Source organism: Homo sapiens, chromosome X (genome assembly GCF_000001405.40).
Source record: "Homo sapiens chromosome X, GRCh38.p14 Primary Assembly".
NCBI lineage: Eukaryota > Metazoa > Chordata > Mammalia > Primates > Hominidae > Homo > Homo sapiens.
Genome location: NC_000023.11, coordinates 115,470,348 through 115,738,949, shown reverse-complemented (window position 1 = coordinate 115,738,949; position 268,602 = coordinate 115,470,348). Strand labels below are relative to the sequence as shown.

The following is a 268,602-nucleotide window of genomic DNA, read 5'->3' as shown; positions in this document are numbered from 1 at the left end:
GATCGCAGGGCAAGGGCCTGCGCACCCCCAAAGACAAGCGGGGTCCCCGGAAGGCCCCCAGGCAGAAATGAGCACCACGGGGAACGGCCCGCCTCCAAGACAACCTCGGGGACATGGACACAACAAGACAGGGTGGCAAGTCTCAACAAGGCGGGTGCGCGGCGTCTGAAGGTGGCCGGGCCGGGCCGGGCCGGCCGGGCCTGCCTTGCGTCCACCTCGTCAAGAACCGTCTGGGTACGGCCGCGATGCCCGCGGCCCACCTTCCTCCCTAGGACGCAAGGAGGAAGCCCCGGCCCGGCCAGCAGCGCGGCACCCGCCCAATGGCCACGGAACTCAGCACTGGCAGTCGCGCCTCGCTCACACCGCAGGCGTGCAGTGTGGCCGACGGAGCTCCCGGGCCGAGGACCCAGCTAGGCCGTCACCCCGGTTGCTCCACGGGAAGGGGCAGGGAAAACATTGGAATTTGGGGAATTCTACGGTTCCCGGCAAGCCCAGCTGACCAAGAGTTCAAAGGCAATGGGTTCCAATTGACGGTTGGGGTTTTGCCTTCAACCTTCAGGTGAACCAAAATTTCCGAATTAGCGGGACCGGCACCGGGGCCTTTTTAACTTGGAAGAACCGCCAAGGGCTGGGGGAAGGAGCCCACGCCAGCTTACTTACCGCAGGAAAGGGAAGCAAGTGGCAACCCCAAAAACACTTTTCTTCCTCACACCCTGCCTACGTCAAACTCTCCACCGCTCTGCCCAGAAGGCTGCACGTACAACACACACAGAGGCGGGCATTTCCCTGACGACTCGTGTGTGCCGTGGGGGAGCGGTAGATGCCCAGCCCCAAGTGTTCCGATCTTCCTGCCCAAACATATTCTGTGACGGAAAGCCTATGTTGACCTCGTCCGGCACTCAAGGCGTGGGCAGCGGCTAACGTCTGCTGCGGGAACACAGTCGCGTTGAATGCTATTCTCAAGACAGACAAAACAGTGGGAAGACACTACGCCAAGCTGCTAACTCCCTGGCCATTGCCGGACTCTTTCACCCCCATGGGACTTTCCGCTGGCATTTTAAACAACATAGTTTCTTTTCTCTGTCTCTTTCTCTTTCTCTCTCTCTTTCTCTTTCTCTCTCTCTCTCTCTCTCTCTCTCTCTCTCTGTCAATCTCATAATTTCTCTCTCTCGTGCCACGTTCCCACCCAACGCTCTCTCGCCCACTTCTAGCCAGGGCTGCCCAAAGCGCCCGAGATGCTGATCCGCCATGTGCGGGGCGCTGTTGGCGTTTTTTCCTCAGCAAAGGGCGGAGGGAGTGGACGTGGGGGAAGGGCAGGTGGGCATTTCTGGAGCAATACTGCCATCAAGAGGAACTGGCTTGGCAATCCCGGCACCCTTGTGTGTCGCCTGGGGAGAGTGGCTTGGGACTGTCTGGGGGACCAGGCAGGACTAGGGCAGGTGCTCGGACGGATCCGAGGTCTCTGGAGGTCCGAGAGAAGCAGTCGCCGCGGGTCGGGCGGTGAAGCCCCAGAGAGAGGCGCCAGGACTAGCTGGACAGCCAGGACGCGGGCGTTCCCGGACAGGAAGCCATGGCTCGGGAGCCTGGTGGCGGCCATGATCTGGGCGGGACCAGCGGAGCCTCCGCCAGGGAGCCTGGGCTCGGGGCCTTGGGCAGTTTGCCTGGTGCCCCTTCCCGTGGGAGCAACCGGGGTGACGGCCTAGCTGGGTCCTCGGCCCGGGAGGCTCCGTCGGCCACACTGCACGCCTGCGGTGTGAGGAGGGCCGACTGCCAGTGCTGAGTTCCGTGGCCATTGGCGCGGGTGCCCGCCGCTGCTGGCCGGCGCCGGGGCGTTCCTCCTTGCGTCCTAGGGAGGAAGGTGGGCCGCGGGGCATCCCGCGGGGCCCGTACCCAGACGGTTCTTGACGAGGTGGACGCAAGGCCAGGCCCGGCCCGGCCCGGCCCGGCCCGGCCACCTTCAGACGCCGCGCACCCGCCTTGTTGAGACTTGCCACCCTGTCTTGTTGTGTCCATGTCCCCGAGGTTGTCTTGGAGGCGGGCCGTTCCCCGTGGTGCTCATTTCTGCCTGGGGGCCTTCCGGGGACCCCGCTTGTCTTTGGGGGTGCGCAGGCCCTTGCCCTGCGATCAGAGGCGCACCGACCGATGAGTTCGGTGGCAAAGCTTGAGAAATGGAGACTCTCTGGGCATCGGCTAAGGGGGCCCGGGGCCTTCCCAGGCCTGCTGGAGTCCGGGAAGCCGGGGGCACCCAGAAGAGAAGGACCCGTCGGACTCTGCCTGGGGACAGCCTGCTGCGTGCCAGAAAGGTCTGCGTGCTCAGGCAGCATCCCCGTGCCTCTACTCCATGTGTCTCATCCTGCCAATTAGCTCAGATCACAGTGGTGGGCCACCATGCCCGGTTAGATGTTGCATTCTTATTAGAAACGGGGTTTGACCATGTTGACACAGATCGATCTACCTCGCTGACCTGGTTGACCCTGCGTGCCTAGGACTCCAAATGTGCGCAATGACAGGTTCACACAAGATGCAGGACTTATTGTTTAGTTTAGTAAAAGAAGGATCAGGGAATTAGACGAAACTTGTGCTGAAGCATCTGGACCTGAGCACTCCTCCAGCCATGGCTCTCCAAAGTGCTGGATATACAAAGATAGAGCGCCATGCCCGGGTCTTTGGGAATTTAAGGCAAATACACTTTAGCCCTAGGTCGTACTTCTGCCTTACCTGAATAAACTTCTTTTGGTGCCCGCTTTTGAGATCTCCGGATTTTAGAAGCGGCCCCTTATCGATATCCGAGATATCATTTTTCTAAATTTTCCACCAATATTCGCTCCTGCCCTATTATCCCGGACAGCTCTTCACACCCACAAAGAAAAGCGTGTCCCGGAAGGCCCCCAGCCGATGTTGAGCCCCAGGGGAAAGACCCGTCTCAGAGACAATTTCGGACATTTGAACACAACGACACAGTTTCGCAAGTTTAAAAGAGGCGTGTTCGCGGTTTTTAAAGTTTCCCGGCCGGGGCGGGCCGGCGCGGCTTGCTTTGGTTTAAACTTGGTCAAGAACCTTCTGGTATAGCGGGTACCCCAATGCCCCGCGGCCAACTTTCTTCCTTGGACCCACAAGGAGGAACGACCCGGGTGCCGGCAAGAAGCCGCCGGGAAGCCCGCGCCATTGGCACACGGAATCTCGGCAATTGCCAATTCGGCCTACTTACAAACCGCAAGGCTTGCCATTTTGGCCCAACGGAACCTTCCCGGCCCAAGAACCCAGCTTGGCCCTTAACCCCCGTTTGCTTCCACGGGAAGGGGCAACCAAGCAAAATGCCCAAGGCCCCCGAGCCCAGGGGTCCCTGCCGAAGGCCTCCGCTGGTCCCGCCCAGATCATGGGCGCCACCAGGCTCCCGAGCCGTGGCTTCCTGTCCGGGAACGGCCCGGCGTCCTGGCTGTCCAGCTAGTCCTGGCGCCTCTCTCTGGGGCTTCCACCGCCCGACCCCGCGGCGGAGCCTGCTTCTCTCGGACCTCCAGAGACCTCGGATGCGTCCGAGCACCTGCCCTAGTCCTGCCTGGTCCCCCAGGACAGTCCCAAGCCACTCCTCCCCAGGCGAGCACAGCGAAGGGTGCGCGGGATTGCCAAGCCAGTTCCTCTTGATGGCAGTATTGCTCCAGAAATGCCCACCTGCCCTTCCCCCACGTCCACTCCCTCCGCCCTTTGCTGAGGAAAAAACGCCAACAGCGCCCCGCACATGGCGGATCAGCATCTCGGCCGCTTTGGGCCAGCCCTGGCCCACTGCGGGACCCTGTCCTTGGCAGATGGGACTCGGCGGGACCCTTCTTACTAGCCTGCCTTCCTGACAAACCAGAAAGCGGTCCCCTTGGACCGCCCTGGGGATGGACCCGACCTAACCGCATCCCTAACGATGCGTTAGGATGGGAGGATGGTGGAACCCGCAGGGACGAGAAGGAGACTGGGCACACACTAGGATCCCAGCCCCGGCCCTGCCCCCCGGGACACATTGGCACTTGTTTTTTCTTTTTTGTCTCGGCAAGGCCAGCTCGACCAACAGGTCAAACGCGACTGGTCTCCCACTGATCGCTGGGGGTTTGGCCTCAAACTTCAGGTGAACCCACAATTCCGGAATAGCGGGACCGGCACCCGGGCCCTTCTCACGTGGCAGCACCGGCAAGGGGCTGGGGGAAGAGCCCACGCCAGCCTACGTCACGCAGGAAGGGAGCCAGTGGCCACCCCAAACACACCTCTCCTCCTCACACCTGGCCTACGTCCAACTCTCCACGGCTCTGCCCAGAAGGCTGCACGTACAACACACACAGAGGCGGGCATTTCCCTGACGACTCGTGTGTGCCGTGGGGGAGCGGTAGATGGCCCAGCCCCAAGTGTTCCGATCTTCCTGCCCAAACATATTCTGTGACGGAAAGCCTATGTTGACCTCGTCCGGCACTCAAGGCGTGGGCAGCGGCCTAACGTCTGCTGCGGGAACACAGTCGCGTTGAATGCTATTCTCAAGACAGACAAAACAGTGGGAAGACACTACGCCAAGCTGCTAACTCCCTGGCCATTGCCGGACTCTTTCACCCCCATGGACTTTCCACTGGCATTTTAAACAACATAGTTTCTTTTCTCTGTCTCTTTCTCTTTCTCTCTCTCTTTCTCTTTCTCTCTCTCTCTCTCTCTCTCTGTCAATCTCATAATTTCTCTCTCTCGTGCCACGTTCCCACCCAACGCTCTCTCGCCCACTTCTACTGGGGCCCACTTCCTCTCCTGCTCTCTCTGTCTCAACGTGATTGACTTTCTTGTGCTGCCCAGGACTTCTTGCCCACGTGCGCCTTCAAAACGGTAAGAGCTGCAACTGAACGTGTGAGACATGGTGCAGATAGGCTGAGAGGCGGCGGGAGAGATGCCCATGAACTCAAGTACCCGGACACGCCCTCCACTTCTACCACCACGAGTAACACCGCCCCCACGGGACCGCTCTCGAGGTCCCCCAAGCCAAGGTGAGGCAAGTCCCAGTTGAATGTCATCCCGTTCCTCTTGGGCACGGCGGACCGCTCTCGCCCTTAAAGGTGCGTTGACGTGGAAGGTGAATGTCTCTTTGCGTGACAGTGCCTCAGCGCACGGGCGACGAGGGGCACACCTATCCCCCTGGCTCGCTCTCTAGCTGGATTCAGGTGGAACGGAGGACCATGAACCCTCTGGACCTTTTCTGCCTTGGTCCTAATGCTTGTAAGGTTTCCGGCCTAAGAGGCCCATCGACTCCTTCTGCCTTCTTTCAGTTGATTACAAAATAAATAAATAAATAAATAAATAAATAAATAAATAAAAAAGCAGGACATTAAACCTGCCACCTCCAGAGGGTCCTCTAGCTTCCTTCTCCACTCCTGAATTGAGCGAAGCGGTGCCGACCTCCACCCTTTGGGCACGAGCCCCTGCGCACTTGGGAGACTCCTGAACACCCTCGGAGAAGCCAGAAAGCCCCGGGAGATGGCTCCGTCTGCTGCTGTACCAGACCGGGTCCTGCAAAGGATGCATCCTCCGAGCCTCCTCCCTGCACGTCCAGTGGGGCCTGCCCCGATTCTACCTGAGGGACCCACTGGAGGAGAGGCACGGGGATGCTGCCTGAGCAGCGGACCCTTCTGGCGCGGAGCAGGCTGTCCCCAGGCAGAGTCCGACGGGTCCTTCCTTCTGGGTGCCCCCGGCTTCCCGGACTCCAGCAGGCCTGGGAAGGCCCCGGGCCCCCTTAGCCGATGCCCAGAGAGTCTCCATTTCTCAAGCTTTGCCACCGAACTCATCGGTCGGTGCGCCTCTGATCGCAGGGCAAGGGCCTGCGCACCCCCAAAGACAAGCGGGGTCCCCGGAAGGCCCCCAGGCAGAAATGAGCACCACGGGGAACGGCCCGCCTCCAAGACAACCTCGGGGACATGGACACAACAAGACAGGGTGGCAAGTCTCAACAAGGCGGGTGCGCGGCGTCTGAAGGTGGCCGGGCCGGGCCGGGCCGGGCCGGGCCTGGCCTTGCGTCCACCTCGTCAAGAACCGTCTGGGTACGGGCCCCGCGGGATGCCCCGCGGCCCACCTTCCTCCCTAGGACGCAAGGAGGAACGCCCCGGCGCCGGCCAGCAGCGGCGGGCACCCGCGCCAATGGCCACGGAACTCAGCACTGGCAGTCGGCCCTCCTCACACCGCAGGCGTGCAGTGTGGCCGACGGAGCCTCCCGGGCCGAGGACCCAGCTAGGCCGTCACCCCGGTTGCTCCCACGGGAAGGGGCACCAGGCAAACTGCCCAAGGCCCCGAGCCCAGGCTCCCTGGCGGAGGCCTCCGCTGGTCCCGCCCAGATCATGGCCGCCACCAGGCTCCCGAGCCGTGGCTTCCTGTCCGGGAACGGCCCGGCGTCCTGGCTGTCCAGCTAGTCCTGGCGCCTCTCTCTGGGGCTTCCACCGCCCGACCCCGCGGCGGAGCCTGCTTCTCTCGGACCTCCAGAGACCTCGGATCCGTCCGAGCACCTGCCCTAGTCCTGCCTGGTCCCCCAGGACAGTCCCAAGCCACTCCTCCCCAGGCGAGCACAGCGAAGGGTGCGCGGGATTGCCAAGCCAGTTCCTCTTGATGGCAGTATTGCTCCAGAAATGCCCACCTGCCCTTCCCCCACGTCCACTCCCTCCGCCCTTTGCTGAGGAAAAAACGCCAACAGCGCCCCGCACATGGCGGATCAGCATCTCGGCCGCTTTGGGCCAGCCCTGGCCCACCTGCGGGACCCTGTCCTTGGCAGATGGGACTCGGCGGGACCCTTCTTACTAGCCTGCCTTCCTGACAAACCAGAAAGCGGTCCCCTTGGACCGCCCTGGGGATGGACCCGACCTAACCGCATCCCTAACGATGCGTTAGGATGGGAGGATGGTGGAACCCGCAGGGACGAGAAGGAGACTGGGCACACACTAGGATCCCAGCCCCGGCCCTGCCCCCCGGGACACATTGGCACTTGGGCATTCTCACGGGTCACGGCAAGGCCAGCTTGACCAAGAGGTCAAAGGCGACTGGCGTCCCACTGACCGCTGGGGGTTTGGCCTCAAACTTCAGGTGAACCCACAATTCCGGAATAGCGGGACCGGCACCCGGGCCCTTCTCACGTGGCAGCACCGGCAAGGGGCTGGGGGAAGAGCCCACGCCAGCCTACGTCACGCAGGAAGGGAGCCAGTGGCCACCCCAAACACACCTCTCCTCCTCACACCTGGCCTACGTCCAACTCTCCACGGCTCTGCCCAGAAGGCTGCACGTACAACACACACAGAGGCGGGCATTTCCCTGACGACTCGTGTGTGCCGTGGGGGAGCGGTAGATGCCCAGCCCCAAGTGTTCCGATCTTCCTGCCCAAACATATTCTGTGACGGAAAGCCTATGTTGACCTCGTCCGGCACTCAAGGCGTGGGCAGCGGCCTAACGTCTGCTGCGGGAACACAGTCGCGTTGAATGCTATTCTCAAGACAGACAAAACAGTGGGAAGACACTACGCCAAGCTGCTAACTCCCTGGCCATTGCCGGACTCTTTCACCCCCATGGACTTTCCACTGGCATTTTAAACAACATAGTTTCTTTTCTCTGTCTCTTTCTCTTTCTCTCTCTCTTTCTCTTTCTCTCTCTCTCTCTCTCTCTCTGTCAATCTCATAATTTCTCTCTCTCGTGCCACGTTCCCACCCAACGCTCTCTCGCCCACTTCTACTGGGGCCCACTTCCTCTCCTGCTCTCTCTGTCTCAACGTGATTGACTTTCTTGTGCTGCCCAGGACTTCTTGCCCACGTGCGCCTTCAAAACGGTAAGAGCTGCAACTGAACGTGTGAGACATGGTGCAGATAGGCTGAGAGGCGGCGGGAGAGATGCCCATGAACTCAAGTACCCGGACACGCCCTCCACTTCTACCACCACGAGTAACACCGCCCCCACGGGACCGCTCTTGAGGTCCCCCAAGCCAAGGTGAAGGCAAGTCCCAGTTGAATCCAGCCCGGCCGGCCGCCCGGCCCGGCCACCTTCAGACGCCGCGCACCCGCCTTGTTGAGACTTGCCACCCTGTCTTGTTGTGTCCATGTCCCCGAGGTTGTCTTGGAGGCGGGCCGTTCCCCGTGGTGCTCATTTCTGCCTGGGGGCCTTCCGGGGACCCCGCTTGTCTTTGGGGGTGCGCAGGCCCTTGCCCTGCGATCAGAGGCGCACCGACCGATGAGTTCGGTGGCAAAGCTTGAGAAATGGAGACTCTCTGGGCATCGGCTAAGGGGGCCCGGGGCCTTCCCAGGCCTGCTGGAGTCCGGGAAGCCGGGGGCACCCAGAAGGAAGGACCCGTCGGACTCTGCCTGGGGACAGCCTGCTCCGCGCCAGAAGGGTCCGCTGCTCAGGCAGCATCCCCGTGCCTCTCCTCCAGTGGGTCCCTCAGGTAGAATACGGGCAGGCCCCACTGGACGTGCAGGGAGGAGGCTCGGAGGATGCATCCTTTGCAGGACCCGGTCTGGTACAGCAGCAGACGGAGCCATCTCCCGGGGCTTTCTGGCTTCTCCGAGGGTGTTCAGGAGTCTCCCAAGTGCGCAGGGGCTCGTGCCCAAAGGGTGGAGGTCGGCACCGCTTCGCTCAATTCAGGAGTGGAGAAGGAAGCTAGAGGACCCTCTGGAGGTGGCAGGTTTAATGTCCTGCTTTTTTATTTATTTATTTATTTATTTATTTATTTATTTTGTAATCAACTGAAAGAAGGCAGAAGGAGTCGATGGGCCTCTTAGGCCGGAAACCTTACAAGCATAGGACCAAGGCAGAAAAGGTCCAGAGGGTTCATGGTCCTCCGTTCCACCTGAATCCAGCTAGAGAGCGAGCCAGGGGGATAGGTGTGCCCCTCGTCGCCCGTGCGCTGAGGCACTGTCACGCAAAGAGACATTCACCTTCCACGTCAACGCACCTTTAAGGGCGAGAGCGGTCCGCCGTGCCCAAGAGGAACGGGATGACATTCAACTGGGACTTGCCTCACCTTGGCTTGGGGGACCTCGAGAGCGGTCCCGTGGGGGCGGTGTTACTCGTGGTGGTAGAAGTGGAGGGCGTGTCCGGGTACTTGAGTTCATGGGCATCTCTCCCGCCGCCTCTCAGCCTATCTGCACCATGTCTCACACGTTCAGTTGCAGCTCTTACCGTTTTGAAGGCGCACGTGGGCAAGAAGTCCTGGGCAGCACAAGAAAGTCAATCACGTTGAGACAGAGAGAGCAGGAGAGGAAGTGGGCCCCAGTAGAAGTGGGCGAGAGAGCGTTGGGTGGGAACGTGGCACGAGAGAGAGAAATTATGAGATTGACAGAGAGAGAGAGAGAGAGAGAGAAAGAGAAAGAGAGAGAGAAAGAGAAAGAGACAGAGAAAAGAAACTATGTTGTTTAAAATGCCAGCGGAAAGTCCATGGGGGTGAAAGAGTCCGGCAATGGCCAGGGAGTTAGCAGCTTGGCGTAGTGTCTTCCCACTGTTTTGTCTGTCTTGAGAATAGCATTCAACGCGACTGTGTTCCCGCAGCAGACGTTAGGCCGCTGCCCACGCCTTGAGTGCCGGACGAGGTCAACATAGGCTTTCCGTCACAGAATATGTTTGGGCAGGAAGATCGGAACACTTGGGGCTGGGCCATCTACCGCTCCCCCACGGCACACACGAGTCGTCAGGGAAATGCCCGCCTCTGTGTGTGTTGTACGTGCAGCCTTCTGGGCAGAGCCGTGGAGAGTTGGACGTAGGCCAGGTGTGAGGAGGAGAGGTGTGTTTGGGGTGGCCACTGGCTCCCTTCCTGCGTGACGTAGGCTGGCGTGGGCTCTTCCCCCAGCCCCTTGCCGGTGCTGCCACGTGAGAAGGGCCCGGGTGCCGGTCCCGCTATTCCGGAATTGTGGGTTCACCTGAAGTTTGAGGCCAAACCCCCAGCGGTCAGTGGGACGCCAGTCGCCTTTGACCTCTTGGTCAAGCTGGCCTTGCCGTGACCCGTGAGAATGCCCAAGTGCCAATGTGTCCCGGGGGGCAGGGCCGGGGCTGGGATCCTAGTGTGTGCCCAGTCTCCTTCTCGTCCCTGCGGGTTCCACCATCCTCCCATCCTAACGCATCGTTAGGGATGCGGTTAGGTCGGGTCCATCCCCAGGGCGGTCCAAGGGGACCGCTTTCTGGTTTGTCAGGAAGGCAGGCTAGTAAGAAGGGTCCCGCCGAGTCCCATCTGCCAAGGACAGGGTCCCGCAGGTGGGCCAGGGCTGGCCCAAAGCGGCCGAGATGCTGATCCGCCATGTGCGGGGCGCTGTTGGCGTTTTTTCCTCAGCAAAGGGCGGAGGGAGTGGACGTGGGGGAAGGGCAGGTGGGCATTTCTGGAGCAATACTGCCATCAAGAGGAACTGGCTTGGCAATCCCGCGCACCCTTCGCTGTGCTCGCCTGGGGAGGAGTGGCTTGGGACTGTCCTGGGGGACCAGGCAGGACTAGGGCAGGTGCTCGGACGGATCCGAGGTCTCTGGAGGTCCGAGAGAAGCAGGCTCCGCCGCGGGGTCGGGCGGTGGAAGCCCCAGAGAGAGGCGCCAGGACTAGCTGGACAGCCAGGACGCCGGGCCGTTCCCGGACAGGAAGCCATGGCTCGGGAGCCTGGTGGCGGCCATGATCTGGGCGGGACCAGCGGAGGCCTCCGCCAGGGAGCCTGGGCTCGGGGCCTTGGGCAGTTTGCCTGGTGCCCCTTCCCGTGGGAGCAACCGGGGTGACGGCCTAGCTGGGTCCTCGGCCCGGGAGGCTCCGTCGGCCACACTGCACGCCTGCGGTGTGAGGAGGGCCGACTGCCAGTGCTGAGTTCCGTGGCCATTGGGCCGGTGCCCGCCGCTGCTGGCCGCGCGCCGGGGCGTTCCTCCTTGCGTCCTAGGGAGGAAGGTGGGCCGCGGGGCATCCCGCGGGGCCCGTACCCAGACGGTTCTTGACGAGGTGGACGCAAGGCCAGGCCCGGCCCGGCCCGGCCACCCTCAGACGCCGCGCACCCGCCTTGTTGAGACTTGCCACCCTGTCTTGTTGTGTCCATGTCCCCGAGGTTGTCTTGGAGGCGGGCCGTTCCCCGTGGTGCTCATTTCTGCCTGGGGGCCTTCCGGGGACCCCGCTTGTCTTTGGGGGTGCGCAGGCCCTTGCCCTGCGATCAGAGGCGCACCGACCGATGAGTTCGGTGGCAAAGCTTGAGAAATGGAGACTCTCTGGGCATCGGCTAAGGGGGCCCGGGGCCTTCCCAGGCCTGCTGGAGTCCGGGAAGCCGGGGGCACCCAGAAGGAAGGACCCGTCGGACTCTGCCTGGGGACAGCCTGCTCCGCGCCAGAAGGGTCCGCTGCTCAGGCAGCATCCCCGTGCCTCTCCTCCAGTGGGTCCCTCAGGTAGAATCGGGGCAGGCCCCACTGGACGTGCAGGGAGGAGGCTCGGAGGATGCATCCTTTGCAGGACCCGGTCTGGTACAGCAGCAGACGGAGCCATCTCCCGGGGCTTTCTGGCTTCTCCGAGGGTGTTCAGGAGTCTCCCAAGTGCGCAGGGGCTCGTGCCCAAAGGGTGGAGGTCGGCACCGCTTCGCTCAATTCAGGAGTGGAGAAGGAAGCTAGAGGACCCTCTGGAGGTGGCAGGTTTAATGTCCTGCTTTTTTATTTATTTATTTATTTATTTATTTATTTATTTATTTATTTTGTAATCAACTGAAAGAAGGCAGAAGGAGTCGATGGGCCTCTTAGGCCGGAAACCTTACAAGCATAGGACCAAGGCAGAAAAGGTCCAGAGGGTTCATGGTCCTCCGTTCCACCTGAATCCAGCTAGAGAGCGAGCCAGGGGGATAGGTGTGCCCCTCGTCGCCCGTGCGCTGAGGCACTGTCACGCAAAGAGACATTCACCTTCCACGTCAACGCACCTTTAAGGGCGAGAGCGGTCCGCCGTGCCCAAGAGGAACGGGATGACATTCAACTGGGACTTGCCTCACCTTGGCTTGGGGGACCTCGAGAGCGGTCCCGTGGGGGCGGTGTTACTCGTGGTGGTAGAAGTGGAGGGCGTGTCCGGGTACTTGAGTTCATGGGCATCTCTCCCGCCGCCTCTCAGCCTATCTGCACCATGTCTCACACGTTCAGTTGCAGCTCTTACCGTTTTGAAGGCGCACGTGGGCAAGAAGTCCTGGGCAGCACAAGAAAGTCAATCACGTTGAGACAGAGAGAGCAGGAGAGGAAGTGGGCCCCAGTAGAAGTGGGCGAGAGAGCGTTGGGTGGGAACGTGGCACGAGAGAGAGAAATTATGAGATTGAGAGAGAGAGAGAGAGAGAGAGAGAGAGAGAGAAAGAGAAAGAGAGAGAGAAAGAGAAAGAGACAGAGAAAAGAAACTATGTTGTTTAAAATGCCAGCGGAAAGTCCATGGGGGTGAAAGAGTCCGGCAATGGCCAGGGAGTTAGCAGCTTGGCGTAGTGTCTTCCCACTGTTTTGTCTGTCTTGAGAATAGCATTCAACGCGACTGTGTTCCCGCAGCAGACGTTAGGCCGCTGCCCACGCCTTGAGTGCCGGACGAGGTCAACATAGGCTTTCCGTCACAGAATATGTTTGGGCAGGAAGATCGGAACACTTGGGGCTGGGCCATCTACCGCTCCCCCACGGCACACACGAGTCGTCAGGGAAATGCCCGCCTCTGTGTGTGTTGTACGTGCAGCCTTCTGGCAGAGCCGTGGAGAGTTGGACGTAGGCCAGGTGTGAGGAGGAGAGGTGTGTTTGGGGTGCCACTGGCTCCCTTCCTGCGTGACGTAGGCTGGCGTGGGCTCTTCACACCAGCCCCTTGCCGGTGCTGCCAACGTGAGAAGGGCCCGGGTGCCGGTCCCGCTATTCCGGAATTGTGGGTTCACCTGAAGTTTGAGGCCAAACCCCCAGCGGTCAGTGGGACGCCAGTCGCCTTTGACCTCTTGGTCAAGCTGCCTTGCCGTGACCCGTGAGAATGCCCAAGTGCCAATGTGTCCCGGGGCAGGGCCGGGGCTGGGATCCTAGTGTGTGCCCAGACTCCTTATACGCCGCGGTAAAAAAATACACTAAAAATACATAAAGACAGGGGAATAATATAGAGTAAAAATAAAAAAATACAAGAAATGAAATAAAAAATACACACACAGAGGCGGCATTTCCCTGACGACTCGTGTGTGCCGTGGGGAGCGGTAGATGCCCCAGCCCCAAGTGTTCCGATCTTCCTGCCCAAACATATTCTGTGACGGAAAGCCTATGTTGACCTCGTCCGGCACTCAAGGCGTGGGCAGCGGCCTAACGTCTGCTGCGGGAACACAGTCGCGTTGAATGCTATTCTCAAGACAGACAAAACAGTGGGAAGACACTACGCCAGGCTGCTAACACACACACAGAGGCGGCATTTCCCTGACGACTCGTGTGTGCCGTGGGGAGCGGTAGATGCCCCAGCCCCAAGTGTTCCGATCTTCCTGCCCAAACATATTCTGTGACGGAAAGCCTATGTTGACCTCGTCCGGCACTCAAGGCGTGGGCAGCGGCCTAACGTCTGCTGCGGGAACACAGTCGCGTTGAATGCTATTCTCAAGACAGACAAAACAGTGGGAAGACACTACGCCAGGCTGCTAACTCCCTGTCCCTTGCCGGACTCTTTGACCTCCATGGACTTTCCATTGTTGTTTTCTACAGCACCGTTTCTTCTTTCTCTGTCTCTCTTTCTCTCTCTCTCTCTCTCTCTCTTTCTGTCAGTCTCTCTCTCTCGACATTGAGGTCCAACGCCCTCTCACCCACTTCTTCCGGGCTCGCTTCCTTTTCTGCTCTCCATGTCTCAACATGATTGGGTTTCTTGGACTGTCTGGTTCTTCTTGCCCACATGTGCCTTTAAAGGGGACATGGATTAATAAGAACACATAACATTCATCATGTCTAAAAAATCAACGTTGGGAAAGCTGTTACGGGAATTGGGTTTTTACATGTCACCACAGAACTTATGTGAGTTATTTCATTTTGGAAATAAGGCCGGGGCCAGTGAAGCACTGCAATTCCACAACTTTGGGACGTCACGGTAGGTGGATTCTTTGAGCTCGGCAGTTCTAGGCCAGCGTGAGCAATATGGCGGAACCCCATCTCTGCAAAAAATAGTAATATTAATAAAAGACCCATCCAAACAATAACCAAAAACTATCCCGGTGTGGTAGTGCGCACTTGTAATAACAGCTACTTTGGAGGATGTGTTTGGAGGATTGCTGGAGGCCAGAAAGTTGAGGCTGTAGTGAGTCTTGAAGGTGCCACAGCATTCCAGCCTGGGTGACAGAGGAAGACTCCCTATCAAGAAAGGAGGAAAGAATCAGAGAAGGGAAGAGAAAAGAAAGCCAAACTTTTGCCTCAGTATCAGTAACAAGAAACATATGCACATACAAATACACACACACACTGAGCACTGCCCTCTAGAAATAACCAATGTAATTGTGTTTTCTTTCCTTTTTGACTCTTTGTCTACATAATTTGTCCAACTTGTATCGATATTTTGTATTATTATGACTATCTTCTATCATCTTTGATACCTTAAATTATTTCTTTATAATCTTCTTTTTATTTCATTAATAATCACGGCCATTTCAAATCCTATTTTACAGAACTGTAGAAAGATGAAAATGTGAAAGCCCTGAAATTTTTGTTGTTTGAGACGGAATCTCACTCTGTCACCAGGGCTGGAGTGCATTGGCAGGTTATCAGCTCGCTGCAACCTCCCCCTCCCGGGTTCAAGCGATTTTTCTGCCTCAGTTTCCCGAGTATCTGGGATTAGAGGCACCCGCCACTACACCCAGCTATTTTTTTGTATTTTTAGTAGAGACGGGGTTTCACCATGTTGGCCAGGCTAGTCTCGAACTCCTGACCCTGTGATTCGCCCGCCTTGGCCTCCCAAAGTCCAGGGATTAAATGTGTGAGCCACCTCGCCCAGGCAAGTCCCTGAAAATTTTGAGGGCTTGTCTTTCCACGTTGTTAAGTGCATATATGGAAATGAAGTATATTGCCGTTTTTCTTTCTTTTTTTAAAAGAAGGGCTCTGGCTCTGATGCCCAAGATGGAGTGCAATGGAGCAATCCCAGTTCACTGCAGTGGCAAAGTCCTGGGCACAAGCAATCCTCCCGCCCCAGCCTCCAGAGTAGCTGGAACTACAGGCCCGCGGCATCATGCGTGGCTAATTTTTGTTTAGAGACGGCGTTTCACCATGTTGGCCAGGCTGGACTCGAACTCCTGGTCTCAAGTGATTCTCCCGCCTTAGTCTTCCAAGGTGCTGGGATTACAGGCGTGAGCCACTGCGCCCGGCCTGAAGCTGTATTTCTTTTTGTTCAATTATTCGTTAGAGGAAATGTTTCTTCTACAGTGTTACATTACGGGGAGCCCTGCCTGTGGGCAGGGCAGCCACGTGGTTTAACAACCACTCAATCTAAACCGAACGAGAGCGCACACCTCCTCAGCCATGTAGGTGGGGAGAACACCAGTGGGGCGAAGGAATCTGCAGGCGCACCCTTCTCCCTCTGCCCGCCCTGCCACAGGAGACGCTTCCAGGCTCCCGACGGGGAAGGCCAGAAAGGCTCTACTAGAAGGACCTCCCTACACTTGCCAGAACTAAAACTTAGGCAGCGGCAAAAACTCGGCGTCCAAAACGCGCCCGAAAGCCCTCCGATGCCTGCAGGACGCTGGAGCCAGCTCGGCTGCAGCCGCCATTGCACAAGGTCGCGCGCCCAGCACTGGCTGCCCAGAAGCCGGAGGGCAGGGAAGGTCCTCTGCACCAGAAAGGCTGCCCATGGCACAAACCCTGATCTCGTGTCCTGTGTCAAGGAAAGGAAAGGCAAATAAAGGAAAGAAAAGGCGAAGGAGACCTACCTGATTGAGGCCACGCGCCAACGGGAAAGGCCCAGTCCGCTCTACGTCCCGCAGTCGCACCTCAGATATGGGGTAGGATGCCCCCTCCCCATTCCTGGGAGGTGAGGGCTGAAAGAATCCGGGGAGGGGAAGGGAGAGGAATCCGGTCTTCCTAGAGCCTGCTCCGCCCAGGGTAGGAGTGGGGTGTCCTCAGCCTGCTCCTGGTGCAAGAAGGGGCGGAGAGAGGCAGCTTTGGGAAAGTTGGGTGGGAAACCTCTTGTCTTAGCTAATTGCTGAGGAGTACCTATTTGTCCCATTTGTTTCCTTTGAGTAAGGTCTTCGCTGGCAAGAGGGCAAAGGAGACTGATGTATCGAGAAAATGAAAAGTTTACTGTTTAACATTCACAAAACGGTTTAGAGGAAAAAGAAGCTTAAGCAAGTACACTTTCAGGCGATGTTATAAGTTTGTATCATCTGTATGCCTGACGTTATTGAAAGCTTCAATTGTTCCCTCCCCAGGTGAGAGGCGTCTTCCCAAGACCAGACACTGCCGGTGCCCTATCACCTCCCACTTTTTTTCTGGAACTGCTAGGGGCCCAGCGCTGCTTCTGCAGCCTTCCAGGGGATGCTGCTGGTGGCGCGTATGCCGCCTAGGTGGGTGGGGATGTGCTGAGGCCGAAGGAGTGACAGCGACTCGCAGGTTTCCCCTGCCTGACCAGTCCTCTGATTGATATTTTCTTTTGAAAAAAGGGACTTGCGGCCGGGCGCGGTGGCTCACGCCTGTAATCCAACACTTTGGGAGGCCGAGGCGGGTGGATCACCTGAAGTCGGGAGTTCGAGACCAGCCTGACCAACATGGAGAAACCCTGTCTCTATTGAAAATACAAAATTAGCCGGGCTTGGTGGCGAATGCCTGTAATCCCAGCTACTCAGGAGGCCTAGGCAGGAGAATCGCTTGAACCTGGGAGGCGGAGGTTGTGGTGAGTCGAGATCGCGCCATTGCACTCCAGCTTGGGCAACAAGAACAAAACTCCGTCTCAAAAAAAAAAAAAAAAAAAAAGGGACTTGCTGCTCTTGCAGAATGGAGACACCTGTAGCGTATTAAGGAAAATGAAGATAATCTGTTGATGACAGTACTCTGAGGAGTGTTAACTTGGGGCATGCATCCTCCCAGCACCTTGTTCCCTAAGGGGAGGGGAGATGCAAATAAAGGTCCTTTAAAAATAATAGCCTGGTGAGTTCCCAAGGCTCATGGGAATCATGCAAGCTATTCGGGTTGCTTAAAAACTTGACTGTGAAGATGTTGTGGAATTTTTTTTTTTCTCTTCACAATGTAGTCCTTGATTGGTTTTTGGGAGAATTTTTTTTTTCACAAATGGAAACGTGTTTTCAGTGGGAACCAAAGTCATTCCTGCCCACGTACACTCTCCAGTGAACTCACCTTAAAAGAGACACTTAAAAAGAAATCTAAGGCCTCTGAGGGCACTACAACTGGTCTTTGACCAGCTCCAACTTCTCAGAATTTCCTGGCTCCATTTCACTCCTCACCAACTGACGTTCACACTCTCAGTCCGCCACCCCCACCCCAAGACCACCTGCTGCCAGATACTCCCAGACCTTTTCTCTTACTCATTCCCTTGCGGTTTGGGCAGAGGTGGGTGGGAATTACCAGGAGGTGGGGGGAGGAGGAGCATAAATGGGCACAGGTGATGCTTTATTCTTGTCAGGCAGCTGCCTTCACCTGCTAAGGGGAGAGTTGGGGGAGGGTTTAAGGCTCTGCACAACTCCACGTTGTAGAAAATGGAAACTGAAAAGAGCTTTCCCCTCACCCCAGGTGGAATTACCCAAAAAGTAACTGAGCTATGAATCTCAGCTGCCCCTCTCTGGATACTTCCCTGTCTTTCTCCTCCTTTATTTAAGGGAGGAATGTCCATCGCCTGACACAGAGAACTAAGTCATAGCCTTTTTTCTGTCTACATTCCCTGAACGGACAGATTCAATAAGCACTCATTGTGCCAGGAAACCAAGGTCTACAGAGGCTAAATGGTTTTGCCAAGGTGAATTAAGGTGGCAGGATGGAACCAAACATGCCAGGCTCTCATGCTGCAAATCCTTTGCTTTCTCCATGCAAACGGCCAAGCAGCTCAGTACAGGATGCCTGCCTGGGCAACAAGAGCGAAACTCCATCTAAAAAAAAAAAAAAAAAAAAAAAAAAAAACCTGCTGCTCAATATCATTCATTTAGGCAAATAGGCAAATACAAAGGAAACTCACAAGGAGATACACCTCACACTTATTAGGATGGCTAGAAAAAAAACCAAATTGAAAATAACAAGTGTGTGAGGCCAGGCGCGGTGGCTCACGCCTGTAATCCCAGCACTTTGGGAGGCCGAGATGGGCGGATCACGAGGTCAGGAGATCAAGACCATCCTGGCTAACACAGTGAAACCCCGTCTCTACTAAAAATACAAAAAATTAGCCGGGCGTGGTGGCGGGCGCCTGTAGTCCCAGCTACTCAGGAGGCTGAGGCAGGAGAATGGCGTGAACCCAGGAGGCGGAGCTTGCAGTGAGCCGAGATCACGCCACTGCACTCCAGCCTGGGCGACACAGCAAGACTTGGTCTCAAAAAAACAAAATCAAAACAAACAAACAAAAAAGTATGTGAAGATGTAGAGAAATTGAAACTGTCATACACTGCTAGTGGGAAAGTAAAATGATGTAGATAGATATTTAATATTATCGAAAGCAATTTGGCACTTCCACAGAAAGTTAACCATAGTGCCATTTGATCCAGCAATCCCACTCCTGGGTATCTATCCAGAGGAAAAGAAGTCATTATACAGAAAAGACACTTGCACACGCATGTTTGTAGCAGCACCATTCGCAATTGCAAAAATATTGAACCAGCCCAAATGCCCATCAATGAGTGACGAATATATGTGTATGTATGTGTGTGTGTATATATATATATATATATACACACACACATATATATACATACCATGGACTACTACTTAGTCATAAAAGGAATTAAATAATGGCATTCACAGCAACCTGGGTGGAATTGGAGACCATTATTCTAAGTGAAGTAACTCAGGAATGGAAAACCAAACATTGTTTATTCTCACTAACAAGCGGGAGCTAAGCTGTGAGGACACAAAGGCATAAGAATGATACAATGGGTCAGGCGGGATGGCTCACACCTGTAATTGTAATCCCAGCACTTTCGGAGGCCGAGGCAGATGGATTACTTAAGGTCAGGAGTTCAAGACCAGCCTGGCCAACATAGTGAAACCCGCCCCCCCCCCCGACTAAAAATATAAAAATTAGCTGGGTGTGATGGCACGCACCTGTAATCCCAGCTACTCAGGAGGGTGAGGCAGGAGAATCGCTTGAGACCAGGAGGCAGAGGTTGCAGTGAGCCAAGATCGCTCCACTGCACTCCAGCCTGGGTGACAGAAAGAGACTCCATCTAAAAAATAGATACACAGTGGACTTTGGGGATGTGGGTTGGGGGAGGGTGGGAAGGAGGCAAGGGATAAAAGACTACACATTGGGTACGGTGTACACTGCTCCGGTAATGGGTGCACCAAAATCTCAGAAATCACCACTAAAGAACTTATCCATGTAATCAAACACCACTTGTTTCCCCAAAACCTATTGAAATAATAAAAAAAGTTAAACAGAATGGGAGGCTCCGGCGGCTCGTGCTCGCGCACGCAGGGTGGAGGCAGGGAGCGCACGACGTGCGCGCACCCTCTGCCCTGGTCCATCGCTGCCGCCTCCTTCTTCTGCAGCTCCTGGTGCTGCTTGTGTGCTCGTTTGGTGCGGACCTGGTACCTCTTTTGTGAAACGGCAGCTGAGGAGATTCCGGCGCTTGCCATGGCCGACGAAAAACCCAAGGAAGGAGTCAAGACTGAGAACAACGATCATATTAATTTGAAGGTGGCGGGGCAGGATGGTTCTGTGGTGCAGTTTAAGATTAAGAGGCATACACCACTTAGTAAACTAATGAAAGCCTATTGTGAACGACAGGGATTGTCAGTGAGGCAGATCAGATTCCGATTCGACGGGCAACCAATCAATGAAACAGACACACCTGCACAGTTGGAAATGGAGGATGAAGATACAATTGATGTGTTCCAACAGCAGACGGGAGGTGTCTACTGAAAAGGGAACCTGCTTCTTTACTCCAGAACTCTGTTCTTTAAAGACCAAGATTACATTCTCAATTAGAAAACTGCAATTTGGTTCCACCACATCCTGACTACTACCGTATAGTTTTCTCTATTCTTTCATTTCCCCCTTCCCTATTCCTTTATTGTACATAAAGTAACTGGTATATGTACACAAGCATATTGCATTTTTTTTAACTAAACAGCCAATGATATGTTTTGATTGACATCAAGTGGAGATGGGATGGGGAAAAATACTGATTCTGTGAAAATACCCCCTTTCTCCATTAGTGGCATGCTCATTCAGCTCTTATCTTTATATTCCAGTAAGTTATTTTGCTCTCACTGTTTTAACAAAAACAACAACAACAACAACATAAAAATCCTTGCATACCTTTTTCAATTGGAGAATTTTAATGATTTTCATTTATCATTGTAAAACCAAGGACAATTTTATAACTTTTTCGTACATAGCTGCTACATGTAGGGCAATCTGTCTTTAAGTAGGGATAAATTACTCTAAAACAAAAAAGAATCCTAGATACTTTTCCCTTCAAGTCAAGCGTCTTGTTTAAATAAACTGCTTGTTTAAAATGAAAAAAAAAAAGTTAAATATAGGTTTACCATGTGATCCAGCAATTCCACTCCTAAGTATATACCCGAGAGCTAAAAACAGATATTCAAACAAAAGTTATGCATGAATGTTTGTGGCAGCATTATTCATAAAACCCAAAAGGAGAAACAACCCAAATGCCCATGAACTGGTGAATGTTTAAACAAATGTGCTATATGCATACCATGGATTATTTTAGCCATAACATGGAATGAAGCACAGATACATAATACAATGCGGATTTAACCCTAAAAATATTATAATAAAGAACCAGACACAAAAGAATGCAGATTGCATGATCTCATTTATATGAAATGGCCAGAATAGGCAAATCTAAACAGACACAAAGTAGATTAGTGGATGCCAGGGGCTGGGGAAGGGGGAATAAGGAATGACTACTAATAGAGATGGAGCTTTTGGCTGGGTGCCATGGCTCATGCCTGTAATCCCAGCACTTTGGGAGGCCAAGGCAAGAGGATCACCTGAGGTCAGGAGTTCGAGACCAGCCTGACCAACAGGAAGAAAACCCATCTCTACTAAAAATACAAAATTAGCTGGGCATGGTGGTGCACACCTGTAATCCTAGCTACTTTGGAGGCTGAGGCAGGAAAATTGCTTGAACCTGGGAGGCGGAGGTTGCGGTGATCCAAGATTGCACCATTGTACTCTAGCCTAGGAAACAAGAGCAAAACTCTGGAAAGAAGGGGAGGGGAGGGGAGCTTTCATTTTAGAAAAATGTTCTAAAATTGGTTGTGCTAATGGATGCACAATTTTCTGAATGTGCTGAAAAGCAGTGACTTGTACATTTTTATATGGTGAATTTATATGATACGTGAACTGCTTATCAACAATAAAAAATAAACCAGCAGATAGATTCAATAAAATTTAGGTACAAGATTGGTGGGAAATTTTAAAATATGGGTGAATCAAGGTGAGAATACTGCAACTCACTGATCTTTTACATCAAATATATGCAAAACATATGTGAGTGTGGCCAGGTATGATGGCTCACACCTGTAATCCCAGCACTTTGGGAGGCTGAGGCAGGCGGATCACCTGAGGTCAGGAGTTCAAGACTAACCTGACCAACATGGCGAAACCCCATCTCTACTAAAAATACAAAAATTAGCCGGGTGTGGTGGTGCATGCCTGTAGTTCCAGCTACTCTACTCAGAAGGCTGAGGCAGGAGAATTGCTTGAACTCAAGAGGCAGAAGGTGGCAGTGAGCAATTGCGCCACCATACTCCAGCTTGGACAACAGAGCGAAACTCCGTCTCAAAAAATAATAATAATATGTGAGTGCTGATATCATGCAATCAAAGTACAAAGTATCAACTATGAATGTTCCTGCCAAAAAAAATTGTACCCAAATCTAACCAAATCCATAGATCTAACTACAAGATATTCTGCTTAAAAAGGAATATGTTTTGCACTGAAATGGATACAGTGAAATGTAGAAGGTGAATAATTCTACAGGACAAATAATAAACTAGTCTCTCACCAAAGGAATAGCAAAGAAAAAAACAGGGAGAGTTGTTACAGATTACAGATTAGAAGATGAAGAGGAAATATTTGAATCAATGTTATCTGTAATACTTCTTCTTTCTTTCTTTTTTTTTTTTTGAGACAGAGTCTCACTCTGTCACCCAGGCTGGAGTGCAGTGGCACCGTGTCGGCTCACTGCAACCTCCATCTTCTAGGTTCAAGCAATTCTCCTGCCTCAGCCTCTGAGTAGCTAGGATTACAGGCGTCTGCCACCATGCCCAGCTAATTGTTTTATATTTTTGGTAGAGATGGGGTTTCACCATGTTGGCCAGGCTGGTCTCAAACTCCTGACCTCAGGTGATCCTCTCGCCTCGGCCTCCCAACGTGCTGGGATTACAGGCATGAGCCACAGTGACCGGCCCTGTAATAGTTATTTTAAGTTCCACGATACATGTGCAGAAATTGCAGGTTTGTTACATAGGTAAACGTGTGCCATGGTAGTTTGCTGCACCTATCAACCCATCACCTAGATATTAAGCCCCACATACATTAGCTATTTATCCTGATGCTTCTTTAGATCCTAATAAGAACAAGTAAAATTTAAGAGGCATATTTAGGTCAAACAGGGAAATTGGACATGGATGTTTTCATGTGCCATTAAAGAATAATTATAATTTGTTAGAATCAATGATGGCATCTTGATTACTTTTCCCTAATGTCCTTATTGTTTACATTGCATATTATTGTAGACTGCATGGATTATATAGCTTGTTATAATTCATATGTGAATTCATATGATAGTTGGAATATATTTTTACATATTTAAGCTCAAAAAATTAGCAAATAGAACGTAAATGGTGTTTTTTTTGTTTGTTTATTTTTTAGGGTTTGTTTTTGTTTTTGCTTTTGTTTTCAGACAGGGTCTTGCTCTGATGCCCAGGCCGGAGTACAGTGGTGCAATCTCTGCTCAAGAAAATGGTGATTATTAGGCCGGGTGCAGTGTCTCACGCCTGTAATCCTAGCACTTTGGGAGGCCGAAGCAGGTGGATCATCTGAGGTCAGGAGTTCAAGACCATCCTGGCCAATATGGTGAAACCCCGTCTCTACTAAAAATACAAAAATTACCTGGGCGTGGGGGCGGGCACCTATAATCCCAGCTACTTGGGAGGCTGAGGCAGGAAAATTGTTTGAACCCAGGGGGCGGAGGTTGCAGTGAGCCAAGATCCCACCACTGCACTCCAGCCTGGGCGACAGAGCGAGACTCTGTCTCAAAAAAAAAGAAAAAGAAAAAAAGAAAATGGTGATTATTATTGAAGCTGGTTGGTGGGTACATGAAATTTTTGATACATTCTTCTATCAGCTTTCAAATTGTCCATAATAAAGAGTAAACAAGAACAACCAAATTTGAGTTTGAGTATATTATTGAGAACTATGAGTGAAAATATCACAAATAAAAGAATTGGGCTGGGTGTGGTGGCAGAGGCCTGTAATCCCAGCACTTTGGGAGGCCGAGGTGGGCCGATTGCTTGAGCTCAGAAGTTGGAGACCAGCCTGGACAACATGGCGAAACCTCATCTCTACAAAAAAAATACAAAAATTAGGTGGGTATGGTGTTCCCTGCTACTCAGCAGGCTGAGGTGGGAGGATCATTTGAGCCCGGGAGGTCAAGGCTGCAGTGAGCCAAGATTGCACCACTGCACTCCAGCCTGGGCAACGAAATGAGACCCTGTCTTAAAAAAATAAAAATACCTCCGGGCACGGTGGCTCACGTCTGTAATCCCAGCACTTTAGGAGACCAAGGTGGGTGGATCACGAGATCAGGAGTTCAAGACCAGCCTGTCCAACATGGTAAAACCCCGTCCCTACTAAAAATACAAAAATTAGCTGAGTGTGGTGGTGGGCACCTGTAATCCCAGCTACTCGGGAGGCTGAGTAATTGCTTGAACCTGGGAGGCGGAGGTTGCAGTGAGGTGAGACCATGCCACTGCACTCCAGCCTGGGTGACAGAGTGAGACTCTGTCTCAAAAAAACAATAATAATAATACAAATAAAGAGTTGATTATGGTCACATTCACAGAGCTATAATTTCTTGGGTTTCAAGAGAGGATTGAAGAAAGGTGATTTTTGTTTAAAGTACTGTAAAAATATTCAGCAGCTTTATTGAGGTACAAGGTATCAATTTTTAATGGGCCTTTGAATCAGAATGTAATAAGTGGAAGGAAGTTCTGAAAGAAGTGCACTATACTGTTGACAAGGTCACCTCTGGGAATGGCATAAAGATTAGGACTGGTGAACAAAGGTGACCTTCATTAATTTCTTCAGCAAACATTTGTTGAACACCTAGTGTATGTTCATCATGTCCTTAATGTAGAAAGTAAAGCCAGTAAATAGACCAAAAAAAATCCCGATTCATGTGGAGGTCACATTCTAGTAGAGGAGACTGATAAAATAGGATCAATAAGATATGTATGTATCATTATAGTCATATGTGCTACACAGCAAACTAAGCAGGGAAGGGGAACACTGTGGGGTGAGTGTGGGATTTGCACTTCTGGGTAGATTGTGCTGCTAAGGGCTTGCTGAGAAGGAGACACCAGGGGAAAGATCTGAGGGAGGAGATGTAGGAGCTCTGTGGCTATCTGGGGATGGGGGTTGCAATGAGAGAGAGTATCCTAAGCTTCCCATGGATTTTTCCCTGTCAATGTATTCATCACTGACAAATAGTAATGTTCCCCAATTTTGATGCAAGAGGTGCTGCGTTGTTGTTTGGTAGTGTGAATTGGTCAGGATTAAGGCCACAGTTACCTTCATGGTTCACACAATTAGGACATGGTTTCAGACCTTTGATGCTTTGAACAAATTGAGGCTATAGCCACGCATAATAACTGTGTATGCTTCTATAAAATGGATGTTTTGGGAATATGTATAAACAGATCCTTGCAATAACCTCTCACTTAAGTGGTTCAGTCCAGTTTTGTAAGGTGTTTATAGCTACTTGAGTAACAATGCTGTATGAATTCCAAACTGTTGCTTCACACCCAATGTCAGGATACTCAACCATGATTGGAATCAATAAACTACAGGTGAGAACAGATTTCCGTGTGTTTGGATGTGGACCTAAGAGATTATTTATTTCATTAACTTCAGAAAAGGAACAATGGCTTAAGTAAGCAGAAAAGCCTGTTCAGTATCTTTGACCACAAGTCTGAATCCCAGACATTACCATATGAGGTTACTAATTGGTCATAGTTGATTACATCACAATAGGTGTGTCTCTATAAAGGCCAGACCAGCTTCAGCCTTAGGCTAATTTCTCCCCAGGGTGTGTAGTGGCTTGAAGGTCTTTTTAAATTGTTGTTGTTATGTTTTTATTTTATTTTACTTTATTTTTAAATAGAGATGAGGTCTTGCTATGTTGTCCAGGCTGGTCTCAAACTCCTGGGCTCAAGCAGCTCGCCTGTCTTGGCCTCCCAAAGTGCAGGGATTGCAGATGTGAGCCACCATGCTTGGCCCTTGCTATATTTTAAATAGTTAAAAATACTGTTTTTGTTTTTTTGTTTTTCCTTGCTGAATACTTGGGAAAATTGGTTTGTGTCTGTGGCAAAGGAATTCAACAATACTTTCATTTTCAGGTCAGACTATTTTAAGAAAATAGAAGACTATCATTTACAGCTGGTATGGCCCTGTGGTGGTGTGGACCCAGACTTCAAACACAGATGAAGATCGAAAACTGATATCCCGCATCTGATATGTATGTAACACAATTCTCAATTGTCCTTTGATTGTGTTTTACTCCCTTCTGTACAATAGACTCATTTTTAAAGGTACATCTCTCACTGAACTTCCTCTCTTAATATCTGGTTAGGCACTGTGTCCATGTATACTCTATGGTTAGAGTTGTTAATTATGATGATCATGAGAGTTCTCCCTGTGGGGTTGAAAATAACCTATTTGATAAGTTCTAACACTGCTGAACTCAGATTAAACTGAAAGCCCCAGAAAAGGTCATTATTTAACTAGATTTAAATGCCTTGATATTTGGAAGTATAACTTTCTGAAATGTTTTCATCCAGTTTGTACTGGTACCATGGAGGTTTGGTAGAAACCGTATGTTCATTAGGCTTTGGCTTGCATCATAGCCATGTTCTCAATGGTCAACATTGAGCAATGAAAGGCAGGGTTATTTTAGTAACCTGGGACCTTGCAAGGCTATCAAAATAGCCTGATATTTCTATAAACTGTAGAGCTGGGAAACAATTTGAGGTGATCCTGTCTGTCCCCTTGGATTACTGAAAAAAGGACCCTCCTGGCATTCTACACTGGGATCTCTGAAGGCTGTGTGAACCTTCCCATGTGAGGTGCACTCTGCTGTGTGGCCTTCTGGTTAAGCAGTTTTATTTACACCTTACTGAAATTGCTGTTGGAAATGATCCAGCATAAACTTATTTGTGGTGCATTTCAAGAAAGAAAACTACATCTGTAGCATGCCAATTATATATTATTCTTTTCTCCATAGCACAGAGTAGGCTCACAGTAACAATCAAAGGTAAATAGTTTATTATTTATGATGTATTCTTCTTTGTGGTTTTAATAATACATGCTTACTGTGGGCAATTTAGAAAGTTATATGCATTTCATGAGAAAGTCATTAGAGTACTTTCAAACCTTTCTATTGGCTTCCAATCTTGAATGGATCAGCACACACACTCTCTTGGTAACTTGGGCAAATCCTGAAGCCAAGGTTCAGCAGACATTGGCTTGTTGTGCTGTGTACCAGGTCCTTATGATTATGTTTTATTTATCAAAAGTATTGGGGGCAGGGAGAGATAAGGGGACCAGGTGAGAGAGGGTGATCAGCATCATAAACCTATTATGACTTCATCAACTTGTCACCCTGGTTTTGAACCAATCATTTTACTTCTCTAGGTTTCAATTTCCTCAACTAAAATGATGGTCCAATAAATGAGTGGTTCTTAATATTTTCTTTTTCTCTCTTTTTTTTTTTTTTTGAGACATAGTCTCACTGTGTTGTCCAGGCTGAAGTGCAGTGGCACAATCTCGGCTCACTGCAACCTCCACCTCCTGGGTTCAAGCGATTCTCTTCCTCAGCCTCCTGAGTAGCTGGGATTACAGGTGCCTGCCACCACACCCGGCTAATTTTTGTATTTTTAGTAGAGACAGGGTTTTACCATGTTGGCCAGGCTGGTCTTGAACTCCTGACCTCAGGCTATTCGTCTGTCTTGGCCTTCCAAAGTGCTAGGATTACAGGCGTGAGTCACCGCTCCTGGCCAATATTTTATTTTCAAGGACCTTTTTGAGAAGCTGGTGAATGGTATGGGAATTTTTATAAAAAGCAGATGTGCACGTACACACAAATTCAGGAACCTCAAGGACACCTATGGACCTCTCCAAAGAGCTCAGTGTTTTCCAATTTCATACATATATGTGATTCTTGTGTCTTCCAACATTCGGATCATATCAGGCCCCTGCCTAAAACTCTCCAGGGCTTTCCCTTAAAATTAGAATTAAAATAAGAACCAGCCACAACTCGTTGTCAACAAGATGTGGTTACTCTGCCCTCATCATTTACTGCTCTTCTACTTAGTTGTTTGCCCCAGCCACGCAGATTTTCTTTTTTTTTGTAAGCTGTAGTAGTGCAGGTATAATTGACAGACAAGAATCTGCCCTTATTTAAAGTGTACTATTTGATAAATATTGCCATAGGTGACAGCTGTGAAAGAATCAGTGCAATGAATATAGCAGACATATCCATCACATTCCAATGTTCTGGATCCCTATGTATGCACAGTGATGAAACCTACATTATTGCTCCAAAGAGATTATTTATGTCATACTATGTCATGTTTATGTTTAACCAGGACTAAATTATTATTAAGGCAATTATAGATATATTGAAAGAAAAAGCATCCACCTGGACGATTTGAATGTTCCTGAGTTCCTTTCATTATATGCGTATACTTTCTACCTCGATCCAATGTTATGTAAGCAAAATCTTTCACTAGGAATCCTGAGTTAATGAGTGTTATTGTGTATCCTCTTCTCATTGCTTTTAGTTTCAGGGTCATTTGAGTCTTAACCATTTTAAACATGGAATCTTTAAACCATTTTAAACATGGAGTCACCCATAATAAATTATAAAAGAAATTTTAAAGAATTCTATAATCATAAAAGTTTAACATACGTTAAATCATTTTAAAATAGTGATAATGTGGTCAAATACATTCACGGATGCTTGGTCTTGACAATCTCTATTCAGTAAGTTATCTAAGAAAGAATATATGGTAGCTTATGTTTTATATGTGGTATAGGTCAATTTCTCTTTATTGGCAATTACATAAAAATAATAGCCTGCATAGTAGAGTTATCGGCTGGCAGCCACCTTTGCCTAAAGGAGGTGACATAATTTCTCATTGCTTTTGTTTAATCTTAATAATTCTTGCGTGGACTCAGCAAAAGTTGAAGAAAGTGAACAAAAACAGCAGAGGAAAGTTCATAAAAGGTAAAGCATCCTATATATTAGATATTATTGTTTTACTTAATAATCTACTCTTACCACATATTTTACTCTTTCTCTTTTGTAAGAGTTTTTAATATTGTTTCAGTTATACAGTACTTTATATTTCTGGACCCAAAACATAACCACAGGATATTTTTTGTAGCATTATAGTGAAGCACTGTAAACAAGTGAAATATCTATCAGTTGAGAAGTAGTTCAAGAAATATGTTGGACCAGGCATGGTGGATCACGCCTGTAATCCCAGCACTTTGGGAGGCTGAGGGGGGTGGATCGCTTGAGCCCAGGAATTACAGACCAGCCTGAACAACATGGCGAAACCCTGTCTCTAAATAAAATAATATAAATGTGTGTGTGTGTATATATATTTTTTTATGATATAATCATACATACTGTAAAATACAATGAAGTTATTTATAAGTAACTCTATAAAAATAAATTTATAAATAATAGAATGACGTGTGTAATTTGATACTTTTTTTTTTTTTTGAGACGGAGTTTTGATCTTGTTGCCCAGGCTGCAGTGCAATGGCACAATCTCTGCTCACTGCAACCTCCGCCTCCTGGGTTCAAGCGATTCTCCTGCCTCAGCCTCCTGAGTAGCTGGGATTACAGTCATGCACCACCACACCTGGCTAATTTTGTATTTTTTTAGTAGAGATGGGGTTTCTCCATGTTGGTCAGGCTGGTCTTGAACTCCCAACCTCAGGTGATCTGTCCGCCTTGGCCTCCCAAAGTGCTGGGATTACAGGCATGAGCCACCGTGCCCCGCTCTAATCTGATACATTTTTATGTATGTATACATCTGTGATACTGTCACCATGTCAAGATACTGAAAATATCCAACACCTCAGAAACTACTCCTTCCCCTTTGTAATCCTCCCCTCATACCATTCCCTGCCCTGCCATCCCCTGGCAGTCATTGATTTGCTGTATATCACTATAAAAAATTTAATAGGTTTTTGGAGTTTCAAATAAATGGAATGATATAGAGTGTGATTTTTTTTTGTCTGGCTTGTTTCACTTGGAATAGTTATTCTGTTATTCATCCATGAGTGCATCAATGATTCATTTCTTTTGTTGCTGAGTGGTGTTCCATTATATAGATATGCCACAGTTTGTCTGTTTTCCTGTTGATGGACATTTGAGGTATTTCCAGTTTTTGATCATTACAAATAAAGCTGTTAGGTACCTTTGTGTGTGGGAACACATGTTGTGTGAACATATGCTTTTATTTCTGTTGAGGTATAATTCACCTATTGTCAAATTCACTTTGAAGGTGTACAGAGTTGTATGAATTTTGACAAATACATATAGTCATTTATCTACCATCACAATCAAGATATGGAATCTTTCTATTGTAGCAGGATGAGTTGCAGAAAAACTCCTCAGACACCGGATTAAAGAAGGAAGAGGTTTTTTATTTGTCCGGGAGCGTCGGCAGACTCGCGTCTTAAGAGCCGAGCTCCCCGAAAAAGAAATTCCTAGCCCTTTTAAGGCCTTACAACTCTAAGGAGTCTACGTGAAAGAGTCATAATAGATCAAGTAAGTGTGAGGAATGTGACTGGGGGCTACATATATCAGCTAACAGAACAAAAAGTTTTACAGTGCTTTCTCATACAATGTCTGGAATTTACAGATAACACCAGTAGTTTTGGTCAGGGGTTAATATTATTATTATTATTATTTTAAACACCAGGGCCAGGTGGTGGCGCCAAGGTCATCTAGCTATTTATCTTACTTCTGTTTCTTTCCAACTTTTTGCTTTCTCCCTTTTCTCCTGTCTTATAAACTAGGGAAAAGGGGAGGTTGGGGAGAAACTGGGAAAGACAACACGAGAAGTGGTGGTCTCATGCCATACTATGACCCCAGAAAGTTGCATTGGGTTTCTTTGTATTTCAATGCCTTCAACCTACTTCCAGCCCCTGGCAACCATTGATCTAATTTCTATGCATATAGTGTTGGTTTTTTATAGTATCATATACTTGGGATCGTAGAATAATGATCCATTTGTTTCTGACTTCTTTCACTCAGCACCATGCTTCTGAGACTCATCCATATTGTTGTATGTATCAGTGGTTCATTTTTGTTGTTGATGAGTATTATATTGTATGGATATGTGACAGTTTGCTAATTCATTCATCAGTTCCTGGACATTTGGGTTGTTTCCAGGACTTTGTGTATGTATGGCATAAAACATGTAAAAACCATGTTTATTTTTAAGATCTGAATTTCAGCACAAAACAGTTAAAATGTCCATGATAAATGAAGAAAAATTTTTGGTCCACCCATGTTTTTCTTTTTCTTTTTTTTGTGACAGGGTCTCATTCTATCTTCCAGGCTGGAGTTCAGTGGCATGATCTTGACTCACTGCAGCCTCAAGCCCCACCCAGGCTCAAGGGATCCTCCTACCTTAGCCTCCCTAATAACTGGGACCACAGGTGCACACCACCCCACCTGGCTAATTTTTTTTCTTTTCTTTTCTCTTCTTCTTCTTTTTCTTATTTGTAGAAACAGGTTTTCACCACGTTACCAAGGCTGATTTTTTTTTTCTAGGAATGAAAACATGATGGTTTGCCTTTAGTTGGGGATCTATTTCCTCATTACTGCCACTTCTACCACCGGCACCAGCCCCACCCCCACATGAGTACTTAATTATCATGAAAATAGTCAATAAGTGAGGGTGTGAAAACTCAAGGAGCAAAAAATGCTCTATATATTTCATATGTAATATTGCTTAGAGATTTCCTGAAAATACCTTATTAAGTGTATATTTATGGTGGTGATCATTGCAGACAAATTAAGAATTCAGAGCCCAATCCTAACTTCAAGCCAAGAAGTAAAAAAAGGAAGAAAAAATCAAGACGCTCAGAACAGAACTCCAGCAATATTGAACCCAGGTAATGAAACTAGATATGTGTTGTGTGTCATGTCACATTGAGATCTATGGTAGGAAAGTTTCTTGTTAGACGGAAGTAAAATATGACTAGTAGCAGACTTTTTGGCAAATTCTCATTTTATTTTAAATAACTCTATAGGGAAAAAAACAGCTCTATGGATTTTATTTTCTAAGACAATCAACCATTTTCATGTGTGGAAAAGACCCAGGCATTACTTGACTGTCCTGAATGTTTTGTGACAACATATTAAACAAGCAAAATTGTTTGTTTGTTTGTTTGTTTGTTTGTTTGTTCTTAGACAGAGCTTCACTGTGTTGCCCAGGCTAGAGGGTAGTGGCGTGATCAAGGCTCACTGCAGACTCAACCTCCTAGGCTCAAGTATATTCTCCTCAGCTTCCAGTATATTCTCCTGCAAGAACATACCACCCCACACCTGGCTAATTTTAAAATGTTTTGTAGAGACAGGGTCCCACTATGTTGTTCAGGCTGGTCTCAAACTCCTGGCCTTAAGTGATCCTCCTGCCTCAGCCTCCCAAAGTGCTGGGATTATAGGCATGAGCCACCACATCTAGCCACAAAACTTGTTTAGAGAAAAAATTGTTATGATGATGTGAATAATTGGGTCCACAATATTTCCTTTTAGAAAGAAAATTGGCCAGGCGCGGTGGCTCACGCCTGTAATCCTAGCACTTTGGAAGGTCGAGGTGGGCAGATCACCTGAAGTCGGGAGTTCGAGACCAGCCTGACCAACATGGAGAAACCCCGTCTCTACTCAAAATACAAAAAATTAGCCGGGCATGGTGGCACATGCCTGTAATCCCAGCTACTTGGGAGGCTGAGGCAGGAGAATTGCTTGAACCCAGGAGGCGGATGTTGCGGTGAGCTGAGATCGCGCCATTGCACTCCAGCCTGGGCAACAAGAGGGAAACTCCATCTCAAAAAAAAAAGAAAAGAAAAGAAAAAGAAAAAAGGAAAGAAAATTGGAGCTAGGCGCGGTGGCTCATGCCTGTAATCCCAGCACTTTGGGAGGCCGAGATGGGGCTGATTACCTGAGGTCGGGAGTTTGAGAGCAGCCTGGCCAACATGGTGAAACCCCGTCTCTACAAAAATACAAAAAAAATTAGCCAGGCATGATGGCGGGTGCCTGTAATCCCAGCTACTCGGGAGGCTCAGGTGGGAGAATCGCTTGAACCTGGGAGGCGGAAGTTGCAGTGAGCCGAGATTGAGCTGTTGCGCTCCAGCCTGGGCGACAGAGCGAAACTCCATCTTAGGAAAAGAAAGAAAGAAAGAAAGAAAGAAAGAAAGAAAGAAAGAAAGAAAGAAAGAAAGAAAGAAAGAAAGAAAGAAAGAAAGAAAGAAAGAAAGAAAGAAAGAAAGAAAGAAAGAAAGAAAGAAAGAAAGAAAGAAAGAAAGAAAGAAAGAAAGAAAGAAAGAAAGAAAGAAAGAAAGAAAGAAAGAAAGAAAGAAAGAAAGAAAGAAAGAAAGAAAGAAAGAAAGAAAGAAAGAAAGGGAGAGAAAGAAAGAAGGAAAGAAAGAAAGAGAGAGAGAGAGAAAGAGAGAGAGAGAGAGAGAGAGAGAGAAGGAAGGAAGGAAGGAAGGAAGGAAGGAAGGAAGGAAGGGAGGGAGAGGGAGAGAGAGGAAGGAAGGAAGGAAAAGAAAGAAAAGAAAGAAAAAGAAAGAAAGAAAGAAAGAAAGAAAGAAAGAAAGAAAGAAAGAAAGAAAGAGAGAGAGAAAGAAAGAAAGAAGGAAGGAAAGAAAGAAAGAAAGAAAGAAAAATTGGGCCATATGTGAGACCTCATCCCAAAAAGAAAAGAAAATCCTTACATTTTAATAATCCCAAAGCCCTCTGTACACCTGTGTAAATCTCAAATATATATTTTATTTTTTATTTTTTTTTTGAGACGGAGTCTCCCTCTGTCGCCCAGGCTGGAGTGCAGTGGCGCGATCTCAGCTCACTGCAACCTCCGCCTCCCGGGTTCACGCCATTCTCCTGCCTCAGCCTCTCCGAGTAGCTGGGACTACAGGCGCCCGCCACCACAGCCGGCTAATTTTTGTATTTTTCATAGAGACACGGTTTCGCCTCGTTGGCCAGGCTGCTCTCAAACTCCTGAGCTCAAGTGAACCACACACCTTGGCCTCCCAAAGTGCTGGGATTATAGGCGTGAGCCACCATGCCCAGCCTTAGCTTTGGGTTTTTCCCAGATGCCCTTTATGAGGATGAGGAAGTTATCTCTATTCCTAGTTTATTGAATATTTTTATATGAAGGGGTGTTAGATTTTGTCAGTTTTTTCTCTGCAACTATTGGGATAATCATGTGATTTTTGTGTTTTTTCTTGATATAGGGTATTTTATAATTTCATTTTTGGATGTTAAAATAACATTGTATTCCTGGGATAAATCACACTTGGTTATATTGTATAGTTATTTTTACATGTTACTGTAGTCACCTTTCTAGTATTTTGTTGATAGTTTGTGCATCCACATACATAGGGAATATTGGTTTGTAGTTTTCTTTTTATTTTTTCTTTTCTTCTTTTTTTTTTTTTTTTTTTTTGACAATGTCTTGCTCTGTTGCCCAGGCTGAAGTGCAGTGACGTGATCACAGCTCGCTCCAGCCTCAACCTCCTGGGCTCAAGTGATCCTTCTGTATCAGCCTCCCAAGTAGGCAGGACTACAGGTGCGTGCCACCACGCTTGGCTAGTTTTTGTTTATTTTTTGTAGAGACGAAGTCTGGCTTTGTTGCCCAGGCTGGGGCTGTCTTTTAAAAACAGCACTGAAATGTGTTTGTTCCTGTATCACATTGGCAAAGGTTAAAAAGGTTTTTTTGGCCGGGTGTGGTGGCTCACACCTGTAATCCCAGCACTTTGGGAGGCCGAGGTGGGCAGATTACCTGAGGTCAGGAATTCAAGACCAGACTGTCCAACATGGTGAAACCCCATCTCTACTAAAAATACAAAAATTCGCCAGGTGTGGTGTTGGGCACCTGTAATCCCAGCTACTTGGGAGGCTGAGGCAGGAGAATTGCTTATACCTGGGAGGCAGAGGTTGCAGTGAGCCAAGATTGTGCCACTGCACTCCAGCCTGGGCGACAAGAGTGAGATTCCATCTCAAAAATAAATAAATAAATAAATAAATAAATAAATAAATAAATAAATAAAAATAAAAATAAAAATAAAAAAATAACAACCCCAAAAATGTTTTTTTTTCCAATGTTCAGTTTTCTTTAATGACCCCTTCTCCCTGAAGGGCAGGTTCAGGCAGCTAGGTGATGGCAACAGATGTTCACTTGAAGATCTTGCCCTGATTGAAGGGTTTGCCCACATGCTGGAAGGCCCCCTCCCAGGAAAAGTACTCTCGAACCAGCATCTGGGTCTCCTCGCTGCCAGGATCCAGTTTCTGCCATGTGTATGACTCATAGCCCACCTGCCAATCTGGACTCAGTGGAAAGGCAAGCTCCTGGCCTCGGAAGACCCAGACTCCAGAAATGGAGCTGATATTGTTGGTTCCAAAGAGGATGACACTGGCGAAGGCATTCTTCCTCAGCTTGTCCAGTCACTGGAACATTCCAGTGATGAGATTGCAGCTCATGAAGGTCTGAGTGAATTCTTCAGGGAAGCGACACTCTGAGTACCACAGGGACCAGCAGTCCTTATCAAAGTGCTCCCAGAAATATGGCAGTGCCACAGAGAGTGTGTCTCATTGGAGTACTTGAGCTTCAATTCATCCAACACAAAGGTACTCTTGGGCAGGTGAGCAAAGGGGTCCTTGGCCTTGGGCTCAGCGGCCAGCGCCTGCTCACATTCATCCATCTCCTCCTCAGGAGTAGGGGCAGCCGCCTTTTTCTCCTCCTGCTCAGCCTGGGGCTTCTGCTTCTCTTCCCGTGAACGCTTCTCTTTCCGTGGTGTGTCCTTTTTAGGCTGGCTTTCCACAAACTTTTTAGCATCAGACTGGGCCATCTTCTCACATAGTTTTGCTTTCCCCAAGACAGTGCAGAACTGAGGCTGGTTAATGCAGGTGAGGAACCAGCGGTTGGTATTGGGAAAGGCCTGGCAGAAAGAAGGTTCTAGGACCTGCTTATAGAGCCACAATAGGGTACAGACAACTGTGATGTCAGTCAATGTCACTCGTTCGCCCTCCAGAAAAGTCCTTGTCTTCAAGTGAGCATCCAACAGCCCCAGAATTTGCCTCACTTCCTCCTTTGTATTCTCAGTGGCCTGTTTGTTGTGACGCATGATGCCCAAGGTGGGGAACACCCAGGTACTGGCTGGGGACACTATATTGCTATCAGCAAAGCTCACCCACTGCATCACTTGGGCTGCTGCCTCTGGAGTACTTCCCTGCAGCTCCTCATTGCTCACATAGTAGGCAATGGCATTGCTCTCAAACACACAGAATCTATCGTCACCTTCAAATGCTGGAACCTTGCCAGCAGGAAATCTGCGGAGAAATTTAGGGGTGCGGTTGGTTTGGCCAAAGTGGAAATGGGGTGGTGCGGAGAGCACACGGACATGAGCCCCTCTGTGCTGAGCAGCAATGAGGGCCTTGAAGTTCCTTCAGTTTTCAGGATATGTGTACAGGGTCCCAGCCGCCATGGTGATTCCGCAAAGAAAGGCTTTTTTGTTTGTTTGTTTTTTAAGATAGGGTCTCACTCTGTCACCGAGGCTGGAGTGCAGTGGTGTGATCTCAGCTCACTACAACCTCCGCCTTTCAGGTTCAAGCAATTCTCCTGTCTCAGCCTCCCGAGTAGCTGGGATTACAGGTGTGCACTACAACGCCCAGCTTTTTTTTTTTTTTTTTTTTTTTGGTGTTTTTAGTAGAGACAGGGTTTCACCATGTTGCCCAGGCTGGTCTTGAACTCCTGAGCTCAAGCAATCTGCCCACCTCAGCCTTCCGAAGTGCTGGGATTACAGGTGTGAGTCACCATGTTGGGCCTGTAGTTCCCTTATTTGTGATGCTTTACCTGGTTTTGATATGAGGGTTATACTGGCCTGATAGAATGGCTCACAAAACTCAGGAAAACACTTTACTTACATTTACTCATTTATTAGAAAGCGTTTTACAAAGGATACTGATGAACAGCCAGATGGAAAAGATGCACAGGGCAAAGTATGTGAAAAGGGGTGTGGAACTTCTGTGCCTTCTCCTGGCACCCTCCAGGAACCTAGATGTGTTAGGCTATCTGGAAACGGTCCCAAACCTTGTCCTTTTAGGCTTTTATAGAAGCTTCATTTCATAGGCATGATTGATGAAATCAACAGCCATTGGTTATGAAGTCAACCTTTAACCCCTGTTACCTCCCTGAAGTTTGGGAAGTGGGGCTGAAAGTCCCAACCCTCTAATCATGCTTGGTCTTTCCAGTGACCAGCTCCCACTCTGCAGCTACATAGGGGCTGCCACCAGTCATCTCATTAGCATACAAAAGACATTCTTATCACTCTGGAGATTTGAAGGGTTTTAGGTGCCGTTTTAGGAAACCAGGACTTGAAGACTAAGTTTTTTTAATTACTTTTTTTATTTTTTATTTAATTATATATTTTTTAGATGGAGTCTTGCTCTGCTGCCCAGGCTGGAGTGCAGCGGCACGATCTTGGCTCACTGCAACCTCCGCCTCCTGTGTTCAAGTGATTCTCCTGGCTCAGCCTCCTGAGTAGCTGGGACTACAGGTGCATGCCACCATGCCCGGCTAATTTTGTGTATTTTTAGTAGAGACGGGGTTTCACCGTGTTAGCCAGGATGGTCTTGATCTCCTGACCTCGTGATCCGTCCGTCTCGGCCTCCCAAAGTGCTGTGATTACAGGCGTGAGCCACCGTGCCCAGCGAAGACTAAATATTTATATTTCACAATATAATACCCTTTTGCTATTGCCCCCTACTGCCACCCTCAACAGCCCTAGACAACCATTAATTTCCTTGTGTCTCTACAGATTTGCCTATTCTGGATTTTTTTTTTTTTTTTTTTGAGAGGGAGTCTTGCTCTGTGACCCAAGCTGGAGTGCCATTGCACGATCTCGGCTCACTGCAAGCTCTGCCTCCCAGGTTCAAGGGATTCTCCAGCCTCAGCCTCCCAAGTAGCTGGCCACCATGCCTGGCTAATTTTTGTATTTTTAGTAGAGACAAGGCTTCACCATGTTGCCCAGTCTGGTCTCGAACTCCAGGGCTCAAAGTGATCCACCCACCTTGGCCTCCCAAAGTGCTGGGATTACAGGCATGAGCCATTGCGCCCAGCCAGGATTTTTTTTTTTTTACAGACAGGGTCTCACTCTGTCACCCAGGCTGCAGTGCAGTGACATCATCTCAGCTCACTGCAACCTCCACCACCGCTGCTGCTCTAGCAATCCTCACCTAGACTTCTGGAGTATCTGAAAATACAGATGCATGCCCTGGCTAATTTTCTTTATTTTTTGTACAGACAGAGTCTCCCTATGTTGCCAAGGCTGGACTCGAACACCTGGGCTCAAGTGATCCTCCCGCCTCAGCTTACCAAAGTGCTGAGATTATAGGCGTGAGCCACCATGCCCGGCTTGGACATTTTTTTCGTAGATGGAATAATACAATATCTACCACAATTTCTTTATCCCTTCACCTTTTGCTAGACACTAGGGATGCACTCAGTGCTTACCTATAAAGCTGCTATGATTATGTATATTTTTTGTACAGACATATGTTTTCATTTCTCCTTAGGTACCTACCTAGGAATGAAATTGGTAGGTTATGGAATTTTTATGTTTAACTGTGTGAAGATCTGCCAGACTTATGTGCAAGGTGGCTGTAACATTTTACATTCAGGAGAAGGGAGAAGAGGAGAGAGAAAAAGTCCACATTCTTACCAGCAGTGTATGAGAGTTCCCATTTCTCTAATGCTCACCAAAAATTTTTATTTTTTTATTTTTTATTTTTTTGAGATAGAGTCTCACTCTTGTTGCCCACGCTGGAGTGCAGTGGCACCATCTCGGCTCACTGCAAGCTCCGCCTCCCAGATTCAAGCAATTCTCCTGCCTCAGCCTCCCAAGTAGCTGGGACTACAGGTGCCCACCACCATGCCCAGCTAATTTTTGTATTTTTAGTAGAGACAGGGTTTCACAATGTTGGCCAGGCTGGTCTTGAACTTCTGACCTCAAGTGATCCACCTGCCTCAGCCTTCCAAAGTGCTAGGATTACAGGCGTGAGCCACTGCTCCCGGCCTGATTTTAATTATAATCATCCCAGTAGATTTGAAGTGGTATCTCTTTGTGATTTTGATTTACATTTCCCTGATGGCTAATGATGGTGAGTATATTTCCAAGTGCTTATTGGCCATTTTTATATCTTCTTTGGAGAATGTCCATTCAAAGATCTTACACATTTTTAAATCTAGTTGTTTATTGAGTTGCAATTGTTCATCATATGTTCTCGGTACAAGTCTCTTATTAGATATAGGATTTACAAAAATTTTCTCCCATTGTGTGAATTTTGTTTTCACTTTCTTGATGGTGTCCTTTGAAGCATAGAAGTTTTAAATTTTGATGTTATTTGGTATATATATATATATATTCAGTATATATATAGTATATATATATATATTCAGTATATATATAGTATATATATATATTCAGTATATATATAGTATATATATATATTCAGTATATATATAGTATATATATATTCAGTATATATATAGTATATATATATTCAGTATATATAGTATATATATATTCAGTATATATATAGTATATATATATTCAGTATATATATACTATATATATATTCAGTATATATATAGTATATATATATATTCAGTATATATATAGTATATATATTCAGTATATATACACTATATATATTCAGTATATATATACTATATATATATTCAGTATATATATACTATATATATATTCAGTATATATAGTATATATATATTCAGTATATATATAGTATATATATATTCAGTATATATATAGTATATATATATTCAGTATATATAGTATATATATATTCAGTATATATATAGTATATATATATTCAGTATATATATAGTATATATATATTCAGTATATATATAGTATATATATATTCAGTATATATATAGTATATATATATTCAGTATATATATAGTATATATATATTCAGTATATATATAGTATATATATATATTCAGTATATATATAGTATATATATATATTCAGTATATATATAGTATATATATATATTCAGTATATATATAGTATATATATATTCAGTATATATATAGTATATATATATTCAGTATATATATAGTATATATATTCAGTATATATATAGTATATATATTCAGTATATATATAGTATATATATATTCAGTATATATAGTATATATATTCAGTATATATAGTATATAAATTCAGTATATATATAGTATATATAAATTCAGCATATATATAGTATATATATATTCAGCATATATATAGTATATATATATTCAGCATATATATAGTATATATATATTCAGCATATATATAGTATATATATATTCAGCATATATATAGTATATATATATTCAGCATATATATAGTATATATATATTCAGTATATATATAGTATATATATATTCAGTATATATATAGTATATATATATTCAGTATATATATAGTATATATATTCAGTATATATATAGTATATATATATTCAGTATATATACTATATATATTCAGTGTATATATAGTATATATATATTCAGTATATATACTATATATATTCAGTATATATATAGTATATATATATATTCAGTATATATATAGTACATATATATTCAGTATATATGGTACATATATATTCAGTATATATATATAGTACATATATATAGTACATATATAGTACACACACATATATAGTACACATATATAGTACATATATATAGTACACACACACACATATATATATAGTACACACACACACACACACACACATATATATATATATATATATATATATATATATATTTTAGATTTTCCATTTTCTTTATTTTTTCCTTCCTGGAGGCAGCTACGATCACCTGAACGGGTACTTTTCTCAAGTGTATTGTTCATGTGATTGCTACCTAGTATGAATTTGTAAGTCACATGTTGCATTGCTATGCATATTTTTAAACATTATAAAATCAGTATTATGCTATGTACATTGTTCTCCAACTTTTCTTGATTAATTATGTTTTTGAGAATTATGTATGTTGAGCATACTCTACTGTATAACAATGCCACAATGTACTTGTCTATTCTCCTGTTGGCTGATGTGTTTCAGTATATATATTTTATCTTTTATTGATTGTGCTTTTGGTATTTGTGATATTGTTTTTATGTTTGATTTCCTAGGAGTCACCCCTGAGTCAGAGCAGCTTATTGTTCAGTGTTTGGTCAGAGTTTTGTGTTTAAACCCCTCATGCCAATGAAGCTTCTGTTCTGTGTTGACTCTGTGCATGGCTTGGAAAATGCTTTTATGTCTTGCCTATGTCTTGCTCTAAGGCTCACTCTTTTTTTTTTTTTTTTTTGAGACAGAGTTTCACTTTTGTTGCTCAGGCTGGAGTATAATGGCATGATCTCGGCTCACTGCAACCTCCACCTCCCGGGTCCTGGTTCAAGCAGTTCTCCTGCCTCAGCCTCCCGAGTAGCTGGGATTACAGGCATGTGCCACCATGCCCAGCTAATTTTTGTATTTTTAGTAGAAACGGGGTTTCACCATGTTGGCCAGGCTGGTCTCGAACTCCTGACCTTGTGATCCACCCACCTCGGCCTCCCAAAGTGCTGGGATTACAGGCGTGAGCCACCACACCCGGCTAAGGTTCACTCTTGATTGGCTACAGCCATCCCTGTTGTACACAGAGTTCCCCAAACCTCTGGACTGTGATCCAGAGGGTTCTTTCTGGCTGTCTCTTTTCTTGGTTTTCTCTAAGTATTCTCCAAGACCTCTACTGGTCACAGATTTCACCACTCTCTATTCTAAATAAAGTTAGTTAGTTATACAGGCTCATGCCTGTAACCCTAGCACTTCGGGGACTGAGGCAGGAAGATCGCTTGAGCAGTAAGCTGTGAGCCGTGATCATGCCACTGCACTCCAGCCTGGATGACAGAGGGAGACCCTGTCTCTAAATAAATAAACAAACAAACAAACAAACAAATAAAGTTAGTCCCTTCAGGCCAAACAGCAGAGCTCTTAGAAATTACAGCCCATCTTCCCCCTAGAAAATCCACTGTGTCACTCTTGTTGACTAGGGACACAGAGCCACTCTTTACAAAATGACATCCTGTTCTATTCTTAGAACAGGACACTGGAAGGCTATAGTAACCCCTACTCTTCATGGTTTGCCCATTCTGCCACAGAACTAGGATGGTTGTTGATAGTGTCCCATTATTCTGGGTTGTCACCACCTCTCATGCTCCCTCTTCTCTTTCTCCTGGCCTCCAGGCTAGGAGTAAGCCCAGAAGTATTTGTAGTAGGGTTTTGGGATGACAATCTATTGTATGTGTTGTGTCCCTGATGGGCTATCTCTGTTGCCTGAAGAGGCAGGGAGGCACGGGCTTCAGAAAGCTAGAGAAGAAACTTCTCATCCTTTGCCACTTGCCCAGGGAGAACCTATTTTTCTCTTTAAGGGAGCTAACTGCTGGCAAGTGCACAAAGGATGATTGAGACTAACAACAGGCTGGGCACGGTGGCGCATGCCTGTAACCCCAGCACTTTGGGAGGCCGAGGTGGGTGGATCACCTGAGGTCAGGAGTTCGAGACCAGCCTGGCCAACATGGTGAAACCTCATCATCTCTACTAAAAATACAAAAAATAGCTGGCGTGGTGGTGCACACCTGTAATCCTAGCTACTCGGGAGGCTGAGGCAGGAGAATCACTCGAACCTGGGAGCGGAGTGTGCAGTGAGCCAAGATCATGCCATTGCACTCCAGCCTGGGCAATAAGAGCAAAACTCTGTCTCAAAAAAAAAAAAGAAGAAGAAGAAGAAGAAGAAAAAAAAAAATCGAGACCTAACAACAAAACAGAAGAGTCATTCACAACCCTATTGAGAGGTAAAAAAGAATTTAAATAAGTACATGTTCAAATGATAATGTTGCCTGTTGTATCATTCATATGCCTTAATTGCTCCCTCCCCAGGTGAGAGGCAGGTTCCCAAGACCAGACACTGCCTGCGCCCTATCACCTCTCACTCTTTGTCATGGAACTGCTAGAGGGCCAGCACCTTAAGGGCTGCTGCTTGGTGGCGCCGATGCTGCCTAGGTGGGCGGCAATGTGTCGGGGCCAAAGGAGTGACAGCAGCTGGCAGGCTTCCCCTACCTGACTAGTGCCCTGATTTGTATGTTCTTTGTTTTGAGAAAACAAACACACTCCTCTTGCAAAATAATATTCACCTAAGGAGACATGTACAGGGTAAAGAAGAAAATGAAAATAGCCAGTGATGAGAGATGAGGAGTATTAAATGGGGCTGTGTATCCTCCCAGCACCTTGTTCCCTAAGGACAGAGAGATACAAATATAGTTTTAAAACAATAGTCTAGTGAGCTCTATAGGTCCGTGGGTAACTTGCTGGCCATTTAGTTAGTAAACAATAACAATGAAAAGATTTTTGTGGACCTACCTTTTTGATTTCTATTGACAGATGTAATCCCTTCTTATTTTTTCAGGAAAAACGTCTTCACAAATACAAAAGTGTTTCAAGGAAAAATTGAAGTCACTCCTGCCCACATCCACTGCCCAGTGTAACCGCCCTTAAAGATTGCTGTGTATTTGTGTACTAATTTTTCTGTGTTTATAAAATCATTCATATATTTATTAATAACATGTTTAGAAGAAATCTCTGCATTAACCTCAGGGCACACAGCTGTCTTTGATCGCCCCCAACTCCTCAGAATGTCCTGCCTCCATTTCACTCTCCCACAGCTGACTTTCTCCCATGCTTAGGCCCCCCAAGAGCACCTGCTGAAAAACTACTTCCAACCTTAAGCTCAGGCCCTGACTCACAGCCCTTTATTCTAACAGAGCCCCTAGGTGTTTGGGCAGAGGTAGGTGGGTATTACGAGGGAAGCGGGAGGAGGACAGTGAGGCCCCTTAAGTTCTTTGTCCTGGCCAGGCGGCTGCCCTCCTGCATTACAGGTCTCCACAGGATAGGTCCCAATTCCCAACTACTTTCAATTGGTGGGGTGTGGATTGGCAGGATGGGTTAATGCTCTGCCACAACTTTCTCACTTTATAATGGGAGCTGTATGGTAAATTCACCTGATAGTAATAACTTAAGCATATCCTGAGAATGATCCTGTATGGCAGACGCACCTGAATCCTGAATGTGTGTTTGAAGTTCTGAGCTAAGAAATCTGGGGGTGGCCAACACAGAGATTCATTTCTTATTTATGAAGAAGCTGTGAACCCCCAGCCGTCCCGTCCCATGGAATGTGGGCTATACAGGGGTTCAAGGCCCTGTATTTTGGGTTAAATGAAGACTGCCAGGTGGAGGTTGTTAGGGGGAGGCTGTGAAGTGAAAATACTATATAAGGCCGGGCGCGGTGGCTCACACCTGTAATCCCAGCACTTTGGGAGGCCGAGGTGGGCGGATCATGGGGTCAAGAGATCGAGACCATCCTGGCCAACATGGTGAAACCCCGTCTCTACTAAAAATACAAAAAAGTTAGCTGGGCATGTTAGCACGTGCGTGTAGTCCCAGCTACTCGGGAGGCTGAGGCAGGAGAATCGCTTGAACCCAGGAGGTGGAGGTTGCAGTGAGCCGAGACCGCGCCACTGCACTCCAGCCTGGCGACTGATCGAGACTCCATCTCAAAATAAAACCCTCTATAAATTGTGTGACTTTATTTTGCAAGTGGTTGTGGTTCTGTTGTCCAGCCCACTGTCGTTGGGTCTTGTTCCCCAATTGTAAGCCCTCAATAAAACCTCATGTCTCATTCACTGGCTCTGGGTCTCTTCTTCAGCCTACTGAACCCAGTATTCATCCCCATTGGAGTGTACAGGGGTTCAGCACAACATGAGCATATGACAAAGACCTGGGCTATGAATTTTAACTACCCCTGTCTGGATTCCTCCTTGTTTTTTCTCCTTCACTTTAGGGAGGAATGGCCATTTCCCCACCTAAAGAACCAAGTCATCACCTTTTTTTTGTCCTATTTGCTGGGTGGGCAGATTCAGTAACTACTTGTGCCAGGAAACCAAAGTCCATAGAGGCCGCGTGGCTTTGCCAAGGGGAACAACCAGCGTGGTGCAGGATAGTTTCACACAGGTGAGGCTCTCATGCTGCAAATCCTTTGCTCTCTCTGTGTTATATAAATGGATTTTTAAATTTCACCTTAGGGGGTTGTCTTAATCCGTTTTCTGCTGCTAAAACAGGAGTGACCAACCCGGAGTTTCGTTCTTTGTCTATGAGGAACATCTGAGCCACCATCCTGTCCCGTGGAACACGAGCCATATAGGGGTTTGAAGCCCTGAGTTTTGGTCTAGATGAAGGCTACCAGGTGGAGGACGTTAAGGGGAGAGTGTTACGTGAAAATGCTATAGAAACTTCTGAAACAAAGAGAAAAATGTGTGACCCCAATTCACTCTGCTAAAAGGAAAAAATTAAGCTGAAATCTGAGTGTTGCAAGCAGCTGCCTTTTCTTTTGTTCCTAAGCAGATAGCTACAGATAAAAGGTTAAATATCTCCACAGGTAGCTAATCAGTGTTCACCTTTTCTTATGTAAAGTGCCGATTTACTGAGCCTGAGACGAATACATGATTGACTATTCCCTTACCAGCTCCTTTTCTCTTGCAACATGTGCCTTCAGTAATGTGACCATGCCCGCCCCCTTTCCCCTCCATCCTGCTTCCCCCACGCATCTCCCCCCACTTTTTTTAAGATAGAGTCTCGCCCTGTCACCCACGCTGGAGTGCAGTCCCAGGTTAAAGCAATTCTCCTGCCTTAGCCTCCTGAGTAGCTGGGACTACAGGTGTGTGCCACCACGCCCAGCTAAGTTTTATATTTTTAGTAGAGATGGGGTTTCACCATGTTGGCCAGGCTGGTCTTGAACTCCTGACCTCAAATGATCCACCCGCCTCAGCCTCCCAAAGTGCTGGGATTACAGGTGTGACCACCATGCCAGGCCTGCTTTTCCCCCTTTAAATAATGAAGACATTAAAATTCTCTTCGGAGAAAGGCACAGACCACAGATTGTTTCTGTGATTCCATTGTTCTTTCTCCCAGGACATTGTCCTTAGCCTTGGCAAAATAAACTTCTGAATTGATTGAGACCTGTCTCAGATACTTCGTTTTACAAACTGCATGGTCTTTGCAAGCAGTTGCAATTCTCCTGTCCAGCTCACTGCCATTGGACTCTCTCCCTTTTATGTAAGCCCCTAATAAAATCCCAAGTCTCATTTGCTGGCTCTGGGTCACTTCTTTGGCCTCTTGAACCTGGTGGCTTCCCTACTGAGGTTTATAGGGGTTTGGCACCGCATCCATTCTTGAAAGCAGAGCCTAATTACCTCTTAAAGGTCTCACCTCTTTTTTTTTTTTTTAAGATGGAGTCTCACTCTCACCCAGGCTGGAGTGCAGTGGCGCAATCTGGGCTCACTGAAACCTCTGCCTTCTGGGCTCAAGCGATTCTCCTGCCTCAGCCACCCAAGTAGCTGGGATTACAGGCATATACTACCACGCCTGGCTAATTTTTGTATTTTTAGTAGAGACAGGGTTTCACCATGTTGGCCAGGCTGGTCTCGAACTCCTGACCTCAAATGATCCACCTGCCTTGGCCTCCCAAAGTACTGGGATTACAGGCATGAGTCACCACACCCAGCAGGTCTCACCTCTTAATACCATCACAATGGCAATTAAATTTCAACATGGGCCAAGTGCAGTGGCTCACGCCTGTAATTCCAGCACTTTGGGAGGCCAAGGCAGGTGGATCACTAAAGGCCAGGAGTTTGAGTCCAGCCTGGGCAACATGGCAAAAACCCATCTGTACTAAAAATACAAAACTTAGCTGGGCGTGGTGGTGCATGCCTGTAATCTCAGCTACTAGGGAGGCTGAGGCAGGAGAGTCATTTGAACCCAAGAGGTGGAGGTTGCAGTGAGCCACGATCAGGCCACTCCACTCAGCCTGGGTGACAGAGCAAGACTCTGTCTCAAAAAAAAAAAAAGAAAAAAAGAAAAAAATTGGCCGGCCACGGTGGCTCACGCCTGTAATCCCAGCACTTTGGGAGGCCGAGGCAGGTGAATCACCTGAGGTCAGGAGTTCGAGACCAGCCTGGCCAACATTGTGAAACCCGCATCTCTACTAAAAATACAAAATATTAGCTGGGTGTGGTGATGGGCACCTGTAATCCCAGCTACTCGGAAGGTTGAGGCAGGAGAATCGCTTGAACTTGGGAGGCGGAGGTTAAAGTAAGCCAAGGACTTGCCATTGCACTCCAACCTAAGCAACAAGAACAAGACTCTGCCTCAAAAAAAAAAAAATTCAACATGAGCTTTGGAAGGGACACTGAAGCCATAGGACATAGAAGCCAACTTCCTGCAAACCTCAGTATTTAATGCTTCTAGATTCCCTGCCCTAGCTCAACCTCCAACTCCCCTTCTCTGTGCCTGTCCAGTTTCTTTTTTTCTTTTCTTTTCTCTTCGTTTCTTTCTTTTTTTTTTTTTTTTTTTGAGATGGAGTCTTGCTCTGTCACCCAGTCTGGAGTGCAGTGGCGTGATCTCGGCTCACTGCAACCTCTGCCTCCCAGGTTCAAGCAATTCTCATGCCTCAGCCTCCCGAGTAGCTGGGATTACAGGTGCCACCACCACACCTGGCTAATTTTTGTATTTTTAGTAGGGACAAGGTTTCACCACGTTGGCCAGGCTGGTCTCGAACTCCTGACCTCAAGTGATCCACCCACCTCAGCCTCCCAAAGTGCTAGGATTACAGGTGTGAGCCACCACACCCGGCCACCTGTCCAGTTTCAAGGTCAGTAAAGGCAAGCTCAGTATACTCCAATTCTTTTCTCAGCTAGAGGCCAGGACCATCCTGACCTGGTTTATAATTTGCTCCTGTTCTCTCCAATTTAGCTCCTGTTCAGAGCCCTGAGGATTAGTTTCCCTCATGGCCCCAGCTCCTGGCCTGCTGACACATTTTGATCTTCCTAGCCCTAAGCTCAGTCATCAAGCTCACCTCTCTGGGCCCTGCATCCCCTGGAACTCCACAATTATCTCTGGCCCTCTGGAACACAAACCCTAACCACTCCAAATTCAGCTGCACCTTTGCAGGGTGTAGTGGAAACCCAGGCTGGCAAGGACTGTTCCTAAAATCCACATTCTCACCTGTTGTGCTCCCAGAATCCTGCTGCCTAAATATATCCCCTCCTGGTTTCAGAACAGAGACTCACAAACATATATAGATAGGGTCAAAGTGACCTCAGCTTCAAGGTCAAATCAGTCCTTCCCAAATGAAGACTTTGTTTTCCCACAAAAGACAGACTGTTTCCCAAAAGTTTAAAGGATTCCTTGCATCTTGAAATAGCTGAGGCTTTGTTCGTATTTCATGGAAGCCCAAGGAGTGCGGTGTACCTGCTGCGCTCCTTGAACACTGGGTTCAATTTTAAATAAGCTAGTAGCACTTTGCAATTTGGCCACTAGATGGCAGGACCTCTTCACCATGAGTATAACATGACGCTGACTCAGAAAACCCCCAAGTAGTTAACACCAGCCAGCCAAACAAAGCAAAAACAACAGCCAGCCAGACAAAGCAAAAGGAATGTACCAAGTTTGGTGAAAGATCCTCTTCATGTATGAATCTTTTCAAATTTGTTCTTATTTTGATAATGATGTTAGCAAATACAATTATGATTATCTAACTTGTTTCCATAGTGATATCTGTCCTTATTATACCTTCTCTCCACACTTAAGTCTTCTAAGGAAAACCACTCTAATCAGGAAAGAAATCTGAGACTTTTTATGGAAATACAGGGAAAATACAGAGACTCCATTTTTACAGGAAAATGTTTTTCAAAGGAAGTCTCTAGGAATCCTCAGCAAGCTTCCCGAACACAGGTCATTTCAAACAGAAGAAGTAATCCAAACTTCATTTAGGGCAATTACTCACAGTTAAACCTTTACAATAATTAATTTCATGCTAAGTACTTTGAACTCCTTCCAGGAGTGAAGTGGGTATACTGCAAAATTATTTTCCTCTTTTGAGAAGACAAAGTCAGAAAAGACAAAGTAGAGAGGAGGAGACTAGTTTTGGGCATGTAAGTAGGGGTGAAAATTCCAGTGTATTTTCTCATTGCTCTCCACGCGAACAATCTGGAGATGAAGTCAGTTGTTTCCAGAGTCAAATACCAGGAACATCTCGGCAGTGAAACAAGCGGGATTTGTTGTTCACTGAAGGAACCATGGAGCACCTCCAGAAAAGGGTGTTAGAAAGGATTTATTTTAAGATTTGAGTTTGTATTAGGTGGTTTTAGAGAGGATATAAGGAATTAGTGCTATGCTCTGAATTGGATGCTATGAGGGAGTGAGGGTAATTCTATTATTGGGAATCCTAGTAAGTTTATCTAGGATGAGGCAAGAATACAGAGTGAGGCTAACGCTGTAATTTGTTTAAAAAAACAAAAGCAGCTGGGCATGGTGGCTCACTCTTGTAATCCCAGCACTTTGGGAGGCCAAGGCTGGAGGATTGCTTGAGGCCAGGAGTTCGAGACCAGCCTGAGCAACATAGCAAGATCCTGTCTCTACAAAAACTAAAAATAAAGCTGGGCGTGGTGGCTCACACCTGTAATCCCAACACTTTGGGAGGCCGAGGCAGGCAGATCACCTGAGGTCAGGAGTTCGACACCAGTCTGGCCAACATGGTGAAACCCCGTCTCTATTAAAAATACAAAAACTAGCTGGGCATGGTGGCACACACCTGTAATCCCAGCTACTCGGGAGGCTGAGGCAGGAGACTCGCTTGAACCTGGGAGGCGGAGGTTGCAGTGAGCTGAGATCAAACCATTGCACTCCAGCCTGGGCAACAGAGCAAGACTCCATCTCAAAAAAATACATAAATAAAAATAAAAATAAAATAGTCAGATGTGCTGGCGCACACCTTCAGTCCCAGCTACTCCAGAGGCTGAGGCAGAAGGATTTCTTGAGCCTGGGAAATTGAGAATTGAGGCTGCAGTGAGCTATTATCATGCCATTGTACTCCAGCCTGGGGAGCAGAGTGAGACTGTCTCTGAAAGAAAAAAAAAAGCAGTAGTCACTCATATTGGCCAGTCTAGGGGAATATTGGTCATTCCTGTAGCTGAGACAATGTTTATGTTTAATTTAGTTTTTGTTAAAACATTACAGTTTGGTCTTGTTTTTGCCTTGATTGATCATTGTCACAGAGTGGCCTTGTCTGATGTTGCTGTTCTGTGAGATTTCTCGTGTTCAACAGCAGATCACCATGGCCCAGGTGTGAATGCAGGGACAGCAACACTAAGGCTGATGCCTTGCTCTGTTTTCCTTTTGGCCAAGGGCAGATGCAGTTAGCCTGCAGAAACTTCATCCTTGATATCCAGATTTTCACCATAGCCAAGACTTTGCTTTAGAAACTATTTGCAGAGAATGTAATCTAAATTTGGAGTATTGATAGTTTCTCCTGCTCCTTTTGTTGCGGGGTAAATTGTTGAATCCTCTGATTTGTTAATGGTCACAGAATATCATTTAAAACCGATAGGGGATTAGGGGTGACAGCTCAGGCCTGTAGTCCTAGCACTTTGGGAGGCCAAGGCAGGAGGATTGCTTGAGTACAGGAGTTTGAGACCACCCTGGGCAGCACAGTGAGACCCCTCCTGTCTCTAAAAAATAAAAAAAATTACCCAGGCATGGTGGTATGCACCGATAGTCCCAGCTTTTCAGGAAGCTGAGGTGGAAGGATCGCTTGATCCTGGGTGGCTGAGGCTGCAATGAGCTATGATCGCACTATTGTATTCTGGCCTGGGCAACAGAGTGAGACCCAGTCTCAAAAATAAAAATAGGGCCGGGCGCAGTGGCTCACACCTGTAATCCCAGTACTTTGGGAGGCCCAGGCGGGTGGATCACTTGAGGTCAGGAGTTCGAGACCAGTCTGGTTAACATGGTGAAACCCTGTCTCTACTAAAAATACAAAAATTAGTAGGGTGTGGTGGTGCATGCCTGTAATCCCAGCTACTCTGGAGGCTGAGGCATGAGAATCACTTGAACCTGAGAGATGGAGGTTGCAGTGAGCCGAGATCGGGCCGCTGCACTCCAGCCTGGGGACAGAGCAACACTCCGTCTCAAAAAAAGCCAAACCAAAACAAACAAAAAAACTGATGGAGTTCAAGACATAACACCTCTCCCCCAAATAAGAGTGTAGACTACCAGATTATGCCACCCCATATTATGCCTGTTGGGCATAATAATTATTTTGAGAAACAAGAGACAAAGGAGAAACTCTGAAAGCAAGAGTAGAAGTTACCCCCGCCCCCGACACCTTTTTTAGCCGAAAACCTTAGAATACAGAAGTTACCCTTTGGTAGGAGAAATTTACATACATATAAAAAATACATACATATAAAAAATCTCCATTTGTAAGGGTTTCTCCCACTGTGCACCAGAATAAGAATGGTGACTCTAAATTACTGGAGACTCTTATCAATGGAGAAGGCAGGGAGTTAAATCTGCATTTTTGTTTTTTGCTTACTCATGAGTCTATTTGTTTTGTAGTATATAGATGCAGCCAGTAGTGTTTAGTATAGCATAAATTCCCCCTTGGCTGCTTAGGAGGTAATCAACGACTATGTGATTTCCCATAACAATCTGGGCTAATGAGTTTAAACTAGTTTGTCTTTCAGAGTGAAGCGTTTGTTATGACTTTTGTTAGGGTATGAGGCAAGTTTTGGACCATGTTTGCCAGTGGTATTCTTTAATGAGGGAATTGCAACTTACATAGTATCCACGAAAAGGGAGTCAGTTATGTCTTTTGGGAGTTTGTTTGTTTAATTGTAAATAAGCTTTTGTGTTCTGTGTCTTGGAGGTTTCTGGGTAGAATTTTTCCAGGGAAACATGATCCACTAGGGGGATGATACTTTTAAAGATCTGAAAGTGTCTCACAATTATACTAAATACACAAGATAAATTAGGATGTAGCAGACCACTGTAAGCCCAATATCCGTATAAAGTGTAGTACCCTAATTAGGAGCTAGACTGTTGTATAAATATTATGTATGACAATAGGAGTAAGCCAGTTTCGTGTCCTTTGAGGCAGACAGATTTTTGAGTTGGGTTAAACAGCTCAGCAAAGCAGAATGACATGTTTCTGGAGAATAAACTGACTATGGTGGTCAGGAGGGCCTAACTAATATTGTCTACTTCTGATTGGCTAGGTCTCGCTGATAGTATTATAATAACCTTAGCAGAGGCATTCTAATAATCTGAGGTCAGAGTCCATTTTATACAAGGCTGCAGGATTAACGATATGAGGGAAGGTTAAATGACAGAAGGGCCTATAAAATGGAATCTGCCTTTCTTTTTTTTTTTTTTTTTTTTTGAGACAGAGTTTTGCTCTTGTTGCCCAGGCTGGAGTGCAATGGCACAATCTCGGCTCACCACAACGTCCGCTTCCCGGGTTCAAGCGATTCTCCTGCCTCAGCCTCCCGAGCAGTTGGGATTATAAGCATGTGGCACCACGCCTGGCTAATTTTGTGTATTTTTAGTAGAGACAGCATTTCACCGTGTTAGCCAGGCTGGTCTCGATCTCCTGACCTCATGATCCACCCGCCTCGGCCTACCAAAGTGTTGGGATTACAGCCATGAGCCACCATGCCCAGCAGTGCCTTCTTAAGTGTTTAAAGGAATTGCTAGTAGATTATTAGCAGCAGGATCTGGTGGAAGATGTTAGATCCAGCAATCGGTTTAATTCAAAGCAGTATCTAGGGCCTGTGAAAAACATGAGGTGATAGAAGACAACCATAGGGATTCAAAATAATAGGATGAAGATAAGTGTGGGTTATATTAGTGTTCTAGAGGGTGTCCTAGTGTAGTAATAGGTAATCATAGTAGAAGAACAAAGGACAGAAAAGAACGTTGAAGAATTAGAAAATTAATCCTGTTCCGCTGTCTTAGGTGGAACTTCTGAAGTCAGCAGCTAGTTTTGTCTGGCGCAAAAGCTGTCCACTTCTGTAGTCAGTGTCAGGATTCCTAAGAATCCTCAGTTTAAGGTCTTCAGATAAAATGGATGTCCATTAGTGTAGGAAGAGGTGATGTATATCTTTTAAGTTAAATATTTTGTATACTCTTAAAAATCTAAGTATCGATGGCCGGGTGTGGTGGCTCATGCCTGTAATCCCAGCTACTGGGGAGGCTGAGGCAGGAGAATCGCTTGAACCCAGGAGGCAGAGGTTGCGGTGAGTGGAGATCGCGCCATGGCACTCCAGCCTGGGCAACAAGAGTGAAACTCTGTCAAAAAGAAAAAACAAAACACACACACACACACACACAAAACACTAAGTATCAACACCTTGGAGTTTTACTGATACATCAACTTGTTAACAGTACTGAAAAGACTTTTTTTTTTTTTTTTTTGACGGAGTTTCGCCCTTTCACCCAGGCTGGAGTGCAGTGGCACAATCTCGGCTCACTGCAACCTCCGTCCCCCAGGTTCAAGTGATTCTCCTGCCTCAGCCACCCAAGTCGCTGGGATTACAGGCACGCCTAGCTAATTTTTATATTTTTAGTAGAGACACGGTTTCACCACATTGGCCAGGCTGGTCTCGAACTTCTGACCTCAGGTGATCCACCTGCCTTGGCCTCTGAAAGTGCTAGGATTACAGGCGTGAGCCACCGTGCCCAGCACAAGAAGACATTTTTTTTTTAACCAAGGTTCAGGGAAGTTGTATTTCTGTTGCCTATTTCAGAAGACCAGATCTCCAGGTTGCGGATCATGCAGAGGATGTTTAGGTACATACTTTGAAAATGCACTTTGTCGGTCATAATGCTGGAGGTATTATATGAGTCTCTTGGAATATTCAGCCATATTAGACTGTAAATCAGTAGTATCTGGGATTGGAAGTGAAATTCCCAAATGCATGAAGCAGGCTTTTATTAACTTAGAAGTTGATAACCTGTGGATCTTTGAGAGCTTTGATCTCATTGTCATCAGGGCTAATGACAGTTCTCTGGGCCTGGGAAGTCCAAGGATTTTTGAAAGCTTTGATAATTATAATTTGAGAATTCTATTAATTGTCTTTATTTTTTTTATGAATTTGAGCATGGCAAGGATAGAGGAGTTTTTGAGTAAAATGTAATATGTTAAGGGAGTAAAATGTAATATGTTAAGGGATTTAAAAATAATGATACCAACAAGATGTGTGTCCCTGTTACTAGGGAGATACCTCGAGATTTCCCACATCAGGAGCATAAAAGCAAGCAATTAAAAAAATCACTATATTCAGTTCTATAGCAAGATGAGGACTCAACCAACCATAAGAATAGACCATGATAACCAGAACACACTCACAACCCATTTGGAGAGGTTTAAAATGGGCCTCAAGGCTGTACTTCCTGCCCATTTCCTACCCTAATAGTCTTGCAAGATTGCACAACTGCAGGTAGGACACTTCCTTGAAAATATCTTGGACAATATCTCTCAAAATTGCCCCACCATTGTTGGTTCAGTATTGTGGCCAATCTATCTCTGCTACTGAGAGAGAAATTATGAAGCATTTTGGCTGAAATGTTTTTATTATGATTACCTTCTTGGATAATGGCAAAACATCTCCAAGTTTTCAAATTCACCATTTCAGACATGAGGGTTCTTGGAGAGGTCAGAAAATCTCTGTTTCTAAACCGTTGTGATGTTATGAACTATCTTAAAATCACAAGTTTACTATAAATATAAAAATCTTCTTTTACATTTTGTCAGTTGATAAGTCTGGGCCAAGGCAATCAATTTAGCCATCTGTTTTGCAAATTATTAGTTGTTGTTTTTCAGAGACAAGGTCTAGCTTTGTCACCCAGACTGGAGTGAAGTGGCAAAATCATGGCTCACTGCAGCCTCAAACTCCTAGGCTCATGTGATCCTCTCGCCTTAGCCTCCCAAGTAGCTGGGACCACAGATGCTTGCCACCACATCTGGCTTGTAATTCTTTTATGAGATGATCCCTCAGGTATGGTCACTGGAGGAGATGTCAGAGAGGCTCAGAAATAAAACAGTTTATTTACTCACAGGTTGTACAGACAGGAGGCCAGGTACATCATGCAGGGCCACATGGGAAAGACATCAGGGTGGTCTGAAGGCAGAAGACACGAGCAAGGGGAGGATTTAGGCCATGACCTTTACTGGGACTTCCATACAATAGGCAATGCAGGGCAGGGTGAACAGTTTATGACTGGCTAGTTTGAATAACTGCCTTGGGCTTTGGGCTACATAAGGATGGTTTCTAGTTGCTTGGTACCTGGCCCTAGTGTCAGAAGTGTCCTGGCCGGGCGCGGTGGCTCACGCCTGTAATCCCAGCACTTTGGGAGGCCGAGGCGGGTGGATCATGAGGTCAGGAGATCGAGACCATCCTGGCTAACAAGGTGAAACCCCGTCTCTACTAAAAATACAAAAAAAAAAAATTAGCCGGGCGCGGTGGCGGGCGCCTGTAGTCCCAGCTACTCGGGAGGCTGAGGCAGGAGAATGGCGTGAACCCGGGAAGCGGAGCTTGCAGTGAGCCGAGATTGCGCCACTGCAGTCCGCAGTCCCGCCTGGGCGACAGAGCGAGACTCCGTCTCAAAAAAAAAAAAAAAAAAAAAAAAAAAGAAGTGTCCTAACCCGAGTGACTGCATCTTGAATAAAGGCCAAATAAAGCCAAAACTGCTGGGTTACATTCCCAGGGGGTTGGGAACTCTTGGTCACAAGATGTTTATGGTTGAGGGGACAAGTTAAGGAGGCTAATTACATAAGATCCACAACTTAAGGAAATGTCCTGATGTCCCAATATCTTAAGAACAAAATGCACTCTTAGTTTAAGAATACATTTCACTTTTTAAAAATTTTTATTTATTCATCTATGTTTTTGACGGCGTCTTGCTATGTTGCCCAAGCTGAAGTGAAATGGCGTGATCTCGGCTCACTGCAACTTATGCCTCCCAGGTTCAAGCAGTTCTCCTGCCTCAGCTTTCCAATTAGCTGGGATTGCTGGCACCTACCACCATGCCCAGCTAATTTTTGCATTTTTAGTAGAGACGGAGTTTTACCATGTCAGCCAGGCTGGTCTCGAACTCCTGACCTCAAGTGATCCACCTGCCTCGGCCTCCCAAAGTGCTGGGATTACTGGAGTGAGCTACCACGCCAGGCCAATGTCACGTTAAAGATAATAGTATACCCATAAATTCTTGCTGAAATCAATAGTTATAAAAGAGAATAACAATGCTACTATCCTGTCACAAGCTGATCACAAGCCTTTGTAATAAAGCACGTAAGACCGTTATTCTTAGCTCTATTATCCTATCTAAGCAAGCATTGTATTTGAGGTGATTTTGTTCCTCCTTGCTTTCTGAGGACACCCTACTCTGCAATAAAGTAGTCTCTAATCAGAGTATAGTGAACTATCTTAACTTCACTATACTCTGCGACTTGCCCTGAATTTTTTCTTGCATGAGATCCAAGAACCCGCTCTTTGGGATCTGGAACAAGACCCTTTTTCCGGTAACAGTAGATGATTAGGAAGAGGAACGTGGGCCGGGCACGGTGGCTCACTCCTGTAATCCCAGCACTTTGGGAGGCGGAGGCGGGCAGATCACCTGAGGTCGGGAGTTCGAGACCAGCCTGACTAACATCGAGAAACTCCGTCTCTACTAAAAATACAAAATTAGCCAGGCGTGGTGGCGCATGCCTGTAATCCCAGCTACTCGGGAGGCTGAGGCAGGAGAATTGCTTGAACCTGGGAGGTAGAGGTTGCGATGAGCCGAGATCACGCCATTGCACTCCAGACTGGGCAACAAGAGCAAAAACTCTATCTCAAAAAAAAAAAAAAAAAAAGAAGAGGAATGTGGCCTCCTGGGGTATCTGGGCCAAACAGAGGAGGTACGGCTCTGGATTGGTTAGTTTGCATATTAAAGATGCTCCTGGCTGGGCCTTTGTTATTTTTAAATCTTGGCTAGCCCCAGGAGGGGCAGTCTCCCCCTAGTCAGAAAGGTTTTTAAAAATATCAAAACATCATAATACGCAGAAAATGTAAAATGTTTATAATACAAAATGTGAACTGATTTAGTTTCTATGAGAAGCTTATATTTTAAGGACAAACTTAAGTCTGTGATGGGTTATCTTGTTTAGCAATTTTTAGTTTTACTTTTTATGTTTGAACCATTAATGAATACAATTAAATCAGGGTTATTTAAGAAAGTCTCTGGATCAAGCTTCTCCAACCCGTGGCCTGTGGGCTGCATGAGGCCTGGAATGGCTTTGAATGTGGCCCAACACAAATTCGTAAGCTTTCTTAAAACATTATGAGATTTTGTTTTTTTTTTGCTTTTTTTTTTAAGCTCATCAGCTATCATTAGTGTTAGTGTATTTTATGTGTGGCCCATGACAATTCTTCTTCCAATGTGGCCCAGGGAATCCAAAAGATTGGACACCCCTGATCTAGAAGATCTGTCCAGGGCTCAGATACTCAGATAATCTCCTAAAAGAGGTAAGCCACCATGGAGTTTTACTTTTTCTGGTAAAGGAAGGAATATTTAATTATCATATTTTCTTTTCTTTTCTTTCTTTTTTTTTTTCTTGAGATGGGGTCTGGCTCTGTTGCCCAGGCTGGAGTGCAGTGGCGCGATCTCAGCTCACTTCAACCTCTGCCTTCCAGGCTCAAGTGATTCTCATGTCTCAGCCTCCCAAGTAGCTGGGACTACAGGTGCATGCCACCTTGCCCGGCTAATTTTTTTGCATTTTTGGTAGAGATGGGGTTTTGCCATGTTGCCCAGGCTGATCTCAAACTCCTGAGTCAAGTGATCCGCCCACCTCAGCCTCCCAAAGTGCTGGGATTACAGGCCTGAGCCACTGCGCCTGGCCATATTTTCTTTATGTATGATTAACTTAAGTTAAACTCTTTAGATTTGTAAAGTTTATTATTATCATTATTACCACCACCATTATTACTAAGTTTAGCAGAGAAAAGCTCTCATAACAGCTTTTACTTAATAGTTGGATAAATTTACTCTTATTATCTTTTATAGGATTGAGGAACAAATCTTTGTGTTACTTAGAGCTGCTATAACAAAGTATCATAGAGTGGTGGCTTATAAACAACAGAAATTTATTTCTCACAGTGCTAGAGGCTGAAAGTCCGAGATCAGGGTACCAGCTTGGTTGGAAGACAGGGTCTTTCTTTGTTGCTCAGGCTGGAGTGCAGTGTCAAGATCATGGCTCACTGCAGCCTCCACCTCCCAGGCCCAACCAAGCCTCCCACCTCAGACTCTCAAGTAGCTGGGACTACAAGTGTGTGCCGCCACGTCCGGCTAAATTTTTTTTTTTTTTTTTTTTGTAGAGACAGGGTCTCCCTATGTTGCCAGGACTGGTATCCAACTCCTGGGCTCAAGGGATCCTCCTGCCTCGACTTCCCAAAGTGCTGGGAGTACATGCATGAGCCACTGCAACGAGCAGGTATGGTTGGTTATTGTTAGGGCTCTCTTCCAGGTTGCATATTGCTGACTTCTTTTTGTTTTTTGAGACGGAGTTTCACTCTGTCGCCCAGGCTGGAGTGCAGTGGCACAATCTCGGCTCACTGCAAGCTCCGCCTTCCGGGTTCACGCCATTCTCCTGCCTCAGCCTCCCCAGTAGCTGGGACTACAGGCACCCGCCACTGCGCCCAGCTAATTTTTTTGTATTTTTAGTAGAGACGGGGTTTCACCATGGTCTCGATCTCCTGACCTTGTGATCCGCCCGCCTCGGCCTCCCAAAGTGCTGGGATTGCAGGCATGAGCCACCGCGCCCGGCCCGCCTGCATATCGCTGACTTCTTGTGTCACATGGCAGAAAGAGGGAGAGAGAGCTCTCTGGGAGTCCCTTTGATAAGCGTACTAATCCCATTCGTGAGGTCTCCACCGTCATGGCTTAACTGCCTCCCAGTGGCTCCACCTCCTAATACCATCATGTTGGCGGTTCAGAGTTCGACATATGAATTTTGGGGAGACATAAACATTCAGCCTATTATTATTACCTGATGAACATTTTAGGAACCCAAAATATGGTTTAGGTATAAAAGACATCTGGCCGGGCGCGGTGGCTCACGCTTGTAATCCCAGCACTTTGGGAGGCCGAGGCGGGTGGATCACGAGGTCAGGAGATCGAGACCACGGTGAAACCCCGTCTCTACTAAAAAAAATAAAAAAAAAATTAGCCGGGCGTGGTGGCGGGCGCCTGTAGTCCCAGCTACTCGGAGAGGCTGAGGCAGGAGAATGGCGTGAACCCGGGAGGCGGAGCTTGCAGTGAGCCGAGACTGCGCCACTGCACTCCAGCCTGGGTGACAGAGCGAGACTCCGTCTCAAAAAAAAAAAAAAAAAAAAAAAAAAGACATCTTAATAGTTTTATAATTTTGAATTTAGATCGTGAATTCAGGAAAGGCAAAATCAAGAATAACTGTTAAAGGAGAAAAGGTGTAAGTCATAAATATCTAAAAACAAGAAATATTTACAGTCAATGATATAAAACCATGCTAGATTATACTAAGGCTAAAGCTGTAATTCGCCCCCCACCTCGTAATAAAAGCAAAAAGCAGTAGCAATCACTCACATTAGCCAGGAGAGGGGGATATTTGTTAATTTCTGTGGCTTGAACGTGTTTTGTCTGTGTTCAGACATGATTATGCAGTGGTCCTCCTTTTTGTCTCACTTCATTACCATCACAGAGGGACCTTGCCGGATGTTGGTACTCTTTGAAATTGTTTATGCTCACGGGAGAACAACAAAGTCTAGCTGTGAGTGCCACGCCAACTCCTACATGTCCGGGATTATTTTTTTCTTTCCCATCACTGTGATAGAAAAAATTGGTGATGCTGTTTTATTGGTGATATGTTACATGCATTTTAAGTATAAGCTGTCAAGACTTACAAGGAGCCCCTTTTGTGAAATCTAATGAACATATCATGGTTCGTTTGTATTTTTTGGGAGGCGGGGTGGGGTGAATATGTGCTGCCAAAGTGAGCACAAACATATCATGCTGTTGAAATAGGATTTTAAGCCAGAGAGCAAACCCGGGTGAAATCCGGACAAGAACAAATCTGCAGAATTTTGTTTTAACCTCTCTGGGCCCTATTAACTTCCAGTCAAACTTGTAATAAAACTAAAGCTAAAGCATCACTTTCACATCGAGGACCTTGCTCACCATCACCTACCCATCCCACGCTCATTCCACCACTGTCAAAGTGTACCCTTTCTGACTTTGTGCTCCTACCTGCTATAAACTTCCATCAAAACACTTTATTTCATGGTGTTTGTGTCCCTCTAGAGTCCTACACTACTCTAGAACTCAAAGAAAAGAACATATCTCATTCATCTTATTCAGGCCTTAGACAAAAAGCCTGGGACAGGAAAGTACTCAATATTATTTAATTAATTAACTGTTAATAAAACATGTTTTAACAGAAGACATGACAGAAAATATGACTTTGAAAACTTCATCCACATGAAGTACCTTCTTTTGTTTTTTTTTAGACAGGGTCTTGCTCTGTCACTCAGGCTGGACTGCAGTGGCATGATCACAGGTCAGTGAAGCCTTGAACTCCTAGGCTCAAGTGATCCTCTCTCCTCAGCCTCCCAAGTAGCTGGGACTACAGTTGTGCACCACCATGTCTGACTAATTAAAAGAATTTTTTTTTAGAGATCGGGTCTCATTGTGTTGCCCAGGTTGGTCTTGAATTCCTGCACTCAAGTAATCCTCCCACCTCAGCCTGCCAAAGCCCTGGGATCACATGTGTGAGCCACCATGCCCAGTCTACATGAAGAATGTTGAATAAAAAGTGACAAGAGAGGAAGAAGACTGAAGTTTAAAGTTCTTCACTTAGGGACATTTTGCAAAACGAACGAAATCTGATAAATTCCTCATGAGTCACTGCAAGCCTCTATACCTGGTGTTTAATGGTTTATTATAAAAATTTTGTACAAATGCTATTTGTTTCCCAGTAAGGGGTTGTCATTTCCACCTCATTGGTCCTTTTTGTGTACCTTTCCATGCAGTGTTCCCAGGAAGATATATATAGGTATATAAAGAGCAGAGGACCTATTTCCATTAAATAAGCAATGATTGCTTTTATCTTATTATGAACATGATGCATATATATGCAAATATATATGTATTTGTTCTTTTTTTTTTTTTTTTTTTTTGAGACAGAGTCTTGCTCTGTCGCCCAGGCTGGAGTGCAGCGGCGCAATCTCAGCTCACTGCAAGCTCCGCCTCCCTGGTTCGCGCCATTCTCCTGCCTCAGCCTCCCGAGTAGCTGGGACCACAGGTGCCTGCTACCACACCCTGCTAATTTTTTTGTATTTTTAGTAGAGACGGGCTTTCACCGTGTTAGCCAGGATGGTCTCGATCTCCTGACCTCGTGATCTGCCCGTCTCGGCCTCCCAAAGTGCTGGGATTACAGGCATGAGCCACCGCGCCTGGCCTGTTCTTGTTTTTGAGACAGAGTCTAACTTTGTTTCCCAGGCTGGAGTGCAGTGGCACAATCACGGCTCACTGCAGCTTCAAACTCCTAGGATCAAGCAATCCTCCTGCTTCAGTCTCTTGAGTAGCTGGGACCATAGGTGTGTAGCACCACACTCAGCTAATTTTTACATTTTTTGTAGAGATGAGGTCTTGCTTTGTTGCCCAGGCTGGTCTTGAACTCTTGGGCTCAAGCGATCCCCCCACATCAGCCTCCTAAATTGCTGGGATTACATGTATGAACCACTGTGCCTGGCCCATATATTAATAATATAATAAAATATATTATGAAAAATGATCTCTAAACCTATCACCTGGAGGTAACCACTAGCAATATGTTGGTTTATCTTCTTCTTGGCCTTTTTGTACTATGTGTGTGTATCCACAGACATACACACACATTTAAACCAAAACCTCCTTCCTTATTCAGTTGGCCACGGCAATAATGACACTCTTCTATACAGAACTCTCATCCTTCACATCGAATGCCAGGGAAGTATTTCCTCAGCAGTTTCTTCTCTGATTCCATCCACTGCAGCCATAATGAAGAGGAATATAGAGACCAAATCCACCTCAGGAGCACAGGAATACTGAAAGCAATGGAGAGAAGATGGAAATTCTGGCCAGCTGCTTACTAGGACAACATCAAATCAAGGCCACCACTACACATAAAATACAAGAAAACTAGTAGTGAGAAGCCATTTTCTTTCCCTTTAAAAACTAAAACAACAAAATCATTACAACATGCAATTATGAACCTTTTTCAGGGTCTTCTCCTTTATTTTTTTATTTTTTATTTTTTTCAGACAGAATCTTGCTCTGTCACCCAGGCTGGAGTGCAGTGGCATGATCTAGGCTCACTGCAACCTCCGCCTCCCAGGTTCAAGCGATTATCCCTCCTCAGCCTCCTGAGTAGCTGGGACCACCGGCTTGCACCACCACACCTGGCTAACTTTCATATTTTTATTAGAGACAAGGTTTCATCATGTTGGCCAGGCTGGTCTTGAACTCCTGACCTCAAGTGATCCACCGCCTCAGCCTCCCAAAGTGCTGGAATTACAGGTGTAAGCCACCGTACCCAAGCTGCTTCTTTATTTTTGTTTGGAAACTATTTAGTTTATGTAAGAATTCCTAGAGGTTATAAGGCTTTCTGGACTAAATGCCCAAGAGACTCCTGAGGTATACACCAGACACTATTTGATTCCCTGTTACTGTGGCATGTAGTTCCAGGCACTACTAACAGCCACTCATGCCATGGTGGTTCTGGGAAGTCCAAATATACATTGAAGGCCAGAGAGTTGGGTATTGTCCATCCAGGGTATTGTAAGCCTTCAAACCACTTCTGTCACATAGCTGAAAATATGCCTTTAGGGTCTTCTCTTCTGCACCTCCTAGGCACTTTTCTCAAACCTATCCAAAGATTAGAATTTGGCTTTTCTTTTCTTTCTTTTTTTTCTTTTTCTTTCTTTCTTTTTTTTTTTTTTTTTTTTTGAGACAGACTCTTGCTCTATCACCCAGGCTGGAGTGCAGTGGCACGAACTCAGCTCACTGCAACCTCTGCCCCCTGGGTTCATGCGATTCAGAAGGCCTGAGCCTCCTGAGTAGCTGGGATTATAGTCGTGCCACCATGCCCGGCTAATTTTTTTTGTATTTTTAGTGGAGACGGAGTTTCGCCATGTTGGTCAGGCTGGTCTCGAACTCCTGACCTCAGGTGATCCACCTGCCTCAGCCTCCCAAAGTGCTGGGATTACAGGCGTGAGCCACCATGCCTGACCTGAATTTGGCTTTTCTATATGAGACCATGTCTTAGCTCAGGCTGCTATAATAACGTACCGTAGACTGGGTAGCTTAAATAACAGAATTTTATTTCTCACAGTTCCGGAGGCTGGAAAAATTCAAGAACAAAGTGCTAGCCAGGCTGGGCATGGTGTCTCATGCCTGTAATCCCAAAACTTTGGGAGGTGAGGCAGGAAGATCACTTGAGGCCAGGAATTTGAGACTAGCCAGGACAACATCGAGAGACCCCATATCTACAACAACAAAAAGTACTAACCAATTTGGGTCCTAGTGAGAGCCCCCTCTTGGTTTGCAGAAGGTCATCTTCTTGCTGAATTCTCACATAGTTGATGTAGAAAGAGCAGAGAGGGAGAAAGAGAGACACAGAGAGAGAGAGAGAGACCTCATGTCTTATCCTTTTAAGGGCATTAATCCCAGGATGGGGGCTCCACCCTCATGTTCTCATCTAAACCGAATTACCTGCCAAGGTCCTACCTCCTAATACCATCATATGGCAGGGAGGTGTTTCGGCTTTTAACTTATAAATTTTGAGGGGATACAAATATTTAGTCCGTAACAGACCTCTAAGTAAAATTTCACTTGAAAAATTGGTTCCATGGCTTGGCGTGGTGGCTCGCGCCTGTAATCCCAGCACTTTGGGAGGCCGAGGCGGGTAGATCACAAGTTCAGTAGATCAAGACCATCCTGGTCAACATGGTGAAACCCCATCTCTACTAATATACAAAAAAAAAAAAATTAGCCAGGTGTGGTGGCATGCACCTGTAGTCCCAGCTACTCAGGAGGCTGAGGCAGGGAGCCTCCTCCCGCTTGAACCCGGGAGTCGGAGGTTGTGGTGAGCCAAGATCACGCCACTGCACTCCAGCCTGGTGACAGAGTGAGACTACATCTCAAAAAAAAAAATTCGTTCTATGGTTATAATTTAGCCAACAGAATCCACAGTTCCAGGCAATCATAATATATCATTTTTACCCAATCAATTTACGAATGGCTTATATCATTTTGCTCTAGTACTGTTTCATTTTACATTGTTATTGGTTTCTTGCACTTTGGATGTGGTAATTCACTGAATTTCCCCTTTTCCAGGACATTATTGTTTCTGTTCATCATTAGATGCCATCTTGCATTTCATAGTCTCTATCACCTGATGTAAAAATTACCATTGTCGGCTCCTAGTCCAATAACCTCTTTTACTAAGACCAGGCTCACCTTTCTAACCTTTCCTAAGGTATATTGGGGCATTTTAACTAGAATCAATAGTTTCCAGTACCTGTGTCTCATACCTGGGAGGCAATGGATATGGTCACAGCCATCTCCCCTCTCTGTGCCAAAGAAATTTATGGGACTGATGGCTGGATCCACAGTCTAAATAATCAAAATGAAGAGTGTTTCCAACCTTTTGTTCACTGGATCCATCAGTAAGAGTGCAGTCTCCTCTGCTCTTGAAACCCATGAGAGGCCAGGTGCAGTGGCTCAGGACTATAATTTTCTGTCTCATTGATCTGTCTAATATTGACAGTGGGGTGTTAAAGTCTCCCACTATTATTGTGTTGCAGTCTAAGTCTCTTTGTAGGTCTCTAAGAACTTGCTTTATGAATCTGGGTGCTCCTGTATTGGGTGCATACATATTTAGGATAGTTAGCTCTTCTTGTTGAATTGATCCCTTTACCATTATGTAATGCCCTTCTTTGTCTTTTTTGATCTTTGTTGGTTTAAAGTCTGTTTTATCAGAGACTAGGATTGCAACCTTTGCTTTTTTTGCTTTCCATTTCCTTGGTAAATATTCCTCCATCCCTTTATTTTGAGCCTATGTGTGTCTTTGCATGTGAGATGGGTCTCCTGAATACAGCACACCGATGGGTCTTGACTCTTTATCCAATTTGTCAGTCTGTGTCTTTTAATTGGAGCATTTAGCTCATTTACATTTAAGGTTAATATTGTTATGTGTGAATTTCATCCTGTCATTATGATGCTAGCTGGTTATTTTGACTGTTAGTTGATGCAGTTTCTTCATAGTGTCAATGGTCTTTACAATTTGGTATGTTTTTGCAGTGGCTGGTACTGGTTGTTCCTTTTCATGTTTAGTGCTTCCTTCAGAAGCTCTTGTAAGGCAGGCCTGGTGGTGACAAAATCTCTCAGCGTTTGCTTGTCTGTAAAGGATTTTATTTCTCCTTCACTTATGAAGCTTAGTTTGGCTGGATATGAAATTCTAGGTTGAAAATTGTTTTCTTTAAGAATGTTGAATATTAGCCTGGCACGGTGGCTCACGCCTGTAATCCCAGCACTTTGGGAGGCTGAGGCAGGTGTATCATCTGAGGTTGGGAGTTTGAGACCAGCCTGGCCAACATGGAGAAACCCTGTCTCCAGTAAAAATACAAAATTGGCTGGGCGTGGTGGCACATGCCTGTAATCCCAGCTACTCGGGAGGCTGAGGCTGGAGAATCACTTGAACCCAGGAGGTGGAGGTTGTGGTGAGCCAAAATTGCGCCATTTCTTTCCAGCCTGGGCATCAAGAGCGAAACTCTGTCTCACACACACAAAAAAAAGAATGTTGAATATTGGCCCCCACTCTCTTCTGGCTTGTAGGTTTTCTGCCAAGAGATCTGCTGTTAGTCTGATGGGCTTCCCTTTGTGGGTAACCCGACCTTTCTCTCTGGCTGCCGTTAACATTTTTTCCTTCATTTCAACCTTGGTGAATCTGACAATTATGTGTCTTGGGGTTGCTCTTCTCAAGGAGTATCTTTGTGGTGTTCTCTGTATTTCCTGAATTTGAATTTTGGCCTGTGTTGGTAGGTTGGGGAAGTTCTCCTGGATAATATCCTAAAGAGTGTTTTCGAACTTGCTTCCATTCTCCCAGTCACTTTCAGGTACACCAGTCAAACGTAGGTTTGATCTTTTCCATGGTCCCATACTTCTTGGAGGCTTTGTTCTTTCCTTTTCATTCTTTTTTCTCTAATCTTGTCTTCATGCTTTATTTCATTAAGTTGATCTTCAATCTCTGATATCCTTTCTTCTACTTGATGATTCAGCTATCGATACTTCTGTATGCTTCACAAAGTTCTCGTGCTGTGTTTTTCAGTTCCGTCAGGTAACTTATGTTCTTCTCTAAACTAATTATTCTAGTTATCAATTCATCTAACCTTTTTTCAAGGTTCTTAGTTTCCTTGCATTGGGTTAGGACGTGCTCCTTTAGCTTGGAGGAGTTTGTTATTACCCACCTCCTGAAGCCTACCTCTGTCAATTCATCAAACTCATTCTCCGTCCAGTTTTGCCCCCTTGCTGGCATAGAGTTGTGATCCTTTGGAGGAGTAGAGGCATTCTGGGTTTTGGCATTTTCAGCCTTTTTGCACTGGTTTTTTCTCATCTTCATGGATTTATCTACCTTTGGCCTTTGATGTTGGTGACCTTCGGATGGGGTTTTTGTGTGGATGTCCTTTTTGTTGATGTTGATGGTATTCCTTTCTGTTTGTTAGTTTTCCTTCTAACAGTCAGGCCCCTCTGCTGCAGGTCTCCTGGAGTTTGCTGGAGGTCCACTCCAGACCCTGTTTTGCTGGGTATCACCAGCAGAGGTTGCAGAACGTGCTCCTCCATGCAGACAATTGCTGCCTGTTCCTTCCTCTGGAAGTTTCACCCCAGAGGGGCACCTGCCAGATGCCAGCCGGAGCTCTCCTGTATGAGATGTCTGTCAACCCCTGCTGGGAGGTGTCTCCTAGTCAGGAGGCATGGGCGTCAAGGAGCCACTTGAGGAGGCTGTCTGTCCATTAGCAGAGCTCGAGCACCATGCTGGGAGATCTGCTGCTCTCTTTTTTTCTACTTTTATAATGTCAAAAGCAAAGACTTTTTTCCACTCTTACTGAACTGAGTTATCTTCCAAAGTTGTAACATCTATACAACCTCAAATCATTATTTAAAAAGTGTTAAATATCATGCATGAATGAGTATTTTCAAGTCTGGAAAGACTGTTAGAAATTTAATTGAAGGCTTCCATAGCAGGCTGAACTTGAGCATGAGGGACCACCTGGTATCCTAAATTTTCTCCTCTGCCTCACAATTGTGTTGAATACATTGTGACTCAGTAAAGTTAGCAACATCAAAGAACTCATCATCAGAGAAGTTTAGTCTCTAGATTTTTTCTTTTCTTTTCTTTTCTTTTTTTTTTTTTTTTTTTTTTTTTTTTTTTTTTTTTGAGAGAGAGTCTCACTCTGTCACCCAGGCTGGAGTGCAGTGGTGTGATTTTTTTTTTTTTTTTTTTTGAGACGGAGTTTCTCTCTTGTTGCCCAGGCTGGAGTGCAATGGCGCGATCTCGGCTCGCCGCAACCTCCGCCTCCCAGGTGCAAGCAATCCTCCTGCCTCAGCCTCCCGAGTAGCTGGGATTACAGGCATGCACCACCACACCCAGCTAATTTTGTATTTTTAGTGGAGACAGGGTTTATCCATGTTGAGGCTGGTCTCAAACTCCTGACCTCAGGTGATCCACCCACCTCGGCCTCCCAAAGTGCTGGGATTACAGGGGTGAGCCAACACGCCCAGCCTAGTGGTGTGCTCTTGGCTCACTGGAACCTCTGCCTCCCAGGTTCAAGCGATTCTCCTGCCTCAGCCTCCTGAGTAGCTGGGATTACAGGTGCACACCACCACGCCTGGCTAATTTTTGTATTTTTACTAGAGACGGGGTTTCACCATGTTGATCAGGCTGATCTCGAACTCCTGACCTCATGATCCACCCACCTCGGCCTCCCAAAATGCTAGTATTACAGGCATGAGCCACCACCCCTGGCCGTAGTCTCTAGATTTTTATTTGAAAACTAAAACATTTTACCAAAAAAGAGAATTTTAGACCAATATCCTTGATGAACATTGATGCAAAAATCCTCAATAAAATACTGGCAAACCGAATCCAGCAGCACATCAAAAAGCTTATCCACCATGATCAAGTGGGCTTCATCCCTGGGATGCAAGGCTGGTTCAATATACTCAAGTCAATAAATGTAATCCAGCATATAAACAGAACCAAAGACAAAAACCACATGATTATCTCAATGGATGCAGAAAAGGCCTTTGACAAAATTCAACAACCCTTCATGCTAAAAACTCTCAATAAATTAGGTATTGATGGGACGTATCTCAAAATATTAAGAGCTATCTATGACAAACCCACAGCCAATATCATACTGAATGGGCAAAAACTGGAAGCATTCCTTTTGAAAACTGGCACAAGACAGGGATGCCCTCTGTCACCACTCTTATTCAACATAGTGTTGGAAGTTCTGGCCAGGGCAATTAGGCAGGAGAAGGAAATAAAGGGTATTCAATTAGGAAAAGAGGAAGTCAAATTGTCCCTGTTTGCAGATGACATGATTGTATATCTAGAAAACCCCATTGTCTCAGCCCAAAATCTCCTTAAGCTGATAAGCAACTTCAGCAAAGTCTCAGGATACAAAATCAATGTACAAAAATCACAAGCATTGTTATACACCAATAACAAACAGAGAGCCAAATCATGAGTGAACTCCCATTCACAACTGCTTCAAAGAGAATAAAATACCTAGGAATCCAACTTACAAGGGACATGAAGGACCTCTTCAAGGAGAACTACAAACCACTGCTCAAGGAAATAAAAGAGGATACAATCAAATGGAAGAACATTCCATGCTCATGGGTAAGAAGAATCAATATCATGAAAGTGGCCATACTGCCCAAGGTAATTGATAGATTCAATGCCATCCCCATCAAGCTACCAATGACTTTCTTCACAGAATTGGAAAAAACTACTTTAAAGTTCATATGGAACCAAAAAAGAGCCCTCATCACCAAGTCATTCCTAAGCCAAAAGAACAAAGCTGGAGGCATCACGCTACCTGACTTCAAACTACACTACAAGGCTACAGTAACCAAAACAGCATGGTACTGGTACCAAAACAGAGATATAGATCAATGGAACAGAATAGAGCCTTCAGAAATAACGCCGCATATCTACAACTATCTGATCTTTGACAAACCTGAGAAAAGCAAGCAATGGGGAAAGGATTCCCTATTTAATAAATGGTGCTGAGAAAACTGGCTAGCCATATGTAGAAAGCTGAAACTGGATCCCTTCCTTACACTTTATACAAAAATTAATTCAAGATGGATAAAAGACTTAAAGGTTAGACCTAAAACCATAAAAACCCTAGAAGAAAACCTAGGCATTACCATTCAGGACATAGGCATGGGCAAGGACTTCATGTCTAAAACACCAAAAGCAATGGCAACAAAAGCCAAAATTGACAAATGGGATCTAATTAAACTAAAGAGCTTCTGCACAGCAAAAGAAACTACCATCAGAGTGAAGAGGCAACCTACAAAATGGGAGAAAATTTTTGCAACCTACTCATCTGACAAAGGGCTAATATCCAGAATCTACAATGAACTCAAACAAATTTACAAGAAAAAAACAAACAACCCCATCAAAAAGTGGGCAAAGGACATGAACAGACACTTCTCAAAAGAAGACATTTATGCAGCCAAAAAACACATGAAAAAATGCTCACCATCACTGGCCATCAGAGAAATGCAAATCAAAACCACAATGAGTTACCATCTCACACCAGTTAGAATGGCAATCATTAAAAAGTCAGGAAACAACAGGTGCTGGAGAGGATGTGGAGAAATAGGAACACTTTTACACTGTTGGTGGGACTGTAAACTAGTTCAACCCTTGTGGAAGTCAGTGTGGCGATTCCTCAGGGATCTAGAGCTAGAAATACCATTTGACCCAGCCATCCCATTACTGGGTATATACCCAAAGGATTATAAATCATGCTGCTATAAAGACACATGCACACGTATGTTTATTGCGGCACTATTCACAATAGCAAAGACTTGGAACCAACCCAAATGTCCAACAATGATAGACTGGATTAAGAAAATGTGGCACATATACACCATGGAATACTATGCAGCCATAAAAAATGATGAGTTCATGTCCTTTGTAGGGACATGGATGAAATTGGAAATCATCATTCTCAGTAAACTATCGCAAGAACAAAAAACCAAACACCGCATATTCTCACTCATAGGTGGGAATTGAACAATGAGAACACATGGACATAGGAAGGGGAACATCACACTCTGGGGACTGTTGTGGGGTGGGGGGCGGAGGGATAGCTTTAGGAGATATACCTAATGCTAAATGATGAGTTAATGGGTGCAGCACACCAGCATGGCACATGTATACATATGTAACTAACCTGCACATTGTGCACATGTACCCTAAAACTTAAAGTATAATAATAATAAAATAAAATAAAATAAAAAAGAAAACTAAAACATTTTATAAGCAGTGCCATGGTTTGAATGTGTTCCCCAAAGTTCACGTGTTAGAAACTTAATCTCCAATGCAACAGTGCTGAGAGGTGGGACATTTAAGAGGGCAGAGCCCTCATGAATGGATCAATGCCATTATCATAGGATTGGGTTCCTCATGAAACAATGAGTTTGGCATCCTTCCCTTTTGCTCTCTCATGCTCTCTTCCTTTTCAGCCTTCCTCCATGAAATGAAGCAACACAAAGCCCTCACAAGATGTCAGCACCTTGATCTTGGACTTCCCATCCTCCAGAACTATGAGAAATAAATCTCTGTTTTTTTGTTTTGTTTTGTTTTTTGTTTTTCATAAATTGCCCCATTTCAGCAGCAGCAAATGGACAAAGACAAGCAGATAAAACTTTCTATTAAGGTAAAATTATAGGCTGGGTGTGGTAGCTCAGGCCTGTAATCCCATCACTTTGGGAGGCCAAGGTGGGTGGATCACTTGAGGTCAGGAGTTTGAGACCAGCCTGGCCAACATGGTGAACTCCTGTCATACTAAAAATACAAAAAAAATAAAAAAATAAAAAATAAAATAAAATTTAGCCGGGCATGGTGGTGAACGCCTGTAATCCTAGCTACTCTGGAGGCCGAGGCAGGAAAACTGCTTGAACCTAGGAGGCACAGGTTGCAGGGAGCCGAGATCCGCCACTGTACTCCAGCCTGGGTGACAGAGCGAGACTTCATCTCCAAAAAAAAAAAAAAAAAAAAGAAAGGAAAGTAAAATTATAAGTGGCTTCTCATAGAATGATTAGATACTTTGCTTAGATGACTGTGGGCCCTTTTTGTGTAAATGTAGTCTGTCTGCCAGGTGATGCCCAACACCACGCCTAACCCTATTTCATCCTCAGCACCCGACTTATTTGACATATCACCTGGTAATAAAAATATGATCTTTTTTTTAAAAAAAAATTGCCCGGCGCAGTGGCTCACACTTGTAATCCCAGCACTTTGGGAGGCCTAGGTGGGCAGATCACAAGGTCTGGAGTTCGAGACCAGCGTGGCCAACACAGTGAAACCCTGTCTCTACTAAAAATACAAAAAAAATTAGCTGGAGGTGGTGGCAGGCACCTGTAATCCCAGCTACTCGGGAGGCTGAGGCAGGAGAATCACTTGAACCTGGGAGGCGGAGGTTGCAGTGAGCCGAGATTGTGCCACTGCACTCCAGCCTGGACAACAGAGCTATGTTCCATCTTGGAAAAAAAAAAGTCTATATGGTCTGTGGAAGTGGGAATCCATAATAAGACAGGGAAACAGCAAGTGATCAAGTTAGATCATAAGGCAGACGTCAGATCACAAAAGCACATGCTTGGGCGGTTCCAGTAAGAAGCTATGTCATGGTTGAAAGGCAAGACACTCCTAGAACCTTAATAATTTTCCACGTGAACATTGTAAAAGAAGTCTATACGCCTACAGAATAGCATAAATTCATACCATGGACTTATTTATACCTAGGCCTATTAATTTATACCTAGGACTGCCAGGCGTGGTGGCTCACGCCTGTAATCCCAGCACTTTGGGAGGCCGAGATGGGCGGATCACGAGGTCAGGAGATCGAGACCATCTGGCTAACACTGTGAAACCCCGTCTCTACTAAAAATACAAAAAATTAGCCAGGCACGGTGGCGGGTGCCTGCAGTCCAAGCTACTCAGGAGGCTGAGGCAGGAGAATGGCGTGAACCCAGGAGGCGGAGCTTGCAGTGAGCTGAGACTGTGCCACTGCACTCCAGCCTGGGCGATGGAGCAAGACTCCGTCTCAAAAAAAAAAAAAAAAAAAATTTAGGGACCATTACCTTTACCTTTATCTTGATAGACTTTTACACATATTTGCTACTTATGATGTTATAAAAGTAATAAACATTCTTTTAAAATCTTCCCCATATTACAGAAATATGTGAGTTTGAAATGAAAGGTCCCTGTTATCTCCCCACCAGCTATAATCACTAACAAAAGGTTTTTGTATATTCTTCAATATACATATTTATTTTTTTCTTTCTTTTTTTTTTTTCGATACAGGGTTTTGCTCTGTCACCCAGGCATCAAGATAATACTTTACTGCAGCCTCGACCTCTTGGGTTCCATCAATCCTTTCACCCCAGCCTCCCATGTAGCTGAGACTACTAATATGGGTGCCACCATGCCTGGCTAATTTTTTATATTTTATTGTGACAAGGTCTTACTGTGTTGCCCAGGCTGGTCTCAAACTCCTAGGCTCAAGCAATCCTCCTGCCTTGGCCTCCCAAAGTTCTGGGATTACAGGCATGAGCCCCCACGCCTAGCTTGTTTATCTTTTTTTTTTTTTTTAACGAATGCATCTTTTGTCATTTTATAGCTCCCCACTGCAGCTGCCCCTCCACCCTTCCCTTTGATGACCACGTTGGCAGGCTTCAGGGGGACCAGGGAACAAAGCTGGGGAGAACAAGTCACAATTACAAATTATCACAACAATTAGCACCTGTACCTGGGGGATCTGCAAATTGAGGAAGCCCCAGCTCCTCATTGTACAGGGGTCTATTTGGCAGTGACCTTGCTCTGGAGATGATGATATTCCTTCAGCCTGAGGGAATTGATGTTGATGAAACTGGTGGCATCGATTGGCTCATAATCAACCTGCACGTTCATGCTCACCAGCTCCTCGTTGTAGATAAACAGAGGGACTCCTGGCCTAGGATGTACACCAGGCCCTTGAAGACGGACACCTGCACTTTCCCTTCCACTCACTCCTGGGACTTGGCAATGCAGTGGTGGACAAATTTACACTCAAGGCTGTGCCAGAAACCGGTATACACCAGCTCAGCAAATTTCAAGCCCAGGCCTTATTTGATTTTGCATACTTCCCGGTCCATGGTGAAGGCCCTGATGTCTAAATGAGCATGGTAAACGATGGTGTCTGCTGGGGTCTCATAGATACCTGGGGACTTCATTCCAGTGAAGTGGTTCTCCTTGATGTCAATACGGCCCAAGCTGTACTTGCCCACGTCTTCGTTCAGGTACAGGAAGAGCTCCAAGGAGGTCTGGTGGGTGGTGCCATCCTTGACGTTGGTCACTTTCATGGGGACTCCTTATTTGAACTCGATCTCGAGAATGTCAGGGGTTCTGGGGGCTTTGGCCGGGTCCTGGGTCTTCGTGGAGAGACCTGGAAATGCTTGGTTCTTAGGGTTCTCCAAGATTCCAGCCTCATTGCTGATCTGCATGAGGTTCTCGTCCATGTTCCACAGGTTCTTGGGAGTGACTGGGATGGGAATCCCGTGTTGCTTTGTGTGTTCCATAAGGTCATTTCGGACCTTGAACCTGTTGTAGAACTTGGGCATCCTCCAGGGAGCAATGACCTTTATCTGGGGGGGCCAGAGAGTAGCAGTTTAGCTCAAACTGGACCTGATCATTTCCCTTTCCTGTGGCGCTGTGGGACACTTACTTGGCCCTCTCCTGCTGGGCGATTTCCACTTGTTTTCGGGCGATGCAGGGCCTGGTGAGAGAGGTGCCCAGGAGGTAGTGGTCCTCATACAGTGCGCTGGACTGGATGGCCAGCCAGATGAACTCCTTCACAAACTCCTTGCTGACTTCCTCAATGAACACCTTTTTGCCCCCAAGCTTCAGTGCCTTCTTCCTGGCTTCCTCAAAGTCTTCCTTCTGGCCAGTGTTGGCCACGTAGGCAATGATGTCATAGCCTTGTTCCTTCAGTAACACGAGGATGCAGGAGGTGTCCAGGCCGCCACTGTAGGCCAGAACCACAGAGCCTTTGCTGGACATAGCATCTGGAATTGGAGGCACGAGTTCCCGGCATCTGGAATCTGTCTTAACAGTGCAGTGAACCACTTGGGCCTGGGCAGCAGTGGCAGGAGATGGAGCAGGGCTGTTTATCTTTTAAAAATGAGATTTTACAATCTATGGGGGCACATATAAATGTCACTAATATTGATAAAAATATAACTTTTAAGAGGCTTCATACTATTCTAGTTTATGGAAGAATCAACTGTAATTTATTTTAATTTTTATTAAATATCACATATACAAGACTTTTTCAACCAAAATGTACATGTTATTTATTTATTTATTTATTTATTTATTTATTTATTTATTTATTGAGATAGGATCTCACTCTGTCACCCAGGCTGGAGTGCAGTGGCACGATCACACTTCACTGCAGCCTCAACCTCCCTGGGCTCAGGTGATCCTCCTGCCTCAGCCTCCTAAGTAGCTGGAGCTACCAGTGTGCACCACCACACCCGGCTAATTTTTGTATTTTTTGTAGAGATGGGTTCTCACCACGTTGTACAGGCTGATCTCAAACTCCTGAGCTCAAGTGATCCACTTGCCTCAGCCTCCCAAAGTGCTGGGATTGGCCTGGTGCGTGGTAGCTTACGCCTATAATCCCAGCACTTTGGGAGGCTGAGGCAGGTGGATCATCTGAGGTCAGGAGTTCGAGGGCAACCTGGCCAACATGGCAAAACCCATCTCTACCAAAAATACAAAAAAAGAAAATTAACTGGGCATGGTGGTGGGCACCTGTAATCCCAGCTACTAGGAAGGCTGAGGCAGGAGAATCGCTGGAACCTGGGAGGCGGAGGTTGCAGTGAGCCAATATTGTGGCGTTGCACTCCAGCCTGGGTGACAGAATGAGACTCTGTCTTTAAAAAAAAAAAAAAAGTGCTGGGATTACAGGCATGAGCCACTGTGCCCAGCCCAAAGTGTATATTTTAATGAGTAATAATAAAAAAGTATAAACTGGGTGTGATGGTACATGCCTGTACTCTCAGCTACTTGGGAAGCTGAGATGGGAGGATCGCGTGAGCCCAGGAGTTTCAGGCCAGAATAAGCAACATGGTGATACCTACTCTCTAAAAAAGATTTTTTTAAAAAAAACCAACAAAACAACAAACACCCATGACCCCTGCTTAGGAAATAGAACACTACCCATACATTTATTTGAAGGCCCCTCCCCAACCAGATAATTATTATTCTTAATTTTTTTATTCCCTAGTTTTTCATTATAGTTTGACTATGGCTATATCTGTACTGATATGCGATTCTTAGTTTTGCATGGTTTTGAGCTTTATACAAAGGGAATCATATAGTATGTGGATTCTTCTGTGACTTTTTTTTTTTTTTTGAGATGGTGTCTCACTCTGTCACTCAGGCTGGAAAGCAGTGGCGTGATCTGGGCTCACTGCAACCTCTGCCTCCCAGGCTCATGCGATTCTCGTGCCTCAGCCTCCTGAGTAGCTGGGATTACAGGCGTGTGCCACCATGCCTAGCTAATTTTTTTGTAGTTTTAGTAGAGACGGGGTTTCACCATGTTGGCCAGGCTGGTCTCAAACTCCTGACCTCAAATGATTCACTGGCCTCGGCCTCCCAAAATGCTGGGATTACAGGTGTGAGCCACTGCAACCAGCCTTCTGTGACTTTTTAACATTATTGAGATTGATCTATAGTAATGCATGTGACTGCAGTTTAGTTATTTTTCATTGCTGTATGGTATTTGAGTATTTCAGTAAATCACAATTTATCCATCCTCTTGCTGATAGAAACTTGGATTGTTGCCAGTTATTTTGCTATTATGAATGCTAGCATAGCATAGCATGTTTCTTGGTATACATGTATAAGATTTCTCTAGGGTATATGCCTAGAAGTGAAACTGTGGGTCATAGGGTAGGTTCATTTTCTTTTCTTTTTTTTCTTTTTCTTTTCTTTTTTTAAATGGAGTCTCGCTCTCTCATCCAGGCTGGAATGCAGTGGTGTGATCTTATCTCGCTGCAACCTCCGCCTCCCGGGTTCAAGCGATTCTCCTGCCTCAGCCTCTCGAGTAGCTGGGATTACAGGTGCCTGCCACCACGCCCAGCTAATTTTTTTTTTTTGTATTTTTAGTAGAAACGGGGTTCCACCATGCTGGCCAGGATGGTCTCGATCTCCTGACCTTGGGATCCACCCACCTTGGCCTCCCAAAGTGCTGGGATTACAGACATGAGCCACTGTGCCCAGCCGGTATGCTCATTTTCAACTTTACTTGATAATGTCCATTTATTTCCATAGTAGTTGTACAAATTTGCACTGCCATCAGAGAATATAAGTGTTCCTATTGCACCACATCTTAGCCAATACTTTATATTATCAGAGTTTTCATTTTCTTTTCTTTCTCTCTCTTTTTTTTTTTTTTTTTTTTTTTGAGATGGAATTTCGCTCTTGTTGCCCAGGCTGGAGTGCATTGGCGTGATCTCGGCTCACCACAACCTCTGCCTCCCAGGTTCAAGTGATTCTCCTACCTCAGCCTCCCGAGTAGCTGGGATTACAAGCATGTGCCACCACACCCGGCTAATTTTGTATTTTTAGTAGAGACAGGGTTTCTCCATGTTGGTCAGGCTGGTCTCGAACTCCCTACCTCAGGTGATCTGCCCACCTCAGCCTCCCAAAGTGCTGGGATTACAGGCGTGAGCCACTGCGCCCGGCCTCAGAGTTTTCATTTTCTTCTAATACGTTATTGAGCTTTGATTTATATTTCTCTGATTCCTAAGTTAAACATTTTCTCATGAGCACAAAATGGACAAAGACAAGCAGATGAAACTTTCTTTTCTTTTCTTTTCTTTTTTTTTTTTTTTTGAGACGGAGTCTCACTCTGTTGCCCAGGCTGGAGTGCAGTGGTGCGATCTTGGCTCACTGCAACCTCCACCTTCTGGGTTCAAGCTATTCTCCTGCCTCAGCCTCCCAAGTAGCTGGGATTACAGGCACATGCCACCACGCCCGGCTGATTTTTTTTGTACGTTTAGTAGAGACAGGGTTTCACCATGTAGGCCAGGCTGGTCTTGAACTCTTGACCTCAGGTGATCCGCCTGCCTCAGCCTCCCATAGTGTTGGAATTACAGGCATAAGCCACCATGCCCGTCCTTCTCTTTCTTTTATAACGACCTTATTCAAATTTTTTCCTCATTTTTTTCTGTCTTTTCTTGTTATTTTTTGAGATGGATTCTCACTCCGTTGCTCAGGCTGGAGTGCAATGGGGCAATCACAGCTCACTGCAGCCTCAACCTCCCTGGTTCAAGCAATCCTCCCACCTCAGCCTCCCAAGTAGCTGGGGTACAGATGCGTGCCACTAAGCCCAGCTAAATATATATATATATATATATACCTATAAAAAATGGGGTCTTGCCATGTTGCCCACGTTGGGTTTTTCCCATTTTTCCTATCAGTTGGTCTTTTTTTTTTTGAGACCGAGTCTCACTGTGTTGTCCAGGCTAGAGTGCAGTGGTGTGATCTTGGCTCACTGCAACTTCTGCCTCCCGGGTTCAAGCAATTCTCGTGCCCCACCCGAGTAGCTGGGACTACAGGCATGAGCCATCATGCCTGGCTAAACTTTTTTTATATTTTTAGTAGAGACAGATGTTTCACCATGTTTGCCAGGCTGGTCTCAAACTCCTGACCTCAGGTGATCTGCCCGCCTCGGACTCCCAAAGTGCTGGGATTACAGGCGTGAGCCACCACGCCTGGCTCATTTTATATTTTGAATACTAATCCTTTGGAGTTTATTTGAAAATATATCCTTTCAGTTTTTGCCTTGTCCTGTCACTATTTCCATAATGTCTTTTGAAGAAGAGAAGATGTAGCCGGGCGCGGTGGCTCACGCCTGTAATCCCAGCACTTTGGGAGGCCGAGGTGGGCGGATCACGAGGTCAGGAGATCAAGACCATCCTGGCCAACATGGTGAAACCTCGTCTCTACTAAAAATACAAAAAAATAAGCTGGGGGTGGTGGCGGGCACCTGTAATCCCAGCTACTCGGGAGGCTGAGGCAGGAGAATGGCGTGAACCTGGGAGGCAGAGCTTGCAGTGAGCCGAGATGGTGCCACTGCACTCCAGCGTGGGCAACAGAGTGAGACTCCGTCTCAAAAAAAAAAAGAAATGTAGAAGAGAAGATGTAAATACAGACAAAAATATAAATTTTAGTATTTACAGCTTGTGAATTTTGTGTATTAAGAAATCTTTCTCTACCTCCAATGTTAGCAAGATATTCTCCTGCATATTTATTTTTTTACCAGCAAATAAACATCAATTTTAATTAATATAATAGCAACAGAAGGGCTTCCAATTTCTCAGAAGGAAAATAACATGAAACCAACACCGCCTGGTAAGTGTTACAAGATTAAATGTCCACATTTCCTGATCTGATAGCTTCCGACCACACACCAAAGTTTTTTCAAGGACAACTTCCACAAGAGCTGCTGCAAGAACACGTTTTTCACTGGGCATAGCTTCACAGTCAACTCCTCAAGCAGAAGACTGAAATATTATCTCTTTTTAGAAGATATTGTTTTAGGGTGAACATATCAATATGGAGAACAGAGCTTTGCTTCTCAAGTTCAAAAAAACCCATGAACGAATCTGTCAATTTTTCTCTGATAACAGTGTACCAGAGTGCTCTGTGGAGAATTCTTTTCCATCCCTACCACACATCTGGCTGAAGAGAGAAAAAGGAGTGGCAAGGTGCTGGTACACTAGCAGGCACTTCTCCTGATGCCCTGGGCTCCACTCCCTTTCTGCTGGTAATAGTAGCCGTCTTTTTTGCCGGCTGCAGCAGCTTGATGTGGAGGAGGAAGGGGCCAACCAACAATCACCTCTTGCCACCCACCAATCACCTCTTCTTGAAGTCACATTTTTTACGTTCATAGAAGAGGTCTTAGAGATCCCCAAATTGGCAATCTTTGGGCAGACATCTCTATCCTTCTCCTGGATGGTGAGCTCCTTACAACAATAGGCATCAGAAACCCCAGGACCTCCACAGATCACACAATGCCCCTGGTAAGATCTATACTTACATTCATCACCTATGCACACCAGGGTGCAAGGATGCACCTATAGGAGTCACAAATCACACACTTGCCATCACATTTTTCACATAGCATCCTGCTTGTGGCAAATGATCAAATCCAGATGATGTTTAGCCATAGCTCCTACGTCTCCCATATATTTAAGTACATTTATAATTTTGCCTTTTAGATATTCACTTTTTTCTTTTTTCTTTTCTTTTTTTTTTTTTTTTTTTTTTTGAGATGGAGTCTTGCTCTGTCACCCCCGCTGGAGTGCAATGGCGCAATCTCGGCTCACTGCAACCTCCGCCTCCCGGAGTCAAGTAATTCTCCTGCCTCAGCCTCCCGAGTAGCTGGGATTACAGGCATGCACCACCACGCCCGGCTAATTTTTGTATTTTTAGTAGAGACAGGGTTTCACCATGTTGGCCAGGCTGGTCTCGAACTCCTGACCTTGTGATCCGCCCACCTTGGCCTCCCAAAGTGCAGGGATTACAGGCGTGAGCCACCGCACCTGGCCTTTTTTTTTTTTTTTTTTTTTTGAGACAGGGTCTCATTCTGTCACCCAGGTTAGAGGGTAGTGGCATGATCTCAGCTCACTGTAACCTCCACCTCCTGGGCTCAGGTGATCCTCCTGCCTCAGCCTCCAGAGTAGGTAGAACTCTAGGCTGGTGCCACCATGCCCAGCTAATTTTTGTATTTTTAGTAGAGATGGGGTCTCGCCATGTTGCCCAGCCTGTTCTCAAACTCCTAGGCTCAAGCGATCCTCCCACTTCAACCTCCCAAATTGTTGGGACTGCAGGCTTGAGCCACCACTCCCAGGCTTTCCCATCATCATGTGTCAAGAAATCAAGCATTTCCTAAGCACCAGCTGATAACAGCTGCTAGGTAGGCTTATCACACTTCTACAGATTTGGCTAATAAAGAGACAATGAGCCCTAAAAGATTCAGACAATGTGTTACTTACACAGACTGCAAAAGCAATTGGCATGGTCTTAGCTCTGTGCAACCCCAGTTCCACAGGAAAATATTGAACCAGAGGGCCAAGCAACAGACAACAGGAGTGGCAGGTCACTATGTTGCTGAAGAGCTGACTCTAGAATGCAACTAAGTGGTCTTATAGACTTCCACTGTACCTTAAAAGAGATTAACGTGGAAAATCCCATGCTTCATTGGAACCAGAAAATTGAATGAAAAACTGCTCATAGCAGCCTCCCACAAGATAGGGAGTCTCTCACAAGATAAGGAGAGAGAACAGAAATATCCTTGTGACAGCTCTTTAGAAGACTATCTTTCCATGTTCTAGGCAAGTTTTGGGTCAGAATGTGGTTGCACGTTGCATATAAGGTCTATGAGGAGATATGCAAGATCTCTGGATTCCATAGCAGAGCTATTCCTCTAAACCATTAATTGCTGGATTTTGAACTTTAGCAAATACTTATTCTGACCACTCTGGTCATGATGTACTTCACATCACTTTTTATAATAAAAAGTGTTTCTGCAGTAGGTTTGCCAATATTGTTTAGAATTTTTACAAGTATAAGTCTGATTACCCTGTAATTCTTTTCTCATACTTTCCTTTTCTGGCTTTGTTAACAAGGTTACGTGGTACCCTGATGAAATGAGATGGGGACTTTCACCTGTCTTTCCAGACTTTGAAACTTTGAAAGATTTTGTTAAAGATGAGATTTATTTATTTATTTATTTATTTCTTAAGAGACGGAATTTTGCTCATTGCCCAGGCTGGATTGCAATGGTGCAATCTCAGTTCACTGCAACCTCTGCCTCCCAGGTTCAAGTGACTCTCCTGCCTCAGCCTCTTGAGTAGCTGGGATTACAGACATGCGCCACCACGCCCAGCTAATTTTGTATTTTTAGTAGAGACGGGGTTTCACTATGTTGGTTAGGCTGGTCTCGAACTCCTGACCTCAGGTGATCCACCTGCCTTGGCCTCCCAAAGTGCTGGGATTAGAGGCGTGAACCACCATGCCCGGCCTGAGAATTATTATTTTTTTTGAATGGTAAAATTCAGTAGTAAAATCATATGGTCGCCATGCTTTTCTTTGTTGGAAGATTTTTAATACAGATTAAAATTTTGAGTTATGGAACTGTTCACATTTTTTATTACTTATTGAGTCTTTTACAGTATGTTGCATTTCTAGTTATTTGTCCACTTCATTCAAATTTGCAATTTTATCATGAATTTTTTGTGTTTTTTTTGAGGCAGAGTGTCACTCTGTCATCCAGGCTGGAATGCAGTGGCGTGATCTCGGCTCACTGCAACCTCCGATTCCCAGGTTCAAGCAATTCTCCTGCCTCAGCCTCTCGAGTAGCTGGGATTACAGATGTGTGCCACCATGCCTGGCTAATTTTTGTATTTTTTGTAGAGACGGGGTTTTGCCATGTTGATCAGGCTGGACTCAAACTCCCGACCTCAAGCCATCTGCCTGCCTCCGCCTCCCAAAGTGCTCGGATTACCGGTGTGAGCCACCGCGCCCAGCCTATCATGAATTTTTCATAATATCTTATTACCAGTTCAAACAGCGACTGTATCTGCATATCTACTTTAAAAAAATTTTTAACTTCAATTAATTTTATTTTTGAGACAAAGTCTTCCTCTGTTGTCCAGGCTGAGGTGCAGTACAGTGATCTTGGCTTATAGTAGCCTCTGCCTTCTATTCTCAAATGATCCTCCCACCTCCACCTCCTGAATAGCTGAACTACAGGACTATGCCACCACACTAGGCTAATTTCTCCAAATCTTTTGTAGAGATGAGGTATATTGCCCAGGCTGGTCTCGAACTCCTGGGCTCAAGCAATCCTCCCACCTTGGCGTCCCCAAAGTAGTGGAATTACAGGCGTGAGCCACCATGCCCAGCCTTTTTTATTTTTAATGTTTTTCACGCTTTTCCTCTTCTTTCTTGATCAATCTTGCTAAGGTTTATACATTTCATTAAGGTTTTCAATGAGCCAAATTTTGGTTTATTCATCTGCTTTATCATGCGTTTCCTATTTTATTATTTTCTGCTTTATTATTTCCCTCCTTTGCAGTTATGATTTTTTAACCTAAAAAAATGGATGCTTAGCTCATTAGTATTCAGCCTTTCTTCTCTCGTATGAACTTAATGGTCACTGAGCACCCACAATTTCTGATACATGCTATATGATTGTTAACGTAGGGAAAAATACCTAATTATAGTGGATCCAAGAGAGATTGAGAGTAGAGGAAATGGAAATAGAAAGTAAAGACTAATTTCAGGCTGGGTGAGGTGGCTCACACCTGTAATCCCAGCACTTTAGGAGGCCGAGGCGAGTGAATCACTAGAGGTCAGGAGTTCGAGACCAGCCTGGCCAACATGGTGAAACCCCCGTCTCTACTAAAACAAATACAAAAATTAGCCTGGTGTGCTGGTATGCACCTGTAATCCCAGCTACTCAGGAGGCTGAGGCAGGAGAATCTCTTGAACCTGGGAGGCAGAGGTTGCAGTGAGCTGAGATCATGCCACTGCACTCCAGCCTGGGTGACAGAGCAAGACTCTGTCTCAAAAAAAAAAAAGAAAGAAAGAAAGTAAAGACTAATTTTTGAAGTTTTTATGGAAGGGAGAGTAGAGAAAAGTGGCAGTAGCTGGAGAATAATGTGTGATCCAGGGAGAATGATCAGCCAAATACATTAAATTTAATGAGATGCAAACCATTCAAGTCACACATATATTCTTACAGAATTAGCAGACATTCTGCTTAGAATAAATGAGAGACCTTTGTGCATATTTAAATTGTTGGCCATTTGGTTCCTCACACCATATCGTGATTGCATTTCATCCTCCAACTCCAGCTCAAGGTATAGGCAACAACAGTATAAATTCAGAGTTAGTGTGAGCATGTGTGTTTTGCATATCTCTTGCTAAAAAAAGTAGCTCAAATTTACTGGCATCTCATTTAGTCAAAATATATGTGTATGTGTGTGTGTGTGCATGTGTAAACAATGTGTGCTTGTATATTTGTGGGTACACAATTTGAGAATGGCATTGAGTAGTAAGAGACAGGGCTAGACAGGAATCAGATCACAAAGTCACTTACTAAGAAGGTTAAATTTTATCAAGTATGTGACATTTCTTGGTGTGAGAGGTAAAATTCTAGTCTAGACTCTTGATAAGCTCACCAAGGTCTAGTAGCAAGTAAGGCTCAACTCATGGGACCTTGTAAAAAGAGTCCCGGAAAGGGAAATAAAGGCTTTCTCAGATGAAGTAAACCTCAGAGAATTTTTTACTAGAAGACCTGTTATTAAACAATGGCTAACAGGCTAAAGGGAGTTTTCCAAAGAGAAAGGAAACTATAACCTAAGGATGCTGAGACCCCAGGAAGAAAGAAAGAAAAATAGAATGGTTATGACAGAGGTAAATATAATAAACTAAGCTTCTCTTCATGCTTTTTAAAGGTACTATTTGAGAGTTGAAGCCAAATTTATATCATCTAACACGGTGCTCAATGTATGTAGAGAAACTGCTTAAAGCATTTATATTTATTTAACAGGTAGAGAGAGTCAAGTGATCTAAATGAAAGTGAGGTACTTCACTTGAGGTGCTAAAATCTTGCTTAGTAATAGACTGTGATATGGTACATATGTATATACTAACACCTAGAGCAAGTCCTTAAAAAATAAGACATATTTGGCCGGACGAGGTAGCTCATGCCTGTAATCCCAGCACTTTGCAAGGCTAAGGCAGGAAGATTGCTTGAGCCCAGGAGTTAGAGACCAGCGTGGGCAACATGTCAAAACCTCGTTTCTACCAAAACAAACAAACAACAACAGCAACAAAACTAATTAGCTGAATGTGGTGGCATGAGCCTGTAGTCCTAGCTACTCGGGAGGCTGAGCGGGGAGGATCACTTGAGCTCGGGAGGAGGTTGAGACTGCAGTGGTGCCGTGATAGTGCCACTGCTCTCCAGCCTGGATGACAGAGCAAGACTGTCTCAAAAAATAAAAATAAAAAGAGAACTATATTCAAGAACACTATTGACATATCAAAATGGAATTTTAAAAAACGTTCAAGTGACTCATCAAAAGATAAGAGGCAGGGAACAGAAGGACAAAAAGTGGAGCAAGCAAACATAAACTAAATAATAAAATGGCACACTTATGCCTTAACATATCAATAATTACTTTCAAAGTAAATAATGTCTAACTATTAATAATTAAGGCCGGGTGCAGTGGCTAACAGCCGGGCATGGTGGCTCACACCTGTAATCTCAGCACTTTGGGAGGCTGGGGTCAGGAGTTCGAGACCAGCCTGCCCAACATGGTGAAACCCCATCTCTACTAAAAATACAAAAATTACCTGAGCGTGGTGGGCTGAGGCAGGAAAATCGCTTGAAGCTGGGAGGCGGAGGTTGCAGTCAGCCGAGATTACACCACTTCACTCCAGACTGGGCAACAGAGGAGACTCCATCTCAAAAAAAAAAAAAAAAAAAAAAAAAAGGAATGGCCGGGTGCAGTGGCTCATGCCTGTGAAATCCCAGCACTTTGGGAGGCTGAGGCGGGTGGACCACCTGAGGTCAGGAGTTCGAGACCAGCCTGGCCAACATGGTAAAACCCCATCTCCACTAAAAATACAAAATTAGCCGGGCATGGTGGCACATGCCTGTAATCTCAGCTACTCAGGAGGCTGAGGTGGGAGAATCACTTGAACCCAGGAGGCGGAGGTTGCAGTGAGCTGAGCTCGCGCCACTGCACTCCAGTCTGGGCGACAAGAGTAAAACTCCATCTCAAAACAAACAAACAAGCAAAAAATTAAAACACAGATAAAAACACATGACCCAACGATATGCAATCTACATGAAACTCACTTCAAGCATAATGAATGCAGCTCGAAAATAAAAGAATAGAAAATGACAATTATGTAAACATTAAAAAGCAGGAATGGCTAGGCTATATTAATATCACATAAAGTAGAATACAGAGCAAAGAAAATTACTGGGGACTAGGAGTGACATTATGTAATCAGAAAAAGATCAATTAGCTAAAAAGAAATGGTGACCCTAAATGTGTAAGCACCAAACAACACAGTCTCAAAATACATAAAAACTGAGCAGGGTGTGGCCGGACATGGTGGCTCATGCCTATAATCCCAGCACTTTGGGAGTCCAAGGCTGGTGGATCACCTGAGGTCAGGAGTTCGAGACCAGCCTGGCCAACATGGTGAAATTCTGTATCTACTAAAAATAGAAAAAAAAAAAATTAGCAGGGAGTGGTGGTGGGCACCTGTAATCACAGCTACTGAGAAGGCTGAGGCAGGAGAATTGCTTGAACCCGGAAAAGGCGGTTGCCGCAAGCCAACGCCATTGCACTCCAGCCTGGGCAACACAGTGAGACTCTGTCTCAACAACAACAACAAAAAACAAAATAAAACTGATATGGCTGAAAGGAGAAATAGATAATTCTGTATGGGTAGTTTATTGAGGTTAGTGGCTTTTTACGGTTGTCTTGGACAGATGCTACAACAACAACAACAAAAAAAGAGCAGAACACATTCAAAGAAAGCAGAAAGATGGAAATCATAAAGATAAAACCATACATCAATAAAATAGAAAAACAAAAACAAAGAAACAAAAAGCTAGTTCTTAAAAAAAGTAATGAAATTGATAAACTTCTAGCAAGACTGACAAAGGTTAAAAAGAGAGAAGACATAAATCACCACTGTGAGGAATCAAACTGAAGATATCATTACATATCCTGCAGCTATTAAAAAGATAATTAAGGAAATACTACGAAAACTTTATGGTCACAAATTCAGCAACATGGAAGAAGTGAACAAATTCCTCAAAATTCAAAAGCCACCCAAAACGCAATCAAGATTAAATAGATAATCTGAATAGCCCCATAACCATTAAAGAAATATCTCCAGGTTTGGACACTTTTACTGGAGACTTGCACCAAACATTTAAATAAAAATTAACGTCATTCTGAGCTTAGATGCAAAAATCCTCAATAAAATATTAGCAAATAAAATTCAACAATGAATAAGAATTATACACTGACCAAGTGGGATTTATTCAGGCATGCAAGGTTTGTTTAATCTTTGGAAACTAATCAATGTAATCCACCGTATCAATAGGGTAAAGAAGAAAATTTTATGATGATATAAATTGATGCAGAAAAAGCATTTGATAAAATCTACCCACCCATTCATGACAAAAATTTAAAAAATCAATCTCTCAGCATATTAGGATAGAGGGGGAATATCATCTTTATTTTCTTTAAGAGATGGAGTCTTGCAGCCCAGTTTAGGATGCAATGGTTCTATCACAACTCACTGCAGCCTTGATCAACTGAACTAAGTGATTCTCCTGCCTAAGCTTCCCAAGTAGCTGAGACCACAGGTATGCACCACCATGCTCAGCTAATTTTTTTTTTTTTCGAGATGGAGTTTAGCTCTTTCACCCAGGCTGGAATGCAGTGGCGCAATCTCGGCTCACATCAACTTCTGCCCGCAGTGTTCAAGTGATTCTCCTGCCTAAGCCTCCCGAGTAGCTGGTGGGACACATTATGGTGTCCACCACCATGCCTGGCTAATTTTTGTATTTTTGTAGAGATGGGGTTTCACTATGTTGCCCAGGCTGGTCTCAAACTCCTCACCTCAGGTGATCCACCCACCTTGGTCTCCCAAAGTGTTGGGATTACAAGCTTGAGCCACCGCACCCAGCCTCATGCTTAGCTAACTTTATTATACAGACGGAGTCTCCCCGTGTTGTCCAGGCTGGTCTCAAACTCCTGGCCTCAAGAAATCCTCCTACTTCAGCCTCCCAAAGTGCTGAAGTTACAGGTGTGTGGGGAAAAGATGGGGGATTCACCATGTTGGTAGAGATGGGGATTCACCGTGTTGCCCAGGCTGATCTTGAGCTCCTGAGCTCAGGCAGTCCACCTGCCTCAGCCTTCCAAATTGCTGGGATTACAGTTATGAGCTACCACGCCCAGCAGAATTCTGAATGTGTTGCTAATTTTGGTCCACATTCTTATTTGTTGAAATTAGTTTTTGGAGGAAAAAAATTGTGTGTCAGGTCCACTGCTTTATATGAACACTTAACTATCCCATGGTACACTCCTACAGGCTGTGGGCCCTGTATAGTGAACCACCCAAGAAATCAGCTCCTTTTTTGAAGAAAGGGCCACATGTAATATATCTTTCCTATCTTGTTAAAGAGGCACTTCAAGGCGTTAGGGCTTACAGAGAAGAACCTTTGTACTTCGACGAAGATGAACGTGAATGAGTATGGCAGATTCAAGGCATAAGACAGGTCTTAAGATGTAATTGTCCTTACTTCATCAGTTACCCTAGTATGTTTGCAGATTTGTCTTTTTTTCACTCATAAATCCTATTTTTATATTAAAAGAATCTATAATCTGAGACTGAACTCACTTTTTTAGTTATCTATATTTTGATCTTTTTTATTATACATATATATTTGCAAAAGTAGAGTTGTCAAATATATCCTTTTTTAATTTTATGTCTTTGGAATTCAGGTGATATTTAAAAAGGCCTTTCCATCTCTCAGATTATAAATGCAAAGTATTATATAGTATCTCTATGTAACCAAATCCTCAGTAGACTACACCTTATATTACTCATTCACACAAAGGCTTAAATGGGCACTGATTGTCCACAAGGGATGATTTTGCCACCCAGGAGACATTTGGTTATGTCTGGAGACAATTTTGGTCAACACCACCGGGCATGTGCTGACATCTAGTGGGTAGAGGCCGGTAATACTGCTAAACCTCCTACAATGCACAGGGTAGCCCCTTCTCCCCACCCCAACAGAGTTATCCAGCCAAAAATGTCATATATGGATGAGATTGAGAAGATCTACTATGAACCATTTCTCCTCTGTGACTGTTCAGATCCCCACTGTTTCAGGATATGTATATCATAGAACATTGAAAAGACTGAGGGAGGTGGAAAAGAAAGAAAAAAGCAGGAACTGGATAAAGAAATTTTGGTAAATTGGAGAAAACCTTTTTACTTCATTTGTACTGTCCTTAATTCAGTACCTCTAATTCAGCTCCCAAAACTCAAATTTAACAAACACCATTTTACAGAATACATCAGAAAAACAAAAAGAAAAAAATCCTGACAAACATTGGCATACTTCCTAAGAGACAAAAGCATGAAGAACAGACTAATTATTATGTAAATGCCTTTATTTGAACTACTACATTGCTACCAGATTACATCACTTTTCAGAGTTAGAGTAACATAATACCTTGGAAACTATAGCAAACAGCTTGACAAAGCAAGAGTACATTAATTCCTACATATATACTTTTATTTTTAGTGACCACATTTCTTTGTTTCAGGTGTAAAATTAAAAAATATATTGTACACTTAGCATACTTGGCCTACCAAATCCCGTCTAAGTTCTGAGCACACTCTCTCCTCAAAAGTATCATATTCAACAGCATTTTAAATTTAGAGAGAGAGTTTGATGATACAGGTTTTAAAACAAATAAGCATGTATTGAACCAAGTGATTTAAGACAAAATATTTCAATTGTTTACAGCTTGGGTATGAGAGGGAAGATGCAAATTTAAGGTACATTTTTCTTCTAGCTACGATGTATGTTTTACTTACTTGAAGACCCCTTAAAAAAAGTAGCAAAATCAGCAGTCTTGTTTAATATAATCAAAATATTCTTAAATGTACAAAAAAGGATCATGTAGAAAGAATACTGTAAAAAGATACTGATCTTAAGAATAAAAGAATAAGAAAAGCTTCTATTACATTCTGCACAGCCAGTTACTTCGGCAAATTTTCAGTACTACAAAGATAAGCAAAGGATACTCATATCCAAATACGCTCTGACCATAGTTCTCGAATAAGAACTAGCATACTGGATGGAAAGCAAAATTACTGTCTAATAATATTCATATCCCATCATCTAAGCAAGTCCCAAGAGAGGGACATTCTAAGAGGGCAAAAGATAACAGAGCAAGAAATAACATACAGCAATGGGAAATGTCAAGGGCAGCATTCTAGGAGGAGAGAGTAAAATGTTTTGGCTATGAGCACATTTCAGGCGTGCCTGACAAATTCAACTCTGACTATGGGAAAGAGGAGTTGTTTTTCTTAAACCCTTTCCCCTGAGGGCTCTCATGATAAGCTAGTCCTGTTAATCAAAATGAAAAGTCCTTTGAATGGCCAAGAGTTCCTTAAGCCATAAGCACTTCACCTGGAAATAGCTGACCTGCGAATCATGCACCTGGGAGCATGGCTGTTTTATTCAGATTGGTTATTTTACACTCTCTTCATTCCCCTGCCCATCAAACATGCAAACACAGTCATGACCATCTTGGGCTTTACTTCCACAAGGTCTTCAGGGAGAGCATACACTCTGGCTCCGATTCTTCTAGCCATTGACACTGCATACCTATTTTAGGGGGAAACAAAATCAGGATGAAATTCTTGTCAGTTAAGGACACCACGTAAGACATCTATTTCCTCATATATAATTATTATGCTGGGATGCAAAAATTCCATATTGATAGTTCCAATTAGAACAGTTTTGCTTTTTGTTTTCTTTTGATTTGGGTTTTGATTTCACTTTGAAGTTACAGTAGGTTTTTAAGCTCTATTATTTGGGGCTAATAATATTTATTCACTCTTTTTCTCCAATGTGAGGTGAGAATTAAGCTTGAAGCACCAACTTTATATATATAATTACCTAGGCTGTCTATACAATCCATGTTAATATTCTCATTGCACACATAATAACACACACTCAAGTCATCTTAGAGATATGAGGTGGAAAATCATGCTAGATGCAAAACCCAAGTTGTTAGGCAGATGCAATGAATACTTCCAAGTATTCATGAGAGGGGAGACAGTCTACGTGGTACGTGGACAGAGTGGCTGGACCAAAAACTAGAAAAGGTAGACGAAGGGACAGAAGAACTGAGATGTCCAGGTAGGGAAATTTTCAGGAACACATCTCAACTAATCCGTGAAGTATTTCTAGGTGTGTTGGAACCAGAATCTTTAAAGATAATTAAATCATCGAGTTTCTAGAAAAAGAGATTTCAAGAGTTCTTGATATATTGTGGATATTAGACCTTTGTCATATCTGCTAGAAATATTTTTCAAGGAAAAAAGAAATAATGTGCCTAACTCCAAAGTTTTGCAGGAATGCTTCTTAGCTGTTCGGTAATGCAGGACTGTGGATGGATTTTCAATGTCTAACTAGTAAGGTTTTCATGGGTCACCCATGAAGCCAGGTCACACTCTAGGCCTTTGGTGAAGAAGAAAATAGGCTGGTGGAAAAGACCTTCTGAATATTGTTGAAATGCAAGAAACTTTCAAGGCATAGTCTTCTGTGGAGGGCTAGCAAGCATTCTGTTAATATGGGAACTGATGAAGATAAATTCAATAAATGTAGTAAGAATGATCTATGTATAGTAAAAGAGACATAAGTGGATAATGCGTTTTTTAAAAAAAGAATGAGACAGACAGATGAACACCCTAAGCTCTTATTTTCCTTGTAAAGTTTTACCTGATTTGCATTAAAATACATGCTACATTATTTCTGTAATCCACTGAAGCAACAACCGACTAAGCACCTAGTAGGCCAAGCACAAGGCTAGGCTCTTATAATTTTTAAAAATTTAATCTTTATAAAATCTAAGGTAAGTATTATTGCCCCCAGTTTATTGATGAGGAATCTGAGGCTCCAAGAGGTTTCTCCCAAGGTGACACCACTCTTAAATGGCAGAACCTGAATTAGAATTCAGATCTGTCCAGCTACAAAGCTGCGTTCTTTTCATACTATTAGCAGTCTCCCTTACTTGGCATTATTGTGCTTGTCATCTTCTGTTAGATTGCCACTCTTCACAAGGTCATAGTTTATACAGCCTGGCTGGATGGCATCAATTAAATCCACAACTGCCAAACTGGAGCTGATCGTCTTGTCCTAGTGTGAAAGGAGAACAAATCTGAGAATTTTGATACATACAAATTAACATGTGCTTACTTATATCAAGTGCCAAAAACAAAGCCCAGTGAATTCGTAAAGAATTGTGCCATTAGCCCAACACTAATTCTCACTCACAAAGAAGCCAAAAGTTGCCTTCCCAAATGATAGATGTTATCCAGCAAACATAATATTTAATAGTCAAATATGGATTCTGACCTTAAAACTCTGAATGGAAGTTGATTTTCCAGCTTCACTCAACGTTCTGTTCACCCAGTTCACAATGATGTCGTCATTGGCTTTCTGACCATCTCCAAGATCTTCCAGGACATTGAGGGTATATCTAAGAGAGGCAGCAGAAGAAAACGTCACCATCTACTTTATGAGGAAAAATGCAAACATCAGAAAGATGCTTTATCTTCCACTTTTTATATTTCTTAAATTTTTCTTCTTTTTTTTGAGACGGAGTCTCGCTCTGTCGCCCAGGCTGGAGTGCAGTGGCGCAATCTCCTGCTCACTGCAAGCTCCGCCTCCCGGGTTCACACCATTCTCCTGCCTCAGCTTCCTGAGTAGCTGGGACTACAGGTGCCCACCACCACGCCCGGCTAATTTTTTATATTTTTAGTAGGGACAGGGTTTCACCGTGTAGCCAGGATGGTCTTGATCTCCTGACCTCGTGATCCACCCTCCTTGGCCTCCCAAAGTGCTGGTATTACAGGCGTGAGCCACCACTCCTGGCCCCTATATTCCTTAAATTTCAAGGACTAAAGATTTCATGGAAAGAGATTCACACTATGTGAAAAAAATATTTCAAGCAGTAGTGGCTTGCTACTGATCTACTCTTTGTAGTGGTGAGAGAGGAGCAGATTGACAGTGCTTTAATGAGCAGGTCCAACAGCCCACTGTAGGCACATTTTGTACTATTCCAATAGCGGTAATGGCATAAAATAAGCTGTGCTTTGGCTGGTGCCCAGTCATAATGAATGCTTTTCAGCATTATAGTGATCTTCATCAGCATTACAGAGAGAGATCTTTATTTTCAAATGAGCATGAAGATGTTCATAATTTTGTTCTGACAATTTTTTAATTCACTGACACTAAACGAGGCCGAAATCTGTGTGTCAGGCTTCCTATTTTTTAAAAAAGGGACTAACCATAGTTCTGCTGCCTAACTTGCAAGGAAGCATCTCCCACTTAACATCCAACATATATTCATTAATTAAACTCATTTCGGAGTGTAAATATAACATATTTCAAAAGTGTAGTTATCGACATATCCACTTATTAAACACAGTAAGGACTAAATCACAGACCTGTATGATAGTAAAGACTAAACAGCTAAAATTGTGTACTATACCTTCTCATCAGCTGCCAGACTAAAGCTAAAGTCAGGGTTTGGTTCCCATCATTCAGGTCTTGCCCTCCAATGCCAACCAGGGAGAATTTAGCAGGATGCTTCCCTAATTCAACAGCATAGTTGCAGTTTTCTAGCTGCAAAGGCACAAGAGTAAATGGTTAAAGACTTCCATTTGTTTAATCTGCATACGTGTGTGTGTGTCTTGTATAATGCTAGGTATCAGCACACAAAAACAAATAAGACACAGTTTTGTCCTCAAGAAGCTCAGCGTCAAGAGTTTTAGAAACAAAAGAAATTAATCGAGAATAAAAATACTCTAACAAATATATACAGCAACTTAATTATCTACCTTTTTCATGTTGGCTCCCAGTTTCGGGTATGGAGGTTTATTAACCTTACTCCAGTCAACAGGAACTTTAATTCGTTCATATAACTGTAAGATTACCAGGGCATCTTGCAGGTCACTAATGATTTAAAAATAATGTAATCAGTGTTTTCAGGAAGCTGGGACTTGACTTTCCTTAAAAACAGTAACACTACATTGTCAAACAAGATATATAAAACCATAAATAATACCCAAGACTCATATTTTCTATCAATCTGTGCTGAAAACAGAGCTAAGACCATCCCATTCATTTATAAGTATTTATTGAGAGCTTACTGTAAGCAAGGCACTGTTCTAGAGGCTGGGCCCACAGGACAAAAATCCCTGTCCTTGCATTAGAGTCAGAGAGATAGACAATAAACAAGTACATGGATAAACAAACAATACGGGGGGTATTGGTTTGTTGACAATAAACAAACAATTTTAGGGGTGTATGTAAGTGCTATTAAGAAAAAAAGGAACTAGGGTTAGGGGTTAGAGAGTAGCAGGTGGTAGTCAGGAAATCTTTGAATCAGTGACTGGAATACAGTAAGGATACGAGCCACTATATGCGAGCAAAGAACGTTCCAGGCTGAGAGAACAATGAACCAAAGTCCCTGAGTTGTTGTGGATGGTCTACTTAAAGGATTCCCTGGTCTCTGTTTCTTTCTTTTTTACCTTTCTTTTTTTTTCCCTCTTAGAGATAGGATCTCACTTTGTTGCCCAGGCTGGAGTACAGTGGCACAACCATAGCTCACTGAAGCCTCAAACTCCTGGGCTCAAGCAATGCCCCCACCTCAACCTCCCAAACAGCTGTTTCAAAATATAAAGTATTTGCTCCCTAGGGTACTATAAAGACATTTATATATTCTATCACTTACAGTTAACGATCATGTAAAGGAATACTTAAAGCTTTTGTGTATTTGGAAAATGATGATGGAAATCACCACTTGACATTTTCCAATATAAATAATAGCTACAAATTAATATCTAGAAAATCTTTAGAGCTGTCATTATTTAACATCCATTCATGACATTCGTAACTGTTTACAATAGCAGTAGGAAGGCTTACGCATAGAGATGGTTTACGTGAGGATTGACACCAAGAGAGTTCATCCAGTTACGGAAGGTTCTTTCTTCACGAGTTTCTCCTGTTAAGAATATTCACAAAATTTACTGATTCATTAAACACTTTATGTATGTGCATATAGTGCCAATACACATATTAGATTATTTTATCTCTCTATTCAGATCTAGAATTTTTCGATAATACGAGTTTCCAAGCATTCTTCTAAGTACATACATTCTCTCTAGGTACAGGCTTATTTTTAAAATTTGAATTTATTTTAAAATTAAAGAATACAACCTTATTCTAACCAGTTAAGCAATTTAGAGGTTTATGAACTTTTTATAGTCTCCTTCTCAAATCTTTCTCCAATATTTCCTCGAATCTGCATCCCTCAAAGTAACTGATGTTATCAGTTAAGTTACTGGTTTTATAGAAATATCAGTGGACACTCAATGAATTACTATTTGCATTATTTATTTATTTATTTATTTATTTATTTATTTTTGAGATGGAGGTTTGCTCTTGTTGCCTAAGCTGGAGTGCAATGGCACGATCTCAGCTCACTACAACCTCTGCCTCCCAGGTTCAAGGGATTCTCCTGCTTCAGCCTCCCGAGTATCTGGATTACAGGTGCGCACCACAATGCCTGCCTAATTTTTTGTATTTTTAGTGGAAACGGGGTTTCACCATGTTAGCCAGGCTGGTCTCGAACTCCTGACCTTAGGTGATCTGGCCACCTTGGCCTCCCAAAGTGCTGGGATTACAGTCGTGAGCCACCGCGCCTGGCTGCATTTCTTAATTTTTATAGACTACGCTTCACACATATATAATCTGGAAAAGGTAAACTCTGCCTTTCCAAAACTTAAAAAAAAATTAGTATATATTATCATTTGTTTCTTGAGGAGGTAAAGGTGAAAGGAGTTGGGGTTAGTTCCAGTTACATTGACTGTGGATGAATGAAACATAAATATATGCTAAATTTACAGGTCAAACTGAATGCATATGTGCACTTTTTCCTGGTGAGAGGATTAAAAAGTGGTCTAACCCTAAATATTAAAACTAAATACTGATTTACTAAGTGGCTTTACATTAAGCGACTCGACTACTTTTTATTTTTTTTATTTATTTTTTGAGATGGAGTCTTACTCTGTTGCCCAGGCTGGAGTGCAATAGCGCGATCTCGGCTCACTGTAACCTCCGTCTCCCAGATTCAAGTGATTCTCCTGCCTCAGCCTCCCGAGTAGCTGGGATTACAGGCATGTGCCACCACGCCCCAGCTAATTTTTTAATTTTTCGTAGAGACGGGGTTTCACCATGTTGGTCAGGCTGGTCTCAAACTACTGACCTCAGGTGATCCGCCCATGTCGGCCTCCCAAAGTGCTGGGATTACAGCTGTGAGCCACCGTGCCCGGCCTCGACTACTTTACTTTAAAAGTTCACTTGTATCGTACTTTCCTGCCAGTTTTTACTCAGCATCTGCCATCTACTTCTTGTAGATATAAAAAAACTTATTAAGTCTAGATTGTAAAATCATTGTGGCCTATGTATTTCTACTCTATAGTCCCACACATTCGAAATTGAGGTTTTTAGTTACCTTCTAATAGAGTCCAGTCAATATCCTGGTTCTCTGGCTTAGTTAGTGCTGGGTATTTATTAAACAGGTTAGCCACGAAAGCTAAGTTGAGTTTGGGGTTTCCACTGACAACATCAGCAGGGGTAACAAACTGTCTGCAACCTAATTTATCTGCTTGTTGAAGCATACTCTCAGCTCTCTTCAAATCATCTGTTTCCTGTTGAAACAAAATCGGAAGACTTTGTCAAAGGCCACACTAAAAATATAGAAAATTTCCCCACTGTCATAGTCTGGGTATACAGTTCTACTTTCTTTTAGCTAACATATGGTACTTATTATAAAATTGTTTTGAATGCAAAAAAAAAGGTTGGCCCTCTTGGAGATGCAGTACCTGTAATATACACTAGATGGCGCCAGATCACACAGCAAACTACTGAGTACATTTAACTAAATTGCATTAAGAAAGAAGTTACGTAAAAGGTTGGGGGAAACTCCCAGATTTTGTTTGAAAATCTGTAGAGAAAAATATACATTCACCATCTTCACTTTCTCTGGTTCCACTTTTCCTTTTTTCCTTCTCAATAGGAAAACAGCTTCAATTGTCCTTTTAAGCCACCTCAAGTTAAATATTCAGATATTTTCAGTAGAATTATGTTAAAATTTTTTTTCAAATGTACTTTATCTACAATGAATCTCAATTAATTATTAAATGTGAAAGGGTATTAACTGTAGTCCTACTTAAGTCTCCTTTAGAAAATGGTGTTCATTTTCTGTAAATTGTGGGTTCATTCTCTTCAACCTGGCTTATTTTATTTTATTTTGCTGATTTACTACTTTCTGCTTTGGAGTTTCTCCTTTTTTCTACTGGCTCTCAGCTGAACTTCACTGAGGCTTCTGGGTACTGTGCATTAAGTCAATGAGCTTCATGACAGAGTGGACTCCTTGGAACCCTGGAACCTCTGGGGCTGTGTTATGCAGCAGAAGGAACTAGAAAGGAGGGCACTGCTGGAGAGCGAGCTAGAGAGAGAGGAAGTTGTGCTGAGCTGTGGAAGTAGGCTTCCCTGGCTGAGGGAGAAGACAGACACCTTCATTCATGTCATGCTCAAATCCCAAGGGAAATGCTTGTGAACTGTTGCTTGAATTGAAGAGAAGCAGAGAATCTATTTCCACTGATTTCTTTTGAGCGTAGGGAGAATGGTGGAAGGCAAGACCAAGGATTAATCTCAGGGAATTGAAGGATTAAAAAAGTTAGGACGAAAGGAAGGGATTTTTTCCATTACAAAGACGAAGAGAAAAAAGTTAAATTGAAATAAAAAACAGGTAAAACTGTTCAGAGTTAAAATTAGGCCTTGGTTGGACGTGGTGGCTCACGCCTGTAATCCCAGCACTTTGGGAGGCCGAGGCAGAAGGATTGCTTGAGCCCAGGAGTTCGAAACCAGCCTGGCCAACATGGCGAAACCTCGTCTCTTAAAAAAAAAAAAAAAAAAAAAAGACCCTAAAGAAGGTGTAAAGCTGAAAAAGATGAAGGACACTGAAAACCATGAGAACAGCATGAGCAAAGGCACCTGGGTGGTGGTGGGAAGGAAGGTTGGGGTGGGGAACACAGACTTTTGGGGAAATAACACTGGCTAGATTTTAGAGCAAGATTTGTAGGGTGAGTGCCAAGCAGAACATTTCAGACTGAATTCTAGAGTCAACAGAAGAATCCTTGTCGGATTCTGAAGAGGGAAGAGACAAAAGAGTGTTTTAAGATCAATTGGAAAGGATTGACTAGAGAAGGGGTGTATCAGAATCGGTTAGCATACTGATGCCATTTACCCTGGTATCAGATCACATGGCTAGCCAACCCAGACAGCTCCCTTCTTGGACAAGATGGCCCCTCATCCCTACCAAGAGTGACCTGAGCTGAAGAGTTTTGCATTTAACATACAGACAGAAATATAAGCACACAAGTCAGTTACAAATTCAGTTCTGATAAGGGCAGCATAAAAATGGTTTAGCCACGTAAGGCACGGTGGCTCACACCTGTAATCCCAGCACTTTGGGAGGCCGAGGCGAGTGGATCACCTGAGGTCAGGAGTTCAAGACCAGCCTGGCCAACATGGTGAAACCCCATCTCTACTAAAAATATAAAACTAGCTGGGCATGGTGGTGGGCGCCTGTAATCGCAGCTACTCGGGAGGCTGAGGCAGGAGAATTGCTTGAACCCAGGAGATGGAGGTTGCAGTGAGCCGACACGGTGCCACTGCACTCCAGCCTCAGCAACAGAGTGAGACTCTGTCTCAAAAAAAAAAAAAAAAAAAAGAAAGAGAAGAAAAATGGTTTAGCCAATGTAATCCACTCCATCCTATGGCATAATAGGCTAGATATGTGGATTTTGTTAATTAGTAGCATGCATTCCATATCTAATGGGTACAAAAACCACAGATTCCTAGAAACTTGGGACTAAATAGTTCACTCTAACTCCTTACTTTATGGATGAACAAAGTGAAATCCAATTTTGAGAAGGAACTTGTCCAATGTCACTAAACAAATTAGTGACATAACCAGGGAACATGGTCTCTGAGAGTAATTCCCTAAATTAGATTTCATAGATTGGGAGTTTGTAAAACATAATCACATTACTCTCAACACAGGAATATGAATATATAGTCACTAAATCTATTACTGTGGTTATAATCCAAATACTTGGAAAAGGTTTTCATATAGTCACTAAATCTATTACTGTGGTTGTAATCCAAATACTTGGAAAAGGTTAGCTTCTAGTTACTTATTTCCCCATACTTGTTTTGAATATTTTATGCCATCCATATAAATCAATACCACAACAACGATGGAATTCACTAACAATCAAAATAAATCAAAGCTAGTTTTCTGGCCTCTGAATTACATGTACAGTAATACATTTTAAAATAATGCTTAAAATTGCCAACTCTACTTCATACGATTATAAAAATTATTGTACTTATAAGAAATTGACAATAATTTTGCAAGATTGTAGAATTCAAAAGAGCACTTATACTTACATTGAAACCTGACATGTTAATATCTATCCGTGGTTCACCTTCCTTTTGTCCTTTTGGTGCGATTTGATTGAGAAGATGGAAATAGGCTTTGGAATCCTACAAAGAATTGAAAATGTCAGTGAGATCACAGTTACAAGGAATGAATGTATCCTATTGTCCCATGTTTGGAAGGCTATTTGCATTGGATTTTTTGAGAATAAATGGCACAAATCTCTGCCTTTTAATTTAACAGGTGTTTTCCCCAGAAAAGTCCATCTATCTGCCTTATATCTGTCTTGCATATGGATGAACTGGATTTTGACATGACTTCGCAATTATTAAAGTCATCAATACAATAATGCTAATAAACATATAACCAGTTCTGTACCTTCACTGAATTACTGAAGTCAATAAGCTTGACAGACAAAACAAGCATTTAAAAAAGTAGGAGAGCAGAAATCCAGGAAGCATAGAAGAAAGAGAAAATAAACAGGTTATATCATTACAAAGCACAATGCATATACCACAACCTACGAAGAAGAGATTAGCTATGTTAAAGATGTATTTAATTGTAAATTTAAATGACAAAAGCATTAAATGGTAAACATTTTAGTTGCTAAAATAACACTGAACCCTCTATGATCTGAATGTACTTAACAAAACAAAGGTCTCTTTTCGTTTTAAACCCCTGGACTAAATCACTTGAATGTTGTTTTCTTAGAATCCCAATACATAAAACAATGGGGTTGGCTCACAGTCAACATGAATTCAGGTTGTGTGGACAACTCCACAAAACACAGCTTGAAAACTATTGTACTTGCACAAACGCTTATTAAGAACCTTTACACACGTGTCAAGTAAATTCCTGCATCTTTGGAATGCTAGAGGACCGGAATTTGAGTCAAGATTCCTTAATCCTGCCATATGTGAAGACCACCTTCCAGCTACGATATTAATAGTTTCCTGTTACTGGGCTTTGAAGGTCCAGACAGGCTATGAAGGAGTGTTTCTCATAGTCTATGTGCATACTAACCCCTGAGGAAGTTACTCAATATGTGAATTACTGAATCCAATTCCTGAGCTACCAAATATAAATGTCTGGGAGCTGCCCAGAAAGGTGCCTTTTAAACCAGTTACCCAGGTGAGTTTGAAACTTGGTGCCATAAATGATTCTAAGAATGGGGAAAATCAGGTAATTGAAAGCTATTTCAGAGCAATTCATAAAATGCCAACTCCGATTCTATCATTTGGGGGCATAGCATTTACCTCTTAAGGAATAGTGTACTACAATTGCGAAAGTGCTTTCACTTCCAATTACTTGCTAAAGCTACACAAACAATTTATAATAAACCTATGCTCTTGAGAAGAACAAGTAAAGAGCAGACCCAGCAAAATCTGTATTTACTACCCTGAAAAGGGCTTTACAGGTGAAAATTTGAACTTGAATACAGATAAACTGGAAGTTAGTTTTCACATTACCAAACAATTATTTCCTTTTTAAAAATATTGATGGCCGGGGGCGGTGACTCATGCCTGTAATCCCAGCACTTTGGGAGGCCGAGGTAGGCAGATCACGAGGTCAGGAGATCGAGACCATCCTGGCTAACACGGTGAAACCCCATGTCTACTAAAAATACAAAAAAAATTAGCCAGGCATGGTGGCGGGTGCCTGTAGTCCTAGCTACTCAGGAGGCTGAGGCAGGAGAATGGCGTGAACCTGGGAGGTGGAGCTTGCAGTGAGCCGAGATGGCGCCACTGCACTCCAGCCTGGGCGACAGAGCAAGACTCCATCTCAAAAAAAAAAATAAACAAAAAATAATTTAAAAAATAAAAAATAAAAAAATTCAAAGCAGGCTTCATTTACAAAAATAAGATTTTCTCTTTACATTTAAAATATATCCCACTACATAAAATCCATTTATGGTTGGCTTGCTGATTTTCAGGAACGCATCTAGTGCATGAAGCAAAATATACCTGGCTGGCCAGGTACCATGGCTCATGCCTGTAATCCCAGCATTTTAGGAGGCCGAGGTGGGAGGATCACTTGAGCCCAGGAGCTTGAGTCCAGCCTGGGCAACACAGTGAGACCCCATCTCTACAAATAATAAAAAAATCAGGCCGGGCACAGTGGCTCATGCCTGTAATCCCAGCACTTTGGGAAGCCGAGGTGGGCAGATCATGAGGTCAGGAGTTTGAGACCAGTCTGACCAAGATGGTGAAACCCTGTCTCTCCTAAAAATACAAAAATTAACCAGGCGTGGTGGTGGATGCCTGTAATTCCAGCTACTCAGGAGGCTGAGGCAGAAGAATCTCTTGAACCTGGGAGGCGGAGGTTGCAGTGAGCCGAGATAGTGCCACTGCACTCCAGCCTGAGTGACAGAGGGAGACTCCATCTCAGAAAAAGAAAAAAAAATCAATCGGGCTTGGTGGTGTGCACCTGTAGTCCCAGCTACTTGGGAGGCTGAAGTGGGAAGATTGCTTGAGCTTGGGAGGTAAAGGCTGCAGTGAGCCATGTTAGCAGCACTGCACTCCAGCCTGGGTGACGAAGTGAGACCCTGTCACAACAACAACAGCAACAACAACAAACCTGGCCAAACATATTGTGTAATTAAAAGAGAGGGCAGGGTCAGTTGGTCTTATAATTTTGGGGCTACTCTTAATTTTCATGGATGAAATCAGTAGTACAGGCAACTCACTGCTTCCTCTCATCACTGAACAAAATCATATCATCACATAGTATTGTTTTCACAGCCTTGCTGGTCAGTGACATCTGATGAAGATCCTTAAGTTTATTCCCTGTGTACCAACATCTGGATGTCACACAGAATTGAGGCAGTTAAGGAGAACTCCACACAATGTTTGCTATGGTAATGTTGGCCCTCTGCATGAGAAGCCAAAGGCAACATGTAATAAATGTCTTCCTCCATTGTTAGTTTTCCCCCACTGCTCATGATAAACAGTGAGTGAAAAAAAAATTCAATTCAATGCAAGAAATATGAGGGACTTGTATATGCCACATACTATGTTTTAAGTTGGCTTTAGTAGGAGGGCCCTGGAGCAGGGGCTGAGGTAGGATACACAGACATAAATAAGAGCTCATTGCTATCCTCGAGGAACTCACAACTAAAGGTAGGATAAAATGACAGGAGAGAAGCCAAATAAAAAAGGTGAAGAGGAAATCATGAGGCCCTTCCTATCTCTTCTAGGTGTGTTTACTAACAGGTACACTGAGGCTTGGGAAAGGCAGTTAAGAATAGAATAGTCATGTCCTATTCTTTAATACTCCATGTTTACCAATAGGCAGGATATAACAAATTAGCATTATAATATGATAAATTAGCATAATATTTTTACCTTTTCCCACAAAATAAAACATAGGTGCTAATGTACCTTATCTGGCTCTATTACTCTTCTAAAATCTACCTTCAGGGCCAAGAGACAACAAGGCTTGGTGATACAGTGTTAGGATTTTCTCTCTGTTAAGCTGGGATGAAATCTTCCAGCTATTATATCCCCCCAAAATGTTGTGATTCTTTCAACAGTTACCTTGATGTCAGCACTAAAGTTGTTAATTTTTTGCCAGCCCGAGTTTTCCAAATGAAAGTTTGCCCATCTAAGCAGAAGCTCTTCTGGAGACAATTTCATAAGTTCCTCCAAAGTCTCACCATCTCGGAGTAAAGCAGCCAAGGCTAGAAGAAAAAAAAAAAAATCCCACAGTTATTATATGACACAATAATGGTCATGCCAAGTTCATTCAGTCTTTTGACACTGTTAAGTAATAGAGGTGCAAAAACTACTATGACATAGTTCCTAGTTTCAAGATACTCATAATCTACTAAAAAAGATAAATATATAACAGATATAATAACATAATACTACAATTTATTCTTTTCTCTGTTATTCTTCACATTTCAAATACCAAATGAGGTTATGGCCTTTAAGCTTAATGCAAGCTTCACATTATGTCATATGTTTGTATAAGTTGTTCTTATTTAACACTTCTAAAGTCAAGGATTTGGGTCTGGGTGCAGTGGCTCACGCCTGTAATCCCAGCACTTTGGGAGGCCGAGGCGGGCGGATCACGAGGTCAGGAGATCAAGACCATCCTGGCTAACACGCTGAAACCCCATCTCTACTAAAAATTCAAAAAATTAGCCGGGCGTGGTGGCGGGCGCCTGTAGTCCCAGCTACTTGGGAGGCTGAGGCAGGAGAATGGCGTGAACCCGGGAGGTGGAGCTTGCAGTGAGCTAAGATCGCACCACTGCACTCCAGCCTGGGCAACAGAGCGAGACTCCGTCTCAAAAAAAAAAAAAAAAAAAGTCAGGGATTTGGGGGAAAGATGTTTACAATTTGGGAATCTTTTACTTAACCTTTTGATTAAAGTAGTCTAGAAACACGGTGGTATTTGTATTTAAGTAAAATTAATCAATTAACTCTTGAAGGCTCAATCCTATTTTAACAGAAATATAATTCATCCTTATATTTTCTTTTTCTTTTCTTTCTTTTGAGAGAGTCTCGCACTATTGACCAGGCTGGAGTGCAGTGGCGTGATCTCGGCTCACTGCAACCTCTGCCTCCATGATCTCGGCTCGCTGCAACCTCTGCCTCCCAGGTTCAAGCGATTCTCCTGCCTCAGCCTCCTGACTAGCTGGGACTACAGGCACATGCCACCACGCCCAGGTAACTTTTCTATTGTTTGTAGAGACGGGGTTCCGCCATGTTAGCCAGGGTGGTCTCCAACTCCTGGCCTCAAGTGATCCACCTGTCTCGGCCTCCCAAAGTGCTGGGATTACAGGCATGGTCCAACACACCCGGTTGCAATCTTACATTTTCTCTCTTTTTTTTTCTTTCTTTCTTTTTTTTTTTTTTTTTTTGAGACAGAGTCTCACTCTTTCGCCCAGGCTGGAGTGCAATGGCACAATCTCAGCTCACTGCAACCTCCGCCTTCCGGGTTCAAGCAATTCTCCTGCCTCAGCCTCCGGAGAAGCTGGGACTACAGGCACGTGCCACCTCGCCTGGCTAATTTTTTGTATTTTTAGTAGAAACGGGGTTTCACCATGTTAGCCAGGCTGATTGTGCCACTGCGCTCCAGCCTGGGTGACAGAGTGAGACCCTGTCTCCAAAAAAGAAGATGGTGCAAAATGGTGGAGCTGAGGGTGGCAACGGGGTAGAAGTTGTGTAGGCAGAACAGAAAAAAATAGATAATCAAGTTTGAGGACTTCAGGAAAGCTCCTTAATCTCTCTGTGCTTTTGTGTCATTATTGCAAAATGAATTGTAAAGTGCCAGACAAATGTGAATTACTAGTAAAGAAGAGAGTCATGTAATTAGGCTATTTTCCTGAATAACTCTATAGCATTACCTTATGTTCATTCTAGTTACCACCATTTAATCACCTCCATTAAGTGAGAGCACGAAAGTCTGCATGACTAGAAAAAAATAACCAATAAACAACTGCCAGAATGACTGTGTTCCATTACCTTCATTCCTGCTTAATTCAATGTCAGCGAACAAACCGATCTTAATGATCTGCCAAAGCAGTCCCAAAACCAGATGAGGTTTCCCAGCCCTCAAATCTTCTGCACCAATGTTCACAACATGACACCCAATGGCAGAAGCAGAGTTCAGTGCCAAGTTCAAGTTTTCCTGCAAGACAGCCAAATTACACACTTGCTTCTTGACCTTTCCATTTTTTAGCAGTCTACTTTCTCCCTTCACTGAAAATAACATTCAATGAGGAAATTAATACCCTGTATTAATTTCATCCATATATGTGTCACAAAAAACAAATTCCAGAGTTTTGTGTTAGAAAGCCTAGCTAAGACAAATTTCAGCCTTATTGCTATTGCCTTTTGCAGAATCTCATGAGAAGTTAACTTTGTATTTTTATTTGGTACCTTTTGAAGTATGCTGGCACTAAATGAAAAGGCTGAGTACCACAGTAAATATATCCATGTGAGTAAAGTGTTATAATTCCAAAAATGCCTAAATGGGTGAGAGACCAACAGTACTGCATATGCCCAAAAGAGTTTTAGAAGTTATCAATGTCCACATCCCAAGAGGTGCTCTTCTCTGAGGGAATTTTGCTAATAATCTAATATTCACTTGATAGAAAAAAAAATGCTCCATTTCTTAAGCACGCCAGTTAATTAAGAGCTTATATACTTCTGCTTATCTCTGTAGTGCTTGAACACATTATGAAATGAAAAGAACATGGGGCTTTGAAATTAGAATGGGATTTGAACCTCAGTTCCAACATTAATCTCAGGCAAGCTCAGAAACCTTTCTGAGTCCCAGTTCTGTCTGTATAATCTGGATAACAATCCCACACTCAACAGTTTTTACAAGGATTGATTGGGAGCCTACAGAGTGCAGAGGCTGAAGTCTGCAGAACAGGTCCTCAAACAGTAATTTCATGTTAAAGGGAGGGGAGAACAATGCATACCTGAATGATGAAGGGTGTAAGTTTCTTCTTGTTGATTGCTCTTTCATCAATGGTATCAGGAACTGAAAGGTTAATCATTTTACTGAAACAAAAATTTAAAAAAAGGCTGATGTAAAAAAAAAGAGCTGATTTCCTTTTATAAAGTGGCTGTAAATATTTACAAATATTTTAAAGCTTACTATAACATCTCTTTCATGTACTCTAAAAAATGCAGCTAGATGACTTTTATCATGTTGATCATAATAAACTACACATATGGAAAATAAAAACTAAAAATAAAAAAGGCCAAGGCCTGATGTGGTGGCTGATGTCTATAATCCCAGCACTTTGGGAGGCTGAGGCAGGAGGACTGCTTGAGGCCAGGAGTTCCAGACCAGCCTGGGCAATATAGTGAGACCCTGTCTCTACAAAAACGATAAAAAAATTAGCCGGGCATGGTGGCATGTGCCTGTAGTACAGGTTACCCAGGAGGCTGAGGAAAGAGGACAGCTTGAGCCCAGGAGTTCAAAGTTAGAGTGAGCTACGATCACACCATTCCACTCCAGCCTGGGCAACAGAGCAAGACCCCGTCTCAAAAGAAAAATAAATAAATAAATAAATAAATAAAACCCTGGCCAGGCATGGTGGCTCACGCCTGTAATCCCACACTTTGGGAGGCCAAGGCAGGTGGATCATCTGAGGTCAGGAGTTGGAAAACAGCCTGGCCAACATGGGAAAACCCCGTCTCTACTAAAAATACAAAAATTAGCACAGCGTGGTGGCACACACCTGTAGTCCCAGCTAGTCGGGAGACTGCGGCAGGAGAATTGCCTGAACCTGGGAGGCGGAGGTTGAAGTGAGCGGAGATCATGCCACTGCACTTCATCCTGGACAACACAGCAAGATGCCGTTAAAAAAAAAAAAACCCAAAAAGACCAAAATATGTGCATAGTAGTTGGGTATCTCTGAGCAGAGGATTGTAGCATGCTTTCTCTTTCAATTTTTTTTAATTTTTTCTCATTCTTTTATGAAAGAAAATAACTTGGATATTGAAAACAAAACTTGGGCCAGGTACAGTGTGGCTCACGCCTGTAACCCTAGCAATTTGGGAGGCCAAGGCAGGCAGATTGCTTGAGCTCAAGAGTTCAAGTCTAGCCTAAGCAAGATGGTGAAACCCCATCTCTGCAAAAAGTTAAAAAAAAAATTAGCTAGGCATAGTGGCGCATGCTTGTAGTCCTAGCTACTTTGGAGACTGAAGTGGGAGGACTGATTGAGCCCAAGAGGTCATGGCGGTAGTGAGCCATGATTGAATCACTGCACAGCAAGACCCTGTCTCAAAGAAAAAAAAAAAAGTGGGGGGTGGAACTTTATTGAATATATTTTAAAGACAGATAAAATCCTGCATTGGAAATGAGTCTTTTCCACAAAACAGTAAAATTAGTTGAGCATGAGATTCTTTCATTCACCAAATGTTTACCGAGTGCCTCAACAATGAGCCAGACACTATATTTGGTGCTGGCAGTATAGTGGCGAGAGAAAGATTAGGTAGGCTATAGTCTGTGACTCATTAGGAAAAATCTCATTTGGTAAAATCTAGATTTAGACTTTAACATTTTATTTTTTATTTTGTTATTTTTTAGAGACAGGGTCTAACTCTCGCCTGGGCTGCAGTACAGAGGCCCAAATCGTAGCTCGAATCACTGCAGCCTCGAACTCCTGGGCTCAAGGGATCCTCCAACCTCAGCCTCCAAGTACCTGGGATTACAGGTGCGAGCCACTATGCCTGGCTCTAACATATTAGATGTTCATAATACTGCCCTAATAAATTTTTTTCTACAGAAAGAAAGCCATGCTTCTTTCCATGCAAAATTCAAATCTTAGTTAGTTCAATATGATTATCTCTTATTATTTTTACAATTTATAGATTTTTTGAGTTCTGCAGGGTGAGTCCCCAGAGAGGGAAACTTGCAGTCTTCTCTCTATATTAAAATGCAAGGGAGGCCGGGCACGGTGGCTCATGCCTGTAATCCCAGCGCTTTGGTAGGCTGAGGCAGGAGGATCACTTGAGGTCAGGAGTTCGAGACCAGCCTAGCCAACATGGTGAAACCCTGTCTCTACTAAAAATACAAAAATTAGCTGGGTGCGGTGGTGAGCACCTGTAGTCCCAGCTACTCGGGAGGCTGAGGCATAAGAATTGCTTGAAACTGGGAGGTGGAGGATGCAGTGAGCAGAGGTCACGCCACTACACTCCAGCCTGGGCGACAGAGCAAGGCTCCATCTCAAAAACAAAAACAAAACACACACATGGGAAATTATTTCTTCACTGCTTGTAAACAGAACACAAAGGAAATGTATATATATATATTCTTATTTCTTAGACAGACAGGGTCACCCAGGCTGGAGTTCAGTGGTGCAAATCCTGGCTCACTGCCGCCTTGTACTCCTGGGCTCAAGTGATCCTCCTGCCTCAGCCTCTCAAGTAGCTGGGACTAAAGGGGTGCAACCCCATGTTGGGTTAATTTTTAATTTTTTTGTAGAGACAGGGTCTCGTTTTGTTGCCCAGACTGGACCTAACTCCTGGTCTTCAGCGATCTTGCTGCCTCTGCCTCCCAAAGGGCTGGGCGTGAGCCACCATGACCAGCCTATCTTACATTTTTAATATCAGCTTTTCAAACAACCAAAATGACCCTACTGCAAAAAGAAGAATTGTGTATACTATAATATATACTGTCAGCCGGGCGCGGTGGCTCACATCTGTAACCCCAGCACTTTGGGAGGCCGAGGCGGGCAGATCACCTGAGGTCTGGAGTTCGAGACCAGCCTGACCAACATGGAGAAACCCCATCTCTACTAAAAGTAAAGAAATAATAATAAAAAAATTTAGCCGGGTGTGGTGGTGCATGCCTGTAGTCCCAGCTACTCAGGAGGCTGAGGCAGGAGAATGGCTTGAACCCAGAGGCGGAGGTTGCGGTGAGCCAAAATTGCGCCATTGCACTCCAGCCTGGGCAACAAGAGCGAAACTCCATCTCACACACACAACATATATATATATATATAATGTTATATTATATATAACATATATGTATAATATATACTTTATATACGTATATATACATATATTATATAACATATATGTATAATATATATTTTATATATATTATACATATATATTTTGTATATATACATATATACATGTATAATATACATATATTATACATATATATACATATATACATGTATAATATACATATATTATACATATATATACATATATACATGTATTATATATATTATACATATATATTTTGTATATATACATATATATTTTGTATATATGTGTATAAAATATATATGTGTAAATATATATACACACATATATTTTATATATGTATATATATACATATATATGTATATATTTTATATATATATAGTTATCTGAAATATGTCAGTTGCACTACCCTAAGCACTTTGTATGTAGTAATTTACTTAATGCTCACAAAAGCCCTGTGAGATAAGTATAATAATGTGGAGATCATAACAGATGGAAACTGAAATGCAAAGGGGTTGAGTATTATGATCACAGTTGTACCGCTTCAGAGTGGCAGGACTGAATAGAAAGAAGTCAGGCAGACTGATTATGGAGCATGCTATTAACCACTGTGTGACACTGCCTCTATAAATTGGAACATCGACTGGCAGTGTTGATAATGTTGTGTTATGTCTGCCAAGATGCTGTTGGCTGTGGGGCAGCAGCAGTGACAAAAGCATTTTTTAGAAATAGGTCATTGGAGAGTGAGAACTGAAGAGTAGCCTCTTTTTTTCTTTTGGAAGCTGTGGTACTTTAGAATAAAGAGACACTGACATACTTAAGTTCAACAAAGTTGTAATGTTCTGCTGGCCTGGTGTTGAGAAGAAAATGGAGGCTGAGAGCTTCCCTATAAAGAGGTTGTCGATTTATGGCTGAATTTTAGATTCATGGACAGACCTAGAGATTAAATGAAAAAGGCAGAACCTGGATAATTTTCCATTCTAGTTATTTCTTGAGGTGAACCTGTCAAGCATGCAGAAACAAATATATCAATTATATGGAAGGCTATTTTTGGATATCTGGATATAAAACAAGCTAACATCTTACCAAAGCACAATTCCATCACCAACAGCTTTGAACAGGTCATCGGTGTTAGGGTTCATTGGTATAACATGTCTACAATCAGGATCATTTTCCAAAGCTTTGTTTATCCAGTTAACAAAAGCATATTTTTCTTCCTCTAAAATTATGTTAAATAACAAGACATTAGTTCATACTCTAACTTATTAAATATTTGACTCCAAAGCCTAAAATAGTTGTGCAGTAGTGCTGAAAGTTAATGTGTCAGAAACATGTGGTTATTCTGTGTGGAAACCCAGACACTTGGATGCAACACAGTGGTTATTAGGAATTACAAAATTAAGAAAAAGAATAGAACACGTTAACCAGTCCTCAGAAAAGTTACAAAATTCCTTAAAAATTATATTTATATTACTGTATAATGCACTGTAATAAAGCCTGTCATTACATGGATTGTATCCTGTCTCTTGCAAGCTAACAAAGCCATACAATAAACACTTATAATGCCTTTATGACAAGTATTAGTCTCAAGCCTAAATACATGTCACAAAGGACTTCTACTGTATTCTTAATTAGAAGGTAATGTTTTTCTAGAGCCCGTCCTTGACATTACAGCAACCATCCCACTTAGCACATTGTGTTAACCTATTGCATATAAAATGATTACCTGAGTAAGAATGCTGTGTTCCTTCGCTGGACAACTCTGAAGTTCCACCCAGAGCACAAATACCTTCTTTCCTGTTGATTGCTTTGCGGAAGGTCTTGGCAATATCACTACTTTTTACCTCTTGAAAAATCTATTAATTAAAGTAATTTTGTTGATTCACAATTAATTTCAAACTATGCACAATAAGCATATTTATATTCTTTTATATCTTGATCACTTACATTTTTTCCATAGCTGATGTTAAAAGATACAAAAAACTGGGCTTGAGTTTTTGAAATGCTAAACAAGTACTACAATACCCCTTCTGAAAATGAAGCACCAGAATGTCAATTGCACACACTTGTCAAAAACATTAAGCGCTACATGCATTGAACTCACTTTAAGCCAAAAACTAATGTGGTTCAAAGGCACAGGTAAATCTGTTAATTTTCTACAAACAAGGAAGGCTTTATTCTTTTCCTGGAGAGAAAACATTGAAGAATCCCCCTACTTTAATAAAAATTCTTAATGCAAAGAAAGATAAAATTTTATGATTTAACCAAAAAACTATTTTACAGTATAATGGGGTAGCTCATTAAGAATTCATTAAATCAAAAGTTACAGAATAATGCAGTTAAAAAATGTGTTAAGCTGGTAGTAATAGATGACTATCAAGAATAAACACCAAAAAGAGGCTTTTCAGTGATTGTCTTATTGGGGCATTTATGAAGTCCAGCTTCTCTTCACAGTAAGGAACATTCTAATTGTACAAAAGCAAGTTATAACACAGTAAGTTTCACATCCTAGTACTGTGTAGCTATCTGATTGGACATTCTATCTGTCTATATTTTTCTGAGGTATTGGAATGTACCTAATTCCAAATGTGTTCCTGATCCACCAATGTGCGTGGCTAAATTAGTCAAAGCCAGTAAAACAGGAGCAAGATGTAGAAACCGTATACAACTTTCTTTAAATGGCGTTTAGAATTCCATTTAAGTGGATTCATTGAAAGAAAACTTAAGACTTAATGGAAAAGTTGCTGAACAAATGCAATTCAAAGACCTTTAACATTCGTGACAGATATGTATTCACACACACATCTCAGGAAGATGCAGCCTATGTCTGCGGTTCATAGAACAGGGTTACAATATACATAACAGTTCAGGTTGTATGTGTCAGAGCAGGCACGAGCAGAAGCAGAAATCCAGCCCAAGCTATACTAACCAAGCCTTGTGTCTCGCACAGGACTGTGTCAGACCGAAAGGAGTGCCTTGTTGTATTTTGTCTTTCCAGGAGGGTACCTTTTTGTAATTAATCCATCTAGAGAAAGTGACTTTTAGTAACTGGTAGAAAAGTTGCTGTATGTGTTGTCAGTGGCCCTATTACTTAGTCATTTTTTCCTGTTACCTTTCTTAAATTAAATCCTAACTTTCTTTGGACTTACAAATAAAATTTTGTTTGAGAGAATAGTTAGTAAGCACTTAAATTTTACAAAATCAAGCTTACTCAGTATTTCCATACCTGTGATTCTGTGCTAGCTTTACCAGTAATTTTGGAGGTGGAATTTTAGAATAAATGTCTGTGTGTGTCTATGTTTGTATATGTATGCAGACACACACATACACACTACTCTAAATACTAAACACAACCAATGAAATCACCCTTCCTGCTCTATGGCCATTATACTGACTTTCACTAAGTATCAACAGTATGGAGCTTACGCACACACTTCAGGCAGTTTTCAAATGATTAAAATATTTTTATTTACAATCTGATTTTTTAGTCCAACTGTGCCTTAACTGTGATGCATTTTGATCCTATAGCTCTCCTTTTGATAACAACGCAGCTGCTCTGTGAAAAGACAATAGTCACTAGTCTACTTCTTTCTGAACTCTACTTCATTGTCTAATAAGTTAAAATCTGAAAGGTGTGCATTTCTTCATGCCTAACATACCACAAGTCCCTGCAATGACAAAAGTGTTACAGCTTCAGAATGAGATATGTAAAGTTATTTTTCTTATTACGAGTGCTTCTGCTTCAAGAATCATTTACTTCTAAAACTTAGGTTGTTTCAATGATCATGATTTCAGCTAAAAAATAAATCCAAATTTGTTTATGTCACAGAAAAAAGGATTAATTCATATTTAAAAAAGAGAACGTCTGGGAATTCGAACTAATAACTAGAACTAGAAAAGTAGGCTGGGCACGGTGGCTCACATCTGTAATCCCAGCACTTTGGGAGGCCAAAGTGGGTGGATCACTTGAGGTCAGGAGGAGTTCAAGACCAGCCTGGCCAACTTGATGAAACCCAGTCTCTACTAAAAATACAAAAATTAGGTGGGCGTGGTGGTGCATGCCTGTAACCCCAGCTACTTGGGAGGCTGAGGCATGAGAATCACTTGAACCCGGGAGATGGAGGTTGCAGTGAGCCAAGATGGGCCACTGCACTTCAGCCTGGGCAACAGAGCAAGATCCTGTCTCAGAAAAAAAAAAAGGAAAATAAATTAAACATATATATACATATATATAGAATGTCTCTGCTATATATCCTAATGCAATTATTTACATAGCTTTAGTAAAACTCCTTCTTATGCTTGGCAATGAAATGCAAAGTTGTAATTAAGTTTGTTAATTTTCAAAGGTCTTGCAAAAGTTACATGACCTTCATTTTCTAAATTGTTTCAAATAAATTATTCCAGCTAAGCTTAAACTTTTAGTTTCATAGTATTTTCCTCTATTCCCTTGGTTTTAAAAAAGTAAAAATGGGCCAGGTATGGTGGCTCACACCTGTAATCCCAGCACTTTGGGAGGCCAAGGTGGGCGGATGGTTTGAGGTCGGGAGTTCGAGACCAGCCTGACCAACATGGAGAAACTCTGTCTCTACTAAAAACACAAAATTAGCCGGTCGTGGTGGCGCATGCCTGTAATCCCAGCTACTCTGGAGACTGAGGCAGGAGAATCCCTTGAACCCAGGAGGCAGAGGTTGCAGTGAGCCGAGATCACGCCACTGCACTCTAGCCTAGGCAACAAGAGTGAAACTCCGTCTCAAAAAAAAAAAAAAAGTAAAAATGATAAGAAAGAACTGAAGATTTGTGTCTATGATATTGATTCACTACACAAGAATTTGCATTTTACTTTCTACTTTAGTAAAGAAATCGCTTAAGTGGATGATAAAACTATTTGAGTACAAGCTTTGGCTTGACAAGAAATCTCTGAAATCAGAGATAGCACAAGGCTGACTACTGTGCTGGAGTCTTCTCAATGAATCTTTTCAAAGCTGCCCGTTGTGATACTAATGAGCTCACTGTTTTGTGCTGTTTTCTCTCCACAAGGAAAGACTTGCTTTATCATCTGTGAGCTAACTCCTGCTGTACTTTTTTCAGGAAGCCATAACCACTCTTGATCTATACATCTTTTTCAGTCTCCGTTATGGAATATATATGTTTTTTATTCCTTTTATTAAGTTTCGCCTTCTTTCTCTCAAAGACTCTCAGCAACCGGCTAACTTCTTTTGACCCCAGAGTTAGCTCAACACAGGACGAGTGGCCAAACCAAAACAATCCAGAGGCATATGACTTAAGAAAGAAAGATTTCAGAAAGAATTGCAAAAAAAGAATTGACTGGCTTCCAGTGTTTGGGGCTTATTTCCAAAATGTTTCCAAAGAGGCAGGATTGAATTTTTCCATTATTTTGGAATGTCTTGTAGGCCTAAACTTAGTAATATTTGAAAAACATAACTTCTTTTTTTTTTTTTTAAAGAAAGAACTACCCCAGCAACTAACACCTATATAGTATTTACTATATGTCCAAGACTGTTCTGGGCAGCTTACTTCTCTGCTGAAAGTGCCATACTAGTTTAACAATCAAAGAAAAAAAGTCCCATTATCTTGTAAGCATAAAAATCCAGTATTTTTAGTTTTGAAGTGCTTAGAATTTTAAAAAGCAGGGTATTAAATTTAATTTTCACCTTTAAAGTTTACATACATATAATTTTGGGACTGTTTTTTGCCATACACACACACACGCGCGCACACACACACAGACATTTCTCTGAAATTAACATAAACTGTTTTTGTTTGTAGTCTGGTTTGCAATTAACACCCCTTAAGCAACAATTCAAAGAAAAAGCAGAAACCTAACAAGCAAGAACATGTTTGTATCTATTTCCTTATGCCAATATCTAACAGGAATAACATGATTTCTATTTCTTGGATAACTAAGCTCTACCCATATTTTGTTTGACAATTTGTAAGATGTTTCACTGATGACAAGGCAGATGGGTGCGGACAGACATTTGGTTAATACAGTCATAGTAGTAGTAGCATCTGAAAACTTCAGGTAGGTTACTTTACTGTCCTTGATATTTCAAATTTCTTGAATAGCAGGGAGGTACTGGAAAAAGCCACTAGTCCTCTGTGTAATGTTAGGCAAAAAGGAAAAGTCACTTCCTTTTTCAGAAATCCAAGTTTGTTTCTTTTCATTTGAAAAGTGTAGGAGTGTAAACATAATGATTCCTTCCAATTCTAAAATGTATATTCTAACCTAAAATGTCCTCACGAATGTTGTTTTCTTAAAGCCCTGGTGTTGCCAAAATTATTGTGCATGTTCTTTACTTTTAAAGAATATACTAAGGTAATCACACCTCCTCCCTTAAAAGCCACAAATAGCTGTGTAAAAACTACATTTCAAAATCTACAAAATTAACAATTTCCCCAAGATCATTTTCAAAGACACTTTTACAATTTTGTCCTTAATATAATGACACACTGCAAATCCTATTGATTTTGGTCTGTTCTTTCTAATAGATTAAAAAATTCTGAGCAATACATTTTATCAAAAACAGCCAATCATAGTTAACTGCTGCTCTGCGCTACTTTAAATTCACAATTAACCATGCAGTTAAAAGGGGAGCAAGTGATACATCAGAAAACATGCAAGTGCTCAAATTGCAAATAAACTGCAACTTACTATTGAACATAGAATTCAAAACAAAAGGCTTTGGCCATAACTGGAGACAAAAAAATGGTGGGAGGAAATCAGTATTTCAAAAGAAAACGGCAGGAACGATATCATTATAATTATGACACAAGTCTGCTTTTTTTTTTTTTTTTTTTTTTTTTTGAGACGGAGTCTCACTCTGTCACCAGGCTGGAGTGCAGTGGCACAATCTTGGCTCACTGCAACCTCCGACTCCCTGGTTCAGGCGATTCTCTTGCCCCAGCCTCCCGAGTAGCTGGGATTACAGGCACGCACCACCACGCCCAGATAGTTTTTGTATTTTTAGTAGAGACCGGGTTTCACCATGTTGGCCAGTATGGCCCTCGATCTTCTGAGCTCGTGATCCACCCGCCTTGGCCTCCCAAAGTGCTGGGATTACAGGCGTGAGCCACCGTGCCCGGCCGACAAGTGTGCATTTTAAAAACAATCACAAAATGCTGTCAGCTGAGTAGGCATCATTACTTAGTCAATTTGCTTCTTGGACTACTACAGTGTTCTAAAGGTGTTAATTCTAATTGGAAAGAACATTTCAAAATTTCACTTGCTATGGTGAGCCACAGTTACTGATGGAAGTACATGCTATCGTTTCAGTTGTCTTGGGGAAAAATAAACCATGACAAAGGAGGATAGGAGCGCTGGGACATTTGTGATAAATATTAGGCACTGATAACTAGTTTGTGATATACTGAAAGGAATCCCTAGTAAGATCTAGTCAAACTCAGCCTTAAATTAATAATAAATACACCAATAAAATCTTAAAGGTATCCTTAATTGAGGGAAGAAGCAACAACTATTCTTTTATTTTTAAAATTAATTAATTTATTAATTTAGAGACAGGGTCTTGCTCTGTCACCCAGACTGGAGGGCAGTGGTGTTATCACAGCTCACTGCAGCCTCAAACTACTGGGCTTGAGCAATCCTCCTGCCTCAGCCTCCTGAGTAGCTAGGACTATAGGCTCGAGCTACCAGGCTGGGCTAATTAAAAATTTTCTTTTGTACAGATGGGGTCTCCCTAAGCTGCCCAAGCTGACAAGTTCTCCCTAACTTGCCCAAGTTGGTCTTGAATGCCTGGCCTCAAGAGACCCTCCTGCCTCAGCCTACCAAAGTGCCGGAGTTACAGGTGTGAGCCACCACACCCAGCCAGCTATTTTTAACACGTATCTCAAATACACTGTCAATAAATACAGACTGAAAATGGCATAAGTCTAAAAAATCTAGACCTCACTTGCTAGCAGCCAATAGTGGTAGGCATTGAAGAACCATGTGCCATGTATACATTTTCCAGGCACTGAGTAGAGAACACCAAACTAAGTTCTGGGAGTGGGGTGGGGGGGTGAAAGAATTAAAAACTCAGCCCCTAACCTTGAAGAATATTTGATGAAACTAGAGAAGAAAACAAAAATGTTAAATGCCTCTTCCAATGGACTGAAAAGATATGCTTCAAACTTTTAATTATCAAAATTATCATCCTAGAGAGAATGGTTCAGTTAAATACCCCTACCACAAGAGTGGAAAACAACTTTTTAATGAGAAAGTTCAGCTCAGGAAGCTTCCGAGACTGTGAGTCAGGGTGTATTATTAAAATTTTGGAGCACACTGTTCACCACGGGAGAGAGAACACTTCAAAGATGTCACTTAGCACCTTGATAACTGCCCTTTAATGATGACATGAAAGGAGACTGTTCGCCTTATATAACTTATCACCTTAACATCTTATCATGTTATATCTTTGTTTCTGCAGTGCTCTTTTTCTCAATTCGTTTGTTAAGATATTCCAGCAGCTAAAAGAAGTACATTTAGTGGGCAGGATGACAGAAATGTTATAACAGTACTAATATGATATATTTAAGAACTTAACATAACAGTACTTAATACTATAACATCCCACTAGACGAGGGAACATCTACTACTTCTAATAATTGTGAATTTTCACATACTTACATAAACAAATTCGTCAAAACTTATTTTCCCATCTTTATTCCTGTCACCATCCAGCATGAGTTTCTGAATAATTTCTCTCACTTTATATCCTGGTAATGGCATATTAGCTTCCTTGAAGAGCTCATGAAGTTCATAGTCACAAATGAATCCGTTGCTGTTGAGATCTTTGTAAAAAAGGAGAGCAAGCAAAAAAGGAAAAAAAATTGAAAGACAGAAGTTAGAGTATTTCCCTTCATTTGAGGTTCAGTTCATAAGCTCACTTACATAAAATATTTTCTTATTGTGGGGAACATAAAGTTGTTTGAAAGGGAAATGGACATTTAAATGGAAAAAGCAAGGTTTTACATCATGTATCCTGTGATTTAAGCAATGTGTAAGTAGATTTACTTAAAAAGAGCATCCCTAAGTTCAAGGAAGCATAGTTGGCTAATACAATTATTATTAACTTGGCGCTAATAGGATTTTAAAAAAAGAACTAATAGATCGTAAACCTACAAAACACTTCCATGGTATAGAACAATTTCTACTGTAAGTATAGGAATTTTGTGTTTCTTATTCTTCCATTGCTCCAAAAAGAACTTATATGAACTTAATGCTGATTCTGTTTCAAAGTACACCTGAAATTAAGCAGTCATGTTCAGTGCCAATTATTTTAAGAGTTAATGTAAACAAACATTAATTCAAGACAAATATAGAGTTTATAAAAATAAATGCACTACTGAGGAAAGCAGATATTTAATATGACTCTATAAATAACCTTTTAATTTTTGTACTACTGAAGTTTCTCAGAGTATGTCTTGAAGTGCTGATTAAATGAATGATGTTTATTCTGAAGCTTTTAAAAATAGAAAAAAAAAACCTGATCAATGACCAAAAGTTAATTTATTGAGAAAAAGGCTAATGTCCTGAGGGTTGTAACCACTTGAGTATATATTTTCCTGTGAATAAAGTTTGATGTTCACAAGTAATTTCAAATATCTTCTGTTCCTTAGGTCTCACTGATTTTCATATGTAAACTTAATTATAATAGAAGGAAACAACCTGAACAGAGAAATGACTCAAGATGACCTTAGCGCATTTAAGAAAATGTATTGTGGCCGGGCACGGTGGCTCACGCCTGTAATCCCAGCACTTTGGGAGGCTGAGGCGGGTGGATCACCTGAGGCCAGGAGTTCGAGACCAGCCTGGCCAACATGGTGAAACCCCGTTTCTACTAAAAATACAAAAAATTAGCTGGGCGTGGTGGCGGGCACCCGTAATCTCAGCTACTCGGGAGGCTGAGGCAGCAGAATCGCTTGAACCTGGGAGGCGGAGGTTGCAGTGAGCCAAGATAGTACCAGTGCACTCCAGCCTGGGCAACAGAGTGAGACTCCGTCTCAAAAAAATATATAAAATAAAAAATAAAAAAATAAAGCAGGCTGGGCACAGTGACTCACGCCTGTAATCCCAGCACTTTGGGAGGCCGAGGCAGGCGGATCACTTGAGGTCAGGAGTTCGAGATCAGCCTGGCCCATATGGCAAAACCCCGTCTTCACTAAAAATACAAAAATTAGCTGGGTATGGTGGTGGGCGCCTATAGTCCCACCTACTCGGGAGGCTGAGGCAGGAGAATCACTTGAACCTGGGCCAAGATTGCACCAATGCACTGCAGCCTGGGTGACAGAGCAAGACTCCATCTCAAAAAAAAAAAAAAAAAAAAAAAAGAAAAGAAAAAAAAAAGAAAAAAGCATAAGGGGTTAGACTGGGGCTATCTTGCCCCCAGGGGACATTTTTGATTGCCATAACTGGAAGCACCTGGCATACAGTGCGTAGAGGCTGGGGATGCTTCTAAATATCTTACAATGGATATGACCCCTTCCTTGTATGTACAACACAAGAGTTATGCAGCTTAAAATGTCAATTGTGCTGAAGTTGAGTAACCCTGGGTTATAGAGATATTGGGGGGCAGGGATGGTGGTGGTGCTACTACTTAGACAGAATGGGTAAGGAAGGCCACTTTGATGAGGTTATATTTGAATGAAGACTTCCATGAGGTAAGGGAAGCAAATCATGTGGCTATCTGGGGCAAGAGATTTCGGGTAGAGAAAATAGCAAATGCAAAGTCAGTGATGCTGCAGTGTGTCTGGTGTGTTTCGGGAAAAGTAAAGATCCAATATGACTTGGGTAGAGTGAACAAGGGGGAAAATGAGAGATAAGGTCGGGGAGCTAGCTGATCTTATAAGCTCTGCTAGGCCAATGTATTCCATGGAATACACTGACATTTCTTTCTAAGTGTGATCTACGTGTAGTTCACATTGTCCAATTTTTGGTCAATTACTAAAATTGCAATTTGCAAGAATGCTCTGGGGGATTAAAAATTAAATTAAATTAAAATATTAAGTATACTGCATGGAACCATCTTGCAAATATTTTGAATGCTGATGAAATTCTGTTTAGTTTTAATGCAGTCTATTTTAAGTATTAAATTTTCTTAAACATTGATTACTACATTTTAAATCTATGAATTAAAACATCTGTACCTTTATTTTTACTTTTGTATTTCTTTGAGACAGGGTCTCTCTTGCCCAAGCTGGAGTGGCACGAGCATGGCTCACTGCAGCATCAACCTCCTGGGCTCAAGCAATCCTCCTGCCTCAGCTCCCCGGCATGGCTGGGGCCAAAGGTGGGCACCATCATGCCTGGCTAATTAAAATATCTGTACTTTTAAAACATCAATAACAAACCATTCAATACTTAGTGTGAAAATCACTTAGATTTCCTTTGAGGTAAAGCACTTAATTTCCCTAGGATGTATATTCACTTTCTTTGCTTTGGATTTATAAAAGGTCATACATCAAACTCTTTATTTCTACATGTAAAGTATTTCTATGTAGAAATCAATCCATCAATAATGTCTGCAGTTGCTAAAAAGAACAAAGTAATCCCCATGGCACTGAGGCAAAATTTTAGTGGCTCTTGTTTTATGAATGTCTTGGGCTTAAATACACCTGCTCCCATGCATATACCAACTTGTTTTTCCTACATCCTTTCTAAAATTACAGTGGAGTTCAGTACTAGAGAGTAAGTGTGGCATAGTGAAAGAAACACAGCATACATGCTTGAAGAGACACACAGTGGGAATAATGTGAAACAATGTCTTATCTCAACTTGGCTATTAATTTGCACAAGTTACCTCTTCAGGTCCTAGTTTTCTCATCTGTAAAAGGAGTGCTTTGGACCACATAATCTCTAAAGTTCCTTTTTGGTTCTATCACACTGATTCTAAATCAGAATACACAAGACTTCACAACCCTCCCCTCACACAAACACTTTTAAAACCTGGAGATAGAATAGTAACGCATATTAAATACAGATACAGAGTGATAACATTCTGATCACTACTGCACCTTATTACCTAAGTATAATATTCTTTCATTTTTATGATATCTTTGGAGGAAGAGATAGCTTATTCTTTTAACTATCAAAACGTTGTCCACTTCAGTGGGTTCTTTTTTTCTTTTAAGCTATTTTCTTTATTTTGAGACTAAGTCTCACTCTGTCACCCAGGCTGGAGTGCAGTGGCATGATCTTGGCTCACTACAACCTCCGCCTCCTGGGTTCAAGCGATTCTCCTGCCTCAGCCTCCTGAGTAGCTGGGATTACAGTGCCACCATGCCTGGCCAACTTCTGTATTTTTAGTAGAGATGGGGTTTCGTCATGTTGGCCAGGCTGGTCTTGAACTCCTGGCCTCAAGTGATCCTCCCACCTTGGCCTCCCAAAGTGGTAGGATTATAGGCATAAGTCACCAAGCTCAGCCAATTTTTTAATTTAAAAAAGTATCTTTAGAGACAGGGTCTCATTCTGTTGCCCAGGCTGGAGTACAGTGGCACAATCATAGCTCACTGCAGCCTTGAAATCCTGGGCTTAAGCAATCCTCCCACCTTAGCCTCCTGAGTAGCTGAGACTACAGGCTCTCACCACTATGCCCAGCTAACTTTTTGTTTCTTGTATTTTTTGTAGAGACAGGGTCTCACTATATTGACCAGGCTAATCTCAAACTCCTGGCCTCAAATGATCCTTCCACCTTGGCCTCCCAAAGTGTTGGGATTACAGGTATGAGCCACTGTGCTTTGACTCTAGTTTAGACTGGAGTATATAACAGGTATGTAACAGGATTTGTTCTTTTTGTATTCTCAGTGTTATAATGGAAGTGGAAGGTAGAGATGTTTTAAATTAGATGTGGGAGAACTACAGTGGATTCAAAGCTATATGAAACTGACTAAGGCCCAGAAAGTTTATCTGGCTGCCTATTTGTATTAGGTTAGACTACAGGTCTGGTGGCTGGGACTGGTGGCTCATGCCTGTAATCCCAGCGCTTTGGGAGGCCGAGGCAGGAGGATCAGTTGAGCCCAGGATTTCGAGGCTGCAGTGAGCTATGATGGCATCATGGCACTCTAGCCTGGGCACCAGAGTGAGACACTGTCTCAAAAGCAAAAACAAAAAACTCCAGAAGTTTGGGTCGCAGGGAGAAATTACTATTTGCCTGTATCCTCCCTGAAATAACCTCTCTTGAACATTAATTAGAAGACAGTTCACTGATGTGATTAAAAGATGCCAGGAAGTAGCCACCCTAAAACATAATTAACATAAAATAACCACATTTGGAAATTTCATTTTGAAGTAAGGGCAGTAGTAAGAAATGCTTTTAGAAAGGGACAGGAAAATTTTAAAGGAAATTGGAGGAATAAGAATTTGTCATTACATGACAAACTTCCTTATTAGGCTGCAAATCTCCCGATAAAGATTCTTTTAAATCTTTGTATCTCCCACCCCAATATGTAGCACAATCTTTTGTGTATAATAAGCAATGGAAAAAAATTATTTTTGTAGAATCACTGATTCTCAGGAATTGACCAAAGAAAGAATGCTCTAATCCTAGATGAGCATTTTAGAAACAAAACTAAACAACAATGACAGAAATACAGAAATAGCACTCAAAGACTGAATGGCAATTCATCGAGAAACCAAAACTTGACAGAAATATCCCTTAAATAACATTCAATCTCATTCCCTTTGTTCTAATCCTGTCCCTACCCAGCAGCCTTCAGATCTGTAATTTGGTTTTCTAAGTGAACACACCCATCAAGGAGGGCCCAAGTGGACCACCAGTGATAGCTCTCTGGTCAGGATCTCTTTTGTTCCAAATGTAGAAACCTGCTTTGGCTTTACTGAGAAAGGAGATGTGCACTTGTTTAGGTATGAGTCACCCTCCAGAGCAAACTGAGTACCTACCCTGTGGGAAGACACCCACTGGGCTACATACCAAAGATACAGAAATGAATCAAACGGAACCCCTGGGTCTTACTTGAAACTGTGGCTACAAAATCCTTGTAAAAATTTTGAGTCACTTCGAATACATATCCTTAGGCTTTCCTGGATGACAAGAATGTGCGTCGTCTTCTAAAAGTTTTACCTATTCTGCCATTTTCCCATAGTTTAGCCCCCAGTGTTAGTCCAAATTACACTACCTCCCATGATCAAAGGCATTTTAGTGTTAGTTAGAGTCAATTTTATCAAGCCTTTCTTAGAGCTCTTAAATCATATATTTTGAAGAAAATAATTTCAATTTAAACAAGAAGGCAGAGGGAGCCTAAAAATGCAGCTAGCAATTAATTTTACAAAACCTCCCAGCTGGTAAAGTACTTGAGAGACAAAATAGCATGCAATTATTCTTAAAGAGTTTTATGCTAATTTTATTTCGAACCCTCAGTCAAAAAACCAAAAACACATCCTTAAACAATATCAAAGATCTAACGTGGTTTGGAAGGCCAGTAAAAAGGTAGCATAATGGGATTTTAGAAAGCTTCCATCTCATCAGGTGCTCACAACTTTTAGTCTACTTCTAAGACTAACTTGTAATTTTAAAAAATAAACATAAATGCTGATGACTATTCAATCTAATTTTCTACATCGGAGAAAAGTAGTTTCGTTTTACAAACTGGCTAAATGATAGTCTTTGAGTCATGTTTTCCTTATGTGTAAAATAAAATAGCTGAGGTACCTGAATGATTTCCAAATAACCCAAAATGAATTTTGGATAATTTTTTGTTATTCAAAAGCAAAATGAGAATAAGAATAATGTGGCAAGGTTTTTCAAAAAGACAATTTAATTTTTTGAAATCATAAGACTATGTCCTTATTTGTGGTTACAGTGTCCACTTTAAAAACAGAGCATTGGAATTAGAATGTTGCTGTTCAGTATGTTTGATGGTGAATTTCTCCTATTCTGAGTTTTGACATAAACATGAGAACTTAATAATAAACTGACCCAAAATAACATACCTAGATTGGAAGTCGTTTTAACAACTGGAAACTAAAATCACAACCACCAGGAATGATGGCAGTCCTTTATTTTCTCATTCATGCTGCCAATACTCTGCAACACCTTTTTGGCTCACTTGCCATTTTCTCATTAACTATACATTGGTATGGAGTGGGAAAAGCTCTGTGTTTTGAAGACTCTTCTGTTTCAGCATCATAGTTTCCAACCAGCTGATAAAGCAGACATAAATTACCATACTGCCTATATTGTGCAGTGCAGTTTCAATGCCAGCACTTCTCAACCTTTTGGTTTAGAAAATATGGTCAGTATGGCTGGACATTAAGGAGAAGCTGGATAAAGGAAACTCTACCTTATCACTGAACACAATTCTGGCAGAAAGTAAAGGGCTAAATTTGAGTAAATTGACAAAGCGTTTTTTTTTAAAAGAAGAAAATTATGATACTTAAAAAAAAATCACTACGCAGCTCCCAGTGCTGCACCAGACAGGCCCATTTTTCATATTGGCCACTGACTGAATTCATAAGAAAAGAATCAACTGTTAAAAGGACTGTTTCCTTTCTCTCTCTCTCTCTCTCTCTCTCTCTCTCTCTCTCTCTCTCTGATGACACGTGTAGGTTCACATCTGCATTTTGTTTTAAAGGAAATCTCATTATTCTCTTTTACCAAGTATTATTTTAAATACTATTTAACTCCCCCGCCGCCCTCCCCTAAGTAAACCTTAAAGTAAATAAACTTATTACACAGCCATGTTCCTGCAGAAGTTTGAATCACACCAAGAATGCATATCCTTAAAAGGAAATGTTTTCCCTCCCCTTGCATCCTGTTATTTAAGCTATTTTAAGTACTTGTCTGGAGAAAGCTAAGCCAGAATCCAAGTGGTTTTGATTTTAGCTGCTGTTTTACACTGCCCATGTCCAGGTGGTACGTGCTGCAATCTATCACTTCAAAAGCGTCTTTTGGGGTGCTACTTTGTCTCATAAATTTGACAGTAAGAAAGACTAGGATTTTCTTTGACGCTCGGGTTGTGTGTGTATGCGTGTGTGTGTGTGTGTGTTGCTTTAAACATCCTTGAATCTGTCTAAATCTGGTGTCTTTCTTTATGAAGAGGTCACATATTGTGTGCCCTCATCTGGAATACACATGCGACCTCTCTATTAGCCCACTCAGGACAGTGCTCATTAGGACTTAAAGAAGAAAGCCTAGCAAGTGCAGATGCATATCCTTTTGGAAAAGCTGGATTTAAAAGTTCAATTTGGTTTGACCAACATATTCTACAAATTTTCTGCACTAAAGAAATGACAAAAGGAATCTATTTATCTAACAATAATGGGTTTACACACATACACAATCCTGAATGCCCATGAAAGCTCACAAAATACTGACTTAAAAGACTCGGTCAAAAGACTTGGGCAGAAGAATTTAAACTATATTCCATCCCAAGATCTAAGCAGTGAAATCAAGCTTTCATTAGGCATTAAATCCTTAGAAAAGGCAGCTGCTAAACATCTCCAGATGCTTAGCTAAACATGGGGTTTGCTTCTCACAGCTTATACCTTTTGAGGTAGCTCACTGCAGCAAATATAAGAGGCAGTTTAATGAGTTCCAGCTAAGGGTAGACTGGAGGTTGCTGCTTTAGAATTCACTGTACTAGTGGATTTCCAAAGATGGAGGTCAAGTACAGCAGAAGGCTGGACAAGTTTAGAGGGTGAGACCAGGCAATCAAAAATGTTTATCAGTCCTTTTCTGACTCAAAATTTCCAGCAGTTTGGCCATCATTTTTCCCCTGCTGCAACTCTCGTTTTAAAAATACATGTGTGTAGGCCAGGCGCGGTGGCTCACGTCTGTAATCCCAGCACTTTGGGAGGCCGAGACGGGCGGATCACGAGGTCAGGAGATCGAGACCATCCTGGCTAACACGGTGAAACTCCGTCTCCACTAAAAATACAAAAAAAAAAATTAGCCGGGCGTGGTGGCAGGCGCCTGTAGTCTGCCACCTGGCTGAGGCAGGAGAATGGCGTGAACCCGGGAGGCGGAGCTTGCAGTGGCCGAGATCGCGCCACTGCACTCCAGCCTGGGTGACAGAGCGAGACTCCGTCTCAAAAAAAATAAATAAACAAAAAATAATTAAAAATAAAAATAAAAAAATAAAAAAATTCAAAGCAGGCTTCACTTAAAAAAATAAGATTTTCTCTTTACATTTAAAATATATCCCACTACATAAAATCCATTTACAGTTGGCTTGCTGATTTTCAGGAACGCATCTAGTGCATGAAGCAAAATATACCTGGCTGGCCAGGTACCATGGCTCAAGCCTGTAATCCCAGCATTTTAGGAGGCCGAGGTGGGAGGATCACTTGAGCCCAGGAGTCTCAAAATAAAAATAAAAATAAAAATAAAAATTGCTTTTACCCATGCACCCACACATGTGTACTCCTAACTAGCTTCCACACCTTTGAAACATGGTTTTCCGACTATCCCGAGACCTCCACTTCTAATAATCCATATATAATTAACCAGATGGCACAATGAAAGAGCACTGATTAGTTTCATTTTTTTTAGACGGGCTATAGTTTTGTTTTTGTTTTAAGGCATAATTAAACAAATATGCACTGGTGTTCTTTTATTGAATACTGAAAGTAAATTAAACTAAAGCACTGTTTTTTTTTGTGGCATCATCCTGATGTGGTTTTTATATACTAGCGAATATCAAGTAATTTGAAACAACTCAACTTCCTAGGATGAGAGAAGTCTGGTATAGCTACAATCACCACAACCAATTTTTTTTTGCTTAGTTTGGTGGGAAACCTCAAAGGAATACACCCATACTATTCCTAGTCATTTAAGAAACCCATTATTCTTTTATTTCAAAAGTGCTGAATTCATGTTTAAAAAACCTCAGTAGTGAGTGCTCAGGAGGGAAAAAAGGCAAGGCAAGGTAAGTGTTTGCAGTACTAAAGCAACTCTGCAAAGGTTTACATTACATGAATTTTTCTTTATGACAAGTAATCATCCAAATGACCACTAGTTTCCATAGCAAGATTAAAGGCTTAGAATGTAAAAGACAGTTTCTAGATGGTAAAATATTAATACCTAAGTGTTTTGAAAGGTTTTATTTATTCTTCTTTAGAAATAGTTATGTATTACAGCATTTAAATTAAATTTGAAACATCATGAAGTACAAAAACTGATAACTAACGTTTCTGCTACTGGGAAGCACTGGAAACAATTGTTGAGAAAATTAAAATAATTACATGAGCTTGGAGCTTAAAACTAAGCAGGTGCAGAAAGTGAGTGAAAAGAGAACTTTAAATTCTAATACTCAATTTATTGCTAGTAAAGAGAGTTTCAAAGCACTATTAATTGATTGAACAAAACCTATGATTAGCAGTAATTACAGAGATTTTCTCCACACGCTATGATTTTGCTGAATTTCTAAGGAGATAATCAAGGCTATTATTGTTAATAGATGGGGAAAATCATCTAATGATTTCCATATTTTGTCGCAATTGAACTGAGACAAAGTAGTCTTTCCTATTCTCTGCCAACCCACCCCCACAAAAAGGAAAAACTGTCCTTCACAGGATAATAAGTTATAGAGCTTGTTTTTAAAATAAAGTGTCCCTGAATTAGAAAAAAAATTCTATAACACCTTTGACGGTTGCCTGAGGGTTCTGTAAGTAACAACAACTTAAAACTACAAAGATTTTTTAAAGAAAATCGAAAGACTCGGCTGGGTCCTTAAATGAGTTTCTAAAAGATGGAGTGTACACACAAGCTTTTATTATGCTGAAAAATATATATAAATTTTATATGCTACAATTTAATGGCAAAAACCTTTAATAATAAATTCCACTGTAATGAAAATCTTCACAACAAAGGCCCTCTGAATGTATGGTTGATAATGACAAAAATCCCAGTACATCAAAAGGCTATGTATATAGTTCCTTGGGTTTCAATCAATGAAATATTTACTGAGAACCTAACATGTGTGCAACACTATGCTAGATACTGAGTGGAGACTACAAAAGAATAATATTCACAATAGGCAGAAATTCTGGATTCCAGAATTCTTTACAGCATATATAGTAATAAGAGCCTGAGTATGTTAGGAACATATGCCTGGCAGGGGCTTTGGCAAACTGTACGCCTATCTTAAACTCTACTTAAACAATAGCTCCACAATGACCTTTTCTTGCAGTCAAACTTCTCATTGATCCCTTACTTAATACAATTTAACTCCTTCCTCTATGAAGATAATTGGTCAATCCTCTTTATGTCATTAAGCTTTTAAGGGACAATGAAGTTCTTTTACTCGTCAAATGTATTCCAAGTCTCATCAGGTAAACAATATCTGAATTAACTTTAATTTTTAAGGAATATTGCACGTAATTATTTCCAAGATGCTGCACATGAGGACAAGACCTGTATTCAGCATTTACTTGAGGAGATGAGTACTTAATAAGGCATGGTGCCTACTCTGAAATTCTATTCATAAATAACAAATTAAGCTGCTGCTAATGCTGAAAGATGAATATTAATTTTAAAAAAGGTTCAAAAATGCACTCCTAAAACAATTATAAGACTATTTTGACTGAATGAGAGTCATTTTGAAAAAAAAAAACTCTTGCAGCCAAGAATTCACTTGCTGTTATATATTAAACTATGTAGCATTTTTCTTACAGTAAGTGGTATCCATGGCAAGGTAATTAACTGCTATTTTTATACACACACACACACGCGCGTGCGCGCGATCATGTTAGATTCAGGAATATTCAGTTTTTTCTAGTTAAAATTTTGATGGGATTATGAATGGTCACTCTGGCTGGGGTCATTATTCTTCCCAAGGTACACTGCTACTACTGAATGCCTTCATAGAAAATGTTGATCATAAATATATGGGAACAGAAATGTATATTTCCTCATTTTCCACTAATGGGATTTTCGACACAGGTCTAACGGCAAATTCTGATTTACATAACAAATCATCATATGAGCTAATTCTGTACCCTTCAGTCAAGGAGATACCAAATAATAATAATCTACCTCTCTAAGCACATGTTGATTCATGTATTTACATAAGTAGGCTGTTCTCACCCTGTTTTCTCATTATTGTCTATAGACTTGACCCAAGCACTAAAATTTGGAATGTAAATACTCCATATTTACCTTCCATAGCTGCTCAATTGTAAGGCATGTTATATGATGATAAAGGATAAATCAAATAGCATGCTATGCCTTCTCATCTTATACTGAAGCTATAATTTAACGTGGCGAGGTAGAACGATCTGCAGTAACCAAAGGCACAGAAAACCCATAAAAAAGTCAATAACGCCAAACTAATTAAGGAAGGGTAAAACATCATCTAATGTTTTCGAGGGTCACATATCCCTTTGAGAATATGGTGAAAGTTTCAAACCTCTTCAGAAAGATATGAGATACAAAATATAATAATAACTAAAATTTGGCATGAAAATTTCAGGAACCATACATAACAGTCACCAGTTAAGGATTGGAACTGTGGTCTAAAAAATTTGACCATATTAAATACTACATAAAATTGGAAATAATATCAGCTACCACTCGACCAAAAAAAAAAAAAAGAAATAAAACAATTTTAAGTATAGCTTCCAAAACTTTATCCCATCTATTTTAACTATCTTGCCCTAATGTTTTTGATTAACCATTCATGTGATATTTATAGAGAAATAACTTTGAGACCAAATAAATATTGCTTCCCTATAGTTTTACTACAAAAAATACTCACCAACTTTTGCAAAGGCCTCTTTGAGTTCATCAAGCTCATCTTTGGAAATCTGAGTGGTAGCCATCTCATCCATTTAAAGATCTAAAGAAAAACCAAAAACGTTTCAGACTTTAAAAAATTGTGATAAATATAAGCACTCTTGCTAAGTTCTCATCTTAGGGATAATTTAAACAGAATTTCAAACTATCAAAACAATCTGAATAGGTTACCATGTCTCTACATACAGCTTTAATAAAGAAAACAAATGAGAAGTCATCACTTACCAAAATTTATTGAGAAAAAATATTTCTGAATTTTCCTTCTAAGGACAAAATCTTAAATTACATTCAAAAAGTTTAAGGAAGGGCCAAAGTACCCAGCAGTGACAGGAAAAAGCTACATAATAGAAATTCTTGGTTATATGAGCCAAAGCTAAAGGTCAATATTATGTGACCAATGATTCACGGAAAGTATCATTTTCCCATTAAGCCACTTTAGAATCATTCACTGTGAAGACATTGATTTTCAAATAGCATACTGACATCTATCAATCACTCTCATTAAAGGAAGAATAAAGAGGAAACAAAACAAATTATAGCTGGTTTTGATATAAAAATGCACATGTGTGCTAATATACACATTCTTATGCATGTAAATTATTATATTATCTGAGTATACACCCTTTCCAATTTGGCCTTATTGATCTATTTAACTAACAGAACAAAGGTTGGCAAACTACATATGGCCTGTGGGCCAAAACTGGATCACCAGTTGTTTTTGTATGACCTCAAGCTGGATATGGTTATTAAAGGAAAATTTTTGCAGTCCATTTTGATGATGGGGGCACATTAACTTTGAACCCAATTAAGTGAAATGTTATCCCAGAAAAAAAGAATTCTATTCTTATCAGAATTGTATTACCAAAAAATTGTACTCAATTATTATATTTTGAATTTTGTCAATAAAAACTGATAGAAATAATATATTATATCCTTGATATTAATATCATAATATTCTTGATTTTACCTCTTGGCACACAATATTTATGATCTGAACCTATATGGAAAAACTTTGCTGATCCTGGCAATAAAGAGAGGAGGTCTGTATCACAGTAGATAATTTCCAAATGCAAACCTATTATAACAATAATTTTGGACAAAGAAAAATGAAAATGATTACATGTTCCTTTCTCCTTTTTTGTTTTGGGTTTTTTCTCTCTTCTGATTTATTTTTTTGGTAGACTTTATTTTTCTTTATTTCTTTCTCTTTTTTTGTAAAGACAGAGTCTTGCCACCTTGCCCAAGCTGGTGTCTAACTCCTGGGATCAAGGGATCCTCCCGCCTCGGTCTCCCAAAATGCTGGGATTACAGGTGTGAGCCACCGTACCCGGCCAATAGACATTATTATTAGAGTAGTTTTAGGTTCACAGCAAAATCAAGCAGAAGTTACAGAGAGTTCCCAAATACAGCCAAGTGTTGCTTAAAGACAGAGATGTGTTCTGAGAAATGCATTGTCAAGTGATTTTGCCATTGTGCAAGCATCAAAGAGTGCACGTACACAAACCTAGATGGTATAGCTTACTACACACCTAGACTATACGGTATGGCCTATTCCTCTTAGGCTACAAATGGCACAGCAGGTTACTGTAGTAAACACTGTAGGCAATTGTAATGCAATGGTATCCGTATATCTAAACATAGAAAAGGTACAGTAAGAATATAGTATTATAATCTTATGCGACTACTATCATACATTCGATCAGTCATTGACCAAAATATCCTGTACCTGAGTGGTACGTTTGTTACAACTGATGAACTTACATCATTACCACCCTAAGACTCTGGTGAACATTAGGGTTCACTCTTAGTGTTGTATAATCTGTGGGTTTGGACAAATGTATAATGACATGTATCCACCATTAACATATTACATAGAGTAGTTCCACTGCCCTAAAGATGTTGCCTTTCCAAAAAAATATACTACGGGTTAAATTTCACAAACTATACAAAATACATTTTGAGATCTTACATTTATCCCTTTTAGACATTTTATTAAAAGGCAACAAATTACTCACCAACTTATGTTTTGGCCAAGAAGTGTAACACTCAGTATAGAGAGGTAGGGGCTGGAAGTGGTAGGGAGGGATTCATAAGAGAGCTGGGCTACATCTATCTTTTTCACAGAATTGTTGCTATTTCTAGAATTTATCACAGCCCCTGGCACATAGTAAGGCACTCAATAAAACAGAACTTTAATAAAATTAATCCCTTCAACAACTATGCACCAAGTATTATTAATACATTATACAAATTCATTTGCATATTAATTTCCTAAACCCTCACAATAGTCCTATGAGCTAAATATTCTAATCTCCTTTTTTTCCTATTAGAAGACCTGGGCTCTCAGGACTGGAATTCACACTCAGGTTTCTCAAATCCTGGAGAAGTTTTAAAATGACCATATGATGCTATTAGCTAAGTTTTTACCATAATGTAACAGACACATACAGTGACTGGTGTTTTAAAAATTAAATAAAACCATCAGCCAGGCGCACTGGCTCACGCCTGTAATCCCAGCACTTTGGGAGGTGGAGGCGGGTGGATTGCTTGAGGTCAGGAGTTCGAGGCCAGTCTCACCAACATGGTGAAACCCTGTCTCTACTAAAAATACAAAAAGTAACCAAGTGTGATGGCGGGTGCCTGTAATCCCGGCTACTCGGGAGGTTGAGTGAGGCAGGAGAATCGCTTGAACCTGGGAGGTAGAGGTTGCAGTGAGCGGAGATCGTACCACTGCACTCCAGCCTGGGTGATAGAGTGAGACTCTGTCTCAAAAAAAAAAAAAAAAATTAAATAACACTAGACTCTTTAAAAAAGATATAAAACAAAGCTGGCCTATTCATAAACTTTTCTTATGTATGATATCAAGATGCCACTAAAGATGGATAACTTCTCAGTAGACAGGTTGGATGAAAATACCTTTCAGAGTAATCTCAGGATCTATGAGGGAAAGAAAGTTCTTCAGTTAGTAATGAAGTTAGGCTTTGTGGGTTTTTTTTTTGTTGTTGTTGTTGTTGTTTGTTTATTGAGACAGGGTCTTACACTGTAGCCCAGACTGGAGTGCAGTGGTGAGATCACGGCTTACTGCGACCTTGACTTCCCAGGCTCCTCCCTCCCAGGTGATTCTCCCTCCTCAGCTTCCCAAGTAGCTCAGACTATAGCCGTGGGACACCATGCCTGGCTAATTTTTGTATTTTTTGTAGAGATGGGGTTTCACCATTTTGCCCTGGCTGATCTTGAATTCCTGGCTTCAAGCAATCCACTCACCTCAGCCTCCCAAAGTGCTGGTATTACAGGTATGAGCCACCACGCCCAGGCCTGAAGTTAGGCATTTTAAAGATTAAGAATAAAAAGAACTGCAATCCCAGCACTGCGGGAGGATTGCTTGAGGCCAAGAGTTCAAGACAAGCCTGGGAAACATAGTGAGACCTCGCCTCCAAAAAAATTTTTTTTTAAAATTCGTAAGTTAAATGCAAACGAATAGTAGTAATTCTAAAAATATTCTGTTTCACTAATATGTTCAACACTCCCCATTACAAAAATACGACATAGGATTTATTCCAATTTTCTTCACCCCTTTTAAGCAATCATGTTTTTAATAAAGAATTATTACACATCTCCATGAATCACACACCAAGGAGAACAATGGCACAGAAAATTTAAAAGTAAGACCATCTCAGAAATCTAAAACATGTGGCCTCTCTCCTTTATCTCTAAAGGTCCTTTCCAGTTTGGGCAGATAGTGAGTCAGTAATAATTTAAAGTATGTGGGTAAAAAACAACTAAAACAAACCTATACAACTGAGCTTACTCTCACACTACCATATCACTTCTATGCAAAAGAAAATTAGGTCTGGGTGCAGTGGCTCATGCCTGTAATCCCAGCACTTTGGGAGGCCAAAGCGGGCAGATCACTTGAGCCCAGGAGTTCGAGACCAGCCTGGCCAACGTGGTGAAACCCTGTCTCTACCAAAAATGCAAAACTTATCCAGGAGTGGTGGTGCGTGCCTGTAATCCCAGCTACTCTGGAGGTTGAAGTGGGAGAATCACTTGAGCCTGAGAGGTCGAGGCTGCAGTGAGCCATCAGTGCATCACTGCAAAAAAAAAAAAAAAAAAAAAAAAAGAAAAGAAAAGAAAAAAGAAAGAAAAAAAAAAGAAATTAGATAAGATGGTTCTGGACATAAACCATTCCTGCCCCCCGCCCCCCTTATCCCTGCTGACCAGTTGGGTTCTGATTAAATCCTGTAGAAATCTCTTTCTCCCCAACCTGCCCCTCCCCGCTACTTCTCAAACAATTTTACCAATATTTTAGACATCTGCTATACACCTAGTTCTTGCCCTCAAGGAATTTACAATCTGCGAAGCAAACATGAATAATTACAATATGACATAAAGTGAATTAGTGACTGCAATAAAAGGTACAAATATCCATTTTTTTAGAAGAAAAAAGTCTCTAGAGACTTTAAGGATTATTAATTTCTTCTCAGAGTGGCCAGAAACGCAGTTCTTTTTTTCTTCCTATAAAATTAGCAAGTGCTGGCTCATGCCTGTAATCCCAGCAATTTGGGAGGTGGAGGTGGGCAGATCGCTTGAGCTCAGGAGTTCGAGACCAGCCTGGGCAACATGGTGAAACCTCGTCTCTACCAAAAATACAAAAAATTAACTGGGCATCGTGGGTGGTGGCACATGCCTGTAGTCTCAGATACTTGGGAAACTGAGGTGGGAGGACCGATTGAGCCCGAGAGGTAGAGGATGCAGTGAGCCATGAGAACGTCACTGCACTCCAGGATGGGTGACAGAGCAAGACCCTGTCTCAATAAAAAAAGTAAAAAATAAAAATGAATTAAGAAATGCTTAGATCTCATAGAAATAATTTTAGGGCACCAGTTTAGTCCAAAAATTAATCCAGTGCATTAAACATATATTTTAAAATTTTCAAGTTTCTTATTTCTAATTGCCTTTTAAAAAGCCTAAAGTGACTTTGCATATGTAACTCAGATTTCCCATCTATCAGAGACATTAAAGAGATACACTTCAATGAGAACAAAAAGAAGGAATTGGAACATGCACATATCCTTAAAACCGTATTTCCAGACAAGGTTGTTTCAGGATAACAGAATAGTTTAATGCAGGACTTTCCAATTTAAATAAACCCATATTCATTTATTGACAGTTATTTGAAAGGAAATAAAGAAATGCTACTCTGAAGTACCTGGGCCAAGACTAAAAAATATAAAGCCAAATTTAAAAAGCTCACAATATATGCTCTAGCTGATACAATTGTACATTTTGCCATTTGAAGCTTAAAATAAAGTTGTTTAATGTAGATTTCTTTATGCCACTATGAATTAAAAAATGGTCTGTCCTTAAGACTACTCATAGGTACTTGATGGTGTCTTTAAGGAAGTCAAGCAGTAAAGTACTATCTTGAGAGAAAACATCACATTAAGTAACTTGGAAATGAGTGAAGATATTAAAAAATAAAGATCTTACAAATTAAAATAACAGAAGCTCTATTCCTCTTCATGGGGCATTCATTGTACTATAGGACTTTTTTCCCTTAAAGTTACTAAAACATCCCGGATGGGTTCACAAAGCAAAACACAAGATTTGACATCAATACTGCCCTGTAGACACTTCATTTAATCTCAAGTACCAGTACACCAAGCTGTTGTACCGCGCCCAAGGTTGTAGTATGTTTTAACAGAAAGATGTTGGACGTGAAATTAGAAGGCATCGATTATTGCTCTGGTTCTGCTATTCCCTAGTAATGTGTCCATGAGCAAGTTTAATTAATCTGTCTCAGCCTAAGTTTCCTCATTTGAAAATAGTGATAATAATACCTACTTCCCCCAGGTCCTAATGAAGATTACAGATGGTATGTATGACAGCATATTGTGAACTATGAAGTATTACATAGCAACTTCAAATCCTTCATGAAAGAAAATAGGGAATAAATGAATGCTTGGGTTAATTGTGAAGAGCTGTATAAATAAATATAAGGCATTAGTTCTACTAATAGCCTTTTACATGGGATAAATGAAAAGTTATCTCATCTCCCTATAATTACTGACTACAGAGTATAATAGGTCTCCCTCATATATAAAAATTACAAGTCTTTAGTCAAAGTAATTTAAGAAGGATGGGCCTAAAGGAAAACCTGTCAGTCACTTTTTATCCATGACTCAATTTGGTTCCTCCGTAAGGCCAGTTTCTAAACACAATTTAAAGAGCAGACAGGAGATATACAAACAAACAACAATTTTTCTTTAAATATTTTAGGATCACTTTTCAAAATAGCTAACAGCTTGTCAATATTGTCACATTCCTCCTAATTTGCAAATTTTTTCATGAGTACTAGAAAAAGGTGAAGAGAAAGTATTACTTGCTGAATAAAAGTTTAACCCCGATTTCACAATATGTGATTGACAGGCAAAAGGAAAAAAACCCTGATTTTCAAATATGTCCTCTTTCCCAGTCTGTCTTCCCACAAAAGTGGACTTTATGTGTTTATTTCTTTTTGAGACAGGGTTACACTCTGTCACCCAGGCAGTGGTGCAATCTCAGCTCAGTGCAGCCTCAATCTTCTGGGCTCAAACAATCCTCCTGCCTCAGCCTCCTGAGTAGCTGAGAATACAGATGTGTGCCACCAAGCAAAAGCGGACTTTATTTACATGATGAGAGAGAGGGAGAGAGAAAGAGAACTGACATTCAAAGAAATAGAGATATATTTTTCCTCCATTTAAACTCAGCAATTTTAATACTTATCAAAAATAAAACCTCCTGGAGTCTCTACGTTTTTCTGAATTCGCTCATCTGCAAAGCACTTTGATCTGTCCCAAATTCTGTTTCCTCCTTAGCTCCTATGCCTGCCATTTCTGTAAAGGAAAAGGGAAAGCTGTAGAAAAAAGCCAGCCCTTCTTCACTAAACATATAAGACACAGGAAAACAGATTTTCAAATAAGGGAGTAAAACAAAAGCAAACAAAACCTTGTTTGTTTGTTTTTTCATAAAAGGATATAGTGTACAATTGGGTATGAATTCAGGGCGTCACCCATAGAAGAATCTTATGCCTATGAAGTCATCTCTAATTACAGAGTTTGACTAACAATACTGCAATTATGAAACCACTCCACCGGCTCATTTAACTATACATAAACCCTAAACACAGATCTTTGCTGAGAAAGGTATACCTACAACTACCTGAAACTATTATTCAAATTCTGAAAGGTATTTGAAGGGGGACGGGGGTGCCTATTTTATCTCCTAAAGCACTCACTCACTTTAGGAATGCAGCTGACTGAATAATCTACTTATTCATCTGTGTCATTCAGTACCATGAGGTCCAGGAGAAAGAGAATGCACGTGGGAAACTCATCTGGGGGTAACCAACTTTGATCATAAACTTGATTTTTTTTTTTTTTAAATTGAAAGGCAGCCAAAAGATAAAAACAGGATATTCACCACAGGCTTCATCCCAGCCACTAGTATGGTAAATAGAATTGGAAAAGAGAAGCTCATTACTTAAATCAGAGACTGGGCAACACATACTTGAGGTCCTAAAATGAACAAGAAAGCAACAAAGAGGGGACAAAACATGGAAGAAATACATTATTTCACTATAAATGAAAATAAACAAGTTAGCCACCATTATGTGTGAACAGTTCAAGAATGATCAGAAAAGGGGTGTTGTCACCTTCCTCCATCCAAAACAGGCAGTGCTTTTGAACACCCACACTTTGCATACCTACCTTTACCAATAGAAACTGCCACCCTGCCACCTCCCTAGTTAGGTAAGTGAACAGCTCAACACTAGTCTCTAGCTTAGATGGGTGTGCAACACTGTGGGCTAAAACTCACCTATTCATACTATGATTACTAAAGCTCCAGTCTCATGTTTCCTAATGACTTTAGAAGATTCCCAGCTTGAATGTCTACCACACTCACCCACTTATTTATTTATATTAATCAAGCATTAACTTAAGGCTTAGTATGTACCAGGCACTGTGTTGGGTGCTCCAGATAAGAGACAATTAGGATCCAAATCCCCTTCTTTCTGGAAGAGCTTACTGTCTAGTGGGGGAAACAGATGGAAAAACAAAGATACAACATTAGTGCAATCATGCCATCACAGTCATATATACTAAATGGTAGGCGTCAGAAAAGTTTTTTCCGAGGTGAGGCTTGAACTCTGTCTTTGAGTGCAAGTAGGATTTTCTCAGATAGACATCCCCAGTAAGGGCATTCTCAGAGAGACATCACTGGTAAGGGTATTGTGCCTTGTGTTAGTGACAGACACACTCGCAGCAGCAGATCAGGGTCCAATTTAGAAGTGGCCAAGGGAGAAGGAAAGTCAGTGAGGACGATTCAAGTTAGGAAAGTCTAAGTGTCTCCAATCTAACTTACTGCCACATTATTTTCCCTGTTTTTTTCTAACTCTTTCTTCTGCCAAATCAGGTCTCGTTTTCAACTTTCCCACTTTCCTCTGTCTCCAGACTGCAGTTTGACCATAAAAAACAAAGGGAGGATCAGTCAACCACCCATCCCTCTGGATTCTTGCCTTGCAATATCTGAGATTCTTCCGTCATATCTGTTTATCACCTCATGTCTGGCCTACTCCACAAGTTTTTTTTTTATCTTTTTATATATTTTTTTTATTATACTTTAAGTTCTAGGGTACATGTGCACAACGTGCAGGGTTGTTACATATGTATACATGTGTCGTGTTGGTGTGCTGCACCCATTAACTCGTCATCTACATTAGGTATATCTCCTAATGCTATCCCTTCCCCCTCCCCCAACCCCACAAAAGTTTTTTTTTTTTTTTATCAGATCTGCCTGCTGTTCTGTCTTCCTCCAGTGCAATCTTTACACTGCTAATCTCCTGATAATCTCCTGAAGAGCGGATCTTATAAACATTCCATGCAAAAGGAGGTCCCACCTTTTTAGGACAGCATTCAAGGCCCTACACTTTTCTGACTTGACTTCTAGCTTTATGTCTGCCCATCTTTCCAATGCTACTTCCCATTATATGTACTACACCCTTGAACCCAACACTCTCAAGAGACCTTATTCCCCAAACAGGCCATGTATTTTCCCGCTTCTTCCACTCCCTGGAGAGACCACTGGGTCTCTCCAGTGGAATGCTCTTCACCCATCTATCTAGACACTTCAAAAGCCTATTTCAGGAAGTATCTTCAGATTGTCCGCACCCAAGATAAAATTTATCTTCCCAGTACTCTCACAGAACTGTGTTTCTATTACAGCTGGTTCTGGATTCTCCTCTATCAGTACCTTTTGTTTTATTCTGGTCTCTTCTGCTTTTCCTGTCTTCCATTAAGAACTTCCTCTCTCTCTATCTGCGTCTCATGCTTAGAATACTCTCCTCTATTTTTCCTCTCTCTCTATCCAAATTCTACTCACCCTTCAAGCAAGGTTCAGAAGCCTCATCCTCTCCCAAAGCACGTTTCCCAATGACTCCACCTCCCACTGATCTTTCTCTTCAACTCCCAGAGAATTTAGAATCTTGCCACAAAATTTTGAAATTTAATTATAGACTTCTCCCTATAGTTACATAAGTGGATATGAGGACAGTCAGTCTAACTGGGACTTCCATTGTCCTACTTGGTTCAGTTTATCTACCTTCTTTACATAGATTCTTAAACTTGGTCAAAGAGAACAATCTTCTTCAATAAAAGAAAATCCTTCTTTCACGAACAGCACACAAAAACTTGTGTAATTCTTTGCTTTGCAAGTCTCATTTCATGATTGTTTGTTTCTGGAGAACAGTCTAAACTTCACCTTTTACTCTCATTGCTGGATGTTGGTTACACAGGCATGGTTTACAAAATATACCAACTGAGGCTGAGGGTGGTGGCTCATGCCTATAATCCCAGTGCTTTGGGAGGCAGAAGTGGGAGAACTGCTTGAGGCCAGGAGTTTGGGACCAACCTGTACAACATAGCGAGACTCCTTCTCTTAAAAAAAAAAAAAAAATTAAATCAGCCAGCATGGTGGCCTGAGCCTGTAGTCCTAGCTACTAGGAAGGCTGGGGCAGAAGGATCACTGAAGCCCAGGAGTTTGAGGCTGCAGTGAGCTATGGTTGCCTGCCTCTAAAAAAATAAACATAAAAAATGAATAAAATACTCCAACCAACTGCAATGTTTAGAGGGAGTGAAAATTCCCAGTATTCCCAATATCCAGTGATCACAGCAATGAGAATTTGAAAGCTAAGAAGTCTGTAGAGTTCCATAACTTCATTCCCTAAATTGTATTAGGGAATAAACAAGTGCCTGGGATAGTCGTTGACTTTGCCCAGGACACAAAGCTGTGAAGCACAATTAAAAAGATGTATTTCTCAGCCAGGCGCAGTGGCTCATGCCTGTAATCTCAGCACTTTGCGAGGCCGAGGCGGGCAGATCACAAGGTCAGAGATCAAGACCATCCTGGCCAACATGGTGAAGCCCCGTCTCTACTAAAAATACAAAAATTAACAGGGCCTGGCTGCACGTGCCTGTAGTCCCAGCTACTCAAGGGGCTGAGGCAGGAGAATTGCTTGAACCCAGGAGGCGGAGGCTGCAGTGAGCCGAGATTGGACCACTGCACTCCAGCCTGGGCGACACAGCAAGACTCCACCTCAAAATAATAATAATAATAATAATAATGTGTTTCTCCAAGCATAGCTGGAAAAAAAAAAAAAAAGCAAAAGCATGTGTTGGAGGAAAGGTAATTAACTGTTTTTTCCCTCTTTCCTTTTTTTTTTTTTTTTGAGATAGAGTCTTGCTGAGATGTCCAGGCTGCAGTGCAGTGGCATGATCACTGCAGCCTCCAACTCCTGGCCTCAAGTGATCCTCCTGCTTCAGCACCTCCCACCCCCAGTAGCTAGGACTACAAGCATGCACCACCATACTCGGCTAATTTTTAATTTTTATTTCTTTTTTTTTTTTTTTTTTGTAGAGACAGGATCTCACTATGTTGCCAAGCTGGTCTAAAACTCCAGGGCTCAAGTGATCCTCCTGCCTCAGCCTCCCAAAGTGCTGGGATTACAGGCTTGAGCTGCAGTGCCCAGCCAATTAACTACTCTTCCCAGAAAAACAAAAACAAAGAGACTACACATTGCTTTGCAGAGAGAAGGTCCATGCCTAGTATATATAGCCTTTGGAAAATAACTTAAAAAGCTCCTAACAAATATGACCATGATATCGAGAAATAAGAACAGTTGCCAGAAAATGGAGATAGTAACCCCCTCCAGCTAATACTAACTTGTTTTCATTATTTAAAAGGATAAGGGATTCACTTAAGCCTTGAACTAAAATAACCAAAACTTTAATTGTATAAAACATACAGAATATAGACAATGAGTTCAGTAAAGACTCATACAGAGTTCTAAAAGTCATTTATTTAAAACATTGGTGTTAAATTGGCACTGATCATAAAACAGGCAATATTCTGAAAAAAAAGCACACAAACGCTTACTTTCTCCTATGACACATTCATTCCTACATATGACAGGCTTCTGCTTCTCTTTGTTAATACTGCTTAATTTCAGCCTCATGAATGCTAAGTATTGTGAACAACCACTCCCATTGTATCAGTGCTAATAACTTAGTCTTAATATAAAACAAACACTCAAGTATCTATGTGATTTACTTTTCATTTAAAAATTTTTTCTTTCAAGATTTTTCTCAAGAACAAGTGGCTTGGAATTTTGCTTGACTCATTTTAGAAAACTTTCACGGAATCTTGGTAAAGGAGTAATTGTAAAGGCTTAAGAGGCTATATGCATAATTTTTATTTAATGATTTGTTGCTCTGAAAGTCAAAATAAGGGAGTCAAAACCTAAATGCCCTCACGTGTGTCATAGGTTCCTAGTCCTAAAAGTCTAGGAAAGGTTGAAGCAGAAGAAAAAGTGGTGAAGTGTTTTACTGTGCATTAATTCTAGCACATCAGCATTATCAAAAATTGCTTCTTCTCCTTCTTCTTTTTTTTTTTTTTTTGAAATAGAATCTCGCTGTGTCGCCCAGGCTGGAGTGCAGTGTCATGGTAACTGAAGCCTCCAACTCCTGGGCTCAAGAAATCTTCCCACCTTAGCCCCCTGAGTAACTGGGATTACAGGCACGCAATATCACCCCAGCTAATTTTTGTATTTTTTGGAGAGATGGGGTTTTGCCATGTTCTCCAGGTTGGTCTTGAACTCCTGGGCTCAAGTGATTTGTCTGCTTTGGCCTCCAAAAGTGCTGAGGTTACAGGTATGAGCCATCATGCCCAGCCAAAAATTTCTTCTTATAGTCAATGTGGTGAGCAAACATCTATGAAAGAAATAATCACCACGTATAGCAGACTTTACTTCGGAAAGTTATTTTTCAGGTCTAGCTCTTCTGTTCATTCTACTTAACATTTCAGCTGCAAATTGTACAACTAAACAGAGGACATCATTAGGTACCTCAAATAAAATTGACAGTATTTTCTCATGAGGCATTATTATATACACTGATTAGATTGTATAGTATCAGGAACTAGAGAATAAAGTAACTGGCTGATGGAACATAAATCTGGATATATTTAGCAACTGTGCTTCTACAATTCACATAGAATACAATGAAAATAAAATAAGATATCATAGAACAAAACCATATCATGCCAGATAACATAATATAAAATTTCAGGAATACTTGTAAAGTAACCTGAAAAACCCTACTACTATTTCCATGACAAAATATGTTTCAAATTCCAAATCAATTGAGAAATGAACTTTAGAAGGCTCTATCTGTGACTGAAGGCTAACTCTACCCTTTATCCAACTCCAAGTAGCTGCCTACCTAATAACTATAATTCGGCCTTGGATATATCTAAAACCTTTAAGGGAGACTTAAACATCAGTCTACTCTTTAATGTGAAGAAGAGATTGCTCTGTTCTGCACGTACACTGCTCCAATAACCCCTGTGGATGCATAAGAAAGATATAAAGGTTTATTAAGAAGGGCGGGGAAGAGAGATGAGAGCAGAAGAGTTATTTGCAAAGTTATGCATGGGGTTAGACTAAGCCATTTTAGCCCTCTTCTACCACTGTAATACCCACAACCAATTAAACCATCTCCAATTTTCTGTCTGTATTATATTACATTATATTATTATTATTAGTTTTGAGGCAGAGTCTCACTCTGTCGCCCAGGCTGGAGTGCAATGGCATGATCTTGGCTCACTGCAACCTCCACCTCCTGGGTTCAAGTGATTCTCCTGCCGCAGCCTCCTGGGTAGCTGGGATTACAGGCGCCCACCACCATGCCTGGCTAGTTTTTGTATTTTTACTAGAGATGGGGTTTCACCAGGTTGATCAGGCTGGTCTCGAACTCCTGATCTCAGGTGACCCACCCGCCTCGGCCTCCCAAAGTGCTGGGATTACAGGAGTGAGCCACCGCACCCAGCCTTATTTTATATTATTATTATTTTCTTGAGACAGAGTCTTGCTCTGTCACCCAGGCTTGAGTGCAGTGGCTCTATCTCAGCTCACTGCAACCTCCGACTCCTGGGTTCAAGCGATTCTCCCGCCTCAGCTTTCACAGTTGCTAGCATTACAAGCATGCGCCACCACATCTGGCTAGTTTTTATTCTTTTAGGAGAGACGGGGTTTCACCATGTGGGCCAGACTTGTCTCGAACTACTGACCTCAAGTGATCTGCCCACCTAGGCCTCCCAAAATGTTGGGATTACAGGCATGAGCCACTGTGCCCAGCCTTGTATTATTTTAAAGGAGATGCGTCATAGGGTCATAGTTGCTAACCCGTTCCTCCCCTTCCCCATATTCCTATAGCCCTTTTCAGCTTTCAGCGTGATGACATCTATTTCTTTCTCTATCTCCTCCACGAGCCTGTGAGCTCCTTAAAAGCACGGTTGGTATCTTATTTGACTTTGTATCTTGGCTCACCACAAGCACCTACCGAATGTTTGTTCAATAAATAAACTTCGATGGAGGTGAGTAGGGAAAGTGCGCAGACCTATACATCATGCAGGCTATATAGTCCTCTCACGTGGTTTTAAAAACACATACTCTATTGGAGAAAGCTGTGAACAAAATAGTCAAGTTCAATAACGTCTTCACATTCTTCACATACAATTGGCCTGTTATCATGCTTTAACTACCCTTGTTTAATACTTCAAGATACTAAAAAACTCTTCAAGATGTTTGTGACCTGTCCTTTGAATTTAGCTGAAAATCAAACAGAAATAAACCTTTTCAGAAGCAGTTTTTACTTTCAACCATTTTGGCATTCAAGCAGCACATTTCACCTTTACAGTCATACACATCATGCATACATCATGTTTTGACAGGCCTGCAATTTATAGATAAAAGTTGACATTTAGAAGTAAATATAAGGAGTTCAAGACCAGCCTGGCCAGTATGGTGAAACCCCATCTCTACTAAAAACACAAAAATTAGCCGGGCGTGGTGGTGGGTGCCTGTAATCCCAGCTACTCGGGAGGCTGAGGCAGGAGAGCTGCTTGAACCCGGGAGGTGGAGGTTGCATGAGCCAAGATCGTGCCACTGCACTCCAGCCTGGGCAACAGAGTGAGACTCCATCTCAAAAAAAAAAAAAAAAAAAAGAAAGAAAATAAATATAAATTGCCCCAAACTAAAGGTCTACTAACATTTTTTATTGTCAATATTTTCAATATATACAAGAGAAAATAGCACAAAAAACACCCATAAACCCATCACAGATTCTACATTTATCCAGATTTCCCCACATTTGCTTGGTTCATCTATTCTCTCTTCCTGTCCTTTCTTCTCCCTCCCTCCTTCCCTGTCTCTCTTCCATGAATTATTTTAAAGCAAATCTCAGAAATCCTGTGATTTCACCCCTACATAGCTATTAAGAAATGAGTTCATTTTTCTGGAAATACTTCTATTCTGTGCTATAATTGATCATTAGCTAGATTCTAACTGATCTTTTGTTTTGTTTTGTTTTCAGTACCAATATCTATGAGTCACTTAAACCCCAAAGGGTGCCCAATCCTGTGTCATTTCCTGGAGGAATATCAAATACCTCCATTTTAGGTAAAAGTTTCCTTTCCTCTTTTTATACTTAATAAACAAAGATAAGATCTGAAAGCAATGGCTATTTAAAAATAAATTAATACGTAGCTTTTTCCAATAATAGAAATATTCAATTCAATTTGGTCAGATTAAAGACATCATTTAAACGTTTCTCAGGCAAGAATTTTGCAGCTATTTAATGCAAGTCTCAATTATAGTCTAAAAGCCCTTTTTCCTAGGATGAAGAATACTATTTCAAACCCAAAGACACAACAAAAAGACACCTCTCCTTCCCCTAGCTTCAGAAAGCTAAGGTACATTAACTAACTTCTTAGATTGAAATAGCCCACTTTGCTTTTAAAAGGTCTAATGTCTTCCATGCCTAAGTAAACTTTTACATCTACCCCCAAAATCTGAATAATTTATGGGAAAATAAATCTGCTGCTAATGAAATTAATTAATTTTCATACCTAAGAAGTATTTCCACCAGTTTCCTTTCTTATGAAAATTAACATATGTTTGAGTGAAGCCAAGGGCAACTTTCAGGGATATGTGTGTGTGGGGTGTGTGTGTGTGTGTGTGTGTGAGAGAGAGAGAGAGAGAGAGAGAGGGAGGGAGAGAGAGAGAGAGAGGCTAGGCAAGATCAGACTAGTTACCATGCTTCACTTCAATTCAAAATAAAAATGCCATAAAATATTGTGACCTACAACTCAAATCACTATATACACGAAGCAGAAAGCTATCGGCAAGTCACTGAAAATGCCTCTTGCAGTGTTATATACCTTGCTTATATGTTAGCAAATACAGCACTTGTTAATTGAAAAAACTGGTTTGTTTTGTTTCATGCTTCACTTTTTACTTCATATGCGCATATTAAGTACAACCAGTCCGAGAGGTGACTCAACTCAGAGTGAGGATTGACTGTATAACTAGCTATACTTCCCTTTGCCAGAAATATGGGGAAATTAAACTTATATGACAACCATGTGATGGAAAATCCTAATGTATGTGAGCACCAGAAATCACTATTGCTGCCAAGTACCAATAACGCCATCAAAATTTAATCACCAGTGATGTTTATTATTTTGTAAATTATAAACACTAAGACAACTGTTTGATTTAACTCACGTAGGAAGAGTATAATATCAATCTAATCGTGACATGTTCTGTCATGACAGCCACCTCAACCTCCATTTTACAGAATTTTGAAAAACCATGTAACTGGGATCAAAAGCATTTGAAATCCCACCCCCACCACAAATATAGACAATAATTTCTATTATTTAGTGTTTTAGATACTTAACTTGATAAATACGGCTGTATAATTAGGATTTCAAAACCCATTTTTAAAAAGTATAAACTCCCTAAACATTCTCTAAATAAAGAAAAATACAGAATACACACAGAACAGGTTAGAATCTAAACTTCAAAATTTTCTCTTAACAAAAATTTTATTCTACTTGAATAAATAATATTTTTAAAGTGACTCCAAATGTTTACCCAAATAAATAACAGGAATTTCAAGCTTTTTGACGTAAATTCCTGCTTAATCATTTAGTATTTAAATTTAGATTTAGTAATCTCAAAGTTAGAGCCTGTCAAAATAATATTAAAATAGTTACCCGCTGAGAGCAAACTTGTTTCTTTCCTTTCTCGCAGCACTGATAGACAGAACCTTCTCCCACGCCCAGAAGAGCAATCTGGAAACCCAACATTCTTCTTACAATTGCAACTTTAGAGAGCAAGTCACAACACTTCCTGCTAGAAAAAGAGAACACCCTGACAAAAGAATGATACAATACTTACGAATCCCCTTCCTGTCAGCCTGGCGGTATTTTGCAGAGAATTTAATAAATTCTAATTTAAATGCAGCATTTACAGAGAAAAGTTTTCTTTTTTCTTCTTCCTTTTTTTTTTTTCCCCAAAATCATATAAGGACTCAGGGGAATTTAAAGTTAGTTCAGGTCAAATAGCTACAACCCATATACCTATTTAGAGTTTGAACAGTAGCCAAGTAACCTGCTTATTTTAGAACACATGGAACAGCTTCTCCCCAGTGCCCAAGTCACTCGTCCATAGTCAAGAACATTACTTGCGAAGGCAAATTAACTCTCAAGCCACTCACTAACAGTCTCTATTATTCATGCTGATCCATACACAACATTTACACCCCATATGCTAAGGTGTTGTAGCATTTATTTCAAGTATATACATTTTGATTTATGTCAAAAATGTAAGCTCTTCTGTGTAGGAACTATATTTTCTGCTGGCATAGCACACAGGAACTAAGCCAACACTTGCTGAACCGAAATATCTCAGTTAGAAATAATTTTCTAACTGAGAGCTGTAGTAAAGAGGTCTGGAGCCAGATTGGGTTCAAATTCTGGCTCCACACTTTATTAACTGTGCAAATTGCTTAAAACTCTTCTGCCTCTATTTTCTCATCCCGGGATGAAGATAAGAGCAACTCCATCATATCGCAGTTCACTATTTTATACATGGTTGTAAGGCTTAAATGATTTAATATGTGTCATAAATTTAGATCATAGTCTGGCGCATGGTAAGTACTAGATACGTGATAACTGCTCTCATTATTGAAATTTGCCTTTAACTGGTCTAGCAATCTAATCAGTGAATTCCTAAATCAAGCAAGTGGTTAGTTGTGAGTGCCTTTTATGAGAGAGAACAATCAGTTGGAGCACTGGGCTAGGCTGAAGAGGCCGTTTCTGTGCTGACATAGGGCAAGTTCATAATTTGAAGGAAATGCAGCACAATGAAAGCATCAGGGTCTTAGGAGTCTGACAGACCTGTAAGTCTGTGTGACCCTGAACAAATTACTTAGCTTCTCTGAGCCCTGGGTTCATATCTATAACAATGGAGCTATTCCACATATTTCACAAGGTCCACGGGATGACCCAATGGGAAGATATAAATATGTAAGAGTGTCTGGGTCCAGCAAGGTACTCAGTAAGTGGCAGATATTATTTTCTTGTGTCTGGGATAAAGCATGCATAATGCCATCTGCTGCTGTAATCTACCTCATGAGAATGAAAGAAAGTGAGACAATAGATACTCTAGTCCTTCATAAATAATACACAACAAAGTATTTTATGATAGCATACCGAACTCTCAGCATAAGGAGGTGACTCACAGTGTGGGCACCTGTGAAAAGGAGCCCTCACCGGATAGTCCCCATTATGAGGCAGTGTTCTCCTGTCCTCGTCACTAACCACCATCAGCAGACACTGGGTTACATTTTGTCTCCTTCATGGAAGTGCTTTAATTTATTTCACCAATCACAAAACCTTCGTGAAATATCAAAAGGCAACACAATGCAGAAGAGAAGGAATACAATGGCAGGAGTCATAGGACATGTTTTTCCGTCTGTCTTTGTTGCTGACTCACTATGTGAATGAAATGAAGCTTCTTCAACTTTTCTGAGTACCAAATTCTCCATTTCTAAAACAAGCATAGAACTATCTGCCTGTGGCCTGTCAGGGAATAGTAGGTAACTACCAAGCATTTTGAGCTAATTTGAAGAGTATGTGTTATCATGCATTTTTCAGACAGAGAAAACCAGGGCATAGGAAACTGCCTCAGGTAAGAAGACAGTATCAGTTTAGACCAGAAATGTTGGTTTTTCCCCAGCCTTACCTTTTCTTCAGCCACACCTGTTGCCTCAAACCACTGAGACGGGTCTGTCCCAAATGCTACGTAACCACCCTTTTCAGATATGTAGCAGTATCATTGAGGAAATTAATGTTTTAAATATGTAATTCTTCATTTTAGAAGACAGCTTTCTCTCGTTTCAAGTTTTACAGGTCGTTATAACAGTACTACTTAAAAACTGTTTTTCTGACTTTTCCTTTCCTGGTCATCTGGAATATACATGCTCTCCAGCTTTCCAAACTCCAAGGCTAATCTTCGATCAGCATGATCTGTCAACACCGAGTTACTAATTCTAAAGTCACTTCACCTTAATACAATAGCATATATTTCTACTGCAAAGCATTGTAGTTAAAGTTCTAGGAATAGACATGCCCTTCAAAAGGGCACATCTTCTACTTAGTAAATGCTAGGTAGGACATAAAGACAGTTTTGGTTTGTTTTTTTTTTGAGACGGAGTCTCGCTCTGTCACCCAGGCTGGAGTGTAGTGGCGGGATCGTGGCTCACTGCAAGCTCCACCTCCCGGGTTCATGCCATTCTCCTGCCTCAGCCTCCTGAGTAGCTGGGACTACAAGCACCCGCCACCACGCCCGGCTAATTTTTTTGTATTTTTAGTAGAGACGGGATTTCACCGTGTTAACCAGGATGGTCTCGATCTCCTGACCTTGGGATCTGCCCGCCTCAGCCTCCCAAAGTGCTGGGATTACAAGGCGCGAGCCACCGCGCCCGGCCAGTTTTTTGTTTCTTTTATTTATTATTATTATTTTTGAGACGGAGTCTCGCTCTGTCGCCCAGGTTGGAGTGCAGTGGTTCGATCTCAGCTCACTGCAACCTCCGCCTCCCGGGTTCCAGCTATTCTCTGGCCTCAGCCTCCCGAGTAGCTGGGATTACAGGCACCTGCCACCATGCCCGGCTAATTTTTGTATTTTTAGTAGAGACGGGTTTTCACCATGTTGGCCAGGCTGGTCTAGAACTCCTGACCTCAGGTGATCCACCCACCTTGGCCTCCCAAAGTGCTGGGATTACAGGTGTGAGCAACTGTGCCCGGGCTAAAAGACAGTTCTACCACATCAGTAATTTAACCAGTTTTAGCATGTAAACTAAACTTCTATCTCACTCACCATCCGAGGTGTGTGTGGGTGTGTGCGTGACGGGGGCGGTGGGGAGCGTGTCTGTGTATGTGCATGTGTGTGAACAGGATCTCGGTTTTTACTATGGGTAATGAACACTGGTTTGGGAATGCAAGACGGTGGCAAGGGTTCTGCAATAAATTCTACATTTTCATCAGCAGGCCACAGAATGAAAACAGCTTTTAAATTGCATCCCAAATTCATCAAAATGAATGCTAAGGAAAGCCGACGGAAACCAAATTCTCACTGTCACTCTCTCTAGATGTTACAAACAGAAACCATACAGTTAAGAGTTCAGGCCGGGCTGGGCGCGGTGGCTCAGGCCTGTAATCCCAGCACTTTGCGAGGCTGAGGTGGGCGGATCACCTGAGGTCAGGAGTTCCAGACAAGCCTGGCCAACGTGGTGAAACCCCGTCTCTACCAAAAATTCAAAAAAGCCAGATTGGTGTTGTGCCCTTGTAGTCCCAGCTACTTGGGAGGCTGAGGCAGGAGAACAGCTTGAACCCCAGAAGTGGAGGTTGCAGTGAGCAGAGATTGCACCACTGCACTCCAGCCTGGGCCACAGAGACTCCATCTCAAAATACAAACACAAAGTTAAGAGTTCACACACATGCACTTGTGGACACACTCCCACCCCAGGGTGGAAAAAAGAGGTACAACCCGAAAAGTTATGGGAGTTTCACATAAGTATCAGTGGAATATGTAGTTGTAACACAAAAGCTAGGCATAGTATTTTTAAAGTCTCTTACAACTTTCATCCAGACGTCATGCTCTCCACCACACCCAGTACTAGGTATACTTTCCATGTGTGACACGTACATTGGAGGCCTCTCCCACTGTGCTTAATGACACACCTCAACAACACTCATCTATTTTCCTTTCATGAAACAGTTTTTTTTCCATCTTCATGACTTATAAAAACAAAGCGAACAAACAAACATAGTGAGTGAAGCATAGAAGCAAAGGGATCTAACATATAAAACAGGCAACAAGTTTACATTCAAGAAACTACTACTGTAATTTTGGGACTATATTGGAAAGTTTAGGAAATTCATACCAGGCACAGCATTAGGTATATAAACTTGTTGCATGGATGTGTCAATTTTAATAATCAAGTCATATATGTAATCATTTTTTTCATATTTGGGGAAAAATAAGTCAGAATATATCTTAATTTCAATATTCTGGCCAGGCGTGGTGGCTGGTGCTTGTAATCCCAGCACCTTGGGAGGCAGAGGTGGGTGGATCACTTTAGCCCGGGAGTTCGAGAGCAGCGTGGGCAACATGGCAAAACCCTGTCTTTACAAAAAAAATACAAAAAAATTAGCTGGGCATGGTGGCTGTCGCCTGTAGTCCCAGCTACTTGGGAGGCTGAGGTAGGAGGATAGCTTGAGCCCAGGAGGTGAGCTGTGATCTTGCCACTGCACGGACAGAGCAAGACTGTCGCAGAAGAAAATATAAAATTCAATATTCCAAGGGCTGTCTCCCTGATAGTATTTATTAGCTCTTTATTTGTGTAACTAAGTAATCAAAATTTTAAAATAAATAAAAGAAAAGGTCAAAATACATCGAACTACACATGGGGCAATGAATGAATTTAAAAGACATACATGTTCAGTTCGTAGCTAATAAAAACATACAAAGGAATAACTCACATGCTCTACAATTTTCTATCCTGAGGGTCTCTCTCTCACTCAAAAAAAGAAAAGAAAGGAGAGGGGAATAGGAGAAAAGTGGAGGGGTGGGGCAAAGGGATAAGGAGGGAAACAACAACAAAAAACCCAACTCAGCAGTTCCTAAACTTTTTGGCCTCAGGATCTGAGGATCCCAAAGAGTTTGGTGACACATGGGTTAGATCTATCAGTGTATTTGTCACATCAAAAATTGCGACTACGAAACTTTTAAGATATTTATTTGTTTAAAAATAAGAATAAGCCCATTACATGTTAACATAAGCTTTTTAATGAAAAATAACTATATTTTCAAAAAAAGTGTAGTGACAAGGGTGGCATTGTTTACATTGTTGCAAATCACTTTAATGTTTAACCTAGAACAAGAAAGCTGGGTTTTCATATCTGCTTCTGCATTCAATCTTTTGCAATACCGGTTTTGGTTCCAGTGCATGAAGAACATCTGGCCTCCTACAGATAAACTGTTGTAAAAAGAAAGAAATACTTTAAGAGGCTTTCCAGATACTTACAGATATTCTTCAATACTACACCAAAACTCGAGAGAAGTGGTAGTTTTTCAAAGGTTGGTTGCAATGTAGAGTCTGATACAATATCAATGATTTTTTCAAAATCTATTTGTCTGTCTTGCACTTAGAATGGGCCTTTTACCCATGCTTGATTTTGTAACATCATACATTAGTTATTTGGAAAAATATTGTTTCAGTAAGTTATGTGGGTCTTCCAAATGCTGATACATTTCATTATACAAAATCTAACACATTATTTTCATTAATTATACTGTCGATTTCACTAGAAAAGCCTAAGTATTGATCGGATAAAATGGTGACCAATGCAAGTTCTCAAAAATTTGAATTTTGCTTGAAAGCTCTAATTTTAGCATTGGCAACAAATACTCTTAGTTGTTTCCCTTGCAGTGAGAGGCACACTTGGTTCATTTTTTAAAAATAAAGTATCTGTTAGATACTCGGGTCTGAATAATCAGTTAATTCAATCTTTCAAAGTAAAACTGGTTGTCTTTTTTTTTTTTTTTTTGAGACGGAGTCTCGCTCTGTCGCCCAGGCTGGAGTGCAGTGGCGCGATCTCGGCTCACTGCAAGCTCCGCCTCCCTAGTTCACGCCATTCTCCTGCCTCAGCCTCCCAAGTAGCTGGGACTACAGGTGCCCGCCACCACGCCCAGCTAATTTTTTGTATTTTTAGTGGAGACGGGGTTTCACCGTGTTAGCCAGGATGGTCTCGATCTCCTGACCTCGTGATCTGCCCGCCTCGGCCTCCCAAAGTGCTGGGATTACAGGCGTGAGCCACCGCGCCCGGCCTGGTTTTCTATTTTTAAAAAGGCAGCTAGTTTAGCTCACAACTCAAACAGCTGCGCAAGTGCTTTCCCTCAAGACGATCGTCATATATCCATATGCAGCAGAAATACTTTATGGGTATGTCTTATCTCATCACACACAATATTTAAAAAGATGCATACCTAAGAATTGAGATTTAATACAATTATTTTTTCCTGCTTCATCAAGTACATTTGTAAATGAAATGCATGTTGTAAGATTTTTTTCTAAAGGTGATGGTATGGTGCTGAGGAATACAGTGGCTATCACTACAGTGTGGGGCCACTATCTTGATTCAGCAGCTTTACCCACTACTGCTTTTGCATCATCAGTGCAAATGTTAACACAGTGAAAAAACAAATAACAATTTAGTTTTATCATGAAAGTAATTTTAACCCCCATGAGCCCATGTGCCACACTTTTTGAAAACTGGTGCTTTATTCAGTAATATTTATGAAGGAGCCATCTAATTTTAGAGACAGCAAACCTATAAAGTATGCAGGTTTTAACAAGAATTTTCAAACTGAAAATAAAATTAACAAAATTACATATCTAGGTTTTAACCTGAGTTCTGTACTTTTGAACTGTGAAAAGAAAAAACATCTCTTTAATATCAATTCAGGCAAGACAAAAATCTACAGCTTATCTACTTCAAAGCACATTTTGCTGAATCAGGTTCATGTCTAAAAGGCAAGACTTTATCATGACAGTCATGACATAACATGTACAATGTTGTTTAGAAACTTTTTTTTTTTTTTTTTGAGACGGAGTCTCACTCCATCCTCCAGGCTGGAGTGCGTGGCACAATCTTGGCTCACTGCAACCTCCCCCTCCCGAGTTCAAGCGATTCTCCTGCCTCAGCCTCCCAAGTATCTGGGACTACAGGCACCTGCCACCACACATGGCTATTTTTTTTTTTTTTTTGTATTTTTAGTAGAGACCGGGTTTCACTATGTTGGCCAGGCTAGTCTCGAACTCCTGGCCTCATGACCTGTCCGCCTCAGCCTCCCAAAGTGCTGGCATTATAGGTGTGAGCCACAGCGCCCGGCCTGTTTAGAAACTTTTAATAAAATTTTTTAAAAGATTAAGAAAGGAAATATATGTTACAAAATGAGTTAACATCCTACTCATACACAGCAAATTAGATTATTCTTGGCCGGGCGCAGTGGCTCACGCCTGTAATCTCAGCACTTTGGGAGGCCGAGGCAGGTGGATCACCTGAGGTCTGGAGTTCGAGACTAGCCTGACCAACATGGAGAAACCCCGTCTCCGGTAAAAATACAAAATTAGCCGGGTGTGGTGGCACAGGCCTGTAATCCCAGCTATTCGGAGGCTGAGGCAGGAGAATGGCTTGAACCCGGGAGGCGGAGGTTGCTGTGAGCCGAGATCACACCATTGCACCTCAGCCTGGGCAACAAGAGCAAAACTCCGTCAAAAAAAAAAAAATTAGATTTTTCTTCTGATAAGCGGTTAAGAATTTCTTTCTCTTGCATAAAGTAGCACAGAAAGGGTTTAAAAGTAAAACTCCATATGAAATGCAAACACTACTATCTTAAAATATTAAAAACTAAGAAGTATACTATAGTATTTATCGGTAAAACAATATGCGGATTATTTTAAAGCAAATCTCAAAAAAGGGGAGAGCAAAGATGAAATAAGAACATGAAATACTGGTAATTGTTAAAGCTGGGGGTTTTTAATGCTATTTTACATTATGTATTTGAATAATTCCATAAAAATAAGTTTTTAGACCGGGTGCAGTGGCTCACACCTGTAATCCCAGCGCTTTGGGAGGCTGAGGAGGGCAAATCACGAGGTCAGGAGTTTGAGATCAGCCTGGCCAACATGGTGAAATCCCGTCTCTACTAAAAATACAAAAAATTAGCTGGGCGTGGTGGCGGGTGCCTGTAATCCCAGCTACTTAGGAGCCTGAGGCAGGAGAAAATCTTGAACCCAGGAGGCGGAGCTTGCAGTGAGCTGAGATTGCACCACTGCACTCCAGCCCAGGCCACAGTGCAAGACTCTGTCTCAAAAAACAAACAAACAAAAAAAAAGACTTTTTAAAATTTCTGCCTACTTATATAAAGGACTTGGGATTTTGGAGAGCAAAATTAAATTTCATGGCTCATATTTGTTCAATAGATAAATACCGATTAAGCATATATTCTGTAAAAGGCACTATACTAGTTGGCATCAGGAAATATGAGGATTTCTGCAACATGCTTTTCATATCCTCAAGGGGCTCAGAGTGGCTGTGTCTATATATATAATCAATTCCCTAAAATGGGTATAATGCTTCCACTATGACCTTTCTAAGCGGTATTTCTTTATGTCATTACCAAGTACAACTTGATCCAATTGAATTGGAAGTCACTATAATGCAATTTTAAGAAAAAAAGAAAGGGAAATGGCGTATGAAAGAAAATACAAAAAGGAAACAAAAAATAAGAAATGAGACTTTCCCTGGTTTCCCTCTATAAAAGGAAACTAACAAGAGATGTGAGCAAATATGGGCATGACCACATCATTTTTCCACCACAACCCATCATCTTATTTCACTTCAGGACAGGAACCATCATGTCATCTCCTTTGAGTCAGCTCTTGTACTACTCACATAGGCAAAAATAACTGAGCAATACATTCATTTTCCACAGGGAGCATTAAATACATTTAAGTATTCTATAATTTTTCAAATGACAGAAGATAGTTTTACAAATGCCACGACTTTACATTAAATTCCAGGGCTACTAGGTCCTTTCACCACCTCCCCCAATACAAATTAAGCCCATCCTCAGGAGGAAATCCACAAGTTAAACTAGTAACATTCCTCAAGAGGCCTAAGTATAACACTGATAAATGAAAACTGAAAATGATCATCACAGAATAAAATATTTACTTTACTTATCAGCTTCTAGCTTCTTGAACTAGATTTCAAACAAAATGTCATTTTTTCCCTATTCAAGCTGTAGATAATATGTGCAAAAGTTCTCAAAACTCATTCAGTGAAGATCTTTAAAAGCTGAGTGATAGCATTAAATAATTTTAAATTGCTCTACTGTTTTCGTATTTAATAAGCTCTAAGAGGGCAGTGATTTTTTGTCTGTTTTGTCCAGCAATCTATTTTCAGCTTATAGAACAGTGCCTGGCATACAGTAGGCACTCAACAAATATTTATTAAATGGATGTATGTGGAAGACATAGCATCCTAAAGGAATTAACTCAGTGTCATATATTATAGTGGTTTATTTCATAGTCAAGAATAAACTTTCAGCATTTGTCTTTTTAATGCAAAGCAAATAAATAAGGATAAAAGGCATCTACTCTTGTTCCATTGGCTAACTCTGTAAGATACGATCATTCCTGAAAGCTAATCTGGCCAAACACATGGTGGTTACATCTTCTAATAGCACCAAATCCATGCTCAGATTTGGTAATTGAAACGAATTTCTAAATTCTGCACCTTTAGAAAATAAATTCATTTGAGAGAAAATAAGTGGAGTGGAAAGTATAAAGAACTCTCAGTGTATCAAGTTTTTCCTCAAACTTGCCACACACACCCTCCCCCAAAAAAAAAGAAAAACATCTCACTGTCAAGAGTCAAAACATCACTGCTTTAGCTTTCCAAACTTTAAAACAACTACTTTTTGACCTCACAAGGAATAACAAAACCTTCAAAAGAAAGAGCCGCTTTAGCATTTCCTGCCAGCCTGCCCTAGTCTAAGATTAACCTCGTCAGTTTTTAGGAAGACATATAAAATCCCCTTTAAATGACTAATTCAGATGAAGTAGTAACATGAAGCCATAGCTTTTAAGACGCTGGCTTCTACTTGCTACCAGATGTTGCCATCACTTCAAAGCGTTAAATACATCCATGAAGAATTTCAGATATATTTGCATGTGAAATATTTTCTGACTTCCACTATCATTGTGGAGTCACATTCACGGAGAAAAATAGTTGACTCGCTGTTTAATAAAACATCCTTAAGATTCCATTATTCACTTTGAGAGCCACTCTATGTCAGTATAATTCTTCCATGTAATTCCTGCAAGCACATATATACACTTTCAAAACACAATACAAATTAATTCCATTTCATTGGGAGTTTGCCATGAATGGCCTGCTTTATACTTCTTTTGAATTTGGGGTGGGAGGGAACCTTTCACAAAAAGTCCAGCTGAAAAATCCAAATTTTTGCATGTGTATACTTTTGGTATTTCTTTTTCAGACAAGTAGACTGTCCTGAGCTTTACATAATATAGTTTAGAGTTCCTTTGCCAGGTGTAATTCATCTATTCCACTATGCTTTCTGTTTCTAATCACCACTCTTCTCTGATTAATTTCTTTGGCTATGTTGTCATCAAGGTTTTATTAGCTTTTTCTTTTCTTTTCTTTTTTTTAAAGACAGAGTCTCCCTCTGTCACTCAGGCTGAGTGCCGTGGTGCAATCACAGCTTACAGCAGCCTGAACCTCCCCCAGGCTCAGGTGATCCTATCACCTCGGCCTCCCGAGTACCTGGGACCAGATGCATACCACCATGCCTGGCTAATCTTTTTGTGTTTTTAGTAGAGACGGGCTTTCGCCACGTTGCCCAGGCTGATCTCAAACTCCTGTCCTCAAGTGATCCGCCCGCGTCGGCCTCCTAAAGTGTTGGGATTCAGGCGTGAGCTACCACGCTTGGCCTATTAGCTTAATTTTTTAAAAAAATGTTTAAATCTCCAGAGAGAGTTTAATTCAGCAACAATGGTTGCTATTTTCTACACATAATGGTCATTGTTAAGTCTGGCCCAACACAGAATCCTGAACACAATGTAGATTTATCCTTAAGATTGGCTGCAAAATACCATGGTCTCATAAAGTATTAATAGTTATATGCCCTTACCATTCAAATGTATAGGAGCTTCCCTACAAAATTTGTTTATTTTGTTTTATTTCTACTGAGATGCCTCAATTGTATGACTTCGAGGAGGGAATTGAATCCATAAACATAACACTATGCTGGATCAGACTACTACAGACTGGATTGTAACTGACCAATCTTGCTTGTTTGGTGTTTTATTTGGCAATCTGTTACCTGGTACAGCTAAAGTCTCATCATAATGAATTCTGCCACAAGTCAAAAAGCTTTTGTGGTCTTCACTTCCTAAAAATCACACTGTTAGCAAAAAGTCACCTATGCATGAGTAACCAACCTCTTCCCTCTCCCAGCTTATTACCTCAGAAATTGGCTAAAGCAATTAGCAGAATTCTTTTGATGAGGCAGACTGTCCTGGCTCACTAGCTGAGAATTCACTGCTCGAGAGAATGAGCTTTTAAAAGTCTTTCATTAGACAAAATAAATTTAAAAATACAGATAAATTATATGTGAAGAAAGAAATCTGGATATATGTTTACAATGAGTACCATTATATTGCATCTTCTTTAAATCACACTTTCTAAATTATAGTTTTGCATTACCTAAGCAGGGTTAGGAGTAAGTGGGAAGTAACACATCACTAATATGAGTGATGGTAAACTTCACTGTAATGATAATGCTATGAGCCAGATGCTGTAACTTAGGGAAGTTTTCTTTATAGAAGTAATTCTGCTACTGTACTTAGGGTAGTACATTTGGACCCTGATTTTCAAATTCCTGCTAAGTCTAACCACTTAATCCCACATTCATAATGTTATAGACCAACAGTTATACACTTTATTAAAGAATAAACAGCCAATTTAAATATAAACAGGATGGAAAATATAACCGGAACGTTTTGTTTTGTGCCTGCCACCCTGAATCAGTAAGCAGACAGAAGAGTGGAAAAGCTTTATCTTGAGAAAGCAAGACAGAAAGAAAGCATGATCTCATTCAATTTTCCCTCACCCAAAACCAACAAGGTGACATTATCTCTTCAGTTCTTCTTCAGTCCTAATCAGTTTGATAGCCTCCCTCTTTTTTTAAATACCTGAAAGTAAATTTCTGAGTGTTCTTTTAAATTAAGAAGTTTATCAGATGCTTTTTGTAATTTTTAAGATTTTATTTTGCAGAATCAACAATCAAAGCATGAGAATACACAAATGTTTTCATTTAAAAACTTTTGACTTACTATTCATGAATAATAAACATATCCCAAACTCCATTACCCTAAATTTCAACTATTTAGTAGCATATTCCATTTTGCTATATGGGGAGATGAATTTGTTTGGGATAACACAAAAGGTAAACCATACTTTCCTTAAGGCAAAACAATAGGTTTAGGAATCTTATTAACAGCCTTATAAATCTAATGGTTGGTCTTAAAAATTCCAGAAGTAAACCTTCAAAAATTTTTAAATTCAAAAACATATTAGTGATTTAGAACCTGACAAACTTCAATTTTGGCCATTAAAAAAGGTCATTCATGTTATGGCTGAAAGGAAACTGCTGGCCGGGCATGGTGGTTCACGCCTGTAATACCAGGACTTTGGGAGGCTGAGGCGGGAGGATTGCTTGAGACCAGGAGTTTGAGACCAGCCTGGGCAACATAGTGGGACCCCATCTCCACACAAAAAATTTAAAAAATAAAAAAGAAACTGCTAATTAATATTCATTCAATAATTTCAAAATCATAAAAATACACATTTCTTCAGAAAATAAGAACTAGCGTTAGACTTTGGAAGGAACTAAATTGTTTTCCTTAACAGAATTACCATTTTTAACTTTATTAACATTACATATGCAATTTCAAAAGTCTAATTCATTAAATCAATTCCTCTCAAAATCCTAGAACAGTTTTTGTAGTTATAGACAAGCTTCTTTTAAAAATTAACATGGAAAGGAACAAGCCTTAGAACATCTAAAACTGTTGAAAAATAAGGTGAATAGACTCCACCTGGCATTAAGTCAGACTATGTAGCTACAGTAATCAAGACAGTGTGATACTGACAGAGCAACAGATACTCAAAACAACGGAACAGAAGAGAACCCAGAAACAGATTTACACAAATATATTCAATGATTTTTCACAAGGGTGCAAAAAACCATGTCAGTAGACGAGGACAAACACAGTCCAAAACAAAAAATAAGAAACTTCAACCCAAACTTCACACCTTACACAAAAGTTAGCTCAAAACAGATCACAGACCTAAATGTAAAACATAAAACTATAAAACTTTAGGGGGGAAAGAGAAATTCTTCAGGAACCTGATTTGATGAAGAGTTCTCGGACATGACACCAAAAATCAATCCATAAAAGGAAATACTGATAAAGTGGGCCTCACCAAATAAATCCTTTTGTTCTATGAAAGATTCTGTTCAGAAGATGAAAAGATAAGCTACAGGCGAGGAGAAAATATTTGTATGCCACATATCTGATAAAGAATTAGACTCTAGAATACATAAAGACCTCTTAAAATTCCACAACAGTAAAAACACAAATAATCCAATTAGAAAACAGACAAAAGGGCCAGGCATGGTGGCTCATGTCTGTAATCCCAGCACAGTAGGAGGCCAAGGGCGGAGTACTGCTTGAGGCCAGACGTTTCACATCAGCCTGGGCAATATAACAAGACCCCAACTCTACAAAAAATAAAATGGTGGTGTGCACCTGTAGTCCCAGCTACTTGGGAGGCTTAGGCAGGAGAATCACTTGAGCCCAGGATGTTGACGCTGCAGCGAGCCGTGATTGCGCCACTGCACTCCAGCCCGGGCAACAGAGCAAGACCCTGTCTCAAAAATGAAAGAAAATAGGTAAAAGACATGAACAGACATTTCACTGAAGAGGGCAAACAGATGGGAAATAAGTGCATAAAAAATGTTAAACATCATTAGTTATTATGAAACTGAAAATGCAACTACAATGAGCTATCACTACACACCTATCAGAATGGCTAAAATGAAAAACAGTGACACCACCAAAGGCTGGCAAGGATGTGGAAAAACTGGATCACTCATACATTGCTGGTGGAAGCACACAATGGTACAGTCACTCTGGGCAAACACTTTGGCAATTTCTTATAAAATTAAACATGCAACTCTCATACAACTCAGCATTTGCACTCTTCCGGCATTAATCCCAGAGAAACGAAAACTGAAGTTCACACTAACACCTGTATACAAATACTTGTGATAACTAAAAAACTGGAAATGGCCCAGATATCCTTCAATGGGTGAATGGTTAAATAAACTTTGTTACATACACACCATGGAATACTATTCAACAATGAAAAGGAACGAGGTATTGACATACACAACAACTTAGGTTGAATCTCTAAGAGAATTACGCTCAGAGAAAAAAAGCTAATTCCCAAAGGCTACATACTATATATCATTCCATTTATATAATATTTTTAAATGACAAAATTATAGACATGGAGAACAGATTAGTGGTTTCCTGGGGTCAAAAATGGAGGTCAGGGGAGGAAGGAGGTGTGTGTTGTTATCAAAGGACAATAAAAGGGATTCTACTGGTAATGAAACTCATTTGCCTCTTGTCTGTATCAGTGTCAACATTGTGGTTTTGCTATTGTACTATGGTTTTTTAAGAGTTTACCATTGGAAGAAACTGGGTAAAGGTACACAGGATCTCTTTGTGCCATTTCTTACAAGTAGGTGTGAATCTACAATTATCTCAAAATAAAAAGTTTAATTAAAAAATCTAATTCAGAATTAAACACAGAATATAGTATAATTAAATTAATAGGGAAAATGAAGAACATTTACTTGTATTAATTCTATATCCTGCTTTAAACATTATTCCCACTTTATCTTTTTTTTTTTTTTTTTTTTTTTGTGCAGTGGCGTGATCTCGGCTCACTGCAAGCTCCGTCTCCCGGGTTCACGCCATTCTTCTGCCTCAGCCTCCCGAGTAGCTGGGACTACAGGCGCCCGCCACCACGCCAGTCTAATTTTTTGTATTTTTAGTAGGGACGAGGTTTCACCGTGTTAGCCAGGATGGTCTCGATCTCCTAACCTCGTGATCCGCCTGCCTCAGCCTCCCAAAGTGCTGGGATTACAGGCGTGAGCCACCACGCCTAGCTTTATCTTTTCAAAACTTTTTTGACATAACTTCTGACACAATATTCTTAGCATATATAGTCAGTTCATGACTCCACTAGAGTGTTTGATCTGGGTGAAAGTTATTTTTTTCTGTTCAATACCAAAATAAAAAGGAGTTGTCATAAAGGAAAATTTCAGGGCTGAAACACATCAATGTATGATGATTTAGGTATCTGTTATTAGAAATATTTTTTACTTGTTCAAGTGACACTTCTCCCCAAACATTCACATGGATACTCCTTGATTTCCTTCATATCTTGCCTGAAATATCTCCCTCTCAGTAATGCCTTCTGTGACCACATATTTTGAAATGGCAATACCCTTCTTCCCACTTCCTATACCATTAATCTTACTTTTTCTCCATAACACATTAGCATATAATATATAAAATCATTGTTTATTTTCTATCTCTCCCCTAGTAGGATGTAAGCTTCATAAAGACGGTGATTTTTGTCTGTTTCATTGACGGCTGTAATCCCCAGTGCCTAGAATAGTATCTGACATATATAAGGTGCTCGGTAAGTACTTGAATAAGTCAATGAATAGATGAATGAAATGGACATTTTTTTTTCTAGGCAAGGAGTAATACAGAGAGGAAACACTGACTCTGAGAATGATAAAATCCAGTTTAGAAGAAATCAGGAGTGGGCCAGGCATGGTGGTTTACTCCTGTAATCCCAGCACTTTTAGAGGCCGAGGCGGGAGGATCAGTTTAGGTCAGGAGTTCCAGATCAGCCTGGCCAACATGGCGAAACCCCATCTCTACAAAAAACACAAAAATTATCCAGACGTGGTGGTGCACGCCTGTAATCCCAGCTACTTGGGGAGCTGAGGCACGAGAACTGCTTGAACCTGGGAGGCAGAGGCTGCAGTGAGCCGAGATCACGGGACTACTCTCCAGCCTGGGCAACAGAGCAAGATTCCGTCTCAATTAAAAAAAAAATCAGGAGTGATAAACCCTATAATGTATATTCAATATACTGGAATTAGAGTTTTCAAAAACTTTTGGATATATTACATACAATATAGGAAACTCTTTATGATCAGTGTTTAGGATTGAAGTTTTGTCAGCATGTGACTACTCTGGGTTGAATATGACCTAGAAAAATAGCTTACCACTGTAAAGCTATTGCTAATGCATTTCCATTAGCTAGGGAAGAGCTTGTCAGACTCAAAGCAAGTTGCTTTAGTCATGGGTGATATGAGTTTCAGAGAGTTCATGGTAACTTTATTGAGATAGCATTTGTCATTTTATTAATCTCTGAAAGAAATTAAGTGTAGATACAAACTGATTCAGGGAAGAGGCACTGCTACTAAACAAAGTTGACCCTGGACATGGAGTTTAAATATATAGTGAGAAGAATGATGGATCAGTTCCATTACTACAATCTGGGTCTCCAGTGATGGCGACCTGATCCTCCACCATTGTCCTGGAGCACTCTATGCTGAGGCAAGCCAAAATCAGACTTCAGTTGCCTCCTTTGTAAAAATCAGTAGGTGGATTAGACTCAGCTCTTCAAACGATGGCACACTGTTTTATTTATGTTAGTGTGCCAGGCACATTGTTAATAATTAGCAAAGGCCTATTAAATACGCAGGAAGTTCTAAATGGGACTCCAGAAAGTTGCACCTTTTTTTTGACTTAACTCCAGCCCACCTTTCTCAGGGAAGCCTATCCTTTCCTAAAGGATCTGCAAGGTTCCGCCTGCCCATAAGAGTAAGGAGACTGGATCCCAAAAATTTCGCTGTGGGTTGAATCTGGAAAATAATGACAGAGTAAAGTTCTATGAGTCATTAGCTGTTTTGATCTGGTGAATCTGGGGTCAAGGGTGCTTAAAAGAATAATCTGAAATTGCAGGATATTATTTTATTTTATTTTTTTGAGACAGGATCTCTCTCACCCAAGCTGAAATACAGAGGCGTGATCACGGGATCAAGCAACCCTCCCACCTCAGCCTCCTGAGTAGCTGGGACTATAGGCGCACGCCACCATGCCTGGCTAATTTTGTTTTATTTTTAGTAGAGATGAGGTCTCGCTATGTTGCCCAGGCTGGTGTCAAACTCCTGAGCTCAAGTGATTCTCCTGTCTCGGCCTCCTAAAGTGCTGGGATTACAGGCATGAGCCGTCATTTCCGGCCTGGTGATTCTTTTAATCATCTTTTTATATTCCTTCATTCTCATATTCACCCCAAAAGGTCAAAAGATAAAGACTCCCTCAAACTTACTGTCAAAATACCTAAACGTAAAACACTAATGTCTTCTTAAAAATATTAAGTGTTAGAGGCTAATTTACTTATCATTATGGCCCTTTGTGAGTTTTGAATTTTGTTCTATATGGATATATTTCACACTTGAATAGTACATTTAAAAGTAAATATATTAGCTGTGCTCAATAATGCTTTTGGTTGATTGAACCCATTGCATTTCAAAGCATTTATCATGTACTTTTGTACTCCTTAATACTGCTTGCCTTTGCTCCTTAGTGTTCAAAAAATGTGATTAAACAAAACTGTGCTAAATGTTTATTATACAATAAGTTTTAGAAAAGATGATTATACAGCATTTACAGGCTTTCTATTATTCCAGTATAAATACTACTAAGGAAAACGTTATTGAGAACAAGTCGATGATAAGCCAATAAGCATCAGGAAACAAGAAAAAAAATAGCTAAACTTAGATAGAGGCCAGGCGCGGTGGCTCACGCCTGTAATCCCAGTACTTTGGGAGGCCGAGGCGGGTGGATCACGAGGTCAGGAGATTGAGACCATCCTGGCTAACACGGTGAAACCCCGTCTCTACTAAAAATACAAAAAATTAGCCAGGTGTGGTGGCGGGCGCCTGTAGTCCCAGCTACTTGGGAGGCTGAGGCAGGAGAATGGCGTGAACCCGGGAGGCGGAGCTTGCAGTGAGCCGAGATGGTGCCACTGCACTCCAGCCTGGGCAGCAGAGCCAGACTCCGTCTCAAGGAACAAAAAATAACAAAAAAACTTAGATGGAAAAATCGGTAGTGCTTAATCAAAGCAAGGATTTATATTAAGAGCAGAGTGGTAATAAGTGAAATGTTATCTTGTCAGCACCACCTCTAACTCATTAGGGGACTCATGGATAGACACTTAATGTTTGCATGTCCCATTATTTATGATAGCCATAGTGTAGAAACAACCCCAAATATCCATCGATGGACAAATGGATAAACAAAATATGGTGTACAATGAAATATTATCCAGCCATAAAAAGGAATAGAGTACTGATACTTGCTACAAGGTGTGTGAACCTTGAAAATGTTAGGCTAAGTGAAAGAAACTAGTCACAAAATACCACCTATTATATGACTCCATTTATATGTAATGTCCAGAACAGGGAACTCAATGGAGACAGGAAATAGTTCAGTGGTTGCTTAGGGTTGCAGGGGTAGAGTGCTGTGGAAGGTGATAGCTAAAGTGTATGGGGTTTCTTTCTGAGGTGATGAAAATGTTTGAAAATTGACTGGTGAAGGTTGCATGTTATCTGTGAATATACTAAAATCTATAAAAATAGATGGTATGGGGCCGGGCGCGGTGGCTCACGCCTATAATCCCAGTACTTTGGGAAGCCGAGGTGGGCGGATTACCTGAGGTCGGGAGTCTGAGACCAGCCTGACCAACATAGAGAAACCCTGTCTCTACTAAAAATACAAAATTAGCCAGGTGTGGTGGCACATGCCTGTAATCCCAGCTACTAGGGAGGCTGAGGCAGGAGAATCGCTTGAATCTGGGAGGCGGAGGTTACGGTGAGCCGAGATCGTGCCATTGCACTCCAGCCTGGGCAACAAGAGCGAAACTCTGTCTCAAAAAAAAAAAAAGTATGATATTATGTCTCAATAAAGCTGGCATAAAAGTCAAAATATTAATATGTCCCAATTTCTTCTTTGACTCTACAGTTTAGCAGTTCTCACAATGAAAACACTATCGATAACATTCACTCATAATATTCACTGAAAACAACTAAAACCTAAAGGAAAAATAAACTAAGGAAGCCATTTGTTTAGTCTTCTTACAGGCTCCCATCATTATGTATTTTATGCAATGTAATTCATAAATCACTGATTTCCTGATTAGATTTTCCCAATTCAATCGTTATCAGCAAGGAGCATTTATGGCCATCCATGTTTCACTCTTTCAAATATAAATATCAAGACCCGTTGTGTGCCAGGTGAACTGTGAAAGGAACTAGGAAAATGGGGCTTTTTCTCAGGGCTTATTTCCTTTCTCCCTAAAAGTACAGCTCTTTCCCATGGTACATGGCAGAAATTTATTGCTGCTCTTGAAGAAAACCATATACAGTGGTCACAGTACATGGCTTTGATGCTATCCCACCAAATGAAACAACTGTTAGATTTGAAATCCTACGTATTCCTGCTCAATTTGAATTCTGTGACAATGGGACAGGCAAGGTGGCTCATGCCTGTAATCCCAGCACTTTGCGAGGTCGAGGTGGGCAGATCGCTTGAGGCCAGGAGTTCGAGACCAGCCTGGTCAACACAGTGAAAACCCATCTCTACTAAAAAATACAAAAATTAGCCAGGCATGGTGGTGTGCACCATAATCCCAGGCACTTAAGAGGCTGAGGCGGGAGAATTGCTTGAACCTGGGACGCGGAGGTTGCAGTGAGCCGAAATCATGCCACTGCACTCCAGTCTGGGCAACAGAGCGATACTCCATCTCAAAAAATAAAAAAATAAAGTCTGTGGCCAGAAGTTCAAGGCAGGAAATTAAGGTGTCAGCTATACCTGTAGTTGCTTGCTATTATCCACGAGTCAAAATAAAACTTAACGGAATACTTTACTACAGAAAGTATAAGAGCTGCATGTGCAAGTAATGGTGAATAGATGTTTTTGGGGACTTCTGCATACATGAATATTTCCACAGCTGCAGAATCAACTACTGCAGAAGTACATGCTGGGCGCAACATCTACAATTTAGTAAAGCTGGAAAGAATTTTATTTTTGTAAAAACTAAATGGGGTGTGGCTCGTTTTCTTGCCAAAGGGCTATTTTATTCCAAGACACTGGTGTCTGCTGACCTTCATTTGTAGGCTGAGCAATGTTCTATTTAAGTAACATTAACTCATAGTGGGCTCTTTTTTGGTATGCAATAATTATTGCAAAGAAATAACAATGTTTAAATGAGATTTGTTCTTAGTTTAGATTTGATTATATTGGGTTATAAGTGAATTTCTTTGTTCACACAAGGTTTATATTTAGAAATTATTTTATGCTGAGAAAAAAGGCTGTATTTAAATTCATTTTCTTTTTTTTTCCTTTCTTTCTTTTTTCTTTTTTTTTTTTTTTTTGAGACGGAGTCTCACTCTTGTCACCCAGGCTGGAGTGCAATGGCGCAATCCCGGCTCACTGCAACCTCTGCCTCCCAGGTCCAAGCAATTCTCTCACCTCAGCCTCCCAAGTAGCTGGGATTACTTGCGCTTGCCACCACACTTGGCTAATTTTTGTATTTTTAGTAGAGACGGGGTTTCACCATGTTGGCCAGGCTGGTCTCGAACTCCTGACCACAGGTATCCACTTGCCTCGGCCTCCCTAATTGCTGGGATTACTGGCATGAACCACCGGGCACGGTCTAAATTCATTTTCTACATTTATGAATATTTTTAGGTTTCATGAGAACCAAGATTATTTTTGTGTCTTTCTGTTCTACTAGACTGGAGGAGTATCTTATCCGTCTTTGTAGCCCTAGCACCTAACAGTCTGCATTAAACTTATGGTAGTTGAATGAATAATGAAACCATTCCACAAATAGACTAATTAAGCAATTGTGCATGTTAGTATATTTGGTTAACTATTACTTCATCTGTAGTTTGTACCATCTTAATATATACTTAAGAACTTTGGGCACGTTTAAAAGTTTCCTTGAGTTTTACATCTATTTACCAATGGTCTATAAGCCTTCTTTTATACAACACTTACAGTTTCTAGATACTTATTAACCTTCCCTTCATTTTTACACAAATCTCTGCTTAGAGAATTTTTCCCCTTCTGCTAGCACCTACTAGATATATTCTAGTTTGCTTTTTTAAAATTTATTTTCTATTTTTATTTTTTAAAAAATAGAGACAGGGTCTTGATATCTTACCCAGGTTGGTTCTGAATTCCTGGGCTCAAGCAATCCTCCTGCCTCAGCCTCCCAAAGTGCTTAGATTACAGATGTGAGCCACCATGCCCAGCCACTAGTTTGCTTTTTATCTGAGTGTCAACTAAAGCTGGAACACCTTGTTTGAGGATAAAATACTGAATGCATGGGTTGGCTTATATTTTTAAACATGTAAATCTATCAATATTACTTTTCTGTTAGTTACACTTAATGATAATTTGGCTCTATTTGCTTTTTAATTACCACAGGACAAAATATAAAATTGTAATTATTCATACCCACTTGTAAAAATGATTCAACTGTAGCTTTACAATGGAGACCCACAAACTGCTCAGAATATTTTCTGAATGTGTCAATAGCCTTCATCATTTCCTGGTTTTTGCTTTTGAAAATTTCCACTAGATAAAATAATGGGCATCATAAGTATGTTTTAGATTCAGCCATTTTTAAAGGCTACATGTCATCATGAAAACATATTGGTTTACTTTATAACCCTCTGCCATCCTCAGCATTTTAAGTTTTCAATAATATATTTTCTCTTTGCCCCTACTTTTTTTTCCTCCTCCACAAGTCAGGTATCAACACTACCTATTACCTTTCATTCTGATTTAAGCTGTATTTGTTAGCGGCCTTGAGTTTATAACGGTGTCTGTAATTTACTGAGCCATGTTTCCAATTTTCCTTTGAAGGTGAGTTCTTGTTTCTTTCCTTTTCCTTTTCCTCTTTCCTTTTCTCTTTCTCTCTTTCTTTTTCTTTTTTTTTTTTTTCCAGAGTCTTGCTCTGTCACCCAGGCTGGAGGGAAGTGGCACGATCTTGGCTCACTGCAGCCTCCGCCTCCCAGACTCGAGGGATTCTTGTGCCTCAGCCTTCCAAGTAGCTGGGTACATAGGCATGGGCCAACACGCCTGGCTAATTTTTGTATATTTAGTAGAGACAGAGTTTTGCTATGTTGGCCAGGCTGGTTTCGAACTCCTGAGCTGAAGTGATTTGCCCGCCTTGGCCTCCCAAAGTGTTGGGATTACACGCGTAAACCACTGTGACGGGTCTTGGCTAGTTCTCCACATATCCTCACAAAAGAATAAATTAAATGGCAGGGTTCAGTGGCTCACGCCTGTAATCCCAACACTTTGGGAGGCCGAGGTGGGTGGTCATGAGGTTAGGAGATCAAGACCATCCTGGCTAACACAGTGAAACCCCGTCTCTACTAAAAATACAAAAAATTAGCAGGGCATGGTGGTGGGCACCTGTAGTCCCTGCTACTCGGGAGGCTGAGGCAGGAGAATCGCATGAACCCGGAGGCGGAGGTTGCAGTGAGCTGAGATCGCGCCACTGCACTCCAGCCTGGACGACACAGTGAGACTCCGTTTCAAAAAAAAAAAAAAAAAAAGAATAAATTAAACGATAAACAGGTTTCTGAGCTAAGCGAAGAAGCTTCTTCAACCTGAAACATGGCTAGAATCCTTCACATTCACAATGAAAAACAATAAAAGGAGTGTTTTTCCAATACCATTAAATAAAACACAAAAAACCCCACTAATTTCTAAAATCTTGCCAGCCTGGGCAACATGGGGAAATCCCATCTCTACTAAAAAACAAACTACAAAAAAAAGTTAGCCAGGCATGGTAGTACACGCCTGTAATCCCAGCTACTCGGGAGGCTGAGGCACGGAGATCGCTTGAGCCCCGGGAAGTCAAGGTTGCAGTGAGCTGAGATCGCACAGTTGCACTCCAGCCTGGGCGACAAAGCAAGACTCTGTCCAAAAAAAAAAAAAAAAAAAGGAAGGTAGGAAGGTACTCAAATTAGAGAAAAAGAGGTAGATATAGATGCCTGACAAAAATCATCTAAGGCAACATTAATCAACCTGTAAATGAAAATACTTATTGAGCACCTACCATATGCTAGTTGCTTTATAAGTGTTCTCATATAATAATTATGAGAACAAAGTGAAAAGTGAGTGTATTATCTTCATTTTATTCATGGGGTAACTGAGGTTCAGAGAGTTAAGAAACCTCCTCAATGCCACAGAGATATAAAATGGGAGAGCTGGCCCAGGCGCGGTGGCTCATGCCTGTAATCCCAGCACTTTGGGAGGCCAACGCAGGTGGATCACGAGGTCAAGAGTTCAAGACCAGCCTGGCCAAGACGGTGAAACCCCATCTCTACTAAAAATACAAAAATTAGCCGGGCACAGTGGCAGGAGCCTATAATCCCAGCTACTCACAAGGCTGAGGCAGGAGAATCGCTTGAACCTGGGGGATGGAGGTTGCAGTGAGCCGAGATTGTGCCACTGTACTCCAGCCTGGGCGACAAGGTGAGGCTCTGTCTCTAAACAAATAAATAAATAATAAAATGCGAGAGCTATTGGAACCCATACTTTATGCTAAAATCCATTCTGACTGTGCAACATAGCATGTAAATGATGCCCCTGAAAAGAAAAGAAAGGTAGTGAGAATGTGTTGTTGGGTGAAAGGAACCTTCCAAGTCACTTCTGGGTCATAATAGAATTCCCAGACCAATAAAGTCTTTGGTGAGTGAGGCTAGTGAACTGGAGGAAAGAGAAAAACACCATGGAAGGGTCTGTGAAATGGCATGGGTTAAGTTTCAGGAGGGATATGTAATGTACAATGAGCCATTTAAATACACAAAATATTTGTAAATTCAAGTGCTTGTAATTTAAGCAATCGCCATATACTGAAACCAGGCACAAATTAAGTGACAGCATCAGAATTTTTACTATTATTGGACCTATGTTTAGTTATATTATTTAAGCAACCTGAATGAAATGTAAAACTCTGAGTTTAACTGTAGTTTATTGAGTGATATCAAAGTACTTTAAGAAACTAATAGCCTTGAGATAAAAGGGCATATCAGCAAATAGTCATTTAGCCAACACCAGGATTAAATGTTTCTTTAGGATACTGAATGTTCATAGGCACAAATAAGCTTTGTATACTTGAACTGAGTTTTATAATAATATTAAACATAAAGGCTTCTTAAAAACAAACGTGTCTCCCTTCCCCCATTAACAGTTCCGTTTCAAAAAACAGAACTTCCTATGATTGTACACAGCACAGAATCCTACCTCATCCTGCTCTGCACCTGCTAACTAGATCAGAGAAAACCAAAATACTTCCAAGACATATACTTTACCTAAACAAGTTCCAGTTTAGAGTCACATATGATACAATACACTATATAAAGAATGGCCTTTTCTTTTTTCTTCTTCTTTTTTTTTTTTTTTTTTTGAAACGGAGTCGTGCTCTGTTGCCCGGGCTGGAGTGCAGTGGTGCAATCTTGGCTCACTGCAACCTTCACCTCCTGGGTTCAAGCGATTCTCCTGCCTTAGCCTCCCAAGTAGCTGGGATTACAGGCGTGCGCCACCATGCTCAGCTAGTTTTTTTGTATTTTTAGTAGAGACGGAGTTTTGCCATGTTGGCCAGGCTGGTCTTGAACTCCTGACCTCAAGTGATCTGCCTGCCTTGGCCTTCCAAAGTATTGGGATTACAGGCCTGAGCCACCATGCCCAGCCTTCTTTTTTTAAATGCCACTGAAATCAAGGCTATCTTTTTGTTTAAGCCAATGTTTAAATTTCAGGGACTATCAAAGGAATTCATCTTTAAAACATTCTTGGTGACTTCTAAAAAATGATAGAGTGCAAAATGATGTTCGATCAAGAATGCTTACTGAAGCATTATCTGTAAGATATGGAAACAAATGTTCAACAACTTGGAATTAGTGAAATAAATTATGAAACAGCCATTATATAAAATATACTGCAGTGATTTTAAACATTTTTAAAAATATTTGATCACTTGGAAACATGTTTATAATGTAATAAATGAAAAGAATGGGATATAGTGTTATTCCAATTTTTAAAAATTTCTCTTCCTACATATAAAATAAACATAAAAATATGAGCATTTAAAATTATAGTTACCTTGAATTTTTCTAATCCAAAGCAAAGTGATTGAAAACATCTTTAAAGTACACACTACACAAGACACTTTCCCAGTAGATTAATTCATACATGTTGAATAGTATAGCAATAGGATGTGCTCTAGGGACAATTTCGTATCATTTTCACCTCTGAGCAAACTCTTTGCACCCTATAATGGTGATTCTTCCTGATCTGAAACACAAGCCCCAAAATGTTAAAATGAACAACAAGAAATGGCAAAAATGGGAACATTCAAGCAAGTTAAGAAATATAGAAAAAAAGCTTGAAAATTACATTCATCTATGAATGAAAGCGTTATTTTCAGTGTCAACAGCAGAATGTCAATCTGAGTGCAACACGATGTAATTAGAGCTTATAATGTGGAACACAATAATATGAATATTCAAAACTATTATACGGCCCTAACAAATTTTATTTTACAGAAAGTAAAAACTTATATTATATATCACGTAAAACTTTATATAATATACATATGCACACATAAGTGTATATATACTCGTGTGTGTATGAATATCACAACTCAAGGGAATCAGACTTGTATTTTCAATGAACTGGACAGAGTATGAATGGGCGACAGAGTGAGAACCTGACTCAAAAAAAAAAAAAAAAAAAAGAAGAAGAAAAGAAAAGAAAATCCAAGTTAATAGCTTTGAAGGTGTTTATTTTTCAACTTAACTTCCCACATTTTCTGTTTTTTTTTGTTTGTTTGTTTGTTTTTCTGTTTTTCTTTTGAGATGGGGTCTCACTCGGTAGCCCAGGCTTGGAGTGCAATGGCGCAATCTCGGCTCACTGTAACCTCCGCCTCCCAGGCTCAAGCAATCCTCCCACCTCAGCCTCTTGGGTAGCTGGGACTACAAGCCCGTGCCACCGTGCTTGGCTAAGTTTTTGTATTTTAGTAGAGACGGGGTTTCACCATGTTGGCTAGGCTGGTCTCCTGGCCTGAAGTGATCCACCCACCTCGGCCTCCCAAAGTGTTGGGATGACAGATGTGAGCCACCGTGCCAGGCCATTTTTTGTGTTATTCATGGCATGCTACTTAAATGTATAGATTATCTCTTCCACTATGCAGTTTCCCAGACCTGCGTGTTGTCCTCCTTTAGACTGCAATTATGAGGAGGAAAAACTTGATTTTTTATGAGGTTTTTTACACGAAACCTCCCATTATGGGCAATCACAAAACTAAAAATGAGGTATGGTAAGCCAATGGACTCTGTAACAATTACCACTGAAGACCAAAATTCTACTCAGTAGTTAGTTAAAAAGGGGAAAAACACCACCCAATTAATGGCTTTAACGGGCTACCTTGCACAATATTTGAGGTAAGAAATAGAAGAAAGTATCACATGGGCTGGGCGCGGTGGCTCATGCCTGTAATCCCAGCACTCTGGGAGGCCAAGGCGGGCGGATCACAAGGTCAGGAATTCTAGACCAGCCTGACCAACATGGTGAAACCCCATTTCTACTAAAAATACAAAAATTAGCCAGGCGTGGTGGTACGCGCCTGTAATCCCAGCTACTCAGGAGGCTGAGGCACGAGAATCACTTGAACCCGGAGGCAGAGGTTGCAGTGGGCTGAGATCACGCCATTGCATTCCAGCCTGGGCGACAGAGCGAGACTCCATCTCAAAACAAAACAAAACAAAACGGGCCGGGCGCGGTGGCTCACGCCTGTAATCCCAGCACTTTGGGAGGCCGAGGCGGGCGGATCACGAGGTCAGGAGATCGAGACCACGGTGAAACCCCGTCTCTACTAAAAATACAAAAAAACTAGCTGGGCACAGTGGCGGGCGCCTGTAGTCCCAGCTACTCGGGAGGCTGAGGCAGGAGAATGGCCTGAACCCGGGAGGAGGAGCTTGCAGTGAGCCGAGATCACGGCCGCTGCACCACTCCAGCCTGGGCGACAAAGCAAGACTCCGTCTTTAAAACAAAACAAAACAGAACAAAACAAAAGAAGAAGAAGAAAGTATCACATGTAGGTTTTTATTCTATTGTTATCAACCTAGTCTCTTATTTTTCATTATAATATGTCTGGCTTTATTTTTCCTTTGCTTGTAAAAATTGGATGGGTGCAGAACTTTTACAGACAAAGAAAAATGTGGCAAGACTTACGTGATGAGAACCCTGCCATTTCTGTAAACTCTTGTTAAAGCTTTAGTGTTTCTATGATACACTGCTGCAGTACTTTGAATTTATATAGCACCTGTCTGCTTAAAAGCCAAGGCTTCACGTTTCTCACTTATCCTTTTACCATGCCTGTGAAATATGTAGATTGGAATCACATGGCTTAAAAATAAAGTGAAACCCAGATATGACCACAGAAAATTTCAATGAGTTACTTAAGATCATCTATCTGTCCAGACTGCAAAGGACTAAAAGACCCTAAATTCTATGCTCAATGCTTTTCCAATAAACAACACTACCTCCTTATTATCAAATACGTTTCTAAACTTTTAAGAAAATGTAAGGTTTCTCATATTATAAAATCAGTAGGCTTAATGCACCAAAAATCCCTGTCAAGGAATTAAATAAATGGCACCTCTTTATTTTAAAGAACTAACATTAGTCATGGAATAACCCACTGGTGATCACTTTCCTGAATAGTCATCAATTTGCCAACAAAGTATTTAGCTTGGATCAATGCAATTGCATCAAAGTTTGAAAAGTCAACTGATAAGTGAAATAAGCCAGATTATGAATATTTGAAAAAATAAAACCCAGCAAACCAAAAAGCTTGAGCAATCCTCTCTTTTTATAAACAAAAGCATGAATGGTGTCTGGCACATGTATGTACTCAATTAGTTATTAATATAATAATTTTAAATGACTTTCCGAAGGTCAAATTATGAGTCAATGGCAGAGCACTATCTAGAATCTAATTCCTCTGAGGGCAAGTTCAATGATTTACTTAAGATAATCTATCTGTCCAGACTGCAAAGGACTAAAAGACCCATGCTAAAATAATTAGTATTTTCATTTTTGTATACTAACAATACTTCTTCATCCCTAAAACAGTTTATACTCACTAATATTTATCTTCCAAGTGTCAAGACTAAGGCAAAATTTGGTATTATTAAATTTATCGTGAATCTTCTGAAATTGTCTCACCTCCGTAACTAAAATAAATTGGCCCAAGTATGATCAGATCTTCTAAGACTGACATTTCACGATTAGACTGTTTCCATAACTTTAACCAAAGCGCTCTCATAACTAAAATCAGCTAGTCATGACCACTGGTATATAAAAATCTTCCAACATTGTAATGTATCCAAAAAGCTTTGAAACCTCCAACACACTGAATATACATTATATGGTATATCACTGTCTAAAATAATACAGACTCAAAACATGACCCAGCTGACTTCTTCTAAATGAGTTGTATTATTTTCACAGATCAAAAATTTTGCCTTCTGGATCACTCTTCACCAAAAGAAAAATTGCCATATGACCAAAGACAACATGATTCTAAAAACAGATACCCCATTGTTGTCATGTATTGAGAGATATTCATTTTCAAATTTTATTTTATACCAGCTACTTTCATAATCTGTACCAAACATCAAAAAAGAAACAGTTCAGCTTATACATTCCACATAGATTATGCTAGATCAAACACAACAGCAAACTCATGAATTTATCATATGTGCTAAGAACACTGTCAGTACATTTCATGAAAATCCAAGTAGAAATAATGCCTAAAACAGAATATGGGATAATGGCAAATGGACTTTCTTCTTGTACCCTCTCAGTGTCACCAAAAAGAACCACTTTGGTGCTCAAGCACCATGGCCAAGCTGCCCTTTTATTTTCAGTAACAGAATTCTGTTCTCCTGGGAGAAAAATCTCATTGGGTTTCTGATAGTGCCCTAGATACTGACATTCTGCCAGTATAAACAGTCACAGTCAAAGTCTAATGTGCGTGTAACCACTTGTGGAAGAGGCTTAATCTCACCCAAATTATTACTCACTAGTTATAATTAATCCTTCTACCCAAAATGCCATAAGCCTAGTCATTTTTATCAATTGAATCTAAATGGTTACATCAGACTAGAGACTTTGGACTTCAATGTTGATCGTCTGTATTAAGTCAAGGCAAAGTGTTATTTATTTATTAATAGCTCCCCACCTCAGGTAAAGGGGTTGCTATCTGCTAGATCTAACAGTAAAAATCAAGAATTTGACTCCCAGCCCCCTAATTTCAATAAAAATTTGGGCTCATTAGATCATACCACCAAAAAAAGTCAGCAATATTGGGGGTGGTGTTCAATGAGTAGGCATCCCAAGACAATGAAAAGCTGTGGACTAGAGCCTAGCGATGATTCTGTTTAGACATGATTTCACAATACTTAAAAAAGAACTTATCCCCCTACCACTGTAACCTAGTTGAGTGGTAATAACTTCCTTTTTTTGAGGTTAAACATTTATTATTTCGATCTAAAATTATATTATCACCTCACTTCCACTAGAGGGGTCTATCTACCAGTGTAGTTAACTCTAGTAACTCAGGTGCACCTTAAATCCATTTCCAGCTCATCTGTGCCACAAGGCTAGCCTTGGGGTCAGAACAATGTGCTTTAAGGTTGTTCTAGTTTTCAGGCTCAGAAACGGATGAACAGCAAGAAACTGGAGTGCTCCGGTCATTCAGAGGCTGCTGCAGGAGACAAAGGGTTTTTGGCAAAAGAATACAAAGTCAGAATCTCTTAAATATCTTCTGCCCTAGTTGTTTTCAAGACTGAATATGCATCAACCAGGTCCGTTTTTTCTTTTTTTTTCAGATAAGCAAAGCTTTTAAACTCCTGACCTCAGAGGCTCCTCTGCCTCTCTTCTATACTCTGTAATATATAATCTGAATAGCCAAATTGCCACGTTTTCCCAGAAGCAACCTTAACTTGGGCCACTTGGGCGGGTATAGGTCAATATGGGAAAGTTGTTTCAGTGTCCTCTCATTATTCTACCAAACCACTGACAGGCAAAAACCCAACCAACTCGATGTATCAAATTTACTATCCACTGTTTTTGTGCATGATTTCTAATCCAGTTAATTGAAAACCACAAATAACTGGTGGTTAATTTTAGTCAAGAGGTTATTTACTACCTTTAAGTAGTTGCCTAAAATAGGGAACAGTTCAATTAGAATATAGGCCAGACCAAGGAAGATGAACAGAGCCTTACTTTTTAACACTATCTTGTGGGATTTAGCTTCAAATCTAGTATTCAGGGACAAAATGAGGCATGAGTAATAGGATGACTTCCCTAGAAAATAATTAGTAAGATGTTTTTTAAATTTAGAAAAACCATGAGATTGAAGAAGAGAGGAGATACATGTCCCAGCTCACATATATTTCAATCCCTTATTTTAAAAACAGCTCCTGTTTTTGTTTTGGATAAAAGCTGAGCACCAAATTCCCTTTCTGGTCCCCTCATCCAAAATCCTAGTAGACTTCCTTGATTAGAAGCTAGTTCACACTCCTCCCCACCTTTTTTTTTTTCAAACGTAGAGGTGGTTTTTGGAATATGGGCCTCAACCATTACATTCCAGCTTTAAAGTAAAAAGACGTCATGTGACCATCAGAGACTTGGGGCACGTGATTCCAACTGGTATGTGTGGGGCTCCAGCCACTTAGTTGGAATTCACCATGAACTGCATCTCGAGGATCAAGTTTAGGCTCCCCAGTCCATTGTGACATCCAGCAAAGTGGAGTAAGTGCTTGCCCCTCAATGGTTTTTACTTTTCCCTACATTTTCTACCTACTGTTAGCCAGGCTCCCTTCCCTCCTCCCAATCCCTCTTAACAGGCCGGGCGCCCCCAGCATCCCGTCTGTCTGACGCTAAATGGCGAGGCTCTCCAACCCACTTAGCTCCAAGCTCAACCTTCTGCAAAAGTTCAACCTTCTGCACCACTGGGGATATCGTGCAGCTCAGGTGAGAGGCAAGGAGCATCGCATAAGGCTAGAGTCAGATGCCATTAACCCCCACTCCACCTCCCGGGCTGGGATCATCTTACGTCCCGGAGCCCGGCGGTCGGAACCGCCAGCACACTGGAGCAGCGACGGCGGCAGCAACTTTGGGACTGGCGAGAAGCCAGGGCGGGGGTGGTCGGCGTCCCCGGGCCTCTCATTACAGCGCTTAAGTACTGCGGGTGGAGAAAAGTAAACACAGGCAAGTGCAGCTGTGCGGGGAAAGGGCGGGGGGGTAGACTATTACCTCCCTCCCGTCGCCCCTTTGCCTCTCCCTCTCCAAGAGTCGGGAGAGGTCCGGGACTGCCGCCGCCCCGACCGCGCGCCCGGGGCCGCAAAGTCAAAGGAGCTGAAAAAAGGACAGGGGGTGTGGGGCCAGGGGAGAACGGAAAGGTACTGTCCTACTAGCCCAGAGATGTTCTCCTACTGAAAGGAAAAAAAGTGCTTACTCATAGGGAGACTAGGTGCGTTCGCGACGCCCTCGCTAAGGACAAGGGAGGGAAGCAGGCAGAAGGCAGGCAACCCAAACCTCGTGCCTTCCCTCGGCCACGGCCCCCCCTCTCCAGAGCCCCAGGGTCGGCTTAAGCCAGCCAGGTCACCCGAGGCGGGCGTGTGGGGGCTGGAGGAGTAGCAGGCTGCTGGCTCCGGGATTTCCTGAGTCCGGGCGGGAGGGAAGAGGGGATGGCAGTAGCTGGAGAAGGACGACAGAGGGAAGTTGTGCGCTCCCTTTCCACTTCGGGGCCGCAGCCGCGGAGGGGAATCAGGGCAAGGGCTGGCGTCTAGGACTCCAGCCCAAGACTGGCAACAAGTTAAGAGCAACTAGTAAGAAAACACCACTTAATACAGTGAAGTGCAGAAAACGTGTCTGCGGCGGATGCTAGTAGGGAAACTCCCCGTCACTCACACCCATTTCGGTTGCGACCGATCGCCCGGGCGCCCGAGGGCTCCAACTGAAATTTCTCCGACCTCCCTCTCCCCCAACCCCCGCCCCACGGTGCGCCGCACGTTCCTGCTGAGCTTAACCGAGATGCTCTCCCCGGGACCCACTCCTGCCCACGCCCAGGAAACCCGCTCCCCTAGTGCCCGCCGGCGCCTACAAAGCACTTACGTAAAGTCGCAGAGTCCTGGGTCTGGCCCGACTGCCGCCGACCAACCCACTCAGACAACTTCTGCACCTCGGAATCTTTGCAGCTGTGGCTCTAAAGCCAGCGCTCCCTCCCCTCCTGCCAGCCCCCTCCGCCCCTCGGCCGCCGCCATTGGCTCGGGTGGTGCTAGCAGTCGGCCTGGGAACCAGGAAGGGGATTGGGCCACGAGCCTGTCACATCAACTGGGTGGGGATCCAGGAAAATAGGCACGGGGATGGGCACCCAGGAGGGATAGGGACTGCAACTCTGCTGCAGGGAGAGGAGAATGGTCCCCAGCGCCTGAGTCTCCCCTTCCTACTTGGGCTAAGAGGAAGTTAGAAGTCCAACGTGCCTGGCTCGGAGTACACATTCACACAATCTTGTGGGATTAATAAAAAGATGAAAAAGTTGGGAACAAGAATTTGAATGCCACCTATATAAGTCTATGGGGGAGGGGTACAGTTTCTCCCAGAATCGTGAGAAGAATAACGGCATGTTGGGGAACATTCCTAATTACATCTGCAACAATCAGTCCAGGTGCCAAAGGGTGCAGAGGGAAACATCAGCAATCATTCCTTTCCTTAAGAAGTCAAGGGAGAAGAATATGGGCAGGGCAGGGCCCTCAAGCCTTTGGCCTCATGCCAAGTAAATTGTTAGCCCACATCACCTGTCTGGTATGTTTGTCCATGCGGAGAGGGGTTGAGAGGAGGTGGTTGGAAGTACATTGGTTCCACTCTTTTGACCGGAAATGGGTATCAATTCTCATCAGTCTCCTTTCACCAGAGAAAATTTGGAGACATGTTACTACTCCCCAGACTGCCATTTCTTCTCCTTCTCTGCCCAGGAGATGGCTTCCACGTCATAGCTGACCTCTTTCATTAATACACGTGGAGGTTATCTGCATTCCAAACCTATGGTTCATCGTATATCCAAAATCAACTCAGAGAGCCAGAGTTTGAGGGATTTTGCAGGGTCAGGTCAAGAGACTGACTTGTGGGATAGCTGTAGAAGAAAAAGTCTAAGCCCTTTCCTGTTCCAGTCGTAACCATTTTGTTGAGGAAATGTGTGCTTGGAAAGTTCTGTCAACATTTAAAATTAGTTCAATTAAGTCGCATTTTACATGTACCAGGAAAAAATGCTGAGAGGCTTTAAAATGGAATGTTCTTGAAAAGGAACCCCTATTTCATCTGCCATTATGAATTTCCTTAGAGAAATTAATCCGTAGTGAGTGCCAAGGCTTCTTAAAAGGGAAGAACTTGGGGAGTTCATATATTGCCTAAAGGCTAGACTAGCAGAGGACTTGGCACGAGGAAAAAGCCTTGTTAAATATTAATTAATGATTAACCAACTGGAAGAACTTATGAAAGGCACAGGAAGGTGAAAAAGAAATGGGAGGGCAATCATGCTTTCACAAACATTGAATTTCTGTTATGGGAGATTTTCTACTGGTTCAGGTTTGGGCCAGCACAAAAATACTGATTTCAACATGTTGGCGTTGGATTGAACATGGAGCCAGTGCATTGCCACACACATTTACAGTAAGCTCCCAAATGAGATTTCTAGCATTCAGTAATTGGCCAAAGGTTTGGTGTGACTTCTGGAATTCTTTACAAAAAATTTTTAGATACAGGAAATAGGCTTTTTCAGTTTTCTACCTTTTATGGTGTCTGTCGGTCACCGCTGAAGAGCTTCCACCTGCTCTTAAACTTAAAATTACAGACTGAGCAATAGCATGAAGGGACTCTGTAAGCTAAATTTTCCAGTGCAGATATATTTGTCTCAATTACGTTGTATTCAATTTTAGTTTATTTTTCAAATTCTAGAATTTAAAGTAAAAATATTAAGAATCCTACGTATATGCTATTTACAGTTCCTGTTTTTAATTCAAAAAAGCTTACATTGGTCCGAGTAGGGTAGCTCACGCCTGTAATCCAGCACTTTGGGAGGCTGTGCAGTGGGAGGATTGCATGAGGCCAGGAGTTCAAGACCAGCCTGGACAACATAGCAAGACCTCATCTCTACAAAAAAAATTAATAAAATTTTTTAAAAGCTTAATAGAATCTATACTTTGATAAAAGTCTTCATTCACCACTATCACTGAGGATGTCAGAATTCAGTCAAGAAATGTCATTTTAATTGAAATGCAATAGTCCATAGTTTCAAAGCTGCAGTGTACCTAGCTGATGGCATTAGTTCTCATTGCCTCAGTAACTTTCCAACAGATAAAACACACCCTAAACACAGAAGCACCTATTTGGATGCTAGCTGAGATTCCTGTTTAACAAGCTCCACTATATAATCCAGGTAGAACTCCATTTTAATGAATACTATTAAGATACCCAGCCAGTTTGATGTAACTAAGCTACCTTTGTGTTGCCCAGAATCTAAAGGATCTTTTCAAATTTAGCATTTTGCTGGAAGAAAGGATCCTCAGGCTCAAAGCTCTTAAACAGCATTTCTTTATAATTTTTCATGCCATCAATTTACCTCATAGAGGATCATTCACGAAGTAACCCAAAGTTGATTGTTTTCTTATCTGTATCAAAAAGCCTGCACAGATGTTTGTCAGGGTTCCCTCCACCTGCTTATAGGCTTTAATTTATTTTGACAGTGACTTGCATAGTGCCTGACACATAGGAGTTCAGTAAATGTTTGCTGAACCAATGGTTATTTTATGTCTATTCTTGTTAAACAACAGCAACAAAAAGCTATTAATATATATAGGATTCTCACAGACCTTGTGAATCAGTAACCTAAGAGTTTTTACCTTTCCTTCCATTTCCAATTTTCGATCCTAATGCCTTTGTAATAAATCACTTAAAGTCAATATCACAAAATTTTGAAAACCATTTATTCTTCCTGTCCTCCGCTGATATCATAAGAAGGCGCCAATATCTCTCTTAGGTTTTTTGTCTGTCCAAACTACTTTTCTTTCCTCCTTTTGATACGCACATCCCCCTTTTTCTTGCTCTTTTTCCTATTGTTCTGCCCAACACTCTCCCCAGTCTAGCTCACAATGTATTATGTGTACATAGTCTAAAATTTTCCCTGAAATTTTCCTAGAGTAAGTTGTCAGTTTCCTCTTCTATCCATTTTTAATTCTTTATTCTTAACATGTCATTGCTGGTTTGAACTTTTTTTTTTTTCCTTGAGACAGAGTTTCACTGTTGTCACCTCAGCTGTAGTGCAACGGCACAGTCTCAGCTCATTGCAACCTCTGCCTCCCGGGTTCAAGCGATTCTCCTGCCTCAGCCTCCCAAGTAGCTGGTATTATAGGCACCTGCCACCACACCCGGCCGATTTTTGTTTTTTCAGTAGAGATGGGGTTTCACCATGTTGGCCAGGCTCCTCTCGAACTCCTGACCTCAGGTGATCCACCTGCCTTGGCCTCCCAAAGTGCTGGGATTACAGAGGTGAGCCACCGTGCCTGACCACTGGCTTGAACTTTTTATCCATTTTTTATTTTATTTTATTTTATTTTATTTTATTTTTTCTTCTTTTTCCTCACCCCGTCTGAGATAATTTTTATCATTTTTTTTAAAACCTCCTTTCTGTAGTCTATTAAAAAATGATTTTGCTGCATAAACTTTATATAAGCCAGGAATAACTTAAAGAATCTTGATCAGTTCAATACTAAATCATTTTTCTAACACACCTAATTGTTTTCTCAGTCTCTAAATGTAAAATTGTGTACTAATCTGTTTTAATTAATTGTATTTTATTTTATCAGATTATTTTCAAGGAATTATCCTTTTTTAAATCATCTTTTTAATTCATGGATAATTCTATTCCATGTTGTGATATTTTAGGTTCTTGGATTGATCCTAATCCCTCTTTTTATTCAGTGTGCTGTGAGATGACATTTTTATTAAAATTAAGTATGATTTTAAAGGTTTCTCTCATACTTAAAATATTTGGCATAGAGGAAATCTTGGAAGACCTGGACAATTATTAATTTTTTTTTGATCCATAGGATACAGATTTGAACAGTTATTACCACTGTTTATTAGTGGAGTGTTTTTATGTTTCCAACTCAAAATGTACACATGTATAGGACATGAATATTAATAGTGAATAGGCAATTGTCAAATATTTTTCAAACCTAAAGATTATTATGAATGTGAATGCCTGCTAATGCAGGCCAACTATCTTACACGCACATTCACATAAAGAAATTACTCTGACATGTCCAAGCTTATTTCAGATTTTCACTTGTTAAAAAAAAAATTATCAGTATCTGAGAATAAGAAAATTAAAAAATAAAAAACAAAAAATTAATTGAAGTCTCTTTAATAGGATTAGGACATATTTAATCAGTATGGACTTTATAATATGTAGATTTAACAAAGATCACTATCATCACTGGAAATGCTCAAAATTAAAGTGTCACCCTCCCCTCTCCCGACTTTCTGGGTGTTAAATATCTAATTAATCAATCAGATAACTATTATAAGCAACATAGAAAAAGTATGGTCTCAAAACACAACGAATTAATAGTCTAATATTAATTCAAGATCAAAGTCCACATAACTGTAATAATGAGAAAACAATTCAAGATAGAATATATAAGAAGCACCGTAGGTAGGCTGAAAAGAATGAGAATAATAGGGCTAAAGCAGTTGTAGAAGGCATCCTTTGTGCAATGGAACTTGAGCTAGGCTTGACAAAGATGGGTAAGACTTGATATAGGCAAGTAGAAATGAAAACCATTTTCATTCCTAGGAAGTGATAAAAGAAAAACTTCAGACAAATTAAATTTAACATAGTTTAATTGAGCAATGAACGATGGGGCAGCCACCCCAAACCAGACTAGGTGCAGAGAGACTCTGGTGCTGCCACATGTTCATAGAGAATTTATGGACAGAAAAAGAAAAGTGACATACAGAAAATGGAAGTGGGGTACAGCAATAGCTGGATTGGTTACACCTTGGCATTTGCTTTATTTGAACTCAATTTGAACAATTGGCTGCTTTTATTGGCCAAAACTCAGTAATTTTTACAAGTGAGGGTTACAGTGTGTTTACACATCTGTTTAGGTTACAGTTCACTATGTATGGAAATACTGTTTTTTTTTTTTGGCAGGGTCTCGCTCTGTCACCCAGGTTGGAGTGCAGTGGCACGATCATGGCTCACTGAAGCCTCAATTTCCCAGGCTCAGGTGATTCTCACACCGCAAGTCTCCCAAGCAGCTGGGACTACAGGCTCGTGCCACCACACCCAACTAATTTTTTTTTGTGGTAGAGACGCGGTTTTGCCATGTTGTCCAGGCTGGACTTGAACGCCTGGGCTCAAGTGATCCACCTGCCTGGGCCTCCCAAACTACTGGGATTAGAGGCCTGAGCCACCACACCCAACCAGGCTAAACTTAATTTAACATAAGAAAGCAAAATGGGAGCGCTTTAGGTAAGTTTCTGAGTTTGGGCTTTCTTTCCAGGCTTCTACTTCCTTATCTGCAAAAGAAAAACTGAGGATTTGCCTACCACAAAGGTGCAGTGATAACATCAATGGGAAGGAAGATTGCTTGGGATCTCACTAACGTAATCTTTTTAAAAGAGAAAATATATTTTTTTAACACTTACTTTAGTGATTAAAAAGACTTGTGGGCTGGGCTCATGCCTGTAATCCCAGCACTTTCGGAAGCCGAGGTGGGTAGATCACTTGAGCCCAGGAATTTGAGACCAGCCTGGGCAACATCGCAAAACCCAGTCTCTACAAAAAATACAAAAATTAGCTGGACATGGTCGTGGTACATGCCTGTAGTTCCAGCTACTTGGGAGGCTGAAGTTGGAGGATCACTTGAGGCTGGGAGGTTGAGGCTGCAGTGAGCTATGATATCACCACTGAACTCCAGCCCGGAAAGCAGAGTAAGACCCTGTTGAAAGAAGGAAAGAAAAGAAGGAAGGAAGGAAAGGAGGAAGGAAGGAAGAAAGAAAGGGAGGGAGGGAGGGAGGGAGGGAGGGAGGGAAAGAGGGAAGCAAAAGGAAGAAAGGAAAGAAAGAAAAGAAAAGAGAGAGGGGAACATCACACACCGGGGCCTGTCCTGGGGTTGGGGGAGGAGGGAGGGATAGCATTAGGAGATATACCTAACGTAAATGTAGAGTTAATGGGAGCAGCACACCAACATGGCACATGTATAGATATGTAACAAACCTGCACGTTGTGTGCATGTACACTAGAACTTAAAGCATAATAATAAAAAAAAAAGAGAGAGAAAGAGAGAGAGAGAAAGAGAAGGAGAGAGGGAGGGAGAGAGGGAAGGAGGGAAGGAAAATAAAAGAAAAGACTTGTGAATCTTTCTTGTCTTACATTAATTAAACTGCCAAGTTACAGAAGGTCTTGCTTTTAGTTACAGTAATTTTGTTTGTCTGGTTTTTTTTTTTAATTTTTTAATTTAATTTTTTTTAAGACGGAGTCTCGCTCTGTTACCCAGACTGGAGTGCAATGATGCAGTCTTGGCTCACTGCAACCTTCCGACTCCTGGGTGCAAGCGACTCTCGGGCCTCCTGAGTAGATGGGATTACAGGTGCGCCACCACACCCGGCTAATTTTTGTATTTTAGTAGAGACTGGGTTTCACCATGTTGGCCAGGCTGGTCTCAAACTCCTGATATCAAGTGATCCACCCATCTCCCAAAGTGCTGGGATTACAGGCATGAGCCACCGTGCCTGGCCAGGTTACAGTAATTTTGACAGTTGCTTTAGTTAGAGCCATAATAATCCTTCCCTCAATGAGATTTACATAATTAATTGGCACATATCACATTTTGCTTTTAAGGAAGTATTATTAATAACATGCCTGTAACTTACACAGAATTTAAGGTAGGTGAGTGCACTAGCACGTACAACTTGATGTTATCATTTTGTGTGTCTGGGCTATAAAGCATTCTTTTTGGTGAAATATTCAACCTCAACCTTTATTAGAATGTAATTTGAAATATTGGAGGCTTCCTATGAAAAAAGTCTTTTAAACATATACAAACAACCCTGCAGAATAAATTGTAGCGCACATTTTAAAATTTATAAGGGTTATCCATAATTCTCCACAGCACTAGCCAGACTTCTAAAGAAACAGTCATGTCCAGTCTATTGCGTTTAACTGATTTCTGAATATGTGAGGCCAAATTTTGGTAAATTTATGAGTGTCTACCTGCATTATGTGTGTGTGTGTGTGTGTGTGAGAGAGAGAGACAGAGAGAAAGAGAGAGAATATGATCAGATATTTAAATGCTATAACTGATTATTCTACCAAGAATGCTTATAGTTAAATATTTGGGTCTGTGTTTACTAAGTATGCAAAATAATGACTTTAAAAAGAGATTGACAGTGTGACACCGTGGATGAACCTTGAAAACATTATGCTAAGTGAAAAGAGGCCAGTAACAAAAGACCACATATTGTATGATTCCATTTATATAAAATGTACAAAAAGGGAAAAATCCATAGAGACAGAAAGTAGATTAGTGGTTGCCTAGGACTGGGGGTATGGGCAATTGGGGGGAAATGAGGAGTGACTGCTAGTAGGGTTCCTTTTTGGGGTAACGAAAATATTCTAAAATAGATTGTAGTGGCGGTTGCGTAACTATATGAATAAATTTAAAACTATCGAATTGTACAATTTTAATTGGTGATCTATATGGTATGCGAATTAGATCTGTTACTTTAGGCAAGTTAAAATTAACAGAATTTAACTGAGCAAGAAAAACAAAAACGATTCGAGAATTAGCCAGCTCCCAGAATCAGAACAGATTCAGAGATTCTGGGGCTGCCCCATGGTCAGAGGAGATTTATGGACAGAATCAGGAAAATGACATACAGAAAACAGAAGCGAGTGCAGAAACAGCTGGGCCTTTGCCTTATTTGAGCAGGGTTTGAACAGCTGGCTGCCTGTGAGTGGTTGTTTAAGTATGGCGGCTGTGATTGGCTGAGACTCAGCTATTGTTATAGAAGCCTACTCCTAAATTAGGTTTTCAGTTTGTTTACCTACTAAGTTAGGTTGCAGTTTATACTTAAGAATTCGAGTGTACAAGTACAAAGACTTTCTCAGGCCAAATTTTAGTTTGATTTAACATATCTCTATATAGCTGCTATTCAAAAAGAGAAGGAGATTGACAGAATTAGGCTATTAAGCACAAGGAAAACCATACTAATGAGGATATGATATGAAAGGATCTGTAATTGCAAGGAAGAAACTAAACTCATGCAATCAAAAGGGCCTTGGGAGATAAATTCATCCACTTCTTGGTTAGCATGTTCCCATTTTTGTCACTGTCACTGAAAGAATAACATAGTGCTTTAACTTACTACAAAAGAGATGTAAATTAAACATTACAAAAAAAAAAAATTTCAAACAAATCAAATCAGCCAGAAACGGAACCTAGGCAGTAAAAGGTGATCTAGTGCTTCTCTGATACTTTTAAAAAGGTTTGAATCACCATATGACTAAATTGGTGCCACAGTTTTTTAAATCATGCCACAGTTTTCATAAATACTTGCGGTTATAAAGATAATTGGACATTTGGTTTAAGTAACCAAGAAATTCCTTAGGAAGTGTCACAGAAGGTTTCAGGATAAGAAGTTTCATTCTGAATCAACACACATCTCTTTGGTAATTCAGAACCAATAATGTTTTCACTGGTTTGTTTCTTTATCAATGCCATAGATTCACCTGAACAAGGGTGAAAATAGAATGTAAAGTTGTTCATTCAGGGAGGCATTCCCTTTCATACACTGAGCAACATTATCATAGCTTAAATCCCATTTGGTGGTTGGAATAGGGTAGGCCTAAAACTATGTTTAATTAAGGCTTTATAAAAAGTTTTAAATATTTGGGAGTCCTCTGGAAAGGACGCCACGTGAAATGCGATCATATGCCTAAGATTATCCTAAGTCAGAAGTTAGCAAACTTTGCCTGTAAAGGGCCAGATAGTAAATATTTTTGCATACAAGCCATACAGTGTCTGTTGCAACTACTCAACTCTGATGTTGTATTATGGAAGCAACCATAAAAATTAAATAAACAGGCTGGGCGGGTGGCTCACGCCTGTAATCCCAGCACTGTGGGAGGCCGAGGCGGATGGATCACCTGAGGTCAGGATTTTGAGACCAGCCTGGCCAACATGACGATACCCCTCCTCTACTAAAAATACAAAAATTAGCAGGGCATGGTGGTGCATGCCTGTAATCCCAGCTACTCAGGAGGCTGAGACAGGAGAATCGCTTGAACCCCGTAGGCAGAGGTTGCAGTGAGCTGAAATCGTGCCATTGCACTCCACCCTGGGCAACAGAGCAAGACTCCATCTCAAAAATAAATAAATAAACAAACAGCCGGGTATGGTGGTTCATGCCTGTATTCCCAGCACTTTGGGAGGCTGAGGGAGGCGGATCACTTGAGGCTGGGAGTTCGAGGCTGGCCTGGCTAACATGGTGAAACCCCGTCTCTACTACACATACAAAAAATTAGCTGGGCCTGGTGGCTTGCACCTATAGTCCCAGCTATTCTGGAGGCTGTGGCACAAGAATCATTTAAACCCAGGAGGCGGAGGTTGCAGTGAGCCGAGATTGCAGCACTGAACTCCAGCCTGGGCGACAGGGCAAGACTCTGTCTCAAAAACAAATACATATAAAATAAAAATAAAAATAAAAAAAATTAGCCAGCCACGGTGGCACGTTCCTGTAGTCCCAGCTACTCGGAAGGCTGAGGCACGAGAATCGCTTGAACCCGGGAGGCGGAGGTTGCCGCGAGCTGAGTTCGCGCCACTGCACACCAGCCTGGGCAACAGAGCCAGACTCCATCTCAAAAATAAATAAATTAAAAAATAAATAAAGCCGGGCACGGTGGCTCATGCCTGTAATCCCAGCACTTTGGGAGGCCGAGGTGGGCGGATCACGAGGTCAGGAGATGAAGATCATCCCTACTAAAAATACAAAAAAATTAGCTGGGCATGGTGGCGCGTGCCTGTAATCCCAGCTACTCAGGAGGCTGAGGCAGGAGAATCGCTTGAACTCTGGAGGTGGAGGTTGCAGTGAGCCGAGATCACGCTACTGCACTCCAGCCTGGTGACAGAGCAAGAGTCTGTCTCAAAAATAAATAAATAAATAAATAAACAAACGGGCATGATGGTGTGCCAATAAAACTTACCAGAACGGACAACAACAGTTTGGGTTGTCAGGCTGTAGTCTGTCGACTCCTGTCTGGATTACTGTTCTTGCTCCAATATGATCTTGTCATCTGGATGGAGCTGTGTTCTCAAAGAGGTATTTAGGAGTTGGTTTATGACTGATGATATGAAACAGATTGAAATTAGCACTCTTTCATTATTACAATCTTAGGTCTTCACAATCTTTCATACCAAGCAACTGATGGGATGGCTGTCTACTCTGTCTTCTTTTTTGCCTTTCAAATTTGAATGTAATCACAATGGCCGAATTTGCGGGTGGGAGGGAGTGAAGAGGAATAAAATGGCAACTACTATAACTACTGCTTATTGAGCTTCTTCTAGGCCTTGTACTAGAAACTTTATATACATGATCTCATTTAATGCTAATAACTATCTCATTAACGAAAGCATTATTTTTCCCATTTTCAGATGAGAAAACTAAGATTTAAGGAATAAGTAACTTTTGCCCAAGATCATTTTGCTGGTAATGCAGGAGCTGACATGTCTGAGTGTGTGGGATGATTCCATCTCTTGTCTGACTCTACAGTTTGTGATTAGAACCAAAGGATTTTACAGGAAGCATTCACTGTACTTTTATCTAAAAAAATAAGGCAAAGGAACACTATTATTGATTGCACCTTTCTTCTCACTTCCTTGAAAAAATGGTTGGCTCGCTGGTGATAAATCTCTTAGATAAGCACGTATGTTTTATTACATGCTATGGTCTGAATGTTTATGTTCCCGCAAAATTCATATGCTGAAACCTAATTACCTAGATGACAATATTAGAAGATATTGTATTAGAATATATGGTATGAGAAAATAGCAGAAGATGGTATTAAAAGGCAGGCTTAATATATCCAATTTTCGCTTTTTTTTTTTTTGAGATGGAGTTTTGCTGTGTTGTCCAGGCTAGAGTGCAATGGCACAATCTCAGCTCACTGTAACCTCCGCCTCCCGGGTTCAAGCGATTCTCTTGCCTCAGCCTCCTGAGTAGCTGGGATTATAGGCACGCACCACCACGTCTGGCTAATTTTTGTATTTTTGGTAGAGATGGGGTTTCACCATGTTGCGCAGGCTGGTCTTGAAATCCTGACCTCAGGTGATCCACCCACGTCGGCCTCTCAAAGTGTTGGAATTACAGGCATGAGCCACCGTGCCTGGACTAATGATTTTTGTACTTTTAGCAGAGACAGGGTTTCACCATGTCTCCCAGGCTGATCTCAAACTCCTGGCCTCAAGTGATCTGCCTGCCTCAGCCTCCCAAAGTGCTGGGATTACAGATGTGAGCCACCATGATCGGCCAATTTATCCAGTTTTTTTTTTTTTTAGAAAATACATGATTATAGCCCAACTTATTCTACCTGATAAACTCTGAATTATGGGTCACATAAACCATTTTAGAGGGGTAGTTTTAAACCAATTAAATTTATTCTAAATTTAATGTGTTATAAAAAGAAAAACACTCAAAGCATACGGCTGGCATTTCATTCAATTTTACTTAATTTAGGGTCTTTTGAAGCATCAAATTTTAAAAGTAAAATAATTTGATAATTAAAACCATGGGATATTTGTATTAGAAGGAATATTATAGACCACTTCCCTCACAGTACAGATGAGTAAAACTGAGCCCTGCAACAGCAAAATGACTTGCCCTAATCTTTTGCTTTTTCAAGTCCTTTTATAAAGTTACTTTAACAGGTGGCCTTTTGAGGATTATAATTTTCTTTTTATATATTTCCTTTTTAAATGTGGCTTTGCAAATATACTACATAATGATGCACTTCAGAGACATTTCCATAACGGATGTCATGTAGTAGGGTGGAGTCCCTTTCAGCTGTCAGTGTTCTATAGAAGTGACGTCAACAGTAGGGTACTGGCTCAGTAGGGTATAAGTGTGTTTCAAAGTCTTGCACCTACGCAGAAGTATAGGGCCAGTACTGGACTGACCAAGGTCAGGAACCTTGTCAACCAAAGGAAATGAAAAATCCAAGCCTTAAGGATCTAATCCAAGATAAGGGGTTGATGAGGAAGCAAGGTAAGGCATAGAAAATCTGAATAGCACCTCAGTGGAGAGATGATTTGTTAGTTTTGAGACAGTACCCCAGACAGATCACAGAATGCAAAGATTCTTTATTTGAGCTGCTCCTTGAACCTGCTGTCTAATTAATAACTCTGATTGTAAGAGACATGAAAGTCACTCTATTATTCCTTGGGAGGCTGGAGTAAATTATTCACATCATTAGGAACAATTCAATGTCTGCAAAGAGGTCCCTTGTCAGGTAATTCTGCCACACAATGGAAAGGCTTCATTTGCTTTGCTTCCTTAAGTCTCCTTTCTCCCTTACCTGATCTTTGAGTATATACGATCTTTTTGTTCTGTTAAAGGAACAGATCCTTTCTTTTCTCTTCATCAAAGCTGATAAATAAATTGCAGCTTTTTAATAACCTTTCCAATTTCTTTTTTACCTTCATCAAAGCAGGTACTGCTCATTAAAATGGCATAATCGCTCAGGATTAGTGTGAATTTCAGCTTTTACAGAAGAGAAATCCCACAAAGGAGAGAAGCATAGGTAACAGATTGCAAAGGGTTGGCAATACTTCCCTTAAATCTGAATGTAAATACCAGCCTCTCCTAGCTCCCAGCAACGTATACTTATGTATTGGAGCTCCCCAGATGCACAGAATGGATGTGCAAGATGAGAACCAGTTGTCAAGGATTCTTTCTTCTTTTGAATTTCTCTTGCAATATTTAAAATAGTAATATGTATCTTTTTTTTTTTACCGGAAATGATTCAGAACATTAAGGTCTTTCCTGTGCCTTGTTTTCCATTTTGAATTAAATATATTATTTTTAAAAAATGAATCAATACCTTCATTAACATTTATATCAACCCATTTTTTTTTTTTTTTTTTTTTTTTTTTTTGTGGAGGAAGGAAAAGGCTCTGAAGATTTGGAACAGCTCAGCTTCCAAAGTGCAGGTCAGAAAATTGGGCTAATTGAATGCTTATCAGTAGTACTGTAATTTTTTCCAGATGCCTTATAGCATTTTATAAATAATTAGAAATAAGAGTTTCATTTCTAAAAGGGAAACTGATACATAATTTATAATGTGTATGAAAGCGTAAAGTATTATATAAATTCAAGAAATACACAGATTTTTAATTATTTAAAAATTATATAAAATGAAAGTGCTATGCTCATAGCTAATTTTTATATTTTCACTTATTCCTATTATAAACCATCAAATTAATTGTAATGCTTTGGTACTCCATGGAAAGTATTTGCTTAAACAGTAACATCTACAAACTTAAAACCAATATCTTAAATCTCATTGCAAGGTACAGTTCTTTTCCAGGATCCCTAAAATAGGTAATTTCAATGATTGCCCTGAAGGCTTTATAGAAATACCAGGAGGCCAGTAGGTGGCTCACGCCTGTAATCCCAACACTTTGGGAGGTGAAGGGGGAAGATTGCTTGAAGCCTGGCGTTTAAAACCAGCCTGTGCAGGAAAATGAGACCCCTGTCTCTACAAAAAATTTTAAAAATTAGCAGGGCATGGTGGTGCACACCTGTAGTCCCAGCTACTCAGGAGGCTGAGTCAGGAGGATCCCTCAAGCCTAGAAGTTGGAGGCTACAGTGAGCTGTCATAGAGCCACTGCACTCCAGCCTGGGTGACAGAGCAAGACTCTTTTCTTTCTTTCTCTTTCTTTCTTTCTTTCTTCTTCTCCTTCCTTCCCTCCCTCCCACCCTCCTTTCTTTCTTTCTTTTTTCTTCTTTTCTTGCTTTCTTTCTCTTTCTTTCTTTCTTCTCTCTCTTCCTTCATCCCTCTTTCCCTCCCTCCCTTCCTTCCGTTCGTCCTTCCTTCCTTCCTTTTTTTTTTTTTTTTTAGACAGAGTCTCGCTCTGCGTCTCAGGCTGGAGTGCAGTGGTGTGATCTTGACTCACTGCCACCTCTGCCTCCTGGCTTCAAGTGATTCTCGTGCCTCAGCTTCCCCAGTAGCCAGGATTACAGGCTTGTACCACCATACCTGGCTAATTTTTTGTATTTTTAGTAGAGACAGGGTTTCACCATGTTGGCCAGGCTGGTCTTGAACTCCTGGCCTTCAGTGATCCACCCACCTCAGCTTTCCAAAGTGTTAGGATTACAGGCGTGAGCTACCATGCCCAGCCTGAGACTCCTACTTAAAAAAAAGAAAAGAAATATCGTGAAATCACTGTTGGTTTGTACTGCTTAAAAATTCAATCTTAATTGCAAAACACTTCCTTTTATTTTGTAACACTACTCAACACATTTATAGATCATTTAACAAGATTTAATTTTATAGGTAATGAGTTTTCAAGGTATATGCAGATTTTGGCAATGTTTTCTGGAATAAGAAAACATGGAACTCTCCAAACACAATATAGTTATGATTCAACATGAAAGCTGTCGTTTTTATTTCGTACTCTTCTGCATATTTGCTTCAGACAGCTGTTCTCTTATCATTGGTTGGGTCCTGGTATATTGTCTGGAAAGCAAGGTGATAAATATTCATGACTTATGATGTTTTAAAGTAATTGCAAGTAAAAAATGATTGCATTGATAATTGATTTTAATTCCTTTTTGTTTTGTTTTGTTTTTCCCCCTCCACATTATGGGGTCATAAGTTTTTAAAAACTTAAGTTATTATTGTACCTATTCCAGGATCTTCTCAGAAAGGCAGGAAAAAGGGAATTATTTCTTTTTCTAAAATCAAATGCAAATGATCAGATATTGAAACATTAACATGCAAATTAGTGAAACATTCCACAGATTTTCTGCAGCTGCTCCTCACCCCCTCCCTCAACTCCCACATTCCCTTATATATTCTAGCCACACCAGATATTTCATTATTTCCCAAATTTGCCTGTATACCTATATAATCCAGCTTGGGAGAGTGGAATTGAAAACGTGTGTTTAGGAGAGAGTCAGAATTTGGTTTAAATCTGTGTTTATCTCTTACTATCTCTGTAGCTTTGGAAAAGTCACTTCATCTCTGTGTGCCTTGGTATCTTCATGGGAAAATTCAGACAATTGGCACCTCAACATAGTGCTAGGTATATAGCACATGCTCAATAAATTGTTATTGAGTGAAGGATAAAATATAACATATAAACCACCTAATACAGTGCCTGGCACATACTACTGGTAAACAGTAACTCATGATTTACCCTCTGTTCCTCTCTGAGGCCTGCTCTCACATTCCTTTTTAATCTAGCAGATACCTAACTATCCTTCAAGTCCCACATCAAATGGCATATCCTTGGAAATGATTTCTCTAACCCTTCCAGGCAAAGCTAATGCTTCTAGGTCTGCATTCTCATAACATCTTTTTTCCCCCCATCCAGGACCTGTTGTGCCCCTCAAGGAAAGAGAGGCCACCATAAGGCCAATCTGAGTTCCCAAAGAGTAAGGGAGGAGACCACCCCTCATATTGTCTTATGCCCAATTTCTGCCTCCAAAAAAAGAAAAAGTAAAAACTAAAAGGCAGAAATGAAATCCACAAGTAGACAGCCCGGTGCCATACCCTGGGCCTGGTAGTTAAAGATCGACCCTGACCTAATCGCTTGTGTTATCTATAGATTACAGACATTGTATAGAAAAGCACTGTGAAAATCCCTATCCTGTTTTGTTCCGATCTAATTATCGGTGCATGCAGTCCCCAGTCACGTACCCCCTGCTTGCTCAATCAATCATGAACTTCTCGCGCAGCCCCTTAGAGTTGTGAGCCCTTAAAAGGGACAGGAATTGCTCACTTGGGGTGCTCTGCTCTTGAGACAGGAGTCTTGCGGATGCCCCCGGCCGAATAAACCCCTTCCTTTTTTAACTGGGTGTCTGAGGAGTTTTGTCTGCGGCTCGTCCTGCTATATGTCTTGGTTCCCTGACCGGGAAGCGAGGTTATTGGTGGATGGCCGAGGCAGCTCCTTAGGCGGTTTAAGCCTGCCCTGTGGAACATCCCTGCTGGAGACTCCGACCAGCCCGAGCGACCCGGATCCTGAGAGCGCTCCCGGGTAGGCGGCATTTGCCCCGGTGGGATGCCTCACCAGAGCAGTGTGTGGCAGACCCCCATGGAGGATCAATGCAGTGGCTGAACACCAGGAAGGAACAGGCACTTGGAGTCTGGACATCTAAAACTTGGTAAGACTAGTCTTTGAAACTTGCCCACTCCATTTGAGTGGAAGCGTGGCCTGATCACCCACGGCGTGCCTTTATCGGCACTTTGATTTTGGTTTTGGTTTTGACTTGGTTTGAATTGCTTGACAGGATTGGTCTTGGGAACTTGCCTACTCCATTTGAGTGGAAGCATGGCCTGATCACCCACGGTGTGCCTATACCGGCATTTCGGTTTTTGTTTTTGACTTGACTTGGATTGCATGATACTTTGGTTCTGGTTTTGACCTGGCTTGGATTTCTGGATACTCTGATTTTGGTTTTGGTTTTGACTTGGTTTGAATTGCTTGACAGGATTGGTCTTGGGAACTTGCCTACTCCATTTAAGTGGAAGCATGGCCTGATCACCCACGGTGTGCCTATACCGGCATTTCGGTTTTTGTTTTTGACTTGACTTGGATTGCATGATACTTTGGTTCTGGTTTTGACCTGGCTTGGATTTCTGGATACTCTGATTTTGGTTTTGATTTTGGTTTGGTGCAAACTGCAAAAGTGTGTGTGTGCTCTTTTTTACCCGTTCTTTGTTTTGTGGTGTGCATGTGGTGTGAGCATGGTGTTTTGTCTCGAAGAAGCATAGGTCAGGCACAAATAAGCCCACCCTACTAGGAACTATGTTGAAAAATTTCAAAAAAGAATTTAAAGGAGACTATGGAGTACTATGACACTAGGAAAACTTAAAACTTTGTGTAAGATAGACTGGCCAGCATTAGAGGTAGGTTGGCCATTAGAAGGAAGCCTGGACAGGTCCCTTGTTTCAAAGGTATGGCACAAGGTAACCTGTAAGCCAGGGAACCCAGACCAGTTCCCATACATAGACACTTGGTTACAGATGGTTTTAGACCCCCTACCCCCAACACACAGTGGTTGAGAGAACAGCAGCATAAGCGGCTGGCAAAGGCAAGGAAAGACCAGCAGAGAGAGAGAGAGAAAGGAAAGACACAGAGAGGAAAAGAGGCAAAGAGAGAGAGGAAGAGACAGAGCGGAAGAGACAAAGAGGGAGTCAAGGAGAGAGAGAGAGAGAAAAAGAAAGAGAGAGGCAGAGAGAGAGAAGAAGAGACAGAGGCAAAAGGAAAGTCAAAGAGAGAGACAAAGTCAAAGAGAGAAAGAGAGATATTCAAGTAGTTAAAAAAAAAGTGTACCCTATTCCTTTAAAAGACAAGGTAAATTTAATACCTATAATTGATAATTGAAGGTATTCTCCGTAACCCTATAACACTCCAATACCACTTTCTTGTCAGTGTAAACAAGGGCGTATCCCAAAAACACTGAGGCCTTCCTATCAAAAATCTTTAACCCAGTAACCCGTGGATGGCCCAAATGCATTCAATCTGTAGCAGCAACTGCTTTGCTAACAACAAAAAAAGGTAAAAAAATAACTTTTAGAGGAAACCTCATTGTGAACACACCTCACCAGTTCAGAAGTATCCTGAAGAAAAGAAAGGGGGGAAAAAGGGGGGGTGGAATTTATATAAAAAGAGTATTATATGGTAAATTCTTGTCCTGAAATAAACTGGTTGTTTAAAGAAAGAAATATTTGTAATAAGTCACAAAGCTAAGGCATGTTGAAGAATTGTCTGCAAAAGTCATGAAAGAGAAAAATGTTATAAAAAAGAATTTTGGAAAAAATGTTGTATAATTTAAAAGTAACTAGGCATCCTGAATGTAAAACTATTGAAAAAAAAAGTTTATGTGCAAGGTGTATAAGAAAAGTAAAATATACCTTTGGTAAAAGGATTATAAGGTGGCATAAGAATGTACATTTTTACCTACATTAAAAAGTTAGAAAAAATTATTGCTTTGAAGGTTTAAGCAAGTTTTAAAACGTTAATTGTAAAGGAAATTCTGTGTGTAAACATATTAGCTAAAGTTAAAGAAGTATCATCCAGTTTTTCTGTGAACTGGACATTAAAGTAAAAGCATAACAGGTTTTTCTTAAAGCACCAACTTGCTCTTTAGCAAAAATTTTAAAAGGTTAAAAAAAGTCTATAAAATCTTACCTTATGGTCAAACATTAAAAATTAGATAAATATGTCTACAAGGTTTTATTAAAATTAAGTTTAACATTAATAACACAGTAATATGAAGATAAAATTTAGCTTATCTGGTATAAAAATCATACAAGAAGCATTGTTAAATGTAAAATGGTATTTGGCTTTCTTTAGTTTAAAAACTAAGAAAAATAGGTGCTAAAGGAAATTTCTCAGTAAAAAAGCACTAAGGACTATAAACTCCACTGCCAAGGTTCCCATATTTAAAACAAGAGGTCAATTTCTTTTTTTTTTTGAGACGGAGTCTCACTCTGTCTCCCAGGCTGGAGTGCAGTGGCGCAATCTCGGCTCACTGCAAGCCCTGCCTCCCGGGTTCACGCCATTCTCCTGCCTCAACCTCCCAAGTAGCTGGGACTGCTGGCGCCCGCCACCACGCCCGGCTAATTTTTAAAAATATTTTTAGTAGAGACAGGGTTTCACCGTGTTAGCCAGGATGGTCTCGATCTCCCGCAAAAGGTCAATTTCTTAAATATTATGTACTTGATTTATCGTCCACTTTACTTTCTCTCAAAAACTAAAAGTCTTTTAGCACATGTACCACCCCTAGAATTTCCAATAAACCAGCACCAGCCTCAAGATCACGTTCTCATCAAAGGGTGGAAAGAAGAAACACTTGAGCCAGCCTGGGAAGGACCCCACCTTGTGCTGCTAACCACCAAGAGTGCTGTTCGTACAGCAAAAAAAAAAAAAAAAAAGATAGACTCATCACACCCGAGTCAAGAAAGCGCCACCCCCTCCAGAATCGTGGGCCATAGTCCCAGGGGAAAACCCTACCAAACTAAAGCTAAGAAAAATTTAAGTCTTTTAATCTATTCTATTACTCTTTCTCCTTTCCTTATTCTATTGCTGACCATCTAGTTGTTAACATAACCAAGTCAATTTCACCTCGAACTATTGCATTTAATGCTTGCCTTGTTATACCCTGTGGGGACTTGCCAAGTCAAAGACAGCTTTCTACTTTAGAAAAGTACTTCTGTCCCTCCTGACTCTCCTCAGACTGGGCATTAGTAAACTAGGACCATTTAACCCGGGGAGATTTCGATAAAGACCCCAGTTCCAACCAGGAGTCTTGCCCCCCAATGTACAGCTTTCATGCCATAGTTGGTCCAATGTTCTGTGGACCACTAAAGAGCAAGGATAGACTGCCCCAACCAGTTTTTGTAATTTCCTAAAACCATACATTCATTTTACTAGAGGATCATAGAAGTTAAAGACAAAACAAACTTTAGCAATTAAGACAGGATACCAAGATGCAAATGCCTGGTTAAAATGGATCAAATATTCCATCCGCATGTTAAACAAAAGCAGTTGTTATGCTTGTGCACATGGCAGGCCAGAGGCCCAGCTTGTCCTCTTTCCACTAAGGTGGTCCTCCAGTCGACCAGGTATAGGCTGCATGGTAGCTCTTTTCCAGGATTCTACAGCCTGGAGTAATAAGTCGTGCCAAGCTCTCTCTGCTATATCCCAAAGTTCGGCACCCTGTGGGTCAGCCCCCTAGGGCCATGCAGCCTCCGTCTCCCAACACTAAGCTCACTTCGTGTCTCTCACGACAGGGAGGAAGCTTAGCATTCCTTGGAGACCTGAAGGGATGCAGTGAGCTTAAGAATTTTCAAGAGTGGACCTTTACTGGGCACTCTGCCAAATAACTGGAGTGGCACTTGTACTTTAGTCCAATTGGCTATCCCTTTCACCCTGGCATTTCATCAACCAGAAGGAAAAAAATAAGACATCGTAAAGCGAGAGAAGGCCCTTATAGGTCTTTCAACTCTCACGTCTATTTAGACGTAATTGGAGTCCCACGAAGAATACCAGATCAATTTAAAGCTTGAAATCAAATAGCTGCAGGATTTGAGTCAGTATTTTGGTAGGTGACAGTTAATAAAAATGTAGATTAGATAAACTACATCTATTACAACCAACAGCAACAAGCTTTCATGAGTTAAAAGAAAAACTCATGTCGGCCCTAGCCCTGAGGCTACCTGACCTGACAAAACCCTTTACACTCTGTGTGTCAGAAAGAGAAAAAATGGCAGCTGGAGTTTTAACCCAGACTGTGGGGCCCTGGCCAAGGCCAGTGGCCTATCTCTCAAAACAACTAGACGGGGTTTCCGAAGGCTGGCCCCCATGTCTAAGGGCCCTAGCAGCAATGGCCCTGTTAGCACAAGAAGCAGATAAACTAACCCTTGGGCAAAACCTGAATATAAAGGCCCCCCATGCTGTGGTAACTTTAATGACTACCAAAGGACATCATTGGTTAACAAATGCTAGATTAACCAAGTACCAAAGCTTGCTATGTGAAAATCCCCTCATAACCATTGAAGTTTGCAACACCCTAAACCCCACCATCTTGCTCCCGGTATCAGAGAGCCCAGTTGAACATCACTGTGTAGAGGTGTTAGGCTTAGTTTATTCTAGCAGGCTCAACTTCCGAGACCATCCTTAAACATCAGTAGACTGTGAGCAGTACATGGACGGGAGCAGATTCGCCAACCCCTGCAAAGTGACTCTGAAGAAGACGACAAGCCCTGCTCCAGTCACACCCGGAGGCTGACTGGTCCACGCATGGCCGAAGCATGAGAAAACTCAGCACAGGACTCATTTTCGTTAAAATTTGGACTTGTACCATGAGGACTTCAACTGACCTTCCTCAGTCTGAGGACTGTTCCCAGTGTACACATCAAGTCACTGAGGTAGGACAAAAGGTTGTTATGGTCCTATTATTTTATGGTTATTATAAGTGTACTGGAACTCTAAAAAGAACTTGTTTGTATAACGTTACTCTATATAAGGTATGTAGCTCAGGAAATGACCAACCGGATGTGTGTTATGACCCATCTGAGCCTCCCATGACCACAGTTTTTAAAACAAGATTATGGACTGAGGACTGGTGAGGGCTCATAAATGATACAAGTAAAGTGTTAGCCAAAAAAGAAGAAAAAGAGGTGCCCAAACAAGTCACCTTAAAATTTGATGCCTGTGCTGTCATTAATAATAATGAGTTAGGAAAAAGGTGTGGTTTTCTTAATTAGAAAAGAGGCTATACGGCAGAAAATAAGTGCCTCTGTCATAAATTAGGACTGTGTGGAAATAAATGTAAATACTGATCTTGTGTCATTTAGGCCACTTGGATAAAAAAAAATGAAAAGGATCCAGTCCACTTTAGAGAGGAAAAAAATGGCCCTTCCTGCACTAAGGGACAATGTAACCCCTTAGAGGTAGTAACAACCAATCCCCTTGATCCTTGCTAGAAAAAAGAGGAGTGTGTGACCTTAGGAATCGACGGGACCGGACTGGATCCTCGAGTAAATATCTTAGTTTGAGGAGAAGTTTACAAACGCTCTCCTGAGCCAGTGTTTCAAACTTTCTATGATGAACTAATGTGCCAGTACCGGAAAAACAAGAAATTTGTTTTTGCAATTAGCCGAGCATGTAGCCCAGTCTCTCAATGTCACTTCATGTTATGTATGTGGAGGAACTGTAATAGGAGATCAATGGCCATGGGAAGCCCTAGAATTAGTACCTATGGACCCAGTTCCTGATGAATTCCCGGCTCAAAAGAATCACCCCGATAATTTCTAGCTCCTAAAAGCCTCAATTATTAGACAATATTGCATAGCTAGAGAAGGAAAAGAATTCACTCACCCCGTAAGACGACTTAGTTGTCTAGGACAGAAACTGTATAATGGTACCACAAAAACAGTCACTTCGTGGAGTTCAAATCACACAGAGAGAAATCCATTTAGTAAATTCCCAAAGTTGCAAACCGTGTGGACCCACCCGGAGTCCCACCGGGACTGGACAGCCCCCACTAGATTATACTGGATATGTAGGCATAGAGCTTACGTCAAATTACCTGACCAGTAGGCAGGTAGTAGTGTTATTGGCATTATTAAACCATCTTTCGTCCTACTGCCCATAAAAACAGACGAACTCCTGGGCTTCGCTGTCTATGCTTCCCGTGAAAAGAGAAGCATAGCTATAGGAAATTTAAAAAAATGATAAATGGCCCCCTGAGAAAATCATACAATATTATAGGCCTGCTACTTAGGCACAAGACAGCTTGTAGGGATACCAGACCCCCATTTACATGATCAACCGAATCATACAGTTACAAGCTGTCTTAAAAATAATCACTAATAAAACCAGCAAAGCCTTGACTATTCTGGCCTGGCAAGAAACTCAGATGAGAAATGCTATCTATCAAAATAGATTAGCTCTCAACTACTTGCTAGCAGCTGAAGGAGCGGTCTGCAGGAAATTTAACCTTACTAATTGCTGCCTACACATAGATAATCAAGGGCAAGTAGTTGAAGACACAGTTAAAGATATGACAAAACTGGCACATGTGCCCGTGCAAGTGTGGCATGGATTTGATCCTGGGGCCATGTTTTCAAAATGGTTCCCAGCGCTAGGAGAATTTAAAACTCTTATAATAAGAGTTATAATAGTAATAGGAACCTGCTTACTGCTCCCTTGTTTGCTACCTGTACTTCTTCAAATGGTAAAAAGCTTCATCGCTACCTTAGTTCACCAAAATGCTTCAGCAAAAGTGTACTATATGAATCACTATCAATCTGTCTTGCAAGAAGACATAGGTAGTAAAAATGAAAGTGAGAACTCCCACTATTGAGTGAGAGTCTCAAAGTGGGTGAATAAGGGAGGAGACCACCCCTCATATTGTCTTATGCCCAATTTCTGCCTCCAAAAAAAGAAAAAGTAAAAACTAAAAGGTAGAAATGAAATCCACAAGCAGACAGCCCGGCGCCACACCCTGGGCCTGGTAGTTAAAGATCGACCCCTGACCTAATTGGTTATGTTATGTATAGATTACAGACATTGTATAGAAAAGCACTGCGAAAATCCCTATCCTGTTTTGTTCCGATCTAATTACCAGTGCGTGCAGCCCCCAGTCACGTACCCCCTGCTTGCTCAATCGATCACGACCCTCTCATGTGCACCCCTTTAGAGTTGTAAGCCCTTAAAAGGGACAGGAATTGCTCACTCAGGGAGCTCTGCTCTTGAGACAGGAGTCTTGCGGATGCCCCCGGCCGAATAAACCCCTTCCTTTTTTAACTCGGTGTCTGAGGAGTTTTGTCTGCAGCTCGTCCTGCTACAAGAGATCTCTCTCTCCCCATTAAGAAAGTTGCACAGGTGAGGCCAAACATAACTGTAGAGAGCTAAGAGTCTCATGACATTTTTTTTTTTAAGAGACAGTGTAGCCCAGGCTGGAGTGCAGTGGCACGATCACAGCTCACTGCAGTCTTGACCTCCTGGGATCAAGCCATCCTCTTTCCTTGGCCTCACAAAGTGGTGGCTCGAGACACTGCTCAGCTCAGTCTCATAACATCTTATACCTAGCTTTCATAGCATTTTGTTGCCATTGCCATTGTTGATATGTCTATTTCCCCAACTAGACTATAATAACCTCCTTAAGGGCAGTGACCCTATCATATTGGTCTTTGTATCTGTGGTTTCTAAGTCCCAGGTATACAATAGAGCAAATAAATGTTTGATGAAAGATGAAGAGACTGAGTTGTCTGCCAGAGTTTTTACCAGTATGTAGGACTTGACTATACTTTGTAATTCACATATCTATCTTCCCCACTAGACCATGAAGTCTTTATCCATTTTTCTTTTGTTTTTAGGCAAGGTATCGCTCTGTCACCCAGGCTGGAGTGCACTGGCTCAATCACAGCTCACTGCAGCCTTGACCTCCTGGGCTCAAGCGATCCTCCCACCTTAGCCTCCTGAGTAACTGGGACTACAGGCGTGCACCACACACCGACTAATTTTTTTTTTTTTTTTTTTTGGTAGAGACAAGGTCTCACCATATTGACCAGGCTGGTCTCCAACTCCTGGGCTCAAGTGATCCTTATACCACTGCCTCCCAAAGTGCTGGGATTATGGGTATGAGCCACTGTGCCCTGTTAGACCATGAAATCTTTAAGGAAAGGCCCTCTTTCTATGTATCTCCAGGACCGACACAATGCCTGGCTCAAAAAATGTCTACAGAATTGATAATAGAGAAAAATCTGTCTTTCGGGCTCTTTCACCCATTCTCTTCTGTTATTTGAGTAACCCTCCTCCCCACACTTCACAAGATCCTTACAATACCTGCCTTTCCATGTGTGCTGTTAGTCTCTCCTTTCTTTTGCTAACTTCCAAAGGATAGGTTTAAATAAAATAGACTCATCTTTGCTAAAGTGTTCTTAGCTAACTCTTTGCTAGTTCTTTCATTCATTGCCTTAATCCAGCTACAATATACATTGTATATAGTGGCTACCCAGTTGTCAGCTGGCATATCTAGTCCTGGGCAGAGATTTGATCAGTTAGATATAGTGCATCAACCTATGAAATCTCTCAATTTTGAACCTATCCTTTTAATATGGAGAATGAAATTCACCAAATCTAATTTCCCCCTTTCAGTTTGGGAATGCTCAAGTCATGACCTCCCATGGACCTGGGAGAAAACCTTGGCTCTGCCTTCCTCCCAGATTCCCTGAAGCGACCCCCAGTTTGTTTTTGTTTGCCTAGCAACCAAGAAGGGGCCATTTGCCATACTGATTTTAATATGAAGACATTTGGGTTCTAGTTGGGTATTCAGCTGGAACATAGTGTACTGGAATTATCTATGTCCCGTGATCTCTCTATCAAGCATTACCAATACAAAATTAATATGGAGGCCTGACTAAGATTCTTTAGTATTTTCTCATACAAAGTTGGTCTCTGGTAGGGTGGATGAAGTAATCCAGCATGTGTCATATTCCTTTTCAGTCTTTTCATTATCAAAATTAACCCCTATCCAATCATCTAACCTTTAAGGAAGAAATTACATTACTCATATGATTGCAATTTTAAATTCATGCAGGAAAGCCTTTCCTATATATTTTTAAAAAACACTCAAATATTAATGGTGTTAGTTATGTTGATCAGTTGGTATACCAGTTTGTACAAGGAGAAATGTTTTGGGCTAAGAGTTCTAAATTAGAATATAGTTAGACTAAGGATTGTTAGTAAAATTTTCCTTTTACTTTACCCTGATACTTGGTTTAACTCCCTTCAGACATCTGTTCCTAGAGACTGTTGTCTTTTCTCCATATCCCCCTCTTCCAATTAGAGAGACAGATAAGCAGTTGTCTTGAGAATATAAGGTCACTGGCATTCCATAAATGGATTCCAGTGCCTGCTACAGAAATAAGTGGTGAGTGTTCTCTGTCACTTGCAAACTATAAATTAATTAAGTTGACAACTTTTCCTTCTTTATGTTATGTTTTCAGAGGGACTTTTGAAGTACCTTTTATTGCATTTTCTGATTATTAGAGTAACATATGGTCATTGTAGAGAATTGATAGCACAGATAATCACTAAAAGAAGAATAAAAACCTTAACACCCATAGATAACAGCTGTTAGCATTTTGATTTATTTATTTACAGCTTTTTTATATGCATGTAAAAATGTTTTAAAAGAAAATTGGGATCATATTATATATAAATGCCATATCTTGCTTTTCAAAGCATCCTTGTATCTGAAACATTTTAAGCACCATTAAGTGCTTGAAAAAACCATTTTAAATTGCTATATAACATTGTCATGTGGATATACCATGGATTGTTTCTTTAATCATTCTTTTATCATCTTTAGATTGATTCCAATTTTTCCATCTTAAAAATAATTATGGGCCGGGCACGGTGGCTCATGCCTGTAATCCCAGCAGTTTGGGAGGCTGAAGTGGGTGGATCACCTGAGGTCAGGAGTTCAAGACCAGCCTGGCCAACATGATGGAACATGGTGAAACCCTGTCTCTACTAAAAATACAAAAAATTAGTTGGGCATGATGGTAGGCGCCTGTAATCCCAGCTACTCGGGAGGCTGAGGCAGCAGAATTGCTAGAACCTGGGAGGCAGAGGTTGCAGTGAGCCAAGATCGTGCCATTGCACTCCAGCCTGGGCGACAGAGTGAGACTCAAGTCTCAAATAATAATAATAATAATAATAATTTTGTTCTTAGTCCTTTTTCTAAATTTCCGATTAGACTAGAGTCTTAGGAATTTACTGAGACTAAGTGTGTGATTTTTTTTTTTTTCAAAAAACATTCATAGTAAGAATTCTTAAATTGTTTTAAAGAAAGTTTGAGGCTTGGCTTACTGGTTCATACCTGTTATCTTAGCACTAGGGGGCTGAGGCAGGGAGGATCCACTTGAGCCCAGGAGTTTGAGACCAGGCTGGGCAAAAAAGTGAGTCCTCCAACTCTACAAAAATAAATAAATAAATAAATAAATAAATAAATAAATAAATAAAAAATAAATTAGCTGGACATGGTGGCCTGTTGTAGTCCCAGCCACTCAGGAGGCTGAGATGGGAGAATCCCTTGAGCCTCGGAGGTTGAGGCTGCAGTGAGCTGTGATTGTGCCACTGCACTCCAGCCTGGGCAACAGACCCTGTTTCAAAACAAAACAAAACAAAACAAAACAAAACTTTACACCAATTTGTCCATCTATTATACTAGCAGTGTTTGTGAGTACCTATCCATTTTACTGAAATTTCTCTCAATCCCTTAAACGTTCTTAATTTGACTGACAAAAATGGTATATATCACTGGTGTTTTAAAACGCTGAATGTTAAAAAATATGTATACCATAAAGTTCTTAAACTTTCCCATATGTATTTATCTCTGTTCTTGTTCTTTATCCATGTTCCCTTTTGACTTTCGTGAGCTTTTTTATATTTCAAATCTATCAACCCTTCTTAATGTTTGTTGCAAATATTTTCCCAGTTTGTGGCTTGTGTTTTAGGTTTTCTTGTTTAGTAATGGTTTTTGAGCTTCAACTTTTTCCATTTTTGTGTATTCTAAATCTATTGATTTTCCACATGTGATTTGTTCCATTGCTTATGTGCTTAAAAATTCCATTGTTTTCAGTAGAGTTTTTGGTTGGTTTTACTTAGCCAGACTTATAATTTTGAAGGCAATGGATTTGTTCCACACAACTGTAAATATAGCTGTAATTGTACTTTGTTCATTTTAAATATTTTATAGGCAGATTTGGATGTGCTAGCTATAAAAGTAGGAGCAGCTGTAATTCCTTTTAAACAGGGCCGTGTGTGGAAAGAGCAACTCTTAAGAAGTCTTTTGAAAAAATACTTGAAATGTTGACATTTTATTGCAGTGAACAGCATTCCACATTATTCATTTCACATTGTGTAAGAGCCCTATAACTCAAGGCAACACAACACTCAAATTGAATAATACCCCAGCATTTTCACTTTCAGAATTATTTGACTGGAGCTTTGTTTCAAACTAGCTAAAATAGCATTTCTCAAAGGGTGGTCTTTGGACTCCCTGCATCAGAATCACATGGATACTTGTTAAAATGGAGATTCTTGAGTCCCTCCTCCAGACATACTAAATCAGATCCCTCAGGGTTGAGGTCCCTGAATCCACATTTTAACAAGTATCCCAGGTGATTTGGGTGCCCTCTAAAATTTGAGAATTTCTAGGTGAAAGAGAAACACCCATGGAGGCAAAGGACAAAACACAAACATGTGAGGACTTGAGTTCAAAGATAGATCTGGGCCAGGTGCGTTGGCTCACACCTGTAATCCCAGCACTTTGGGAGGCCAAGGCAGGAAGATTGCTTGAGCCTGGGAAGTCGAGGCTTTGAGCTCTGATCTCACCACTGCACTCCAGCCTGGGCGACAGAGTGAGACCCTGTCTCAGAAAAGAAACAACAAAAAACAAAAGAAAACAAAAAACAGTGTATCAGTTAATAGGAAAAGGAATAGTCAGAATACAACAGGGCTTAAGTCTAAGAGTACTGGTCTATTAATCGGAAAAAGGAGCTCTGCTAACCTCGTGTCTGAGAACGACTCACAATCCTTCAAGTTCCTTATCCTTCAAACGAGGATAAGGAACTCATTTGTAATTGTGGTGGCTTTCACCTGTAATTGTGATGTCTCTCACCGGTAATGGCAGCCCTTTGGGAGGCTGAGGTGGGTGGATCACTTGAGCCTGGGAGTTGGAGACCAGTCTGGGCAACATAGGGAGAACCCATCTCTACCAAAAATTTTAAAAATTAGCCAGGCATGGTGGTGTGCCTGGGACCTGTGGTCCCAGCTACTCAGGAGGCTGAGGTGGGAGGATCACTTGAGCTCTGGAGGTGGAGTGATGGCCACTGCACTCCAACCTGGGCAAGAGAATGAGACCCTGTTTCGAAAAAAGAAAAGAAAAAAGAAAATACATGTACCAGGAGTTTCTTTTTGTAAGGTCTAATTCTGTGCCAAGGAATCATATAGTGTTTTTCTTAATTTGGGAAAAGAATCCTCTGTAATAAGCCATTTCTGTGGACCTCAATGCTCTGTATTGCAAATTAAGACTTTCTAGAATTCAGATTTTATTTTTAGACTGTGATCATTAACTTTTTCTTTTACGTATCTGATTAGGCTTAATGAGTTAGCTACGTTCATGACGTGTAAGGTCCCAACAACAATTTAAAAAAAGATATACATGCACCCAAGTATACATGATTGTAAGGTCCAGGTAAAAGAACAAATTTAACAGTGCTTCATCAGTTTTATTATTGTTAATAATAGAATTGGAGGAAGTGCTAGTAGTGGTCAGCATCTGGAAGGAGTGGCACCAGGAACCAGTGAGTCAGTGTTGACAAGTGTAGAGTTTAAGGCCAAGTAATACAGCCCCTGAAATGAGTTGAAGTAGCGGGAGGGAGAAGGGAGGGAGAAAGCAGGAAATCAGTTGAAGAGCTGTTAAAGTCAGAAGGAGCACAAGTTATTGACAGGATCTACATCAAAAGTGGAACAAAATGTCTCAGTCTGAGTGATGTGATGTGATGTGATATGATGTGATGTGATGTGATGTGATGTGAACTGAGTGATATGAATAGCCACCAAGTTGCTTTGCCTTTCCCCTCCCCCATTTAGAGTCTGGATTGGGTTGGCGCATGAAGTGAGGGCACACCTGTAAGAGGTGACTACATAAAACTAGTTCCTAGAATTAGGGAATTGAGGGATATGGGGGTTGAGAGGTGGTGGAGGGAGTCAAGGCATGTATTTTTCTGTTGTCACACCTTCAGGAAAGGGGAAATATGCTTTCTGAGCAATGTAATTTCCCTTCTGACCTCCATTCTCTTTAGGATTTCAGTTGCCTTTATTTATTACAAAATTACTATATTCCAGTGTCATCAAATCTCAGAGAGTAACAAAGAAACTATATAGCAGTAAATATAGAGATGCATAGTTATTTGAACCCTTCTGAGGCAAGCTCCATTCATTAAGTGGAATAGATGTGGGATTCAAGTCTGTCAGGAACCCCTTAAATTATTTCTGAGTTGGAATTCTTTCTCAATTTCCCACTATGTGTGTGATCTTGAATATGATGTATATGAGCCACATTTTTGAAATCTGGAAAATGGAGATAAACATTTTTATTTAAATAGATATTTGAAGATTAAATAAGATTAAATAAGATATAATAAATAAGTTACTATTTATTATTAACTTCAAATAAATAGTTATTTGAAGATTAAATAAGATATAATAGAAAAAGAACCTGGTACAATGACTGGTACATAGTAAGGACCAGTATCGTTTTTAAATTGATTGATCAAATTTCAATAAGTCTTATCCGATTTTCCAGTATAGTGCCTAAACTCATTACTTTAGCCTTATTCTGTGGGGTCTTCAATTCTTCCTCACTAGTTTTAGCATTTTTTGCTTGTCTCATCATCTATCTCTTCATTCTCTTTGTCTTTCATGTTTTCTCCTTCCCTCCCACCTGTATTTTTAAGGAAGAGCATTGCCTTTGATCTGGAATGTACTCTGGATTCAAAATTATGTCCTTAGCCTCTTGAATACTGAATATATTCTCCTGGTCTTCTACTCAGCGGAATCTCTAAACTAGCCTCCAACTTTTCTCACTTGGCCCCTTCCTCATTTTTCTTACTATGCACTGTTCTTCCCATGGTTGTATCCAAGGTTTTTTTCACATCACTTTTCCCCATTCCAGAGTAACATTTCTAGCCCTCCAGTGTTTGTCATCCTCTCTGGCCACATTCAAGTCATCCTCCAGATATGCAAAAATACACTGACCTAAAATCCAACTAATGATGGATAAAAGACCTGCTTTAAGACTCTGGAATACACTGCACTTAGAGTTAACACTCACTTCTTACCACTATTATTTAATTTTATTTAATATAATTAAACCTCTCTATCTACCCATAGGGGACCAAGAAGTTTAGATTTTGTCTATGGGGAAAATGCTAAAACCTTTCTCCTCCTTCTCTCTGAGTCCAAGTAGTCCTGGATAACAGAAATCTAAAGTCTTTTATTTCAAGTTAATAAAAGGAAAGAAGTTCTTTTTGGAGATATTTGCTTGGAAGCCCCACACATCTGGGTATGCCTCTGATCATTGTACACACACACACACACACACACACACACAAATATATATATATAAACAGTTCACACATTCATTCATTCAACAAATCTATCTATCTATATATATACCTACCTATCTATCTATCTATCCATTTTTGAGACACGGTCATGCTCTGTCGTTCAGGCTGGAGTGCAGTGGCATCAATCATGGCTCACTGCAGCCTCGAACTCCTGAGCTCAAACCATCCTCTCACCTCAGCCACCCAAGTAGCTGGGACTACAGGTGCAGGCTACCACGCCCAGCTACTTTTTATTTATTTATTTATTTATTTATTTATTTATTTATTTTGGAGACAGAGTCTCACTGTGTTGCCCAGGCTGGTCTCAAATTCCCGACTTGGCCTCCCCAAATGCTGGTATTACAGGCATCAGCCACTGCGCCTGGCCAAATTCAACAAATATTTATCGAAAACCTATGACACTTCCCCTACAAAAAAAGACAAAACAAAACAAAAAACAAAACAAAAACAAAAGCTATGATGTGATGTGACTGGGCATGGTGTCTCACCCCTGTAATCCTAGCACTTTGGAAGGTCGAAGCGGCAGGATGGCTTCAACCCAGGAGTTCGAGACCAGACTGAGCAAGAGAGGGAGAGTGTCTGTATTAACAACAAACAAACAAACAAAAAACTAAACTAAAAGAAACTGTGGTGTATAATATAAAATTCTGGCTGAGCAGATTAAGATGAGCAAACTACATGGTTGAATAGGGGAGATGAACCATGCACACAACTATAATACACAGCAAGAAGGAATAAACGACACATGGTGGTACAAATGAAATAGAATATGTCTTTACAGAAGAGAGAGATTTCTCCAGGCTGAAACCTTATGTAATTAATTTCCTTCAGTGACTGACCAAATAATATGTCGGTTTCATGAAGCAAGCCTCAGCTACCAGATGTTAAAATATTTCAACTCTACAGCAGCAGCTAGACAACATCCAAAAAAAATTTAAACTCAACATAAGGAAGAAATGAAATTCAATTGCTTCAACAATGAGCATAGTGTAATTGGATGAGGGCCGCCTGTTGGCATCAAAAGGTCCTGACAATTGCAGCGATCCATTTGTAAAGCCTTCTTTCTTTTCCTCAGGTTGTGGAAATAAAACAGTCCTCAAGAGTAAAGTGGAGAATTTCCAATTTTGTCCTTTAATAAATGAGTTGTTGGCATTGTATAGAATGAAAATAATGATACGTCTTTTTCCACCAAAGCATAATGACCCTTGTGGCCTTTCTCTCCACTCTGTACCCTGTACTTTAGATGGTAAGCAGCAATTTGAGTGGCAACATTGAAAAAGATGTTAACCCTCTGTTGCTCAGCAAGTACTAAGCAGATACAGAGCCTACATTGTGCTCACTGCGCCAGGACTAATAGCAAAGTGGTGTTCCTGAATTTTTCCCCTTCCTCCAAGCTCACTGAAACATAAAGTCTGGCATTAATAAATAAATACAACATTCTGATTGAGAAGGTAGTGCATCCACGGATAACTGGAAAACTTACAATCCTAGAACTTTGTCTTACATTGATGTTGACATCGTATAGGAACTTAGAATCTAATTTCTGTAAATAAATTTTGCAAAACGTTTACGAAAATCATGGAACAGTTAGGTTTCAAAAATTTTTTTTACAGTCAGGGAAGAAAGAGTTTCCCCCGCCCCCACCCCTGCACACAGCGGTGTAAAAATGCTTTGTTTTTTAAAGGACGTTAAATTATAAAACCCAGCTCTGAATTTTAAATGCCACAGACGTGAGGGTATAACACCTTATTAGGTTGCCAGATTTAGCAAATAAAATTACAGTATGCCCAGTTAAATCTGAATTTGAGATAAACAACAAATAATTTTTTTTAGTATAAGTATGCCTCATGCCATATCTAGCAACCTTAACCTTAGAAAACCATGCTTGATTATGTAATATTCCAGCTGACTGGTTAATTTTTAGGAGGCAGGTTTGCTTTTTATTCCCTGGGTTTTCATCTTTTCCCATTCCTGCATGTCTCCTCAGCATATGAGATTTTTTTGAATGAATGGAAAGATCTTCTGTGAAGAAGACCATTCAGTTCATAAATGAATTATTTTAAAGCCCTGAACCCCTCTGCAAAAAAAAAAAAAGTGAACAAAAAGCCCCTTTTTGGTCCTCTTTTTGTGCTGTTACAATTGCTCTTCACTTGTTGATCTGGGTTTAATCATTCAGATAAGTGCTTCAACTTTAAGTGCCTCAATTTTCTGCTGTTCTGAATATGAAGGCTCAGTATAAATGGGTGGGGGAGGGAGGGAGTCTATGGCACTGAGTCACATCAATTTGAAAAATAAGTATGTAGACCTCATGTGGACTTTTCCTGTAATTAAAGACTCTCACTTCCCAAAATATATAAATCAGATGCTTTACCTGTTCTGATCATTTCAATGAACATTCAATTCATGCGTCCATCAGAGGGTTCACAAATGCACGAAAAGTTCATAATTCAGGCTGGGCATCATGGCTCATGCCTGTAATCCCAGCACTTTGGGAGGCTGAGGTGGGAGGATCGCTTGAGACCAGGAATTCAAGACTGGCCTGGGCAACAGAGTGAGACCTCGTTTCAACAACAAAAAAAATACATCTTCTTCACACTTTTTTTTTCCAGACATGGTCTTGCTCTGTTGCCCAGGCTGGAGTGCAGTGGCATGATCATAGCTTACTGCAGCCTCAAATTCCTGGGCTCAAGTGATCCTCCCACCTCAGCCTCCAGCATAGCTGAGACTACAGACACATGCCACCACACCCAGGTATGCAACCAAAACTTGTAGGAAATATTACTGATTTTTAGTATTTGCTTTATTGTGTCATAAGAAAACCTTTTTACAAAACTTGAGACATCTTCCTATTAAGGTTATAATTCCATTATGGCAGACATATGTGATGTTGAAATCACTTTTAAAATCATTATATTTTAAAAATTATTGCTTTTGAAACATTTCTTGTACTTTCTTCAACTTTTTTATTAAAAATATGATTTTTACACCCTCTTCTTTTGAAGTCATTTGCAGAAGGACATGCAACAATAAGTGCCTGAACTGTCTCTAGAAATGCATAAGAACTCTATTTAGGCCGGGTGCGGTGGCTCACACCTATAATCCCAGGACTTTGTGAGGCTAAAGCAGGAGGATTGCTTGAGGCCAGGAGTTCAAGACAAGCCTAGGCAATATATTAAGACTTTGTTTCTACAAAAATGAAATAAAATAAAAGGCATGATGATGCACGCCTGTGGTGTCAGCTACTTGGGAGGCAAGGTGGGAGGCTAAGGTGGGAGGATCACTTGAGCCCAGCAGGTCAAGGTTGTGGTGAGCAGTGATTGCACCATTGCCCTTCACCTTGGGCAACAGAGGAAGACCCTGTCTCATAAAAAGAACTCTATTTAGGCTCTTTCATATATAACATCTGCCCTCTCAGGAATCTTTTTAATGGAAAAACATTGATGTCCTTCTGTTTATGATGATTATTTCATCTTTTGTTTAACCTTCAAAAACCTACAAAAGTTTTAAAAGATGTCATGTCTAGTATCTCAGGATACTAGAAATTGAAAGAAACTTTCTCAATTTGGCCAAAGTTGTCCATGAAATCTTTGTAGCCTATATCACATTAATGGTTTAAAAAAGTGAATGCTTTTCGATAGAAAAGAGGACATGAAATGTTACCAACTCATAGAAATGATAAATACTCAAGGTGATGGATACCTCACGTACCCTGACTTGATCATTACACATTTTATGCATGTAAGAAGCACTCACAATTTCCCCATAAATATGTCAAATATTATGTATCAATAAAGGGGAAAAAAGTGAAAGGGTTGCTCTTAAGATCAGGAACAAGATGAGGAGGTTTGCTCTCACCAATTCTATTCGACATCATACTAGAAGTTCTACTCAGTGTAATAAGGCAAGAAATAAAAGGCATCCAGACTGGAAGGAAAGCAGTTAAGGCTCTCCTTATTCACACATAACATGATCTTCTACAGAGAAGAATCTACAAAAAAATCTACCAGATATAATAAGTCTGTCGTCCAGTCTGGAGTGCAGTGGTGCTATCTTGGCTTACTGCAACCTCTGCCTCCTGGGTTCAAGCGACTCTCTTGTCTCAGCCTCCTGAGTAACTGGGACTACAGGCGTACCCCACCACACCCAGCTAATTTTTGTATTTTTAGTAGAGACGGAGTTTCACCATGTTGTCCAGGCTGGTCTTGAACTCCTGGCTTCAAGTGATCCACCCACCTCGGCCTCTGAAAGTGCTGGGATTCCAGGCATGAGCCACCACGCCCAGCCACTTCTGTTATCATTTTAAAAGCAAGAAAGTTCCATTAAACAGAAATCTTTATATACTTTTTTTTTTTCAGCCTTGCTGAGAATGAACTCCCGTATGGTTGGTATGCATGGAGATGTACTGCCTGATTAATTTATCTTATACTTTTGGGCGCAACCAATTAAAACTTGTGGCAGTCTCTTATTTTTTCTTTCTTTCTTTCTTTTTTTTTTTTTTTTTTTTTTTTGATAAAGACAGGGTGTTGCCATGTTGCCCAGGCTGAACTCGAACTCCTGGGCTCAAGTGATTCTCCTACATCAGCCTCCCAAAGTGCTGGGATTACAGGCATGAACCATCACGCCCGGCCTGAGTCAGTCTCTTGAAGTCAGAAGTACACTAGACCGTAAAACTGGAGACCTAGTTGTGCTCCAGCTGTGCCAACATTTAGTTTCACGATATGCAGCAAGCCACTTCACCTCTCTCGGCTTGAGTTTCCTCATTTAGTAAAGTAGGTGGTTAACAGAGGATCACTCCTGTTCCGCTTCTAAGACTTATTATTTAAGATATATAGAGAGTTTAACATCAATTTTATTATCACTTGAGACACCACTTCAGTGCTGCAACTTGAGCATTGAAGAGCAGAGCAAAACACTTCATAAATGCAGGTAAGAGTGGATATTTTGGTCTGACTCAGATAATTGCCTTAGTTATAAATTGGCATTGTAGATCTATCTACAATGTATGTTAATAATATCAAAAAATAATAAAATAAAATCCCCAGAATTTTCTGCTTTCCCAAATAAGCTCATTAAGTGTAAAGAAAGAACTAGTTTTTAAGATCTTCTGATTTAGACATTCAAAGTATTGAAAGGGTAGATTCCAGATTGATAACCATAAGGGTCTTTAAAGTGGCATTTTTAGGCAGGGCGTGGTGGCTCATGCCTGTAATCCCAGCATGTTGGGAGGCCAAGGCGGGTGGATCTCCTAAACTCGGGAGTTTGAGACCAGCCTGGGCAGCATGGAGAAACCTCGTTTCTGCCAAAAATACAAAAACAACAACAGCAACAACAAAAAAAAGCCAGGCATGGTTGCATGCCTGTGGTCCCAGCTACTCAAGAGGCTGAGGTGGAAGGATCGCTTGAGCTGGGGAGGCAGAGGTTACAGTGAGTTGAGATTGCACCACTGCACTCCAGCCTGGGTGACAGAGTGAGATTCCATCTCAATAAATAAATAAATAAAGTAGCATTTTAAAAAAGTATCTGCAGTTTTATTCTTATGCTAAACATCTAGGCCCTGTTTTGAAGGCACATACACCACACTTTTATACTCAATCAAGCAGATAGCCAAGTTGTCAGTGTGCATGTCTTACCAATAATGTTATATTGATTTCTCTGTAATTGTTTCTTTAGTGCATTGAGGTGTTATAGTATAAAATCATTAATCTTGAACTTTGAGTACCTTTATATTTTTTGAAAATAACAAAAAGTGATGTAGTATGCCCTGTTCCATATAGAATATGAACCTTAGAATAGATGCTGTGCTACACAGTTATCATTCCTTTTTCCCCATTCTCTCTATCAGTGTGATCTATTCACCTACTCATATCCAGAAATAAAATTTGTTTTGTTTTGTTTTGTTTTCTTTTCTTTTCTTTTTTCTGAGACAGAGTCTCCCTCTCTCACCCAGACTGGGGTGCAGTGGCATGATCTTGGCTCACTACAACCTCCACCTCCCGGGTTCAAGTGATTCTTGTACCTCAGCCTCCTGAGTAGCTGAGACCACAGGCACCCACCACCAAGCCTGGATAATTTTTGTATTTTCAGTAGAGATGGGGTTTTACCGTGTTGGCCAGGCTGGTCTTGAACTCCTGACCTCAGGTGATCCGCCTGCCTCAGCCTCCCAAAGTGCTGGGATTACAGATGTGAGCCACCATGCCCAGCCTAAAATTTGTTGATATTTAGTTTGTTACAGAAGAAGGAGGATTGAAATAAAAATAAAATATATTTATTATGTAATGACTGGTAACTGATTTTGTATTCATGTACAGATAGAATAACTCTACATTCTGAGAATTCAAAACCTTTTGGACAATTAAAATATTAAGAAACATGATCTATCTTGCTTCAATTGCTTGTTTTTAGCGAGTTTAAATATTTCACTAAACTTCATAGCTTTGAATGCATCAAGGTCTCTTCAGAGTTTTTCAGTGGGTAACAAACTTATGTGTGTGTGTGTGTGTGTGTGTGTGTGTGTGTGTGTGTGTGTTTCAAATTTGCCACTGCGGAAACTGTAAAAAAGAATATATATATATATATTCCCTGTTGCTCAAGCGATTGTCCCACCTCAGCCTCTTGAGTAGCTGGGACCACAGGCACGTGACCATGGCAGGCTATTTTTTTTTTTTTTGTATTTTTGGTAGAAATGGGACTTCTCCATGTTGCTCATTTTGTATTTTTGGTAGAAACGGGGTTTCTCCATGTTGCCCAGGTTGGTCTCAAACTCCTGAGCTTAGGAGATCCACCCGCCTTGTCCTCCCAACATGCTGGGATTACAGGCATGAGCCACCACGCCCTGCCTAAAAATGCCACTTTAAAGACCCTTATGGTTATCAATCTGGAATCTACCCTTTCAATACTTTGAATGTCTAAATCAGAAGATCTTAAAAACCAGTTCTTTACACTTAATGAATTTATTTGAGAAAGCAGAAAATTCTGGGGATTTTATTTTATTATTTTTTGATATTATTAACATACATAATGTTATACAAAGAATATACATATATTTTTTACAGTTTCTACAGTGGCAAATTTGAAGTATGGTAAATGTTGCTTCTGCATTCCAATTTGATAATGAGCCTTAACCTTGTCCATTTCATTCCATTAAAAGAGGAAAAAAAGTAGTTACTGGCAAAGCAAATGGCTCATAAAGTAATCTGAGTGATGGAAAAAGAACAGTTCTCAGCATGGAATGAAAATATCTTTCACCAAGGATGAAGTAGAATTATAGAAGTACTCCATCTGTAGCTACTTTTTACATTTAATAGTCTTAAATAAAATTCCCCTTGAGTATCTCTGACCATTGAGGTCTGAGAGCCTGAAACATGATGAAATTTACAATCTGGGCAGTCATAAAGAAAGTCCTACATTTTTTTCAGGCTTTGAGGGGAATGGGCATTCTATTATGCCTATTCCGTTGGTCACCTTGGGTCTTATAAATTTCTTTATAAATTTGCCATACAAACTTTTATTTATTTTTATTTTATTTAATTAAAATGTTTTTCTTTTTTCATAGTGATGGGGTTTCCACCGTGTTGCCTAGGCTGGTCTTGAACTCCTAGGCTCAATGAATCCTCCCATCTCAACGTCCCAAAGTGCTGGGATTATAGACGTGAGTCACTGTGTCTGGCTGCAAACTTTTGGATATTTTTCTTAAAATAAAAACTTTTCTAACATATACTTGTTTTGTGATGTCAAGATGGTCCAGGGGATCTTAACAAATAATAAAGAAGCCTTTCATGATACAAGGATCAAGACTTAGGTTCTAATATCAGTTTTATTGCACAATTATTGTGTAGTATTGGAAAAGTCCAGTCATCTTTCTAATAATTTATTATAAGGCTTAAGTGCAAATATGCTTAAAAGGTTCTTTTTAATCATAAAGCATTATGCAAATGTGACATATTTTCTCCAAACAGCCACCTAAATGAAAGTGGTGGGTTTTCAATTATCTGAGGCATAAACCATGAATCTATGTACTTTGACTACACATATGAGATGAAGATTAGCCTTGTGGTTGCTTATTAGATTGAAATGCTTTTGCATACATATTCATATAGAATACTTACAAATCAAATGTCAACTTTGTTATTTATATAGTGTTGACAATGATGATAATAGGTAACACTAATTAAGCACTCCGTATACATCATGCCTGGTGCTAAGCAGTTTCCATATGTTACCTAACTCAACAGTTGAAACGACCCTGTATTATAGAGAGGAAAGAGATAAAGCCAGGATTATAGATTGAAGCAATCCAACTCCTCTCTTAGCCATTATATTTTTATGCCTTCCAATACTCTTAAAAATCTGCTGTCTGTCAACTTTTTATTTCTGGCAGAGCATTCTTCAGAATAAATGCAAGACAAATCCTCCAGAGAGGCTTCTGGAAACTACAGACTCCAGATAGTCTCATGATACATTGAGTAATCTGGTTAAATGGAGAGTAAACATTAGGATTATGAAAACACAGAAGCACAGAACTTAATGGAGAGAACCTGCTTGATTTCCATAACAGAAAATCATGCTATACTAGAGTTTGGGATAAGTAGAAAGTAGATACAAAAGTGGGAGCCTCAGACAAAAGAACTTTAAATTTAAAAAAAAAAAACCACCTTTGAAAGTTTTTAAACCAAAAAGTTTTGATTACAGTCCACATAGCATTGCAGGACATGTAATGTAAGAGCTTAGAGATGAGTGGGAGGAGCTGATGGGGAATTTTGCAGGCAATATGACCACTCTGTAATTGTAATTGACAACTTGTCAATTACCCAAGGTCTTCCATACCCCTTGTGCCATCTGGTAATCACAGTATTCTGGTGAGGAAAATAGAACAGATTCTATTATGCCATTTTAGAGATATTTTAACTGTTAATGGCAGAATCTTCTTAAAATTAGCCTTGAGATTGGTCTAAATTATCATTTTCACAAATTATCTTTGAAGAGAAAGTACATGAGTACATTGGTCCCAACCCACATTTATAACCCCAGCATCCATCATGACTTTATTCACATTATATTCTAGCTAGACAGAATTACTCCCCAGGCAGTTATACATCTTTACCCATTGCTTTTTTTTTTTTTTTTTTTTGAGACAGGGTCTCTTTCTGTTGCCCAGGCTGGAGTGCAATGGCACAACCATAGCTCACCATAACATCAAATTTCTTTGTCTCAAGCGATCCTCCTGCCTCAGCCTACTAAATATGTCGGACTACAGGCAAGTGCCACCATGCCCAGCTAGTTTTAGAGGGGGTTTTATTATGTTGTCCAGGCTTGTCTTGAACTCCTGGGCTCAAGAAATCCCCCTGCATCAGACTCCCAAAGTGCTGGGATTACAGGTGTGAGCCATTGCGCCTGGCCTCTACTCTTTTTTTTTTCCTACCATACAAGCCCATCCCAACAACTTATCTCTATTCATATTGGCTTTTCAAATCACATCTATATTTCCACCCCTAAAATCTCCTTACTTCTTGATTTCTTCAAGCATATGTTAAAATGACAAGTTCTGAGTTGTCATCCCTGGAAAGGGTGCCAAGGGTCCTTTATAGACTCTCTCCTGAAGACAGCTGCCCAAGTATTGTTTCGGTCAAAATAATCAGGAAAATGTTGAACATCATTAAGAAAAATTGGAGGAAAAACCAGTAAGCAGTCATTCTATTTTTTTTTTTTTTTTTTGTAAATCCTTGAGGTGTCTGCATCCGGGCTCTTTTTTGTAGTTCTGGTCTATGTACAAGACAGGAATAATAGAGTTGGAGAAGACCCTGAGACGAGCAACTGAAACGGTGAAGGGGACGGAAAGCAAGGCGGGATATAAGCTATATATAAAATGATAACTCTTCATATTAAAACTGGCTAAAGGTAAGCGTCATCAGAGAGCTGTGTGGCTGCCAGATTTTGTTACTGGTATCTTGCCAGAGCATATGTCCTAAACAGTTTTATCTCCAGTGGCCTCATCCTTGGGCTGTAGTTTGGCTATTCTATTTTCTCTAACTCAATTTCTTGAATTTCTGACAATTTCTTCAGTCCCACACATCCCCATTTACCAGGAGCTTCTCATTACAGAGTGGTGAATGTCAGGATGCCCTTACCTACAGGTAAGGGGCAGGTGAACAGTCTTATTTATGTTCATACGGGTTCTAGTTTGATTCTCCCCCCAGGCCAATTGTCATACTCTTTAGGCTACCTGGGCCTCAACTAAGTTGTGTACATCAGAATCACCTGGGGAACTATAGATCTATGAATCATTTATCACTTAATTTCTCTATTGTGGAAAATCAGGATGTCATGTATGTATTTCTTTAATACAGAACATAACTAAACAAACAACAAAAATGAATCATTAAATAGAAAACTGCTTTTGGTCTAATGTTTTATACACACACACACGCACACACACATATGTGTGTGTGTGTGCGTGTGTGTGTGTGTGTGTGTGTATATATATATATATATATATATTTGGAGATTAGGTCTCACTCTGTCGCCCAGGCTGCAGTGCAGTGGCACAATCATGACTCATTGCAGCTTCAACTTCCCGGGTTCAGGTGATTTTCCCACCACAGCCTCCGGGGTAGCTGGGATGACAGGCATGCACCACAATGACCGAGTAATTTTTTATATTCTTTTGTAGAGATGGGGTTTCGTCATGTTGCCCAGGCTGATGTAGAACTCCTGGCCTCAAGCAATCCACCTGCTTTGGCCTCCCAAAGTGCTGGGATTACAGACGTGAGCCACCATGCCCTGCTGGTTTAACGTTATATTGAAGTTTCTCCAACTGAAGGGCATGTACTGTTGAGCATGCTCAGAAGCCAAGGTTCAAGCCATTCTTCAACTATAGATGCTTCAACTCATCTCTCTTTCTTCGGAATATTCTCTCCCTTATCAATTTCACCAATTATACCAAGTAACCCCCTGCTTATTCCCCTAGAACAGACAGAGCTGATACTAGTCTGTGCCTTATGTGATTTAGAAAAAGACTCTTGGAATGCAGCCCCAGACCATGATGTACAGAGCATGAGTTGGGTATTGCCCCATTTTATTCTCTAATTCAGGTGCCCTTGTGCAGTGAATAACATGGCAGCTGTGAGACTAGTGATGCTAAACAGGTTTAATTTTTGGTGCAAATTCTAATGAATTAATAATAGCTGTTTTAAAAAAACACACAGTGCTAAGAAAGACTCTGAGGCTGTTTTCAGGCTCAGTAGATAAATTGTACTGTAAGCTGGGATGATTTGCCTTGGTTGGGAGAATGGCACCAGGTGTGACAAGAATTTGCTATCTAAGGACTAGAGGCATCTCACCCGTCCTGAAGAGGTAGGAAGCCTGGGGTAGGCAGATGTTGAGGTAGAATGTGGGCCCAGACAAGTTTTATAATTTATAGAACACAACTTTAAAATGCCCTTGTAATACAAGGCAACAATCCTACTTTTCCAGGTCTCTAACAAAAAGCATCTAGCTGAGCTAGAGTGTTTTCATGAGGCATCTGCTACACAAAACAATGTCTTGCTTAATAAATAACACCCGTTTCTACTTGGTGTCATTTTACTGTTTAATCAAAACTTATTTTCACCACTCTTAACCACAATCTAAAGAAGGATGCTTCAATCTCTTCCTGATTTAGCCTTAAACTTGGTCATGTGTACCATTCGACTAGGATTGCCAGAGTCAGCCACCCTCCCAACAAAGGATGCTCAGTTAAATATTGCACAGAACACACTTATACTAAAAATTGTTTGTTGTTTATCTGAAATTCAAATTTAATGGGGCATAATGTATTTTACTTGGCAATCCTACCTGTGATGGACATATATATTTCCCCCCAGCTTTATTAAGGTATAATTGACAAATAAAAGTGTAAATATTTATGATATAAATGGAAATATAAACAGATGCTCCTCGACTTTTGATGGGGTTACATCCTGATAAACCTGTCATAAGTTAAAAATATTGTGAGTTGAAAATTCATGTAATACACCTAACTTACTGAATATCCTAGCTTGGCCTAGCCAACCTTAAATGTGCCCAGAACACTTACATCAGCATATTTGGGCTGATGTAACACAAACCCTATTTTATCATAAACTGTTTAATATCTCATGTAATTTATTGAATACTGTATTGAAAATGAAAGATAAAATGGTTGTATGGGTACTCAAAGTACAGTTTCTATTGTCTGTGTATCTCTTTTGCACCATCGTACAGTTGAAAAATCCTGTGTCAAACAATCATAAGTCAGGGACCATCTGTATTGTTGAAATAGCATTTCAAGCTGGATTCCTTTTTAGAAAAAAAATGATCTAAAAGGGATATGCCATAAAAATCTACAAATGAAGTGTAAGAGGTGATGTACACATGAGCAATTTCACTATATTCAAGAATACTAAAAATTGGTTGTGATTCCCTTGACGTTTAAGGAAGTGGTTTTGAATTTTAAAATAGCAATGCTTTATGCAGTAATAAATATATACAATTTATTACCACTGGGAAGAGATCCAGCCAGAAAAATTTTGAAAGACACATTTAGAAAGTTTTAGATATATTCATGTACAATCATGCAAATCAAATAAAAATGATATAGCACCTACTGTATTTTAGGCACTCATGATCCAGAGATGAAGACATGGTCCCGCTGCTCAGGGAGTCTACTAGCAACACACATATAATTCAAAATAACAATATAGTCTTGGGAGAAAAATAGAAGTAAATAATAAAGTACAGTCATAGTAGGAAAAAATGCATGGTTGATTATCTCTACTGGGGGAAAACGGGAGCAAGGGAAAACTCTAATAGATCACTCTTGAACTAGAATTTTGTTGTTTCTTTTAATTCGTATGTATGTATGTATGTATGTATGTATGTACAGGGTCTCACTCTGTTGCCTAGGCTGGAGTTCAGTGACACAATCATGGCTCACTGCAGACTCAAACTCCTGGGCTTAAGTGATCCTCCTGCCTCAGCCCCCTAAGTAACTGGGATGACAGGCACCACTATGCCCAGCTAATTTTTTTTATTTTTTTAGTAGATATGGGGGTCTCACTTTGTTGCTCATTCTTGTCAACTCCTGGCTTTAAGTAATCCTCCAACAGGCCAGGCATGGTGGCTCACACCTGTAATCCCAGCACTTTGGGAAGCCTTGGCGGTTGAGTCACCTGAGGTCAGGAGTTCGAGACTAGCCTGGCCACCATGGTGAAATCCGTCTCTACCAAAAATACAAAAATTAGCCGGTGTGGTGGTGCACGCCTGTAATCCCAGCTACTCGGGAGGCTGAGGCTCAAGAATTGCTTGAACCCAGGAGGCAGAGGTTGCAGTGAGCCAAGATTCCATCACTGGACTCCAGCCTGGGTGATAGAGTGAGACTCAGTCTCAAAAAAAAAAAAAAAGTTATTCTCCCACCTAGGCCTCCCAAATTGCTGAGGTTACAAGCATGAGCCACTGTACTGGCCTGTTGTTTCTTTTTAAATCCATTTTATTTGTAGTATAGTTTACAAACAATAAGATTTACCCATTTACCCATTTAAAGTGCAATTTGATGAGTTTTACCTTTTTTAGGGTTATTGAGGTATGATTTGCATAAAGTAAACTTTAGTCTTTTAAAATGTATGGGTCAAAGAATTTTAACGAACTTATTCAGTTGTATAACCATCATCATAATAAAGATACAGAGTATTTCTACTATCAAAAAAATTCCTTCATGCCCTTTTGTGTTAGTTTTCTGTTACTGGAATAATAAGTTACCACAAACTTAGTGGTTGAAAGCAGCACCCATTTTACTGTAGCACACTCCCGTATGTCAGAAGTTAGGACAGTATGGTGGGGCTCTCTGCTAAGGATCTCGCAAAACTGAAATCAAAGTGTTGCATAGGCTGAGTTCCTTTCTGGAGGCTCTGAGTAAAATCTGCTTAGAAGCTCGTTCAGGCTGTTGGCCAGATTCTGTTCCCTGCAGCTCTAGGACTGAGGTCCCCATTTTCTGGACACTTGGCCTTCTCCACCTTCAAGTCAGCAGTGAGTTGAATCCTTCTTGTACTTCAGACCTCTCTGACTTCTGCTTTTAAAAGGTCATGTGATTCCACTGGGCCCACCTGGATAATCCAGGATGATATTGCTATTTTAAGGTCAACTGATTAGTAACTTTAATTACATGTCCAAAGTCTATTTTGCCATGTAACATAATGTATTCATGGGCATAACAACAGTAGTAAAGGTCATAGGGTCAAAAATTCTGCATTTCACACACTTTGTATCAATGCCTCTATTCCAGCCTTTGGTAACATCCGATCTGATTTCTGTCCCTGTAGTTTCGTTTTTTCCGGAATGTCATATAAATAGAATCATATAGTCTTTAGCTTTTTTTTTTTTTTTTTTTTTTTTTGAGATAAGGTCTCACTCTGTCACCCAGGCTGGAGTACAGTGCATGATCATAGCTTGGCTCACCAGTCTCGACCTCCTGGGCTTCGGTGATCCTCCCACCTCTGCCTCCTGAGTAGCTGGAACTATAGGCATGCACCACCACACCCAGCTAATTTTTATATTTTTTGTAGAAACGGGGTTTTGTTATGCTGTCCAGGCTGGCCTTGAGCTCCTGGGCTCAAGCGATGGGCCTACCTCTGCCTCCCAAAGTGCTGGGATTACAGGCGTGAGGCACTGTGCCTGGCCATTATGTAGCTTTTTGAGTGACTTTTTTTTTTTTTTTCACTCAGCCTAAGGCTCTTGAGATCTATGTACAAAGTCACATGGATAAATAGTTCCTTTTTGTCACTAGGTAGTATTTCCTTGTATGAATGTACCACAGTTTCTTCAACCATCCACCTGCTGGTGAGAAGGTCCAGGCACAAATGCAGTCTGAGAATATAAGCAGTAGTCACAAATGCCTGATAAACTGATTTAAGGGGCTAGAGAGAGAACAGAAGCTAGGAAAAACCTCTGAGAGATCTAAAATAACAAGTAGGTTCACACAATTAGGGAATGACATTCTAGGAGATGGTCTCATGTACACCATTTTACTAATGAGAAAAATGAGGTTCCAAGAGCTTAACTAACTGGCCAAAATCACACAGGTGATCAATGTCTGAGGTGGAATGTAAATCTAAGTCCATCTGACAGTAAATATATCAGTGATTCCTATTTTTTTTTTTTTTTTGAGACGGAGTCTTGTTCTGTTGCCCAGGCTGGAGTGCAGGGGCGCCATCTCGGCTCACTGCAAACTCCACCTCCCAGGTTCAAGCGATTCTCCTGCCTCAGCCTCCCAAATAGCTGGGATTACAGGCGCCCACCACCATGCCAGGCTAGTTTTTGTATTTTTTTTTTTTTTTTTTAGTAGAGATGGGGTTTCGCCATTTTGGCCAGGTTGGTCTCAAACTCCTGACCTCAGGTCATCCGCTCGCCTTGGCCTCCCAAAGTGCTGGGATTACAAGTGTGAGCCATCGCGCCCGGCCCTAATTATATTTGATATGATAAAAGCTATGGGTCTTCTCCCCAGAAAAATAAACATGCAAATGCATACCAATCCTAGCTGAAGAATCATTTACATTTACATTTAACCCTAATCATTTACCTTTAACCCTAATCCCCTAGCGCCAAATATAACTATTCCTTGTGATAAAAGCACAGAATATTACCCCAGGTAGAGACAATTGAAGTGGGAAAACCTGGTTTCAAATTTTAACTGTGTCATTTACTGTCTGTATGATGTTGATCTCATTACTTTAACCAATTGAGCACCAGTTTCTTTACCAGCAAAACAAGTATAATAATGGCAGCTTTGCAAGATTGTTGTGAAGCACACAGTGGGTGCTCAGCAAATGCCTGACAAACTGAACTGTCCAGTGAACTTCAATTTCTTGTCCCTTTTCCTGTCTTCTGACCATCCTAGCAAAACAGAGAACCCCATCATGAAATTAAGTCATTTTTACTCTAAAAATCATTCACAACTGTCTGGGCCAATCAGGATGTTTGATAAGGCATAAACACCAAGAAGCCTCCTGGGAAATAAATTGTTTAAACTTAAGAGTGTCGTATAACTTGACTCAAAGGCAGTTGAGCCTGTGTAAGGAGCTTGGCTACATTATTAACCCACCAGAGTGCATGCCACAGGTATCATCTGGCCCAGCCCCCCTTGAATCCAAGCCTGAATCTTACAGCAAAGAATCACTAATAAAACAAGTGAAGATGAAAAGAACTTCATTCTAGCTGGGCGCGATGGCTCACGCCTGTAATCCCAGCACTTTGGGGGGCTGAGGTGAGCTGATCACGAGGTCAGGAGTTGGAGACCAGCCTGGCCAACATGGTGAAACCCCCGTCTCTACTAAAAATACAAAAATTAGCCGGGAGTGGTGGCACGCACCCGTAATCCCAGCTACTTAGGAGGCTGAGGCAGGAGAATGGCTTGAACCTGGGAGGCGGAGGTTGCCGTGAGCGAAGATCACCCCACTGCACTCCAGCCTGGGCAACAGAGCGAGGCTCCGTCTTAAAAAAAAAAAAAAAAAAAAAAAAAAAGAACTTCATTCTAACATTTCAGCAACGTCAGTGCCAACACCTTTGGCAGCACCTTAGGAGATTGATTGTACCACTGCTATTGTCACTGGTGGAGGGTGTCCAGGTTCTTGGGCTCTTGAACAAAGAATTGGACAAAACGCACAAAGCAAGGAAGGAAGGAATCATGGGATTTATTGAAAATGAAAGTACACTCCACAGTGTGGGAGTGGACCCCAGCATAGGGGCTCAAGGGCACTGTTACAGAGTTTTTTTGAGTTTAAATACCCTCTACTTGTTGTACACCCTATGTAAATGAAGAGGATGAAGTAAAGTTATCATTTACTATGGAGAGGACATTTTCTGTCATAGCTGAAGTGTGAATCAACCTTATGTTCCCTGCCTCCAGACCCTGCTTTCCTGCCTCACTATCTCCAGTATTGAAAGATAACACCAACAGAAAACCAAATACCACATGTTCTCACTTATAAGTGGGAGCTAAATGATGAGAACACATGAACACACAGAGGGGAACAACACACGCTGCAGACTTTTGAAGGTTAGAGGGTGAGAGGAGGGAGAGGATCAGGAAAAATAACTAATGGGTACTAGGCTTAATACCTAGGTGATGAAATAATCTGTACAACAAACCCCCATGACACAAGTTTACCTATGTAACAAACCTGCACATGTACCCCTGAACTTAAAAGTTAAAAAGAAAGAAAGAAAAACAGCACCTTCCTTATTGGGCACTGACGACCTATGCGTGGACACTACAGGCCACCAGTTGTACCTCTGGCAGGCACCTGTAGAGGTCTTGGTTTTGATGGCTGTTGACCATGACAATATGCACCCCTAGGGAAGTTCTAGAATAAAAAGAAGAGAAATGGGAGACATGAGTGCCAGACCCCAGAGAACTTGTGAAACACCTTTTTGATTTTCCAGAAGTTTTTTTTTTTTTTTTCTGGGAGAGGGGGAACCTAGGAGATTAGGGGAATGTGTGGGTAGGGAATGGAGAGTGAAACTCCTAGAGAGTGCAAGGGGATGGACCCAGAAAAACACTGACTTGTGATTTTCTCTTTTCTGCAAGGTTAGCATGGTCATGGAATCCCAGGTGTAAGGCAGTGATATTTACTCTCCCTGAAGATCCTGTACTTTGTAGCCCTCTGACATTTGGATGTGGATTTTTCCTTCAGCAGTATCTTTCCTTGCATGGTCTTCCTCCCCGGAGGCTCTTCTTCATGTTTTTTGCTTATGCAAAGGTCCATTTTTTGTCCAATTTTCTTTTAAGTTGTAATGTCTTGGACTTAGGCACAGAGTGGGCTATATTTGGGAAGTCATTCTCAAACTTGCTCAAGTGTCAGAGTACTTGGACATCATGGTGCTCTTTGGGGGACTTTAAGAAATGGTATTTTAAAATTTGATTCAATCACTTAATTATGAGAAGAATGAAATAAGCAGCATCATAGCACCTGTTATGTAGGGGCACTTATGAACCAAGCACTCTGTTAATCGGTTGACATTGGTTACCTTATTCAGCTCTCATGATAACCCTGTGAAATATGTACTATATGGAGATAGAGGCTCGGAGAAATTCAGAAACCCCTAAGGGGGTCACACAACCAGGAAGTAGCAGATACTGTATTTGCTCCCTGGACTTTAAAGTTTAAGATTTTGCTGGGTTTGGTAATCCCAGCTGTAATCCCAGCATTTTGGGGTGCTGAGGCAGGAGGAGCGCTTGAGCTCAGGAGTTTGAGGCTGCAGTGAACTATGATTGATGATTGCATCACTGCACTCAGTCTTGGTGACAAAGCGAGACCCTGGTTTGTTTTTTTTTAAGCTCATGATTTTAACTACTACATCTACTGCTTACCCTTATGAACAATTTTAATAATATAAATAAGACTATATTACAAGTTGGAGTATTAAGTAAAACCTCTAGAATATGAATTTGAGCACACACAAAATAAGCTGATACATGCCTACGTTCAGCTGAGTATTCTATTAATATTTCTTTGCCACCATAACAACACAGACTCTGTGTCCCCTCAGGCTTGTTTACAATAATTAGCTGTACTTCCTTCTCTCCCTGAGGTTCATTAAAAGCATCAGTTGATACCAAATGGTGTACTGTTTGCAAATAGCAGCTAATACAAGCAGGGAAAGAGAATTATTTTCTTAAGGGTGCACTTTTGATTACTTCAAGAAACTGTTCTTTGAAGTGTAAATTTATTTCAATCATTCGTTTTTCATTCCCTTCACAAAACTTAAGATATTCACAGTTTTAAAGAGCAGAGTGTTGGAAATGTTAACTATAAGAATGTCTGAGACTTGTTTTTTTAAAACACTTTCTTGGGCAAAAATGCCAGGAATAATCAAGGAACAAAATATTCCTCATTTTTATCATTTTCTCATCACCGTTCCTCAAAGGATCAAGACTGTCTCCTTTTAGATGTCAGTACTCCTTTTCAGAATTGACCTTTACTCCCCACCATGGAGGATGCATGGACAGCCACACTGTGAAAAATCTCAGGTTCCAAGCCATACCCAGGATAACAAATGATATTGCCTAGATAAGTCCAGAGCCAAGTCTTACAGGGCTATTCACAAGCTGATCTTCTAAGTTTCAACTCCTTCACCCTCAAGCCAGCCAGGACAACAGTTAGGCCCCTGGTAACTATGAAAAAATACTGGGATCCAGGCATAAGCCTAGGATTTCAGATCACTAGTCACAGAAATTGCCCTGGCTACAAGTTGGAGTGCTCTTCTCCAAATCCCCTGAATAAAATTTTAACCTGGGTATTGACCTAGCTCAGTTTCCATGAGCTGCTCTTGAGTCCAGTTTCTCCATCCTACTTTTTCTCCAGTCTGTTCTTGTCACTTTGTTACAGGTTAGGCATGAGTGGGGCAGGAGACAGCTCTCCCTGACCCACTAGAAAGTTCAGGTGATGATTTGGCAATTGTTGCATTGCCTCTCTAAAGGTGATAAATTGGCAGCCGGTGCCAGGGAGAGGCCATTTTCTGATGGTCCACACCTGTCAACATTAAAGTGTTAATTAAAGGCAGGCCCCAGGGAGAAGCAACTTCCTGGGCATGCACATTAAGAAACAAAAATGGCAAAGTACTGTGTCCGGAGTTGGTTCCTTTTGGTGGGTTCTTGGTCTTCCTGACTTCAAGAATGAAGCCACGGACCTTTGTGTTGAGTGTTACAGCTCTTAAAGGTGGTGTGGACCCAAAGAGTGAGCAGCAGCAAGATTTATGGTGAAGAGCGAAAGAACAAAGCTTCCACAGCGTGGAAGGGGACCCAAGTGGATTGCCACTGCTGGCTGGAGTGGCCAGCTTTTATTCCTTTATTTGTCCCCGCCCATGTCCTGCTGATTGGTCCATTTTACAGAGTGCTGATTGGTCCATTTTACAGAGTGCTGATTGGTGTGTTTACAATCCTTGAGCTAGACACAGAGTGCTGATTGGTGTGTTTTTACAGAGTGCTGATTGGTGCATTTACAATCCTTTAGCGAGACACAGAGCGCTGACTGCTGCCTTTTTACAGAGTGCTGATTGGTGCATTTACAATCCTTGAGCTAGACACAGAGTGCTGATTGGTGCATTTTTGCAGTGCTGATTGGTGCATTTACAATCCTTTAGCTAGACACAGAGCACTGATTGGTGTGTTTACAATCCTCTAGCTAGACAGAAAAGTTCTCCAAGTCCCCACCCGACCCAGGAAGTCCAGCTGGCTTCACCTCTCAGTACAATCTTCCAGGTACCTACCACCAGAAAAAGGGAAGAAAGCCTCAGATGGGTATGTGTACAACTTCCTAAACACACTGCACTTGCTCAGTTCCCAAGGGTAAGGAGGGCACTGCACATGTGCAAAGCCCACAATAAGGGAAGAATCATGGAAAACAGGTGAGCCTATAAAGTCCCAGGATCAAGGTTACAGATGCTTTTTTCTCTCTTTGACCTTCAGGTGCCCACTTGGATCTCACCCAAGGGTTCTTTCCTTTCTTTCCTGTTCTAAGTGAGAGGTGAAGCCAGCTGGACTTCCTGGGTCAGGTGGGGACTTGGAGAACTTTTCTATCTAGCTAGAGGATTGTAAACACACCAATCAGTTCTCTGTGTCTAGCTCAAGGATTGTAAATGCACCAATCAGCACTCTGTAAAAATGCACCAATCAGCGCTCTGTGTCTAGCTCAAGGATTGTAAATGCACCAATCAGCACTCTGTAAAAAGGCACCAATCAGGGCTCTGTGTCTAGTTCAAGGACTGTAAATGCACCAATCAGCACTCTGTAAATACACACCAATCAGCGTTCTGTGTCTAGCTAAAGGATTGTAAATGCACCAATCGGCACTCTGTAAAACGGACCAATCAGCACTCTGTAAAATGGACCAATCAGCAGGACATGGGCGGGGACAAATAAAGGAATAAAAGCTGGCCACTCCAGCCAGCAGTGGCAATCCGCTTGGGTCTCCTTCCACACTGTGGAAGCTTTGTTCTTTCGCTCTTCACAATAAATCTTGCTGCTGCTCACTCTTTGGGTCCACATCATCTTTAAGAGCTGTAACACTCACCACGAAGGTCCGTGGCTTCATTCTTGAAGTCAGGAAGACCAAGAACCCACCAAAAGGAACCAACTCCAGACATCTTGGTGACCACGAAGGGACTATCGCCAAGCGGTGAGTCACTTTTGCTTGCTATTCTGTCCTTGCTATTCGGACCCCTTTTGCTTGCTATTCTGTCCTATTTTTCCTTAGAATTCAAGGGCTAAATACCGGGCACCTGTCGGCCAGTTAAAAGTGACTAGCGTGGCTGCTGGACTAAAGACACGGGTGTCAGGCTTTCTGGGAAAGGGCTCTCTAACAACCCCCAACTCTTCAGAGTTAGGAGCATTGGTTTGCCTGGAACCAGCTTCCAGTTTTCCTGTACTTCTGGGCTGAGCCAAGGGTCGACAGAGAGGAAAGCCATTCAGCTCTAGGGTCCCAACAAAAAGTTGGTTGACCCTGTAGTCATGAGCGGAACTCTCAAAGTCATGTTGCCCAAGCGAGACTCACCCATCTATCCTATCTATCCTGACCCTTGCCTCCTGGGTCCTAATGCCTGTCAGACAAACTTCCTCTTGCCTCTCTTCTCCAAGGCTAGTCCCACTTCTAAAAACCACTGCCTGTCTCTGGTGCTTTTCTAGTTTCTCCTATAAGAATGATTTCTAATATAAACTTCAGGACTCTGTTCCCTTTTTTAGGCACTAAAGCTCACTAATCAGAAAGACATAATTTTTGCCCAAGGCCCCATCGGCAGGGGTGGGGGGGACTATGTGGAATTTTAGAATCCCCTCTCAGACTAGCAGGCCTAACAAAAGCTATTCCTGAAGCTAGGATATGGGGAGCCTCAGAAATGATATCCTTCCTATTCATATGATGAGAGGTGAGGACAAAAGGCATCACTTTCCAACCCTGAAGATCCCTTCCCTCCCTCAGGGTGTGGCCCTCCTCTTCAGTTTTGGGGCCTAACATCTTTATAGGACAAGGGCAAAGTCCCAATACTAACAGGAAAAAATGCTTAGGACTCTAACAGGTTTTTGAGAATGCATTGGTAAGGGCCACTAAATCCGATTTTTCTCGGTCCTCTTTGTGGTCTAAGAGGAAAGGCAAGGGTGCAGGTTTTCAAGAATGCATCATTAAGGGCCACTAAATCTGACCTTCCTCGGTTCTGTTTGTGGTCTAAGAGGAAAACTAGGGTTTCTGCTGCTGCATCAGTGAGCGCAACCATTCCAATCAGCAGGGCCCAGGGACGATTGATTGTGGGTTCTTGGGCAAGAGGGGTTTCTGCTGCTGCGTCGGTGAGTGCAACTATTCTGATCAGCAGGGTCCAGGGACCATTGTGGGTTCTTGGGCAGCGGGTGGCAGGGAGGGGGTGGGGAACAAAGAAACCAAAACCATGGGTGGTTTTTTCTTTCAGATGGGAAACACTCAGGTATCAATAGGCTCACCCTTGAAATGCATCCTAAGCCATTGGAACCAATTTGACCCATAAACCATGAAAAAGAAGCAGCTCATTTTTATCTGCACTATGGCCTGGCCCCAATATTCTCTCTCTGATGGGGAAACATGGCCACCTGAGGGAAGTATAAATTACAATACTATCCTGCAGCTTGACCTTTTCTGTAAGAGGGAAGGCAAATGGAGTGAAATACCTTATGTCCAAGCTTTCTTTTCATTGAAGGAGAATCCACAACTATGCAAAGCTTGTAATTTACATCCCACAAGAGGACCTCTCTGCTTACCCCCATATCTTAGCCTCCCTATAGCTCCCCTTCCTATTAATGATAAGTCTCCTCTAATCTCCCCTGCCCAGAGGGAAACAAGCAAAAAAAATCTCCAAGGGACCACAAAAACCCCAGGGCTATTGGCTAAGTCCCCTTCAAGCTGTAGGGGGAGGGGAATTTGGCCCAACCCACGTACATGAACCCTTCTCCCTCTCTGATTTAAAGCAGATAAAGGTAGACCTGGGGAAGTTTTCAGATGATCCTGATAGGTATATAGATGTCCTACAGGGTGTAGGGCAAACCTTCAATCTCTCTTGGAGAGATGTCATGCTATTGTTAGATCAAACCCTGGCTTTTAATGAAAAGAATGCGGCTTTAGCTGCAGCCCAAGAGTTTGGAGATACCTGGCATCTTAGTCAAGTAAATGATAGAATGACAGCTGAAGAAAGGGACAAATTCCCTACCAGTCAGCAAGCCATCCCCAGTATGGAGCCCCACTGGGACCTCGACTCAGATCATGGGGACTGGAGTCACAAACATCTGTTGACCTGTGTTCTACAAGGACTAAGGAGAACTGGGAAAAAGCCCATGAATTATTCAGTGATGCCCACCATAACTCAGGGAAAGGAAGAAAATCCTTCCACCTTCCTCGAGCGGCCATGGGAGGCCTTAAGAAAATATACTCCCCAAATCACTTGAGGGTCAATTGATCCTAAAGATAAGTTTATTACCCAATCAGCCACAGATATCAGGAGAAAGCTCCAAAAGCAAACCCTGGGCTCTGAACAAAATCTGGAGGCATTATTAAACCTGGCAACCTCAGTGTTCTATAATAGGGACCAAGAGGAACAGGCCCAAAAGGAAAAGCAAGATCAGAGAAAGGCTGCAGCCTTAGTCATGGCCCTCGGACAAACAAACCTTGGTGGTTCAGAGAGGACAGAAAATGGAGCAGGCCAATCACCCGGTAGGGCTTGTTATCAGTGTGGTTTGCAAGGACACTTTAAAAAAAGACTGTCCAATGAGAAACAAGCTGCCCCCTCGCCCATGTCCACTATGCCAAGGCAATCACTGGAAGGCACACTGCCCCAGAGAACAAAGGTTCTCTGGGCCAGGAGCCCCCAACCAGATGATCCAACAACAGGACTGAGGGTTCCCGGGGCAAGTGCCAGCTCATGTCATCACCCTTACTGAGCCCCAGGTACATTTAACCATTGAGGGCCAGGAAATTGACTTCCTCCTGGACACTGGCATGGCCTTCTCAGTGTGAATCTCCTGCCCCAGACAGCTGTCCTCAAGGTCCATTACCATCCGAGGAGTCCTGGGACAGCCTGTAACCAGGTATTTCTCCCACCTCCTTAGTTGTAATTGGGAGACTTTTGGGAGACTTTGCTCTTTTCACATGCCTTTCTTGTTATGCCTGAAAGTCCCACACCCTTATTAGGGAGGCACATATTAGCCAAAGCTGGAACCATTATCTACATGAGTATGGGGAACAAGTTACCCATTTGTTGTCCCCTGCTTGAGGAGGGAATCAACCCTGAAGTCTAGGCACTGGAAAGACAATTCAGACGGGCAAAAAATGCCTGCTCAGTCCAAATCAGGCTAAAAGACCCCACCACTTTTCCTTATCAAAGGCAATATCCCTTAAGGCCTGAAGCTCATAAAGGATTACAGGATATTGTTAGACATTTAAAATCTCAAGGCTTAGTAAGGAAATGCAGCAGTCCTTCCAACACCCCAATTCTAGGAGTCTCCCTAAGTCCCAACATTAACATTGCCCCAGGAAATCAGACCCTATCAGTTGTCCTCAAAGCTCAAGTCCGTAAGCACAGAGCCATACAGCTAATACCCCTACTTGTAGGGTTAGGAATGGCTACAGCTACAGGAACCGGAATAGACAGTTTATCTACTTCATTATCTTATTACTACACACTCTCAAAGGATTTCTCAGACAGTTTGCAAGAAATAACGAAATCTATCCTTACTCTACAATCCCAAACAGATTTTCTTTTCCAGAAATTTCCTTTAAATAAAAATTACAAAAAGATCATTCAGAAGAAAGAGCAGCTAGACATTTTTGTTTAGTAATTTTCTTTTTTTAAAAAACAAGTTTTTGTTAAAAAAAAAAATAGAAACAAAGTCTTCCTGTGCTGCCCAGGCTGGTCTCAAACTCCTGGACTCAAGTGATCCTTTAGTGTTGGCCTCCCAAAGTGCTAGGATTATAGGCATGAGCCACCACACCCAGCCCTACTTTTATTTTTTTTAGGTTTTTAACACTGTAATCAGATGCCCAGACTTCGTGCCAAATATAAAGACTGAGCTTATATGAATGGCATCGTAATAAGAGAAAACCACTCTTCAATATACATTTTTGGCCCTGACCTTTCACCTCTTTTGGAACACCTATGTTTTTAACTATCTATAGACATCTTCATTTGAGTTTCTGAAATATTAGTTACCTCAAACCCTTTAAAAATAAACTCAGCCAGGCCTGGTGGCTCAAGTCTGTAAACTCAGCACTTTGAGAGGCTGAGGCAGGAGGATAGTTTGAGGCCAGGAGTTCGAGATCAGTCTAGGCAACATAGGGAAATCCTGTCTCTACAAAACATGCAAAAATTAGCCGGGCATGATGGCATGCACCTGTAGTCCCACTATTCGGGAGGCAAAAGTGGGAGGATCCTTTGAGCCCAGGAGTTTGAGGTTGCAGTGGGCTATCATCACACCACTGTACTCCAGCCTGGGCAACAGAGTGAGATCCTGTATCAAAAAAAGAATAATAAAGAGAATTAAAACATTGAAATTGGTGAGAAATAATCAGTATTTTATAGAATGTTGACTCCTATGGTAGAAACAATGGTGAATAATAAAGAGCAAATTATGGCAGAGGTAAAAAGTTGTGTGTATTTACAATCCTCAATAATCACGGAAAGGAGATGCAAATCTGTTGAGGAAATGGAAAACTTTCCATTGTGGGACTGGGGGCTCAGCATCAGTGTTATATGCCTATTAGTGTAATATTAATTTAGGAAGCTAGTTTAGAAGTTTGCAAAAAAACTAAAAAACTAAGCCTGATGAAAATGCTTTGAATGAGACTTCTGGTTTCCAGTTCAGCATGTAAGAAGCATGGAAGTTGCCATTCCATTCTAGTAACAAGCAAAAATCAGAAAAAACTGAAACTGAAAAACCAACAACTATTCTTTGATACAAAAGAGAAGTGAGGTCACAGGGGAAACCACTGCCCCTGAACTTGGAGAGACAGGCAAATACAGAGAATCACAATTTATCAGAACAAAAACCTCTGTAGGAACCAGTGCAGTGGTAGGAAAACCTGAACTATAGTTGAGGAACTGCTGAAAGCTCAGTGGGTACACCTCCGAGAGTTACAAACTCCAGGGCGCCCCGGTCATGGGGATAGGAGCTTGATCTGTTTTTCACAGTGAATATCAGAGAGAAATCTTGAAATTCCAGCAAGGGGAGGGGAAAGGAAATCATTTTGAAATAAGCCAGAGCATCCTGTTCTTTCTTTCTTTCTCATTTTTTTTGAGACAAGGTCTCACTCTGTTGCCCAAGCTGAGGTGCTGTGTCACTATCCTGGCTCACCGCAACCTGCACCTCCTGGGTTCAAGCGATTCTCATGCCTCAGCCTCCAGAGTAGCTGGGATTACATGAATGTGCCACCATACCTGGCTAACTTTTGTATTTTTAGTAGAGATGAGGTTTCACCATGTTGGCCAGGCTGGTCTCAAATTCCTGGACTCCAGTGATCCTCCCACTTTGGTCTCCCAAAGTACTGGAGTTACAGGCACGAGCCACCACACCCGGCCATGTTCTTTATTTTTATTTAAAAAATTTTTGTTACAATTTTTTTTTTTTTTGAGAGGGGGCCTTGCTCTGTCACCTAGGCTGGAGTACACTGGCATGATCATGGCTCACTGCAGCCTCCACCTCCCGGGCTCAAGCAATCCTCCCACCTCATCCTCTTAAGCAGCTGGGATTACAGACAAACACCACCATGCCCAGCTAATTTATTTTATTTTATTTTTTGTAAATAAAGGGTCTCACTATGTGGCTTAGGCTGGTTTCAAACTCCTGAGCTCAAGCAATCCTCCTGTGTTAGCCCCCCAAAGTGCTGGGATTATAGGTCTGAAAAAGTCTGCCCCCAGGAGAAACTATTTAACCAGAGCCTAACCTACTGGAGTTTCATGAGAGCTTAAGTGACCTGGGAGAAGGGAAATACCCAATGCCAGCCCACTGTAGCCATCGTGTTTTACCATATTTGGAGGCACGGAGGACTGAGAAGCATTTGTAAAGTACACAGTGCAGGGACACAGGCTCACTAAAAGGCTGAGATATGACTATAGGGCTATAGAATGCTTGCCCTGCCTCACACCTTACCACTACATTACTAGAGGTCTATTTACAGCAGTTCCTTTCTCTCACCTCATCATGTCCACGACCAAGAAAGAATTACAAGGCATATGAAAAACCAAAAAATACAATTTGAAAAGACAGGGCAAGCACTAGAACCAGATTCAGATATGGCAAGAATGTTGGAATTATCAGACCGAGAATTTAAAAAAAACTATGATTAATGTGCTAAAGCCTTTAATGAAAAAAGTAGACAACATCAAAGAACAGATAGATAATGTAAGTAGAGAGATGGAAATTCTAAGAAAGAATCAAAAGAAATGCAGAGAGATGGAAATTCTAAGAAAGAATAAAAAGAAATGCTAGGAGTTAAAAACATTGGAATCGAAATGAAGAATGCCTTTCATGGGCTTATTAGTAGACTGGATGTGGCTGAGGAAAGGATCTCTGAGCTTGAGGATATGACAACAAAAACTTTTCAAACTGAAAATCAAAGGCAAAAAAAGACTCAAAGTAGTGGAACAGAATATCCACGAACTGTGAGACAAATACAAAAGATGTAATCATGGGAATACTAGAAGGAGAAGAAAGAAATGAACAGAAGAAATATTAGAAGCAATGATGACTGAAAATTTCCCCAAATTAATGTCAGACATCAGACTGTAGATCCAAGAAATTCAGAGAACAGCAAGCATAGTAAATACCAAAAAAAGACACCTGGGCATATCATAGTTCAAACTTCAAAGAATCAAAGATAAAGAAAAAATCTTGAATGAAGCCAGAGGGGAAAAAACTACATTACCTATAGAAAAGCAAAAATAAGAATTACATCCAGCTTCCCCTCAGAAACCATGCAAGCAAGAAGAGAGTGGAGTGGAGTGAATTGTTTAAAGTGTTAAGAGAAAAACTCGCCAACCTAGAATTCAGTACACTGCAAAATTATCCTTCAATAACTTTCTAACAGAAGGAAAAAAAATATCCTCCAAAAGTGAAGGATAACTAAAGACATTCTTCAGACAAAATGTGAGGGTCATTGTTGCCAATAGACCTGTCATGCAAGAAATATTAAAAGAAGTGTCTCAGAAAGAAGGAAAGTGTTATAGGTTAGCAACTCAGATCTACAGAAAAAAGGAAGAGCACTGGAGAATGAATAAGTGAAGGTAATACAAATACTTTTATTTTTCTTATTCCTAGTTGGTCTAATAGTTCAAAATAATAATAGCAACAATATATTTGATTATGTGTGCTTATGTGTGTGTGTATATATATATGCTTACATATTCTTATATATAAGTGAAATGAATGACAGCAAAGACACAAGAGACAAGATGAAATAATTAAAATTGTTTGTTATTATAAGGCATTTGCACTACCTGTGAAGTGGTATAGTGATATTTGAAAATGGAATTAGATTAGTTGTAAATGTATATTGCAAACTCTAAGGCAACCAATACAAAAAGTTAAAAAAATAAAGAATTATGACCGACATGCTAAAAGGAAGAGAAAAATGGAATCACATAAAATATCAATTAAAACCACAAAAGAGAAAAAGAATGAAAAGCCAAAAACAGGAACAAATAACAAGAGCAACAAATAGAGAACAGTAATGAATATGTTAGATTTTTTTTCTCGTTGTTTTGTTTTGTTTTGTTCTGTTTTGTTTGTTTTGAGACAGAGTCTTACTTCATCACTCAGGTTGGAGAGCAGTGGAGTGATCTCGGCTCACTGCAACCTCCATCTCCCGGGTTTAAGCGATTCTCCTGCCTCAGTCTCCCAAGTAGCTATGATTACAGGCATGCACCACCATGCCTGGCTAATTTTTGTAATTTTATTAAAGATGGGGTTTCACCATGTTGACCAGGCTGATCTCAAACTCCTGACTTCAAGTGATCCACCCGCCTTGGCCTCCTAAAATGTTGGGACTGTAGGCGTGAGCCACTGCATCCCACCGAATATGGTAGATATTAACCCAATTATATCAATAATCACTTTGAATGTCAGTGGTCTAAATGTGCCAATTAAAAGACAGATTTTCAGAGTGGATCAAAAAAACAAAAGCTGGCTGGGCACGGTGGCTCATGCCTGTAATCCCAGCACTTTAGGAGGCCGAGGTGGGTGGACCACCTGAGGTCAGGAGTTTGATATAAGTGGCCAACATGATGAAAACCCATCTCTACTAAAAATATAAAAATTAATTGGGCATGGTGGTGGGCACCTGTAATCCCAGCTACTCAGGAGGCTGAGGCAGGAGAATCTCTTGAACCCGGGAGGCAGAGGTTGCAGTGAGCTGAGGTCATGCCATTGCACCCCAGCCTGGGAGACAAGAGCAAAACTCTGTCAAAAAAAAAAAAAGCCCCCCCATAAAACCAAGACCCAGTAGCATGTTGTCTACAAGAAGCCCACTTTAAATATAAACACATAAGATTAAAAGTAAATGGATGGAGAAAGATATAATGTGCTAACACTAATAAAAAGAAAGTGGCAGTAGTTACATTAATTTCAGACGAAGCTATTTTGGAGCAGGGAAAGTTATCAGGGATAAAGAGGGGCATTACATAATGATGAAGGGGTTAGTTCTTCCTGAATACATAATAATTCTTGACGTGTATGCTCCTGACAACAGAGCAAAACCCAATAGAACTGAAAAGAGAGATAGATGAATCCACTATTATAGTTGGAGTCTTCAACACTCCCCTATCAGAAATGGACAGGTGCAGCAGGCAGAAGATCAGTAAGGACATAGTTGAACTCAACAGCACCATCATTAAACTGGATATAATTGAAATTTCCAGATAACTTCATCCAATTGCAGAACACACATTCTTCTCAACCTCACATGCAACACTCACCAAGATAGACTGTATTCTGGACCCTAAAACACACCTTAACAAATACCAAAGAATAGAACTCATACAATGCCCGCTCCCAGACCACAATGGAATATGCTTGAAAGCAATAACCGGAAAATCCCCAAATACTTGGAGATTAAAAATATACTTCTAAATAACACATGGGTCAAAGAAAAAAATCTCAGCCAGGCGTCGTGGCACACCTCTGTAATCCCAGCACTTTGGGAGGCCAAGGGGGACAGATCACGTGAGGCCGGAGTTCGAGACCAGCCTAGCCAACATGGTGAAGCAACATCTCTACAAAACATAAGAACTCTGTTAGCTCTTCACAACCTGATCACAGCCTTGAAGCCACGGAACATAGAGAACAAGCCATTGCTGGTGATGCATTCATTCATCTATTCATTTATTCAAACACATGGAGCAAAAGCAGCGGGAAGTTCGTACTGGGCAGAAGGCAACAGAGTTGCTAGAGTTCTCTAAGACAGCAGGTACTATCAGATATCATAGGGACTGGCATTGGGAGGACGTATCTATGTCTACAGATTTTCAATGTATCCAGAACTGGTCTGTTTGGGGGAAAGATGTCTGATAGAACATATCAACAAGGAGGAGAAGGGTGTGCTTGATTTTAGAACTGGGAAGGACAGGCTCACACTGACTTGATCCATGGCAGATGGTTCTTGAGCATAAACCGCACAGCAATGTTGTTCCCTCTGGTGTCAAGAGACCAGCCTTTTAAAGCTCTTATCAGGTTTCTGGCTAGGGAGTGCTTCCAGACCGGGGTGTATCCTCCTTGATGGGCAGCTCCTATTAGACCAGGGCAATTCTCTGGGGAAGAGGGGCAGCTGTGAGCCCTTAGCTGTAAATGTTTCCAGAGACTGTAACTTGAAGCCTCCCTCTTTTGGCTTCTGAAAATTTCAATTTATAGCTGTTGTGAATTCATCATATTCAATTAAAGGCATATTTGTACTCAGGCAAAGGAAGAAGAGAAGCCCTGTTGAAAGTTTGAGTTAGGAAAGGGGAAGCAGGGAGAGCTAAAGGAAAGTGAAAGCACAAGTGGCCACAGAGGTTAAAAGTAGAGACACAAAAAGTTAGTGGGAAGAAAGGTCTTGTGTCTGGCATAGGAAGAGGTCCTGTTTCTGGCCTGAAAAGGGAACAAATTAGTGACACAATAGCTACAGTTTGCTTCACCCTTGGCACTTCTTGGGAACAGGAACCCCTGAAGATGGAGGTAGGTTAAAACAGCCCTTAGTGAATTCTCTATCCTAAACCGTGGTCTTCACATATTTTTACTTGCATAACCTCTAAAGGAATTTTGGAAAAACTCTATGCTCCATAGATATCTTTTTTCTTCTTTTTAAAAAATAGAGATGGGGTCTTGCTATGTTGCCCAGGCTGGTCTGGAACTCTTGGCCTCAAGCAATCCTCCCACCTTGACCCCCCAAAATTCTGGAATTACAGGAATAAGCTACCATACCATACCTGGACTCTATAACATATCTTAAAGTTGACATCTAACAACTATGGAGGGATTTATGAAAGCTTAAATATTTCAAGTGATGTAATTTCTGGCATATTGCAAATATTGATGTTTGAGAATAAAACTGTTGCATCATTTTAAAAAATATAAGTGGGACCAATTACCATAGCACCATAGCAGTTTGATATCCACCATTATCCATGTAAAAGATACATGAAGATACTCCTTTTCTTTTCTTTTTCTTTTTCTTTTCTTTTTTTTTTTTTTTTTTTTTTGAGACAGAGTCTCACTCTGTCATCCAGGCTGGAGTGCAGTGGTGCCATCACGGCTTATGGCAGCGTCAACCTCCCAGGCTCAAGTGATCCTCTCACCTCAGTCTCCTGAGTAGCTGGGACCATAGGCACACACCACTGTGCCTGGCTAAATTTTATTTTTATTTTTTGTAGAGATGGGATCTCACTATATTGCCCAACCTGGTCTCAAACTCCTGTACTCAAACAATCCTCCTTCCTTGGCTTCCCAAAGTGGTTGAGATTATAGGCATGAGCCACTGCACCTGAGAAAGATACTCCTTTTGCACAGCCAGATTTTTTTTTTTTTTTTTTTTGAGACAGAGTTTCACTCTGTCACCCAGGCTGGAGTGCAGTGGCATGATCTCGGCTCACTGCAACCGCCGCTTTCCAGGTTCAAGCAATTCTCCTGCCTCAGCCTCCTGAGTAGCTGGGATTACAGGTGTGTACCACCCCACCCAGCTAATTTTTGCATTTTTAGTAGAGACGGGGTTTTCCATGTTGGCCAGGTTGGTTTTGAACTCCTGACCTCAGATGATCTGCCCGCCTTGGCCTCCCAAAGTGCTGGGATTACAGGCGTGAGCCACTGCGCCCAGCACAGCCAGAAATTTTATATCATACTTTTATCTCTTGAACTTATATTTTGATTCTATTCACACCACAGAATTGTATCCTAATGTAATATATTTTTGTTTAGAATATCTTTTGTTATCACATCCCAATTCCTACCATAAAACATGTAAATTTACATTGTAAAAAAATTTTATTCCTGTGACTGTAAGGCTTAGAGTCTTTGGGACTTTTTTGTTTTTTATAATCATTAGCACATGACTGGTTAGAGTAACATAAATATATTATAAAACCTTATAGTTAATAAACATAAAATAGAATATTATTGGGAATGTATCTCTTAATGTGATGGAAGGGGATTTTTTAAAGTAGTTCATATATCTGTGGATCAATGTTACTTATTGTTAGAATGAGAACAAGTTCAATATTTTTAGTATACTTAAGATGTTGAGAAATCTTGTTCATGTAAATGAGATAAGAATGAAAGTTTAGTTAAAATAATATCATTCAATTAAGCACTTTCCTAAATATATGCCAAAGATTACATTATATCTATCATAATTTTTATGATAGATCATAATATAATCTATCTGTGTAATGATCTAGCAAATGACAACTTGGTTAGATTCTCCTCTGATTTTGTTGAAAGCAAGGCATTGGAAACGACTTGCCTTTATAAAAGTATTTGTTATCCCATCATTAAAGTGATGCACTCAGTACTTGTGCTCACACATTTCTCAATATCAGCATCAATATTTCCAATGATCCCTTTCGGTGCTCAAGAAGTTTTCGTTTTGGGGCCAGGCACCAAGGTAAGCCTTGAGATGAGTTAGAGATGTGCCTTTATTTTGTAAAGTGGGAGAAAGGAAGTGGGAAAGTAGAACCATCAGGTATGTTCTCACACAAAGCAAATTTAGGAAAGAGTACACATGGAAGTTAAAAATCTGGAAAATTGTTAAAAACAAAAAGACACTCAAACAATACCTACCTATGTATCTCTTTAAGTCTGAGGGTGCCTTGGGAGTATGTGCACCCAGGTTGAAGAACATGAACCCAAAGAACAGAATAATGTAAAAAGCAGGAAACTGGAGTATGGAGGAAGGCATTATCCCTCCTGACCCCCACCAAGATACATTAACGTGGTTTTGAGAGTCATTGTTGAGACAGCGTGAGATGGGGACCTCGGAACTCATGTATTAAACCTAGAACTCAATATGCATACATTGCATATGTCCTTGGGATAAGATACTCATTTACTTATGTTAATACTAAAGTGTAAAAGACTGATGAAGGGGTATGGGGGATTGCTAAAATGCAACTGGCCCTATGGACAAAGGAATTGGTTTCTCAGTTTCCCCTTAATTGCAGAGGTTGAATAAAGCTCTTTGCAGTGCTTTAGCTAGTACATGGCACACAGCTTAGATTGAGGGAGCAATGGATCAAGAAAACTTGTAAGAGGCAGCTAATTTAATTTCTCCTTAAGTAGTCTAATAATCCACTTTTAGCCTAGCTTAGTGATTTGGGCTTAAGCAAATAAGGTTCTACCCCAGCAGGTTATCAACTAAGCTCCACAGAAACTCACAGGGCAGGATGCTCCAGAGTTCTGCCAGTGAAACATTTTGCCAAAAGTGGTCCACCACTTCTGTCTATTTTAAATATCGAGGTTTGGAGAAAGATTTAGTTGGGAAAAGTGCTCTGTTGCTAAACATACACACACATACATACACTCACAACACACACCACTCGTGCCATTCACTGGACACACAATTACTTTCACTCACCTGTGCTCTCACATATGTTGTTTCTTCTGCCTAGGATAACCAAAACTCATCTCCCCAACTCTTTCAGACAAAAAAAAAGTTTGCTTTCTCTTCTAGACAGTATTTTGTATTTACCATTATTATAGCACTTCCCACATTGTATCATAACTGTATTATTACATGTACTGGCAATTCAACCTTCTAATTGTCTCTAATATGCCAGCCCCTCTCCAGTCCCTCTACCAATGCCTTAGTTTACCCTTATCTTGCATCTGGATCATTTTGACGGAAGTCTTGACCCTTTCCTATCTATTTTCCATACTGCCACCAAGGTGAGCCATCTAAGGCTGTATTCTGATTGTATCATGCCCCTACTTAAAACTTTTTTGTGGATCCCCATTGCCCTAAATGATAAAGTGCGTGCTTCTTAGCCTAGTTGACTTGCCCCTGCACTCCTCCACAGGCTTCTTTTACTGTGCCCCTCACTCTATCCTTGAATCATACATTCTAGCCATGAGGGAGTACTGATCGTTTACTCAGTAAGCCATGTTACTTCAAGGTTTTGTGCCTTTGTAAACACTGCACTTCTTAATTGAGATATCTATTTTCTAGTGTTCAGTGAAGTTAATTCCTGCATATCTTTTAGATTTCCACTTAGATATCTCTTCCTCTGGGAAGGTTTCTGACCCTAAAGTGCCTTATTTTGATCCACAGTTCTCTTTCATGCTTTTTTTTTTTTTTTTGAGAGATGTAGTCTTGCTCTGTCACCCAGGCTGGGGTACAGTGGCACGATCTCGGCTCACTGCAATCCCTGCCTCCCAGGTTCAAGCAATTTTTACGCCTCAGCCTCTGGAGTAGAAGGGACTACAGGCGTGCGCAACCATACCGGGCTAATTTTTGTATTTTTAGCGGAGACAGGTTTTCGCCATGTTTGCCAGGCTGGTCTCAAATTCCTGGCCTCAAGTGATCTGCCAGCCTCGGCTTCCCAAAGTGCTGGGATGAAAGGCCTGAGCCACTGTGGCTGGCCTCTGTCAGCCTTATTTACCATATTTTATGGTAATTGTTTTTGAGTCTGTCTCTATTTTAAGACTCTTAAGTCTTTTTTTTTTTTTTTTTTTTTTCTGAGACAGGGTCTCACTCTGTCACCCAGCTGGAGTGCCGTGGCATGATCATGGCTCTCACTGCAACCTCCACCTCCCAGGCTCAAGTGATCCTCACACCTCAACCTCCCAAGTAGCTGGGACCACAGGTATGTGCCACCATGCCAGGCTAATTTTTTAACTTTTTGTAGAGATGGAATCCCAGTATATTGCTCATGCTGGTCTTGAACTCCTGGGCTCAAGCAATCCTCCTGCCTTGGCCTCCCAAAGTGCTAGCATCACAGGCATGAGCCACTGTGCTCAGCAGATTTCTAAGTCTTAAGGACAAGGACTGTATCTTAATAATCTTGGTATCTCTATTTCCATGTATAAAGCCTTGCACGAAGTAATTGTTCAATAAATAGTTTTTTTTTAAATAGCGAGGGATGAATGTTTGGGTGGAGAATGTATGTTTGGCCTAGGGTAGGCTTAAGACATCTGCTTTACTTTGGTGTCCTGGTTCATTCCCAACTAAAGCTTCAGAGTTTTACAGAATGACATGGAGAGCCAGGTTGTTTTGGCCATGCCCAGAAAGTGTTGGCTTCAGTATAATCTACCAAATTTAGGAGTTATTTGTAACAAAACTAGATTAAATAGAATTTCAGAGTCTAACAGCTACTGCAACATATACTGTAGCACAGTCAATAGCAGTAACACGAATATATTAGGAAAATGAGATTGCTGAAAGACTAAAGGAAAAAGGAATCTGAGTGCTATAGAGACCAAACAGTAGTCACAGCTGTTGACTCTAGGGGACAACAGAACAAGAGGAGGATAAGAAGAGCAATAAAGGGCCATTGAAAGCACATCTGTTATAGTAGGAGACAGGCCTTGGACAGTATCCGGTTACATGCCTAGGACAATTTGCCTCTTATTTATTTTAAACTCTGAGTAATCTAGGGATAAAATCGGTCTGAGATGGGGCATTGTTTTAACATTTCCCATTGGCAATATCCTTTTTGTGTTACTGGGAAAAGACATATAGTCAAACATAAAGCAAAGGCAATTTATCTTTTTAAATACATGTATAAAATGTAAATAATATAGGAAAAAGAAAATTACTGAGCAACAACCATCCAATTCAAATGTAATCTTACTGTTAACCTTTTCTGATGCCCTGTCTTGCCAATAAATATAATTTTGTTTGAGAAATCTTATCATCCAGATGTTATTATTAAAATAATTATTTCATCTTTAACCTCAACAGATGGCTTAGATACACAGGAATCTAGTTCTACTTATAAGTATCATATTTTAACGATTCCTGAAACTAAGTGAGCAGCTTAATAAAACAGATAATGTGTGCAGATAGCTAAAAATATTTGGATAAAAATGGAAACATAAAGTCAAAAATCTGGATTTACGTCTACATGATGACAGAATAAAATTTTCATTTTTAGCATAATATGCAGACACTGCAAAACATCTCTTTTAAGTTATGCATTTCCCCATATAGAAGAGAGTACTGCTGCATGAACAAGAACAACAGACAAACTTTGATTATATTAATTGATTCTAAGGTAGGCATGCCGAACAGGAAGAAGAACCTTCTATAGGACATGTATGTGTTTTCTGTTTGATGTGTTTCCTGTTTGATGAACCAAAGAATTTCCTAAATGCTACCATCCATAGTTCATGTAGTATCAGTTCTAGAGATATTTATTTATTTATTTGAATATTAAGCCTTTGGTGGGGGAACAGGGTCTTGAAGGCTATTCCAAGTAGAGCAGCATGTGCAGAGGAACCAAGATGGTAAGGAACTGGGCATGTTGGAGGATGTAAAGGAAGGCCAGAGTAGTACAAGAAGAGTGAGTAAGGGCAGGAGTTTGGGCTTTACACTAGGAGCAACAGGAAATCACTGAATGGTTTTCATGTTCAGGAGTGACACAATCTGGTTTACGTGGCTAAATGGTCCTGATGTTTACAGTGTGCAAATTGGAATGGAAGGCTGGGCAAGGTGCAAGCTAGAGGCAGAGGTGATATCTGTTGGCTTGCCCTAGAATCCTGGCAACAGAGAAGGAGAGATGTGGACAGATATGTCAGTGGTAGAATCAATAGGGCTTAGTGAGTAATTAATCAGAAGAGAGAGTGTAATGTTGGAGATGACTCTTGATTTTCTGACTTGATTAACTGGGTGTATAGCAGTGCTTTTCACTGAAATGCAAAGCACTAAAGGGGAAACAGGAATTTGGGGGAAGTAATGTAAATCTTGGATACACTGTTTGCCCTGTTGAATTTTTGGTGCCTATGAAATACCTATGGTAGGCAGGTTTTGGGCTCAGTATAAAAATCTAGGATGGTTTCACTGGCGCATAGCTGAAACCTTGGAAATGAATGAAATCATCTAGGGAGAAAAAAACCATATCCTGAGGAACTCCAGCATTTAAAGTTTGATCAATGATGGAGGAAGCAACAACGGAGCCAGAAAACTGCAAATGGTTATATCAAAGAAATCAAGGGAGCATTGTTTCAAGGAGGTGGATGTAATCTTGTAAGGTGAAGACTGAAAGACAGTCACATACATAAGATTCTCTTCAGTCATGTTCCTGTCATGGCATCTCCTTCTACCTGAATTAAATGGTATAATTCACTGGCAAGGTGACTCTTCTACATAGGCAAGATTGGAGTATATGGAGAAAAATGATTCTCCTCTTGAATCTAATAAAGTTTATGGAATAATGCCCTGGGTATTTTTCCACAGTCATTTGACAAACTATTTTCTGTTCTTAGGAGAACCAGGCTTCCTATTTATGATTTATTAGCACCAACAATTGCCAAACTCACTGGAACTCAACAAAAAGAATTCGATTTTTTTCTAAGAGAGAAAGAAATACAATTTCAGGGGAAAATGTCCACAGGGACTTAAGATATTATGTCTATGTTTGTCGAGCAGGCATAGAAGAAAGATCAAAGGGTAAAACACACTGAAAAATGGTTCTTGAGCTAAAACTCCCAAAAGTTTGTGGATTTCTGGGAATCTGAAGCCTTTTGAATGAAGAGTATAATCTGTACACAAAGTTTGAGTTCAATTAGGATCAGATATCAAAGATGATCTTGCTTACTTCAAATGATTTAACTGGATACTGGCTGAAAAGAGCTTAAGCTAGAAAGGAACTAGAAATGTTGTGACTAATATTCAGACAGATGAAAATAACAGGAAGAAGAACTCTGTGGCAATCCAGATGGAAAAAAAATGAAAAAGAGGTCAAATGGATGCAAATGGCTGATTTCTTTCACTGAGTTTCATCCTAGTGATGAGTTCAAATAGTAAAGATCTCATTTCAGACAAACAAATATTCATTAATGAAGAAATATTACACACTGTGGAATTTCTAAGCCCATGCTATTAATAAGACCTTTTTAAGAGAGGGAGGGAAAGGAGAGAGGGAGAGACGGGGGAAGGGAGGGAAAGGAGAGAGAGAGAGAGAGAGAGAGAGAGAGATAGATAGCTATAGAGCAAGAGATTGTGATAGAGAAAAATCGATTCTGAGAAATTGACTTTGTGTCTGCCTGACAGTCATTGGACGAAATCACAAAGAAAGCACTGGCAAGAGATCAGAACTCCCGGAATCCATTAAATACAAAAAAAGGAGAAAAATAACTAAATGTTGGTTGCAGACCAGCATGCTATATCCAAAGATTTGAGTAGAACTGTTTAAGGGTGAGCAGATCCAATAATAAAATTTCATAATCGGCCCTCATAAAAATAACATGAACAGAAGTTTGCTGGGTTAGAGAGCAACTGCTGCTACTACATATATTGCATTCCATAAGTCAGTCTTAACCAGAAACAAAGATGTTGGGCATTTAGCTCTCATCTTTGTTCTTGACTCTTGGCATATGCAAGTTTCCACAATGCCTCCATTAGTTACTAGTCACAATTACACAGTTTTTTGAAAGTGTGCTTAGAAAAAAAGACTAATCTTCTGATCAACTTAACTGCAGAGTTAGAATAGAAATTAGGGCTCGTCTAGGCTGGGGAGTTGTCACTGCATCAGTCATGTCCCTGCTCCTATACCTCCTTTGGTGGATCAATTCAATGAACAAGAGCTATGTGGTAGAATGACTTGACATAAAAGTGTAGCCTGCTATACTGAGAAGTATTAAAGAGAAATTAGAGAGTAGATAGGCAAGATGCCAAGCACAGGGCAGTCAGCTAACACAGGATAGAACAGGTTGGAATGAGGCTTAAACAGACTAGAACAATGGTTTCTGATCCCTAAAAAAATGAAGATCACACATTACTAGTAAGACAGTAACTTTTTGAAAAATTACAAAAACAGTGTTCATTTTATAAAAAATTTTTAAAACACATATAAACAAAAAGAAGACAATAAAAAGCACACACACCACCACCACCATATATAGCCAAAATTAATAACTCCTTGCTGTACATCCCACAAGATTTTCTCTATGCCTATACAGTTATATATATGCACATACTATATTTTAATCAGTTTAAGCTTATATCTTTTCATGTACTTGTTGGCCATTTGTATATTTTATTTGGAGAAATGTCCATTCGGGGACTCTGGGGACTCAGGGGGAGGGGTTGGAGTGGGGAGAAGGGATACAAGACTATACATTGGATGCAGTGTACACTGCTCAGGTGATGGGTGCACCAAAATCTCAGAAACCACCACTAAAGAACTAATCCATGTAACCAAACATACCTGTTCTCCAAAAACTATTGAAATAATTTTTTTAAAAAGGAATTACACTGAAAAAAAAAAGAAGAAAAAAGTCCATTCAAGTTTTTTGCCTATTTTTAATTGGGTTATTTTTCTTTTCGTTGTTGAATTGTAGGAGGTCTTTATGTATTCTAGATACAGGATCTTAATCAGATATACGATTTCCAAATATTTCCCCCCATTCTACGGATTGTCTTTTTACTCTCTTGATAGTGTCCTTTGATGTATAAAAGTTTTTAATTTTATGAAATCAAGTTTGTTTATTTTTTCTTCTTTTGCTTGAACTCCTAGTGTCATATCTAAGAAACCATTGCCAAATCCAAAGTTATCTAGTTTTACCTCTGTTTTCTTTTAAAAGCTATATGTTCTAGTTCTTTTTTTAAAATCCACTTAGAGCTAATTATTGTATCTGGTGTGAGTTGAAGATCCAACATCAGTCTTTTGTGTGTGTATTCCCAGTCGTCTCATTTTTTACATATTTGATATTATAAAGAGATCCTTTAAAAATAATGTGTTCAGTTATATTCACTACAGTATTTTTCATAGTAGCAAAAAAAACCAGAAACACCATACATGTTCAACAATAGAAGATTCGTAAAATAAATTGTGATATACCTTTATAATGTAATATTATATAGAAATAAAACTAGTATTATTCATAAAAATATCATTAAGCAAACATTTACAAAACCATCAGATCTCATGAGAACTCATTCACTATCCTGAGAACAGCAAGAGGGAAATCTGCCTTCATTATCCAATCACCTCCCACCATGCCCCTCCCCTGACACATGAGGATTACAATTCAACATGAGATTTGGATGGGGACACAGAGCTAAACCATATCGATGGATAAACAAAATGTGATATATTTATAAAATGAAATTTTATTCAGCCATGAAAAGGAATGAAGTACTGATACATGCTATAGCATGGATGAACCCTGAAAACATTATGCTAAATGAAAGAAGCCAGATACCAAGAACACATGTTGAATAATCAAATTTATATGAAATTTCCAGAATAGGCAAATCCAGAGAGAGAAAAAGCGGATATGTAATTACTAGTGACTGGAGGAGGGGTTATTGGGGAGTGACTGATTAATAGGTATGGAGTTTCCTTTGGGAGTGATGAAAACATTCTGGACCTACACAGTATTGATGGTTGCACTACACTGTGAATTTACTTGATGCCATTGAATTGTACTTTAAAAATAGTTTAAATAGTAAATGTTATGTTTATCACAATAAAAATTATAAAAATATAAAATTGTGCTTATAAGCTTACATAATAATACTACTCTCAATATCTATTATTGGAGAAGTTGGTTAATGACAAAAAGCTAGTATGAGTTTACTAATACTTTATGAATTAATATCCTATTAAACATAATATATAGACATGCTTGAAAAAATATAATAGTAGATCTATATGCAAGATAAATGTATACGATCTAACATCAGGCTTGTTTCATATAAGGATCCAAAGACTCTTTGCAATAATTCTACTAGTTATTGGAGATTTAGGATCCATAGGCTATGACTCATTGAGCAAGAGAATTAGTTCACAGAAATCATAAAGGCAGTTCCCTATGGCTGCTATAACAAATTGTAACAAACTTGATGGTTTAAAACAACAGGAACTTGTTTTCTTACAGTTCCAGATGCCAGAGGTCCAAAATCAAGGTGTTGACAGGGGTTCTCTCTCCAAAGGTACTAGGGGAAGATCCTTTCTCTGTCTCTTCCAGCTTATGGTGGCTCCAGAAGTTCTTTGGCTTGTGACCACATCACTCCAATCTGTTTCCTCCTTTTCTGTCTCAAAATTCTTTTCACTTCTATATTATAAAGGTACGTGTGATTGCATTTAGGGTCCACCAGATAATTCAGGATAAGATCTTCCTCTTAAGACATTTAATTTAGTTACTTTTTTTGATCATATAATTTTCACTTTTTTGCCATATGAGGTAATATTCACAAGTTCTGAGGATTAGGACGAGGACATGTCTTTTGGGGGGACCATCATTCAGCCCAGTACAGTCTTCCCTCTGGCCTTCCCAAATCCACGTTCATCCCAGAGTGTAACGACAGAACTCTGGGGGGAGTATCTACAGTCAGGAGTGAGAGGAGAAAGAAAGAGCCATAGAAGAGGGGAGAAGAGGAGCAGTCAGAGAGTGAGAAGGTGTTTCAAGGCAGAATGGTGCTATTTAACTGTCTGTCAAAATGATCAAACTTTGGATGACTTATTGTTGCTTTATGTGAACACAGCTAAAGTCAGACAGTTTGAGAGTGCTTTCAGCTTTCGATCAAGTAAAATGCCATTTAGTGCATTGTTATTATATCAGTCATTTAATAAATAATCCTGTGATCACTTAAAATTGCTACCATATGTCCCAAAGTTTCCAATTAAGATTTAGGATATATATAACTTATCAAAATTGCATACTGTTTGATATTTAGTTATTAATATATGCTTTTTACTTATTTTTCATAAAAACATATATATACAGGACCTCAAGAAGGGGAAACTTGAGGAAATGGAATAATCACATTGCAGATTTCAACAGAGCATGAAGCTATACAGACCTTTCATATGGTTTCATTGTTAAAATTGCAAGACAGAGTGATTATCACCAGCATATTATCTAATTATTGTGTAATGAAGTACTGAGAAACAGCTTGAACTTATAACAAAGGCAGCTAGCACTGCATATTTTATATAATCTTTGAAATATAATTTATATACAATAAAATTTACCCTTTTGAAGTGTATAAATCAATGGTTTTTACTATATTTATAGAGTTGTGCAACCATCTCCATTATCTAATTGATACAGTTTTGCTGTGTCCCCACCCAAAAATCTCATATGGAATTTTAATCCCCATAATCCTCATAATCCTCACGTGTCAAGGGAGAGACCAGGTGGAGGTAACTGAATCATGGGGGCAGTTTCTCCCATGCTGTTCTCATGATAGTGAGTTCTCATGAGATCTGATGGTTTTATGTGTTTGGTAGTTCCTCCTGCGTTCATTCTCCTTCCGGCTGTCTTGTGAAGGTGTCTTGCTTCCTCTTTACCTTCCGCCATGATTGCAAGGTTCCTGAGGCCTCTCCAGCCATGTTGAACTGTGAGTAAATTAAAACTGTTTCCTTTATAAATTACCCAGTCTTGGGTGTTTCCTTTAGCAATGTGAGAACAGACTCATGCACTAATTTTAGAACATTTTCAACACCCTGAAAACAAACCCATTTTCTATCTATTAGCAGTCACTCCTCATTCTCCCCATTCCCTCAGCCCTTTGCAACCACTAACATACAATATGTGTTTTTTCTTTTTCTTTTCTTTTTTTTTTTTTGGCAGGGGGCGCGGTCGGGGGGTGATGGAGTCTCGCTCTGTTGCCCAGGCTGGAGTGCAATGGTGTGATCTCGGCTCACTGCAACCTTTGCCTCCCAGGTTCAAGCCATTCTCCTGCCTCAGCCTCCCAAGTAGCTGGGACTACAGGCATGCACCACCATGCCTGGCTAATTTTTGTATTTTTAGTAGAGACGGGGTTTCACCATGTTGGCCAGGCTGGACTTGAACTCCTGACCTCAAGTGATCCACCTGCCTCGGCCTCCCAAAGTGTTGGGATTATAGGCATAAGCCACCACGCCCAGCCAATATGTGTTTTTTTTTTTTCTGACTGGCTTCTTTCACTTAGCATATTTTCATGGTCAATCCATGTTGTGGCATGGATCAGTACCACATTCCTCTTCATGGCTGAATAATATTCCATTGCATGGCCATACCACATTTTGTTTATCCACTCCTCAGTAATTAATGGACATTTGCATTGTCTTCGTCTTTTGGCTATTATGAAAAATGCTGCTTTGAGCATTTATGTACCAGGTTTTGAGGGGTTATACTTTCAGTTCTCCTGTATACATCCATAAGAGTTGAATTGCTGGGTCATATTGTATCTATGTATAACATTATGAGGAACTGTAAAACTATTTTTCAAAGCTGTGGCAACATTTTACATTTCTACCAGCAATATTTGAATGATCCAGTTTCTTCACATCCTCACCAACACCTGTTATTATCCTGTCTTTTTCATTACAGCCATCCTAGTAGGTGTTGAAACAGAAACATTGAACATAGTACAGAGTTCCCATATACATCCTCAAATACACAATACCCCATTATTAAAACTTGCATTAATGTGGTGTATTTGTTATAATTAATGAGCTAATATTAATACATTATTATTAATTCAAGTCCATAGTTTACATGAAGGTTCACTCTTGGTGGTGTACATTTTATAGGTTTGAACAAATGTATAATAACATGTATCCACCATAACAATAGTTACACTGCCCTAAAAATCCTCTAATGATTCAACTCTTCATCTTTCACTTCCCCATAACCCCTAAAAAGCACTATCTTCATAGTTTTCCTTTTCCAGAATGTCAAATAATTGTAATCATAAAATATGCAGCCTTTTCAGACTGGTTTATTTCACTTAGTATTATTCATTTAATGTTTCTTTATTTTTTTTTAAATAAACTTTTATTTTAGGTTCAGAGGTTCATGTGAAGGTTTGTCACATAGGTAAACTCGTGTCACTGGGGTTTGTTGTACAGGTTATTTCATCACCGAGTTAATAAGCTCAGTACCCAATAGTTATCTTTTCTGCTCCTCTCCCTCCTCCCACCCTCCTCTCTCAAGTAGAACCCAGTGTCTGTTGTTTCCTTCTTTGTGTTTATGAGTTCTCATCATTTAGCTGCCACTTGTAAGTGAGAACATGCGGGATTCAGTTTTTTGTACTTATGTTAATTTGCTAATGATAATGGCCTCCAGCACCATCCATGTTCCGGCAAAAGACATGACCTCATTCTTTTATATGGCTGCATAGTATTCCATGGTGTATATGTATCACATTTTCTTTATCTAATCTGTCATTGATGGGCCTTCATGTCTTTTCATGGCTTGATAACTCATTTCTTTCCACAAATTCGTTTTTATATTTCCCTTCAACAAATATTTACTGAGCTATATTAGTGTCACTGTGGTTTTGATTTGTATTTCACTAATGATGTTGAGCATCTTGTAACATGCTTATTGGCCATTTACATATCTTCTTTAAATAAACTTCAATCAGATTCTTTGTTCCTTTTTTATTGGGCCACTAATCTTTTTAACTGTTGAGTTGTAAGAGTCCTTTATATATGCAAATACACATTTCTTATCAGATATATGGTTTGCAAGTATTTTCTCCCACTCTACGGGTTGTCTTTGCACTTCCTTGATGGTGTTAACATTGCATTTTTGTGGTGCCTTTCCCTGGAGCACTGAACTACTTTGATACATAAGATTCAAGAATAAGGTTGAGATTGCTCTTCTTTTAAAATAAACATACCAGCATTTATAGATCTAAAATATGTTTTCTACACTCAATTCATTGTCTCAGTAGGCTACATATTTATTCCAAATATAGCTAAGCATGGTGGCTCGTGCCTGTAATCTCAGCACTTTGAGAGGCTAAGGTGGGAGGATCACTTGAGCCCAAGACTTAGAGACTAGCCTGGGCAACATAGTGAGACCCCCTATCTCTATGAAAAAATAAAATAAAATAATTAGCCAGGTGTGGTGCCATGCACCTGTGGTCCCAGCTACTCAGGAGGCTTAGGTGAGAGGATCACTTGAGCCCGGGAGGTTATGGCTGTAGTGAGCTGTGATTGGGCCACTGCCCTCCAGCCCGGGTGACAGAGTGAGACTCTGTCTCAAAAAACAAAGAAGGAGGAGGAGAAGGAGGAGGAGGAGGTTGAGGAGGAGGAGGAGGTTGAGACTGCTTTTCTTTTAAAATAAATATGCCAGTCTTTACATTTCTAAAAAAGATGTTTTCCACACCCAATTTATTGTGTTGTTAGGCTACATATTTGTTCTAAATATATTACCATTGTTATATAGTCAGTTTACTAGAAACACAAGAGGTCAGACATATTGTTCTAAAATGGTGTTTCTCAAACTTTAGGGTGCTTCAGAATCACGTGGAGCACTTGTTGATATATAGACTTGTGGGTCCCACCCTGAATTTCTGATTTAGTAGGTTAAAAATGGAGCCTGATAATTTGCATTTCTAACACATCTCCAGGTAAGGACAATGCTGGTGGTGCTGGGTCATGTTTTGAGAATCACTGTCATAGAGCAGCATTTCCCAAAGTGTCTATTGGGTATATACTTTTAATTTTAATTAGTTTTCTTTCTCTAATCCCATGACAGATTTGTCTATGGGATGTTAATAGCTATTACATGGTGGAAGTATTTTATTGTCATATAACTGTGAAAATTTGGGTCAAGCAGATAGCAGATTTCTTTTTTTCCCTTCCCCCTCTCCTTTTTCTTTAAAGATGAGGTCTCACTCTGTCACCTAGGCTAGAGTGCTGTGGCTGGAGTGATCACAGCTTATCGAAGCCTCAAACTCTTGGGGCTCAAGAGATCCTCCCACCTCAGCCTCCTTCATAGCTCAGACTACAGGCACGTGTCACCATGTCCAACTAATAGATTTCTTTACTGTAAGTTTTCTCTGAGATTTTAATCTGTGCATGAGCATTTACAAGCTCCAAAGTTGAACACGGTATGTTTTTTCCACATTTTTTGACCATGGGCTGCTTTTTCAAAACCATTTTATTGAAATATAATTGGTATATGCATATATGTATTTTTTAACTTCAGATGTTTAAAGTGTGCTGCTTCATACATTTTGATATATATAGATATCCATGAGACCATGTCCACAACCAAGGTAATTATCATATCCATAATCCCCCCAAATTTACTCCTATCCCTTCTTAATCCTGCCCTCTGGTCATCACCATCTCCTGCTTTCATTACCAGGCAACCACCCATCTGATTTCTGCCACTAGTTTATAATTTCTAGTGTTTTACATAAATAAAATTATACAGTATGTCATCTTTTTTGGCCTGGCTTCTTTCACTTAGCATACTTATTTTTAGACTTTTTTCTATGTTGTTACATTTATCAGTAGTTCATCCCTTTTTATGGCTGAATATATAGAAGTCCATTGTATGAATATACCACAGTATGTTTATCCATTCTTTCATTGATGGACATTTCCATGTTTTGGCTATTGTAAATAAAACTGCTTTGTGCATTAATGTACAAGTCTTTACAGAGACATAGGCTTTCAGTTCTCTTGGATAAATAACTATTACTAGAATGGCTGAATCATATGGGAAGTGTATGTTTAGCCTTTTAGTGTGTTTAACTTTTTAGAAAACTGCCAAAGTGTTGTGCAAATCAGTTGTTCCATTTTCCATTCTCACCAGCAGTATAAGACAGTTCCAGTCCTTCAGATTCTCACCACACCGAGTATGGTCATTGTTTTCATTTTAGCCATTCTAATAGATGTGTATTGTCATGTGCTTCTGTAATGATTCTAATAGATTATATTGTCATGTGCTTCTGTAATGATTAATGATGTTGAATATATTTTCATGGGCTTATTTGCCATCTGTATATCTTCTCTGGTGTAATGACTCTTCAAATATTTTGCCCACATTTTATTGGGCTTTTCTTGTTTTATTGTTGCATTTTGAGAGATTTTTAAAAAATACATTTTAAAGTCCTCTATTAAATGTATGACACTTTTTCAAAGGGACATCTAATAGGACTAGTGTTGCTTAGTGTAACTTTAAATGCACACAATCATCTCTTTAAACTGTATTACTTTAAAAAGGTGGCTTCTAATTCAGTAGTTGTCTTAATCTGTTTGTGCTGTTATAACAAAATATCTGAGATTAGGTCATTTATAATAATAGATATTTGTTTCTCACAATTCTGGAAAGGCCAAGATCAAGTTGCCGGCAGGTTCAGTGTCTGGTGAAGCCTGTCTCTACTTACAAGATAGCATCTTGAGGCTGGGTGCAGTGGTTCATGCCTGTAATCACAGCACTGTGGGAGGCCAAGGCAGGAGGATCACTTGAGCTCAGGAGTTTTGAGACAAGCCTGGGCAACAAAGTAAGACCTTATCTCTACAAAATAAAAAATAAAAAAATTAGCTGGGTGTGGTGGTGTGTTCCTGTAGTCCCAGCTACTCAGAAGGCTGAGGCAGAAAGATTGCTTGAACCCGGGAGGTCGATCCTGCAATGAGCCTTGATTGCACCACTGCACTCCATCCTGGGTCAGAGAGAGAGACTCTGTCTTAAAAAAAAAAAAAAAAAAAAAAGAAAAGAAAAAAAATAAGGAAAGAAAAGAAAAGATGGCACCTTGAACACTGTATGCTCCAGAGGAGACAAATGCTGTGTCTTCACATGGCGGGAAGGACAGAAGGGCAAAAGGATCTAGTTAGTTCCCTCCAGCCCTTTTGTAAAGCATGAATCCCATTCATAGGGGTAGAGCTCTCATGGCCTAATCACCTCCTAAAGGCCCCATCCTTTTTTTTTTTTTTTTTTTTTTTTGAGACAGGGTCTTGCTCTGTGGCGCAGGCTGGAGTGTAGTGTAGTGGTGCAATCACAGCTCGTTGCAGCCTCAAACTCCTGGACTCAAGTGATCCTCCTACCTCAACCTCCCAAGTAGCTGGGACTACAGACGCACACCACTATGCCCAGCTAATTTATTTTATTTTATTTTTTGTAGAGACGGGGTCTCACCATATTGCCCAGGTTGGTCTCAGACCCTGGGCTTAAGATATCCTCCCACCTTGGCCTCCCAAATTGCTGGGATGACGGGCATGAGCCGCTGTGCCTGGCAAGCCCAAGCTCTTAATAATTTTGCATTGGAGATTAAATTTCAACATAAATTTTGGAAGGGACACAAACATTTAAGCCACAGTGGTAGTTCTGTGGTTGAGTCTCATAGTCTTCTTTCCTAGTAAGCCCTCCTAGTAGCCCAGGTTATGCTAATCCATGGACCACACTTTAAGTAGCAAGCCTTTAGCATACAGTGAAACTGATCTAGGAGAGAAAGGTTGTGCTTAGATTGATCATCCATCTTCCTTATTCGTGAGTGTTGGCTTCAGAATTACTTGTCCATTAAAAAAATGAAATCTGCTGTCAAATAACAGTTTTTTTTTCTTTTTTCTGCTGAAGAGTGTGGTGGACACTGTTGGATACCTATTCAGTACCTACCACCCCTTCTTCCTTGTCAACAGAACCCCAATTTTTCTCCATTATTTGTCCTTTAGTGAGAATGACCACATCACTTGCTGAGGTAGTAAATACTGATTAGTCTAAGCCAATGATACAAATCTCTTTCCCCTTGTTAGTGTTTGCAGTATGGACATGTAACTCAATTTTCATTAATTATATGAGAGAGGATGTTTTGGTGGGGAGCTTTTTGAAATAGTTTACTCAATCTTTAATAGATATTCACAGGATAATATGGTCTCTTCTTCCACTGGTGGTAGTTATGTTAGATGTTGTGGCTGGAACTGCAGCAATCATCTTCTGAACATAAGAAAGAAGAATAAGGCAGAGGACAAAATTGCCACTTTACGCAGAGGACAAAATTGCCACCATACGCATGGCAGAACAGAAAGATGGAATGAACCTTGTCCTATAATTCTTTGAGGCACAGAAAAAATGAAACAAAAGAAAACAAACAGTAAAGCCACCTAAACTTGAGTCTTCTTCTTATATGTGTTAAACATTTTCTTTATGGTTTATACCATGGGATTTTCTATTACATACAGCTGAAAGCATATTTATACACTATTCCAAAACACATATCTCTGCTCATTCAGTTACTGGTTCTTTAAGGTCAGCCAGCTTAGCTTGGTGCTATATGAGTTGCAGAGTATAATTTTATGTACCTCTCTTCATTTATGTGCCATCTACTGTGTTTACATCTCTGGTCTCTGATTCCTAGAAATCTACTCATCTTCAAATAGTTGGTTTTGGCCATTCCTTGCCTTTTGCAATTTAGCTTCACATTCAACTTTCAGCTTCCAGTGACTTCCTGAATTCAATAGCTCCCACAATCATCTAATGGAAGTCCTTTCTGTTACTGATCTCAGTCCAGTAATACTAAGCACCTTCTCTGATAACAGGTACCTCTTTATTTTCTGTTTCAAAAAGTATGGTACCCCCTTCCACACAGATGCCCAAGCAAGAAAAATGGAAGTTATCCTAGCTTCTTCTATTCTTCTCATCCTAATATCCAGTAAGTCATTGTGTTAGTCCATTTTGTGTTGCTATAAAGAAATACCTGAGACTGGGTAATTTATAAGGAAAAGAGATTTATTTGGCTCACAGTTCTGCAGGCTGTATAGGAAGCATGGCATCAGCATCTGCTTCTGGTGAAGGCCTCGGGAAGCTTTCATTCATGGGAAAAGTGGAAGGAGAGCTGGCATGTCACATAGAAAGAGAGGGAGCAAGAGAGTGATGGGAGGTGTGTCAAGTTTTTAAACAACCAGCTTGTCCATGAACTAATAGAACAAGAACTCACTCGTTACTGCAGAAAGGGCACCAAGCCATTCATGTGGGATCTGCCCCAGTGAGCCAAACACCTCCCACTAGACCCCACCTCCAACACTGGGGGTCATATTTGGAGAATGCTAATATCAAACTATGTCAGTCATCAAAGACTTACTTATTTTAACCTTGAAATGTTTCTTAAATTCTCCTTCTCCCCTTCTTTACTGTCATTATCCTAGCTCAATCAACCATCATCTCTTCTAAGTTATAACAGTGATTTGCCTGCCTGTTTTTCCAGTCTCCAGTCTTATTATTTCAGTGGAGCCCACATTTTGCAGTGAGAGGAAATTTTCTGAAATGCTGACTCCCATGCTCAAAACCTTCCCACCACCCCCTTATCTACAGAAGAAGGTCTTTAAGTAAGAACACAGGGCCCCATAACTAGCTCCCACTTGCTTCTCCAGTGTTATGCCTGATCACCCCCCAATTCAAACTTCATTATCCAGCAATAATGAATGCGTTGTAGTTCTTTGGAACACCCATGCCATTATTTACCTACATTCATTTGCTCATAGTCTTCTCTGCATAAAATGCCCCATCTCCTTCCATACTACTTTCCTACTTATTCTTCGGGCCTACATTTTGGCATCACTTCTTGAAAGATTTATTTGATCCCACTCAATCTAGAGTGTATTTGGTTCCCCTTCTTGACTTTTTTTTTAATGACAACCTGTATTTTATCATTGCCCTTAAAATATTATATTTTTATGGTCTATTTATTGGGCCATATTTCCTCATCCCAATCCCCACCGGAGTTTGAGCTCCTTGAGTGCGGGGGTGGCATCTTATTTTTTTGCTGTATCCCCAGCACTTAGCTTAAATGAGTCTCATCAGCTGAGAACAGGGCCTTTGGCCCCAGTCTCTCTACCCTCCATTGCAATGGATACTGAATCTTTTGCCTGGAATCCAAGATTCTTGAGGATTGCTGCCACTCACTCAGAGACAATAGATAAGATGTCAGTCACCCAGGCTCTCAGTTCATAGGTAAATCCAAGATGGGGTTTTTTTTCCCCCTCTACTCACTGTGAAATGGAATCTGAAGAGAACCTCTTTATCCACTGTAATTAATTTATTTTCTTTCTTTCTTCCTTTCTTCCTTCTTTCCTTCCTTCCTTCTTTCTTTCTTTCTTTTTCTTTCTTTCTTTCTTTCTTTCCTTCTTCTTTTTCTTTTTTTTCTCTCTCTCTTTCTCTTTTCCTTCCTTCCTTCCTCTTTCTTTCTTTCCTTCTTTCTTCCTTCCTTTGACAGTTCCTCCCTCCATCACCCAGGCTGGAGTGCAGTGGCACAATCACAATTCACTGCAGCTTCAACTTCCCAGGCTCAAGCAATCTTCCCACCTCATCTTCTCAAGTAGCTAAGACTACAGATGCTTGCTATCACGCCTGGCTATTTTTTTTTTTTTTTTTGACAGAGTCTCACTCTGTCACCCAGGCTGGAGTGCAGTGGTGTGACCTTGGTTCACTGCAACCTCTGCCTCCCGGGTTCAAACGATCCTCCTGCCTCAGCCTCTCGAGTAGCTGGGACTACAAGTGCCCGCCTGGCTAATTTTTTTTTTTCCCGCGACGGAGTTTCGCTCTTCGCCCAGGCTGGAGTGCAGTGGCATGATCTCGGCTCACCGCAATCTCGCCTCCCGGGTTCAAGCAATTCTCCTGCTTCAGCCCACCAAGTAGCTGGGATTATAGGCATGCACCACTACACCCAGCTAATTTTGTATTTTTAGTAGAGACAGGGTTTCTCCATATTGGTCAGGCTGGTCTTGAACTCCCAACCTCAGGTGATCCACCCGCCTCGGCCCCCCAAAGTGCTGGGATTACAGGCATGAGCCACTGTGCCCAGCCTAATTTTTGTATTTTTAGTAGAGGCGGGGTTTCACCATGTTGGCCAGGCTGGTCTCAAACTCCTGGCCTCAAATGATCCGCCTGCCTTGTCCTCCCAAAGTGCTGGGATTACAGGTGTGAGCCACTGCTCCTGGCCCTGGCTGATTTTTTCTTTTTAGTAGAGAAGAGATCTCACTATGTTGCCCAAGCTGGTCTGGAACTGCTGGGCTCAAACGATCCTCCCACCTCGGGAGGTGTTGGGATTACAGGTATGAACCACCGTGCCTGGCTCACTGCAACTTTTTCAACAGCTCCACAAGCCAATAACTCATAACTGCTAAGTTGCATGGTAGGAGAATCCCCTTCTACATTCCTATGCATCTAAGTGTAGGAAATCCTTACAGCAGTGTGTGCAATGATATTATTCCAAACAGCTGCCAACTTAATCTGTGCATTCCTGGTCCCACCTATCTGTCTAACTGAACCACACTCACTTCAGTGCAGGTGGGCTACTAACAGCATGTACCATGGATATAGGGGTCTGATGACTGAGAGCATCCCCATGAAGGGGTTCATGCTGTTTACCTCTATGCCTATTATTTCCCTTGCTCTTTGATTTCTCATCTTTGCATTCTCATTCTCCTTGGAATCTCATCCTGTGTCCTACATCTTACTTCCAAGTTTTTGGTTTGTTTGATTGTTGTTTCAAAATCAGAATTCCTGTTTCATTCTAGGATTCTACTCAAATAATTATGCCACAATTCAGAACATGAAGGTTTGTCTGCTGGAAGTTTTTAAGCTAGAAATAATTTATCCAACAAAGTGTCTTGAGCGCCTACTTTATGTTTCTGGGCTCTGTTCTATATCCTACAGATACAATAATAAACAGATCAGGCAAAATCTCTGCCTTGTGAACTTATGTTCTAGGTGGGGGCAGGGACAGATATTAAACAACATTAACAAGTAAAATGTAAAGGGTGATAAAGAAAAAGCGATTCAGAAAAGGTTTGATTAAATTAGTGGTGGTTGTGTGATTGTAGCTTAACTTTAGATAGGATAGTCAGAGAAAGTCTCGATGAAGGCTTGGAAGAAGTGAGAGCTAATTATGTGGATGTCTGTGGGAAGAATGTTACAAGTAGAGAGAACAGCAAGTGGAGAGACTCAGGTAGAAAACTGACTATAGGGTGTCAGAAATAAGAGGCCAATGTGCTGGACTGAAGCAAGCAAGAGGGTGAGTAGCTGGAGATAAATTCAGAAAGGGAACAGAGAATCCGTTCTGGTAGGGTCTTATGGGTCACTGTAACAACTTTGGATTTGGAATAGGGTTTTTGAGTAAATGAGTTATGTGATTTGACTTATGTTTTAACAGGATCACTCTGGCTGCTGTGGTGAGAGCAGACTATATAGGTAGGTGAGTGTATTAGTCTGTTCTCGCACTGCTATAAATAAGTACTTGAGACTCGGTAATTTATAAAGAAAAGAGGTTTAATTGGCTCACAGTTCCACATGGCTGTAAGGGAAGCATAGCAGCTTCTGCTTCTGAGGATGTCTCAGGAAACTTACAATCATGGCGAGAGGCAAAGGGGAAGCAGGCACTTTTTATGTGGCTGGAGCAGGAGGAAGAGAGAAAGGTTGGGAGTGCTACACACTTTGAACAACCAGATCTCATTGAGAATTCACTCACTATACAGTACCAAGGGGGGTGGTGCCAAAACATTCATAACAAACTCCACCCCATGATCCAATTACCGCCCACCAGGCCCCACCTCCAGCATTGAAGATTACAATTCAGCATTTAATTTGGATAGGGACACACATCCAAGCTATATTGGTGAGCAAAAATGGAAGCAGGGAGACCATCTAGGGGAGTATTGAAGTAATCCAGGCAAAAAGTGCTAGTAATTTCAATCATTAACTTGGCAGAGGAGGTGGTGAGAAGTGGTTGCATTCTGAATATGTTTTGAAAGTATTATTGACAGGACTTTTAGATGTGGCTAATGAGGAATAGAGAATAATAAGGACAACTCTCTGATTTTTAGGTTGGACAACTTGAAGGATGGAGTTGCTCTTTAGTGAGATAAAAAATGTGAGAAGAATAGGCTTGAGAGTTATCAGGAAATTGATTTTGGGTCTGTGAAGCCTATTAGACATCCAAATAGAGGTGTTGGATATATGATCCTGGAGTTCATGGGAGAAGGCTGATCATATATGTTTGGAAGTCATCAGCATACAGACAATATTTAAAGAATGGACGAGATTACCAAAGAGTACTGCAAGGTTCAATAGATAAAGAAGAGAAAAAGACCAAGGATTGAGCCCTGGGACACTCCAGAAATTGGGCTAAAAAGAGGATTCAGCAAAGGAGACTGATAATGAGAGGCCAGTGAGACAGAAGAAGGTGGGGCCCTGGAAGCCAAGCAGGAGTGAGTGGTAAATGATAATTCCTGCTAATAAGACAAATAAGGTTTGAACTGAGAATTGAACATTGGGTTTAGCAATGTGGAGGCCGCTGATGAGCTTGAAAAGAGTAGTTGGATTGGAATGATGGTGGTGAAAGCCTGATTGCAGTGGGCTCAACAGAAAATGGGTGTATGGGCAGGTTTTTCTGAGTTTTGCTATAAAGTAGAGACTAAAAATGTGTGTGTTGGGGGAGAAGTGGGATAAAGTACTTTTTCAGATGAGAGAAACAATAGTATTTTTAAAAATGCTGATGGCAATGATTTAGTAGAAAGCGGGAAATGGATGATGCAGGAGATTGAGGGATGAATTGCTGGGATGATGTTCTTGAGTAGGTGAGTAGGGATAGAATCTAGTGGATAAAGGGAAGGGTTGGCATAAAATAGGAGCATGGGCATATAGGCACAATTCCACACACAGGCACCGAAGCTGGTTGCTTGGTAGATGTGGTGGTGAAACGTTGTGAGAGTTCTTTTCCAGTTTCTGTTTGCTCTTAGGTGAGTGTGATAATGGGAGGAGAAGATGTTGGAAGTTTGAGGACAGGAGAAGTGTGAAATAGTAATTTATGAGATTGGGAGAGTGAATGGACTAGGAAAATGTAATATGATTCTTGAGCTGCATTAAGAATCTATTTGAAGTTGGTGGTTGTGTGGGATTTTTTTCTCCATCTATGTTCAGCAGCAAGAGTACAGGTATGGAATAGGCAGAAAGTTAGATATAACTACTGTTGGAGCTTTTTCAAGTGAGTAAGATGAAGCAAGGGGTAAGCTAGTTGAGGGGGTGATTACACTGTTTGACCACTGTAATGAATAATTTGGAAATCATGAAGTGGTTGAGGGAGAGTGAAGGTTGAAAGCTATGCTTGAATTGGGATACACACAAACTTCCTCAAGCATAATACACTTGCGTCCTGAGACCCATGTTAGTATCAATAATCACATAATTACAGACAAATGGATGAACTCCCACAGTGACTGCTTTGTTTTATTTTTATTTTTATTTATTTTTTTTTTTTTTTTTTTTTGAGACGGAGTCTCGCTCTGTCGCCCAGGCCGGACTGCGGACTGCAGTGGCGCAATCTCGGCTCACTGCAAGCTCCGCTTCCCGGGTTCACGCCATTCTCCTGCCTCAGCCTCCCGAGTAGCTGGGACTACAGGCGCCCGCCACCGCGCCCGGCTAATTTTTTGTATTTTTAGTAGAGACGGGGTTTCACCTTGTTAGCCAGGATGGTCTCGATCTCCCGACCTCATGATCCACCCGCCTCGGCCTCCCAAAGTGCTGGGATTACAGGCGTGAGCCACCGCGCCCGGCCTACAGTGACTGCTTTGACTGTGACAACACTGATGTGAAAATATAAATTCTGCCATGTGTGTTAAAAAGAAATCCAGTCACATCACTAATGTGCGAGCCTCACTTCATTTGTAAATTACCTTTCCTATGAAAGGTAAAGCCGTGAAACAATCTATCAAATGCTACACATGCTTCAGAGGCTATAACTCAGAAAAATCAAGGTTTGAGTAAAAGCAGATGAAAGACTAGAGATACTAGAAAGGGGATGAAGAAAAAGTAGAGTAGAAAGGAAGCATCAGCCCTTGAGAATAAAAATAACATTGGTAAATCAAACTAGTAAATAAATAATATCTTAAAAAGAACTGATAGGATAAACAAGAGTAATAAAAGGGTTGTACAAGCAGAAGCATAAAAATGTATGGTAAAATAATACAATAATATTACTTATATAATAATTTATATAATAATATCTTTAGTGATGTTTCTGAAATAATAAAGTTGAATTTACTTATTATTGAGGCATTTGAAAAGAAATTTATATTTTTTCAGTGCTTAGTATGCACAGAGCATTTTCATTTGTTTATTTATATTGCACTCTCAACAGCTCTAAAAAGTAGATGCCATTATATGAATGGAGAAATGGAGGTTTAGAGAAGTTAAATCACTTATCTATGCCCTACAACTTTTCTCCCCGAGTCCAAAGCCAGTGCCCCTTCCATTACTCAAACCTTCTCACAGTTTAATGAGATACTGTACGTAAAAGTATCTTTTTTTTTTTTTTTGAGACAGGGTCTCACTCTGTTGCCTAGGCTGAACTGCAGTTGTGCGATCACAGCTCACTGCAGCTTCAACCTCCCAGGTTCAAGTGATCTTCCCACTTCAGCTTCTCAAGTAGCTGGGACTCTGGGTGTGTGCCACCATGCCTGACTAATTTTTGTATGTTTTGTAGAGATGGGATCTCACTATGTTGCCCAGGCTGGTCTCTAACTCCTGGGCCCAAGCGATCCTCGTGCCTTGGCCTCCCAAAATGTTGGGATTACAGGCATGAACCACACCCCTGGCCTAAAAGTATCCTTTTAAAATGTTAGTTATTAAAATCCATGCTTAATTTATTATTTTTATAATAATTTATACTTAGAAAATGGAAAAGAATGTTTGCAATTGTCTATGAAGATAAGAATGCTAACTTAAAAGCCACACAACAATTTGACAGGTTGAAGGGTAATGCAAATGAAAGTTAAAATGTTTCTCTGAATTAATGCATTTAACGGAGGCTCATAACCCACATATTTTTTGGTTCTATTTTTGTACAATATACTGTATTCACATTCATTTCATTTGATTGGATCCTTCAATTTTATTTCATTTTTCTATGTGGCCTCCTCCACAGATAATAACGTATCATCGGCTGCTGCTTTGGGCTGGATTTCTACTTCGCAGCATGGAGAACCCCACTCTATTTTCCTAAATCCACACCCTGCTTGTTGCTGAGTTATTCCAACTTGATTTTTCCAGATTGTAAAAGTTTATAGAAATTGCCAAAAAACATACTAGCCAGGCATTTGACTGTATTTGTTACTACATTGTGCCATGTGAATAATATTTTAAAATGCAGAATGAATGACATCTAAAACATTACTAGAAAAGTAGTCATGTTAAGGCACGTTAGAAATCAGTCCATTTCACAGATTTTCAAAAACCTATACAAAAACAACATTGTTTTAAATATAGCAAGTCTACCTTCCATAGATTTTGGCTAAAATACTGCTTTCTTTCTTATATAAGGAGAATTGGATTTTAAAAATGTAAGAGACAAAACAAGTACAAAGTCTTTCATTCTTTTCTTTTTCATGGTAACTTATTTCGAGCTATGCAGATTAAGTGGAATTAGTATCTCCCTGGTCAGACTGCTACAAATCAATTTATCTTGATACAAGTCTTAACCATAGGAGTCATATCATAAATGTATTTCTCTGAGACAAACAAGGACGGAAGAAAAGATGAAGAGAAGGAATCCAGATATATCACTTCAGCCCTATGTGGTACGTTCTTCTGTTCCAATCCCAGACAAAGGTCTGTGGACATCTCTGGTATTTGTTGACTGAATTTCACAACAGAATGTGGGGCATGACATACAGCCTAATGATTTTCCCTATCACAAACTACGCAGGAAAAATACTAGGCCATGTACACATTCAAGCAGAGCAGTGAACTATTCACTAATAAGTTAGAAAAGTTCAAACAAGCTTCTTCACATCACTTTACTGAATAAATTGAAACCTCAATGTTCCTAAACAACTTTACTAATAAAAAAACCCAACCCTTATATTATTTACAACTTTTCAGTAACAAATATGTACATATTCACTTAGAATTGCAAAAACATGGAACGAGATCACTTTATTTTATTCATCATTCTTTGGATGAATGGTAAACTATCTGTTGTCCTTTTACCACATTAAGGTACTTTGTGTTCAAAATAACCAAGAAAGTAATGTAGAAAAAGGGGCCATACAGAGAATGCCTTCAGGATGGGGGTAGGATTCCTTCTTTGACTACTTCAAAAACGAGGAATATAAAGACCCATATAGGGGAGAAAAATTTTTAAATTGAAGTCTTTATGTCTTAATCTGCTCAGGCTGCCATAACAAAATACCACAGACTGGGTGGCTTAAACAACAGAAATTTATTTTTCACAGTTCTGGAGACTGGAAGTCTAGGATCAAGGTGCAGGGCAAGGTAGGTTTCATTCTGAGGCCTCTTTTCTTGGCTTGTAGGTGGCCCACCATATTGCTGTGTGCTCATGACCTCTTCTCTGTGTTCACATAGGGAGAATAAGTGAGCTCTCTGGTAAGAGCTTATAAGGGCACTAATCTCATCATGAGGACACCCTCCCCCGGACCCTATCTAACCCTAATTATTTCGTAAAGGCTCCATTTCCAAATACCATCACATTGGGAAAACTTCAACATAGAAACTTTGGGGGGATATAAATATTGAATCCAGATATATCACTTCAGCTGTATGTGGCATGTCCGTACGTTCCGATTCCAGACAAAGTTCTGCAGATGTCATTCCCTGGCATTAGTTGACTGCCTTTCACAACAGAATGTAGAGCATGACATACAGCCTAATGATTTTCCCTGTTACAGACTATGCAGGGAAAAATACTAGGCCATGTAAACATTCAAGCCAAACAATGAACTATTCACTAATAACACATCACAAACATATGTGACATAGCTTTTAATACCAGTGTCTGTGTACCTATTTATTTCCTCCTGGATGCTAGGTTTATAGATCAGACTCATTGTCATAGGGAAGACTGTGGTGCCTTGGTTATGGCTTCATTGTTTGCTCAGCTAAACTTCCTATTAAATTGATTATCAGAGATAATGTAAGTAGAACATTTGCCCATCAGTTGTTGACATCTGGTAATGTATCTGATTTGTCAGTGTCCATGCTGCACAAGTCATTAAATATTTTGAATATCACCACTGGTCAGTTATATATATTCTCTATTATAGAAAATACATTATTCATCAAAACATATAATACATCAAGGCATATGGAAATAGAAATATCTCCATCTTGACCAACATTGTGAAACCCCGTCTCTACTAAAATACAAAAAATTAGCCAGGTGTGGTGGTGCACACCTGTAATCCCAGGTACTTGGGAGGCTGAGGCAGGAGAATTGCTTGAACCTGGGAGGCAGAGGTTCCAGTGAGCCGAGATTGCACCATTGCACTCCAGCCTGGGAGACAGAGCGAGACTCCATCTAAATAAAAAAGGAAATAGAAATATTTAAAAATAATTAGCAACTATTCTCATTAATTTTTAAATATTATTTTCTGATTTTAATGTAACTCAAGCTTAAAAATAAGTGACCTTGAATATTAAAAGTTAGATAGAGCCTCCTGTGATTCGAGTAAGACTTTTTTCTTTTCTTTTTTTTTTTTTAGATGGAGTTTTGCTCTTGTTGCACAGGCTGGAGTGCAATGGCATGATCTCGGGTCACTGAAACCTCCACCTCACGGGATCAAGTGATTCTCCTGCCTCAGCCTCCCGAGTAGCTG

General features: G+C 41.4%; 1 protein-coding gene, 1 long non-coding RNA gene and 5 pseudogenes across 13 annotated transcripts, besides 13 other annotated features; 3 read left to right on the top strand and 4 right to left on the bottom strand.

Moving 5' to 3' along the window:
- Window positions 9,359-9,928: an enhancer, noted in NCBI's record as "H3K27ac-H3K4me1 hESC enhancer chrX:114971507-114972076 (GRCh37/hg19 assembly coordinates)". NCBI's record gives its function as "activates a minimal SCP1, AML or CMV promoter by ChIP-STARR-seq in primed H9 embryonic stem cells {active_cell/tissue: H9 hESC(primed)}" and the evidence as "EXISTENCE:reporter gene assay evidence [ECO:0000049][PMID:30033119]".
- Window positions 19,596-20,610, top strand: SUMO2P21 (SUMO2 pseudogene 21; annotated as a pseudogene).
- Window positions 19,598-20,111: an enhancer, noted in NCBI's record as "H3K4me1 hESC enhancer chrX:114953159-114953672 (GRCh37/hg19 assembly coordinates)". NCBI's record gives its function as "activates a minimal SCP1, AML or CMV promoter by ChIP-STARR-seq in naive H9 embryonic stem cells {active_cell/tissue: H9 hESC(naive)}" and the evidence as "EXISTENCE:reporter gene assay evidence [ECO:0000049][PMID:30033119]".
- On the bottom strand, window positions 34,755-36,159 carry EEF1GP5 (eukaryotic translation elongation factor 1 gamma pseudogene 5; annotated as a pseudogene).
- Window positions 44,894-45,485: an enhancer, noted in NCBI's record as "OCT4-NANOG-H3K27ac hESC enhancer chrX:114927785-114928376 (GRCh37/hg19 assembly coordinates)". NCBI's record gives its function as "activates a minimal SCP1, AML or CMV promoter by ChIP-STARR-seq in naive H9 embryonic stem cells {active_cell/tissue: H9 hESC(naive)}" and the evidence as "EXISTENCE:reporter gene assay evidence [ECO:0000049][PMID:30033119]".
- Window positions 48,527-49,281: an enhancer, noted in NCBI's record as "H3K27ac hESC enhancer chrX:114923989-114924743 (GRCh37/hg19 assembly coordinates)". NCBI's record gives its function as "activates a minimal SCP1, AML or CMV promoter by ChIP-STARR-seq in naive H9 embryonic stem cells {active_cell/tissue: H9 hESC(naive)}" and the evidence as "EXISTENCE:reporter gene assay evidence [ECO:0000049][PMID:30033119]".
- Window positions 50,793-51,548: an enhancer, noted in NCBI's record as "NANOG-H3K27ac-H3K4me1 hESC enhancer chrX:114921722-114922477 (GRCh37/hg19 assembly coordinates)". NCBI's record gives its function as "activates a minimal SCP1, AML or CMV promoter by ChIP-STARR-seq in naive H9 embryonic stem cells {active_cell/tissue: H9 hESC(naive)}" and the evidence as "EXISTENCE:reporter gene assay evidence [ECO:0000049][PMID:30033119]".
- Window positions 52,648-53,636: an enhancer, noted in NCBI's record as "H3K27ac hESC enhancer chrX:114919634-114920622 (GRCh37/hg19 assembly coordinates)". NCBI's record gives its function as "activates a minimal SCP1, AML or CMV promoter by ChIP-STARR-seq in naive H9 embryonic stem cells {active_cell/tissue: H9 hESC(naive)}" and the evidence as "EXISTENCE:reporter gene assay evidence [ECO:0000049][PMID:30033119]".
- Window positions 57,994-58,545: an enhancer, noted in NCBI's record as "H3K27ac-H3K4me1 hESC enhancer chrX:114914725-114915276 (GRCh37/hg19 assembly coordinates)". NCBI's record gives its function as "activates a minimal SCP1, AML or CMV promoter by ChIP-STARR-seq in naive H9 embryonic stem cells {active_cell/tissue: H9 hESC(naive)}" and the evidence as "EXISTENCE:reporter gene assay evidence [ECO:0000049][PMID:30033119]".
- On the bottom strand, window positions 72,611-74,157 carry ASS1P5 (argininosuccinate synthetase 1 pseudogene 5; annotated as a pseudogene).
- PHF5AP4 (PHF5A pseudogene 4) lies at window positions 78,438-79,246 on the top strand (annotated as a pseudogene).
- On the bottom strand, window positions 88,089-177,776 carry PLS3 (plastin 3). 11 transcript variants are annotated; one of them, XM_047442169.1, is made up of 19 exons: window positions 145,318-145,399; window positions 136,660-136,734; window positions 131,581-131,601; window positions 130,194-130,295; window positions 128,627-128,707; window positions 116,541-116,704; window positions 109,623-109,752; window positions 108,983-109,115; window positions 104,869-104,950; window positions 103,904-104,069; window positions 101,972-102,114; window positions 98,447-98,542; window positions 95,442-95,637; window positions 93,851-93,929; window positions 92,764-92,878; window positions 92,415-92,548; window positions 91,277-91,400; window positions 90,933-91,057; window positions 88,089-89,521 (listed from the first exon to the last, which is right to left on the bottom strand). In XM_047442169.1, exons 5-19 carry the CDS (start codon window positions 128,697-128,699, stop codon window positions 89,389-89,391), a joined length of 1,893 nt encoding a protein of 630 aa, XP_047298125.1. In that variant the 5' UTR covers window positions 128,700-128,707; window positions 130,194-130,295; window positions 131,581-131,601; window positions 136,660-136,734; window positions 145,318-145,399; the 3' UTR covers window positions 88,089-89,388. The 11 variants fall into 11 exon arrangements, with proteins under 11 accessions (XP_047298125.1, NP_001269266.1, XP_047298124.1 ...); NM_001282337.2 differs by lacking the exons at window positions 130,194-130,295; window positions 131,581-131,601; window positions 136,660-136,734; window positions 145,318-145,399 and adding exons at window positions 98,814-98,840; window positions 128,029-128,147; window positions 177,690-177,776; XM_047442168.1 differs by lacking the exon at window positions 131,581-131,601.
- Window positions 117,269-117,769: an enhancer, noted in NCBI's record as "H3K4me1 hESC enhancer chrX:114855493-114855993 (GRCh37/hg19 assembly coordinates)". NCBI's record gives its function as "activates a minimal SCP1, AML or CMV promoter by ChIP-STARR-seq in naive H9 embryonic stem cells {active_cell/tissue: H9 hESC(naive)}" and the evidence as "EXISTENCE:reporter gene assay evidence [ECO:0000049][PMID:30033119]".
- Window positions 159,174-159,747: an enhancer, noted in NCBI's record as "H3K4me1 hESC enhancer chrX:114813517-114814090 (GRCh37/hg19 assembly coordinates)". NCBI's record gives its function as "activates a minimal SCP1, AML or CMV promoter by ChIP-STARR-seq in naive H9 embryonic stem cells {active_cell/tissue: H9 hESC(naive)}" and the evidence as "EXISTENCE:reporter gene assay evidence [ECO:0000049][PMID:30033119]".
- Window positions 172,292-172,856: an enhancer, noted in NCBI's record as "H3K4me1 hESC enhancer chrX:114800420-114800980 (GRCh37/hg19 assembly coordinates)". NCBI's record gives its function as "activates a minimal SCP1, AML or CMV promoter by ChIP-STARR-seq in naive and primed H9 embryonic stem cells {active_cell/tissue: H9 hESC(naive and primed)}" and the evidence as "EXISTENCE:reporter gene assay evidence [ECO:0000049][PMID:30033119]".
- Window positions 176,219-220,761, top strand: PLS3-AS1 (PLS3 antisense RNA 1). 2 transcript variants are annotated; one of them, NR_110383.1, is given in 5 exon segments: window positions 176,219-176,324; window positions 176,420-176,546; window positions 211,182-211,323; window positions 218,297-218,466; window positions 219,239-220,761. It is a non-coding gene; the product is annotated as a PLS3 antisense RNA 1 (long non-coding RNA).
- Window positions 176,227-177,002: an enhancer, noted in NCBI's record as "H3K27ac hESC enhancer chrX:114796275-114797050 (GRCh37/hg19 assembly coordinates)". NCBI's record gives its function as "activates a minimal SCP1, AML or CMV promoter by ChIP-STARR-seq in naive H9 embryonic stem cells {active_cell/tissue: H9 hESC(naive)}" and the evidence as "EXISTENCE:reporter gene assay evidence [ECO:0000049][PMID:30033119]".
- Window positions 189,933-190,434: an enhancer, noted in NCBI's record as "NANOG hESC enhancer chrX:114782854-114783355 (GRCh37/hg19 assembly coordinates)". NCBI's record gives its function as "activates a minimal SCP1, AML or CMV promoter by ChIP-STARR-seq in naive H9 embryonic stem cells {active_cell/tissue: H9 hESC(naive)}" and the evidence as "EXISTENCE:reporter gene assay evidence [ECO:0000049][PMID:30033119]".
- LOC124900493 (uncharacterized) lies at window positions 193,233-193,313 on the bottom strand (annotated as a pseudogene).
- Window positions 230,806-231,341: an enhancer, noted in NCBI's record as "OCT4-NANOG hESC enhancer chrX:114741988-114742523 (GRCh37/hg19 assembly coordinates)". NCBI's record gives its function as "activates a minimal SCP1, AML or CMV promoter by ChIP-STARR-seq in primed H9 embryonic stem cells {active_cell/tissue: H9 hESC(primed)}" and the evidence as "EXISTENCE:reporter gene assay evidence [ECO:0000049][PMID:30033119]".

Bases quoted from the DNA above. Each gene is read 5' to 3' on its own strand.
- PLS3 (NM_005032.7), bottom strand. From the start codon at position 128,699: ATGGATGAGATGGCTACCACTCAGATTTCCAAAGATGAGCTTGATGAA. The intron at 92,879-93,850 runs GTAAGCCTTCCT...TTAAATCATTAG, and splicing joins CACGTAAACCATCTCTATGC to TGACCTGCAAGATGCCCTGG. The intron at 92,549-92,763 runs GTAGATAATTAA...GTGCCTTTGCAG, and splicing joins TGGGAGCCAACATGAAAAAG to CTAGAAAACTGCAACTATGC.